Genomic DNA, 283,804 nt, shown 5'->3' with positions numbered 1-283,804 from the left:
TCGCCGTGGAGAAGATCCTATTGTAAATAACTAGGTCATTGATGAAATCGCAAACCTCTAAAGTATTCTGAATATATGAAGCAATGCCTTGAAAATTAAAATATGAAAGAGTAGCGTAGAACAAGGTGGCCTTTTAGGTGCTGGAGTTACGTTATGAACAAGAGAGCATTTTCAATTGTCTAAAGATTCTCACCCTCGACTGTGAAGCTCTCTCATCTCACTGTTGTTCTCAGGTGTTGCAATTTAAGGTAGAAGCAGAGTGCAGGGACTTCCTGGGACATCTGAAAACCTACTTGGAGAGGAATGAATTGACGCTCCAGGTGTTCATGATGAGCGAACAGCAGCTGCTGAAAAAGGCAGTAACCAAGGAGCAGAGAAAAGAAATCCTGGAAATTTTTTTCCGGCATTCCTTTGCTCAGGTAAGTGGGGAGCTGTTCCTTCTACTCCTTCTCCCTCTCCCTCTCCTTCTCCTCCTCTTCCTCTTCCTCCTCTTCTACTTTCTCCCCCTCTACCTCTTCCTACATCTCTTTCCCCTTCCCCTATTTAACTTGTACCATTTAAATCATGGGTGTCCAACCTTGGCAACTTTAAGACTTGTGGACTTCAACTCCCAGAATTCTGGGAGTTGAAGTCCACAAGTCTTAAAGTTGCCAAGGTTGGACACCCTGATTTAAATGGTTGTTTCTTTCTCTTACTTGGTGGAAAACATTGTATTTTCTATTGATTTCTGGTCTATTAGAAAATTGCATACGTATGTTGCTGAACAAGAAATAACACCATCTACACAATGCTGCCTAACTGAATGATTTTATTACCAATTAAAATGACTAAAATCTAAAACCTCCTCTTGTAACTTCATGTGACATCATCACTACATGGCAGGACAGCAAGTGCAAGAACTATCCGAGTTTTGTTTAGAGTGCCTTGTCTTTCTGGTGGAAAGTGAGTGGACTTCCTTCCTGGTGGGAATGTGATTGGTGGTCTTTCTCTTTTAGGTTCTAAACATCGACAGATTAGATGCTGGAGAACTCAATTTGGAAACATCTCAGAAAGCCAAGGAAGCCTTAAAGTGTGAACTGAGCCGGGCCGAGTTCGCTGATGCTCTGGGTCTCAAATCCCAATCTGTATTTGTGGAGTCCATGTTCTCACTCGCCGACAAAGACGGGAATGGATATCTCTCTTTTCGGGAATTCCTGGACATTTTGGTGGTCTTTATGAAAGGTGAAATTTGAAATTACTCAACTGCAAGGGGTGGGAAAAACTAACCACGGTCAAGACCTCAAGAGTTTGGCCCCAAACTATTTGGGTTAGAATACACTTTACTAAATCAAGTTGATTTGAAGCTGCATTTTTTTTTGTAACCAGTTAAGCGTAGTGCTTAGTGTACATCAGATTTCTATTCTATTCTGTTCTATTCTATTCTATTCTATTCTATTCTATTCTATTCTATTCTATTCTATTCTATTCTATTCTATTCTGTTCTGTTCTGTTCTGTTCTGTTTAATTTTTTTTTTATGATTCAGTGTCTTGGGTGACCTAAGAAGATTGATTGAGTCAATAACGCAACAAGTCAAGCATGTTGTGTGTAGGCAACCCTAATATTTGATACCCAACGGAATTATGAATACCCAATGGAATATTATATCCATTTATCCATCCACTGATGATGAAGGGGATGGAAGATGATAGAGGTCTTCCCCTTCAGTTCCAGAAGCAAATAGATGGAGTTGGTGAAAGGAGGCAGGATCCTTTGCCCTCTTCCTGGAAAACCTAAAGATTGGAAGAAGTTGCCACTATTATAGTAGAGACCTGTAGTAGAGTCTTAATCTTGACCCATTGGAAGTGTGAGAATTGTGTTAAACTTTCAGCCAACACAATGAGCTTTAGAGTAGTGAGATTTTTTTTGGGTATCTATCAGCACAATCCAATGAACTTTTGAGTTGCTACAATAACATCTGTTCTGTTTTATTTATTTTAAGTATTCCTTGAATACTCAACACACTGATCATCTCAGAACTAAGTGTTTCCTTCCTTTCTGATTGTCAGCAAAAATCAAGAAATGGGCTTCAAGGATCTTTCCAAATATTGGGGGCTGAGTTGTGCTGATGGGGCATGTTTTGTGTTCTTCTCTATCTCTCTCAACCAGGAACCCCCCAGGAGAAGTCCAAGCTGATGTTTGCCATGTACGATATTGACGGAAATGGCTTCCTTTCGAAAGGAGAATTTTTTCGGATGCTGAGGTATCGTCTGCTGGTTTGCTTGCTTTGGTTATTGTAACAAATTCTTGGTGGAGAGATGGTAGAATTTCCATTTGCTAGAATGCTAACTTGTACCTCTGGTTGGTTCCTCACCTGAAATTCAGCTTGTATACATCTGGGGGAACGTTGACACCAACAATAAAGCACAACCTCACAATGCACAGCCCAGCTGTCAACCCTGAAGTTGACCTGATCGAAGCCATCTTGACAACTTCCGTGTTGCCACACTGGAGCTGAGGGATAGGGAGGGAGGATTTGAGATAGCTGGGATTGTGTAGCCAAAACACAATACTTTCTCTTGGGAACCAAGGACATTCTCACACCTGGTCAGAGGAAGGAGGAGTAATGTCACTAGGCAACCAGATTGTGATTGGACCATCTGATTGTTTTGAGAAAGTGACAAACTTTTAATTAAGTGAAAGTCGCGGGAACCTTCAGAGTCGGTTTTCACCAGATCTGTGCCAATGTATTTCCAACAAAGCTATTCTTTGAGGAATCTACCTGCCTCAGAGTTTTGCTTCATTATGGGTCTATTGCCAACATTTTGGAGGAGGTGAAGCTCCATGGAAAATAATTCCCTAGATTTGCAGAGTAGGACTGGTCTTATTGTAGACCAAGCTCAGCCAGTGTCTCCATCCAACCCACAGTTTTTGTAAGTTAATATGAGTCATGAGTTAAATTGATGTGCTATCAACCACCTTCTTCAATTCAAGCAAGACTTTGCCATAGCCTCTTCAGTTACCCGGTTTTGAGACTTATTAGCTCAAAATTTCTTATTTCCTCCTCTAGATCCTTCATTGAGATCTCTAACAACTGTCTCTCAGGGGATCAGACCGAACAGGTTATCGAATCCTTGTTCAAAGAAGCAGGATTTCAGGATAAGGAAGAACTCACTTGGGAGGATTTTCACTACATGTTGAGGGATCATGACAATGCACTCCAGCGCACTCAACTTTGCATTAAAGGTCAGCAGAATCCAGAACACAAAGCTTACACAAAGCCTTCTGGTTGGGTAAGAGTTAGGAAGCCATACTTCTGGCTCAAGATCTTCAGGAAGTAGAGATTCTCATTCTTATTATATTGTGCCACCTTTTCTTCTGGGTCAATATATGAAATGGAACGGAATGAGGAAGTGGATCCCCAGGAGGGAAGGGTGTATTCCAGATAAATAAGAGGCAACTCAGCCCAGATATCATGTATAAAAGAAAGAGGGTGGACATGGCTTCTCCCTAATAGTTGCCAAAGTATATCGTAGGTGCAAATAGTAGAGTCTTCACACCGGCAACATTCCGTCTCTAGGTGTGAACCCTTAAAAGAACTCAACTTGGAAGAATCTTCATGCATTATTCATGGTTTTGGACCTGACACTACAGGAAAGAAACCAACAGAATGCCCATAAAGTCAACTATTATCCTTCTTTTTCATTCTCTACTAAGTCCTTGGTGGTCACCTATTGAACTTTCTTTTCTATCTTCCTCCCAGGCATTCCTGAGAAACTCAAACAAAATGTAATCAATCGTGTGTCCTTCATTAACAAGGATCAAGATAACAAGTAAGCCATCTCCCAGTTACTCACTCTCTCATGCAGCCTGCCTAAACCTGCGTGGATTTCAGATGTGACCCAGGTCCCACTTTGCCCTCAACCACAAATCACAGTTTCTTCGCAAAGATTTGTGGCCTGTTTACCATTCCCATACTCTGCCCAATCCTTGTGAACACCAAGTAACCAGTAATGCAAAAGGAAATAAATATTCATACAATGGGGATCAATATGTATTATTAATGAATATAGAAAACCGTGAGGGCTAAATGAAACATTCGTTTTTGAAACTTTTATATTGTCCTGCTTGCAAAAAAAAAAATAGATAACAAGCTGAATTGCACCAACTGGAGGCTGTAAAAATGGCATTAGAAGAAGCTTAAGTGTAAAAAGGTTTAAATATCATAGTAGTTCACTAAGACTTTAAACATTAAGGGAGCTTAGAAGTTCCCAGGTGATAACCTAAAAGTTTTTCCGCTTTTTCAACAAATCCATCAAGTTCTTCTGCATTTTAATTGTGAAAGGCATCCAATTCTGAAAACCTCACAAAGAACCTCTTGTGAAGTCTTACAATTGTTACTTCCACAGACAGAAACAAGAGATCAGAAGGGATGCTTTAATAGCCATATCTTCCCTTCTGTGAGTTTCTTTTTTTCCTAGAGAATAACATTTACACTTAGGGAAATCTACTTTCAGCCAGCTCTATCACTGGGTTGAGAAAAATAGGTGATTCAGGTAGATGATTGTGACATGCAAAGACAGGATTTAGAAATTCTGCATTTGTCTTGCCAGAGAAGAGAAGAAGTGCCTCCGATGCCAAAATACCCTGCCTGGGCTTGAATATTCTGCTTGGTGGATATGTGCCATAATCTTTAGATGGCTTGATGTAACTTGAAATTGCGCCGTAATTCAAAACAATTTGCAGTAAATCAGATTTTAATAGGATACACACAGTCCCAAATGCAAGATGCTACAATGAGATTAAAATGAATTATGTGTCATTTAGGACTGGCCCTGCCTTTAAAATAACCCAGATAGAGTTTGGGTGGGGAAAAAAAACATTCCCTATAAAAAGGAGGTTGTGGTTTTTTTCCCCTACTGAAATGTAGACAAGCAAAGTCAAATTGGTGCTCCACCCTTGAAATTGAAAAGCAACCCCAGAGAAAATGTAAAGCTAAAATGTTTGAAAGAAAAGGATTGGCTGGCATTTTTCATGGTGATTTTAGAGTTAAAAAGTATGATCAAACCGTCAGGGCACCTTGCTTGCTTCCAGCATCCTAGACCGAGTATCCTCTTTAAAAGCTGATGATCTTCTCCCTTACAGTTTTCTCCTAACCCGAAAGAATCCCCTGATTCTGGGTTCAGACTGGCTACCTGGCGAAGGAATAGGACAGGACTTACGGAAAAGGCAAGGGAAAAAGTAAGTAGGTGAAAGGTGTAATAATGGACCAAAGAAAGTCATTCTAAAGTGGGACGATGAACTGCCCATCTTAACCCTACCACCTTCTCCAAACACAAGAGACATTGATGAGGGACCAAAGAAGGGTTGGAGGCTCCAAGGAACTAGTGAATCAAAAATAGAAATGAAATAATACCTGTGTAGAGTTTAGATTGGAATGGCACCATTTCTTAAGCAGAAGCCATGCTGGATCAGAGCCAAGAAGACATTTATGCTAATTCACGATAGATATTTCTGAGGAACTCAAGGGCAGGTCACAGGTAATCCCGTTTTTTGGCCAATTCATCTCTGTTCCTGTAAAAGTATCTGTCAATCCTGAAGTGAACCTGGCTGAGGCCATCTTTACAGCTTCAGGGTTGCCGCTGGATGGAAGGAGAGGGGAAGGAAAATAGATAACTGGGGGGTTTGTAGCCAAAACAAAATGTTTCCTGTGAAACATTTCAACAAGTGGCTGGAAGGAGGAGGAGGAGGAGGAGGAGGAGGAGGAGGAGGAGGAGGAGGAGGAGGAGGAGGAGGAGGAGGAGGAGGAGGAGGAGGAGGAGGAGGAGGAGGAGGAAGTAACCAAGCAACGAGTCAACACTTCTATTGGACAATGTAATGGATGACTTGTGGGAAAGGAGGAACTTTCCCTTTAAACTGGGGAAAGCTGCAGGAACTTTCAGAGTTGGTTTTCACCCATTGTACCAATATGATGTATCCAATAAATTGGTCTTTGGGGAATCTACCTGCCTCAGAGTTCTGCTTTCTAGGGGTGCATTACTTAGAATGCTGACAGCATCTATATAACTAGATTTTTATTTTATTTATTTAGTTTAATGTGTCAAGCATGTCTGAGAAAACAAGTATAAGTATGAACATAACATATAAACATATAAGTATAAACGGGTATAAGTAGATACATAATAAATGAGTATGAATAAATGGGAACAGGAGAACAGGGATGGTAGGCACGCTGGTGCATTCATGCACACTCCCTTACAGACCTCTTAGGAATGGAGTGAGGTCCATGATAGACAGTTAGTCCATGAAGGTTAAAGCTTTGGGGGTTTGAATGGATGTAACAACAGAGTCAGGTAGTGAGTTCCAGGCGTTGACCACGCTGTTGCTGAAGTCGTATTTACCACAATCAAGTTTGGAGCGGTTTACTTTGAGTTTGTATCTGTTGTTTGTCCATGTGTTATTGTGGTTGAAGCTGAAGTAGTCATTGACAGGTAGGACGTTGTAGCAGGCAATTTTGTGTACTAAGCTTAGGTCAGACCATTAGATGAGCAGTTACGTAGGAGGAATAGTATTCATTAGGAGTTCATCATATTTGTGAAGATCTGCGGTCATCACCCTTCTCTTCCTGCAAGTTATTCATCACCATAGCAGACATTGTTTAAGTGGGGTCTTGTCTCTACCCACCCAACCTCAGTATGACTCTGGTGCTCCTCAACAAAATATCCACCACATTGTGTCCAAACGTCCATCAAGAGCTCACACTGGCCCAATGTATGATATATTTTTTTAACATAGACCATCCTGTCCTTGAATGGCTGGATGGACTGGACGTTAACATTTGAAACTACTGTAAGGCCATGTATTTGCCATACGCTAAATAAATAAATACCATAGCAGAATCAGACACTTCAGAAGGAAACTGAGCTAGAAGCTACAAGAGATTCAGAAGTCTGGAGAACTTCAAAATTTCTTTCTATTGCCTAGTTAATCTCCATAATTCAACTCCAGTGTACACATTCAGAATTTAAACCACTGTCAGTTCCATAAAAGTGTAAACACCCTTCAACTAGCTATCTTTGCAGTTTACTCTTGTATGATTTTATGGATTGATTGATTATTAAATGTCTATGCCACCCATCTCACTATCAAGTGACCTTGGGTGCCAATGATGCCAATTATCAGCATCCACCTCACCCAATCTTTATTATTTCCAATGTATGCATTATAAATAGCCCATTCTGTTGTTGGCTTGTTTATATGTGGTTAGTTTCCAGGCAACATAGCAAGAACAGGCTCTCAAACAAATCCAAGTATCACTGCTGTCTTTATAGCAGCAATGCCATTGGCGTGAGAGCAGTGAAAATGCGGGGTTTCAGGATGGCTTCAGGAGGCTTAAACACCTCTGGATATTCCACCCCAAATTAAGAACCAGAAGTGTAGAATACTAGGGTAGAAGCAATGGGGTTGGCTTTCCCAGACCAGCTCAAGTTGCTATGAGGAAAGAAATTATCAATGTATAACAGAAAAACAGAGTTGGAAGGGACTTTGAAGGTCATCTAGTCCAATCCCCTGCCCAAGCAGGAGATCCTATACTATTCCAGTCAAGTGGCTGTCCAGTTTCTTCTTAAAAGGTTCCAATGATGAACCACCCACACCTACTGGAGGCCAATCATTCCATTGATTAACTGCTCGATTTGTCAGGAAATTTCTTCTTAGTTCTAGTTTGCTTCTCTCCTTGATGAGTTCCCATCCATTGCTTCTTGTCCATGCCCTTTTCCAACAAATCAAACACAATCCAAAGGGAACAGAAACCTTGTAATGCTTCTGCAAAATAATGAACTGTGATAAGCACAAGCCTTGCCAAACTGTGCGAGACTTGCCAAAAGAGAACAGACAAGAAATAATTTGCAATACAAGAATCTTCAAATATAAATTCAGGATACTGGAATGTCCACGAGGCTGGAGTTTCAAAACATCTTTGCCTTCTGCAAAGAACTTTTGTTTCACAACTGGCTTTTATCTTCTTGAAGGAGGAGCCATTACCTTGCAGCCTTACTCCCGAGTCGCCCGTGCTGTTGTAGCTGCTCTTTCCTACGAGCAATCCTGTGCTTAGGTGCACTTGGCACAGGCTCCTCGGGAACCTCCTCATCATTGCTGCTAGCCCCCACAATCTCTGAAGGCAGCAGTCCACTCCCTAATGGTCCTGGCCCCTCATCTGAGTCCTCGCTCTCCTCAGCCGTCCACACCTGCTGCCAGCTAGCCACAACACCTGCCTTCAGGTGCTTTGGGGAATAGGTTGACTCCCTTCTTCTTTGCGGCAGCCACTTAGATATCGGAACACTGCTATCATGTCTCCCCTAGTCCTTCTTTTCATTAAACTAGACACACCCAATTCCTGCTATTGTTCTTCATATATCAGGAAAGCATTTATGGGAGGAAAATGAAACCAAGTTGGCAAATCCTTAGGTTTTGCATGTGCTTTAAAATGGTCTTGTTCCCTTGCAAAGGTACCTCTGGGGGATATTTTAAGATCAGGAGGCTGGTTGCAGAGATCTAACAAAAAGCAAAGTAGATCCCCATTTACCTAAAGCTGGCTCACTCACTGAAACATTGTGGAATCTGTTTTAGGATGTTGTAGAGCAGGGGTCTCCAACCTTGGCAACTTTAAGACTTGTGGACTTCAACTCCCAGAATTCCTCCTCCAGTCATGTTAACTCAGGAATTCTGGGAGTTGAAGTCCACAAGTCTTAAAGTTGCCATGGTTGGAGACCCCTGTTGTAGAGCAGATTTTTCTTTTCATGGTCTTCAGATCAAAATTTGCCCTGCCAGTCAAGATGTTCCTGAGCTATGATTTCCCATTTTCCAGATTGGTCTTCCCAGAACCTCATCTCTACACGGAGGCACGGAGGGAGCGGTACCAGAGGAACAAAATCCACCAGAAGATCCAGCAGTTCAAGAGGTTCATTGAGAACTTCCGGCGCCACATTATCTGCGTGGTGATATTCTCGGCCATCTCCGCCGGCGTCTTTGTAGAAAGGGCATACTGTGAGTTACCAGCCTACTTAGCACCACCGAACCGGCTGCTCAGCTCAAGAGTTGAGGCGGCTAATTTGATTCAGAACTCCGCATCCTCATGCCATGAGGCAGGAGAGGTGCCTGTCTCCATGCAGCCACCACTAAGCATACCACGTACGTATCTCCTTGCAGCCCAGACTAACGCAGGTGTAAAGCAAGACACTCCCGCTGCAAGTAGAGCTGCAAGTAGAGCTGCATTAATGGTTAACAAGGGAGGTTTGTTGCCAAACTTCCTGGTATGGCTTTTATAGTGGCTGTTTTAGTGGCTCAGATCTGCAGGAGATGGTTCATAACATTCCTGGCTGCGGTTGAACCATTGAAGACCTGAGTATTCTCCTTGCAATCTTACCATAACCTAACCCCTCCCCCCCGCCATTGGACACATAGGTAGAGATCTGGAGAGGAGCTCCAAATCTGTACACATCACTATGTGCTCCCTTATCTCTTGGATCTCTTTGATGTTGCATTGCCATGCCTCGTATGGGGCATGCAAGCATGTTTATCATCTGAGCATGTTGGAGATGAAATGCACTTACGGAAAGGCAAGATGTATCTTGAGGCTTCAGACCTGTGGTGGACTTCCTCCAAAGTTTTTCCCAAGGGCCCCCAGAGCTTCTCCCAAAGTATCTTTTGGATGGTCGTTTTTATTGGATAGACGGTGGTGAACATAGAGGAATCCTACGAATGGTACCTCCTCCATTTAATTTCCCAATCCTCACATTGAAACAGAAGTAGCATTGAATCCAGTTGGGTTGTAACCTGCTCCCACTGAGTTTATTCCGAGTCTACCCTCCTTTTCGGAGCACGACTTGGTCTCCTGAAGGCCACCACCGGATCTCAGCCAGGGGTGGGATTCTACCAGTTCGCACCTATTTGCTAGAACCGGTTGTTAATATTCTAAGCAGTTTGAAGAACCGGTTGTTAGAAGAAATTACTGGCCTAATCCTGTAAGAAAGGCAGGAAGGAAACATTCTGGTGTTGCTGACAGAAACTGCCTCTCCGTTGACCCTTATTACATTCTTGGCAGGACTAGACTTCCTGGCTCAGGAACTTCTCTGGAGTTTTTTTTCCCCTCCTTTGCTGGTACTTTGCTTGTGTGGAGTGACCATTCAAAGTTACAATGGCACTGAAAAAAGTGATTTATGACCATTTTTCACACTTACGACTGTTGCAGCATCCCCACAGTCATGAGAGGCCAGGCGAGGAGATGTGTGCCTCGATGTGAGTGAATTGAGTTGGCCATGCCCAGCCAATAACTTGACAACCAAGCCATGTCCATCCAGTCACATGACCACCGAGCCATGCTCACCACCTAAGCCACACCCACAGAACCGGTTGTTAAAAAGTTTGAATCCCACCCCTGGTCGTTTTGGGTAGAGTAACCCAAAATGAAGGGTTTCATCACAATTTCAGCACTCAATCCGTTTGCTTTGCAGATTATGGATTTGCGTCACCGCCCACCGGAATTGCTGACACTACCTTTGTGGGCATCTTGATCTCTCGGGGGGCTGGTGCCAGCATCTCCTTCATGTACTCCTTCATCTTACTCACCATGTGCCGGAACCTCATCACCTTCCTGCGAGAAACGTTCTTCAATCGCTACATCCCGTTTGATTCTGCTGTGGATTTCCACCGATGGATCGCCACCGCAGCTTTGATCTTCTCAGGTAGACCCAAACAGACAGAAACCGGTCGCATCTTTGACTAGGCGAACATTGCGATCCTTTGAAACGGTTTGTGGCACAAGCAGGCAATTACAGATAACAGATCATCAGAGTTAGAAAGGGACCTTGTAGGTCATCTGCCCAAACAGGAGACCCTACACCATTTCTGACAGATGGGAGTCCAATCTCTTCTTGAAAGTCTCAGGTGATGGCAGTCCCACAACTTCTGAAGGCAACTTCTGTTCAATTGTTCTGCCAGAAAATTTCTCCTTATTTCTAGGCTGAATCTCTACTTGATCAGTTTCCAGCCATTATTCCTCATCTGGTGCTTTAGAAAATAGCTTGACCACCTTCTCCTCTCTGTGGCAGCCCCTTAATTATTGGAAGACTGCTATCCTGTCTCCCCTGGTCCTTCTCTTTACTAGACTAGCCAGGCCCAGTTCCTGCAACCATTCTTTGTATGTTTTAATCTCCAGTCCCCTCATCCTCCTGGTTGCTCTTCTCTGCACTTTTTCTAGAGTCTCAACATCTTTTTTATACTGTGGTGACCAAAACTGGACGCAGGACTCTAGGTGTGGTCTCACTAAGGCTTTATTGAGTGGTATTAGTACCTCCCTTGATCTTGATTCCATGCAATTTAGGATTGCCTTAGCTTTTTTGGCTGCTGCTACACACAGCTGGCTCCTATTTAGCAGGTTGTCCTCTGAGACCCCAAGATCCCTCTCACAGTTACTGCTATTAAGATCTAATTAGATCTAACCTGGAATAGAATGGTGGTGATTGCTGAGATGAGAAACTCTAGGCACTCTCTGAACTGCAAATAGTCCTCAACTTGCAAACACAGTGGGGAACCAGAATTTCCATTGCTAAATTAAGTGAGTCAAACCCAACATTTGTTGCCAAGATTGTTAAACAAACCATTGCAGTTGTTAGGGGAACCACGTGACCCCAGGATGCTGCAACTATTCTCAATACATTCTTGTAGCCAAGCATCCAGATTTTGATACAAGACCGTGGTGATGTGGCAATAGTCACAAGTCAAGGACTCATCCTAAGCCTCTATTTTTAGTGTGGCTGTAAACTTTGGACGGTTGCTAAACAAATCATTGCAAGTCAAAAACCCAAATCAACTCCAATTTCTCACTGCTGCAACTGCTGCAATTTTGGCAATGCACAACCCAGAAAGTGTGCAAGGAAAATAATTTAACAGATTTAATAGATTAACAGAGTTGGAAGGGACCTTGTAGGTCATCTAGTCCAACCCCCCCTCCCAAGCAGGAGACCCTACACCATTTCTGACAGATGGCAGTCCAATCTCTTCTTGAAAGCCTCCGATGATGAAGTTCCCCCAACTTCCAAAGGCAACTTCTGTTCCATGGGTTGATTGTTCTCACTGTCAGAAAATTTCTCCTTATTTCCAGGTTGAATCTCCTCTGGATTAGTTTCAACCTTGCCTGGCCTTGACAACAGTAGTGGGAATCAACTCCAAAAAATCTGGTTTTTCCACTTAGGGGATTTTCTAGCAATCCGGACCAAAAAGGAACTGCCTAACATTTCCTCTTGCCAATCAAGGTTGATCATTCTAATAAAACCTGACATCAAGGAAATTACAAATGTAACACAAACATCAAAGATAGGCGTGGAATATTTGTATTTTTACAACTCTTGAACTTTGCCCAGTTCAAAGATGGATTTTTACAGCTTGGGTTCTCACCACTATGTCATGTTGCTATTTATGTATTCACTGTTTGGTGACATTGTTTTTTTATAGCCCTATATTGCCCATAGTTCCATGACAGGAAATGGTTATACTGCCGTTATAAGACATTCGAAATTGCAATTACCGTATATGCCGGCGTATAAGACGACCCGGCGTATAAGATGACCCCCAACATTTCCACTCAAAATATAGTTTGTTATATACTCGCCCCTCTTCCGCATGCCTTCCACTTTTGCACTTTTTTTTTTTTTGAGGCACTTTTGTCTACCGTGGAAACGAATCCCGTGAAGCTGAAAGGAGCAGCCAGCCTTCTCCCAGCTCCCAAGGAAACGAGGCTCGCACCGCCCGGGCTCCGCTGAGGTATCCGGCTGGGGCTGTCAGGAGTTGTTACCGCTGGCGCGGCTCCGCTGCGCTCCAGTCCGCGTTGCCTCGGGAAGGAAAGGCAAAAAGGAAGAGCCGCAGCGGCGCTTTGCAATGGCAGCAGCGGCTCCTGGTTTTGCCTTTCCCTTCCCGAGGCAACGCAGGACTGGAGCCGCGCGGAGCCGCGCCAGCGGTAACAACTCCTGACAGCCCCAGCCGGATACCTCAGCGGAGCTCGGGCGGCGAGCCTCTTCCTGGGAGCTGGGAGAAGGCTGGCTGCCCTTTCGGCTTCACGGATTCGCTTCCACGGTGCACAAAGTGCCTCAGCCGCGGGCAGCTGCAGTGCTTCCCAATTACTATTTGCCGGCGTATAAGATTTACCCGGCATATAAGACGACCCCCCCCAATTGGAGGCATCTTTTTCAGGGCAAAAAAGTCATCTTATACGCCGGCAAATACGGGTAAACCTGGTGACATGGATACCTAACTTCATTGTCTTGTGTTTCCTGCAGTTTTGCATACTTTGGGCCATGTTGTGAATGTCTACGTCTTTTCGGTGACCCCACTCAGCGTTTTGTCGTGTCTTTTCTCACACGTATTTATGAATGATGGGTGAGTAGAGAGTGCCCCTTTATGAACGTAAGAATGCAAATAACTACCTCTTAACCTCCAGGTGGCTGGAGAAAGAATGGAAACTAGAGAAAGAACTCTTAATTTAGAGGGAACTCCATGTAGTTTGAAAGTAGTGTAGCAATTGTACAGGCAGTGGTGGATTGAGCAAATTGAGCCACTTTATATTACTCAGAAACCCAGCATCCAACCAACTATGGCTTAACACAGGAGTCTCCAAACTCAGCAACTTTAAACCTTGTGGACTTCAACTCCCAGAATTCCCCAGCTAGCAGAAATCCACAAGTTTTAAAGTTGCCATGTTTGGAGATGCCCTGGCTTACCACAATGTATGAACCAGGTTACACTGTGGGTTGTTTTACTGAGAATTGTTTTTTCTTTACAGATCACAATTTCCTCCCAAATACTACTGGTGGTTTTTTGAGACAGTACCAGGTAAAATTCAAATATGAGAGGCTTTTGGTGATCTGACTGCAGTTAACATTTGGGGGGGGCTGAGTAGATGATGACCTGGGAAATAATGCAAGTGGCCAGATGGGAATTATTCACGTGGTCTGAACTCTGAAGGTGATGGGGGTAGAAACTGCGTGCTTGGTTTGTTGGTTTAATGCAAGGGTCTTGAAACTTGGCAAGTTTAAGACTTGTGGACTTTAACTCCCAGAATTTCTGAGCTAACATGACTGGAGGAGGAATTCTGGGAGTTGAAGTCCACAAGTCTTAAAGCTGTCAAGTTTGAAGACCCCTGGTCTAGTGTCAATCTTGGTCCTTGCTGATCTCCAAACAAGGAAGTGTTTTGGTCTTTTTGTTTCCTTTTTAGCTTTTTTGGATTGTCCTTTTTGAACCATCAATGCCTCTCTTTTGGAAGCTCTATAATATAAACAGAAAGCAAACCTAACATTGAAGATGTTACCTACTTGTGTAATAAAATGTCTGAAAGAAAACAATCATGCTCAGAGAAGACCAGGAACCAAAAAGTTCAAGTCTAAGCTACCAATATTCTCTTTTATTTGGCACTACTTGGACCAAGAGTCTTCAAGCTTGGCAAATTTTAAGGCTTGTGGATTTCAACTCCCAGAATTCCTGAGTGGAACATGACTGGAGGAGGAATTCTGGGAGTTGAAGTCCACAAGTCTTAAAGCTGTCAAGTTTAAAGACCCCTGGTTTAGTGCATTTAGAGTTTACATTAGCCTTTGAGTGCACCCTCAGCTCGGTTCTAAAGAAGTGACTTTGGGTAGAATGGAACATTGGAACTTCAAGCATTGGCATCTATTAAAAGCTGTGTTTGTGTCATAATGATGACCTCAGTATCAGGACATTGTGGCCCAAATGATGCAAATGAAGTATTTTGTGCTCTGCTGTGTCATCACTTGACCTATATAGAAAGCTTCAGGTTGTCCACCTCTGAAGTAGAAGGAAATAAGGCAAGACACCATCGTGTGTTCCTATACTTCAATTGACATTCCCTTGTTTTCTCCTGGTCTTCTGCAGGCATGACTGGAGTGCTATTACTGGTCATCCTTGCAATCATGTATGTATTTGCCACTCATTATTTCCGACGAATCAGCTTTCAAGGATTCTGGATCACCCATCATCTCTATGTGGTTCTCTACATTCTGGTAAGTGACGGTTAAAGCCTATGATAATTCAGAAATACAAATCGTCCATAGATGGAGGATGATGCATACCATTCATATATACCAGACATCTCCTAATTTGGCAACTTTAAGACTTGTGGAGTTCAAGTCCCAGAACTCCTCAGCAGGCCAGCAAAATTGAAGCAAATTTGTGGGATCCTGAGGACTTCCAAACTATCTTTAGATGCTTTCACTCTTTATGAGTCTATCAGAGAATAATTTCCTCCTTTCCGTTCATTATCATGGATTAAAATGATGCGTAATATATTTCCAGGTGATCATTCATGGCAGCTATGCTCTGGTCCAGCAGCCTCGCTTTCATATTTACTTCATTATCCCAGCGCTCATCTATGTAGCAGATAAACTTATCAGCCTTAGCAGAAAAAAGGTGGAAATCAGCGTCATTAAGGCTGAGCTGCTCCCTTCAGGTAATGTTTCTGTCCTGCATCCTCCTTCCTCCTCAACCCTACATGAAAGAGAGTATCTTCTACCCAGGAGTGGGATTCTACCAGTTTGCACCTATTCACTAGAACCGGTTGTTAACATTCTAAGCACTTCAGAGAACCGGTTGTTGGAAGAAATTTTTACTGGCCTAATCCTGTAAGGAAGGCAGGAAGGAAACATTCTGGTGTTGCTTACAGAAACTGCCTCTCCATTAACCCTTCTAACATTCTTGGCAGGACTAGACTTCCTGTCTCAGGAACTTCCCCCCCCCCTCTTTTCTTCTACTTTGCTTGTGTGGTGTGACCATTCAAAGTAACAATGGCACTGAAAAAAGTGACATGACCATTTTTCACGCTTACGACTGTTGCAGCATCCCCACAGTCATGAGAGGCCAGGCGTGCCGCAATGTGAGTGATGTTGAGTTGGTCATGCCCAGCCAATAACATGAGAACCAAGTCATGTCCAGCCAGTCACATGACCACCAAGCCATGCCCACCAACCAAGCCATACCCACAGAACCGATTGTTAAAAAATTTGAAAAAATTTAAAAAATTTGAATCCCACCCCTGAGCATACTCCCAACATGTGAACTCCAGAATTGTTATGAATGATCTTGCATCCTGGGAGATTATGAAACTTGAAGGCTATGTATCTAAACGATGCCCATTGAAGAAAGTTGATCCAAAGAGACTCACTAAGACCTGGAAGCCACATATGACCTGGAGAAGTATCTGGGTGGTCCAACATAGTCTTTACTGTTTGTAGCTTCTCAAAGATACCCCTCTGTCAAGGTCTTGGGATTTAAGAGCCGACCAGCAGTAAAGGTGACCAGATGTGGCTGATGTAATAAGAATGAATCAGCATAGCATGGGTATTTCCCTTTAAGACCAGGGATGGGTTCTACCCCTTTAAAAGGTGTTTATATAAAGGCAGTCATTAGAGGGTATCCTCTCTCCTTGTGTCCGGTATTTATTGCAGAGTTCTCGGCATAGAGAAGAAGCTTGATTGCTTGTAAGGTATTTTTCCTACCATGTATATGTCTGTATATAACTGTTGTATATAAACAAATGTCTAAGTCTCTGTGTGTTGTGTTTTGCTCCTGGGTTGTCTCATAACAGAAGTCAGACTGCAAATGCTCTGACACTCTCTAGTTTAGGTCTGCCTTATGTGTAACTTGCTTGTACCCGGATCGTTGTAGCTAGCATTGTTGACTTGACCTTTCATAGCAAATACTTAGGAATTCTTTTTTTTTCTTGATTCAGGGGTCACCAACCTGCAATTCCAGAGACCCCAAGACTTTGACTACAGGTCTGGACAATGGGTACGGATTGCATGTTTGTCTCTGGGGACCAATGAGTACCATCCTTTCACTCTGACATCTGCTCCCCATGAAGACCTGCTAAGCCTGCACATCCGAGCAGCTGGACCTTGGACAACTCGCCTGCGGGAACTCTACTCGCAAGAAAGCATTGCGGAAATTGGCAAATATCCCAAGGTAAAACTAGGTTTTCTTTTGCCTTGTTTTTCTCCTAGTGTCGATTTTAGTAGAGGATACACAGCCAACAAATATGGCTGATCAACATGAACCAAAACTTTTCTGGTTCCAACACAACTAACATTACTCTTCTTCCAACCTCCCACTCCTGTAAATAGTTTGTAAAAAATATAGAATCCAATCCTTGCTGTACTCAACCATCTGAACTCCATTGTCCAAGCCAACAAGCTTCATTCTTTACCCCCATTTCTTTGTAGCTCTATCTTGATGGCCCATTTGGAGAGGGACACCAGGAATGGAACAAATTTGAAGTGTCAGTCCTAGTGGGCGGTGGTATTGGAGTGACCCCCTTTGCCTCCATCCTTAAAGACCTTGTCTTCAAGTCTTCTGCTGGCTCCAGGATCCTATGTAAGAAGGTGAGACTGAACAAACAGAGGTGTGGTTGGCCTGCTGTACACCACTCACCTGCGATGGTGTCAGTGTCAATGTTTTTAAGTTGCATTAACAGAGGGATACAATCAAGATCAAGGGAGATACTAATACCACTCTATAAAGCCTTAGTAAGACCACACCTAGAGTACTGCTCCCAGTTTTGGTCACCACACTATAAAAAAGATGTTGAGACTCTAGAAAGAGTACAGAGAAGAGCAACCAGGATGATTAGGGGACTGGAGACTAAAACATATGAAGAATGGTTGCAGGAACTGGGCTTGGCTAGTCTAGTAAAGAGAAAGACCAGGGGAGACATGAGAACAGTCTTCCAATATTTGAGGGGCTGCTGCAGAGAGGAAGGGGTCAAGCTATTTTCTAAAGTGCCTGTAGGCCAGACAAGGAATAATGGATGGAAACTGAACAAGGAGAGATTCAACCTAGAAATAAGGAGAAACTTTCTGACAGTGAGAACAATCAACCAATGGAACAGAAGTTGCCTTCTGTGGGAGCTTCATCACTTGAGACTTTCAAGAAGAGATTGGACTGCCATTTGTCAGAAATGGTGTAAGGTTCACCGCTTGGGTGGAGCGTTGGACTAGATGACCTACAAAGTCCCTTCCAACTCTGATTATCTGTTATCAGTTTGTGTCAACATTGGGTGGTAGGACTTTTTAAATGAGGAATTGCATTACTTAAAGCAAATAGTGGAGTTGTAGACTTTGCTATATGTGCTTCATTTCACATTTCCTGACACTTACAGTTGGCTCATACAGCTGAATTAAAATTTACTTATGTTGTATTTCCACTTTTTGACAATTCTTCAATTTTGGGGGGCGGGGGAATACAAAAGAGCAAACCCTAGAATGGTGTCTCTCAAATCTTAGCAACTTTAAGAAGGGTGGACTTCAACTCCTAGAATTCCCCAATCAGCATGGTTGGCTTGGGAATTCTGGGAGTTGAAGTACACCCATCTAAAAGCTGCCAAACACCTGCATTAGAGGAAAGAGCACAACCTAAAATAAGGTTTAATCATGTTAAAATAACCTGCAGAACTTATATTGGAGACAATTGTTTACAAACATAGACAATTTGGGCAAAAGGATATACACTGAGGCATGTTGTACATGGAAATGAGTATACATTTTCATGGAATATATTTTTTTGAAAATAGAATTCACATTTTGATACAAAACATGGGCAGAACAATTCCACTATTGATAAATTATGGGCATTATAAGCATCTTTCGGCCTTTTTCTTGTTCTTCCCAGATCTACTTCATTTGGGTCACCCGGACACAGCGGCAGTTTGAGTGGGTGGCCGACATTATCCGGGAAGTGGAGGAGAATGATAAACGTGACCTGGTCTCCGTCCACATCTACATCACCCAGCTGGCTGAGAAGTTCGATCTGCGCACCACCATGCTAGTAAGTCCCTCCCCTCCACCATGCAATTTACTTGGGGTTCTATATCTAGGCGCCTTCAAGAAATAAAAAGTCAAAAGGTCAAGTTCTCATCTATTAACCTGAAGTGCTAGTAGCAAAAAGTACAGCGATTGAGTTTTGTCCAAGTAGACCATCTGCCAGTTCTTTTTTTTTTTAATAAGGAGATGCGTGCCTCGATGTGAGTGATATTGAGTTGGCCACGCCCAGCCAATAACATGACCACCAAGCCATGTCCACCTGGTCACATGACCACCAAGCCACACCCACCACCTAAGCCACACCCACAGAACCGGATGTTAAAAATTTGAATCCCACCCCTGGATAGTACCCATGAGTCTAGTTCCGTGATGGCGAAGCTATGGCATGCATGCCACAGGTGGCACGCAGAGCCATTTGTGCGGGCACGCGAGCCCCAGGCAAACTTACCTGAACTGTGCATGCACACGCCTCCCAGCTTTTGGGGGGCTCCTGTGCCGAAAATTGTGCTCTTGCTCGCACTCGCTCGTGTGCCAGCACTCAGAAGGCAATGTGTGCAGGGGGCCCCCACGCCCCTTGTGCATGCGTGCATGATTCCCCCTCTGCTGCCCCTTTACCTGCACTGATTTTCGGACCTTTTTCAGCCTCCCAGAAGCTCGAGGGAAGCCTCTGCAGCCTTTGGAGGCCAGAAAAACAGGCCCGTTTCATCAGTTCCTGTATTTCCTGAACTACCAGAAGTGATGAAACGGCTGAAAAAGGCCCGAAAATCAGATGAGAGTATGCGCGATGCGTATGCGCAATGCAGGTAAGGGGGGGATCATGCACCCATGCGCAGGAGGCATGGGGCCCCCGCACACATTGCCTTCTGGGTGCTGGCACATGAGTGAGCATGAGCAAGCACACAATTTTCAGCACAGGAGACCAAAAAGGCATTAAGAGTTGTTAACCTAATCCTACGTAGCTTCTTCTCTGGTAATATCACACTACTAACTAGAGCATACAAAACATTTGCTAGACCTATACTTGAATACAGCTCATCAGTCGGAACCCATATCATGTATCTGATATTAACACAATTGAGAAAGTCCAGAAATATTTCACAAGAGTTCTCTACTCATTGCAGAATACCTTATGCCACCAGACTTGAAACTCTAGACCTAGAAAACCTACAATTACGCCGCCTTCCGTCCGATCTAAGTATAGTATATAAAATCATACATTGCAATGTCCTACCTGTCAATGAATACTTCAGCTTCAACCATAACAACACAAGAGCACACAATAGATACAAACTCAAGGTAAACCGCACCAAATTCAATTGCAGGAAATACGACTTCAGCAACAGAGAGGTCAATGTCTGGAATACTCTACCTGACTCTGCGGTTTCTTCCCCAACCCCCAAAAACTTTAACTTTAGACTGTCTACTATTGACCTCACCCCTTTCCTAAGAGGTCTGCAGGGGGCGTGCATAAGCGCACCAACGTGCCTACCGTCCCTGTCCTATTGTTTATTTTTATTTTTCTTATATGTATCCATCTCATGTATTCAAAACTATGTTTATACTTATACCTGTTATCTGGTAAGCAATTGACAAATGAAATAAATAAATACATAAAAATAAAATAAATAAATAAATAAATAAGGTTAGCCACCACTGGCCTAGTTCCACATTGAGAATCGATAACTTCATGGTGACCGGATTAGGCCCGACTGCTCTGTTCTAATGATCGGTTGATCTCTTTCCAGTACATCTGTGAACGTCACTTCCAGAAGGTTCTCAATCGAAGCTTGTTCACCGGCCTGCGTTCCATCACCCACTTTGGACGGCCACCATTTGTGCCCTTTTTCTGCTCCTTGCAAGAGGTCCATCCAGAGGTCAGTAAATATTTAATTTTTTATTTAAAAAAGAGCAACTTTTACCCAAAAACAGCCAAGGCAGGCAGGCAGATTGAGTTGCTCACAGAATCACAGATTCACTTAGAGATCTATCTATCTGCAATCTGCTACCTGAGTCTCCACTGAAAAATAGAAGCTTCAGTCCTAAGGAAGGTTCAGTTCTGCTTTTAGATTAGTTAAAAATCAAGAAATCCTAAGATTTCCTGCTTTCTAGCTAATCTAAATCTCCCGGCACAGCAGAACAGCTGATGGTCAGGGGAACAAAAAAGGAAAAATAGCAACTTAGCTGGCAAGTTTGATGGCGCACATACCAAGTAAAGGGTGAGTGGGTTGGGAGGGGCAGGGCCAGCCAGTGGTACAATTTGCCAGTTCTCCAAACTGGGTAGAATCATAACAACTGGTTCTATAGAACTGGTCCGACCAGGTAGAATCCCACCCCTGGATCTCGTCCATGGGGCCACCCTGGGAACAGCAAGGGACTGGCTCACAGTGCCTCTGCCAGAGAAAAGGGAGTTTAGGAGGGCCGCCCGTGGCCCTCCAAAACTCTGTTTTCTCTGGCAGATGGTTGCAGGAGGCCGTTGCAGCTAAAAACGGAGCTTGGGAGCCCGCTTTCACTGGTAAAGCACTCGGGCCACCACAGGTGCCCCCCCGACAAAAGTGATGTCGAGCTGGCCACACCTACCCCCAGTCCCCTCCCTCAGGTCAAACACAACCCTGATGTGTCCCTCAATGAAATCAAGTTTGACACCCCCTGCTCTACTCGATCACTGTTTTTCAAACTTAGCAACTTTAATATAAGTGGACTTCATCTCCCAGAATTCCCCGGCCATCACGTTGGCCGAGGGATTCTGGGGCTTCAACATGATGGCTGAGGAATTCTGGGAGATGAAGTCCACTTATATTAAAGTTGTGCCAAGTTCGAAAAACACTGGTCTGGATGTCAATGCAGGGGAAAATTTTTAATTATTTCCCTCACTTATTTTATTTTGCATCTCTGTGGTTCTGAGCCCCCCCGCCTTTTTTTTTTTTTTTTTGCTTTTTGTTTTCAGGTACGGAAAATTGGTGTTTTCAGCTGTGGCCCACCTGGCATGACCAAGAACGTGGAGAAGGCATGTCAGAAAATCAACAAGCGGGACCAAGCTCACTTTATACATCACTATGAGAATTTTTAGTTATTCACTTTCGAAGACTCGGTTGCGCTTTGCAAGTGTGTAGTTAGAGGTCACTGCTGGCTATGTTCCTTCCTTTCTCTCAATGGGGAAAGGAGGGGAAAACTGCCTCATTTTCAACAAGGTCTTGGACGATATCTTTTAGATGTTCAGAAAGCCATACTTTTTGTCTTGTCCAGAACTTTACTTGAGGTCTCACAGTTGACAATTATAATCAAGAGCCCATGCTTGGATTATTCTCCTGGAAGAATAATCTGAACCACTACAAAACAGAGTGATATGATATTATTAACACTAAGGCAGCCCTTTTGTTACAAGTGCAGACTGGTTCAGAATTAACAGGTGACTAAACAGCCTAGATTACACCTTTGTAACACTCCTTGTCAATTATTTATTCAACAATCCTTAATTCACTCCGACAATTATAGTCCCTAAATTGGACAGAGATGAGTTATTCTTCCCTTAACCCAATTTAACCTCGCTGTTTATCATGTTAAGCTTCAACAGTGTCTTGTACCTTGAGTTCAAGTAACATGTGTGGACCTGTTGGATTTACCTCTGATTTTACAGGTGACATTGGCCACAGAGAAGTAGCCATGATAGATAGATAATTATAAACATAGAGTGGAAAATCTTATATAGAAGCTAGATCAAATAAACGATACCCAGCATGCTGGCTGGGGAATTCTAGGAGTTGCGATCCACATATCTTAAAAGTCTATGGAGATTCTCAGTCATCCAGGTGTCACAATTGTCCCAAGAGGCAAATGGACTTTCTTTGTTTTTCTTTGAAGACAATTCGCTTCTTATCCAAGAAGCTTCTTCAGTTCTTCCGAAGAAGAGACTTCTTAGATGAGAAGTGGAACATCTTCAAGTAAAAACAAAGAAAGTCCAGTTGCTTCTTGAAAAAAACACCTTTGGCACATCTTAAAGTGTTTGAGGTTGAAAAACATGACTCCAGATGATTGTTTCTTCAAGTCTACAGATTCCCACTCACATACCAACCAAGTTTAACCCTGCTTAGATCAAACGATACAGTAGATCTAATTTTTCTCTCTCTCTCTTCTACCTTTCCGAAAGGTTCTTTTTGTGAAAGGAGGGGGGGGGAAATGGGGAGGTTGCATGTGTTGTATCGCCACACTATAAAACGCTGAGGATGCAGTAGGGGTTTATATACACTGAAGTTTAATGCAGACACCCACTCAGAAAATATAGCTACTAATGTAGATTAGAACTTGACCGCTGTCATGCTATAGATCGCTGAAGGTGGTAGAAATTAAAACATCAGAGAATTCTTTATGGAGCAAACTCTTCATGGAGCAAGTTCTTGATGGATTTTTCTAAAGCTTGGTTGATTCCCTTAAGATTTGTTTCGCTCACTTTGGTTTAGCTGACGGAGCGCATTAATTGTATGTATGTTTGTATGCAGGGCTTATATTAAAGATTTGTTTCAACTGAAGCGTCTCTTCTCTTGAATCCATTTTTGTTAGGAGTCTCCATTTATTCTGTAAAATCTACTAGCCATTTTGGTTGGTTTTTTTTCAACTGTTGGGAATGAATGAGATTCTCCCCAATGTTTGAATGTCACCCACTCTACTGGTGTTCCAAAGAATCATGAAGATCTGGTTCTTTGTCCAGCCCTTGGCAAGTATGCTGGTCAAGGAACTCTGGAAAATCCTGCCAAGATTGAGAAGTACTGGACTACACTGAAGATTAAAAGCTTCCAGGGGGATAATGATATATCTATATACTGTATATAAAAGTGAAATGCCACTCACGCATCATCACAAAATCTTCAGAACTGTAAAGCCTACAGACTTGAAATTTGGCACGTATGTTCCTCTTGGCTTCTAGGTGCTCACTAAGAAAGGATTTTTCAAAATGACCATCAGAACATTAGTATTTCCTGTATTATTATTATTAACATGCTCTGATGCTAAGGAGTTCTACTCCCCCTCCCCACCTGAAAAGAAATCTGTGCTAAATGCAAAACACAACCAGAGGAGAGGAGTTTCGGTTTTAGTTTCACAGCACCAAGCAGCTTTAGTACAGAACAGTTGAGCTAAGCCACGCCAAGGCTCCTTGCTGTCTCCTTCTTGCTCACACAGCAAATACTGTTTCAGTTTCCAAACAGCCCTCAATTACTGAACTCCTCAACTCTCTCCTCAAATGTCATGCAAAGATACACATGTTTAAATTGGTTATGAGAACCTGTCTGCTGTAGTGGTTAAAGGCCTGGGCTAGAAATATTCTTCTCCTGGTTCCATGCATCTGGGCTGGAAAAAACCAGGCCATCTTACCACTCATCTATTCTACCCAAGAGCAAGGAAATAGTAAACATTCTCCAACGTTCTTCCTTTGAAACCTCTTGCAAGACCTGCCTCAGCGTGAGCCTCTAAGAAAGAAGATCCTTAACTGTGTTTGTTGAGAAAGGTATAATTTACTAGAGGTGAAATATAGTGGTGCAAAGCCAGAACTGAAATCCGCTGGCCAAAATCCCCAGGTCTAACTTCCCTTTCCTTGGGTACCTCCTTATTCTGTCCCCCTCGAACCCAATGTCCAATCAAGTTCAAAGAAGATGTTTTAGGAACAGTGGCTTCAACTGTAGGTTGGTATGCAGCTGTATTCCCTTCCCAGGTGGTCAACTTTGAACCCACATCTCAGGGAGATGCAAAGAAAACATTTTTTGTTTTCCCTGAATCCTCTCCTCTCCCATCTAGTCTGCCTAGAGTTCATGGCAGTCCGGCACTGGGCCATAGCAAAAGACAAGTGTGAAGTGGCAGCTGACACTTCTGGAGCTTTGGTCAATCCACCGCCCCTGAAACGGGTCCCCTCCCTGGCCAGGACATCTGCCCAATCACTCCTGTGGGCTCTTTGCTGAAGTCAGCTGCTCCCTCTTTCAGCTGATGCCCACTTAGATGACTCTGAACAAAGTCACTTCATAAGCCTGGAGGCTTTTTGCAAGGAGGCAAAGCTATCATTATGGTCTAGTCTGGACAAATACGGGCTCTTGGTGCAGAGCAACTCACAGTTGAGCTGTTCCTACTGGGCTCTGCAGAAAGACACCAAATCAGCTCCCAGTAATCCTTTCAAATCTACAAGGTTAGACTAAGGACTGAGAAGGGGCGGTTGGGTGGTTTCACACACAAGATTTGCGACTTGACTTGTCATCCAAAGATGGGACAGGAAGATCCCTTCCACTGTGATTTATAGCCCCCAAAAAAGGAAGCCCCATAAGCATAGCGCCACATTGGAAAGCGAAGCGTGGAGTCACAACTGAAAGAAATGCAGCAATCCTGCTTTTCACTTTGGAAAATGGAGCAGTTCTTACAAGCTGGTGGCATAGGACTAGATCTGGATTCATACTCAGTTGTCTGGGTCTCTTGTAAAGAGGCCTGGTCTGGGGTGAAGATGAGACGTGGAAAATTTGGGAGAATTTGGGGAAGTATCTTTCAACAATATCCAGAAAGCAGATTGAAACTTTTTAAAGTTCCTCCTCTGGTCACAGTTTCTTCATAAAGCCAAATATGTCCTTCCTGTATTTAAGTTCAATGTAGGTCTATATTTGCATTGTGGCCATATGAATGAACTCTTACCAATGTCATGCAAATCCTTTTTAGCCTGTGACGTTTTCCTACAACCCAACGTAAGTCAACTAGAGTCATAGATAAGAGGTTTGTAATGGTAGGTGGGAAAGATATTGCTCCCAAACCAGAAAGAAATCTTAATGTTTGGGTGAAATATCTGATGCCAGGAGGATGGATAGGATGGGTGGGTGGGTGGATGATTGGATGGATGGATGATAGATGGATGCATGGATATGATGGTTGGATGGATGGATGGGTGGGTGAGTGGGTGGGTGGGTGAATATGATGATTGGATGGATGGATATGATGGATGGATGGATGGATATGATGATTGGATGGATGGATATGATGATTGGATGTATGTATATGATGGATGAATAGTGAATATGATGATTGGGTCAATGGATGGATATGATGGATGGATGAATATGATGATTGGGTCGATGGATGGATATGGATGGATGGGTGGATAGATAGATGATGGATGGATGGAGATGATGTTGGATGAATTGGATAGATATGATGGTTGGACGGGTGAATATGATGATTGGATGGATGGATATGATGGATGGACTGATGGATGGATAGATGGATGGATGGATGGATGATGGATGGATGGATGGAGATGATGATTGGAATAATTGGATAGATATGATGGTTGCACAGGTGAACATGATGATTGGATGGATAGATTGGATGGATGGATGGAAAAGAAACAGAGATAATTTATATTTTGCCTTTCTCTGGCAAAGGCAGCTAAGAACAAAATACATATCAGAAGCAGATAAAAGGAACTGATTAAGTCATCATTCAGCCACATGAAAGCAACTTAGAAGGCCAACCCAACTGCCTCCTGAGGGGTCCATTGGGCAGCTGCACCAGCTCAAGCCTGGTGTAGATACTCAAGTAGGTGACACATAAATGATTTGGGGCTGCAGGCTGTCCTACTCCATATCATCATCACCCAACATGCCTTTGAGGACCTGTTTAGCATTCCCTCCCAACTTATTTTTTTCTCTTTTTTTCCACTGGCATGAACTACTCTCAGTAGCAGCTTCTGGTGTTCAACATTCTTCAACTGAGTTGGAAACGTTATGATAGGATATGAATGCATGTGAAGTCAAAGCCAATTGAAAAGAGTTGGTCTTTTTCTGTGATGTTACTATTTACTACAAGGAAGACTGGAGTTATTTGCATATAGAGAGTTGTTATTAATAGACTTACTGCCCTTTCTGCATAAATCATGGGTTCAGTGACATTTATTGAGAGGATATTGATTCCTACTTATCAGAGAGAAAACAATGAATAGGGCTGGGTTTATTTATTTTGTCTCAAGCAAAACACTTATAATGAACTGCCCGAGTATACACCCAAATTTGCATACGTGTTTGGCAAACCTCACTATGTGAGACATAGAGATAAACTCTCTTACGGGTGTTTTCTTTCTGCAGAAAAGTGAATCGTTGTGTTTCTTCTTTTAAAAGGTTGTTTTGCTTTTAGGACAGGAGTCTCCAACCTTGGCAACTTTAAGCCGGGTGGACTTTAGCTTTGCTGGCTGGGGAATTCTGGGAGTTGAAGTCCGCCAGGCTTAAAGTTGCCAAGGTTGGAGGCCCCCATTTTAGAAGGTTGGAAGTATTTGAAGCAATATTGGGAGGACGATATGGAAAGACCAGCGTCCAGCCAGCCTATTTTGCCTCAGAAGATGCTAACCACAATTGCTGGTTAAACATCAGGAGATCTTGTGGATCCAGGAGATCACTAAAGCCTGAATTCCAACACTGTCCAACATTGGGAAGAGTGTTTGTGAGGTTCTCAAAATATCAAAAGTGGGTTCCTTGCTAAGCAAGACACTTGTTAAGTTAGTTTTGCTCCATTTTATGACCTTTCCTGCACCATTGATAAGTGAATCGCCAAAGCTGATACCTTAGGAACATGGTTGTTAAGTGAATCTGGCTTCTCCATGAAGTTTGCTGGTCCAAAGGTCACAAAAGGGGATCACAGACATGATCCCAGGACACTGCAACTGTCATAACTACATGCCAGTTACCAAGCAACTGAATAGAATAGAATAGAATAGAATAGAATAGAATAGAATAGAATAGAATAGAATAGAATAGAATAGAATAGAATTCTTTATTGGCCAAGTGTGATTGGACACACAATTTGTCTTGGTGAAAATGCTCTCAGTGTACATAAAAGAAAAGATTCATTCAAAGATTCAAGAGTCAAGAATCATCAGGTACAACACTTAATGATAGTCATAGGGAACAATAAGTAATCAAATCATACCAGGAAACAGTCAATATAAATCATAAGGATACAAGCGACAAAGTTAGTCCTACAGTCACAAGTGGGAGGGGATGGGTGATAAGGAGTGATGAGAAGATTAATAGTGATAGTATTGCAGACTTAGTAAATAGTTGGACAGCGTTGAGGGAATTATTTGTTTAGCAGAGTGATGGCGTTCAGGGAAAAACTGTCCTTGTGTCTAGTTGTTCTGGTGTGCAGGGCTCTGTAGCGTCGTTTTGAGGGAAGGAATTGAAACAGTTTATGTCCGGGATGTGAGGGGTCTGTAAATATTTTCACAGCCCTCTTTTTTATTCATGTAGTATGCAGGTCCTCGATTGAAGGCAGGTGGGTAGTAATTGTTTTTTCTGCAGTCCTAATTACTCTCTGGAGTCTGTGTCTGTCCTGTTGGGTTGCAGAATCAAACCAGATAGTGATAGAGGTGCAGATGTTAGACTCAATAATTCCTCTGTAGAACTGGATCAGCAGCTCCTTGGGCAGTTTGAGCTTCCTGAGTTGGCGCAGAAAGAACATTCTTTGTTGTGCTTTTTTGATGACGTTTTTGATGTTAGGTGTCCATTTTAGGTCATGTGATATTGTAGAACCTAGAAATTTGAAGGTCTCTACCGTTGATACTGTGTTGTCTAGTATTGTAAGAGGTGGTAGTATGGGAGGATTTCTTCTAAAGTCTACCACCATTTCTACAGTTTTGAGTGTGTTCAGTTCCAGATTGTTCCGGGTACACCGCGAGGCAAGTTGTATAACCTTTACAATTTTTGATTACATGACCAGGGGGATGTTGCAACAATCGTAAGTGTGAAAAATTGGTTCTAAGTCACTTTTTCAGTGCTGTTGTAACTTTGGTCACTAAACCAACATGGTTGTAAGTCGAGGATTCCATGTCCACAGAAGGTTGGATTGAGACTTGAATTGTGCTTGCAGCAATTGCTGTCTATGTTGTTGCACACCTCATACCTCAATCTCACGGCAGAAAAGTCTTGCACATTCCCCCCCAAAAATTATTCCTGTTCCATAACACAAATGGAAGATATCAGCCGATTCTGACAGGTTCTGGAGAACCGATAGCAGAAATTTTGAGTAGTTTGGAGAACCGGCAAATCCCACCTCTAACTGGTTCTGCCCCCATCTATTCTCTACCTCCCATTGAGTCCCAGCTGATCGGCTGGGTCTTCTTTGGTTGCCCTGCCAAGGGAGAACGGAGCAGGAAAGCAGGCTAGTGGGATGGGGAGGGAATGGGATTTTGCAGAAACCCTCCCCTGCCATGTCCACCAAGCCACACCCACCAAGCCACACCCACCAAGCCACACCACGTCCACCAAGCCACCAAGCCACGCCCACAGAATTGGTAGTAAAAAAATTTGAATCCCACCACTGGATCTAAACACCATTTGTGGGTTCCAGCCCTTGTGGGAAGGAACACATCCGTCTAAGGCAGAGGTCTCCAACCTTGGCAACTTTAAGACTTGTGGACTTCAATTCCCAGAATTCTTCAGCCAGCATAGCTGGCTGGAGTATTCTGGGAGTTGAAGTCCACAAGTCTTAAAGTTGCCAAGGTTGGAGACCTCTGCTCTAAGGCAAATCACAACAGTAGTAAAGGAAACCTTCATTAATTTGTGAAATCGTTTATTCACAGCCAGAAAATCTAGGCTCCGGTTCTCCCTAGGCCTGGAAGCTTCCTGGTGACCTCAGGCCAGTCTTTTTTTGGAAATTAGAAGCTCTTGAGGGAACACCCATTATGTCATGCTAAGTTACAAGCTGATTGCACAATTCTGCCAAACTTGGAATTTCCCGTTTGCATTTTTTGAAAGCCCTTTTGCATCTTATGCTCTGAGGAAAGTCAAACAAGGAAACTGGTGGCTTTACAAGAAATTGTCAAAGTCCAACACTGAAATAAGTAACTCTAATGAAATGCGGCGGACGATCCCTGCAAGACTTAGCAGTGGAATAAAACAGCCCCCAAGGGCACCCAAGTTATCTTGTTGGGCTAGATTTTTCAACAAGTGCAACAAGCACGGAAGCAATGCCTTGAACCCAACCTCCTAATTTCTTTTCAGAGCCAGGATTCTGCCCACAACTATGAAAAAACAAAATTAGTCAGTCTTTGAACTACAGAGGAACTCCAACGTTGACCTTGCAAATGTAGCCAAGATTCTAGCGTTTCCTTAGAACAGAGTTTCCCCATTTTGACCCCCTTGAAGAGGTGTGAAATTGGCATTAAAAGTCCACCCATCTTCACTAAAGAAGGTAGGGTTTTGCCGAGATTCTAAGTATTTCTTTACGAGAGTGGTTCCTGAGCTTGGCGTCTTAGTTGTGTGAAATTGGCATGAAAGTCCACCCATTAAGAGCTGTGGTTCGAATGCTGCACTGCAGGCTATTTCTGCTGACTGCCGGCTGCCAGACGTTCAGCAGTTCAATTCTTACAGGCTCAAGGTTGATTTCGATCCTTCTGAGGTGGGTAAAATGAGGACCCAGATTGTTGAGGGCAAGAGGCTGACTCTGTAAACTGCTTAGAGAGGGCTGTAAAAGCCCTGGGAAGCGGTATATAAGTCTAAGTGCTATTGCTATCTTCCTTCCTTCCTTCTTTCTCAGTGGTTAGAATGCAATATTGCAGGCTAACTCTGCCCACTGCTATGAGTTCAATTCTCACCGGCTCAAGGTTGACTCAGCCTTCCATCCTTCCAAGGTGGGTAAAATGAGGACCCAGATTGTTGGGGGCAGATATGCTGATTCTGTAAACTGCTTAGAGAGGGCTGGAAAGCACTGTGAACGGCATATAAGTCTAAGCACTATTGCTATTGGCTTTCCTTCCTTCCTTCCTTCCTTTCCTCCCTCCCTCCCTCCCAATGGTTAGAATGCAATATTGCAGGCTAATTCTGCCCACTGCCATGAGTTCAATTCTCACTGGTTCAAGGTTGACTCAGCCTTCCATCCTTCCGAAGTCAGAAAAATGAGGACCTGGATTTTTGGGGGCAAGAGGCTGACTCTGTAAACCACTTAGAGTGGGCTGTAAAGTACTGTGAAGCGGGATATAAGTGCTATTGCTAGCTTCATTCATGAATGTAGGGTGTTGCCAAGAATCTTAGCATTTCCTTAGAAGTGTTTCCCAATCTTGGCCACTTGAAGATGTGTGAAGTTGACATCAAAGTTCACCCAGCGTCAAATGGCCAAGATCAGGAAGCGCTGCCTTACATATTCAAAGCCAGGTAGAGGCTCAACCTAGAAGATAATTCTGACCACAGATTTAAGGCTTTAAAAATGACTAAATCAAGCAGCTTAAATATATACAAGAACTGAAGTACTAATCAACGCAGGTCCGGAATGGGGGTGTTGTCAATCTGCAGATTATGTGGCCTAGCTGGAAAGGTGTCATTGGGCAGGTTTCAAGGTCTCTATCCTTGTTACAGGTACCACCGAAAAGGATGATGTGATGCAGACATGTCTCTTCTGCTTCCCCCACCCCTCCAAGCAGAAATCCTGTGCCTTGATTGGGGTTTTAGAACCTTCAATTATTCGCTGTATTGCTGATAAAACTCTTCTTCCTCTTCTACTAAATAAATGTGCAGGGTCCAAAAATATATAAATATACTTTACATAAGTCTAGTTCAGGGGTCTTCAAACTTGACAGCTGGTGGACTTCCAACTCCCAGAATTCCTCCTTCGATCATGTTAGCTCATGAATTCTGGGAGTTGAAGTCCACCAGTCTTAAATGTGCCAAGTTTGAAGACCCTTGGTTTAGTTTAATGAAAAGAAGAACTAGGGGTAACATGATAGTAGTGTTCCAACAGCTAAGGAGTTGCCACTGCTTAGAAGGGGTCAATCTATCCTTCAAAGCACCTGAAGGCAGGACAAGAAGCAATGGATGGAAACTAGTCAAGGAGAGAAGCAACCTAGAACCAGGGGGTGGGATTCAAATTTTTTAACAACCGGCTAAGTTGGTGGGTGTGGCTTGGTGGTCATGTGACTGGGTGGACATGGCTTGGTGGTCATGTTATTAGCTGGGCATGGCCAACTCAATATCACTCACATCGAGGCACGCATCTCCTCGCCTGGCCTCTCATGACTGTGGGGATGCTGCAACAGTCGTAAGTGTGAAAAATGGTCATAAGTCACTTTTTTCAGTGCCATTGTAACTTTGAATGGTCATTCCACATGAGCAAAGTACCAGCAAAGAAGGGGAAAAAATCTCCAGAGAAGTTCCTGAGACAGGAAGTCTAGTCTTGCCAAGTATGTAATAAGGGTTAACGGAGAGGCAGTTCCTGTAAGCAACACCAGAATGTTTCCTTCCTGCCTTCCTTACAGGATTAGGCCAGTAAAAATTTCTTCTAACAGCTGGTTCTCCAAACTGCTTAGAATGTTAACAACCGGTTCTAGCGAATCGGTGCGAACTGGTAGAATCCCACCCCTGACCTGGAACTAATTTCCTGACAGTGAGAACAATTAAACAGTGGAAGGACTTGTCCCCAGAAATTGTGGGTGCTCCAACACTAGAGGTTTTGAAAAACAGATTGTACAACCATTTGTCTGAAATGATATAGGGTTTCCTGCCTAAGCAGGGGGTTGGACTAGAAGACCTCCAAGGTCCCTTCCAACTCTTGTTATTCTATTATTCTTATTAAGGGATTTATAAATTGGAATCTTGTGACCGAATAAATACACAGCAATGTGTATTTTATAGAAGCCTGGTTATCAGGAGGGGAAAAAACCTTGGAAATACTGAAGCGTTACCTTTAAAGGTTTAGATTAGAACACTTCCTTATTTGCAAATATTGCTGAAAATGTGGTTATTGCAAGCAGGACCATCCCACCTTATACAGAGGCGAACAGTGCCTCAAATGGCAGAGACCAGAATGGGAATAAAGTGGTAGGGGGGAAAAAAGCATTTTATTTCCTTGAATTCTCAAACACCTTAGCATCAGCTTGCAGAGCAACCAACCCGTGAAAGAGTTTGAGCCATTTCAACAGACTTAACAAAATCAACTTTCTCCTTTTATTTGCTCAGGCTCAGGCAACATAATTTTTAACTAGGAAGAGCAAACTTTATGCACCAGGGCCTCAAGGGTGAAAGTTCTCCCTGGGGTTATCATATTAGCCTCCTAGGGAAAGATCCAGGACGTGAGTCGGTGCCAATGGTCCAACAGGAACGTTGTCCTTCCAAATTAAAGTTCTCCACCTGGACCACTTGTCTACATGCCACAAGGAGATGTGGCTTTGTGCCTTTGGGCCACATCGCACAAGGGTAGGTATGGCTTTACAAGGAAGTAGCTCTTGTTCTAACAGTAAGGGGTAAAGTCATCCCTGTGGGTTACAACACCAGGATGTTCTGGTACAATAATTTGCTGAAGAACTGAGTACCAGCGCAACCAGGATGCTCTTTCCACATACAAATATATATTCCACAAATATACATCCATAAAGCAGTTAGGGCTAGAAGAGGTATACTAATGCCATTGTTCAAGGAACTAGTGGTAGCTAATGGTATGATGGTTCACCAGGAGATACGGAGGTACGATGGAAGGTTTCTAGCATCCCTTACCATTGTATGAGAAAAGGAAGGATAGATTAAACAGGGAGCAGAGAAAGGATTAGGGGGGAGAGGGAAGGAAGGAAGGGAGGAAAGGGAGGGAGGAGTGAAGGAACGATTGGGGGAGAGGAAAGGAAGGGAGAGGGAGAAAGGAAGTATTAAAGGGGGAACAAAGGAAGGATTGGGGAGAGGAAAGGGAGGGAGGAGTGAAGGAACGATTGGGGGAGAGGAAAGGAAGGGAGAGGGAGCGAAGGAACAATTGGAGGAGAGGGAAGGAAGGGAGGGAGGGAGGGAGGGAGGGAGGGAGGAAGGAAGGAAGGAAGGAAGGAAGGAAGGAAGGAAGGAAGGAAGGAAGGAAGGAAGGAAGGAAGGAAGGAAGGAAGGAAGGAAAGATTTCTTCAGATGGAATGGAGAATTGATAGCCCTACTTTCTGTGCCATTTATTCACGCTTTAGATAATCTTACAAGATTATAGTCCAAAACTCCCAGCAGATGTTTATAGGTATATTGTATATTGTCTCCATGTAAATTGGGTCTAGATCGAACTTCATACTAACTCCTGCAGGAACTTCTGAACTGATAGGAAGAGTGTGTCGTAGCTTCAAAGTCTGCAAGCAGTGGATCAGAACGATCACGAAGGACTCTTTTCTCAAATTCTGAATGGATCCTGATGGACCAAACACATCCACGTTTACCAAATGAGCATGCTAAGGTGGAACCTTAAGTCCTTACACCTGACCTAGGAAGTCCTGCCCTCCCCTTTTTAGACCCAGGGAGCTGTGAAAATCAAACACGGAGACCTCATTTGACAGTTGGGCGCAGGTTCCAATGACACATTTCACTTGTAATGACAGCGGTCATTTATTCATCCGAATTCAAGGTCTCCTTTTAGGTTGAAGTACATCAAATTTCCAAATAATTTGCATGAGGTTTGTTTCCTTGACAAGGCAGCACCTTATCAATCCATTTAAGGCTCTGATTCACTTTGTTTGTATTTTCTTCTCCATGGACTTTCTTTCTCTAACAGGAAACTAGAACGGGACGTCATGACTTTCCTTGGCTTTTTTTAGGGATTCGGATCCTTTGGGTCACATTTCAGCATGATTTTTATCCCGATCCCTTTCTTGGTTGCCTCAAATGCTTCCACTGCCTTTTCCAAGGGGAAACGGTGGGTCACCAGGGGCTGCACGTTGATTTTTTTCGATGCAAGCATGGCGATCGCCATGGGCCACCTGCGAAGAAAGCAAACGACAAAAAGGGGAATTGCACACATGCCCAGATTTTGAACGCAGGGGTGGGATTGGACTGACTGGGTGGGTGGGGAGGGGCGGGCGGAGAGGGGCGGGACCAGCCAGGGGAACGATTTGCCAGTTCTCCGAACTGCACAGAATCTTAACAACCAGTTCTATAGAACCGGTTCGAACCAGTAAAATCCCACCCATTTGAACGGCTGGATTGTGGCAAGGATTATTCTTAGAGACTTCCAAGACCCGCCAAGAATAGAGGTGATGTGACCTTCTAAATACAAATATACAGGTACAACAATGCATTTAGTGACTGTTCAAAGTTACAATGGCACCGAAAAAAGTGAGTTACGACCGTTTTTCACACTTACAACCATTGCCATATCCCCATGATCACATGATCAAAATTCAGTCACTTGGCAACTGACTCACATTTATGACTTTATGGTTTATGGTTGCAGTGATCTGGTGATCATGTGGTCACTTTTTACAAACTTCAGACAAGCAAAGCCAAAGTCAAGCAAAGTTTCACTTAACAGCTCTGTTAGTATCTTAAAAACTGCAGTGATTCACTTAACAACTGTGGCGACAAAGGTCATAAAATGGAGCGAAACTCACTGAACAACGGTCTCACTTAACAACAGAAATTTTGGGCTCAATTGCAGTCATAATTCGAGAATTATGCGCAGTTGCACTCTGTTACAACAAAAATAATGAGGAAAATTCAGAGGGTTGCAACTGAAAGCTCAAGTTGATATATTTGAATGTATTAAAATAACATCAATTAAATGAATTAAATTTGTATTTAAATTACATTTTTTAAAAAATTATCTCTCTTTTTACTTGGGTTCAGGGTATTAGAAGTTTGCACAATAGTGTTTAGATTAAGCACCAAACATTATGTACCTAAATTACCTATATTGTACAATATTTTCTATCCATTTCAAACTCGTCCATACTCTCTTGATAAAAGCAATGCAGAATGTGTTACCATATTTCCTTAGCAACACAATTTTGTGACAACAAAACAAAATAGCTGCTATAGGTTTCCCCCCTTTTACTATTTTAAATGTGGCACCTTAATAATTAGAATATACCTTTATTCCCTCATCTTAATTCCCAATAAACCATTAATCATTACATCTTTTCAATTGAATTCCACAGCATATTTCCCCCCCTTAATTTTTAATAAGAGTTATCAGTATCTATATTACCCTATTTTCTAAATATTTTTAATTGCAGAGATATTCTTATTACCCCTTGTCACCCTGCAGGATCCTCTTTTTAATTCATCAACCATTATCTCTGAAAAAAACAATTTTTTTTCAACATTTTACTATTTCTATATTTCTTTCTTTCATATGCCTGTTTCTTACTGCTGCTCCTCCCAATCTTTTCCCCATATCTTTTCTCATTCCAGTTTATATCCTCTCTTTCTTCCTTTCCCCTTTTAACAAATTTTAGACAACATATTTCCGGGTCATCACCTTTACATAAAAATATGAAATATGCCCCAGGTATGAGGAAAATAAGTCTCTATTTGCTCCTCTAGATCCATGAGTAATACTTACGTATTGCAGTATCTAAATATCCCACGGATGTCCACCTCACGCACCGCTGCATTCACGATGGGCAAAGTGACCATTTCTGGGCCCAGACCCACCAAAACTAGAGTTCCACCAGAACGGGTTGCCTGAGAAGAAATAAGGAGATCCAAGTTCATATAGAAGAAAAGAGAAGTAGAAGTAGAAGTAGAAGTAGAAGTAGAAGTAGAAGTAGAAGTAGAAGTAGAAGTAGAAGTAGAAGTAGAAGTGAAGAGAAGAGAAGAGAAGAGAAGAGAAGAGAAGAGAAGAGAAGAGAAGAGAAGAGGAAAGAGGAATGGAATGGAATGGAATGCAATAGAATAGAATAGAATAGAATAGAATAGAATAGAATAGAATAGAATAGAATAGAATAGAATAGAATAGAATAGAATAGAATAGAAAGAGAAGTAGAAGAGAAGAGAAATAGAAGAGAAGAGAAACAGAAGAGAAAAGAAATAGAAGAGAAGAGAAGAGAAGAGAAGAGAAGAGAAGAGAAGGAGAAGGAGAAAGGAGAAAGAAAAGAGAAATGGAATGGAATGGAGTAGAATAGAATAGAATAGAATAGAATAGAATAGAATAGAATAGAATAGAATAGAAAGAGAAGTAGAAGAGAAGAGAAATAGAAGAGAAGAGAAACAGAAGAGAAAAGAAATAGAAAGAAGAGAAGAGAAGAGAAGAGAAGAGAAGAGAAGAGAAGAGAAGAGAAGGAGAAGGAGAAGGAGAAAGAGAAAGAGAAGAGAAATGGAATGGAATGGAGTAGAATAGAATAGAATAGAATAGAATAGAATAGAATAGAATAGAATAGAATTATTTATTGGCCAAGTGTGATTGGACGCACGAGGAATTTGTCTTGGAGCAACTTCTCCAGAAGTCAACATGCCTATCTTTCCATCTACCATAACAGAATAACAGAGTTGGAAGGGACCTTGGAGGTCTTCCAATCCAACCCCCTGCTCAGGCAGGAGACCTGATGTACCATTTCAGACAAATGGTTGTCCAATCTCTTCTTAAAAACATTGAGTGTTGGAGCACCCACAAGTTTTGGAGGCAAGTCATCCACTGTTTAATTGTTCTAACTGTCAAGAAATTTCTCCTTAGTTCTCCTTGGACTTCTCCTTGATTAGTTGCTTCTTGTCATGCTTTTAGATGCTTTGGAGAATAGCTTGACTCCCTCTTTTTGTGGCAGCTCCTTAAATATTGGAATACTGCTATCATGTCACCCCTAGTCCTTGTTTTCATTAAACTAGGCATACATTTCATTAAACTAGACCTAAGAGTAAAAATTGAGATGGGGTTAAAGAAATAAAAGAAGATGCCATTTCCTCCAGAACACCCATCAATTCCAGGATTGTCACCATGATTGCTATTTCAGGCCAGAGTTTTTCCTGTCCCTTTTGGAGAAAGTAGGATAGAACCTAGAACCCCAGATATTCAAATCTTGTGCTCTACTACTAGGATAAAATCCTTCCTGGCAGTGTGGGAGCAAAGAAGATCCATGAAAAGTCTAAGAAGTGTCACCCAGCAATAACAAACCACCATGGCGTCAAACATCAGGACATCAAACCTCCTGAAGTTCCAGAATTAGCCACACTGATATCAAACATCACATCATCACATCAAACTGACATCAGGTATGAAGGACACGTCACTTGTGTGATGATGCCATCGTGTCACATGTCATCACTTTTTCGCCTTGTTTCCCCTGTGAACGTTATGGTGTCCCATGAGAGCTTGAAGGCCAACAGCAACAATGCCAATGGACCCACCCAAAAAGGGAACTCTGTGATTTGAAAGGCCACCACTGAGAAGGTTCATCTATCAAGCCTCCCAGGAGTGGGACTCAACAATCCCAGCAACCGGTTCGCTGCCAGATGCTCGATTGAAATACCAGTTCGGCGAACCAGCTGTAACTTTAACATCCGGTTCGCTTGAACTGGTCCGAACCGGTAGAATCCCACGCCTGAAGCCACCCAAGTTGGAAGCTACCAAAGAACTCTCCAATGTGGGTTTCAGATTCTCCAATCTACAGGAAGTCTACAAAGGAGTTGTACTAGTGAGAAAACAGGAGGGAGGAGTATTAGGTAGGTGTGACGCCTTGAGTTAGGCGTGAAAAAATGTATTTGTGCATCTATCATAGGATGTTGGCCACTTTAACAATCCAGGTTTCCCATTCTCTAGAATTTCCCTCAGTCTCTCCTCCTCAACTGCCCGCAACAGAGAGACTGAAGTTCATTCTTGATGCCTTTATGTGTCATGTCCCTGGTGGAGACTGACTCTGAGGGAGAGGAGGAACAGCTGACAGGGAGTGGAAGTGTGGCTCCGGAGGTTGTGGAGGAGGCTGGGGAAGGGCAGAGGCCAGCTGAGCAGTCAGAGGAGGACCCAGGCCCATCCCCTATCCATCCTAGGGCACGCAGGAGGAGAGGATAAGGGAGAGACATGGTCGACGGGGGAGGAGAGGGCCTTGATCCTCTTCATGGGCTGCAGCTGTGACAACTGGATAAGAGGACGGACATGCATACGGGCGAACGCTGGAAACAAAGCGTGGAAATATCTCTAGTTTATGGTTCCTCTCTGAGTTTGGTGTCCTTCCCACTGTGTGTTATCTGTGGACATCCTTCAGCCCTTATCTTGCCTGGTTGGAAGCAAAGTGAAGGAATAAAAGGGGCTTCACCTGTTTTCTGTGACTGTGTTTGTTTTGTATCCCACCCTGGGTCATCACATTAAGCTATGAAACACTCACGTAGATTCCAGTCTGGATGCAGGATTCGGCCCCAGTGCATTCCAAGGTAATGTCAGGCATACAACCCAACAAGCTTTCCACCATCCTGGCCAGCACCTCGGGGCTCTGCCCCTTGACCTGGATGGTGGAATCCGCTCCGATTTCTTTGGCTTTCTCAAGTCGTGGAGCAGACAAATCTATAGGCAAAGAAAGCAAAAATCCATAGCAATCATAAAAAAAACATTTAATTATTATCTGAGAGGGGTGGCGTCTCTTGGTATGACCAAATTAAAGAGTGTTGTGGTTCGCTGGCAACAGGTGCAGATGCCTGAGGTCTCAGAGAGCGAGGAGGACTCAGGCGAGGGGCCTGCGTGTGAGGCAGGGATGGGGCCAGGACTATCGGAGAGTGGGGTGCTGCCTTCGGAGATTGTGGAGGCTGGCAGCAGTGAGGAAGAGGTCCCTGAGGAGCCTGTGCCCAGTGCACATGTGCGCAGGGCTGCTCGAAGGAAAGAGCAGCTGTAGCAGCACAGGCGACTCAGGAGTAAGGCTGCAAGGTAATGGCCCCTCCCTCAAGGGATAAAAGCCAGCCTGAGAGACCAGGATTCTTTGCAGGAAGCAAAGAAGTTCTTGCACTTCAAGCCTTGTGGACGTTCGAACTATCCTGGTTTGTTATTGAAGACTTTTTGTTTGGAATATTTCTTGGCAACTTAATCTAGTGTTCTTGGCAGCCTTGCACAACCTTGGCACGGCTCGTTCTTATCAGAGACAATTAGTTTTAATAGCCTTTTAAGCGTGGAACAACAGAATTCACAGAGAGGCATTAAAAGATTTTGCTTTTATCTCTGTTTGGAGTTTATTTACTTGGAACAAGGTTTGGGTCAGAACAGGGGTGGGATTCAACCAGTGTTACTACCAATTCAGTGACTGCGTTTTGCACAGCTGGAGAATTCTGCCAGGCTGGAGAGTTCTGGGAGTTGAAGTCCACAAGTCTTAAAGTTGCCAAGTTTGGAGACCTCTGCCTTAAGTCGACAGAACCTGATCTACATAAACAACTTTTGAATGATCCTGGCATATTAGAATTAATTGAGAGCGACTTTTGACAGCAGTTCCTCTGTTAGTCTTTAAGGCGCTGCAAATGCTCAAGAAATTTCATCAGCTGAAAGAATAGAATCTATTGTTCCTACCTTGGATATATTTGAGCATTGAACCAACGTCAGAGAGCAACTGCATTTCTTGCATTCCAAGCTATTGTGTTTACGCTCATGTTCCTAGAAACACTTATGTGAGGAGCAAGCAAAGCCATGGACAAATAAGATTTTTACCCAGGGCCGCACAATGTCAAAGCAAATGTTACATTGACATGGGAAGGTCAGGCTCCAGAATTAAGCAGAAATAAAACATAAGTCAAATTTGGTTTCATTTATATTTAGATTGAATTAAAAGCAAGTCCTGTATCTTAAACACAGTCGACATGATTATTATCCTCATTTGTTCAATTCCTATAACCTTCTATTCCATTAAAAATTATGGTTTGGGTGCTGGTTTTGATAACTCAGGACTCAAAGTTTCAGGGAACCACTTCAGCCAAAACCTCAACTCTGCAGAAGTCCATAAGCTAGGATAAGTTGGATATGTACTGTAGCAGAATTTTAGGGATCACCTTTAAAGAGTTTACCCAAAAGCACTTTCCCAAGGTAAGTAGAACTCTCAGCTCTGCCATGAAAACATTCAGAAGACCAAAAAAATACTGAGAAGGTGGGAGAAGGCTAGTAGAATTCAGGAAAATTCAATCCTAGATTGCATTAACAGGGATACAATCAAGATCAAGTGAGGTATTAATACCACTCTATAAAGTCTTAGCAAGACCACACCTAGAGTCCTGCATCCAGTTTTGGTCACCACACTATAAAAAAGATGTTGAGACTCTAGAAAAAGTGGTGATTTTGATTGGGAAAATCAAAAACATATCCCTGAAGATGACAAGAAGACTCTACAGATGTGTCTGTGGACTCACCAAAAGTCATGCCAGACTTATATTGAACGGTCGTTCTTCATGATCGATGCAAAAGACATCAATAAGATTTAGAAGAAGAAAAAAACTTGGTGCTTGCTAGATTTGCCTCTCGTCTTGAATGATATTTCTTCCTTTGTCCAATTTAACAGCTCTGCATTTACCCAGATAACACTAATCCTGTATCTCGTGTAAACTTGGAAAGCCGAATTGCAAATACAGACATGAAAGTAAGACATCCAGATTGTAAATTGATCTTACCGCTAATCACCACTTGCGCTGCTCCCATCGCCTTAGCGATAAGCAAAGTCACGAGCCCTATAGGTCCTAAGAAGACAGAGGGATGGAGGAACATCAAAATGAAGTCTGGTTATTCATTGCACAGAGTTTATTTATTTATTTATTTATTCATTCATTCATTCATTCATTCATTTGATTTGTCAATCGCTTACAAGATAATTGGTATAAGTATAGACATGAGTAAGAATACAGAATATAAGAATATATTTATAGCTCCCGCTGCCTTAAGAAAGTTCAAAACATTTTCAAAGATCCATCTCATCCTGGGAACCCTTTTTTTGAACTATTATCATCTGGCAGACGGTACAGAACATTAAAAACAAGGACAAATAGGCTGAAAAACAGCTTCTATCCCAGGGCAGTAGCTCTTTTGAATTCTACTATATAGTGCAGTGTTGGTGCAGTGTTGCGGGTTTTCGGTTCAATGTATGGAGTGTGAAGGATGTGTGTTTGTGTTTATTTTCATGGTCATGATGTGCACTGAAGATGGTGTTTGATTTCGTTGTACGAGGTGCAATGACAAGAAAGCCAACTAAACTAAATGAGAACTCCAAGGTCCTTGACATAGTCAACAGGCACTTCTAAGGAATGTCTTCCTTTTTTAAAGGACAAAACGACATTATAAAAAGAGCACTAGTGGAAAACAATAAAAGCACCACAGTAAAGATGGTCTTTGCTGTATTAAAAAAAAAAAAAAAGCAATGACAGAATCTTTTTGGAAGAGAAACGTGGATGCCACATCCAAAGTGGCCTCCAATTCGGATATGGAGATGATGGAAGCGATTTTTGTGACTGGGAAGAAGCATCCTTTGGGACTAATATAATACATCCGTTTTAGAAAAATCAAAGAAATGTCGAAGTCTTCCATACCAGCACCACAAATGAAGACTTTGCTCCCCAGTGTCACCTCGGCTCTTCTACAGGCATGAATTGCAACTGAAAGAGGTTCAACAAGCGCTCCTTCCTCAAAGGTGACGTTGTCTGGAAGTCTGCAAGAAGACCAAAGAACTTCCATAAGTGTGTGTGAAGTAGAAACCAGAGTCTCCATATCTCCAAACTTCTAAACCATAAACATTAAAAACCTAAGAACAATGATTTAACACAAATTAAGCACAAACACAAGATGCTAAAGTTAGTTGTTACCTAGCTAGTTAATTGTCATTCCTTGAAATTCTCATCTGGACCTACCATTAAGTGACAAGGGATAATTGGGGAAATAAATACCTTGGCACGTCTAAGCAGTTGGGTGTTCCAACACAGCTGCAAAGAACAGATAAGGAAAGATTGGTCCTGCCTTTTTAATCATTTATTTCAGGGGGTCTCCAAACCTGGAAACTTCAACTCCCAGAATTCCCCAGCTGGCAAAGGAATTCTGGGAGTTGAAGTCCACAGGTCTTCAAGTTGCCAAATTTGGAGAACCCTGATCTGGATGATTGATAAAAATGTTGAATAATATTGACTCCAAAACATGTTGGGCCCTCCGTGTTTGTGAAATATATATTCCATTTTAGGCTCCTTTGGAAGGAGAACTCTGGTTTATTTTATTCTTTCTGTGCTATCCACCACTGTTTCCTCTTTTAACTTTTCATCTTCGTATTCTAATTTTAATTGTTTTTAGTGCTTTTTAACTTTTTATTATATTGTAAGCCACATAGAGTCGCTGTATTAAAATTCTGACACAGAAATTTACAATATCATATCATGTAATAATATGAGCCAGCAATGTGCAGCAGCAGCCAAAAAAGCTAATATAATTCTGGGTATTGTATAAACCAGAGACATAGAATCAAGATCACGCAAAGTATTTGTGCCGCTTTACAAAACCCTAGTAAGACCACACCTGGAATACTGCAACCAATTTTGATCACCATACTACTTAAAACATGTTGAGACTTTGGAAGACTTTCAGAGAACAGCGACTAAGATGATTAAAGATCCAGAAACTGTAACATATGCAGAACAGTTGCAGGATTTGGGTCTAGCTAGTCTAAATAAAAGAAGAATTATGGGCGACATGAGAGCAGTATTTCAGACCTTGAGAGGCTGCCACAAAGAAGAGGTGGTCAAATTATTCTCCAAAGCCCCAAAGGGCAGGACAAGAAACAAGGAATAGAAACTAATCAAGGAGAGAAACAACTTGGAATTAAGAAGAAACTTCATAACAGTGAGGACAATCAACCAGTGGAATGGCTTGACTTCAGAGGTTATGGGTGCTCCATCACTGGAGTTTTTAAGAAGAGACTGGACAGCTATTTGTCTGAAATGGTGTTGGGTTTCCTGCTTCAGCAGGGGGCTGGACTAGAAGATCTCCAAGATCCCTTCCAGCTCTATTCTATATATTTTTTCTAGGTAAGCATGCCAAAGACCATTAGGTGACAGTCCTTCATCCCGTAACTGATTAGCAGTAAGTAGAGGTTTCAGAGACGAATTTCAGGCCAATCCTTTAATCCTTCTAGAACTGACATATACAATTACTTCTTCAAAACTCTCCACCACAAGTGATTCTGCAAACAAATGGTGTGGAGTAAGACTGTTACTTCCTTTATTTCAAAGCTGTAGTTAATCTTGCTGGCATTATCGCGCTTTTAGATCAGCCAGTCCCAACTGCCTGCGGGTGTTGCTGTTGTATGCACATGAGTTCTGCTATTTTAAGAGGAGTCTTAATCTGAAAACAGTTCCTTGGAAAACAGTAACAGAGCCTTGCTGACAACTCCCAGTCTCTTAACTACAAATGGTCAAAGTCCTCTTTGCTTGTCTCAGGACTTTGGAACCCAGAAAATAAAACTGTCTAAACAATATGGGAGGAGGAAAAATTCATTGAATTACTGAAATATGCAAAGAACTCAAAAATTATTCCAAATTCAAAACACATTCAAAAAATTATTACAACTTTCAAATCATTTTTAAGAACTGCGGAGGAAAAGGATTAATGGTGGAAAGGGAATATGTAATAATATTCTCTCGTTTTGCCTCTCGCAGAATTATAAAAATGTATTTTTGAGGAGGAATTTCTTTGAGGGGTTTTTGATGCTCTCTGAGTTTGCTTGTTTTCTTGCAGACGTTTCATTACCCAAGTAGGTAACATCATCAGTCTGATGATGTTACCAAGTTAGGGTAATGAAACATCTGCAAGAAAACAAGCAAACTCAGAGAGCACCTTCATTTCAACCCAGAGCTACAAATTTTCTCCTTTATAGGAGTTTCTTTGCTTCTTCATTACCTAATCTCTCTGTTACATCTGAAACTTATCCATACATATTGTCCCAAGCATCAGAGCAGAAAATTGAATTAGCTCTACTGGTTGATTGGTTGTGGTCAGAATTACTTCTGTGAACTCAAACACTCCTTAAATGAATGAATGTTGTTTTGTAATTGTTCCCTTTAATCACTGTGCACTGCCCAGGGTCATTGCTGTGGGATGTAGCAGCCATATAAATCATTTCAATCAATAAATATTGGTCATCATTTTTAAGTTCTCCATCCTCTGCAGAACTAAACAAGCATTTTGCTTCCCGTGTTAGTTAATCTCTAAATTTTACAGGCTGCTGGTTTTGAACACTTTAGAAATATGTGTAAAAACTGCTATCTTGTGATTAAATTGGTTTTTTTTCCTCCTTCCAGACCACTGAAATGATCCAGGGGGGGAAACAACACTGATTTGAGCAGAAAATTGGAATTGTGCTATGTCTATCCATTAGGGAAAGGAAAGACTGGGATCAAAAAAACATTTGCTTTGCTTGTAAAGATCTCAGATTCAGCCTCAGACCATGGGCTAATTCTTTGGTTCTGAATGTTAAAGATTCCCAGTTTATGTATGGCTGTGTTGTGATTTAGGATGATTTAAGGTTTCAATCTCAATTATGCGGTTGAGATTCTGTCCGTTTGTAACCCAAGTTTAAGCCATTCAGAGAGACTGCACGCTACTCAAAATCGATTAAACCCAGGGAAAACCCTACATCAGTGCCTCAGATTGGTTAGCTTCATGATCTGGTTTCCCCCAAAACATAGAACTACGCTGCCTTCGGTTTGATCTAAGTATAGTATATAAAATCATACATTGCAATGTCCTACCTGTCAATGAATACTTCAGCTTCAACCATAACAACACAAGAGCAAACAATAGATACAAACTCAAGGTTAATCGCACCAAACTCGATTGCAGGAAATACGACTTCAGCAACAGAATGGTCAATGTCTGGAATACTCTACCTGACTCTGTGGTTTTTTTCCCCAAACCCCAAAAACTTTAACCTTAGACTGTCTACTATTGACCTCACCCCTTTCCTAAGAGGTCTGTAGGGGGCGTTTATAAGCGCACCAATGTGCCTACCATCCCTGTCCTATTGTTTCTTTTATATATTTTTTCATTTTTCTTATATGTATCCATGTATTCATAACTATGTTTTTACTTATACCTATTATCTTGTAAGCAATTGACAAATCAAAAAATAAATAAAAATAAATCGCAACTGACTTGTAGCAAAAGTTGGCATCGTGTTTGTAATATCGGCACAGGTTCCCATCGTCAGGAGGGGTTGCACAGAAGAAAAGGGTCGGAGAGAGGTTGTAACGTCCAATCTTGCAGAACTCGTCAATTTCTCGAGGAACGCCAGGCTCGATAGCTACTCGATCACCTAAAGAGACCACAAGGTTGTAAGGAGAGAAAGCGGGGGGGAAATGACCCACTGAAGAGATTTGTGTATCTAGGAGACCCATTCACACCATTTAACTCTAAACAGATACTCCGAATTATTACGTATTAATATTAAACATTTATCGCCTGAACACTGATGAAACCTAAGAGCCCTAAAGCATTTCTGGTAATCATTAGAGCAGTCCAGTCATATTACGGATAGTCAAGCTGAGGTAAGGATCAAATGACAAGAATTGTCAACTCAGAAGAGAAGGAAATATAGCTTAGAAACTTCTGGATTTGCTCTTCCCCTAGGCCCCACAAGATCGTGTAATCCTAGCGTTAACTTCCCCTCAGTTCCAACCTGACAAGGCACCTCTTTGAAAATCTCCGTTCTTCTTCTGAGAAGATCTGTCACATTTCACACAAAGGATATTAGGAGACAGATAGAAGATAGATGGACCTGCTGCTACATTAAGGGAAAAAAGGGTGGATCTAAAGGCAGCATATAAACATTTCTACAACTCGTGGTTGTCCAACTTTTTTTAAAGTCAAAGACCGTATAATATTTTGTGGGATGGTGTCAGCCTTCAAGATCTCATCTACTGCTATGCATCTTTCTCACTGCTCTGCATCTTTCGGCTGTCATTAGCATGTCATTAGCAACGGGGGGATTGGAAGGGAAGAAAGCTGGAGGTGTTACATTCCTGTGCTGTAAATGAGAAGGAGGAGGGGGAGTATAAAATTCTTGTTCTTAAGTTTCTGTTTCCTTGCTCAACTGTCTTTCTACTGCGCAACTGCTAATTTTTATCAAAATATGTCAAGGTCAACGGACAGAAGCCTCATCACCACCTGCAGTTGCCCACATGATCACATTCAGAACTTTTAATTGGAAGAAGATCTTGGACTTTGGGGGGGTGGGATCAATTTCACCCCTTTGTATATGTGATCTGCGCGCCTAATTTCTTAGATTCAGAATTCTACCTGTAGCTACCACTTTAAAATTCAGTAAAAGTTTCTTTGCTCTAATTTATGGAGTTGAAGTATTTCTTTCTTGGATTTTGAATGGAGCTCGGACTGACAGATGGTTTGTAAGTTCAGGGACAGAGGGAGGGATTGTAGAGAAAGGGACATGAAAGAGTCCAGTACAGCCACCACCGCAGAAAATAAATAAACAAATCTGCCCCAAATAAAACCATTGTTTTTCTCGATTCCACTATTTTTTACAGCTGATTTTAGTCCTAAAGCCCAACAATTCAATTGTATTTACTCCAAATCGGTAGCAATTGACCCTACCTCCAACTGTTTGTACATGCTGTTCAATCCTTACTCCTCAGATACTAAGAGGAAAGGTGGAGGTGACCTGGGAACAGCTTCAGCTCACCTTTCTTTAACTTGGTTACTGAAGAGCCCACTTTCACAACGGTTCCCGAAGCTTCGTGGCCCAGCACCATTGGAGACTTCACCACGAAGTTTCCAATTCGTCCATGTTGCCAGTAGTGGACGTCAGACCCACAGATTCCCACTGAGTGCATTTTCAAAAGCACTTCTGTTAGGAAAGAGATAAATCAGAGAGCGAAATCACCTTTGAGGACCCTTACTACTTACAATGCAAAGAGGGGCAGATTTTAGAAGAAACAGAAATATGGTTAATTAGTTCATCTAATGAGGGAGGGAGTCAAACTATTCTCTAAAGCACTTGAGAAGAAGCAATGGGTGGAAAGTTGGAAACTCATCAAGGAGAGAAGCAACTTAGAACTAAGGAGAAATTTCATGATAGTGAGAACAATTAATCAGGGGAGTAGCTTGCCTTCAGAAGTTGTGGTTTTTAAGAAGAGATTGAATAACCCTTTGTCTGAAGTGGTGTAGGGTTTCCTGCCTAAGCAGGGGGTTGGACTAGAAGACCTCCAAGGTCCCTTCCAACTCTGTTATTCTATTCTATTTGATTCTATTCTATTCTATTTGATTTGATTCAATACATTTTTTAAAATATGTTTTTATTGAGTTTCTAATTTTCAACATAAAGCATCATAGTTTCAACAACATTCTTGACATCTATACACATTCTTATCATAAATATCTTAACACATTGTATTTATATTTATCTAATATTAATTAATAACTTTAACTATTATCGTTATTCCTATATTCTTACATAATTTACAAATTTACATTTTACATTCTTGAGGTTTCTTACAGTTAAGTTTCTTGTCTTATTTTTTAGTTCTGTTTGCTAACCAATCACACCATTTATTCCAGATTATGTAACAATCAGTCATCCCTTTCTTTCAGATTCAACGTTAACATATTCATTTCGGCACTTTCTGTTACTTTTTGTAATATCAGTTCTTCTTTAGGAATATTGGGGGTTTTCCATACCTGTGCAAAGGCTATTCTGGCAGTTGTTGTGATATGTAACAATAAATATTTTATTTCTTTTGGTATTCTACCTTTAATAATTCCTAAAAGGAAGGTTTCCGGTCTGAGCTCAATCTGATTCTATTCAATACAACTTATGGCCGTAATTGAGCCTGGAAATTGTGATGGCTGCAAAATGGATCAAACACATGATCGACTCGATTTTATGACCTTGTTTAGAGCAGTCACTCATTAAGAAACCAATAGTTTGCTATGTGCAGTTTTGCCCCAAACCAGAAGGGCCAGTTTTCAGCAAAACTATCATACAATCTGGTCACATGACCATGAGACATTGCATCCGTAAATTCAGTTGTGTTGCCAAGCCCCTGAAGTTCACTCAACATGATCTTGGGGTCCAACTGTCAGAACTTCAAATCCCGGTCATGAATAGACCCAAGGAAGGTCAGGTGTAATCTTTGAAAGGTTGCTAAGCAACTGATTACAAATCACGGACTTCCTATATCATGGAATACACTAGAGTCAAGAAATCAAGAAAACTCAACTTGCATTAATTTCCAGATTGTGGTAGCCAACAGTTCACCATTATGCCTTCCCCTAAGTCCTGTTTGAAAACACAGGGGTCACCAACTCATAATTTTAAGTCCTGCGGACCAGAGACCCTGGGAAAATCCCAAAAAAAGTCTGTAGGAAAATTCCCCACCCCATTTTCCTACCGATTGATCATTCTTTATTTGGGATCACAGGATACTGTCTCCAGCTCCATTCTCGGGGAGAGAGAGAGACTTTTGGCTTCGTGCAAGGAAAGCAGCAGAAGCAGCAGAAGTCTTTCTTTCTCTCCCTCAAACTCCACCAGAAATGAGTCTTTGTGAGACTTGTCACGCCGGTGCAGCCTCTTGGAACAGGAGACCTTGCAGGGTCCCAAAGACTCATTTCTGGCAGAGGTTGGGGGAGAGAAAGAAAGACTTTTCCTTGCATGCAGCCAAAAGAAGAAGAAGAAAGAAGCGGAAAGAAGCAGCCCAGTGGCCAGGCGAGAGGGGAGAGTGGGGGCAAGTTTCCTCTCTCCGCTCTTTCCCCCTCTCCCCTCACTACCTCATGTTGTTTGCAATGCAAGCGGCGCAAGCCTTGTGTTCCCGCAGGCCATGTGGATGACGCAGCCTTGTGTTCCCGCGCAGCCTGGATTAATTGCTTTGTGGGGTGCTCTGGGGGTGACATTTCTCTGTGGACCATCAAAATTTTCTCACAGACCACCAGTGGTCCCCGGCCCACTGGTTGGCAACCACTGATCCAAATAACAGAATAACGTACTTGGAAGAGACCTTGGAGGTCTTCTAGTCCAACCCCCTGCACAAGCAGGAGACCCTATACCATTTCAGACAAATGATTGTCCAATCTCTTCTTAAAAACCTCCAGTGATGGAGCATTTACAACTTCTGGAGGGAAGCTGTTCCACTGGTTAATTGTTCTAACAATCAAGAAAGCTCTCCTTAGTTCTAGGTTGCTTCTCTCCTTGATTAGTTTCCATCCATTGTTTCTTGTCCTGCCTTTTGGTACTTTGGAAAATAAGTTGACCTCTACTTCTTTGTGGCAACCCATAAGATATCAGGACACTGCTATCATGTCCCCTCTAGTCCTTCTTTTTATTAAATCTCAAGAGTCTATTGAAAGAATGATCTGGATCCGATCCAGTTCCAAGAAAATAGCCAAAGGACGACATATTTACAAAGCTATAAGAATATTTCTACAGAAATTGTTCCCCAGTTCTGCAGGAGATCATCAGAACATTATAGAGATACAATTATCAGACACAACCAAATACATGGCCTAGATATATTTCTTTTACTCATGTTGCCTATCAAATCATACCCTAAAATCCACCTGTGTCCTATAAATTCCAGAACTGATAACTCAAAACCCTGGGGCAACTCCAATTTACCAGACACTGATTCATGGTGAGTACAAAGACATAATCAAGGAAATTGCCCATCATGTACAAGAGTCACATCAGAACATGGCTTTGCAATACCTGTACCCGGGACTAATAATTTCAGGCCATACTTTGTCAGCTCACACCAATGTAAGCTGCTGGACTCCTCCAGGCAACTGGTTTCCTAGCTGAACCTTAAATCCGGTCATTTGGCGTCCAGAGCTTGGGCAATTTTTATCATAATGATAAAAGAAACAAATATGTAGAGCTAACAGATAACATAATCAGAGTTGGAAGGGACCTTGTAGGTCATCTAGTCCAACTCCCCACCCACGCAGCATTTCTGACAGATGGCAGTCCAATCTCTTCTTGAAAGTCTCAAGTGATGGCGCTCCCACAACTTCTGAGGGCAACTCCTGTTCCATTGGTTGATTTTTCTCACTGTCAGAAAGTTTCTCCTTATTTCCAGGTTGAATCTCTCCTTGTTCAGTTTCCATCCATCATTCCTTGTCTGACCTACAGGTGCTTTAGAAAATAGCTTGACCCCCCCCCCCTCCTCTCTGGGGCAGCCCCTCAAATATTGGAAGGCCGCTATCATGTCTCCCCTGGTCCTTCTCTTCACTAGACTAGCCATGCCTGTAACCATACTTTTCTATGTTTTAGTCTCCAGTCCCCTCTCATCATCCTGGTTGCTCTTCTCTGTACTTTTTCTAGACGTCTCAACATCTTTTTTGTAATGTGATGAACAAAACTGGATGCAGTACTCTAGGTGTGGTCTTACTAAGGCTTTATAGAGTGGTATTAGTACCTCCCTTGATCCTGATTGTATCCCTCTGTTAATATAACTTAGGATTGCATTAGCTTGTTGGGCTGCTGCTGCACACTGCTGGCTCCTATTTAGCTGGTTGTCCACTAAGACTCCAAGATCTCTCTCCCAATTACTGCTATTAAGCCTGGTTTCACCCAGTCTATATGTGTACTTTTGGTTTTTCTTGCCTAAGTGTAGGACTTCACTTTTCTCTACATTGAATTTCATTTTGTTAGATAAAGCCCAGTGTTCTAGTCTGTCAAGATCCATTTGGATCTTGAGCCTATCTTCTTGGGTGTTAGCTATTCCTGCCAGCTTAGTCTCATCTGCAAATTTGGTAAATTCTCCTTCTATTCCCTCATCTAAGTCGTTAATGAAGGTACTGAAGAGTACTGGGCCTAAGACAGAACCTTGTGGCACCCCACTGCTTACTTCCCTCCATGTAGACTTAGACCCATTAAGGACTACTCATTGAGTACGGTTTGCCAGCCAGTTGCGAGTCCATCTAGTGGTGTTGGTGCTATTTATTCCACTTTTTTCTAGCTTACTAAGAAGTAGGTTGTGGTCTACTTTGTCGAATGCCTTGCTGAAATCTAAGTTGAAGACATAAGGTGGCCCTGATGGACATATGGAGGTGTTGGCAAAAGGGACTGGAGCATTTTTTTTAAAGTCCAGAACATCCAGGTAACATCTGGAAGCATCTCAGACAAACATCTCCCTAATGGACTGGATTAGGAAAAGGGGAAGGAATTGCAATATTTTGTTGTTAAAGAAAAGCTACATTCTTCTTCTTTCTTCTTCTTTTTCTTTTTCTTCTTCTTTTACTTCTTCTTCTTCTTCCTCTCCTCCTCTTCCTCCTCCTCCTCTTCCTCTTTTACCACTTTGAATGTCAAAGGAAATACAAAGTTCTGGTTTTGGCGTTTCTGGTTGCCTCAACCAGAATTGATGCTGCCATAAGACTGTGTTTCATGTAGTCCCTTCCTCTTCTTCTGAGTCTGTCTCCTGTTCTTTGGCCTTCTCTTTTTGTATGTGCTTTGTTTGCATGGTATAGAATCCCAAGACATTCATACCAAGAAAGAAGAATATTTGTAGCTTGGGGTTGAAGTGAGAGGTCCTTGGCTCTCTGAGCTGGGTTGCTTTCTTGCAAACATTTCATTGCTAGCACTGATAATGTTACCCAGTTTGCTTAACGAAACATCTGCAAAAAAAAACAACTCAGCTTGGGGTAGCCCTCAAATGTTTCCTATTTTTACATTTCACTGAACAATATTTACACAGCAGAATGCCTAATAAACAAAACAGGGTGAAGATAAAATCTAGCAAATAAATGAGACTGGTTTAGTAACAATTGTTCCCTGGAACACAGCTTTCACCATCCAAACCTATTCATCACCTTCCTTCAACATGTCTGTTGACTTGAGAATGAAGTGATGATATTCTAAAAAGTGAATATCTCAACTTACCATTAGGACCAGGTTCTGGAACTGGTCGGTTTTCCTGAAAGAAAGAAAGGGGGGGGGGAAGAAAGTTAAGGAAGGTTCAGTTTTACACGAAACCTTAATGCTGCTCATACCAAAATTAAATCAGCTAGTCTGCCCTGGAAATTCCTTGCCAATTCAAGGATCAACGGTTATGAAGAATTTGCTTTTCGTTGTACAATTACACAAGCTTCTTTCCAGGATCACACCTGGAGGAACGACCATAGTTAAAAAGTATAAACTGTACACACTAATTTGGACACTTCGGTTAAGATTTGAATTGAATAATTCGATATACACATAAGGGGAGTTCTAGTTTGGACATAAAAGGGCTTCCTTTCCCACTATTTCCTCTTTCATATTAAAAAATTAAAAAGCACCAGGATAATTGCTGGTGTACAGAAAGTTTGCATTACAAAGGTAATCCCATAAAGGATTTATGCATGTGCAGTTACAAAGAGAAAGAGAGAGGGAAAGAGAGAGAGAGAGAGAGACAGGGAGAGGGAGCGAGATAGAGACTGGTGACATGGTTAAGGGAGATTGTGAGTTCCAGTCCTGCCTTAGAAGAAGCCAGCTGGATGGCCTTGGGCCAATCATTTTCTCTCAGCCCTAGGAAAAAAGCAATGGCAAACTACTTAAATTAAATTAAATTAAATTAAATTACTGTCAAGAAGACTGCAGGGACTTGTCTAGGAAGTATTGAGAATTAGACATGATTGAATTGGGGGGGAATAAATGCAAATAAGACAGAATAATAGATTGAATTGGAAGGGACCCTGGCGGTCTTCTAGTCCAAACCACTGCTGAGGCAGGGAACCCCATATCATTTCAGTCAAATGGTTGTCTGATCTCTTCTTAAAAATCTCCAGTGTTGGAGCATCTACAACTTCTGATTCTACAACTTCCCCTGATTAATTGTTCTAACTGGCAGGAAAATTCTCCTTCATTCTAGGTTGTTTCTCTCCTTGATTAGTTTCCATCCGTTGCTTTTTGTCCTGCCCTCAGGTGCTTTGGAGAATAGCTTGACCCCCTCTTCTTTGTGATAACCCTTTAAATGTTGGACGACTGCTATCATGTCAACCTTGATCCCTCTTTCACTTCTTTTCATAAGAAAAAACCTGCAGTCTTATTTCATGTCTGACTTGTCCCTTGCTGGCCAACAACTTAAAATTCAAATTTTTATTCTCCACCAAGAATAGGGGTGCACCATTTGCATTTTCTTTCTCTTTTTTTTAGGGTTTGCAGCTTTTTAGAATGAGGAGTGAATCCTTGGAAAAACTCTAAATAATTTACAAGTGTGACGGGAGAGGATTTTTTTAAAAAAAAAGTCCAAACAAAGATGGAAAAAGATTTCAGCCATTTTTCAAGCCATTTTCGATGGTGCATCACTTTCTAAAGAAAAGAAATACTGGACAGAAACAGGGCCAAGTAATATCTTTGGCTAATTCAATGAAGAATGAAAATATAATATAATAATATAATATAATATAATATAATATAATATAATATAATATAATATAATATAATATAATATAATATAATATAATATAATATAATATAATATAATATAATATAATATAATATAATATAATATAATATAATATAATATAATATAATATAATATAATATAATATAATATAATATAATATAATATAATATAATATAATATAATATAATATAATATAATATAATTAATATAATATAATATAATATAATATAATATAATATAATATAATATGGGATGGGATGGGATGGGATGGATGGGATGGAATGGAATGGAATAGAAGAGAAGAGAAGAGAAGAGAGAAGAGAGAGAATGGAATGGAATGGAATGGAATGGAATGGAAGAGAATGGAATGAAGAAGAGAGAAGAGAAGAAAGAGAAGAGAATGGAATGGAATGGAATGGAATGGAATGGAATGGAATGGAATGGAATGGAATAGAAGAGAAGAGAAGAGAAGAGAAGAGAAGAGAAGAGAAGAGAAGAGAAGAGAGGAATGGAACGGAACGGAACAGAACAGAATAGAAGAATGGAATGGAATGGAATGGAATGGAATGGAATAGAATAGAATAGAATAGAATAGAATAGAATAGAATAGAATAGAATAGAACAGAACAGAACAGAACAGAATTCTTTATTGGCCATGTGTGATTGAACACACAAGGAATTTGTCTTTGGTGAAAATGCTCTCAGTGTACATAAAGAAAAAATAAAGTATATTTGTCAAGAATCATAAGGTACAACACTTAATCATATCCAGAGGGTACAATAAACATTCGAATCATACTAGGAAACAGTCAATATAGATATTAAGAATACAAGTGACAAAGTTACAGTCCTACAATCACAAGTGGGAGGGGATGGGTGATAAGGAGTGATGAGAAGATTAACAGTAATAGTAATGCAGACTTTGTAAATAGTTGGACAAAATTAGATTGAAGGCCCAATATACATGTCCAAGGATAATGTTGTAGGATCCAATCTGGGTTGGTCAACAGGACCAGAGGTTTTGTCTTCTGAGGTTTTGGACTCGTTCTGGAGCCCATCTTCAGGGAACTTCTCCCTAGGCTGGGAGAAGGTTAGAGATAAGTTCCCTGAGGACAGGGGCTCCAGCACAAGTGTGAAAGTTCAGAAGCAGAGGTGGGATTCAGCAGGTTCTGACCGGTTCTGGAGAACCACTAGCGGAAATTTTGAGTGGTTCAGAGAACCGTCAAATCCCACCTCTGTCTGGCCCCACCCCCATCTATTCTCCGCGCTGATTGGCTGGGTCTTCTTTTGTTGCCCTGCACAGGAGAATGGAGCTGGAAAGCAGGTTAGTGGGGTGGGGAGGGAATGGGGATTTTACAGTATCTTTCCCTGCAATGCCCACCAAGCCACACCCACCAAGCCACACCACGCCCACCAAGCCACGCCCACAGAACCAGTAGTAAAAAAAAAAATTGAATCCCACCACTGCAACCTCCAAGCATCATTTAGAAACAGATTATATTTTAAATCCTCCAAGAAAATAAAGCCTGATAAAGATAATAACTTCGTACTAACTGGGGAAAGGTGAAAGGATATATCTGTAGAGTTGTAATTGCAGGAATGTTCCAATCTCGGATGGCAAACCTCAGATCAAGAATGTTTCCAAGCAAATACAACTCAGGTAAACAAAGTCACTAATCTAAAGGAGGATTAGAGAGAGGAAGTCAACATATGTTAGACTTTTAACTAGAGATAATTAATTTTATGGATTACTGTGCTAAACAGTAATGAAAGTTAAGCAGTAACCAAAGTTAACCAGTGATGGAGGATAACTAAAAATATGTATAACTGCAAGACTAGACTCCAATAAAGATCATCATGATTCAGTTGTTCATGATCAAAGAACTCTGCCTTGTCATTGCAACATATATCTTAAACGGTTGTGGCCATAAAATATTTAAGTATGTTTAATGATTAGCTTGTGAGTCTTGATTCTGAAATCAGGTAAATGTCACAAGATGAGAAGGTCTCAATCACCAAACCATTTAACAGTGGCAAATCCCCCATTTTATTCTATTGTTTTGCTTCTCCTTAAAAATGATAATTCTATGGGGAATTTTTTCACCTCGCTGCCAAAAAGTTCCTTGGCCTTTTCATTAAGGTCTGGATGCAAAATTCCAACTCTGATTCCTCCCTAGTTTTAAAAGCAAAAATTTACGAACACTATTTTCTTTTTGGCAAACATTTGCTTTTTGTAAACCAGACCCGGACAGGATGCATTCTTTAAATGAAGCCAACGTGTCAATTGTTTACTTTTCATATGATGTCGAATGGCCACCTTGGTGGAGCAATGGCTTTGTAGGGCAACCTCAGATGAGAAACCATGTTTAAACCAACTGTGGCTTAGCAGTATGTAGGAACCAGATCACTGCCATAAAATTATTAATAATGGGCCTTTTCCCCCCATACTGATTCATTTGCTAAAACACACACACAGTGAGGGAGGGGTTCAGTAAGAGCATTCTGCAAATGAGTGGACAGGTAAAGGGAAAACCTGCAGAGGGGAAAATTATTCTTCTTGGCTACTATTTTAAAGTGCCTTTTAATAGGATAGGGTAGGGTAGGGTAGGGTAGGGTAGGGTAGGGAAGGGAAGGGAAGGGAAGGGAAGAGAAGAGAAGAGAAGAGAAGAGAAGAGAAGAGAAGAGAAGAGAAGAGAAGAGAAGAGAAGAGAAGAGAAGAGAAGGAAGGAAGGGAAGGGAAGGAAGGGAAGGAAGAGAAGAGAAGAGAAGAGAAGAGAAGAAGAGAAGAGAAGAGAAGAGAAGAGAAGAGAAGAGAAGAGAAGAGAAGAGAAGAAGGGAAGGGAAAAGAAGGGTAGGGTAGGGTAGGGTAAGGTAGGGAAGGGAAGGGAAGGGAAGAGAAGAGAAGAGAAGAGAAGAGAAGAGAAGAGAAGAGAAGAGAGAGAAGAGGGAGAGGAGAGACAGAAAGGAAGGAAGGAAGGAAGGAAGGAAGGAAGGAAGAAAGAAAGAAAGAAAGAAAGAAAGAAAGAAAGAAAGAAAGAAAGAAAGAAAGAAAGAAAGAAAGAAAGAAAGAAAGAAAGAAAGAAAGAAAACGTCATTGACGATCAGTCGGTCAATTTCAAGTAACCCTCGCTTTTCCTGGCTCTCTCGCGTGACACGAGGGTCTCCTAACCCCAAATATCCGACCTTCCCCCTTGCTAAGTCCTGGCTGGGCCAGGGGTGACTTCGCGAGAGACCCCAAGGAGCCCCCGCCCCTCCAGCTGCTCGGCGCCCACATCCGCGGGAATCGGGTCCCACCCACCCCCCGGCCCATTGGCACGCCGGCTCTTGGCCGCGTCATTCCCGGGAAGGAAGGGAGAGAGAGAGAAGGGCAGCTTCTGCAAACAGGCGCCCGCTGGCCGATCCCTGCAGCCGGGCCCGGGAGAGACAGAGCCGCCCTACCAGGCACAGCTCGCCGGCTGCCCGCACCACCACGGCCAAGTTGGCCTCGCCCTGCGCCGCCATCGCCCCGTCCGAGCTCCCGGCCAGCTCCCGCGCGGCGCTCCGGCTGCTCGCCGCCCTCCGCCTCGGCAGGGGACTTTATCCGGCCGGCCGAGGCTGCGATCCGCACGGAGGGGAGGAGGAGGAAGAGGAGGAGGGGGTCGGACTCTGCCCTGGCAGGGTCCCAAGGCGGGGGGCGGGGAGGAGCTGTAAGCCCTCCCGGAGGGAGCAAAGACCGTCCTCCCAAGGCTGGGAGGGGAGGGGGTCAACAAAAGCCGGGCGGGGGGAGAGAAGGAGGGGGAAGAAGACGATGTAGGGGAGGGGAGGGAAATGAAAAGGAGGAGGAGGAAGAGGAGGAAGATGAAAAGGAGGAGGGGAAGAAGATGATGAAGGAGAGGGGAGGAAATGAAAAGGAGGAGGAGGAAGAGAGGAAGATGAAAAGGAGGGGAGGAAGAGGAGGAAGATGAAAAGGAGGGGGAGGAAAAGGAGGAAGATGAAAAGGAGGGGGAGGAAGAGGAGGAAGATGAAAAGGAGGGGGAAGAAGACGATGTAGGGGAGGGGGAGGAAAATGAAAAGGAGGAGGAGGAAGAGGAGGAAGATGAAAAGGAGGGGGAGGAAGAGGAGGAAGATGAAAAGGAGGGGGAGGAAGAGGAGGAAGATGAAACGGAGGGGGGAGAAGACGATGAAGGGGAGGGGAAGGGAAGACGATGATGAAGGAGGAGGAGGAGGAGGAAGATGAAAAGGAGGAGGAGGGGAAGGCAAGATGAAAGAGGGGAGGAAGAGGAGGAAGATGAAACGGAGGAGGGGAAGAAGATGATGAAGGAGAGGGGGAAGGGAAGACGATGATGAAGAAGAGGAGGAGGAAGATGAAAAGAGGAGGAGGGGAAGGCAAGGGGGAAGAATGAAGAGGAGGAGATGGGGGAAGAGGTGATGAAGGGAGGGGAAGGAAGAGATGAAGAAGAGGAGGAGGATGAAGACGGAAAGGAGGAGAAGAGGGAAGAAGATGATGAAGAGGAGGGGAGGAAGATGAAAAGGAGGAGGAGATGAGGGGAAGGAGGAAGAAGAAGATAATGAAGAAGATAATGAAAGGAGAAGGAGGAAGAGAGGAAGATGGAAAGGAGGAGGAGAGGAGGAGGAGATGGGCCATGCATTCTTTGGCAATGATTGATCAATCCCTTGTTTGCATGGCTCTCTCCCTCCTCCCCCCTTCCTCCCCCATGCCAGTTTAAGACTGGTTCTTGGAATTTATTCCTCTCCCCACAAAACAGCCCTGTGAGGTCAGACAGCTTCCAATGGTACCAGGGATCCCTGTGTGTTCTCTTCCAAAGTCCATGGCATCAACCGTGTTGGCCAAATTCTGTGTCCAGGCAGAGGACATTGAGGGGTGGATTGGAAGTGCCTTACATCTAAACCAGGGGTCTCCCACCTTGGCAACTTTAAGACTTGTGGACTTCAACTCCCAGAATTCCTCAGCCAACCTTGGCAACTTTAAGACTTGTGGACTTCAACTCCCAGAATTCCTCAGCCAGCTTTGCTGGCTGAGGAATTCTGGGAGTTGAAGTCCACAAGTCTTAAAGTTGCCAAGGTGGGAGACCCTGGTCTCAACTCCTGCATGTGGAGTCAAAGTGTTCACACAACATACTGAAGTCATTTGGCTTTGGGTTAGTTGAACCTTGCTGTGGTGGCGTGGGAACGATGGCCGAGGGATGGATCTGCCAAATGCAGTCATCAAACCATCCGTAATCAAATGGCGGCTTAATCCAGTGTGAAAACCAGACGGTTGTGCACCAAGGCCTCAAATGGTAGACCTCTGTGGCCTTTCTATCACCAATTTCTCCTAATTTCAGAAGGCCAAGGGGGCACCCCCCCATCCATCTGCCCCCCCCCCAAGCCTGTCCTGCAAGCTACTACTGCTAACCATCAATGCTGACCCTCAGTGTCGATGTCAATCAAATCCCCTCCCCTAATTTCTAATTTGAACGGACCTGTTAAGTATTGTTGGGCAGGTGGAAAATGGCCGTCAATGCTCCAGTTGCCTTAGTTACAGTGGTGGGATTCAAAAAAAATTTTACTACCAGTTCTGTGGCTGTGGCTTGGTGGATGTGGCATGGCTTGGTGGGCGTGGCTTGGTGGGCGTGGCAGGGGAAGGATACTGCAAAATCCCATTCCCTTCCCACCCCACTAACCTGCTTTCCAGCTCCGTTCTCCTGTGCAGGGCAACCAAAGAAGACCCAGCCAATCAACTGGGACTCAATGGGAGGCAGAGAATAGATGGGGGCGGGGCCAGTCAGAGGTGGGATTTGCTGGTTCTCCAAACTACTCAAAATTTCCACTACCGGTTCTCCAGAACCGGTCAGAACCTGCTGGATGCCACCTCTGCCTAGTTAGCTTCAATTCTTCAGTTGCCCCCCCAATAAAAAAAAAGGAAACTTGGGTTGACCTGAGCATCTTCCATGTTCACATAATCCTGTGTGAATCCTGGCCAAATTCTTTCAATGAAATATTTCAATGAATCCTGCCAGTTTCTTTTGCCGTTGCATAACTGTTCAGTCATGCTGGGATTAGTGACTCTCTTTTTGTATACATTTCGAGGAAAAGATTTGCATCTTTTATCTGAAAAGGTTTCCATCATTGTCTGAGCAACCGTCAAATGCCAAAGCTAATGATATATGTGTGCTTATGTATGTCTTTCTTTGTGTATGTACACTGCATAATAGGTACAATTTGTACGCAATTTGCCCTGTGGAATTTCAGGCACGGCTTCACATTTGAAAATGGAACCTATTTCTTCAGCATTCCTTTTTTTTTTTATAGTGATTTATTAAGCGTTGCAATTAAATAGGTTGAGCAAAACAGCTATGTCCTTGTTGCCCAGACTCTCAAACCTCCAGAGATTGCTGTCTTGTGGTCTCCTAACCGAAACAACTCTATGGAGTACTTGTGGGCAACCCCAAGTCCTTTCCTTGTCCAGAAAGGAATTTTGGACAATAACAGAATTACAGAATTGGAAGGGACCTTGGAGATCATCTAGCCCAACTCTTCCTCCCTCCCACAAGCAGGAAACCCTTCACCATTTCTGACAGGTGGCAGTCCAGTCTGTTCTTGAAAGCTTCCAGTGATGGAGAGATGGTCTACTCACTGGTTCTTCATTCCACCACAGTTGTCAGCTCTTCTTTTTTGGAAGCTTCAGTTTGTCATTTCTTCTCTGGAAGTCATTTTGCTTCAATCTTACCATCATGTTTGGACATTTTATTATTCATAAAGTCTTCGTAATTGCCCTGCATTTGGCTAATGTTGCTTCATCAGTTATTAGTTTAGCGTTGAGTAATCGGTCAACTTTTACCTAATTCTTTTTCTTCTGCATACAAATGCACAGCATTTATACCTTGCTTAGTCACCTTCTATAAAGGCCTGCTTGCTTCATTCTTCTATTGTCTGTGCAGGTGGCAAGAGAATAAATTCCTTATTTGGAGCAATCCTAAATTACTATTCATCTTTTCACAATGCTTGTCTTGCTCTTTTATTGAGCTGGATGTCACCCTTGCAAATAAAATTTGCATGCTTATTTCTATCATTGGAAGAGGACATTTTCTTTTCAATATTTCCTGTAATGTTTAATCATTTATATATTGACCACTCTGCGTTGAAAATCTTAAGAGCAGTTTATTATAAACCACAAATTGGGATATCTTAGTTCATCTTCATCTCCTGGAATAAAAAAACAGACCTTATTCTCCAATCACCCAATATGCCAAAAGTTTCAAGACAACATCTTATTTATTTTATTTATTTTATTTATTTATTTGATTTGCCAATTGTTTACAAGATAATAAGTATAAGTGTATACATAGTTGTGAATACATGAAATGGGTACATATAAGAAAAATAAAAGAAGAATAAGAGAAACAATAGGACAGGGACGGTAGGCACGTTGGTGCGCTTATGCACGCCCCCTACAGACCTCTTAGGAAAGGGGTGAGGTCAATAGTAGACAGTCTAAGGTTAAAGTTTTTGGGGTTTGGGGAAGAAACTACAGAGTCGGGTAGAGTATTCCAGACATTGACCACTCTATTGCTGAAGTCGTATTTCCTGCAATCAAGTTTGGTGCGGTTAACTTTGAGTTTGTATCTATTGTGTGCTCTTGTGTTGTTATGGTTGAAGCTGAAGTATTCATTGACAGGTAGGACATTGCAATGTATGATTTTATATACCATGCTTAAATCAGACCGAAGACGGCGTAATTCAAGGTTTTCTAGTTCTAGAATTTCAAGTCTGGTGGCATAAGGTATCTCTCCCAGGCAAGAAAAAAAAATTGTTTTGGAAGATGGATGGATTAATAAAAGATTACAAGATTAAAGAGGTTGTGTTGGTGTCTTTCCTTAAATTTGAAAGGAGAATGTAGAGGTAGTGTTGGAAGAAATATCCTTCTGGGTTCAGTTCCAAGCGGGGGGAAAGACACTGGAAACATGGAGGCTATTTAGAAAGATGGTTTAATGGTAGACAGGCATGATCACATGCTTCAAGGTGAGAAGAGAAGGTCAAAAAGGGCTGAGATGCTGAGAGTGCCTGGGTTTTATAACCTTTGTTGGGATTTGAATTGGAGCTCGTATTCTGATTGGTTGTCAGACTCCCATGGGGCCATGCAGGGGCAACTCTGTAGTTCCAGGCTAGAATAGAATTAGAATTAGAATTAGAATTAGAATAGAATAGAATAGAATAGAATAGAATAGAATAGAATAGAATAGAATAGAATAGAATAGAATTCTTTATTGGCCAAGTGTGATTGGACACACAAGGAATATGTCTTTGGTGCATATGCTCTCAGTGTACATAATGAAAAAAAAATATTCATCAAGAATCATAAGGTACAACATTTAGTGATAGTCATAGGTTACTAATAAGCAATCAAATCATACTAGGGCACAAATAAAACAATATAAATTGTAAAAATACAAGCAACACAGTTATAGTCATAAGTGGGAAGAGAGAGGTAATAGGAAGGATGAGAAGAAGAATAGTAATACAGTCTTAATAAATAGTTTGACAGTGTTGTGGGAATTAGTTGTTTAGCGGAGTGATGGCATTCGAGAAAAAAATTCTCCTTGTGTCTAGTTGTTCTGGTGTGCAGAGCCCCATAGCATCGTTTTGAGGGGAGAAGTTGAAACAATTTATGTCCAGGATGTGAGGGGTCTGTAGATATTTTCACAGCCCTCTTTTTGATAATAAATAAACTCTTTTTGATAAACAAATAAACCATAATTTGCAATTACTGTAGAGTTTATTAGAACCAAACCATAGAGATATTTAATCATAGAATAACAGAGTTGGAAAGGACCTTGGAGGTCATCTAGTCCAACCCCCTGCTCAAGCAGGAGCAAATATTAGCCTCTACCTGGGATTGAACTCACAGCCTCCTGATTGTGAGGAAGCTCCACCTCTAGGCCACCACACCTAGACAATAAGTTGTAGTTAAAATTGGAAGAGAAAGCTGGCATTTGGCACTCCGCTAGACACAGGGGAAGATTTAAGCCCAGGGTTTTTCATCTCAGCAAACAATGGTTTGTTTCACATAATGTTGGGAAGAACCACAGAATTCTGGCCAAAATGAGGCAGCTTTCCAAAATAAATAAGGGCAGCATTAACCTTTCTTTACAGAAACCACCAAAAAAAAAAAAAAAAGGAAATAAGGCAGGACATTAAAAATAAGGATTATTAAATGTTGGATCAAATCTTGGAATGACAACAGGGTGGGGGGAAATCCAGGCTGTTCTATCATTCCATAAAGATGAGAGGGGACAAATTTGCAGCAGATTAAAGAAGAGACTTAGGCAACGCCAAAAGCTTTCATAATTTAGGTAAACGGATATGGGGAAATACAAGTTACTACATTTATCTGGAGCAACAGTTGCAAAAACTTTATGGAGTCAAATCAAGCAGGAAAAGCACCAGGTAGTTTCCATTGGACAGAAGCAGGGAGAGGTGGATTGGGGGTGTAAAAAATTCCCAGGTGGAAGATCCACCTCTTTTGTAGAGATGCCCTTGCCAAAAAAAAAAAAAAAAAAATAGAAATAAAATTTTCAGTGCTGTATTATAACAAGTGCCTCAAAGGGAGTTTGGTTGTGGCGGCAGAAATTTATTTTTTCTCTTGTGATTCTTTTATAGGATATTCTTTTAATCTAATGAAGGTGAGCCACTCAGAGTTCTAACATGGGTGGATGTAAAAATAATGTAAACAAATAAATAAAACACATGGTATGTTCTAAGCCCTAAGAAAATTTTTCTAATGTTCAGTTCTATTACATAATAAGCATATTTTCTAGCTGCATTCTTTTTCTCCTCCCTCCTCCCACATGAAATAAAATTTATCTATTTATCTATACGTATACATCTCTCTCTCTCTATATATATATATATCTATTTATCTATACATCCATCCCTATCTATCTATCTATCCGTCCATCTATATCCATCCATCTTTCTCTCTTTCTATATACCTATCTCTATTTCTATCTATCCATACATATTTCTCTCACTTTTTATCTATCTATCCATTCATCTCTCTATCACTCGCTTGCTCTATCATCCATCCATCCATCCATCCATCCATCCATCCATCCATCCATCCATCCATCCATAGCTAGCTATTCTATCTACATTATCTATCTATCTATCTATCTATCTATCTATCTATCTATCTATCTATCTATCTATCTATCTATCTATCTATCTATCTATCTATCTACCTGTCTACTTATCTACATATCTACCTAGATATAAAACTTCATCACAAACTTTAAAAATAGGAGTGCCTGAAAATCTGGGTGCAAAATCATAGCTTAATTGTTTTCTTTTAATGGGCATAAAAAGAGGCTAAAACTGAACTGTGAGGATAAGATTTTTCCAGAATCCTCTACAGAAAAAGACCTGGTAGCTTCCTCATGAATCATCCTTGGGAACCAACAATTTAGGACTTTAACCGTTAGTTGACTAATTGGGGAGATTAACCAGCTTAAGCTATAACTGTACATTCAGTTTTTCCTCCTAATTACTGGGTGGGTTTACAAAAAGTTTGAAAGGCCCAGTTTTATACCATTTAAGCAGATTTAATCCACAAGTTTAAGAGAAGTTAACTCTTCATGGGATTGGAGGTGGGAATCAAATAAGTTTCACAACTGTGTAAGCTTAGCGGACTAAAGAAAGAAAAGGCTAAAAGTTGGTGGTTTATTTGATGGGACTATATTTGATGAAAAATAAATGATGGTTTTCCTTCCAGAATGAGTTCAAAGCTGAGGCAACATTTCTTGAGGGTGTATCTATTTTTTTTAAACCCACGGCTTGGTTCTTCCAAATTATTTGTTTTATGGCTCTTCAATGTTGTCTGAACTCTTTAGTAAAGGACTCCAAAGTGTTCAGGCCTTTTCATATCAAAGCCCCCAAATGATCCCAGCCAAATTTAACAGATTCCTTTCTTTTGACAGTGAAATGAACAAGTAATCCTTTTGGATATGGCAAGAGTATTTGTTCAACGGCAGTGTTGATTTTAACCTTTGAAATCTAATTTGGCACCAGTACCCTGGAAGGCTGGCTTTTGTTATTTGTTTTAAATGGGACTCAGATAAGCAGTTGTGAAGGATACCCTGGTGAGAGAAAAATAATTACGGTCTCTGTGTACCTAGATGCAGGTAAACAGGCCCAGTTAGATCTTGTACAGACAGCAAATTAGAGCCATACAGGTAAACCTCAACTTAAAATCCATTTACAATCCATTTTATTGATGGCTAGAGAAAAAATATGAAAGCTAGAAATAGCTAATAGATGAGTGAAATATAGAAAATAGGTTTATAGAATTAAACATGTCAAGACGAGGAGTGTTATAGTAATAGAGATATTATATATATTAATAAAATAAGAATAGAGAATTAATACCAAAGTAATGAACGTGGATGTAAATTTTAATTGTTATTGCACGAGGCATTTGTACCCAGACGACATACCGTTAAGTGGAAGATGAATTGTATGTACTTTAAATAAAAAATACAAAAAAAACACCTTCCAATCCTTTGTTTAGTGACTGTTCAAAGTTACCATGGTACTGAAAAATGTGATTTATGACCAGTTGTCATGACTGTTATGGCATCCTTGGTGGCGCAGTGGTTAGAATGCAGTACTGCAGGCTACTTCTGCTGACTGCTGGCTGCCTGCAATTTGGCAGTTCAAATCTCATCAGGCTCAAGGTTGGCTCTGCCTTCCATCCTTCCGAGGTGGGTAAAAGGAGGACCCAGATTGTTGGGGGCAAGAGGCTGACTCTGTAAAACCGCTTAAAGAGGGCTGTAAAGCACTGTGAAGCGGTATATAAGTCTAAGTGCTATTGCTATTGCTAACGGTGGCAAGAAAGCTTTTAAAAAGGGGCAAAACTCAACTCCTGTCTCGCTTAGCAACAGAAATGTTGGGCTCAATTGTGATCATAAGGGGTTTTTTTTTAATAAAGTTTTTTATTTTTTAAAAGACAAACACTAACAAACACAAACATAAAACATCAACATAAAACCATCTTCCAAAATACAGTGTGTGGGTTGGTACATTTCTTTTGTGCATTGTCACAATATCAATGGTCTTCCCTTCCAAACATACATTCATATTACATAAGTCAACGATACATATTATATTATGTTATATTGTGTTATTATTGTATCGTTATTAGACCCAACTAAAAATGTATATATTTCTTACCGAGCAAGTGTCTATTTTAACAAACCTGGGATCATACAATTCATTTCCTTATATTCAATTATATAACATAATTGCATCATATTATCTTACATATTATACTATTCCTTTCCATAACATAGTTTACTTCTCTATCTTCATTTGTGGTCATCAGTTGAAGGTTATTTGTGTTAATGTTCTATCCAGGGACACTGAGGGCCATTCAAAATGCATTAGAAAAGTTTTTTGGGGAGAGGGAGGGAGAGCGAGGTGAGAAATATATTAAGTGAGTCATTAAAATTGACAGGCATCCATGCTTAACTCCAATGATTTACATAGCTAGCTATCTATTTACTCATGTCTTCCCTGCTCTTTATGATTATTTCTGAAGCTGAGACTCTCCTGCTAATACTAATTGTAGCCAATGGACCACAAAGCCACTGGATCAACACAAGTTCACAATTAGTCACCTATTACCCATCAAATAGGAGAAGGTTTGGGGGAAGGGATTGACCAACTCAGAAATTCAAATCCCATTTCCAACCGCCTTCCTTCACTTCTTTCAAGAAAGCATCAGGAGAATCTCTAGCATGCAAGAGAGAAAATTATATTTTTTTAAAAGACACCATGCAAACACTTTGGAAGTTTCCAGGAAATTTAGAACTGCTGTTAAGGACTGCCCTTTGCCAGCGCTGTGTGGCATAACCTTTAGGGCATGTCATGGCAGTGGTGGGATTCAATTTTTTTTTACTTCTGGTTCTATGGGCGTGGCTTGATGGGTGTGGCAGGGGAAGGAGACTGTAAAATCTCCAATCAGAGGTGGGATTTGCCGGTTCTCCGAACTACTCAAAATTTCCGCTACTGGTTCTCCAGAACTGGTCAGAACCTGTTGAATCTCATCTCTGCATCACAGCACGCCGTTTATGAAAGAGAAGAGACAATTAAGGTCATTGCAAAATGCCACACAACATTGTCAGATGTTTCAGAAGTCCTGAAAGAAGATGGAAGGAGGAAAAATAGTGGTGGAGTGGGTGGAAGAGCTGGGATTTAAGGAAAACATGTGGTCAAATGGAACATGGCTGTGTCTATCTCTTGCTTTGACTGCATCTAACAGAATAACAGAGTTGGAAGGGACCTTGGAGGTCTTCTAGTCCAACCCACTGCTCAGGCAGGAAGCCCTCACCATTTCAGACAAATGGTTGTCCAGTCTCTTCTTCAAAACCTCAAGTTTTGGAGCACCCACAAATTTTAGAGGCAAGTCATTCCACTGATTAATAGTTCAGTCAGGAAATTTCTCCTTAGTTCTCCTTAGATCTCTCCTTGATCAGTTTCCATCCGTTGCTTCTTGACATGCCTTTAGGTGTTTTGGAGAATAGATTGACACCCCCACCCCTTCCTTGGGGAAGACCCTCAAATATTGGAAGACTGCTATCATGTCACCCCAGCTCTTTTCATTAAACAAGACGCACCCAATTCCAGCAGCCATTCTTTATATGTCCATCTCTTGTCCCACCAAATGCAACACCCAACCTGGCATGGAAGGGACCCCTTCAGAAGGAGTTCAGAAGTGGGGAGAAAGTTTACCTGCCCACAAAATACTTGAAGCTGAACCATGGCAAAAATGCACTCTCCCGCTGTGTGATCACCTATTTTTAATTTAAAAGACCGATGTTTTCACCAAACGGTGCATTTGTGTTTGCAAATTCCCTTAGTAAATGCATTTTTCTATATATTTCTATAATTATATTACTAATATAAAGGAGCTGGGAAAACTAAGTGATAATTGTGTTTCACTGAATAAATTATTTCAGGAAATCTCAAGCCATCCGTTCATATATGAGTATCTGTGTTTCTACACCATTGAGTTGGCATTTGTTTTAAGTTGGTATTCGCTTTATCCAAACACCTGTGAAACCAATATGATGAATGCCTTTCCCACTGGAGAAAATGAGCTCATAAAGAAGAAGAAAACACCTCATTCCATCCATCTATCTACCCATCCATCTCCTTCAGTTTTAGTTCTAGCCCATAGTTTCATGAGTGACCTAGAAGAACATAAAGGAATTTGTTTTGTTTTTTTGAAAGAGAGAGGCATTGTTAATAAAAGTAAGTATGGGGAAACATCTCATGATGAGCTCATGCAGTGAAGTAACTGAAATAGTACAGGATTGCAATATTACAAATGTAAAGTCAAGAGGGCAAGTACTTGAGGATCAAACAGCATACTTTCTTTTGGCGATTGATGAAAGGTGAAGGAAGATGCTCAAACATCTTGATGGCTCTCAAGATCGCAAGGTGTTTGCACTACACCTGCAAAACTACAAGATATGGGCGTTGACAGCAGATTGTATAAATAAATGGTTATCTGAAGGCAGCTTAATCGCCCAGGTGCAGGAAGACGGAAAAAGGCATCCTGACTTTTTGTAGAGTGTGAAGCCCTCAAATATTTCCAGTCAAAGCAACGTCGTTCCCTTGCCCTGCCTAATTTTCCATGATTGATCCAGCCCAGTCAGAGTTTTCTCTAATTGGATGGCACAGGGGTTGATTGGCTCCGTGGAGAAATGTCATCTTAGCAATCATCACATCCTCCTGGGCCAATGCCCAACAGAACGAGAAACAAGGTTTTGCCACTAATTTCCATCGTCCCGTCAGAGGTGGTAGTTAGGAAGGTGGAACTGTGGTCCAGAATTTGTAGAAGAAACCAAATTAGGGAAGATATGACTAAAGAATCAGACAAGTAATAATCCACGGTTTCTTCTTTGTTCCATCATGAAGCTCATTGAGTTTCCTCAAACCAACTTTATCCTTGGATAGGAAGGATTGTTGTAAGAATCAATTGGCCAGAGGTTGATGCCTGTTTGGAAGAACACTGAACTATCAATAGAAGAGAATATTGATAGCTCAGGGTTGAACATGGGTCTTTGGTGCTCTTTGAGCTTGGTGGTTTTTCTTGCAGACATGTCATGACCAAACTAGGTAACATCATCAGTGCTCCAGTGATGCGTAGGATGATTAGTGTACTGATTATGTTACATGGTGTGGTAAATGACATGTCAGCAAGAAAACCACCGAGTTCAGAGATCACCAAGGACAGTGGTGGGATTCAATTTTTTTTACTACCAGTTCTGTGGGCGTGGCTTGGTGGGCATGGAAGGGGAAGGATACTGCAAAATCCCCCTTCCCTCCCCACCCCACTAACCTGCTTTCCAGCTCCATTTTCCTGTGCAGGGCAACCAAAGAAGACCCAGCTGATCAGCTGGGACTCAATGGGAGGCAGAGAATAGGTGGGGTTGGCAGGGCCAGTCAGAGGTGGGATTTGCCGGTTCTCCGATCTACTCAAAATGTCCACTACCGGGTCTCCAGAACTGGTCAGAACCTGCTGAATACCACTTCTGACCAAGGACCCCACACACTGAACTATGCTACAGTTAGAGTTATCCAGCATGCTATCTCAATGGGATGCACCAATGCATGGACATTTTTAAATCGAAGTAACATCCATACCCACCCAATCAATATCTTTCCTGCATTTGATGCTGGAAATTAAGGAAATCATAATATAATTCCTGTGCACCGTGTGTTGGAAATTAAAAGAAATCACAGTGCTAATTCCAGTCAAAGGGTTTTATGGCATCTTGTGTAGTAGTTAATTAATTCTGTGATCTGTCCCATTAATTAATGAAACAATCCTGTAATCCAATCTAATAGAAATAGTTCAATTCCTTCCAATCTCCAGGGAGAGGGAAGGTAAGATTCCAACGCCTTTGAAATTGAAAGAGGAATCTGTGGCGTTTTTTGCATTCCCTACATCTGTAAATTAGCTTAATAATTTAGAACAGTGGCTTGCTTTAAAATGACTTTCCCCCTTTTTCAGCACAGTCATGCCATAGAGATTTAAGAACATTAATCTCCTTTGTGAAATCATACCTAGTGATCATTTGCCTGAATTGAAATCACACGTCCGCCTCTCCACTTCCTCCTCGCTCTCCATCACACGCCCAAGTTTGATCAAAGGGCTCCTCCTGGAGGTTTTTCTAAATTTGTAGAAAATTCATAGAACATAGAATAATAAAGCTGGAAGGGACCTTGAAGGTCTTCTAGCCTAACTCTCTGCTCAGGCAGGAAACCCTATACCATTTAAGACAAATTGTTGTCCCATATCTTCTTAAAAACCTCCAGCGATGGAGTACCCACAACTTCTTGTGGCAAGCTGTTCCACTGGTTAATTGTTCTCACTGTTCTCACTCAGTTTCTCCTTAGTTCTAGGTTGCTTCTCTCTCCTTAGTTAGTTTCCAACCATTGTTTCTTATCTTACCTTTTGGTGCTTTGGAAAATAGTTTGACCACCCTGGTCTTCATAGGAGCCCCTCAAATATCGAAAAAGTGCTGTCCTGTTTTCTAATTACGTGGTCCAAGGAAAGGACAATCTCGTTTTTATGTGGTTATTTGCTTGCAATGTTAAATGGGATCAAGATGAAAGTGTAGCAACTCTGCAAAAGGGAAATTATTTCTGACTTGGCTGTTCTACAAACGTTACGAAACACCCTTGCAAACAGCACAGAACAGGTCAAAAGAACACGGTGGTTTCGCCATAACTCATTCCTAGACAAACAGATTTGACCACATTTGGCTCAGGGTCCAGGAAGAGAATGGCAGTGGCCTGAATAGCATTAAACCAAAGAGTTCTTATTTGTAAGAACATGTGTTCTTACAGATTTCTCTCTCTCTCTCTCTTTAGCTCTCCCTTCTTCCGTCTGTGCCCCATAAATGTATTATACAGACAGGCCTTGAATTATAACCACAGCTGAGACCAAAATTTCCTAAGCAAGGCGGTTGTTGAGTTGACTCTTTTTCTGCCACTGTTGTGAAGGTAAAACATACGATGAACGGTTGCAGGAACTGGGCCTGGCTAGTCTAGTGAAGAGAAGGACCAGGGGAGACATGATAGAAGTCTTCCAATATTTGAGGGGCTGCCCCACAGAGAGGAAGAGGTCAAGCTATTCTCCAAAGCACCCGAAGGCCAGACAAGGAATAATGGATGGAAACTTGGTTAGAGAGTTTGAATCATGCCTCCAAAGGCACTCATGTCATGTCTCCAAAACTATTTTATAAAGCCTTAGTAAGAACACACCTAGAATCCTGCATCCAGTTTTGGTCACCACACTATAAAAAAGATGTTGAGACTCTAGAAAAAGTGCAGAGAAGAGCAACCAGGATGATTTGGGGACTGGAGGCTAAAACATACGATGAACAGTTGCAGGAACTGGGCCTGGCTAGTCTAGGGAAGAGAAGGACCAGGGGAGACATGATAGTGGTCTTCCAATATTTGAGAGGCTGCCAGAGAGGAAGGGGTCAAGCTATTTTCCAAGGCACCCGAAGGCCGGACAAGGAATAATGGATGGAAACTGATCAAGGAAAGATTCAACCTGGAAATATGGAGGAATTTTCTGACAGTGAGAACAATCAACCCATGGAACAGAAGTTGCCTTCAGAAGTTGTGGGAGCTTCATCACTGGTGGCTTTTAAGAAGAGACTGGACTGCCATCTCTCAGAAATGGTGTAGGGTCTCCTGCTTGGGTGGTGGGTTGGACTAGATGACCTACTAGGTCCCTTCCAACTCTTGTTAATCTTTAAAAAAAAACAACCCAAATCATGCAGTCGTTAAATGAATCTGGCTTCCCCAACCCCCTCCAACTTGACTTGGTTTCTCAAGCCAGCTGGTAAAGTTACAGGTGGGGATTGTGTGATCCCGAGGCTGTGCAACTGTCATGAATACATGTCGGTTGTCGTAATTTTGATTTAGTGACCATAGGGGATGTTGTGAATCAATAAAAGTGAATAACCTAAATGCAAATTAGGGGTTGAAAACCTGCACACTTGATTGGTCCTTATACAACAACTTGGGATTGGGCCAGAACCAGTCCCTGATTGGCCACTTTTGGGACTGTCCTTATTGGTCAGTAGTTTGAACCTGTTGCACATTTTCATTGGTTAATAAGGCAGCAGCTAACCCTATAAAAGGGTTACTGCTGCCCACAGCATTGCTCTGTTATGTTCTATCACTTTATTAAAGAGTTGAAGTCACTGGTCAGATGTCTGGTCTCCGTTATTCTCCATACTTAACAGGGGAGGCTGTGATATTCGTATGTGTGGAAACCAGTCGCAGGTTATTTTATTTGTAAGTTTGAACAGCCACTGAGCAAATGGTTGTAAGGTGAGAAGCACCTGTATCTGTAATTCACAATGATGAACTGTGGGTGGATACTGCAGTATATTAGATGTGCTGTGCATTAAGAGAAGAACTGTCCTTTGGCTGGGCTGAATTCCAGGCGATTTCCTGAATACCTTCTCCTTTTCTAGGCCACAATGTGAAGTAATTGTGTTAAGTTTGGAGAATAATGGAGACCAGACATCTGACCAGTGACTTCAACTCTTTAATAACAGTAGATAGAACAGAACAGAGCAAGGCTATGGGCAGCAGTAACCCTTTTATAGGGTTGGCTGCTACCCTATTAACCAATAATATGTGCAACAAGTTCAACTAATACCCAATAAGAAGTGTCCTAATATTGGCCAATCAGGGACTTGTTTTGGACCAATCCTTGTTCGTTGTTTAAGGACCAATCAGGTGTGCAGGCTTCCAAAACCTGCTTTGCATTTGGGCTAGTTACTTTTTATTGATTCACAACAATTGGTCACTGCAATTCCTCCAAGGTGTTTTGTACAATTCTACCATATATTGTAATATAACTCTAGTGCTGTGTTGGTATTGCTTCGTTCTTTTTATTTATTTATTTATTTATTTTGTGAGCCGTTCAGGCTGGTTCAATGCTGCCACCTTCTGGCACAGCCTGGCAAGATTTATTTATTTTTATTTGTTTATCTATTTTGTCAAGCATGTATTGGATAACATGTTTTGTGAACAATTTTTATCCCAGAGCTATAATTGCACTTAACAATGAATTGAAGGACCACCGTCAGTGAGCTGTTGGACAGGATTACTTGGTCTGTTGTGTGGATGCTTGTGCGTTTTTAGGGGGCAGGGAATTTTGGCGGGTGGGGGGGTGTTTGGGGATTGTCATGTGTGTGTGCATGTTGAGTCTGGTCTCTGGGTGTTATGTGAATTTCGTTGTACGTGTATACTTTGTATATACGTACAATGACAATAAAGTATTATTATTATTATTATAAAACACAATGAATCTAAGACACATCAATTTCATTAAAACAGCTGCAACATTTTAATAACTGGAATTCTAAGAACTGCCCTAAATTGGTCGGATTGAATCATCCACACAAAGAGCAGCGTGAAACTTCACAACATTGGCAACTTAACAGCTTTTGCAAAAATAACATTCCAAACTCTACTGACAAAAAAAAAAAAAAAAGAAGGAATAAAAACTGCAGGGAAGTTAATTGAGAACCAAACTTTGATCTTCATAAGGATCCGAAGTTATTCATTACTTCCTCTTTAATTTCATCTTCACATCAGAGAAAACATTGGTTTCGTTTGGAATCCAGTATGCAAAATAACCAGAACAACCAGGAATGAAATCTCGTATCTCCCCGAGAAATTTCTTCAATACTTTCTCAGAAGTATAACCTAGAAAAGAAATGCTAATAAATATGCATTAATCAGATGATAGATAGATAGATAGATAGATAGATAGATAGATAGATAGGCAGGGAGGCAGGGAGGCAGGCAGAGAGAGAGAGACAGGTAGATAGGTAGGTAGGTAGGTAGGTAGATAAATATACTGGTAGGTAGGTAGGTAGGAAGGCAAGCAGGCAGGAAGACAGGCAGACAGACCTTTTGGATGGATGGATCGATGGATGGATAGGTAGGTAGGTAGGTAGGTAGATGATAGATAGATAGATAGATAGATAGATAGATAGATAGACAGACAGACAGACAGACAGGTGGGTGGGTGGGTGGGAGGGAGGGTGGATGATAGAACACCATGATGGCCTAGTGGTGAAGGCATTCGCCTCCCACTCAGAAGGTTGAGAGTTCAATCCTAGGTAGTGGCAGATGCTTCTCTATCAGGGCGCAAATTAAAAATAATCTGTTGTGAACTTTCCGTAGGTGTCAGGAAGGGCAGTCAGCCAGTAAACACTCAGCTCCATCCTGACTCTATTCTGAGTTAAGGGATTACTGGATAATAAAAAGGGAGTTTAGATAGAGAGAGAGATGAAAGTTCTCCCACACCATCCTCTAACCATTTGTCCAACATCATGAGCCATTAGAATACAGAACCTCGCCATTGATCTCCTGAGTTATGTGTCTTAATAACTCATTCATCACATATTTTATTTACCTGTCACCATGTTGCTTGATGGATAATCTTGAAGGGGAACGTATGTTAGCTTTCCTCTTTCAGGTGAACTTGGACCTTGGCTGCAAAAAACCCCATAAGTATTAGAATTCTAGGGTTGGAAGGGACCTTGAAGGTCTTCTAGAAGGGCTGCTTTTAATTTCAGTTTATTATTTTTCTCATCTAACATCTTGCTAACTAAAAATCAAGGATGTAGGCTTTGCTCTGATTAATCATCTTCAAGAGCCAGGAGAAACAGATTAATTAGACTTATTAGCCATTCTCAGTCAATATGTTACCCTACAATACATATCAATCTCCTATCGTTGATTCCATTTAAATTTATACCATTTCTCCAGTTCCTTCTTGTTTCTCAATTGTTCTTGGTTCTTGTTGCTTTTTGACTCAGGAGTTGGACCAGACTGCGGACAGAAAAACAACCTTCATTTCTCATTACTCCATCTGGCTATGTCGATTTATTAAAAAAATTCAAATCAGCCCCATAAATCTTATTTTCTTATTTGGGGCAAGTATGGGCACCTTCTATGAACAATTTTTGCCTGAGGAAAAAAAAACAAAATTCAAAACACCGGGTAATAATATTGTTATAAAATAGAAAATATTTGTAGTTTGGGTTTTATAATAATAATAATATTGTTAACTGTTGCCTTCTAGATATTTTTCTTACCTGAAGTGTAAGTGGACCGTAGTGTAACTGGACTGGACTGGTTATCTGTTCCCATATAAAGTGGCTGGTTTTTCCCCTAATTTCTACAGTGAAGGCAAAAGGAAAAAAGAAAAAAAAATACCCACTCAAGAAAGGAACAGTTATTCAGTTATTAATGTAATAACAGGGTCATTCTTCACTAGCAATTATACTGGCTGCCAAATTTACCGTGCACAGTAATTAAATACAATGCATCTTTTATAATAGAATAATAACATCTATTTTCCAACCTTATCTGGAAATTTATCTCCCCACTTGGAAAATTTCTAACAAGATTCATCCCACGCTTACAATATGGCACGAACCTGATATAGTTAGAGAAACAAATGGATCTCGTCTGCACACATAACCATAAATGTGCAAACCCACACTCCATGACATCTCTGTTTATAATATACAGTATGAAGTTGCAACTGGTTGATGGGGTTTCCTTGCTAAACGTATCCGCTGTTCTTTTATACAGGTTCTTTTCGGAACGACGTGGTTGTCTAATATAGTCCACCCAAAGCAAAAAGCAAGGTATACATTTCGTGCACGCCTGCAGGCATCCATTAGAAAGTGGAAGGAATGGAAGTACTTTGAACATCTTGATTGCACTGACAATTTTACACATATTTCTAGAGAGCTATTCCTCCCACCCCTGAGGAGCATTTGCAAGCATTTCAGAGTGAATAAAAATCAGAGGCATTTCCTGGAATTCCTGCTTGCTCTCCTCTTTCAAAAGAAAGAGAAAGGAAGGAAGGAAGGAAGGAAGGAAGGAAGGAAGGAAGGAAGGAAGGAAGGAAGGAAGGAAGGAAGGAAGGAAGGAAGGAAGGAGGAAGGAGGAAGGAAGGAAGGAAGGAAGGAAGGAAGGAAGGAAGGAAGGAAGAAAGAAAGAAAGAAAGAAAGAAAGAAAGAAAGAAAGAAAGAAAGAAAGAAAGAAAGAAAGAAAGAAAGAAAGAAAGAAAGAAAGAAAGATAACATCATCTGTTGAATTTAGTGCTAAGGAATGCCATAATTTGGGACAAATATAAGAACAAGGATGTGCAATCAGACAGATGTTTAGATCGGATCTGGCATTTTTGTCCACTTATCGAGTCTTCCCCAAGGACACAGAACAGACAAATTTTGTTGTTGTTAAATTTATTGCTCATTCTGGTCCATACGTACTACCTTTTTGCAAGCTGGCTGGTAGGAGAATGAAATGTCCTAGAGCTACGGTGTTTTTTCTTTCGGCGTTGATACTCTCAGTCAGAAAGCAGGAATGAAACACCGTGATTCGATCCTCCAGATAGTCTAAACTTTGGTGTATCCTAAGCAAAGAAGAAGGAAAATGATGAAAGTCAGGTGAAACAATTGAATTTTTTTTTTTTTTTTGCTTAGATTGTGTTAGATCTCAACTTCACAAGGGAAGGCAGTGAAGATTTGGGGGAAAGCAGAATATTTCTGGTAAGTCTGTGAGTTGGTAGTATAAAGTAATTTCTTCATCTCTATTAAATACCCACAGCAGGCAAAATTGGAGCATTTTTTTACAATGTGGTGCCCAGTTTTGTGGTGCGGTGGGTATGTGCGGATTAATTTATGTATATGCATGATTATCTATATGGCACAAGACTCTAAAGACTCACAGCTCTTTATTTATTTATTTATTTATTTATTTATTACGACCCTTTAATCCAGAGGTCTCCAAACTTGGCAACTTTAAGACTTGGGACAGCATAGCTGGCTGGAGAATTCTGGGAGTTGAAGTCCACAAGTCTTAAAGTTGTCAAGTTTGGGGACCCTTGTTTTAATCCTTTTATTCAGGGTAGAGTCGGGGAAGCTGAATAGAGCTCAGAGTTTACTGGCCAGGTGCCCTTCCTAACACCTACATGGAGTTCACAGCAGACTTTTTTTTTTCTTTGAGCCCTGATAGAGAAACCTCTGCCGCTTCCTAGAATTGAACTCTCAATTTTCCAAGTGGGAAGCGAGCATCTTTACCTCTAGGCTGCTATGCAGCACACTCTCAGCTCTTAAGAATTTGTTCTCCCCCCCCCCGGTCAGAAATTAAAGACTGGAAAAATAAGATTATCGAAGATACCGATCCAAGCGGAGTTGCAATACCTTTTTGTATCAGGGTGAGAAGCATTGCTGCTGAAGAGGTAATCGGCAGCTTCGGAATTCACAATCACACCTCCTTCGCCAACTGCAGAAAAAGATCGCAGGGAAAGGCCCTTGATCATGCAACGTAAAATGTAAAGTTGCAATACAAGTGATCCTCGACTTATAACAGTTCATTTAGTGACCAAAGTGACGACGTGATTGAAAAAAGTGACTAAGCACCGTTTTTCACACTTATGACCGTGGCAGCATCCCCCTTGGTCACGAGATCAAAATTCAAAGGTGCTCGGCAACTGGCTCATCTTTACGACGGTCGCAGGGCCCTGGGATCATGTGATCCTCTTTTGCGACCTTCTGACAAGAAAGATTCACTTAACAACCGCTTTATTAACTTAACAATCACGGGGATTCGTTTAACAACGGTGGTGAGAAAAAACGTATAAATTGGGGCAAAATTCACTTAATAATAACTGTCTCATTTCACAGCAGAAATTTTGGGCTCAGTTGTAGTGGTAAGTCGAGGAGCACCTGTAAAGTATGTTCTTTGCAAATGACTTGGTTTTCCAAGAGTTAGGTTTTTCTTGGGAAAAAGACTGAAAAGTTTTTTTAAAAAATCTAGATTTTTGGAAGCCCTGGGTAAATCCTGACACAAGTAATTCTGATACAGGTAAATCCTGATACAGGTGTTTGTTTAGTGACTGTTTGAAGGTCCAATGCAGTGGTGGGATTCAAATTTTTTTACTACCGGTTCTGTGGGCGTGGCTTGGTGGGCGTGGCAGGGGAAGGATACTATAAAATCACCAGTCAGAGGTGGTATTTGCCGGTTCTCCGAACTACTCAAAATTTCCACTACCGGTTCTCCAGAACTGGTCAGAACCTGCTGAATACCCACCTCTGTTCCAATGGTCCTCTATTGGACTAAAATACACACATGGTTGGAAAAAATGATTAAACAACATATAGAAACTTGAAATATTCCTATTAGGAAGGGTACCAGGAAGTTATAGTAAAGAAAAGGTTTACTTAATTGTACATGTTCTAACAGCGGCTAGGATTGTATTTGCTCAAAATTGGAAAAGTGATAAAATACTGATAGAGGGAAAAATAATTGAAAAAAATATTTGAATGTGCAGAAATGAATAGACTGACACTAGAAATTAAAGAAAAAGAAGCAACTGAATCTTACATGGTATGGAATGTGTTTTTATCAATGGATAGAGAATAGAACAACCTAAAAAAGATTGGATGTATTTATAGAGCAATTAGAGAAATTTAAAAAAAAGTTATAATGTGTGATATTATTATGTATATGGGAATATATACAGGAAGATTGATGTATTGTTAGATTTGATAAGAAGAATATCATTTATAATGTTCAAATAATTGAAATATGTAGCCAAGTCGATGCATGGAATGGTTTGTTGTATATAAAAAAATAATTTAAAAAAATTAATTTTTTTAAAAAGTGAAGTTCCAATGGCCCCGGAAAAAAAGTGATTTAAAACCAGTCCTTGCACTTATGACCATCACAACATCCTCACGGATTAAAATTTGGGCAGATGGCAACCAGCATGCAATTTACACAGGCTGCAGTGTCCTAGGGTTATGAGGTGGCTTACCGGGACCTACCGGCTTGGCTTTGCTTGCCGAAATGGGAGAGAGAAAGCTGCATTGGCTTAACAACTCCATGATTCACTGAACAACTGCAGTGGTTTGCAAAAATAGAAAAAAGAAAAAGGTCACGAAGTAGGGTGCGGCTCACTTAATAACGACCATTCTGGTCCTCTGTGCAGACGTAATTCGAGGACTGCATGCAACGGTTCTTAAAAATAGGACCAGCTGTTCCGGGTTCAATGTTCCCCGGCACAGAAACTTCCCTCTGGCTTTGGGGGCTCTGGGTCCATGCCCCCAGCCGCCATGAACAAAATTCAAGGCTTGGGGGAGGGACTTTTTAATAGCATGGGCGCCATTTTGACTTTTTTGACTTCCCCCCTAGCCGATACTCAACCAGCAGGCCTTAATCTCACCCTGGGGAACCCTGTCACCCCAATGGGGGCTTCTCAGGGGTGGGCCTCAAATGTTTTACCAAGCGGTTCTCTGCCCGGTTGCTGGGTGGGCGTGGCCATGGTGGGGGTGGTCTAATTGGCCTCCTGCACCACAGTGAGGGGGGGGCGTTTTTGCCCTCCCCAGACTCCGGAGGCTTTTCTCGAGCCTCCGAGAGGGCTAAAATGGCTTCCCCGAGGCTCTCTGGAAGCCGGAAGCGGGCCCATTTCCGGCCTTCCCAAACATCCAGGAGGCCCGTTTTTCGCCTTTCCCGAGCCTCAGCCCACATTCTGCACTTACCTGCATCCAAAACGGGCTGTGTGGGGACACCTGGGATGGGCGGGGCAGGGTGGGCGGGGCCAGCCAGGAGTGGGGTTTGGGGGTTCTCTGAACTGCACAGAATTTTAGTTAGGGGCTCTCCCAAACCCCCAGCAGCCCAGCCCTGGGGCTTCCCCTGCTTTCTGCCCTCTCCCTCCCGGCAAGGATTCCTTTGGGCCCCCCTCACCCCAAAGGCGGCGGATCTCTGGGGCGACGCTCTGCGAGAACCAGGCGCTGTGGCCCCTAAACATCCCGCTGCGAGTCCGAGCTGGGGTCTCCCAAAGCTCCATATTTTATTATCCCCGTTTTCTTTCCATCCGAACGAAAGGCCCCGAAATGACTCCGCCCACCCACGGAAGGAAGCAGTTTGCATACATGCGTCTGGTCCTGTTTCCTTGCAACGTAATGGCACCCAGGTGCCCATTTCTCCCTCATGGATGCTGCATGCAAATCACAGGCCGCGTTTTCTTTCTCCTTTCCGGTCAGGACGTTCTAAGGACAGCTAAATCAAAAGAGGCCCTGAAACCTGCTGGCGGATTCCAAAGAATGACTTTTGCAAAATATCAATCAGTCCTGCTAAGAGTGATCTTTCAAAACAACAGAAGGCAAAGAGTAGAATAGAATAGAATAACAGAGTTGGAAGGGACGTTGGAGGTCTTCTAGCCCAACCCTCTGCCTGGGCAGGAAACCCTACACCACTTCAGACAAACGGTTATCCAACATCTTTTTAAAAACCTCCAGTGTTGGAGCATTCACAACTTCTGGAGACAAGTTGTTCCACTGATTAATTGTTCTAACTGTCAGGAAATTCCTCCTTAATTCCAAATTGCTTCTCTCTTTGATTAGTTTCCACCCATTCCTTCTTATCCTGCCCTCTGGTGGTTTTGCAATTTGGCAATTGGGGAGTTGGTTCCTTGCCAACTGCAGAGACCCAACAACCAAGACATGAATAGAATAGAATAACATAGCTGAAAGGGACTTTGGAGGTCTTGTATAGGAAGGAAATCCTATACCCCTTTCGACCAATAGTTATCCAATCTTTTCTTAAAAACCTCCAGTGTTGGAGCATTCACAACTTCTGGAGGCAAATTGTTCCACTGATCAATGGTTCTAACTGTTTGGAAGTTTCTCCTTGTTTCTAAGTTGCTTCTCTCCTCAGTTAGTTTCCACCCATTGTTTCTTGTCCTGCCTTCAGGTGCTTTGGAGAATAGCTTGACTCCCTCTTCTTTGGGGCAGCCCCTGAGATATTGGAACACTGCTATCCTGCCTCCCCTAGTCCTTCTTTTTCATCAAACTAGACAAAACCCAGTTCCTGCAACCATTCATCGTATGTTTTAGCCTCCAGTCCCCTAATCATCTTGGTTGCTCTTCTCTGCACTCTTTCCAGAATCTCAATATCCTTTTTACATCATGGCAATGTAACTCAAATCGACAGCTGGTTTTCGCTTCGGAGTACAGGAGGTCCTCGGCTTACGACCATAATGGTGGCCAACATTTGTGTTGCCAAGCGAACCATTTGTTAACCGAGTGAGGCCTTGTTTTACGAGCTTTCCTGCCACAGTGGTTAAGTGAATTAAGCAAGCTGTTACATTGGTCACACGGTCGTTAAGTGAGCCTGGGTTCCCCGTGGACTCTGCAACCATCATAACTATGAGTCAGTTGCCAAGCAGCTGAATTTAGATCACGTTATCATGGGGATGCTGGAAAGGACGTAAGTGTGAAAAACACAAGTCAGGTTTTTCTGTGCTGTTGTAGCTTTGAACGGTCACTAAATGAACTCTTCTAAGTTGAGGACTGCCTGTACTCAAACACAAAGAAGTTACTGCAAATATATATATACTTTATATATATACAGTATATTTGTTCTTTGTAAAAGTTTATGGGTATTCCTTTTTGTGTGTGTGTGTTTTTGGAAACAGCAAATCCACCCACTGCAATAAATAGATTCGGGCCTCTCTTTAGGCTGGATTACTTTTCACCAACACAGGCAGTCCTTGACTTACAACTATTCATTTAGTGACCCTTTCAAGTTAGGGTACTGAATAAAATGACTTACCACTACTGTGCCCTTGTCAAAGCATTTCCCCCACAGTCACATGATGACAATTTGAGTTTTTTTGCAGCCGGCATATGGGCGCCATCTTCCCTGCCAAACAAAGTCAGTGGGAGAAGCCACACTCACTTAGTGACCGTGAGATCTGCTTAACAACTGTGGTGATTTCCTGAACGGTGCCACACACAAAAAAGGTCATAAAACCAGGCACACTCACTTATCAACAGTCTCGCTTAGCAACAGAAAATCTTGCCTCAGGTGTGGCATTAAGTCAAGAGCTACCTGTTGAACTTATTTAAAAAAAATAAATCAGGGGGAATGAAGTTTGGCCGGTTATTATTTCGTCAAGTTTCTGAACCTTTGCCTGTTTCCACACCGGTTCTGAAGAAGGGAGCTTCCCATCAAACATTAGGAGGAGAGGCGGTGGGGAAAAAGATCCACGCTTCAATGTAACATTTCATTTTGATTTGATCAAGATACCTTTATTATTCTTATTCTTATAATGTTATGGAATGGAACACTAATAGCTTGGGGATACATCCTTCGACTCAACCTGACAGTTGGAAATTCTCCCACAAAGAAATCGGATGACCCACGTTGGAAAGACTCTTTAAGTGGCCAAGGAGACATCTGGCAACCCTTTTCAAAACGTGACGGTTGTCCTAGCTCAGAGGTCCCCAAACGTGGCAAACTTTAAGACTTGTGGACTTCAACTCCCAGAATCCTCCAGCCGGCATAGCTTACTCTCTTGTAATCCCTTCCTCTGCAATCTCTCTCCACTTTAGGAGGCTAAGAGAAAAAAAGAAACAGACACGGCTGGCTGGAGAATTCTGGGAGTTGAAGTCCACAAGTCTTGAAGTTGCCGTGTTTGGGGACCCCTGGCCTAGCTGAACCACAGAAAGGGACAAAGGAACTACTCTACTGTTGATAAGAGCGGGGAGTAAACCTCAGCAGAAGTCCAAGGGAACTGGTTGGGCCCTTCGGCCGGCCCTGGGGACCATACCCCACAATCCTATCAGCTCCTTGTTTCCCACAGAGCTAGGCTGAGACATATCGGCTGAGGAGACAGCTCCATCTTCCCCGTGCTTCTACATATTGAAAGCAATGATTCTCAGTGGTTCCTTGTTCTCTCCCGAGTCATTGAGACATGGGCAAAAGTAGGGGTACAACTTCTCGGTGAATGTGTCTGTGAAAGTGTAGAGGTGAGACATGGCCGTGGCCTCGTAAAAGGACACCTGTCCTCCTTCGTAATCCAAATATATTCCCACTCTGCACAGATTGCTAGACAAGGTTAGACATTTGGGGTAGACATCTACGGCCTTGAGCTCGTTCTTATTCCTCAACTTGATCAACCAGTGGCCTTCCTTGGGTGAGAGGGGATAATTCCCTTTCCGGTTAATGCTTTCCCGGACAACTCCTAGAGTCCACTTGATCTTCTTCTTCACTTCCACTTCCCAATAGTGCTTCCCGGTGGTGAATCCTTCAGAAGCTAAGACCGAAACGCTGCAGTCAAATCTTTCTGGAAGATCTGGAAGAATCTGCTTCGTGTCGTTATGCCAGACGCAGGTCAACCCTTCGGAGAGAACCAAGTTGGGGTGGGCTGTGTTGGGATCCAAGGTGATGAAGGTGATGTCTGGGGAAGGAAGGACATGATTGGTGAAGCCTGGGAGATGCCTCCAAATGACTTGACACACAATAAAACAAGGCCCATCTATACGATATGCTAATTTTCTTTGGTACAGATATGAAATACATTATCCTCTTATTCTAAAATAAACATCAATACACAGTATTTCTATTTCATAAACAGTTCCAACTGTCAAATCCCAAAATTAAATGTGCGCCTCTTTCAGTTACGAGCAAGAAGTCCAACAGTGGTTTCCAAGTGGAAGCAAAGTTAGATTTTCCTTAATCAGAATAACTTCTTTTGCCATCTCAGTCTGTTGCATTAAGCTTCCCCATCCCTTCTTCCATGATAGGAATGTGGGGGGGGGGGAAATCAATTTCATTTTAAGATCAAGCAATTGGATCTGGTTGCTTCTTTACCTGGATTAAGAACAGTTCTCATTTCTTTCCATACCGCATAATGCATGGGGCCCTTGAATTCTCCAGGGTTCAGCGCCCCCATCACTAATTGTCCCAGAGACGAATTGTCAGCTTTGTTCTCCATCCTACACAGGGTATTTGTAGAGTTAGTTAAATGTGGCCATGATAGGGAGTGGGGGAGGGGAGATAATCCCAGAAACAACTATTACCTTGGGATATACTGGCTAAGGGCAATGCACTGAGGAACACTTCCTGCCTCAAAGAATTGTATACGTTGTCCCCAACTACTATATGGAAAAGTGCTGTGTTTGATGCCAACATCGTGGAATCACCTGGGATTTCTTCCTGTCTGATATAAATGCATGGAACTAAGGAGGGAAAAAAATGAAGTGGCAACCCAGGCCAATTAACTTATTTGTTGTAGTTCTTTGATCTTGGTTCTTTTCTTGCAGGCTTTTCATCACCCAACTAGATAACAGCATCCATGCACCAAGCTCGGAGAGCACTAAGGGCTGCACAGTTCAACCTGAGCTACAAATAGTCTCCTTTATTTAATACCAAAAAGGATACAAAATGTGGACAGAATCTAGAAATTAGAAATGACTGAAATGTGGTAGGTAGGTAGGTAGGTGGATGGATGGATGGATGGATGGATGGATGGATGGATAGATAGATAGATAGATAGATAGATAGATAGATAGATAGATAGATAGATAGATAGATAGATAGATGATAGATAGATGATAGATAGATAGATGATAGATAGATAGATAGATAGATAGATAGATAGATAGATAGATAGATAGATAGATAGATAGATAGATGATAGATAGATAGATAAATAGATAGATAGATGATAGATAGAGAGATAGATGATACACAGAAAACTATTGTCTTCTATTAGAACTCATTCATTGATACATGTGTTTGCATCAACACAAAAGAAACACTACATGGATGCTGAAGGGTTGAATGTTAGGATTCCCAATTTAAAGGGAAGAACCTTATGTATTTATGCTTGTTTGGGTCCTTCAGACAGGATACAATACACAGCATCAGGAAGATCAGGCCAATCAACCAATGGGAACAGTCCAGATTTTATGGTTAATTTTCATATTTCTTGGCTACTCTTGAACTCTGCTACAATCATTTCAATATATTTCCTTATAGACTCGTACTCAGGGGTGGAATTCAATTTTTTTAACAACCGGTTCTGTGGGCGTGGCTTAGTTGGTGGGTGTGGCTTGGTGGTCATGTGACTGGGTGGACATGGCTTGGTGGTCATGTGACTGGCTGGGCGTGGCCAGCTCAATATCACTCACATCGAGGCACACATCTCCTCGCCTGGCCTCTCGTGACTGTGGGGATGCTGCAACAGTCGTAAGTGTGAAAAACGGTCATAAGTCACTTTTTTCAGTGCCATTGTAACTTTGAATGGTCACTCCACACAAGCAAAGTACCAGCAAAGGAGGGGGGGAAAAACTCCAGAGAGGTTCCTGAGACAGGAAGTCTAGTCCTGCCAAGAATGTAATAAGGGTTAACGGAGAGGCAGTTTCTGTAAGCAACACCAGAATGTTTCCTTCCTGCCTTTCTTACAGGATTAGGCCAGTAATTTCTTCTAACATCCGGTTCTCCGAACTGCTTAGAATGTTAACAACCGGTTCTAGTGAATAGGTGTGAACTGGTAGAATCCCACCCCTGCTCGTACTCACCGTTCTACAAATGGCTTTATTCCCTGTCAGGAAAAAAAAGAGAAAAGAAAGAAGAATCATTTCTAAATTGTCTTCCCTTTGGACCCATTTAGAAGTATAAATATAACTCAGCAAAGCAAGATGGGTGGTAGATTAGATTTCAAAATTCTCAATGGCCTTCAGAGTTTTGAAAGGCCCCGGTGGCCTTCATACTTTTCTAAAATCTATATGAAGTGACCTTAAAGCCAAATGGCTCTCAGCTTCATCTCCGACCTTATCTACTTGACATTGTAATTCTCAACTACGTCCTTCTTCTCTATGCCAAGCAGATGCCCCTGAGTTCTACACATCTAACACACCAGCAACATTATCCCAAAGCACGTGCAACTGTGTAATCTGGACATCTTACTTTTAGGAAACCGGCAGAATTTTGCTGGTACAACCTAGCTTGAATGCAGACCAAAGTGTCTTTTGCAACTTGTGAGCGGTCTTGGAGTTTGTTTAGGTTGCCTTCCATTTCCTGCAGAAGGATTTCGCTCTCTTCTTTTAAGTGGTGAATTAGCACTTTCTCCTTCATGTGAAGAAACTGGTGCAGCTTTAGGAACTCCAAGGAGATATGGTACTGGAGTTGTAATTTGTTTTCCTGAAAATTGAAGAGAGAGAGAGAGAGAGAGAGAGAGAGAGAGAGAGAGAGAGAGAGAGAGGGAGGGAGGGAGAGATTGAAAACAAAGTCCACGCAACTAACTTATGCTAGCGATATGGATTCTGATCGTTGATCTGTTATTTACCATGGGACTATAATTAGATTGTAAATGAGCTTTTGCAACGTTGCTTTCGACTTATTTCCTCTTTTTAACAATGGCTACCAAGAAAGAAAAATGATTCTGATTTTACTGGCTTGCAGTGTATTTATTTGGGTTCAAAATGGGGAAATAAATGTGTTTCCCACACCAAAAATATTTCAAACTAATAGTATCTACTGAATTAACAGAATAACAGAGTTGGAAGGGACCTTGGAGGTCTTCTAGTCCAACCCCCTGCTTAGGCAGGAAACCCTACACCACTTCAGACAAATGGTTCTCCGATCTCTTCTTAAAAACTTCCACTGTTGGAGCATTTGCAACTTCTGGAGGCAAGTTATTCCACTGATTAATTGTTCTCACTGTCAGGAAATTTCTCCTTAGTTCCAGGTTGCTTCTCTCCTTGATTAGTTTCCACCCATTGCTTCTTGTCCTGCCTTTAAGGTGCTTTGGAGAATGGCTTGACCCCCTCTTCTTTGGGGCAGCTCCTCAAATAAGAGGAACACTGCTATCATTCATACTCACGTTATGCATGCATACTCACTTTATGACTGGATATTTTCTCCTCCTGAGCATTCTTCAACACCTCCATTTTTACCAGGATGGACCTGAGCTGAAGTCTCAAGGTGAGTAACCTTTCCTGCGGATATAATGTGAAGTTACAGCTACATTTTAGCCTGATTAAAATGCAACCGCTCTCAGCCCCAAATCCTTAGCCTTCAAAAGTGGGTTATCATCGAAACGTGGGTCATTTCAAACAGAACACCAGTGGGGTTTTTTTTTAAGCTCAAAAACCTTCAGCAGTGTAGACTTCAACTCCCACAATTCCAGAGCCAACATGCTGGCTGTGGAATTCTGGGAGTTGAAGTCCACACCATTTAAAATGGCTGAACTTGAGAAATACTGCAAAACATTAAGAGGGGATCTGCTGGGACATCTAAAGGGCCTTCAAAAAGCTTCCCTTGGACCGGATCACAGGACTATTCGTGGGATCTGGCCTCAGCACGTCATTTACCGTATATATCTGCACTGCATCAGGGATGAGAAGAAACTGAGTACATTGATCTTTGGGCATCTGAGCTTCTCTGCAGGTGAAACAAGCTAGTGTCCCTTGAGGCTTCCAGTAAAGGGTCAATGGTTCTCCATGCTCCATGCATTTCTGCTGTTGGCCTCCCACGTGACAAGTCTTAACCTTCTCCGCCATCTTTTCCAAGGCTTGGTTGATTATGAACTTGCGGTCTGGAACATTGATGTGACATTCTGGGCAGAAAACGCCCTTTTTATTCCAGATGGCCTCCAGGCAAGGTTTGCAGAAGTTATGGCCGCAAGGTAGAATGACCGGCTGTTTAAACAGTTCGAGGCAAAGGGAACAGGACAACTCCTTGGTGAAGTCATCTGCATTCAGGTCCCACGAGGTGTTGGACGAGCTGGCAAGAATCGGGCTCACTGCTCGTTCGTTTAGGGAAATGAGTGAGGAACTGGATGGATTTTTGCTGGTGGAAGTGGACATTGTACTGGAAAGAGCAAACACTAAAGCAACAACCAGAAGGAGGGAAGAAAGCAAGTGTGAGAAGGATTCTCTTAAATGACAATGGTTGGATTAGTAGATCACCTACCTGGGGTCACCTCCAATTCCATCACTGAAGGAATCTACGATCCTTAACCAAAATAAAGTTTATTATCTGATGAATTTGCTAGATTCTAGCTAGAATTGTTGGATATGAGATGAGTGGCAACTAAATTTGATGAGAGAGAGAAAGAGGGATAAATAGATAGATAGATAGATAGATAGATAGATAGATAGATAGAGATAGAGATAGCTAAAGATAGTGGTAGATAGATGATAGTGAGAGATAGATAGATGAAACGAGAGAGAGAGAGAGAGAGAGACAGACAGACAGACAGACAGACAGACAGACAGACAGACAGACATGAGAAAGAGAGAGATTTTGAACAATAGGAGATATGTTGGAGTATAACTCCCAGGATTAAGTCCTTCTGATGAAAATCCTGAGAGATAATACACCCACCCACCCTTGCCAAAGTGGTCAACTAAGGAAGACTGATGTTTGCCATCTCCTGTTAAATTCTCGTGCCTGTTTTTTTTTTAAATTGAAAAATCTGCAGCCCAATTAATCAGAATCACCTTTGTAAGCCATCAAAAGATTTCACTGGTTAATTTGGCCAGTTGATTGGCTACATATTACAAATTAGAATGATATAGCGAAGAGTTACTATATCAGTCTTTCAGTGTCCCAATGTTATTTTTTTTTAAAAACCCACCAATGCCAGTATTTAAGAATGACAGGTTGTTCCCAGGATGCTGACCTTGATATGAAAGTGAAGTAGCCCCTTCATGTGGGGTTTATAATTTACTTTGGACCATCATTTCCCCACCTGAAGATCTTTAGAGGGGTTGGACTGCATAATTCTCATGATCTTCAGCCATTTTAGGACTTCAATGACAGAGCTTGGATGATGCAAGTGACTTATAAATTACAGAGGTACCTTGGTACTCATCATTCATTCCAGGAAGTGCGTTGAGTACTAAAAACAATGAATACCAAGCAAACCACATGACTTACCACATGGTCCTTTATTTCAGTGGGAAGAGGTAATGACTCACAAGACAGCCAACAGCAACAAGTTGTACCTTAGACATCAAGTACCAGGAGAAATGACAAGTACCGGGACAAAATTTTCACTTCAAAACAAATCACGTACCAAATTTGACGAGTTTTGAAGCAGTCACGTACCAAGGTATGACTATAAACAAATAATAATGGCAACAACAACAATCTCAACAGTTGTGGGCACCAGGTAGGAAATTAGACCTGGTGTGGTCCAGACTCAATCCTTCTACTTTGCTGTTGGTAGATAAATCCAGGTATCTCACCGATTTCTACTTGGTGTTATTTCAGACCTGGAATGCTTTGAAAATATTTTTCAGAATGCCACACTGGGACCTAGAAGTCACCATCTAGCCCTTCCTCCTTGGGGTGTTTCAAGATAAATGGATCCTGGCTTCCAATTTCCACCCATTTCTACAATGATCTATCATTTATAGCCTTTCAAGGAATTCACCTATTTTGCAGAATAACGTCTTTGCTTTCTTGTTCACAGAAACCCTCGGTTCTTTGCCCGTATTTCCTCACTAACCTGCTTTCAGTATCCTGCCTTGTAACTGCCACTCTCCAACTGTCTTCTTCTTCCAGAAGATTCCATTGGCTTCCTATGCAATGATTTAGTCTCAAACCTCCCCATGAAGCTATCAAAGCAAGAACTGAATAACAGCTGTCAAATGCCCCTTATTCTGTTCTTGGCACTACTTTCCAACTGATTGTAATCCAATATTCCCAGAGAGGCATGGATTAACACCCATTTGTTTTCATAATCTTACATCAGGGGGGGAGGGGAAACCTCTTCCAAATCTTGTGAGAGTTATAATTTTGAGACATTTATTTATAAACCAAGTAACACCAGGATTATTTACTGACAAAGAAATCCTCATACAATGCAACTCTTGAGAAATAGCATTGCTGAATTATTGTCTGTGCAACTTATTTCACCAGCTGTTGAAGGACTAAACATGTGCAGTGTGCTAAATTTAGCTGAGAATGTTGGCCAGATGTCATGTAGCTTATGTTGGCTTTTCCCCCTCCGCCCTTTTCCCATCTCATTAATGGTTTTTAAAAACTGAATATTGTTTTAATGTATTGCTTAAGAGCCATGGTGGCGCAGTGGTTAGAATGCAGTATTGCAGGCTAACTCTGCCTATAGCCAGTTCTATCCTGAGCAGCTCCAGGTTGACTCGGCCTTCCATTCTTCCGAGGTCGGTAAAATGAGGACCCAGATTGTTGGAGGAAAGAGGTTGATTCCGTAAACCACTTAGAGAGGGCTGTAAAGCACCATGAAGCGGGATATAAGTGTCATGCCCCTGGTGGAGGCTGACTCTGAGGGAGAGGAGGAACAGCTGACAGGGAGTGGAAGTATGGCTCCGGAGGTAGTGGTGGAGGCTGGGGAAGGGCAGAGGCTGGCTGGGCAGTCAGAGGAGGACCCAGGCCCACCCCCTCTCCATCCTTGGACACGCAGGGAGGAGAGGCCCTTGATCCTCTTCATAGGCTGCAGCTGTGACAACTGAATAAGAGAACAGACCTGCATACGAGCGAGTGCTGGAAACAAAGCGTGGAAATATCTTGTTTATTGTTCCTCTGCCAGTTTGGCATCCTTCCCAGTCTGTGTTCTGATATCTGTGGAGTCTTCAAGTCCTTATCTTGCCTGGTTTATGTTGTTTTTTACCTCTTTGTAATTTATAGGCATTTTTAGTTTAAACAGCATTTCCTCCTTCTTGTAACTGCTTGTGTGGGAGTTTTTTGTCTCCAGTCAAGGATATTTGGAGCTTGGAAGAAAAGTGAAGGAATAAAAGGGGCTTTACCTATTTTTTGTGACTGTGTTTATTTTGTATCCCACCCTGGGTCATCACAATAAGTCTAAGTGCTATTACTATGTAGCCTAATATTTTATTGTAAACTACTTTTGAGGGGTTTCACTCAATCACTCAAAGCCACAAAGAACTTCCGAAGAAAACATTGTTAAACAACTTTTATTGAAGGTATGCATACATTACTGGAGGAACATATATGTTGGGTAAGACTGTTAACTGAGCTAATCTATCAGGTAGCAGTTTATAAAAGGAAACTTTATCATTTTTAGAAAGTTCATTTCTTCCAATCTTATCTCTGCAATAACAAAAGAAAATACTCTTAACTCCTAAAAGATTTAACATAGCAATAAAGCAAAAGTAATAAACTTTTCAAACAGATTGATTGATCAGCCATATTTAGGAACTCACTTACTTCCTCAGAGTAGACTCTATAAGACTGTGACTCTATATTTATGGTGATGACTCTATATGGACTATGACTCTAAATATAGAAAACTTTTTATAAAATCATGATGCCCCAAATGCTGATTTATATAAACACGTGATGTCTATCTTTGATTCTTTCCTGAAAATGCATTGCTTTAAAAAGTTGAAATGGGAGCTCTTCAGTCAGCGATAAGCAGAAATCGTTTTTGAAGTCATTCATAAACCGCATCAGCAGAAATAGTAAAGCAGTATTCATCAAATCTGGTGGGGGGAAAGATTATTTTTACATTAAAAAAACAAGAAATGTGGTATAATACACTATAGACTGGATCTGAAAATCAAATAAATTGATTTTTGCATCTGTGTTTGAGTCTCTCTTAACAGGGCTATATTGAAAATATAAAAACATGCAAACATAGGGAAAGTACTTTTAAAACTATTGCAAGAGTTGTTCGGGGCTCTTGTAAGGATCGCCAAAAGATGGTGCAAGGTGTTTTCAACTCTTCTGCTCCCCAAACCTGGCTAAATTATCCAAAATTGAATAAAGTTGGTTTTTCTTTGGGTAAGGACACGTGACTGATGAAGCTTCCTAGATGAGAAGCGAAACATCTTAGATTAACTAAGGTTGGTCTAGTTGTCACATTTTAATCTTTTTAGACCCATGAACCCATAACCCATAATCACAGCAGGTAAACTGTGTTTTACCTACAGTGGGTAAAAAGGACTTTTTGATAAGCAGGTAATGAAGGCAGCTCCGCTTTACAGAAGAGATATTAATTATGATTATTTTGGTTATTGTGTTCTATGCTTTTTCACAGTGTATCATGTGGATTCTGCACGCACATGCACACCTATACATGTATTCCAGCAGGGGAATTCTGGGAGTTAAACTTGGCCACTTTAAGATGTGTGGACTTCGATATACTTTATATAAAATACTTTAGCCCTAGAAAAAAAGGCTCATCAACGACTGTATTTTTTAAGACTTTTAAGATCATAACAACTGCCAGAGAGTCTGTTGCTTGCCTTTTATCGAAGCTCTATAGAGAGCATTTTATCTTATTGCCTCTGTGTGTGGTTTAGGAGTTGTACAGAGGCGGAGAAAAGGGCACTCCAAAGAGTGATAAAAAGGGCACAAAAGATCAGCGGATGTCCTCTTCCCTCATTGGAGGATTTGTACAACATGGGATGTAGAAGGAAGATACAAAAGATCTTGAGAGACCCTTCGCATCCAGGCCACCCGATGTTTGAGATCCTACCATCAGGAAGACGATATAGAGTGCTGAAAGCCAGGACAAGTAGATTTCAACATAGCTTTTACCCAAGTGCTGTGATCAGGTTAAATGCAGAGTTATGAATCTGGTGGTCTTAACATATATATATATCCTGGTTGTACAGTTTTTAATTGTTATCTGTTTTAATTTGTTTTATATTGTTATTTGTATATGTCTTTTGGTGTTGTTTAGTTGTATGTTGCGAAAGAGCACCTTATTTCGTTGTTCTCGGGTTCCTGAGCACAATGACAATAAATTTATCTATCTATCTATCTATCTATTTCGAGTAACACTGGTCTGAAACATCAGCTTTCTTCTTCTTTTTACAGGTCTCTTTCCTGGTGAAAACTGCTTAAACACGTTGGTTCTCTAGTTTCACTTTCCTTACTGCTTTGTCTTTTATGATAGCAAGCTGATATTTTACTGCCTGAGTAATAATACGACCCATTAAAATAATGCACACACTTCCGTGTTTCCTGTGAAGTATATTTTTCCTGAAACAGCCATCTCTTACCTTGTTTGCTGGAGTTTACTGGATTAGTAGTTCTGCTCTGTGGAACACAAAGAAAATAAACTTTCAGCACGTATTTCTTTAAATATATATCAAATCATTGAGGGCCTGCAGATTCTAAGCTAATATTTTGCTTCTGTTTTGCATGCTCAACATGAAGTTCACCTCCTAACTTTTTATTTTTTGTCTTAAATTGTTAAAAACAACCATTCTGGCAGCATTTTCTATCAAGGCTTTTTTTAAAAAATGAGTTAGCATTTTTTAGAGGAACCTCAAGAAAAATCATCTTAAAGATAAAAAAATGACTAAGGGAAGGCAAGAACAGAATCCAGCAGTAGCACATCGATCCACAACAGCTCTATAACAGATCCCTTTTCATGATGTTTACAAGAGAACTGCCCAGAATGGCTGGGAATTGGGCAGTATAAAAGTTTAATCCATAATAATAAAAACAATCAGACTTAACGAACTTATTGTATTTCCTTTTTTTTTTAGAAACATGTCTACTGAAATTCTAAGATACAGAACAGGGAAATTCTCATTATCACCTACAGAGTTCTATTATTATACCCCATGACGATGAAATAGAAGTAGCTCATGCATTGCCTGTTTTCCGTCTGCTCAACTATCAAAGGCTGAAAAAAATAAGCCATGGGTTCCAAAGCTGACACTATTCCACTAAGTAGAGGAAGGAGGGGGAGGGGAAAAAAAAAGAAACGGAAGAGAAAGTCAAGTCAAAGTAGTTACCCCATTTATAAACCATGGGTTCGCGGAACGCCTGGTGTTCCACTCTGCACGAATATTCATCTTTTCCATTGGGAACCACCGAAACGTGAGTCAGAAGCTGGAAGGTCCAATCTTCCTTGAAAGAGAGGTCGGACCGCTTGACGCCGGGAATTTCAACGTTGTTCTTCAGGAGAGTAACGTTGATTTTGGGAGGGTGGAAACCCTCCACAAAGCAGTGCAAAGTGTTCTCCTTGCCGATGGATTCAGGGTGGCGGGAATAGACTTGCACTTTAGGAACTTCTAAAGGTTGAGGGGGGGGGGGAAGAAAAAAATAAATAAGAGATGATGTTGTAAATCCCGGTCATCTGGCCCCTATATACTCCACCATGCCGAGGGCCTTGAGATAGCATTTTTGTAATTTAGAAATGAATGAGCTGGAAGGGACCTTGGAGGTCTTCTAGTCCAGCCCTCTGCTCAAGCAGGAGACCCTAGACCATCACAGACAAATGGCTATCCGGTCTCTTCTTAAAAACTCCAGTGATGGAGCACCCATAACCTCTGAAGTCAAGCCATTCCACTGGTTAATTGTCCTCACTCTTAGAAAGTTTCTCCTTCGTTCCAGGTTGCTTCTCTGTCAGCGTTCCAGCAAACCTCCATTCCAATCAATAACTCCGAGACAAACATTATCTCAAAGGCACCTTTATTTGGATAGCAAACTGGCACATCTGTGGAATCCCAAATCTGAAAGTTTTCGGGCTTCCTTGCAATATTCAAGACTACAAATCCATCCCCCGCCCTTGGCCGTCATCACATCACATGGCCCCGTCACGATCCGTCCTAAAGTAAGATCCTTATTTCATCCTCCGCCATACTCAATGACCTTGAACTAACAAAAGAATTTTATTTGGTCTACTCAGAGCTACTCAATACTCCCACTTTCTCAGGCTTGTGGCAGCATGGGAGCATCGGATCTCAATATGGCTTCCAAAGCTGGCGCTCTCCTTGATGAGTTTCCAACCAATAAGATTTGGTCCTCCGATGCTGCTTCCCCAGAGGACATGACTTCCAACAGCTAATCTACCCAGGTAGCTTCAGGCAAGCAATGCACAATAACAGGGCCACCTCTTTAGAAAAGATAGGGGGGACTTTTAAAAAAGAAAAGAAAACAGCCAAGAAGTGGGTTCCCAAATGCATCCTTTGGGCACAAGCAGGATTCTCCTGGCTCGGTATAGGTGGCCCTCAACATACAACCATAATTTTGGTTGCTAAGCCATGCAGTGCTTAAGCAAATTATCACATGACCAGACCCAATTTTTATTACCATTTTTATTATGGTCGTTAAGTGAATCAGAAGCAGGCTGGGAATTAAGATCATGCAGGGTGGATAAAAATCTATTTTTTAAAAAACATATATAGTTTTTATTTTTATTTTTATCAAATTAATTTTTTTAAAAAAGGCTTTTGGGGTAAAAATCTATCCAAAGATAGTTTTCTATTTAAGATATATTCATAATTTAGTTTATTCGGCATGAAATGGAGCTTAGTTCTGTAGCACGAGGCTGTATATCCTGCAATATTGAGACTGTCGCTCACAGGAGCTGCTGCAGGATGGTTGCTCCTTAAAAATTATGATTTAAATCAAGTTGATTTAAATCAAGCCTTTTTACTAGTGATTTAAATGGTGATTTAAATCAAATCCACCCTGCCATCATTGTAATGGCGATCACAAGGTTGTGTGAGATGTGTTGTAAATCCCATCCCCACCTCCAACTCTGGGAGGACAAAGAATAAATAAAAGTGCAAAGTACATTTTAGGGCAATTTTTTTTTTCCCAACGTGGCAACTTTTAAGATGTGTGGACTTCAACTCCCAGAATTTCTCGATCAGCATGTTGGCTGAGGAAACTCTGTAAGTTGAAACCCACATATATTATAAAGTTCCCGAGTTTAAAAAAAACAACAATGATTTTTTAGAACAAACAAAATGTTTCTTCCTTTTTTTGTTTTCACACTTTTAAAAGCGCTTTTGAAAGCATTGTTGTTGTTGGTTTCTTTGACAACGCATCCATCACAATTATCTTTGTGTTTTGTTCTTTTGCTTTTTCTATTTCTAGGATAGAAAGCAGAAGGTCTTGAGTTCGAGTTTCGGCCTCAGCTATGAAAGCCAGCTGGATGACTTTGGGCAGGGGACAGTGAGTTCTAGTCCTGCCTTAGGCATGAAAGACAGTTGAGTGATTTTTGGACCAGGGCCAAAGGGTCACAGCTCATACCCCCTCACAAGGTTGTCGTTGTGGTGGGGAGGAAGAAAGCGTGTGGGGTATGTTCATCACCTTGAGTCCTTTGTAAAAATAATAAATAAGTATATTATTTATTAAATAAATAAATATAAATAAATAAATTATAAATAAATAAATATATTCAAAGCAAAAGGAAAAAAAATATGTTCGTCAAGTGTCAAAAATTAACGTCCCAAGCTTCTTTTCACTATTAATTTCTCAGATTCTTAAGTTTTCCTCTACTTTCCTAAATCTAGCAACTACTGCGAAACTAGAAGAAGGTGTCATGGAAACTAGAAGAAGGTGTCATATTTTATTTTACCAGATGCACCATATTAGAAAACCTCTTTCCAGCACATCCAGGTCCCTTTCAAATCAAAGAAAATACTTGCTACTCAAGTCTTTCCCTTCTTCCCTTTTGCATTTCGGGCATTGAGCCCCACAACTAAATCAGAAACATAGCCAAGGGAAGAAAACCAAGTGAAGTTTAGAACAAAAGACAACAAGATGGCAGCCAACACAGGCCTCCGTGTTCCACACCCATCATGGATGCTTGCACACAACTGCTGGGGAGAAAAATAGATTTTTATTGTTTTGGAATAGTTTACGGCCATCTTGTGAAGTTTAGGCAGTTTTAAAACGCAATAAAAATTGAAGAATAAACAAAGAGAACCCCTCCCATTTCCTTCCTGTACATCCCAATCAACAGAAATAGGAATTTTAAAAAATGGAATTCAATTCAATTCTTATTATTCTTCCAACCAGATCTGTTCTCCCGGCACAGGCATTACAAGGGAGTCAAATGTTTCTTTTGACTTCCTAGATTATTTCTAAGAATAATAAAGGCAGGAAATGAAGAAATAAGATTATACCAGGCCACAGAAAGGGAAGGAAGAAGCCTCCGCTCACCTCCTTAAGACTACAACACCCATCTTCCTGCAAAACACCGAGCTAACCCAGGACAGACCCAGGAGAGCAAATTTAATTTCCTAGATTATTTGTTTAAAAAATAATTAAAGGTGATTTATCGGTAAATAAGATTATACAAGGCTACAGAAAGGGAGTTAAGAAGTCTCACCTGATCTCAACATTATAACACCCCTCCCCACTTCCCGCAATCTGCTGTGCTAACCCGGGACAGACTCGGGAAAGGCAAATTTAATTTCCTAGATTATTGGTTAAAAAATAATAATAAAAGCAAGATATAACAGAAGTAAGATTATACAAGGCCACAGAAAGAGAAGTAAGAAGTCTGCGCCGATCTCCTTATGGTTCCAAGTTCTGTCTTCCCCCAAACCTCTGGGCTAACCCGGGACAGACCCAGGAGAGGCAAACCCACCTTCAACTCCGCAAAGTCCCTGCGAGTTTGGGGGTCCAGACCCTTCTCTCCCTCTCACCCCCATCCCAACCACCCTCCCACGGGCTGGGCTAGAAGCTCCTGAAGAAATGCAACCAACAATAGAAAGGGTGGGGGGGAAACCCATCTTAAGCACAGCAACTTCTCAAGTCACCCGTTTCTAACCCGGGTCAGAAAGCGAGAACAGGAGAACCAGCGGCAGCAGCGCCGAAATTCGCAATTGCGAGAAGCAGAAAAGCGGCTCTTACTTTCCGTGCCTTCCGTGAGAACGGAGACCCCCACCAATACGACGCACCAGAGGAAAAGTTCTTTGGAAGCCATCGTTGTCGTTGTTGGTTGGCGTTGCGTTTATCTTTATTGCAGCCGCACAAGAACCGTCCGCGCACCTCAGGTCCCAACAGCGAAGTGACTTGCGGAGCTGGGGAACTACGCCTGAAAAAAAAAAAGGAAAGAATCTGTGTCTGGCCCAATCAAAAAATCGAACGGGCCGTGTCGTCACTGGTAGCTAGGCACGAGGCTTCCCGCTGGCGTCTGCTCAAGCGGGTCGGGACTTTCCAGCGCACGCGCACTTCTGCCCGACGCGGCTTCCACTTTCCGTTTCTCGCTGCGGGGAAGGCGAGGCTGATTTCCGAGAAACGCTGCTCGGCTATCAACAAGGGGGAACGTGGGAAGGGGGTACTGATCGCGCTGGAAGATCCGAAAGGGGGTTGCAGCAGTTGGTACGGGCCAATGGCGGGAAAAGATCCCGGGTGTGTGTTCTTCTTTCTTTCTTTCTTTCTTTCTTTCTTTCTTTCTTTCTTTCTTTCTTTCTTTTTTGCTTTGAGGCAAGTGGACTTTCTGGGTTTTCTTTGAAGGCGTTTCGCTTCTCATCCAAGGAGCTTCTTCAGCTTCTTCCCCACCGTCCAGCCGGAGCTGAAGAAGCTTCTTGGACGAGAAGCGAAACGCCTTCAAAGAAAACGTCGGAAACTCATCAAGGAGACAGAAGCAACCCAGAACTAAAGCGAAATTTTCTGGCAGTGAGAACAATTCGTCAGTGGAACGACTTCCCTCAGTGCTCCATCACTGGAGGTTTTTAAGAAGAGACTGGATATCTGTTTGTCTGAATTGATATAGTGTGTCTTGCTTGAGTAGTGGGTTGGAGTAGAAGACCTCCAAAGGTCCCTTTCCAACTCTGTTATTCTATTCTATTCCTATACCTAATTCTATTCCTATTTCTATTTTTTATTCTATCATTTCAATATTCTATTCTCTATTTTCTATTCTATATTCTATTCTATTCCATTCATTTCTATTTTATCCTATCTTATTAATTATATTCTATTCATTTCCATCCTATCCTATTTTATCCTATCCTATTAATAATATTCTATTCATTTCTGTCCTATCCTGTTCTATATTTTATTCTATATTCTATATCTATTCTATTCTATTCTTAAACAGAAAGTCCACTTGCTTCTTGGGGGAAAAAAAAAAGAAGCATCTTTGGAACAACCATGACCTGGATGTGACTGAGAATATCCATAGACATCTCAGATGTTGTTCCAGAAAAAAATGGTGGAATCGCTGCAATTGATTGCCTTTGTTAGGGCCCAGTTCCTTTTTAATCTGTTGGCAGATTCTTTTCATCTGGAGAGCCCGGGGATTTCCGAAGGTAAATTTATAACCCTGATTTTTGCTCTCTGACAAACTGGTTTGAGCCTGTTTGGCTGCGATAGCCATTTCAAAGGCAGCTTTATATATATAAAGTTTGTGAAAGTTATTTGAGTTTATAATTCTAAACAGAGGCCGGTGTACCCCAAAGCTGCATATCGGGGGTTTTTTTTTCATGCATCATCTGACATCCAAATACACAAAATACAAGAGGCTCTTGACTTAAAACCACAACGGGAAGAGGACTTTTTACTATACTAAGCAAGATGGTTGTTGAAATGAGTTGTGTCTAACTTTACAACTTCTTATGCCATGCTCGTTAAATGTATCGCTGCGGTTAGAATAGAATAAGAATAGAATTCTTTATTGGCCAAGTGTGATTGGACACACAAGGAATTTGTCTTGGTGCAAATGCTCTCGGTGTACATAAAAGAAAAGGTACATTCATCAAGAATCATAAGGTACCACACTTAATGATAATCATAGGGTACAATAAGCAATCAAATCAACAGTCAGTATAAATCGTAAGTATACAAGCGACAAAGTTACAGTCATACAATCACAAGAGGGAGGGGATGGGTGATGAGTGATGAGAAGATTAATAGTGATAGTAGTGCAGACTTAGTAAATAGTTGAACAGTGTTGAGGGAATTATTTAGTAGAGTGATGGTGTTTGGGGAAAAACTGTTCTTGTGTCTAGTTGTTCTGGTGTGCAGTGCTTTATAGCTTCGTTTTGAGGGAAGGAGTTGAAACAATTTATGTCCAGGATGTGAAGGGTCTATAAATATTTTCACAGCCCTCTTTTTGACTCGTGCAGCATACAGATCCTTAATGGCAGCCATTGTTTTTTCTGCAGTCCTAAAGTTACTCTCTGGAGTCTGTGTCTGTCCTGTTGGGTTGCAGAACCAAACCAGACAGTTATAGAGGTACAGATGACAGGCTCAATTATTCCTCTGTAGAAGGGGAATTTTGTAGTGATTAAGCGAACCTGGCTTCTCGCGTTGACTTCATTTGTTGGAAGGAAGCCAGCTAGGAAAGTCCCAAATGATGATCACATGACCCTGGGATATTGCAATCATTGTAAATACATGCCAGTTGCCAAGAACCCGCATTTTGACGCTCATCAATGTGAGCGCCGGCCCCAAGTCAATTTTTTTTCAATACCATTGTAACTTTGAATGGTTGTTAAATGAATGTTTGTAAGTTGAGGACGACCTGAAGAAGGCCCCTCCCCCAATGGAACAACCCCTCTCCAGGGGTGGGATTCAAATTTCTTAACAACTGGTTCTGTGGGTGTGGCCTAATTTGTGGGTGTAGCTTTGTGATCATGTGACTGGGTGGGCATGACTTGCTGACTGGGTGTGGCTTGGTGGTCATGTGACCAGCTGGGCGTGGCTTGTATGTAAATATTATAAATATTTATGTAACTATTGAATTTTTTTATTTAAAAAAAAAAGCAACTTTTACCCAAAATCAGGCAAAGCAGGCAGGCAGATTGAGTTGCTCACAGAATCACAGATTCACTCAGAGATCTATCTTTCTGCAATCTGCTACCTGAGTCTGCACTGAAAAATAGAAGCTTCAATCCTAAGGAAGGTTCAGTTCTGCTTTTAGATTAGCTAGAAAGCAAGAAATCCAACAATTTCCTGCTTTCTAGCTAATCTAAATCTCCCGGCACAGCAGAACAGCTGATGGTTGGGGGGGGGGAGGAAAAATAGCAACTTACCAAAGGCAGCCAAGTTGGATGGCGTGCATGCCAGGTAAGGAGTGGGTGGGGAGGGAAGGGGCCAGCCAGTGGTGCAATTTGCCAGTTCTCGGAACTGCGCAGAATCGTAACAACTAGTTCTATAGAACCGGTCCGACCAGGTAGAATCCCACCCCTGCCCCTCTCCCGTTGAAAGTTAGCAAGTAAGGAAATGGGCTAAAACCCTTCTCTCTAACACCAGTGTTTCTTGTTTGTAGGGGAGGGACGTTTAACAATACACAACGTCTCTGAGAGATTGTGTCAACTGGTTTGGAATGGACTTTGGACTCCTTTATCCAGGCGGTTGGCACAGTGGTAGTGAAGCAGCTGAAGACCGCATCGCCTAATGCAGTGATCCCCAACCTTTTTGACGCCGCGGCCCGGTACCGGCATCAGCTGGGCGCCGCGGCCCGGTACCGGCATCAGCTGGGCGCCGCCATCTTTTTGATGAAAAAGTGCTTCCGGTGACCTCACGGGAGCACGTTTTCATCAAAAAGATAAGCGGCGCTAGCGCTCGATGAGCTTTTCCGGGTAGAAATGGCTTTCTACCGGAAAAGCTCACCGAGCGCTAGCGCCACCATCTTTTTGATGAAAACGTGCTTCCGGTGAGCTTTCTACCCGAAAAGCTCACCGGAAGCACTTTTTCATGAAAAAGATGGCGGCGCCCAGCAAGCCAGCAGCCCGGTAGGAGTTGTTCTGCGGACCGGTACCGGTCCGTGGACCGGTGGTTGGGGACCCTGGCCTAATGGATAAGGCATCTAGGAGAAAGGCACAGCTAGTCCAGGAAAGGGTCCGATACTTGGGTTATGATATAGAGCAAAGCAAACGTACTCTGAACCTTGTGCACAAATAAACCTATATTCTCCAACCTTTCGTGGTCTTGTGTCCTGGTTTTGGAAGCCAGATTTTCTGCAAGACTAGGAAAAAATATTCCCCTGCTGGATTTCTTAGCTTCTTTCATGGGTAGGGAAAAAAGCTGCCAGATAGTTTCTGGGTGTTACCCTAAAAGAGGACCTGACCTGGGGTGCTCACATTGCAGCCCTGGTCAAAAGGGCCCAGCAGAAATTAGACTACCTGAGACTTCTCAGAAAACAACAAGTGAATGAAAAACTGCTGGTGACCTTCTACCGCTGCACCATAGAGAGCATTTTAACCTACTGCACCTCTGTATGGTTTGCCAATTGCACAGTGGCAAATAGGACAGCGCTTCAGAGGGTTAATGTCATTGCCCAGAAGATCATTGGTTGCCCTCTCTCCTCTTTGGAAGAGCTTTATAGCTCCCGCTGCCTTAAGAAAGTTCAGAACATTCTCAAAGACCCATCTCATCCTGGGAACCCTTTTTTTGAACTATTACCATCTGGCAGACGGTGCAGGATAATAAAAACAAGGACAAATAGGCTGAAAACAGCTTCTATCCCAGGGCAGGAGCTCTGTTGAATTCTACTGTATGGTGCAATATTAAGGTGTTGGTGCAGTGTTGGGGGGGTTTCAATTCAATGTGTGGAGTGTGAAGGATGTGTGTTTCGTGGTCATGATGTGCGCTGAAGATGGTGTTTGATTTCGTTGTATGAGGTGCAATGACAATAAAGTGAACAAAACAAAACAACAGCCTTTGAAGGTAGACACAAAAAAGTGTGTGAGAACAGGCCGTAATCCCCAGATCAGTCCTTAAAATACAACCTTCCCATGGCTCTTACTATCGACCCTCCCAATGAATGCAGATGTTTGGCCTGTGATGGATGAATTCCAACCTGGTTCCTGAGTTAATCCATTTTCTAGGTTCATGCAATACACACGGAATGTCAAGCAAGCCAAGAGAAATGGATCTGCATCGGATAGCAATCCATGGGAGAAAAAAAAAACCAACCTGAAGTTAAAACCAGGAAGGCCTGAGTTGTGGGAATGGATTTAGCTATGTTTTTATCTTACCTGGTTGCAGGTTTGTTTGAATACAGCAAGGGCTGAGGACGAGGCAATGAACAAAGCCCCTAACTCAAGAAAACACTCCCTGTCACTGAGAAAAAAAGATAGAACAGAATAGAATAGAACAGAATAGAATTCAGTGGCCAGATGTGATTGGACACCCACGGAATTTGTCTTGGTGAATATGCTCTCAGTGTACATAAAGAAAAGATGGTAGTTTTTCCCATCCGGACTTCCCAAAGAAAGTTCAGTTCCCATCATCCCCAGCCAGCATGGCAAGGTTGAGAAGACAACTGATGTCCAGCAAACCAGACTGGAGCACAGACTTGCTCAGATGCCGTAAAAACCACCTTCGCCTTCGCACAACCCATTTGCCCACAGTGGGTTACACCTGGGTTCAATTCAATTGAACACAATCGGGTCCTTGGGACTCTCTGAACTTGGTGGTTTTCTTGCAGATACGTTTCATGCCCCAACTAGGTAACATCATCAGTGCTAGAACGGAGTGGGGTTTATTACTAGCCCTTCTAGCACTGATGATGGTATGTAGTGGGGTCATGAAAGGTCTGCAAGAAAACAACCAAGCTCAGAGACCACCAAAGACCCCACAGCAGTCCTCCTCCACTCTGCAAATCCCACTCCCTTCTAACATTGATGATGTTACCTAGTGGGGTCATGAAAGGTCTGCAAGAAAACAACCAAGCTCAGAGAGCATCAAAGACCCCACAATTCAACTCTGAGGCTACAAATATTCTTTTTTGTATTATTTTATTTTGTCAAGCGATTATAAGATAACAAATATAAGTATAAACATAGTTATGAATACATGAAATGGATACATATAAGGAAAAAAAATAGGACAGGGACGTTGGTGCGCTTATGCACGCCACCTACAGACCTCTTAGGAAGGGGGTGAGGTCAATAGCAGACAGTCCAAGGTTAAAGTTTTTGGGGTTTGGGGAAGAAATCACAGAGTCAGGTAGAGTATTCCAGGCATTGACCACTCTGTTGTTGAAGTCGTATTTCCTGCAATCAAGTTTGGTGCAGTTTACTTTGAGTTTGTATCTATTGTGTGTTCTTGTATTGTTATGGTTGAAGCTGAAGTATTCATTGACAGGTAGGACATTGCAATATATAATTTTATGTACTATACTTAGATGGGACCGAAGGCGGCGTAGTTCTAGGTTTTCTAGGTCTAGAATTTCAAGTCTGGTGGCATAAGGTATTCTGCAAGGAGTAGAGGGGTGGAGAACTCTTCTTGTGAAATATTTCTGGACTTTCTCCACTGTGCTAATATCAGATACGTAATGTGGGTTCCAGAGCTGTATTCAAGTATTGGTGTAGCAAATGTTTTGTATGCTCTAGTTAGTAGTGTGATATGAAAAAAAAAAAAATCACAGTAGTGTGAAAAAGAAAAGAAAACATCTCCTTTATTGAACTCAACTGTGGCTTCGAGGGATCTGGTTGAAGTATCGCAAACCAGCTGGCCCCACGCATGGGAGCCACTCGGGGACCCGACCCCCGTGGCTGAGCCCCTTAAGAGGAAGGGTGTTTTTTGTTTTTTTTAATGAGACCCGGACCGGCTGCCCCGCCCTCGAAAAGGCCCTTTAAAAGAGCCGGCGTGGCCACAGGGAGTGACCGCTGCTGGGTGAAGGTGTTACGAGGGCTCCATGGCCGAAGGAGGAGAATTCCCGGGGACCCCGGACATGGTAAGCAACCGGAGCTTGCGGAGGCTCGGCGGGTGAGCGGGTGGATGCTGGAGCCGGTTGCAGAAGTGCCCATTCCCAAACCGGGGTGCCAGTTGCAATCCTGCTGCATCCTTTGCCTTCCCTTTCGGGGAAGCTACGTCCTCCTTGGCGTGCTTTGCTTCCGCGTTTTACACGAGTAGTAAACGCAACCGTCGAGTAAGTTCATTTCCCCGGAGTAGCTGCGTCCGTGCGGTCGGGAGTAGTAAGACTTTACTCCCAGAGCGCGTAATTCCAAAGATGCTCCGCGCGGGGCGAGCTCTTTACGCACGGAGTTGTTTCCTCCTCCTTCCCTCCTAAATGTGGATTACACCTCCTCGTGGCTGCTAGAGACCGTGCAAGACTTAGTTTGTCCTTTCTCAGCACTAGGGCTGGACTCTTAAAAGGGAAACAAAATTATTGGCTGTCTTACAGTTGGAGAGGAATTGAAATACTACTGCTAGTATAGATAATAGTAACTCAGCAGTGATGCTGGCTCAGTACAAAACACTATTTCTGGCTGAAGTAGACAGACATGGAAGCCAAACTATTGAGTTTAAACTTTGTTGAACTGACCCAGTTTGATATCCTGTTTTGGTCAAATTCTCTATTCTTTTCCAAGGAGGAATTTAAATCTATGAGATTCCGTTTTCTTGTTTGTTTGTTTAAATCAGATACTAGAGGATTATTTCATGATGGGGGAGGACACAGAGGAAGAACCTGTCACTGACACAGCAACGGAAGAGGATGAAATTGATCTATATATAAACTTAACACTCACCTCAGGTAAAACATACTGGAACAGCAAATCCTGGTTTCTGTGGTTGGCGTAGAGAGTTTGTAATGAAATAGTATAGCAGGACAAAAGTGAACCAAAGCTGTCGTAATTGAATTTTCTTTCTTCTTTTTTTTTCCTTTACAAGAATATAAAGTATAAATAAGAGATTAAAAATATAAAAACCCATTGTTAAAAAAATGTGGATAATTATCCCTATGGAACTTGTCAGTGAACATATTTGAACAATAAACAACATATTGCTTATTGCTAGCATTTTCTATTAATACTGAACGTTATAGGTCAAGTTGAAATATAGTTTTGGGAAGGGAAAACCCAAATCTTGGATGCGATACAAAACTATATATAGTGTTATGCAAGAATGCTTTCCAATTAGAATGAAATTCTGCACCAGATTTATTTTTTAGGAAGGGTGGTCCATCAAAGATGTTAAACAGCTGTATATTAATATTAATATACCTTTTGTAAATACTGTATAATGAAAATATGACTGATAATTGAGTTTCATAGAAGTGTTTGCTCTATTCAATTGGACATGTGGCCAATTTACAAGTATATCTGAAAAGCTGAAAATGACCCCTTCCAAGTTAAATAGTGGTTAAGTTCACAGAGCACATTTATCCTAGTTACTAAGATAAGCAACCTTCTTAAGATTGTGTAATGTGTTAAGCCAAGTCACTTCCCTAGATTTGCAGCCTGCAAAGGCTCAGAACAAACCAAACCTAATATATGAATGCTAATTTTATATCAAATTAATCACTAAAGTATTGTGATTAAATTGTATTATTTACGTTTTATTCTTTTAAAGCAGCGGTCTCCAACCTTGGCAACGTTAAGACTTGTGGACTTCAATTCCCAGAACCTGGCTGAGGAATTCTGGGAGTTGAAGTCCACAAGTCTTCAAAGTTGCCAAGGTTGGAGATCCCTGTTTTAAAGTATTTGTCAACTTGTAAAACACTCCTATGCTGATTTCCAAGTTGCTATATGAAATAAGCGGAGGGGGAACCCCTTCAAGGAACAGACGGCAAATGAACATTCCAAGATGATCTTACAGAAATTGTAACTGAGGCAACCGGGTATTCTGGGCCCGAAAATCCTCTATTGGAGAGTGTGATTGATGACGTCTAGCCCATGAATGTGTTCCATTGGACAATCTGAATTATAATATACTCAGAGGGGTGGGGGGAAACCAGGGTCAATGGTGACATGAATTACGTGTCTCAGAATAGGCTTCATACAGGTCATGCCGACATGTTCGCTCCTAATAAATCCTTTGAAGCTTTCGAAGCTTGGCTCAAGACTCATGATTTAATTAGGGCAGCTGCCGGAATCCTGACAGGATTCTTTACAAGAGGGACCTCTGTGAAGACCATGAACTATATGATAGTCTTCCACCTCTTTAGCCCCTTCAACAACTAAAGGGATCTAGTAACATCCGCCAAATCCTGAAATTAGTACGGTTGCAAGGAGTACAGAAAATAAGATGGCTTGAACCCAGGACCTTTAATCGTGTGAAATCTTGCTTAGAGTGAGATTGCGATAATGTAAGAATTCTATTGCAGTTACAGACCTCCCCTTTTAGCCTGAGGGTGTTTCCATATTGACCTAGATGTTTGTTCTCTTGGTTTGCAAACCTACCCTGAAGACCACGCGGCAAAGGCCTTGACCATGGAATCTCCGAAAGTGGCTGTGATTGACCCCAGGGAAGAGGAGGTGGCCAATGCTGGAGAAGAAAAGGAGACCGGATCTTCAGACATGGAACTGATGGTAGAAGATGGAAAAGAAGAGGAACGTTTTCCCCAAGAGTTTCAGCCCCGGTTTGCTTATAGCACCATGGAGGTAGAAGAAGAAGAAGAAGAAGAAGAAGAAGACATGACCGACTATGGAGAGGTGCCTACAAGTCAGAATGCAGGAAAACTGCATGACTTGGAAGATCCAGCTGTTATGAGCGCTGTATGCAGTCAGCTTCTGCTGGAGGTGAGGAGAACCCTGGGGAATGATGTCCTTTGATAGGTGCTCTCAAAATGGAGATGAGCTGCAAAGAATGGGTGGTAGACCAGCTGGCTATGAAAGAAGGGACATCTCCCCCAATCCGTTGAAAGTGCACTAGATTTGAGTTGCTTCCCTAAAAGTGTAGCCTCTAAAGGTCTTCTCTAAGCTATGGAAGGGGACCTCAAGTTTTGCTCCTTCTTTCATCTAGAAGCCATCTTCTCTCAGGACTTGGCAGTAGTATGACCAGAGATCTCCATGTGAAGTAGATTAAGCTGAGAGAAGATGGAAAGGCTGTAAATCACTGAGTAAACTCAATAGTCTTCTCTTGGTCCACCTTGGTCTACTTATTTATTTATTTATTATTTTGTTAAGCGATTATGAGATAACAGGTATAAGCATAAACATAGTTATGAATACATCAAATGGATACATATAAAGAAAAAAGAAAAACAATAGGACAGGGACGGTAGGCACGTTGGTGCGCTTATGCACGCCCCCTACAGACCTCTTAGGAAAGGGATGAGGTCCATAGTAGACAGTCTAAGGTTAAAGTTTTTGGGGTTTGGGGAAGAAACTACACAGTCAGGTAGCATATTCCAGACATTGACCACTCTGTTGCTGAAGTCGTATTTCCTGCAATCAAGTTTGGTGCGGTTAACCTTGAGTTTGTATCTATTGTGTGCTCTTGTGTTGTTATAGTTGAAGCTGAAGTATTCATTGACAGGTAGGACATTGCAAATGTATAATTTTATGTACTGTACTTAGATGGGACCGAAGGCGTCATAGTTCTAGGTTGTCTAGGTCTAGAATTTCAAGTCACCAGGCTAGAAACCAGGAGTCTGTGAATTCTAGTCCAACCTTAGGCATGAAAGTCAGCTGGGCGACTTTGGGGCTGGTCACAATGGCTCAGTCCAACTTACCCTATAGGCAGTGGGTGGGATTCAAAAAAATTTACATACTGGTTTTGTGGGAGTGGCTTGGTGGGAAAGTTACTGCAAAATCCTCATTCCCTCCTCACCCCACTAACCTGCTTTCCAGCTCCATTCTCCTGCGCAGAGCAACCAAAGAAGACCCAGCCGATCAGCTGGGACTCGATGGGAGGCAGAGAATAGATGGGGCCGGGGCCAGTCAGAGGTGGGATTTACCGGTTCTCCAAATTACTCAAAATTTCTGCTACCGGTTCTCCAGAACTGGTCAGAACCGGCTGAATACCACCTCTGCCTATAGGGTAATCGTTATGGAGAAAATAGGAAGGATCGTTATGTATGTTTGTCACCTTGAGTTATTTATAAAAATAAAATAATGGTGAGGTATATGTTAAATAAAAATATCCACTACCATATCTGACTTCAAATTATAATTTTGTAATTGACCAAAGGGGGATTACATATATAGGGAAAAAATTCCACGCTTTAATTTTAAATGCATAGCCAAAAATAAAATCCGTAACTGATATTTTGTAATGCCGATAATGCCCCTGAAAAAAATAAAATTAGTTGTGCGAGTGCTCGTTTTGGATTTAGGACATCCTGTATCCTCTTTAGTGGCATTTTTGTGATTTTTCTTTCTTTGAATCCCCTCTTTTCTCTTCGCAGAATGAAGATTCTGCTATTCTTGATAGCAAACTGGCCAACGATCTTTCAGATTTTTCTCCCGATTACTTGGTAAGACGGTTTAGCTTCTACTCCCCCTCCCCTTCTGATAAATGTGTACTAATGGAAGAAATACAAAAAGGGGGGCTGGGGTTAGGCAGGATTTTACAGGAAGGGGCTGCTGTTAAACGGATCCATCAGACAAACATTCAGCTGTGAACCAAGGCAGCAAATATATCACAACACAGCTTCCTCTTCCTGTTTTCCCCACAACAACCCCCTTGTGAGGTGGGTTGGGCTGAAAGAGTGAAAGAGGGCCTGGCACAAAAGTTACCCATCATCACAAAATCTCCAGAACCGTAAAGCCTACAAACTTGGAAATTTGGCACCTATGTTCCTCTTGGCTTCTAGGTGCTCGCTAAGAAAGGATTTTTCGAAATGACTATCAGAACATTTAGAGTATTTCCTACATTATTATTATTAACACGCTCTGATGCTAAGGAGTTCTACTCCCCCTCCCCACCTGAAAAGAAATCTGTGCCAAATGCAAAACACAAGCAGAGGAGAGGAGTTTCAGTTTCACAGCAGCAAGCAGCTTTAGTACAGAACAGTTGAGCTAAGCCACGCCCAGGCCCCTTGCTGGCTCCTTGCTCACACAGCAAATACTGTCTCAGTTTCCAAACAGCCCTCAACTATCTCACATGCTAACCAGATGAATACCGATGGATGCTGGTAGGCAGAGGCAGAATCCCACACACACACACACACTTATTTTCATCCCCAAAAACTAAGCCCGATCACATAGTTTCGTAGCAAAGCATGGGTATCGAGCTAGTGAGCAATAGAAGCAGCCTTGAATGCTTTAACTGTACCAATTGCTTGCAGTCATTTTGCCTCTTTTCTCATCTTTGCATCTATTTTTCCCTCTCCTGTTTAGCCCCATTCAAAGAGTTGTATGTGGAATCCAATTCTGAGAAGGGCCCCGTCGTTATCTGTGATGCAGGTAACTCTCTTTCTCTCTGATTGGCTTTATCATCTACCCAAGCTTGGCTACCACTAATTGCCCTAAACCAGGATGGGCTGCGTGGATCCAGCACTGAGCCAGCCATAAGGCAGGGTGTTCAAACAGCGGCAGCTGGATCCATCCAGCACGGCAAGCCAAAAACAAAAAACACACAAGGACGGAAAGTCATGCGTGAACCCCGGTCTGCTGGGTCTCGAAGAAGCCTTGGAAGTGTTTGAAGCTTCTCGTATTTTAGAGGAGGGGGCTTTTATTTTCCGAATGAGAACATCTTAGTGTGGATATGATCAAAGATGGATGGATGGAAGGAAGGAAGGAAGAGAAGGAAAGAAGCGGGAAGAAAGGAGGAAAGGGGGAAGGAAGGAGAGAAGGAAGGAAGGAGTTCAGAGAGGAAAAAGCAAGAGATGATATCGGACCCATTTGCCTTAATTAAACAGAATTCTGGATTAATTTTCAAAAATGGCATTTTGGTAGCCTATTTTTTACCTTCTGTGGTTCTCTACCCTTCTGCCACTGGAGGACACTCCAAATTATATTTTCCTCCTAACACCTTTTGCTCGTATTGCTTTAAAATCAGGACGATTGATAATTTGGGCCTAAAAGGCATGGTCCCAAATTATCTTCAGCTTCTTCCTCTTTCCTCCTCTTGAGAGGTCATTTCACTTCCAACTGAAATGGGGATTAAACAAGGATGGTTGAGGTCTGAAAATCCGCTTCAGAGCAGAAGCCAAATACTTACCCTTAAATTCAGTCATATGGAGTTTTAATCATAGTGAGTGAACTGCCCCAAAGTTGTGGTCTGCAAGGGAGGTGTCCAGAGGATGTGCCAAAAGAAGTCAAGATGCCCAACGGTGCAACTTGAAGCTTTGCCTGATTTTTATCTGCATTGTGACAGTGCTTCGGTGTTGATTTTTATTTTTTTGGCCGCCTCCTGTCAACGAGCCCATCTCCGTAACCCCAACGAATTGCAATTCGGGGGTTGACTGTCGTTTCTTATCCTTCAGGCTCTAGAAAGGATGTCTCGGTCCGCTTCCAATCTAGACTTCCTGACTTCACCGTTGTGGACCAACTACCTCGATTCCCCTGATGTGCACTGCTCGGTTTTCTATGGCAGGACTCCCGCTTCCCAGCGTTTCATGTGTCAAGTAAGGGAAATGATTGATTGATTCTGCAGAAGCTCCGTGCTCTAGCAGGAACCTACCTCGTTGCACATTGTTGAATGATAAAAACCGTCGGCTTGAGTTGGTGCCAAGATCTCCTAAGAGTTCAGGATTCTGGTTTTAATATGTATTTTATATATAAGTTGAGTTGTGTATATACGTTTGAACTTCTCAATTTTGATGATTGTCACTGCTCCGGTCCTCTTCCTCTCTTGCAGCAACCTCGAGTGATGTCGCCTTCCATAAGACCGCCTTATCCGTTCACTCCATCCCGTAGGTTACGTCGTCTGTTTGGCCGTAATCAGGTGATGTGCTATGGAATTTGAATATTGTGCCTCTGGGACAGAGTACCTCAACCTTGGCCACTGTGGGAGGTGTCTGGACTTCAACTCCCAGAATTCCCCAGTCAGCCTGACCAGTTTTGCAACTTGCATGGGTTATTTATTTTATTTGTCAAGCGATTATAAGATAACAAGTATAAGTATAAATATAATTATGAATACATGAAATGGATACATATAAGAAAAATGCGCTTATGCATGCCCCCTACGGACCTCTTAGGAAAGGGGTGAGGTCAATAGTAGACAGTCTAAGGTTAAAGTTTTTGGGGTTTGGGGAAGAAACTACAGAGTCAGGTAGAGTATTCCAGACATTGACCTCTCTGTTGCTAAAGTCGTATTTCCTGCAATCAAGTTTGGTGTGGTTTACCTTGAGTTTGTATCTATTATGTGCTCTTGTATTGTTATGGTTGAAGCTGAAGTATTCATTGACAGGTAGGACATTGCAATATATAATTTTATATACTATACTTAGATCGGACTGAAGGTGGCATAGTTCTAGGTCTAGAATTTCAAGTCTGGTGGCATAAGGTATTCTGCAACAAGTAGAGGAGTGGAGAACTCTTCTTGTGAAATATTTCTGGACTTTCTCCACTGTATTAATATCAGATACGTAATGCGGGTTCCAGACTGATGGGCTGTATTCAAGTATTGGTCTAGCAAATGTTTTGTATGCTCTAGTTAGTAGTGTGATAATACCAGAGAAAAAGCTACACAGGATTAGGTTAACAACTCTTAATGCCTTTTTGGCTATGTAGTTACAGTGGGCTCTAACACTTAGATCATTTGAGATTGCATACTCCAAGTTATGAGTGTAATGGGCAAGCTCCATTATAGTTGTAACTTGAGAGAGAGTGGAATGGCATGGAATGAGTTGGAAGGGACCTTGGAGGTCTTCTAGTCCAACCTTCTGCTTAAGCAGGAGAACCTGTAGAATTTCAGATAAATGTCTGTCTAGTTTCTTCTTAAAAACCTCCAGTGATGGAGCGCTCATGATTTCTGGTGGCAAGCTGTTCCACTGGTTTATTGTCCTCACTGTTAGGAAGTTCCTCCTTAGTTCCAGGTTGCTTCTGTCTTTGATTAGTTTCCATTCTTGTCCAGCCCTCTGGTGCTTTGGAGAAAATTTGACCCCCTCTTCTTTGTGGCAGCCCCTCAAATACTGGAATACTGCTCTCATGTCACCCCTAATTCTTATTTTCTTTAGACTAGCCAAACCCAAATCTGTTCTGACCCAACCAGGTTCCCAAAGAGCAAACACAGACAAAGGGAGCAGCCCCCACCTTTTAAGGTTTAATAACTAATTCTGTTCCTTTCCACTAATTAGCTCTGACAAAAAAGAGCCTTGCCAATTTGTTTGTCAAGGCTGCCAAAAACCCAGAGATAAGAACTAATTTACAAGATTATCCAAACATGAACTAAGCAGTCCACAAGTTGAACTTCAGACCTTCTTTGCTTTCTGCAAAGAACGCTTTTTCAAACCTGGCTTTTATCCTCTTGAGGGAGGGGCCATTACCTTGCAGCCTTACTCCCGAGTCGCCCATGCTGTTGTAACTGTTCTTTCCTCCAAGCAATCCTTTGTGCACACACACTTAGCACAGGCTCCTCGGGAACCTCCTCATTACTGCTGCCAGCCCCCACAATCTCTGAAGACAGCAGTGCACTCCCTGATGGTCCTGGCCCCTCATCTGAGTCCTCGCTCTCCTCAGCCATCTGCACCTGCTGCTGGCTAACCACAACAAAATCCTGCAGCTGTTCTTCCTATGGTTTAGTCTCCAGGCCTTTGATCCTCTTAGTTGCTCTTCTCTGAACTTTTTCCAAGGTCTCAACATCTTTTTTTGTAGTAGGGTGGCCAAAATTTATAAGCTATAAGAGTTGTACAAAGAGCTGTACCTGTACTCTGCTGGAAGGGGTTTCTGTTACTCTGGTTTGGAGAAGCAGCCAAGGTGTCCTTAACCAGGTCTTCTTTGTTAAGCGAGAGTATACAAGAGGTGATTCCTTCTCAAAATCCTTTAAAGAGATTTCGGACTGCTGAACACTCACTCTGATCTTGCACCTTATTTTTTTAAAAGTTATTTATTTATGTTATTTGTTGAGCATGTGTTAGAAATCAGGGGTGGCCAATCTTTTGGACCTCAGGGACCACCAAACTCACAATTTGCAGCAGACACCCTGGGAGAATCCCCAAAAAAAGTCTGCAGGAAAATTCCCCATCCCATTTTCCTACAGGTCAATCATTCTTTGGGATCGCAAGATACCATCTCCAGCTCCGTTCTCGGGGGGCAGGAGAGAGGGGGGAAGAGAGAGAGACTTTTGGCTTCATGCAAGGAAAGCAGCAGAAGCAGCAGAAGTCTTTCTTTCTCTCCCCCAAACTCTGCCAGAAATGAGTCTTTGCCATCACAGCCTCTTGGAGCAGGAGGACTTGCAGGGTCCCAAAGACTCATTTCTGGTGGAGTTTGGGGAAGAGAAAGAAAGACTTTGGCTGCTTTCCTTGCGTGCAGCCAAAAGCAGAAGAAGAAAGAAGCGGAAAGAAGCAGCCCGGTGGCCAGGCAAGGCACATGGGATGAGAGGGGCAAGTCCCCCCCCCTCCATCCTTTCCCCCCTCCCCTCACTACCTCTTCTTGGCAATGCAAGTGACGCAAGCCTTGTGTTCCCATGGGCCATGTGGGCGGCGTAGCCTTTGTGTTCCCGCGCAGCCTGGATTAATTGCTTTGGGGGATGCTTTGACATTTCTCTGTGGACCACCAAAATTTTCTCACGGACCACCAGTGGTCCTCGCCCACTGGTTGGCGACCACTGTGTTAGATAACAGATACAGGTATAAACATGAATATTAATACATGAAATGGGTAAGAATAAAAGGGAACATTAGAACAGGGACGGTAGGCACATTGGTGCTCTTATGCCCCTTACAGATCTCTTAGGAATGGGGTGAGGTGAACAGTAGACAGTCTAAGGTTAAAGTTTTGGGGATTTGGGGGAAAAAAACCACAGAGTCAGGTAGGGTGTTCCAGGCATTGACCACTCTGTTGCTGAAGTCGTATTTCCTATAATTGAGTTGGTGCAGTTTACCTTCAGTTTGTATCTATTGTGTGCTCTTGTATTGTTATGGTTGAAGAACAGAACGACCAAAGCGGTTAGGATCTAACCCTCAGTGTGTCTTCTCTTCAGATGTCAGGATATGCTTCTCCACCTCCATTCCAACCGTTCTTTTCCAATGCCAGCAGCCCAACGTGGGCTTCGACCCACACCCCTAAAACACCACCTTTCAGCCCACCGGGTGGCAGCCAACAGAAGTTCAGGTAAACGGGGATTCAGACAACTCTTTGGTTCCCCCCCCCACCCCCCACCCCGAAGAGAGTTGGCATTCACTGCTCTCGTTTGTCTTCCATTTTCCTAGCTTGCCCAGCACAATGACCCAGTTGCATCCTTTGCACCAGCGATTTCTGACCCAAAGACTGCGAGGACAAGAAGCGAGGTAATGGGGCAGGGAAAATAGAAAGGGGGAACAAAGCCACGGTGGTTGACTCGAGTCGTGATATTCCATGTATCGAAATAACAATTATACAGATTGCAATGGTGGTTGTGTGTGGTCAAGTCAACCAGGTCGACTTTCTCCATGACAATCTGGTCCTTCAGAGGGTTACAATGGTACACCGCCATTGCTATAAGTGAGTCTGCTCACTGGTTGTCCTCTTCTCCTCCTTCCACCTTTCCCAGCATCAGAGCCATCTCCAGGTAGCTAGTTTCATATTTCAGTCAAATATCATGAATGCTACTCGGGCCTAAATACTAAAATCTTGCCAAGGGTAATATGAATTTGCAGCAGTGGGGGTATTCTACCGGTTTGGACTGGTTCAGCCGAGCCGGTAGTGCCGAAGAGCAGTGGAGACAGAACCACTTCTCTCCGAGGCTCTGCTGTTGGGCCCGCCCACCTGCCCACCTGGGCTTCCCTACTCACCTTTATTCATTGCTTTTGAAGTGCAGCTGCTTTGCACGGCACAGCCGAGTGCCACATGGCAGCTGCCGAAGTGACAGGGGAGAGTGCAGGATGGCAGGAGGCAAGTCGGAAAGCCTCTGCGCCTGCACAAAGTGCATGTTTGGTGCACACACATGTGCAAAGTGTGCGTGCACCTGCAAAGCGTGCCCACCGAGGCCCCCCCCCCTCCACCAAACGGGTGGTAAAAATGTTTCAAGCACACCACTGATTTGCAGCTTCATTTATCCTGAGGGTTTTTTTTAATGGGGAAATCTCCTTGAAATGCTTTTTCCCAAATGTTTTCCCACCAGGGCCAGTTGTGGGATTCGATTTTTTTTTTACTACCGGTTCTGTGGGCGTGGCTTGGTGGGCATGACGGGGGAAGGATACTGCAAAATCCCCCTTCCCTCCCCACCCCACTAACCTGCTTTCCAGCTCTGTTCTCCTGTGCAACCAAAGAAGACCCAGCCGATCAGCTGGGACTCAATGGGAGGCAGAGAAGAGATGGGGTTGGCAGGGCTAGTCAGAGGTAGTATTTGCCGGTTCTCCCAATGACTCAAAATATCCGCCACCGGTTCTCCAGAACCGGTCAGAACCTGCTGAATACCACCTCTAACCAGGGCTGAATTATTGAGCATGAGATAACCTTACCGTTGGGTTGTCCGCAGATTCCCTATCCTTGTTTCAGTGCCTTATACATGAAGGGTTGTGTGGCTTAGTGTACTTGTTCCACGCGCTAAATCCCATCTGGTGGAACAAATCCCAGATTTAAGGTAAGGCCTTCAAAATAAAATTTGGACTCAAGTTGGCTACTGACCTTCCATTCATGGCTTGTGTGAATCCAGATGATTCAAGAGCGCTTTCAAAATCTTCCCCCAGAGAGTTAAAGGTAAAATGAGGATATATTTCTTGGCTGAAGTTGACTTCTTGGACCAGGGGAATTTCAAAACGTATCTTATAGATCGTGTTCCTGCTTGCCTCCAAGACGTCCCTCCGTGGACTCCCAGCCATCCGAAGCGGATCCTTTCTCCGGCCTCATGACTCCAGTTGAAAAAGATTGGGTGATAAAGGTACAGATGTTACAGCTGCAAAGTGAAAATCCCAAGCGGGATGATTATTATTATCAGGTGAGTGCAGGAAATGGGTGGAACTGGTCTCAGCTTGTGGGCCGGGCAGGGGAGAATCCGTGGAGTGGTGGGACTTGGGATGGGCGTCCCAATGGATTGCTTGTGGTTGTAGGTGCATCCTTGTTCCTTTGGAAGTGATGCTATCGAGGGAGGAAATGAGGAAGTCGAGGAACGCGTGAGGCACCTCCTGAAGCAGAAGGCTCCTCTGGGGGACCCGGTAAAGCAAGGGTCTTCAAACTTGGCAAGTTTAAGACTTTTGGACTTCAACTCCCAGAATTCCTGAGTGGAACATGACTGGAGTAGGAATTCTAGGAGTTGAAGTCAACAAGTTTTAAAGCTGTCAAGTTTGAAGACCCCTGGAATAGATAAAGAGAGAGGTAGAATAGATAAAGAGAGATAGAATAGAGAGAGAGAGAGGATAGACAGCTAGAATAGATAGATAAAGAGAGGTAGAATAGATAGAAAGAGATATAGAATAGAAAGAAAGGAAAGGAAAGGAAAGGAAAGGAAAGGAAAGGAAGGAAGGAAGGAAGGAAGAAAAGAAAGAAAAAGAAAGAAAAAGAAAGGAAAAGAAAGAAAAGAGAAAGAAAAAAGAAAGAAAAAGAAAGGAAGGAAGGAAGGAAGGAAGGAAGGAAGGAAGGAAGGAAGGAAGGAAGGAAGGAAGGAGAATAGAGCAAGGGTCTTCAAACTTGGCAAGTTTAAGACTTGTGTACTTTAACTCCCAGAATTCCTGAGCTAACATGACTGGAGGAGGAATTCTGGGAGTGGAAGTCCACAAGTTTTAAAGCTGTCAAGTTTGAAGACCCCTGCTTAAAGCAAAGTTGCTCTTTCCTGCCTCTCTTCACTCCAAGCAAACCCTTTAAGAACATTTACTATTGTTTTGCCCGTTGGATCATTTGACCTACAAGCTACAATTAAGATGCGTGGTCTTTTTCTGGCTGAGGAAAGTGTTTAGTCTTGAGCCATTGTCCAGGAAGAGGAATCCAAAGTTAACCTACTCTTTAATCCAAACCTTTTCTCTTAGGTCAGAGGAAACATTTCAATGTAGTGTCAGTTTAGGGAGTCTTAGAATTAGAATTCTTTTATTGGCCAAGTGTGATTGGACACACAAGGAATTTCTCTTGTTGCAAATGCTCTCAGCATACATAAAAGAAAAGACACATTCATCAAGAGTCAAGAATCATCGGGTACAACACTTAATAATAGTCATAGATTACAATAAGCAGTCAAAACATACTAGGAAACAGTCAATATAAATCATAAGGATACAAGCGACAAAGTTACAGTCATACAGTCACAAGTGGGAGGGGATGGGTGATAAGGAGTGAGGTGAAGATTTTGTAAACAGTTGGACAGTGTTGAGGGAATTATTTGCTCAGCAGAGTGATGGCTTTCAGGAAAAAAACTGCTCTTGTGTCTAGTTGTTCTGGTGTGCAGTGCTTTATAGCATCGTTTTGAGGGAAGGAGTTGAAACAGTTTATGTCCGGGATGTGAGGAGTCCGTAAATATTTGCACAGCCCTCTTTTTGACTCGTGCAGGATACAGGTCCTCGATTAAAGGCAGGTTGGTAGTAATCGCTTTTTCTACAGTCCTAATTATTCTCTGAAGTCTGTGCCTGTCCTATTGGGTTGCAGAACCAAACCAGACAGTTATAGAGATGCAGATGACGGACTCCATCATTCCTCTGTAGAACTGGATCAGCAGCTCCTTGGGCAGTTTGAGCTTCCTGAGTTGGCGCAGAAAAAACATTCTTTATTGTATGGAGCCCTACTTGAGATGTTTCAGGGCTGTGCATGGTCTTGGAACCTCAGGACACTCTGAGGCTGAAATGAGATGGTTTCTTGATGGTCAGGTACAATGCCAAAGGATTCTTCAAATGGCCTCCCCAGTAATGGAATGGATAATCCCTCCAGAGATCATTGCCTGGACAAAATGGGTTTCAAAGCCATCCTTCAGTCCCTGTTGAAGATGTAAATGGAAAGTAGGACAGGTATAAGATGCTCTAAAGCAGGGGTTCCAAGCCCTGGTCCATGGACCAGTACCGGGCCACAGCATGCCAGCATCTGGGCCGCACCAACAAGCGAAGCCCCATCCACGGGATGCAGACAGCATGCAAAACCTTAGATTAACAGAGTTGGAAGGGACCTTGTAGGTCTTCTAGTCCAGGGGTCTCCAACCTTGGCAACTTTAAGACTTGTGGACTTCAACTCCCAGAGTTCCTCAGCCAGCAAAGCTGGCTGAGGAACTCTGGGAGTTGAAGTCCACAAATCTTAAAGTTGCCAAGGTTGGAGACCCCTGTTCTAGTCCAACCCACCGCCCAAGCAGACCCTACACCAGGGGTCTTCAAACTTGACAAATTTAAGACTTGTGGACTTCAACTCCCAGAATTCCTCCTCCAATCATGTTAGCTCAGGAATTCTGGAAGTCCACAAGTTTTAAACTTGCCAAGTTTGGAAGATCCTTGCCCTACACACCATTTCTGACAGATGGCAGTCCAGTCTCTTCTTGAAAGCTTCCAGGGATGAAGCTCCCACAACTTCTGAAGGCAACTCTTTTCCTCTCCGGTCTATGGAAAAAAAACCTTTGTCCATGGAACCGGTCCCTGGTGCCCAAAAGGTTGGGGGCACCAGGGACTGCTCTAAAGATAACCCTAATTTATATACCGTAGGCTCTTCCTCCTCTGACCCAAACGTCCTACCTTGTCCCTAGGAATATTATCGCAAGCTGGAACACAAACAAGCCGAGAAAGGATTCTTGGCAGGAAGTAAACCGGAGGTCCCTAAGCTCGTCACTCCGTATATCCAAAGAGTGGACAGCTATGAATCTAGTAAGTCCAGTGCAAAGGGTGTGTGTGTGTTTCTAAGGCATGGAAATGCGCGAACCTCTCCTAACAGTGACTTCCTCTGCCAGTAGTGCGGATTCCTGGATCCTTAGGACAGGTAGCCATGTCCACCTGCTACAGTCCCCGCAGGGCTATCGATGCCGTGCACCATTTCTCTGTGGAACAGGTAGGTGCCCGATCGTTTCGCCCACCCTGTACCTGAATGGCAGCATCAGGAGGGGGCCTCTCTTTATATATTTTGGGGGGTGGGGAGAAGATTGTTGCAACTAACGTACAAAAATTTTCAAAAATTTTAGCAACAGGTTCTCTGCCCGGTGGTTGGGTGGGCGTGGTAGGCATGGCCTAATTGGCCTCCTGCACCACGGTTGAAGGGGGAGTGTTTTTGCCCTCCCCGGACTCCGGAGGCTCTCTGGAAGCTGGAAATGGGCTCATTTCTGGCCTTCCCGAACTTCCAAGAAGCCCGTTTTTCACCCTCCTCGAGTCTCCGTGTGCACCCTGCACTTACAAAACGGGCCTTGTGGGGACTCCTGGGTATAGAGTTGTAATTGCAGGAATGTTCCAATCTCGGATGGCAAACCTCAGATAAAGAATGTTTCCAAGCAAATACAACTCGGGCAAACAAAGTCACTAATCTAAAGGAGGATTAGAGAGAGGAGGTCAACATATGTTAGACTTTAACTAGAGATAATTAATTGTATGGATTACTGTGCTAAACAGTAACCGAAAGTTAAGCAGTAACCAAAGTTAACCAATGATGGAGAAAAATTAAAAATGTGTATAAATGCAAGACTAGACTCCAATAAATATAATCATGATTCAGTTGTTCATGATCAAACAACTCGACTGCCTTGTCATTACACCTGGGAGAGGCAGGGCGGGGTCAGCCAGGAGTGGGATTTGGGGGTTGCTCCAAACTTCACAGAATCTTAGGGGCCCTCCAGATCCCCTGCAAACCGCAAGCAGCCCACCCCTGTCTTAAACCTATTAAATCAACATTTGTCCTGGGCGTCGGACGGACGTAGCGTGCCATTTCATTGCTCCACGATTCTGCAACTCGTCTGGAGAAGTCGTTGCAAATTCAGTGGGAAGGGGCCTGCAGATTCGTTAGAACGTGCTGCCGGCGGCTTCTTTTCTAGCGACCCAAATCTTTTCGTTTCCCCCTCTCTTCTTTTCCAAGGCGGTGGGAAGTCAACGGATACAAGTACTGTACCAGATCGAGAATGTAAGTGGCTGCTGGCTGCTTCTTTATACGTTTGTAAGGTTTAACAGTTGAGTAGATTAAAAGTCCCGGCTGATGTTTTATATGCTGTGGAAACAGATGTACCTTCTGCTCCTGGAGATAGAGGAAATTCAGCGGAAACTGGATGTGGCCCCAGAGGAGATGCATCCCCAGTTATGTGAGAAGCTTCTCCATGTGCTAGAGCGCACCTACCAAGCACTGAGAATTGAAAAGCATTCTGGCAAAGAGTGAGTCCAAGACAAATGACATAAGGGTAACAGGAGAGCACCTTTACAATGACTTAGTGTCTGCATAAATTCATTTCAGCTGCTTTCTTAACAGTACCAACAGTTATCTCGCTTCTTCTTTCTGCTTTCCTGCTAAAGCAGTGCCCCCCTCTCCAAAAATTTTGGGGCACAAGGGACTGGTTCCACGGGGAAAGATTTTTCTGCGGACCGGAGGAGGTGTGGTTTTGTGTGCAGCCTGGCTCCTGCAGATGGAGCTTCACTTGTTTGGGTGGCCCAGTTGCTGGCATGCCGAGGACCGGAAGTTGGGGACCCCTGTGCTAAAGAACGTTTTCCGTGTGGTCTGGAACTGTTGAGGTTCACGTCCTCCCTGCTCTATGACCCTCTGCTTTCAGTTTTGAGAAGGCCGTTCTCTACCCATTGACTGGGAATTGTTGTTCTTATCCAGAGTGATTCTGATTCACAATCGAGAGGCTGCGAGTTCGATCCTAGGCAGATCTGCTCGAGTGTGGGGGGTGGTGGACTAGATGACCTCCAAGGTCCCTCCCAACTCTGTGATTCTATGATTCATCTCCTTTTAACGACCCCATCCTCCCTCGCAGGGCGGAATCTGAGCAACTGAATGGAGCTGGGGTTTTTTTTACTGGCCAGATGCTCTTCCTGTTGCCAGCACGGAGTTTTTTTTTCCCCAGCAGATACATTCCCATTGCGCCCAGAGAGAGAGAGAAATATCTGCCTCTACCTAGGATGGAACTCATGAGAGCTCCGCCCCAGGCCAACCTCACCACTCAAGAGTGATTCTGGATAATTTCTGGAAATTCCAGGACATTTCTGTAGCTATACTATTGAGCTCTTTAACGTGTAGTTTTTCTCACTCCTCGCAAAGCCTTTGCTTTGATTCCCTTGGGTGTTTTTTTTTCCTTTCAGAGAGGTCCAAGAGGAGTTTCTACAGATTCTACTGATTAGAAAAGGGAAGCGGCTAGTGGCACGTCTCCTGCCACATCTGTCCCCAGAGCAAGCCAAGATAATCCTTGTCAACATTGTACAACACCTAGCAGTGCTTATCAAGAAGGACTTGCTGGAGGAGGTACCTGTTCTCACCCTAGTTCTCCTTTAGCCATTACCCGGATATCTGGAGATCCCTTGCATGGTGGGGTTTTTGCGTGCAAAGCAAGCATTTTGCATTTCTAAGAACCACCTCACAGAATGGCTTGACTTCTTCTGACCCAAAGTCTTCAGAAAGCAATGGGACAAAATGGACGGACTTCATTCGAGTTGAGGTCCCAAGCTTGTTCTGCGGGGTGGGAAGGTTACAATCTGAATTTGTTCTGTGGCTCAATGTGTTGATATTGCTAAAAAAAGTGGCGGGGGGGGGGTGCGATTGACCTTGGTTTAGCCATGATTGGTTGAATAAACTACAACTGGCTAACTTCACTAAACATATGAAGTGGTAAACCTGAATGAACACAGTGCAGGGATGGTCCATTTAGGATGCTGGCAACATTGTGGTTTAGTCCCGTGGGTGAACCCAGCTTAGATACAATGGTTGACTGGATTCCAGTATCTCTGGTCTATGGACTGGATGTCATAATTTGTCCCAGGGTGGAAGACTTGGGTTTGATCTAATGTTTTGTCACTTTGCTGTTCTTCCTCTTGGCCCCTTGGACTCTGGCAGACCCTCTCTGTCCTCTATAATCCTCTCTGTGACACCATTGGGCAGTTGACCTTTAGACAGTTGATGGACGTCCTCCACAAACTCACCCAGTTGCAGCCTGATTCTGTCAAGCAATCCCTCGCTTTGGTCTTTGGCAATAAGGTATGGGAGCGTACACATTTCTGAGCGGAATCCATCCTGGAGTGAGGTGTAGAATTTTTTCTTAGCAAGTACCATCTAGGTCAGCGGTTGCCAACTGGTAGGCGCGAAAAATTTTGGTGGGACGCAGGGAAATCTCACCCCAGAGCACCCCCCGCAAAGCAATTAATCCAGGCTGCGCAGAAACACAAGGCTGTTCTCCTGTGCCGGGAGATTTAGATTAGTTAGGAAGCAGGAAATGGTTGGATTTCTTGCTTTCTAGCTAGTCTTTAGATCTTCAGCTCTGCTTTTAAGCACAGCCGAACCTCCCTTACGACTGAAGGTTCTGTTATTCAGTGCAGACTCACGGCAAGCAAATTTCATGTGACAGACTGAGCTAGCTGATGGCAGATAGATAGATCACTGAATGATTCTTTGAGCAACTCAATCTGCCTGCCTGCTTTGCCTGATTTTGGGTAAAAGTTGCTCTCTTTTTTTTATAAAAAATTCAATATTTATATAAATATTTATAATATTTACATACAAGCCATTCCCAGCCAGTCACATGACCACCAAGCCACACCCACAAATTAGGCCACGCCCACAGAACCAGTTAGTGGTCCCTGGGATTTAAAAGTATGAGTTTGGTGGTCCCTGAGGTCCAAAAGGTTGGCGACCCCTGGCAGTGGTGGCTAACCATTTTGGGCTTCTGTGCCGAAAATTGTGTGCTCACTCATGTGCCAGCACCCAGAAGGCAATGCGCGCGGGGGGGCCATGCCCTCTGCGCATACGCATGCGATTCTCCTCCCCCCGCCACTCCCTTACCTGCACTACGCATGCGTGCGCCTCCCAGCTGATTTTTCGGCCCTTTTTTGGCCTCCCAGAGATGTGGGAGTGAAGCCTCTGCAGCCTTTGGAGGCCGAAAAATGGGCCCGTTTTGTCACTTCCGGTATTTCTGGAAATACAGGAAGTGACAAGATGGGCCTGTTTTTCGGCCTCCAAAGGCTGCAGAGGCTTCCCTCGAGCCTCTGGGAGGCCAAAAAAGGCCCGGAAATCAGCTGGGAGGTGCCCGCATGCGCGGTGAGGTGAGTTTGCCTGGGGCTTGCATGCCTGCACCTGTGGCACACATGCCATAGGTTCGCCATCCTGGATCTAGGTTGTACGTAATTCCAAACTTTTCCCGTCTAGATAGTGACTTAAGTTGAATCCAAGTGCTTTCTTAGTGGGTTTCTAATCTTCCACCCTCTTTCCCCAAGTTTGCCATCTCGCTGCTGTACCTGCTCTTAAGCCATGGTGAGAGATGCCACTCTTCAGATACATCCCCAAAGCCTGATAGCAAAGATTTGGAAACATGGTGAGGAACCCCCTGGGGAGCAGAACGATCCTAGTCTGGTGGGCTTGATCAATGCTGGGTGGCCTACGGTTGCTCTTGTGTCATTCTTCACAGGGTGGATTTGGTGCTCCTTGTTGCAAGAGAGCTGTCTCAAGTTCCCAAGATTTCCATGGTGGAACCTCTTCACCTTCCCAGCAACCTTCTCTTCCTCTTCTGTCGCTATGTGGACAAAGACATTGTGAACCGCTTGGATGTCCAGATGGACTGAGGACGATCCATGGTTATGGGAGTCTATTGTATAAAGGCACGTATATCTGTAAGGGCTCAACATGCATGGCAGGGCAGCGGTAAATGAAAGCTGTAGGGTCTTTATAGCCCAGTCACTTGACAAGAGGTGAGGGACTTCTCTGGTAATTGCATGTCTCCTTTCAGCTCTCTTTGGTCTTTGATCGGCCAGGTAACCTCCAGATCTTGCCGAACTACAATTCCCAGCATTCCTAGCAAGCACGGCGAATAGTGAAGGTGTCAGGGCTCCAACAAATCCACCCCCATTCAAATCTCTAGCCGCATCTCTCGGTGAAAAGAAAATTGATTTATTAGAAGTGGCCATGTTGGTGTTAGCTGGATGAAAAACCAAGCTAAGACCCTCATGGCCACTTCTAATAAATCAATTTTCTTTTCACCGAGAGATGCGGCTAGAGACTTATGATTTGAATAGGGGTGGATATGTTGGAGCCCTGACAGCCAGCCAACACTAAAATACATCTTTCATTTCCCCCTTGACCCCCCTGGTCTTCCCACCCCCACCCCCTGAACGTATATTCTCCAATGGGACACGTCCATAGCCAAGAGACATCAATCATGCTCTCCAGTAATTTTCTTGCGCTCCGACAACTTTGGGCTGCCAGGGCGATTATCTAGGCACTTGAGGAATGCACTGTTTCCCCCCCACTCCCTTTCTGCTGGCAGCTAAAAAAGACCAAAGGAGTATCTTTTTAGTTGACCGATGGATTCTAGGGATGGTAGCTCAATAACATCTGGAGGTCCACAGGTCCACCTCTTCACCTCTTTCATAATAGAGGACGTGTGAACTCATTGGTCTTTTTAGAAATGGGAGAGGAGGAGGAGGAGGAGGCCCTTCACCATTATTGGTTATGGGAAAGAGGACGGCTTACTTTTCTATAATGCCTATCCTAATCTTCCCTTTCATTTGATGCTCAGCACTAGCACTTAAGACTTCTATACCATTTCAGAGTGCTTTTACAGCCCTCTCTAAGCGGTTTGAAGAGTCAGCCTCTTGCCCCCAACAACCTGGGTTCTCATTTTACTGACCTGGGAAGGACGGAAGGCTGAGTCAACCTTGAGCCTGATGAGATTGGAACTGCCAAATTGCAGGCAGCCGGCAGGCAGCAGAAGTAGCCTGCAGTGTTGCACTCTAACCACTGCGCCACAGTGTCTGGTGACTTTCTAAACTAGTCCTCTTGATCAGAAACGTGGGGAGAACTTTTACATCTTGCTGGACGAGAAATCCTTAAAACGGGTGCAGCATTCCAAGAAGATACCTTTCTTGGTCCTGCCCAGGATTGAAATGAAACGCTTCTACATAACAGACCAGACACTGTGGCTTCCGGTGCTTTGATCTTGCCTGTCCGTTGAATAATTTTGGGACTGTACATCTTCAGATTACAGAGAATCAGAGTTGGAAGGGACCTTGTAGGTCATCTAGTCCAACCCCCACCCTGCCCAAGCGGGAGACCCTACACCGTTTTTGATAGATGGGAGTCCAATCTCTTCTTGAAAGTCTCAAGTGATGACACTCCCACAACTTCCGAGGGCAACTTCTGTTCCATGGGTTGATTGTGAGAAAGTTTCTTCCTTATTTCCAGGTTAAATCAGTTTCCGGCCATTATTCCTCATCTGGTCTTTGGGTGCTTTAGAAAATAGCTTGACCCCCTTCCTCCTCTCTGGGGCAGCCCCTCAAATATTGGAAGACTGCTATCCTGTCTCCCCTGGTCCTTCTCTTCCCTAGACTAGCCAGGCGCAGTTCCTGCAACCGTTCTTCATATGTTTTAGCCTCCAGTCCCCTAATCATCCTGGTTGCTCTTCTCTGTAATTTTTCTAGAGTCTCAACATCTTTTTTATAATATGGTGACTCAGGGGTCTCAAACACAATTTATCTGGGGGCCGCTGGAGGCAGCGTCTGGGTGAGGCTGGGCCGCACATAGAAGTGTTTAGCCAGCTAGCGACGCATGGAGAACGCACTAATATTATACTTTCATATCACGGTGGGGGCCATAGGATATCGTCCTGCGGGCCGCAATTGGCCCGCGGGCCACGAGAATGAGACCTCTGTGGTGACTCTTCAGTCTTCAATAGCTTTAGTAGAAATGGGGCCAGCGGTGATAGCCAGTTGGGTGTAGCGTAGCCTTTAGGCTAGAAGCCAGAAGAGTTTTAAGTTCTAGTCCCATCTCTGGCACATAGCTGGGTCATCTTGGGCCGGTCACTCAGCTCTAGGAAGGACAGAATGACAAATCACTTTTGAAAAACCACACCAAGCAAACTGCAGGGACTTGTCCAGGCAGAAATAAGGAATGAACACCAACTCAAAAGAAAATAAAAGAAAAAAGAAGAAAAGAAAAGAGCAATCGGTATGAGATTAGACTTAGGCCTGTTTTGTTTGAGTTAACTCCAGGTGTCCTTCTGTCCAGCCAAGGAAAGTGTTTAATTACTGAAAAACAGGATTTCAGGAGATGTAGTTCTGATAGAGTCCTGCCAAAACAAGCAGTAGAACATGATACTTGTTTGAGAGTTTCCTTTTAAGCTACTTTGCTTGCTGTGTCATCTGTTAGAACTCGCTTCTCCATTGCTAGAAAGGGTGTAATGTTGACTGACCAGCAATTGGTCAGTTGCCAGCTGAAAATAAAACCCCAAGTCTTCCTTGTTGGATTCTTAAGTGACTCATGCAACTGCAGTTTTCTAGGAACCACACAGAAGCTGTTTCCCGTGAACATCTCGGACAATATTTCTAGGCAAGGATAATTATGAAATAACTGCTGTAACTCAGCAGCTGAACTGGATAACCCTTATTTTTGCAAATAATGCATTGAAAGCAACGCTGGTGGAATCTCAGGATTGCCTTTGTTTTACAGAAGATGCTTTCACCGCGTGCAGCCACAAAACCTGGAACTTCGGCTTGTTCTGCTGATGAGGATTTGGACCAGTGACTCAAGCTGTCAGATGCTATTAGAGATGTATAGAAAGTGTTCCAGAACCGGATCCTTAATTTAACAACACAGATTTTGTATTTGGTGGGGTTTTTTTGGGTTTGGGTTTGAGTTTTTTTTTTTTGGTAGTACTCTGTGCCAATTGTAAATATCTAGTGCAGAAATATCTTATTTCTGATTGTCTTCTGTATGTATTGCATTTAAAATATATTAAAAGCAACTCAAAACCTGTCTGGCATCTTGGCATGGGAGGAAGGGAGGTTGTGGTTGGATAACTAGGCTTGATCTTGTCCAAGATAGTTTGAACATTCCTGTGGTCTCCAGAAAGGTGCTTAAACGAGTTAATAATAGGGCAGCTAGATAGTGTGATTGAATCTGTAGTTTTCATGTGCATTCACGCATAGAAAATGTGTGAATTCAGCTTTCAAAATTCCAAAAGGGGATACTGTCAGGCTACATGTGAAGATCCAATTAAACTGCTTTTTCCGCTACTCAGGCCTATTCGCAGCAATCTTCTCAACTAATGGACTACATCTGGTTAAAGTTAGATGAAGCTCAATAGCAATCAAAGGGTGTTGGACTTAATTCGCTTGTGGCAACGTAAGGATTCTAGGCTGATTCCTCTTTTCACTCCAGTTCCAGGTTCTGCTATTCCTTCTCCTACAGATACAACCAGTAGTAGCAGACACTGTCTTCTCTCCAGAAGAGTCTGCAAGGTATAGTCAAAAAAAGACAAGGTGGTGTCCACGATGGTACAACTGAACTCTCTGCATTTTCTACATGTCAATGCACATCAAAACTACAGGTTCGATCACACTATCTAGCTGCCCTATTAACTTGTTTAATCATATCCTGAGGGTCCCTCTGCTGCTTCCCATCAGCTGATCCCACTCAACATTTGAGAGATCCAGAAAAGCTTCCTTCTGACTCGTAAGATCCAAAAGAAATAGCACTCCTCAATATCTTGGCCTGATGGCCTTCAGGCTTTGAAAGCTCATTGCAAATTCTTTTGAGTTAACGCCTGGTGACAGGTGTAGTTGTTAGCAGCAAAACTCGAAAGTCAATATGTAGAGATCAGATACCCTGCAGTTGGGCATGCAGCTCCTCCAGCTATACCATACAGAACATAACATGTCAGAGCAGTAAAGTCAAAATGTTTAGAACTGTTGGGAGGGTGGAAAGGGTTTGGTTAAGGATGCCCCAATTCCCCAAAATCATGAATACCCCTGCTGGAAGATCTTTTGCAAGTGTAATAAATCTTAAAGTCATATAAGAAATTGCACATTCAGCCATGTTTTTAATTTCAATTACTTGGGTCTGTAATGCGGTATTTCTCAATCTCCGCCATTTTAAGATGCATGGATTTCAGCTCCCAGAATTCCCTAGCCAGCATGGAGACTGACTGTGTGTGTGTGTGTGTACACATACACGTACTTACATATGCAACTAACTATATATAGTTAAGTTAGTTGCATTCTATATATCAGGGGTGTCCAACCTTGGCAACTTTAAGACTTGTGGACTTCAACTCCCAGAATTCCTCAGCCAGCTGGCTGAGGAATTCTGGGAGTTGAAGTCCACAAGTCTTAAAGTTGCCAAGGTTGGACACCCCTGCATATATATAGAGAGAGAGCTGGCTGGAGGAATTCAGGGAATTCACAGAAATTGCCTAATCATTCCTGTAGCTCTTTAGTCTCATTCATTGGGAGAGTTAGTTGCATTCTAATTTGGTTTTTCCTTCAGCTTTGCCTAATGTTGCAATTGCCCAGCTGAATCACCGCGGAGGCTTCTGTAATCTTATCAGAACCAATTTAGATCGACAACCCCACCCTTCAATTTCCTGTGTTACAGCTGTTTATACTGAACAGAGAAAGCACAATTTCGCCTTTGCTCTCTCTCCTGCATGTCGGGGTGCTTTTTCAACTTCACTGCCTTAATTTTGTCTTCCAATAATAATCTGTCAAAAAAAAAACAACAACAACGCATGCAGGATTTGCACTTTATTCCTAGGCTGAAGGGACAGAGGTCAGCACAGGTTGCAAATAAATGTCCACCATGTCGAAATGTAGCTGTGCACAAGATTATTTTAAGTAGTCAACAGGTCTTGCCTGAATCTGATTTTTAGGTAGTATTGGTACACATAACACACCGAAACTGCAAACCTGCTTGCTAGTAAAGACGAGAGAATTTCCACCAGTTGGGCTTCTGGTCACTTTAAGGCTATTTTCTTACTCTAAATTTGTCTGGGTTAGAATATATCTCCCAGCCAGCTTTTTAAGTGCAATGGAGTGCAACACAAAACAGTGTCAAAAGGAGAAGTGTACAAGGCAGGAATAGCCAAGCCAATGCTGTTTGTACATCATTAAACAGGTGCCTCTGAAGGAAATGAAACATTTAAATGAAAACAAAGATGCAAATCTGGGCACTTATTTTTCCACCACAGCTTAAAGATGCAGGTATGATTAAAAGCAAGCAAGCAAACAAGCTAGATATTTTCCTAATATGATGCGTACAGTGTATACTGGGGAACTCCCATCACAACCCTCCCAAGAATGAGATGCAGGGAACCACTCACCACTGAGGATGAAACATAAGCCCAGATGGCGTGGACGTGGATGGAGAAAGGCAAGATATTGTTTTCTGTACAGGTTACAGTGGAGGAAGTGGTGTGCCCAGGGGAAGGACCAACCATAGCAGGGGTTGCCAACCTTTTGGACCTGAGGGAACCACCAAACTCATAATTTTAAATCCCGCGGACCACTAATATGAATTTTGATTGATGGTGGCTTGCTGATGTTTTCCAGAAAGCAACAGAGACCCTGGGAAAATCCCCCAAAAAGTCTGCAGGAAAATTCCCCACCCTATTTTCCTACCGAGCGATCATTCCTTATTTAGGATCGCAAGATACCATCTCCAGTTCCATTCTAAGGGGGAGAGAGAGTGAGAGAGACTTTTGCCTTCATGCAAGGAAAGCAGCAGAAGCAGCAGAAGTCTTTCTCTCCTCCAAACTCCGCCAAAAACGAGACTTTGCTGGTGCAGCCTCTTGGAGCAGGACTCTTGGACTCATTTCTGGTGGAGTTTTGGGGAGAGAAAGAAAGAGTTTTGCTGCTTTCCTTGCGTGCAGCCAAAAGCAGAAGAAGAAAGAAGTAGAAAGAAGCAGCCAGGTGGCCAGGCCAGGCGCATGGGGTGAGTGGGGCAAGTTCCCCCCCTCCGCTCTTTCCCCCCTCCCCTCACTACCTCGTGTTGTTCGCAATGCAAGCGACGCAAGCCTTGTGTTCCCGTGGGCCATGTGGGCGGTGCAGCCTTGTGTTCCCACACAGCCTGGATTAATTGCTTTGGGGGGGACATTTCTCTGCGGACCACCAAAATGTTCTCATGGACCACCAGTGGTCCCCGGCCTACTGGTTGGCGACCACTGAACCATAGGACCAAAGAGAAGATGGGTGAAGCAGATGGAAGATGATAAGAAAAATCTAAAATTCCATGTATACAAAGCAAAACTAATCAAGGAGAGAAGCAACCTAGAACTAAGGAGGAATTTCCTAACAGTGAGAACAATTGGAACAACTTGTCTCCAGAAGTTGTGGCTGCTCCAACACTAAGGTCTTTAAGAAGACAACTGGGCAGCCATTTCTCTGAAATGATATAGGGCTCCTGGTTGAGCAGGGAGCTAGACTAGAAGACCTCCAAGGTCCCCCTCCAATTCTGTTGTTCTGTTCTGTTCAACCAGAAAACATTAAGAAACAGAAGAAGAGGAGGAGGCAAGGAAGAAGGAAGGAACTCTCTTCTTAGAATTATCAAGCTAAACAAAATACTGGGTATACTATTAAAGAATAGGGTGGCCTTGTACACAAGCAAGTTGTAAATATATATTTTATTTGTACTTATTTATTTGTCAATCGCTTACAAGATAATAGGTATAAGTATAAACATAGTTATGAACACATGGATACATATAAGAAAAATAAAAATATATATAAAAGAAACAATAGGACAGGGACGGTAGGCACGTTGGTGCGCTTATGCACGCCCCCTACAGACCTCTTAGGAAAGGGGTGAGGTCAATAGTAGACAGTCTAAGGTTAAAGTTTTTGGGGTATCATTGGCGTCTACAAAAGTTAAGATTTAAAACTACTCCAACCCCTGCCAAACTACTTGGCGGTGATCCCCAACTTTTCAAAAGTAGCATATGGCTCCTTACATTGCTCAGAAGGTGCAGCTTTTCTCGTCCGTTTAGTTGAGGTGGCGGTTTCTCTCGTTTCCTGCTTTTCAAAAGTGAGGTACAATCACTACTAGAGGAAAATCTAGTTTTTGTTTCCGCTCGTTGCATCTTCAAATCACAAAATTGTCTTTGGACGAGTTCCAGTTCCAGTTCCTTTTTTTTTCTTTTCCTCTTTTTCTAGAGAAACGGCTCTTTTCTTGAGAACATATAAATGGTCCACAAACACTTGACTCTCTCTCTCACACACACACACACACAGACACACACACAAATACCCAGAACATGTCTCCATTCAGTCTTCTTCATGGGGTGGTTATGGTAGGGATGACTGGAATATCTCCTTTTAGTTAGTTAGTTAGTTTACTTTATTGTCATGGCACCTTGTACAACGAAATCAAACACCATCTTCAGTGCACATCATGACCATGAAAATAAACACAAACGCACATTTACAGACCATTCTAAACGCTTTGTATTATTTATTATATACGCATTTCTATGTTGCATGCATTTACATTATGAGCCATATAGTTTATATACACAGAATATAAATTTTTGTATACAGATCGTCCTCAATGGTTCATTTAGTGACTGTTACGGCACTGAAAGAAGTGACGTAGGACCGTTTTTTCTCCATGATCCACATTCAGATGCTTGGCAACTGACTCATACTTACGACCGTTGCTGTGTCCCAAATTGATGTGATCCCCTTTTGCAACCTTCTGACAAGCAAAGTCAATAAGGAAATCCGATTCACTTAATGACCACGTTGCTAAGGTAAGAACGGCAGCGATCCACTTCACAGCCGTGGCGAGAAAGGGGCGTAAAACGGGGCGAAAGTCTCACTTAACTAAGGCCTCGCTTAACAACAGAAACGTGGGACTCCCTTGCGGTCGTAAGTCGAGGACTGCCAGCCTCTATTTAGAAACGGCTCTTAAAGGCAGCGCCGACAGCTGCAAGGGAGGCCACGCCTCTGGCTCCTCCCCGAAGCGCCGGGGCCAAGTCCGGATTGGGCGGCCGGTCCGATTTCCCCGCCTCTCTCCGCCCGCCCGGCCCCGCCCCCTTCGCCATAAATCACCTGTTGCGGCTTCCGGCCGGGCTGCGAGAGGGGAGCCGGAAGTGGCTGCCTCGGCGGCGAGATGGCGTCCGCAGGCTCCCCGGTGGACCGGCTGCCCCCGCCCTTCCCGGTGGAGGCGGAGGCGGCCGAGGCGAGTCACAGCGACCCCAGCCGGACAGCGACTCGGACGGGGAGGACATTTTCACCGGCAACGCCGTGAGTGCCCGAAGTGGGGGTGGGGTGGGGGGCGGTGGCTGCTATGCCCTTTTTTCCGGGGGGGTCGTGCTTTGCAAAGGTCGGAGCCCCCACCCCACCCCTCCCTCGCTCTTGCACCCTCGGAGAAGTTTCCCCAGGCGAGGAACACCGCCCCCCCCCCACTCCCTGGGCTGCTCTCCCGGGACGTTTGTGCGCTTGGGAGGACTACAGCTCCCATCATCCCCGGCCGGGGCCTTGCAAGCCCCAGCCTCCCCTGCGGATAACGATGATCCCCCCACACCCTCCAAACTACGGCAAAGCCTGGAAGAAAGTCGCTTCCCCTCACCCTCGGAAGGACTCCCCTCTCCCCACCCGGGATTTGAACCCCGGGAAGCCGCCCCCGAGGAGTTTTGGGGAGGGGTTGCTTTGCTTGGTCGGGGTGGGAGAGCCGCTTCCCCTCCTCGGTTCCTGGGGAGTTTGTTGGCCTGGCTGGAAAGAGGCTCTCCGGAGCGCGGGGGGGACTGCCTTTTGCAACCAGGCGCCCTTCGGGTGGGGACTTGGCCCAGGATGATGGGAGTGGGAGTCCAGCCCATCCCCGGCTCTCCCTGTATCTGTCCCTTGGGGGGTTTGCAACCTGGGCAAGGCCCCCTCCCGATGCTGTTTAATTTGTTCTGCCCTAGGAATTTGCCTTTTCGAAGCTTGTTTTGCAAAAGAGTTGCAAAAGTGGTTTGTCTGTAGGAGAGAAAAACCTGGACCCGGGTTCAGGGTTGAAACACTGCTTGTTTTGCAACAGGAAACATTTCTCCCTCTCCCCCTCCTCCTCTCTCCCCTTTCTGGCTCTGCACCCCATCTTTGCCTCGTGTTGGCTTGCTTCCCTTGCAAAGGACTTTATATATCACCTTCAGTTGAAAGAATCTGGGTGGTCCAGATTCGTTTTCAGATCCCTTTGTAGAGCTGCCAGTTGTTGTTTTTTGTTTAATTGAGCTGTTGCCCTTCCAGCCAATTCCATTCAAAAAGACTGAAATCCTGGAAAGTGATGTCGTTTTGTGAATTTCCAAATCTAGGCCACAGGCCTGGGGTTGCTTAGTGGTCTCCCAACCCTGTAGCAACCAGATCGGATTCTGCTTAGATTTTTTTAAATCTGTATAAGCCAACTAAATGCTGTAGTTTTCTTCTAAAGTAGTGCAAATATTTAGCCATTTATTTGTTAGATTCATATCTCACCTCTTGGTCAGGGGTTCAAGGTGGCATACACAGTGTTTCCACCTCCCATTTTATCCTCCCAGCAGTAACCCTGAAAGATAGGCTGGACTGAGAGAAGGCCAGAGTCATAAATAAGATTTTTTGGGGGTGATAACATTTATCCTGTGACTTCCCAATCCTAGTCCAATATCTAAAATCTATGCCACAAATACACAGCATGTGTTTACAATTGATAAGCTGCTGGGTAGCTTACCATTTAAAATAATGTTTTGGAATTTTGTTGGGCTTGGTTTTTAAGTTCTGTTTATTCTTTTTAGATGCATTTGTATCTTAGATGTATCTTAGCCTCAGAATAATCTTTTAGTAATTCTGAAGATTTCCCAGAAGTAAAGATGCTAATTCCATAATCTTGTGAATTATATGCTCATAATAGCATCTGCTGTTAAGTGCCAGTAGTAATAAATGGTATCTTTACGGCTGGAAAAATTATCTGAATGGAAGTCTAACAAAATGAAATTCAATGTAGAGAAAAGGAAAGTCCTACTACACTTAGGCAAGAAAAACCAAAAGTACACATCTAGATTGGGTGAAACCAGGCTTAATAGTAGTAACTGTGAGAGGGATCTTGGAGTCTTAGTGGACAACCAGCTAAATAGGAGCCAGCAGTGTGCAGCCACCGCCAAAAAAAAGCGCGAAGGCAATCCTAAATTGCATTAACAGAGAGATACAATCAAGAGAGGTACTAATACCACTCTATAAAGCCTTAGTAAGATCACACCTAGAGTACTGCATCCAGTTTTGGTCACCACATTATAAAAAAAGATATTGAGACTAGAAAAAGTGCAGAGAAGAACAACCAGGATGATTAGGGGACTGGAGGCTAAAACATATGAAGAACAGTTGCAGGAACTGGGCCTGGCTAGTCTAGGGAAGAGAAGGACCAGGGGAGACATGATAGCAGTCTTCCAATATTTGAGGGGCTGCTACAGAGAGGAGGGGGTCAAGCTATTTTCTAAAGCACCCAAGCCCAGACAAAGAATAATGGATGGAAATTGAACAAGGAGAGATTTAATCTGGAAATGAGAAACTTTCTAACAGAACAATCAAACCAATGGAACACTTGCCTTCGGAAGTTGTGGGAGCTTCATCCTTGGAGGCTTTCAAGAAGAGATTGGACTACCGTTTGTCAGAAATGGTGTAGGGTCTCCCACTTGGGCGAGGGGTTGGACTAGATTGACCTACCAACACTGATTAACTGTTAAATCTGAAGTTAAGTTTCTTTGGTCATGTCCCTCTGTCCCTTTGGATAGCAATCGTGGGGTGTGACAAATGGATGGGAAGGGTCTTTAAATGCAGTTTTGATGCAACAGTTATGTCTCAATCTCTGCTCCCCCCCCTAAAAAATAAAAAGTAACATGAATTTCAAGGCAAGGAGAATATAAGGAGACTGGATGCTACAAATTCCAGAAATAGTTAATTGATTGGCAAAGGAGAAAAAAGTCAGGGGATTTGAGGCTGGGCCCCACCCTTGTTTTAAGGGAAAATGCTGAATGTAGACAATTTATGCAATAACTGCAAAAAAAACAAAAGGAATATAGAAGGAGTGAAACTTCCTGTGGAAAGAAACCAAAATTTGACATTTAGTTTCTGACAGTGGGTACGGAAGAGTTATGCACACGTGAACACAACAACAAAGCAGCCTGAAATTGTTTGTTATACAACTTTTCGGGAAAAAGTCTAAAATGTGGGAAGCCCCTCCCATTGTGACCAAAACTGCAGTCATCATGGTCAGCATGCATTATAAGCTCTTTGTGAAAATGCTAGGGGAAGGGCTAACAGAAAACAAACAGTTGGAAGTAAAAGAATTCACCCTTTTGAAATCGTATTATGGAATATAGCGTGCCTGGAAAAGCACAAGGAAAAAAAATAGACGGCAAATCAGTGGGAAAACTAGGACATAAAGCACACAAATCAATCTTTATTCTGTCGCAGAGCAGCAGATAAAACACAAAAGTCAGAATTAATGAGCACAATGAAACTTCTGTTTTTGCAAAGGGGTTAGTGCTAGGAAAGGAGGAGGATGGGAGCACTTTTCCTGACTAAGAAATTTCATTCAAAGGTGGAAAGTTTCCTGACACTCAGTTAACTCTCTGCAAATCTGGGGGAGTGAGCTGCAGCTTCAGAAGAGCTTTAAATGAGAAAGATTCTCTCAGACTAACTCTTCCTACCGTAATGATGATTTATATCAGGGGTCTTCAAACTTGGCAACTTTAAGACTTTGTGGACTTCCAACTCCCAGAATTCCTCCTCCTGTCATGTTAGCTGGGGAATTCTGGGAGTTAAAGTCCACAAGTCTTAGAGTTGCCAGGTTTGGAGACCTCTGATTTATATAATAGCTCAACTCTCAGCTCCATCTTTACAAAGGGAGATGTGCCCAAAAGCTTTCGTGTTTGCAGAAATGTCATTCCAAAGATACAGAATCTAAGAAGGTGGCTGTATGGATTCTCACTGGTTCAGACAAACATGCCAGCTAACTTCAACCTGCAACTCTCTCAGGTGTCACCTGTAAGCGGGGCTGACTTCTAAAACCGGCTTGTTTGACCCACACAAAGCCCTGACTTTTAGCACCCACAGTTTTGTGTCTCTGGCGCCTCTTGGAACTGGGTCACCCTGTTCAGACTTTGGGCAAACTGCAATTATTGTCTTTGGGCAAACTGTAGTTGTTCAGCGAGGCAGACAGCAGCGTCAAGGCTGTCTCCAGATACCAGGGAGTGGGCAGCGGTGGTGGGAGGGTTGAGGGTAAGAAGCAGGGAGCTTTTATAAGCCATGTGCTTGCTTGACAAAGCGGTCTTGGGAAAGGCATTGTTCATTTAAAGGCATTGTTCATTTAGAGCAACGTGCAGGCATTTACCAGGCCTTGCCAGCTATTTGAGAAAAGTAAAACAAAAACATGGGTTCAAATGGGAAAGCTTTGCACAGGGCAGGTATATGGGAAACTTAGGGAAGCTGCCACCTGAGCCTGGAATATCACTATCTGGGGACCATGCGGGTAGTCCTTGACTTACAACCAGAGGTGGGTATTCAGCAGGTTCTGACCAGTTCTGGAGAACCGGTAGCGGAAATTTTGAGTAGTTCGGAGAACCAGCAAATCCCACCTCTGACTGGCCCCACCAACCCCATCTCTTCTCTGCCTCCCATTGAGTCCCAGCTGATTGGCTGGGTCTTCTTGTGTTGCCCTGCAGAGGAGAACGGAGCTGGAAAGCAGGTTAGTGGGGTGGGGAGGGAAAGGGGATTTTGCAGTATATGCTTCACCCACCCACCAAGCCATGCCCACCATACTACGCCCACAGAACCAGTATTTAAAAAAAAATTGAATCCCACCACTGCTTACAACTGTAATTGAGCCAAACATTTCTGTTGCTTTAAGCGGGAGTGTTAAGTGAGCTTTGCCTCATTTTATAACCTTCCTGTAAAGTGAATCACTGCAATGATTTAAGTTAGTAACATGGCTGTTGTGTGAATCTGGCTTCCCCCATTGGTTTTGCTGGCGGGAAAAGTTCGCAAACCAGGATCTGCGTGATCCCAGGATGCTGCAACCATCATAAATAACATGCCAGTTGCCAAGTGTCCGGATTTTGATCCCATGACCGCGGGGATGTTTCAAGTAGTTGTAAGTGCAAAAAAATGGTCGTAAGTCCCTTTTTTCCCCCAGCGCAGTTTGTAGCCTCGTATAACGGTCACTAAATGAACTGTTGTAAGGCCAGGACTACCTTTTATAGGCCAAGATAGCCAAAACTCTTTGGCTAGGTCTTTGTGGTTCGCCAGCAGCAGGTGTGGACGGCTGAGGTCTCAGAGCAAGGGCTCAGATGAGGAGCCTGCATCAGGGGTGGGATTCAAATTTTTTACAACCAGTTCTGTGGGTGTGGCTTAGTTGGTGGGTGTGGCTTGGTGGTCATGTGACTGGCTGGACGTGGCCAGCTCAACATCACTCACATGGAGGCACGCATCTCCTCACCTGGCCTCTCATGACTGTGGGGATGCTGCAACAGTCATGTGAAAAATAGTCATAAGTCACTTTTTTCAGTGCCATTGTAACTTTGAAAGGTCACTCCACACAAACAAAGTACCAGCAAAGGAGGGGAAAAAAACTCCAGAGAAGTTCCTGAGACAGGAAGTCTAGTCCTGCCAAGAATGTAATAAGAGGCAATGGAGAGGCAGTTTCTGTAAGCAACACCAGAATGTTTCCTTCCTGCCTTCCTTACAGGATTAGGCCAGTAATTTCTTCTAACAACCGGTTCTCCGAACTGCTTAGAATGTTAACAACCGGTTCTAGCGAATAGGTGCAAACTGGTAGACTCCCACCCCTGGGTTGCGTGTGATGCAGGGATGGGGCCAGGACCATCACGGAGATTGTGGAGGCTGGCAGCAGTGAGATTCTGCCTTTGGAGATTGTGGAGGTGGCTCCCTGAGGAGCCTGTGCCCGATGCGTGGGCGTGCAGGGCTGCTTGAAGGAAAGAACAGTTGCAGCAGCACGGGCAACTCAGGAGTAAGGCTGCAAGGTAATGGCCTTAAGAGATAAAAGCCAGCCTGAGAAACTGGGATTCTTTGCAGGAAGCAAAGACGTTTTTGCATTCAAGCCTTGTGGACGTTCGGACTATCTTAGTTTGTGTTTGGAGACTCTTTGTGTTTGAAATATTTCTTGGCAACTTTATCTAGTGTTCTTGGCAGCCTTGCACCACCTTGGCAAGGCTCGTTCTTATCAGAGACCATTAGTTTGAAACAGCCTTTTAACCGGGAAGGAACGGAATTCGTAAAGAATCATTAAAAGGTTTTGCTGTTACCTCTGTTTTGTGTTTGTTTCCTGGAAACAAGGTTTGGGGTCAGAACACTACGTGTGTCAATAACCGGGTTTAATTCTGCAGCTTGGAATAACGGCCCCTTCTCTATCCTAATAGAGTAAGCCGGAGCTCCCGAAGAAGGAATCCCCAGTGCCTCTGGAAAACGATTTAAAAACAAATGGCATCCAAGACGAACAAGAAGATGCCGATCTATTTGCAGGTTGGTCGTGTTGCACGTCATGGTGGAAAGAGGGTGATAATTTGTGTTGCCCAACTTGGCGTGACTCCAAGCCAGTGGTGGTATTCTATCGGTTCGGCCTGGTTCTGCCGAGCCGGTAGTGGCGATGAGTAGCGGAGACCAAACCGGTTCTCGTGTGGCCGCGGCCGGGAGAGTGCAGGCTTGCAGGAGGTGAGTTGGAACGCCTCTGCCCTTGTGCAAAGTGCACGTTTGGCACATTCACGCACACAAAGTGTGTGCGTGTGCACAAACGTGCCCACCAAGCCACGCCCAACGAACTGGTGGTAAAACTTTTTTAATCCCACCACTCATCTGAGCGGCTAACAGCAATCGGAGAAATTAACAATAAAAATCAATTACAAAAATAAAGACACAAGATGACAAGAGCAATAAATTAACGCAGGTTGTGGCCCAGAACCAAGTAACTTCCTGTTGCATCTTCTTGGATTTGATTTGTCGATTTCTAAAGAAAAAGGCACTTAAGTAAACAATTCAACTTAGTGATGTGATTCTACCAGGAATATCTCTTCCTGGTCCCTAGAAGTCAAGAAGTGACTTCACTCTGGGATGAAATTCTGCAGACTATCCTCAGTCAGGGAAGTGGAATTTTCATTTTTAAAAACTATCAACTTATCATTCCATTTGTCCTTTTGCAGATGCCACTGTTGAATTGTCCCTGGATAATACCCAAAACCACATAAAGAAGGAGACGACAACAGTGTTCAGTCCTGTCCCCTCTCTAGAAGACACAACTCATTCCTCTTCTAAGCCGCAGTCCAAAACCTACGAGGAGGTAAGCGCCTTTGGGTTTGGCTACTTATCTATTCAGTGTAGCTACTTGTATGTTCAGTGATGTCCTGTGTAATAGGGAATGAGACCTCCCTCCATCTCCTTTCATTTCCAACGCGTTACACAACGATGAGGTGCCACCAAGAACCTTCTCCACAGAAGCCCTGTTCTGACCAAGGCTTTCCCCAACAGCATGAAGCCAACTCCTTGTCCCAATAAACCCCTTTTATTTAGGTTAAAGTGAATTAACCTAACCTCCAGCAAAGTCCCGGCCAACAGTCTTTCAAGATATTTCACAATTACAGACCTTTCTCAGGCTTGGAGAGTTGCCAGGCCGATATCTTTCACATGCCACACTGTAGCAGACAATACTTGGCAAGAATGCAGGAACAGATCTTCACCCAAATGAACTAATTGTCTCCCGCAAAAACCCACTCCCCTTTCGCTACTCTTTTATTCCCTCTGGGAGGGCCCGCTCACCGGTCCACCTGTGGCTTTACTCCCAAGTCAACCCTTGTTCCTTAGCTGTTCCCTTCTTCTGGTAGCTCTGTGCCTGTGCACACTGATAACAGGCTTCAGCTGTTCTTCTTCCCCACTGATCTCCGACTCCGAAGGTAGTGGATAACTGTCGGACGGCCCTGGCTCCATCTCTGCTTCCCGACGCAGAGCCCTCGTCAGCCTTCCCCAAACTCCAGGACTGGCCCATGTTCCTCCCCAACCTCCTCATTCTCCGAATCTGCTGCCAGCTCCACTGGCTGCTGGTGGCTACAACAAGCCCTGACTTCATGGAAATCCCAGTCCAGCCAAAAAAACAAAAAACTTTCTCCCTAAAATAAAGTTAGAGTAGTTGTCATCCTTCCTTTTATTCCTAGAGAAAGGGGCAGATGCCTTCTCCATGCAAAGAAAGGCAAGAGGAGAGCGTTAGCTGTTGGATAGTGTTTTGGGCTTCATGCGTTTCCCACCTTTTAGCACGACTGTTAAAAAAAAACCCTGAAGTTACTTTCGTGCTTGGAGCATGTCAGCAATTCTGCAGGCTGTTGCCTCCCCTTTCCAGTTAGCGTGTTGACTTTTGCCCCTCAAGCTTGAAATACAAAGGTGAATATTTATTTATGCTTTACAGCTCTGACTATCTCCTATCTTTCAGGATATCATTGCTAGGAAAAGCAGCGGGCACGTAAGACACACAAACAAAAGCACAACAAATGCTTTTTTCTAAAAAGCCAGCAGCTAAGATGCTTCCTATAGAATAGAATAGAATGAGGAATAGAATAGAGAAGAGAATGAGGAATAGAATAGAGAAGAGAATGAGGAATAGAATAGAGAAGAGAATGAGGAATAGAATAAAGAGAATAGTGAATAGAATTAGAACAGAAAAGAGAATAGAATAGAATAGAATAGAATAGAATAAGGAATAGAATAAGGAATAAGGAATAGAATGAGGAATAGAATGAATAGAATAGAGAATAGAATGAGGAATAGAATAGAGAAGAGAATAGTGAATAGAATTAGAACAGAAAAGAGAATAGAATAGAATAGAATAAGAATAGAATAGAATAGAATGAGGAATAGAATGAAGAATAGAATAGAATAGAATAGAATAGAATAGAATAGAATAGTGTGGTTGGACACACAAGGAATTGTCCTCAGTGCATATGCTCTCAGTGGACATAAGAAAAAAAATAAAATACATTCATCAAGACTCATAAGAGACAACACTTAGTGATAGTCATAGGATATTAATAAGCAATCAAATCATACTAGGGAACAAATAAAACAATATAAATTGTAAAGATGCAAGCAATGCAGTTATAGTCATAAGTGGGAAGAGATAGGTAATAGGAAGGATGAAAAGAATACTAGTAATACAGTCTTACTGAATAGTTAGGCAGTGTTGAGGGAATTAGTTGTTTAGCAGAGTGATGGCATTCGGGGAAAAACTCCTTGTGTCTAGTTGTTCTGGTGTGTGCAGAGCCCTATAGGGTCGTTTTGAGGGTACTGAGAAAACTCTTTAAAAGGGTCAGTGAGAAGAAAGCGGGAGACAGCTGAGGCTTCTGACGTGGCCCCCACCTGCTTTCCTTATCTCTCTCTCTCTCCACTATTGTGTGTGTCGTACTGTAGGACACACAATACTGACCAGGCTGCCCCCAGGAAGGGAGGGAGTCTCAGGCCCTTTGGCGCCCACAAGAGATCAAAGTTCAGCACACCTTGAATTCCCGTGACTCTGATCTCCCGCCTCTCTGCTTGGAACTGTTGGTAGCTGAGATTCTTGCAGAGCGCGGCGTTCTCATGCCGTTAAACCTCTGTTCCTTTTGAGCCGCCTTGGCCCCTTGATTTCCTCCGCTTCACGCCTCCTCCCTTCAGTAAGGCCCAAGAAAAGTTTCTGACCTCCGTGTAATCTCTCCTTCCCACCCAGCTGGAAGAGGAAGAGCAGGAAGATCAATTTGAACTTTCCGTGGGAGTGAGCGATCCAGAGAAAATTGGTGAGTTGCAGTGAAATGGGAGGCATTTGGCAAGAGTGGTGTGTAGGGGTTTAATTCTGTTGAACGTGCAACCGTTCCCTAAATTCCTTATATCCACCTTCTGACTTCAGCAGTGTTGCTACCTTACGTGTTTTTTTTAGAGCCTTGGACACCAGCCACGTCAGTATTTTCTTCCTGACCTCACCAGTGAGGTTAGTGTGATGACCCAGGGTGGGATACAAAAGCAACAAAGTCACGAAAACAGGTGAAGTCCCTTTAATTCCTTCAACTTGGCTTCAAAGGTCCAATTATCATGGACTGGAGAAAAAAAAAACCCACAAACAGTTGCGGGAGAGAGAAAAAAACTGCCGTTCAAACTCAAAAGACGTATAAATTATAAATAGGAAAAAAACAACACAAACCACATTGAAGCAATTAATGAGACAAGGCAGGATAAGGGCTTGAAGACATCCACAGATATTGAAATACACACACTGGGAAGGATGCCAGAACTCAAATAAGAACTGACAGACTAGAAATATTTTCACGCTTTGCTTCCAGCACTGGCCCATGCACAGTTTGTCCTTTTAAACAGTCCTCACAGCTGCAGCCCATGAAGGGGATCAAGGCCCTTTCCTCCCCCATAGACCAAGCCATTCATGTTTCTCCCTTATCCGCTCCTCCCTGCGTGCCCTAGGATGAAGAGGGGATGGGCCTGGGTCTTTCTCTGAATGCCCAGCCAGCCTGTGCCCTTCCCCAGTTTCCTCCACAACCTCCTGAGCCACACTCCCACTCCCTGTCAGCTGTTCCTCCTCTCCCTCAGAGTCAGATTCTAACGGGCATGACAGTTAGATCCCCCATCAGTAGCATCCTATCCCTCCACCTACATTTGCACAGTGGATTAGGTTCAAAGCAAGTGATCCAAACTCGCCTGTAAAGAACAAGTTCGAATCCCAAGAAGGGTATGGCTAGCTGATGAGAGCTAAATAGCTCGAAATAGATCTATACTAGTCTCCCTTTATTTCTTTGTCGGTAAAAAACAAATTCAACATTAAAGAATGGAGTTTTGATTTCCTCTTTCCGAGTCCAGATCCGATCCTTGCCATTGCAAACTGTAGGAATCTGTAGCTGTAACTGTCCCAAATTGCAAGATTAATGACAGTCAGGAGGGCTACCTCGAAATCAACTCCAGATCCTGCCTTTTCCAGGAAGAACGCTGATCAATGAGTGAAATGTGTACAATTTAGAGCCGTGTTTCCCAAATTTAAGACACGCGGAATTCAACTCTCAGAGTTCCCCAGCCAGCGTGCACGCACGTCTTAAAAGTTGGCGAGGTTGGGAAAAATACTGATTTTACAGCAAAGATAGATCAAGTGAGAGCTTGAGTGGTGCTGTGGCCTAGAGGTGGAACTCTCGCCTTGTAATCAGGAGGCTGTGAGTTCGATCCTGAGTAGAAGCAAATATTTCTCCCTCTGGGCACAGTGAGAATACATCTGCTGAACAAAACTCCGCATTGGTGACAGGAAGGGCATCCGGCCATTAAATGCTCTGCTAGCTCCATTCAGATTCCACCCCGCAAGGGATTATGGGGTCGTTAAATAGATCAGGTGAGATCTGATATGCAGTTGATTCCCCCAGGCTGCCAGCATCTTGGGAGGGGTAGGGGGTTTCCCAAGCCCCCCCCCCCCTGGAAAAAGTACCCTTCTGCATTGGAGAACTTTGCACATTGTCCTTGAAGAAGAAGCAGCAGCTGTCAAACCCGATTGTGCTCAGTGCAACTTTCGTGGCAGCTGCGTAAACAAGTATCCGTCCGTGCAAGGTTATACCAGGGAAACTCTGCGCCTGGAGAATATTCTCTGCTCTGATTAGGCTGGTGGCTGTTTCAAATGAAAGCCATCTGCCCCAAAGGGATCGCTTGGCCAACTCTCAACTTTGTGTCTGTGTGTGTGTGTGTGTGTGTGTGTGTGTGTGTGTGTGTGTGTTCTTCAGCTGCTTTAATTCCCTTTTAACAGCCACTTCATTGTTCAGCGTGGGGCAGATGTGCCCGGCTCCCTCCACACCCTAGCAGTGGAACAAGCCCTTAATTATTGCACCAGCCTGATATTTGTTAGGAAGCGGAGCTCGAATGTGGCTTGGAATGCATCTCTGTTCCACTCGAGCTCTGGATCGATCCACCGGTTGCTTGGAAGTTCTGAGTTGCTCTTTTTGTTTGTTGGTTTTAATGTCAGCTGAAGCAAGGAACGAGATGCTCTTGCTCGGTTGGCATCGGTGGCACATTGATAGAGGGAGAATTCAGCATTGAAGAATGCTCTTTATTATTTTTTTAAAGGAAACGAGGTTTTAGTCCATTTGCATCTAAATAAGATGGTTGTTCTACCCTGGGAAAAAGGGGAAAACTCCACTCAAACTTTGGGAAAGCTGTAAAGCTTCAGGACCCGGAAAAGTTTTTTTCCCCTGAACTCCCAGGATAGACCAGGGACAGCAAACCTTTTCGTTGTGGTGTGCCGAAAACATGCACGATAGCGTGTGTGTGCGATAGCGTACCTGTGCTGGCACCCACAAGGCAATGTGCCCCACCACCTTGCCCGCACTGCGCATGCGCACGCCTCCCAGATGATTTTCAGCCCAATTGACGTGTCCGAAAAAACGGGCCTTCCGGAAATACCAGAAGTGCCCAAACAGGCCCATTTTTCAACCTCCTGAGCCTGCAGAGGCTTCCCTCAAGCCTCTGGGAGGGCGAAAATGGCTTCCCCCGGGCTCCAGAGGCTGAAAACAGACAATTCCGGTATTTCCGGAAGGCCCGTTTTTCGGCCTCCTGGGGACTGCAGAGGCTTCCCTCAAGCCTCTGGGGGGGGAAAACGGCTTCAAACGGGCCGAAAATCGGCTGAGAGGCGCACGCATGCACAGTACAGGTAACTTTGCCTGGGGCTCGCCTGCCTGCACAAATGGCTGTGCATGCCACAGGTTCGCCATCACGGTGATAGACTGACTGAAAGGGAGGCCCCTCTTGAGTTTTGGCACTACGGCCCTTGAAATTTTGTGATTGCCACAAACAGGCATCAGTTGTGCAAAAGAAATCATGTCAATACAGTTAGTCCTCGACCTTACGAACACAATTGAGCCCAAAAGGGATGTTGCTACGTGAGACATTTGTTCAGTGAGTTTGGTCTCATTTTACGACTTCCTTCGCCCCCGTTAGTAAAGTGAATCACGGCAGGGGTTAAATTAGTCACACCGTTGTTAAGTGAAACTGGCTTCCCGTGGACTTGGAACCCCCGCCCTCCTGCAACCATCCAAGCATCCAAATATAAATCATCATGGTGATGCTGCAATGGTCACAAGTGTGAAACACGGTATATTAGTCACTTTTTGCAGTGCCCGTAACTTCAAACAGTTACTAAACTGTTGTAAGTTGAAGACAACCTGTAGTAACCATTTGTGTACTCTGTGTGTGTACGTAAAGGTATGTGTATTGAAGTTTTCAAGCATATTTTTACTCTTAGTGTGATTCTAATGTACGTAAACTGCCTAGATCAGAGGTCTCCAAACTTGGCAACTTTAAGACTTGTGGACTTTAACTTCCAGAATTCTCCAGCCAGCTATGCTGGAGAATCCTGGAAGTTAAAGTCCACAAGTCTTAAAGTTGCCAAGTTTGGGGACCCCTGGCCTAGAGGGGGGAAAAAAACCCAGTTTGGTACAGTGATTAAAGATCGAGTTAAAAACTGCACATATTTTGTGTGGAGTTGGTGACGATTGAGGAAGTAAATACCTGTAATTGTTGAATAAAATCCTGGTTAAAAACATTCTAGATGTTGATTTAAGACTATGAATCATTTCAGAAGTCCCAAGTTGTTAGCAGAAACATCTGTCTTTGGACAAAGGATTCTTCTGTGCTGACAGACGTCCACACAGAAAGCACCTTAACCCCAAATTAACTACTACCTGGTTATTACAGCTTGCTGAAGCCGCGAAAGTCTCAATTTTCTTCTTTTGTTCCTGCAGGAGATGGAATGAATGCCTACGTTGCTTATAAAGTGTCCACACAGGTATGCCAGCTCTCCTTTCTTTTTTTCCCCCCATTGCTGCCAAGGCACCAGGTCCACTTACGTTTTTTCTGATCTTGGGCATTTCCAGGAGTGTGGCCTTCAACTCCCAGAATTCCACCGCCAAGCATCACCACGGATGTGAATCTGGGAGTTGAAGTCCACACTCCTGGAAATGCCCGTGGTCAGGAAACAGTGATTTAAGGAAGAGTATAATATCTGTCTGTCTGTCTGTCTACCTATCTAATCTATCATCTATCTATCATTTATATCTTTCTATCTATCTAAAAGTGAAATACCACTCATGCAGCATCACAAAATGTCCAGAACTGAAAAGCCTGCAAACTTGAAATTTGGCATATGTGTTCCTCTTGGCTTCTAGGTACTCACTAAGAACAAAATGACCATCAGAGCATTAGTATTTCCTGTATTATTATTGTTGTTGTTATTGTTATTATTATTTATTACGCTCTGATGCTAAAGAGTTCTACTCCCCCTCCCCACCTGAAAAGAAATCTGTTGCAAATGCAAAACACAAGCAGAGGAGAGGAGTTACCGTTTCAGAGCAGCAACCAGCTTTAGTACAGAACAGTTGAGCTAAGCCATGCCCAGGCTCCTTGCTGTCTCCTTGCTCACAGCAAATACTGTCTCATTTTCCAAACAGCCCTCAACTCTCACACACTGACAGGACGCTAGCCAGATGAATACTGATGGATGCTGGTAGACAGAAGCAGAAATTTCCCCCCCTTATTTTCCTCCTCAAAAACTAAGCCCGACCACATAGTTTCGGAGTGAAGCAGGGGTATAGAGCTAGTTCTTTTATATCCATTTTCCATTTAAATTTAGATTCCCCCCCGTTTTGTTCTTCCAAAGATATTAACCTTGCAATTTACAGCATGGTTAGAGATATGAAGTGGTTTTTTCACTATTCTAATTATACTCTTCCCTGCCTCCACACACCCCTCCCGAATTCATTCAGACTACAATGGAAAGCGAATTGATAGCAGAAAACCTGATTGTTTTATTCAGCTTCTGTGCGATTCTTTCCAAAAACCAGGGATGTCCTGGCCCCCAGTTTTGTAATCTAAAAGCAGCAAAATTGGAGAGAGAGAGATATGCATGCAGATCTGGGCTTAACCGATTCTTAAAAGTTGTGTTACCCATTGTGTAAGGAGGAGTTTGGAAAGTTTCGAGGACGATGGGTTCCTGTGGCAACGACTGTGATGCCTGTGTAAAAAGCATCCTGCCACTTTATGCAATTACACAACCCACAATGCAAAAATTCCCTTCTCCTCCTCCCCCCCTCTTCCTCTCTCCTCCCTCTCTCCTCCCTTCTAAGATATTTCAGGCTAGGCAGGGGCTACTTCAGAATTGCAACAAGGTGGAGAAAATGCAGGAAATAGTCTGATGGATATGTGTGAACTTCCAAGACCTCAAAAGGATCTGAGGAACCACGGAAGTTGAGTTTTTCTCTGAGGTCAGAGAAAAGGAATGTTAGAAGAGATCTGGGTGAAAAAATCCAAGAGTGTCTCACACACCCCCTTTAAATCCCAGCCCGTTCTTGCAAGTTAAATCTCCCTCTGAACTCCTGCACCTCTTTAAAAGCAGCAACTGTTTTGGCCTCACGATGGCCCCAAGTGTTTGAACTTCGCTAGGCAGCCGGTTTCCTAAAGGAACTTCATGCGCCACCTGTCCAAAAACTCCCATATGGGGGTTCAGCTTCCCGGTCATTTCCTATCTCTCTCTGTGCGTGTGGTTCTGTGTGTTGAGGCTCTTTGTCTTCAGGTCTTGGTGGTGCTCGGAAGGGGGACGTGTGTGTGTCTCTCTCTCTTTCTTTTTTCCCTTTTGAAAGGGGGCCAAACACGTTCTCCAAACAGACAGGTTGTTTCTGAGGATCTCTTATAGCAAAGCCACCCCATGGATGGTCTCCAACAACAGCAGTCAGTTGGAACAATCACCTCATCTGTTCATCTCCTCCTCCTCCGACTTCCCCCTCCTTTCCTCCTCCTCTCATCGTTGTCCTCCTTCTCCTCTCTCCTCCCTGTTTCCTCCCTCCTTTCCTCCTCTCTCCTTTTCTCCCTCTCTCCTCCCTCTCTCCTCCCTCCTTTTCTCCTCCCTCTCTCCTTTCCTCCTCCCTTTCTCCTCTTCCTCCCCTCTCCTTTCCTTCTTTCTTCTCCCTCTCTCCTCCGTCTCTCCTTTCCTTTTCCTCTCTCCTCCCTCCCTTTTTCCTCTTCCTCCCTCTCTCCTTCTTTCTTCTCCTCCCTCTCTACTCCTCCCCTCTCTCCTTCTCTCTCCTCCCTCCTTTCCTCTTCCTCTCTCCTCCCTGTTTTCTCCCTCCTTTCCTCCTCTCTCCTCCCTCTCTTCTTTCCTCCTCCCTTTTCCTCTTCCTCCCTCTCTCCTCCTTTCTTCTCCTCCCTCCTCTTCCTCTCTCCTCCCTGTTTCCTCCCTCCTTTCCTCCTCCCTTTCTCCTCTTCCTCCCTCTCTCCTTCTTTCTTCTCCTCCCTCTCTCCTCCCTGTTTCCTCCCTCTTTTCCTCCTCTCTCCTCCCTCTCTCCTCCTCCTCCTCCTTACATTTGGATGGTGACTTTGGAAAGCCCCTGAGATGAAAGGCTTATTTGGAGGGGATGTAGACAAAAGGGCTAGCAACACCCGTTTTAGGACTAGGAGTCTTTGTTCAATTCTTTTATTTATTTATTTTCCCAAGCTCCTAAATGCCAGACAAGGAGAATTGCAGCTCTTAGAAAATCAAATAGGTGCATTAAGCCTACCTGTTTTGACGCCAAAATGCAGAGATGGGGTGGGGGGAGAAAGAGAGATGGGGGAGGGGGCGAGTTTAACAGGAAGCAGTCCCTCCCCTTACTTTGGCTCAGGTGTGGGAGGGACCAAGCCTCTCCCATTCGCATCTCAAAAGCTCCTGGGCTCGTTTTGATTTCAGTCCTTCCAACTGACCCCCATAAAAGGCAGGTGCCGTCCTTTCATTGATGTGCCTCGCCTTTCCAGCGCGGACACAGCTTCGGTTTCTGATTGGTTACCTTTTGCCAGCTGGCAAAAATACACCTTGTGCCCCTTCCAGATACCTGCATAACTGGGTCAGCGTGTCCTCTCAGCCAGTTGCGTCAAAAAACCCTCTTCCGCGCTTCACGGCTGGCTACTTTTGAAACCAAGACGTCCAAAAAACTTCATCATAGGAATTGGCAATCTTGCCGAAAGGGAAGCGACACGGTGCTTGGCTACACAAAAGCCCCTTGTATCCTGGTTGCACTTGGGTGTCTTCTGGAGTGCAGTAGCTTCCCCTCTAGCATTGTTTTCCCTGACCCTTTAAAAAAAAAAAAAGAAATTAAAATGCATCAAGTTGTCCTTTGAGCCTCCTCGCTCCACCGAGTCCACTCCACAGCGTTGTGGGAGGGAAGGAGGAAAAAAAAAAGGCAGGAGTATTAGGTGCTTTCCACCTTGAGAGAGAATAAAAAACATGGGACAACAATATAATGTATTGCTTCTCGCTAGCCGAGTTGCACGTCCCGCACAATCCTGAAGTGTCTTTTCTGAAAAGTTGTAGGCTGTCCTTTCTTTTAGAAGTCTTAAGGAGAAGAAACGTAGGTAGAAAGGCAGACTTTGTACCTGTCTGAAACGCAGTTCAGATTTTTCACTCCAGATGTGGGTACCTGCATTTGTACCTGTGAGTTAACCTGTTGCATCGAAGTAGGCCCGTCCCACCTCCTACCCCTAGCAAGATTGACTAAAACAAGGTTCTTCCAATTTGGCAAGTTTAAGACTTGTGGACTTCCAACTTTCAGAATTCCTGAGCTCACATGACTGGAGGAGGAATTCTGGGAGTTGAAGTCCACAAAGCTGTCGAGTTTGAAGACCCCCTGGGCTAAAACAATGTTTCTCAACTTGAGCGACATCCTGGCTGGGGTATTCTGGCAGTTGAAGTCCACACCTCCTAAAGTTGCCGTCCCACTGCGCTCAGGTATATCTCTGGCAGATGCTCGTCCAGCTTGAAGCTTTTGAGTTTTGGTCATCTCTGGAGCCATCAAGAATACACCTACTCCCTCTTGTGTGAAATACCCTTCAGATACTTAAGAATCAGAGTCTCTTGTCGTATCATGAGCCTCGGTGGCACAGTGGTTAGAGTCGGTACTGCAGGCTACTTCTGCTGACTGCCAGCAATTTGGCAGATTGAATCTCCCCAGGCTCAAGGTTGACTCCGCCTTCCATCCCTTCCGAGGTGGATCAAATGAGGACCCAGATTGTTGGGGGCAAGAGGCTGACTCTGTAAATCGCTTAGAGAGGGCCGAAAAGGTACTGTGGAGCAGTATATAATTCTCAAGTGCTGGAGCTATTGCTACTGGAGTGGATTTGGGGAAGGTTCAGAAAATTCAGTCTTCTGTCTTTCTCTGCTGAGCTCAGCCTCCCATCCTTACGAGGTGGGTAAAATGAGGACCCAGATTGTTGAGGACAAGATGCTGACTCAACTGCTCAGAGAGGGCTGTAAAGCACTATAAAGCGGAATATAAGTCTAAGTGCTATTGCTAAGTGCAAAGGAAGGAAGGAAGGGAGAAAGGATGGATGGGAGGGAGGAAGGAAGGAAGGAAGGAAGGAAGGAAGGAAGGAAGGAAGGAAGGAAGGAAGGATGGATCGTGATAGCACAGTGGTTAGAATGCAGTATTGCAGGCTAATTCTGCCAACTGCCAGCAGTTCGATTCTCACCAGGCTCAAGGTTGACTCAACCTTCCGTCATTCCAAGGTGGGTAAAATGACGACCCAGATTGTTGGGGGCAAGAGGCTGCAAACTGCTTAGAGAGGGCTGTAAAAGCATTATAAAGCAGTCTATTAAGTCTTAAGTCCTATTGCTATCAAGACTCCTATTTTGCTAACCAGATTCTCCCGTCCCTACAGACCACTCTGCCAATGTTCAGAAGCCAGCAGTTCTCGGTGAAGAGACGATTCAGTGACTTTCTGGGCTTGTACGAGAAGCTTCTGGAGAAACACGCCCAACATGGGATGATTGTTCCTCCTCCTCCGGAGAAGAGTTTAATAGGTGAGAATGCCGGCAGGGGTTTGATTGCCTCTGCTGAGTTCAAACCTAACCGGTAGATCTCGACTTACAATCATTGGTTTAGGGACCAAAGTTACAAAGCGATTGAAAAAAAAAGTTTCTCGCGCAGCGTCCCCCATGGCCACGTGATCGAAATTCAGAGGCTTGGCCACAGACTCACATTTATGACGGTTTTGCAGTGTCCCGGGGTTACGCGACCCCTTCTTACGATCTCCCGAGAAGCAAAGGCAATGGGCCAGAAGCCAGAAAAGTCACAAAGTGGGCAAAACTCACTTAACGACTGTCTCGCTTAACAGTGGAAATGTGGGCAAGGACTACCTGGGGTGGCCTAGCTTCACACGTTACCGCATGACTGTCAACTGAAAAGATACTCCTTGGGTCTATTTAGCTGCCAGAAAAAGAGAGTGGGAAAAAACAAGGCCTTCCTTAAATGCCTAGATAATCACCTCAGCAGCCCAAAGTTGTCAGAGCATAAGAAGGTTATTGGAGAGCATGATGGAGGACTCTTGGAGATGGATGTGTCCCATTGGAGAAGTCACATCCAGGGAGTGGGAGGAAGATCAGGGTCAAGGGGGAAATGGATGGTGTAATTTAGTATCGGCTGCATCCAGCTTAGGCCAACATGGCCACTCCTAATAAATCAATTTCCTTTTCTCTGAAATGCGGCTGGAGACTTTTGATTTGAATGGGGGTGGATTTGTTGGAGCCCTGACGATGACCAGAGTAACTTGGGGATTTATTAGTCCCTAGATGAGATCCGTGGGCCTTGCAAACTCACCTGGCTGGAGGGAAATTCTGAAAGGCAATATCGGGGTAAATTGTTGGGCAGTGCGTCAATTTTAGATATTTGTTACAAACATAATTTAACCCCTGCCTAAGTAGAGGAGGGGACACGGTGGCTCGGAGGCTAAAATGCTGAGCTTGTCAGTCAAAAGGTCGGCAATTCGGCGGTTCAAATCCCTAGCGCCCTGTAACGGAGTGAGCTCCTGTTACTTGTCCCAGCTTCTGCCAACCTAGCAGTTTGAAAGCCTGTAAAAAAAATGCAAGTAGAAAAATAGGGACCACCTTTGGTGGGAAGGTAACAGCGTTCCGTGCGCCATCGGCGTTTAATGACCACGGAGACGCCATCGGACAGCGTTGGCTCTTCGGCTTTGTAATGGAGATGAGCACCGCCCCCTAGAGCTGGAAAGGACTAGCACATATGTGCAGAGGAACCTATACTTTTACCTAAGTAGAGGAGAAGGAAGGGTAAAATGAAATGGCCAGATCCACAACTCCTGAATGTCAAATACACATAGCATTCTATGCACAATTGTACATCCAGGGGCGCACCCCACAATTATCACAAACCAGGTAAGCTGAGCCAAAGACAAAACAGCTCAGTTTCTGTAATTTGGGCTAATGCTCGGGGAAGTATCCCTTTTTTGGGGCCAGGAGTGATGCATAAAATCTTTGGAAAGATTTCACACAACAGAGACACACACACACACATCTATTCAAATGTTCCCTAATCTGAAAAATGAACGGGAATCCCCAAAGGGTACTGTATGGGATTTTTAAAAAGTGATTTGTCTCCTCTCTCCAAGTTCAAAAGACTTAAAGGAAAGACTGTTTTCAGCATCTTTTCCCCAACCTGATGCTCTCCAAATATACTTTATAAAGTAAAGAATGAGTTTTGACTGATGTGAGCTGCTCATTGGTAGAACTAATAGTTTTGACATCCCCAGAAAGTGCTATATAAAACATTGCCTCAAACATCGAGAGCCACTGCTACTCATCAGAGGTCTCCAAACTTGGCAACTTTGAGACTTGTGGACTTCAACTCCCAGAATTCCTCAACCAGCCATGCTGGCTGGGGAATTCTGGGAGTCAAAAGTCCACAAGTCTCAAAGTTGCTAAGTTTGGAGATTCCTGTTGTAGGTAAAGTTAAACTCTATGGCTTTGGAATAAGCTAGCAGGCTTTAAGAGGGGTGGACTTCCAATTTCCAGAATTCTGCGAGTCGAAGTCCACAAGTTGCCAAGGTTGCAGACCCCTGATCCAAATTGAACCCCTTGTATATGCCCTATAGGTAACTTCAACCCCTTTGTTTCTCTTTTTCTCTTGTCCCAGGGATGACCAAAGTCAAGGTTGGAAAAGAAGACTCTTCCTCCACAGAATTCCTAGAGAGACGAAGAGCTGCCTTAGAAAGGTTGGGGGGTTTGTGTTTCTCGTTGGCGGGTGTTGTAACCATTAAGGTGGTGCAATGGGTTCGTTACTCTGGGTAGGGGAATTTGCCTCGTAGGAAGACGCTTACAAGCTCGCCCAAGGTGTGATCAAGGGGAACAAAAGGTCCAATGCATCTCAAATCTCCCCAGTTGTTTACTGCTGGTGGTCCTCTAGACATCAACCTGTGAAGGATTCTCATTTGCGTTCCAACCCAATGGGAATGAATCGCAGGAGAACGTCCCGTTCCAAAATCCTTCAGAGATTTTGTTCGGTAGGGCTGTTTCTCTGATGGAAATCGTCCTCTGGAACCTGGCCTCAGGGCTCCTGAAATCTGATCCTCTTGTCTGGAGTGGATTCCAGGAGAAAACGAGGTCTGAGGAAATTCACCCAGATGGAAAATGGCTTCTAAATCTTTCCCCGAATACGGAAGAGAGAAGGGGAAGCCACCCAAAAAAAATCCCAGTTTTCTTTCCTGTTTTTTTTTCTTTTCATAATTCCAGTTTCAATGGACACGTCACACCTCCCTTAAGGATAGTTCGGTTCCTGGTGGAACTGTTTTCAAGCCACCACAAATGGTTTTCACCTTTTTCCTTTGCCGAAAATGCTTGTGGGTTTCCCACACTTATTCCAGCATTCCTTGGTAGTTGTCCATCCCAAGGCCAGTTTAGCTTTCTAGCCCAAGAAAATCCGTAACAAGCCAGGAAGCAATTCCACGATGGAGTGGAGACTTGAATCTAGGTCTCCTTACCTTGGTTCTCTTGATGTGTACCTCATTTTTTCTTCAAAAGATCAAGATAGCGTACACAAAGAACACAATCGGTGTTTCTCAACCGTGGCAACGTCAAGATGATGGGCGTCAACTCCCAGAATTCTCCAGCCAGCGCAGCTGACTGGGGAATTCTGGGAGTTGACATCCACTCATCTTAAATTTGCTACCAGTTGGGAAATATTGGTGTATATATAGTGAGAGCCAGATAGAAGGGTGCGGTGGCCTAGGAGCGGAGCTCTCGTCTCACAATCCGGAGGCTGTGAGTTCAATCCTAGGTAGAGACCGATATCTCTGGGCACAACTGAGAATATATCTGCTGGGGGGAAAAAAACCTCCACAGTGGTAACAGGAAGGGCATCCAGCCAGTAAGCATTCAGTTGTCCAGACTCCACCCCGCAAGGCATTATGGGGTCGTTAAAAGAAGATGATATAGTGAGAGCAGGTACAGGGGGCACATTGTAGCATAAATTGTACTTGGTTTGCGCCAATATAACCCTTCTTACTTCATCCACACCTGAAAGCAGGGAGGGGAAAGATCTGTTTATATATATATTTGTTTTGTTTTACCAAGAAGAATAAAATGCAAAACAGGAAACATACATCTAGCGCTAGCAACAAAAGGACGAAAAATGGTGTCCAAGAAAAGGGGGAAATGACCCACATTATCAGATAAATCTAACATTAAACATGAAGAATCCAGCCCAACTGGATGGTGGGAAAAAGAAAACTAGATACATTCTCTTCTATATAATGGGTCTACAAACAGTTATAAGTTTGTTGTAAGCTTTCCCAATTCTTGTTTAATAAGAATACTATATGAAATAAATATTCCCAGATGAGAGCATCTCTGTCTGATAATCAAATCGACCCAACACCTAATCATAATAAATGGGTGGGTGGGTGGGGGAAACCAGATCTGATTGTGAATCAACCATTAGATTTGAGTGGGTTTTTTTCTTTTTTTAGTTCTCCTCCCATCCCTGCCCCTACATTAGAAGGAGGTTGTGTCTGTGATCTTGGCTCCTCTAATCCATGGAGGGTGTCGTGGAATGCCAGCCCGCCTTGTTAAATTCTCTTTTAAAAGGAGGGATTCTTCATGTCAGTAAACGGGACTTCTCTACTCCCATTCTGCAGATATATTCAAAGAACCGTAAGCCACCCCACCATGCTGCAGGACCCAGATGTCCGGGAATTCTTGGAAAAGGATGAGGTAGGTTTGCTACCGTCACCAGGGTCTGTGCTTTTCATGGACTAAGCCAGCCCCCCCCCCCCAACCATTTGGCCCCCAGGGACCAGTTCCATGGAGAGGTTTTTTCCGAAGACCAGAGGAGGTGTGTGGTTTGGTGTGTTGCTTGCAACCCATGCGTGGGGCTTCACTTGTTTGCGCGGCCCGGTTTCTGGCATGCTGGGCCCCCCGGTGCTGGTTCACGGACCTGAGGTTTGGGGCCCCTGGCTGTTCTGACCAAGGCTTCCTGAGACAGTAACAATCACGCGCTGTTCCCCAAAACTTTTTTTTTAAATTTCAACAGCTGTGAATTATATGCATTCCCAGCCCATAATGAGCCCCAAACAGTTTGTGAGTAGTCCAGCAGAAGCCTGCCGCAGTCTTTTGGGATAAGGCTGATAAGCACCCACCTTTATCTCTCTGGAAATTCTGCCAACGACTAAATTGCCAATTAGCTGTACAAGGCCAAACGGAGCACGAAGTCAACACGGAGCTTCAGAGTTTAAAGTGACCAGAACGAACAAAGTTGCTTCCTGCAAAGGTTCCTGTCCCTTTGCTACTCCCTTATGTCTTATGGGAGGGGCCAATCATCTCCAAGCCTTACTCCCGAGTTGCCCCTTTTGTCTTAACTGTTCTTGCCTTCTGGCAGCTCTGCGCAAGCGTGCACGGGGAACAGGCTCCTCCTGTTCCTCTTCCCTGCTGACGTCACATTCTGGAGGCTCCAGAGTCGGCACATAACTCTCAGATGGCCCTGGCCCTGTCTCTGTGTCAGACGCAGATTCCCTCGTCCGAGCCCTACCCAGACTCCAGGACTGGCCCCTGTTCCTCCCCACTGTCCGACTCTGCTGTCAGCTCCGCAGGCCGCCAACGGACCACAACACTGGCCTAAGCGAGCTTGGCATGAGGTTATTGGAGAAACCGACCCACAGTTGTGTGTTTTTTTTTGCTGTGCTTGAGTTCAGCTTAGTTCCTGTTTTCAGGAACAAGCTGCTTTTTCGAAAGGTGAGAGAATGGGGTGAAGTGGAAAGCAATTTCTGCTTCTTTCAGAACAAGCCAACCATGGGAAAAGAGTGACGCAGATTGGCTGGGTGGAAAGCGGGGTCTGAAGGTCTTTGCTGATACAGCCGGTTCCCCTTGGTTCTCTTCTGCTGAACTATGTTCAAATCGGGCTCTAGGTGAAGGGGTGTCCAACCTTGGCAACTTTAAGACTTGTGGACTTCAACTCCCAGAGTTCCTCAGCCAACCTTGGCTACTTTAAGACTTGCGGACTTCAACTCCCAGAATTCCTCAGCCAGCTTTGCTGGCTGAGGAATTCTGGGAGTTGAAGTCCACAAGTCTTAAAGTGGCCAAGGTTGGACACCCCTGCTCTAGGTGAAGGGGATTGCAACATGCTGGCTGGACACGGCTCTCCTGGCCAAACCAAGAGTCCAAATTCTCCTACTTTACAAAGAAGCTGCTTGAGAAAAACCTTGCCTTTTTCTCCCTCCCTCCCACCTATAATTTATGTTTATCTGCCGCTCCTTCCTCCTCCTCCTTTCCCCCACAACAGCAACCACCACCCTGTGAGGTGGGTTGGGATGAGAGAGAGAGAGAGAGAGGAACTGGTCGGTCACCCAGCCGGCTTTTGTGACACACCGTCTCCCTGGGATTGGCCCAAAGTCACCCGACTGCTTTGATCGCCAAACTCTTCCTGATCAGTCCTGGTTGACTTGAGTAGTCTCCGGTCTAATCCAGCCAAGCTTATGTTTCTAACTCAAGAAAGTATCGAAACACACCAAGAATCATCCAGTGAACTCCATGCTGGAGAGGAGACGTGACTCTCAATCGTCTCACCTTGGTTCTGCTGGTTTAGACCCCCATTGGTTGTTCAAGAGATCAAGATGACGTACACAGTATAGATCAGTGCTTCTCAACCTTGGCCACTTTTAACGTTGCACAACATTCTCAAGAGACTCTTCCCATCCTGCTTACAATCTTTATGAACTGTTGCCTTCCGGCAGGAGATACAGAACAGTTAAAACTCAGACCACACGTTTTTCTGAATAGTTTTTATCCCAGAGCTATAATGGCGCTTAACAATGAACTTAAGCACCACCATCAGTGAGCTGTTGGACAGGATTATTTGGTCTGTTGTGTGGATGCTTGTGTGTTTTTAGGGGGGGCGGGGAATTTTGACAGGTGGGGGTGTGTTTGGGGATTGTCGTGTGTGTGCATGTTGAGTCTGGTCTATGGGTGTTATATGAATTTCATTGTGTGTATGCTGTGTATGTATGTACAATGACAATAAAGAATTCAATTCAATTAAGATACATGGACTTCAGTTCCCCAGCCAGCTTCCAATTCTGGGAGTTGAAGTCCGTACATCTTAAAATGGCCACGGTTGAGGAGCATTAATTTACCAAATATGCTGTCAACATGTAAAACATTCTTATGCCTGTTTCCAAGTTGCCATAAGAAAGAGGAGGGGGAAACCCTGAAGGAGCATACTGCAAATGCACTCAGAAGCTCATTCCAAGTTTATCTCACAAAGATTGTAACTCAGGCAATTTTCATGCAAATTCTGGGCATGAAAATCCTCTATTGGAGAGCATGATTAATGACACCCAGCCAATGAGCATGTTTCGTTGGACAATCTGGATTATGATATACCCTGGGTGGTGGGGAGAACAGGGTCATAGGTGATTGTAAATTACATATCGCAGAGTCAGCTTCATACAGGTCATGCCACTGTCAGGGCTCCGACAAATCCACCCCATTCAAATCATAAGTCTCTAGCCGCATCTCTCAGAGTTAAAAAAAAAAATTGATTTATTAGGAGTGACCATGTTGGCATTACCTGGGTGCAGCCGATACTAAGACATATTCATTCATTTCCCCCTTGACCCTGGTCTTCCCTCCAACCCCTGGATATATATTCTCCAATGGGACACATCCACAGCCAAGAGTCATCAATCTTGCTCTCCAGTAATAATCTTGCGTGCCAACAGCTTCGGCTGCCTAGCAATTATCTGAAGCATTTGAGGAATGCACTGCTTTCCCCCACTCCCTTTCTGCTGGCAACTAAAAGGTCCCAAGAAGTATTTTTTAGTTGACAGCCAGTATATCGCACCTAATAAATCCTTTGAAGTTTTTTGAAGTTTGGCTCGAGGCTCATGATTTCATTAGGGCGTTCGCTGGGATCCTGACATACGCACTGTGGTGGGTTTTTCTTCCCCTCTTCTTTTCAGCTGCCACGGGCTTTTGGCACCCAAACCTTGAGCGGAGCCGGCCTCCTGAAGATGTTCAACAGAGCCACTGATGCAGTCAGCAAAATGACCATCAAGATGAACGAATCGGACATTGTAAGCCGCCGAGCATCTCTTGCTCCGTATGAAAACCACCCTGTATCTTGTCCCTGACTGGGTTGCCTGAGATTGTCTGAATGCGCAGTCCTCTTCCTACGATGACTTGTTGGGGTTGGTTCTCCGCCCCGTCTCTCCCCTCTAGTGGTTTGAAGAGAAACTCCAGGAAGTGGAAGGCGAGGAACAACGTCTGCGGAAGCTCCACGCAATTGTAGAAATGCTGGCCAATCACAGAAAAGGTAACTCCCTTGATGAACTAGCTACGGGAAGTTGGAAAACTGTTGTCAGTTTTGGATTTCATCACTTGGAAACCTGACAACTGTAGGGTCACCTTTCAGCTTTACAAAAACTCTTAAGATTTGGAACCTTGAGTTGAGGACAGGCAGTCCTCGAGTTGAGAATGTCCGACTTAAAGACGACCTCCAGGCCAAGTTGTGAGTCCTATCTACATCTTAGTGGTGGTCTCTTTGGCGCCATAGTGGCTCAGTGGTTAGAATGAGGTATTGCAGGGTAATTCCGCTCACTGCCAGCAGTTTGATCCTGACCGGCTCAAAGTTGACTCAGCCTTCCATCCTTCCAAGGTTGGAAAAATGAGGACTCCCGATTGTTTGGGGGGATCTATAAACTGCTTAGAGAGGGCTGTAAAGCCCTGTGAAGCAGTATATAAGTCTTAAGCACTATTGCTATTATAAACCATGATTCCCCTCTACGATATAATTCCTCCCTCCACCACCCTCCAAAATTACTTATCTGAAAAGCCCTTAAAATGTGGTTTCGTCAACAGGCTTGGGAACCCCGAATGGAGCAGAGCCAATCAAGTGGGTGATTTTATTGTGTCGTGGCTGCCATGAAGAATGAGATGTGTGTTTTGTTTTGATTTGTTTTGGGTTGGGTTTTGTTTTTTTCCTAACAAAAACTGGATTTTTGTTATAAAGACAAAATTCGTAAGCCACCTAGGGTCCTCTATACATGAGTTGGCTGGCTCTATAAATTGGATTAATAGATAAATAAAAACCCTGGGTTTACTTTATAAAGACTGGGAGGGCAGAGTGTACTGAGCTCTTAATTCCCAGCAACCTTAGCTGGAGGACCAAGATTTTGGGAGGTTCAGGCAGGGGTGGAGTCCCCACATGGCCCATTTTGGATGCAGGGAAGTGCAGAGCGCATGCGGGCCTCCCTGGAAGTTTGGGAAGGCCAGAAATGGGCCTGTTTCCGGCTTCCAGGGAGCCTCCGGAACCTAGGGAGGCCGTTTTCGCCCTCCCGGAAACTCCAGTAAAGCCTCCGGAGTCCGGGAGGGTAAAAACTCCCCCCCCTCCTGCCGTGGTGCAGGAGGCCAACTAGGCCGCGCCCACCATGGCCATGCAACCAGGTAGAGAACCCATTGCTAAAATTTTTGACGCCCACCCCTGGGTTTAGGGGTTTAGATTTGACGGCATTTTTCTCCCAATCTGGCATCATCAGCATCCTCTCCTCCTCGTGAAGTTGTGTCCATTGGGGGCCCTTTTTTTTCTGCTGGGCTTCTGTGTCACTAGCCAGGAAGTGCCATCTTCCCACACCCCGCTTTCTGTCCTCCAGAGCTGTCGCTGAATACCTCTCAGTTTGCCAAGAGCCTGGCTATGCTGGGCAGCTCAGAGGACAACACAGCCTTGTCCCGGGCCCTTTCCCAACTGGCCGAGGTGGAAGAGAAGATCGAGCAGTTGCACCAGGAGCAGGCCAACAGTGACTTCTTCCTCCTGGCGGAACTCCTGAGCGACTACATCCGTCTCCTGGCCTCCGTGAGGGTAAGGGCTGCAGGTGTCTCGCCTGTGATAACCCAAAGGGGCGTGGCACAAAGGCAACACAGTCACATAAGTAAGAAAAGTCCCTGGAAATACCCCCAACTTTGCCCCCAATGTCCAGTTACCTTTGGCTGGAGAAAAAACTCTCCCAAGAACAGTCTTTTAAGTGGAGGAAATTCAGTCCGAAAACAAAGTACATACAAACTGTAACTAAAAATCCACACAAACCACGCTGCAGCAATTAACTGGATGGGGTAGGAGAAGGAATTGCAGACTTCAGAGGCCATCAAAACACACAGTTGGGAAGACGCCTGGAATCCAGATAAGCCTCAACAAAACAAGATAATACACGATTTGTTTCCAACAAGTTGCTGTGCGCAAACTCCCTTTTTAAACACTGTGTTCCCAGCTGCAGCTAATGAAGGGAATCAGGGCCCTTTCCTCCCCCGTAAGCCACGCAACTCACGTTGCTCCGTTCCTCCCTATGTGCCCTAGGATGAAGAGTGCGTGGGCCTGGATCTTCCACTGAACTCCCTCTCGTTTGTTTTACCTCTCCCCTGCTCTGCCCAGCCGGACTTTGCCCTTCCCCAGTTTCCTCCACAGCCAACGGAGCCTCCCTCTCCCTGTCAGCTGCTCGGCCTCCCCCTCCGAATCAGATTCCGACAGGGGCATGACATCCCCAAAGGCAGGGGTGGATGGTGCCCACAAAGCTCCTTGGCCACTGTGGTGGGCGAGGGCTATGCCGGTGGTCCATTAGGCTGGCAGGAGTCTATAAAGGAGAATATTTGTAGCTCTGGAGTCCTTGGGGCTCTCTGAGCTTGGTGGTTTTCTTGCAGACGTTTCATTAACTCTAGTAACATCCCCAGTGCCAGAAGGACATATTTTCATGTTGAACGGAGAGCAAACCCCACTCCCATTTAGCACTGATGATGTTGCCTAGTTGGATAATGAAACATCTGCAAGAAAACCACCAAGCTCAGAGAACAGCAGTGACCTCCGGTAAGAGTTTACACCATTTAAGAGCCGAGTGGCGCAGTGATTAGAGCGCAGTGCTGCAGGCTACTTCTGCTGACTGCTGGGTGCCTGAAATTTGGCAGTTTGAATCTCCCCAGGCTCCAGGTTGACTCAGCCTTCCGTCCTTCCAAGGTGGGTAAAATGAGGACCCAGATTGTTGGGGGCAATATGCTGACTCTGTAAATCACTTAGAATGGGCTGTAAAACACTGTGAAGTGGCATATTTGTCTAAGTGCTATTGATAATGCCCCTTCCTTCCTTCCTTCCTTCCTTCCCCTTCCTTCCTTCCTTCCCCTTCCTTCCTTCCTTCCTTCCTTCCTTCCTTCCTTCCTTCCTTCCTTCCTTCCTTCCTTCCTTCCTTCCTTCTTCCTTCCTTCCTTCCTTCCTTTCTTCCTTCCTTCCCCTCACTCTCTCCCTCCCTTCCTTCCTCCCTTCCTCCCTCCCTCCCTCCCTTCCTTCCTTCCTTCCTTCCTTCCTTCCTTCCTTCTGGTTAGAATGCAGCATTGCAGGCTAACGCTGCCCACAGTCGGCAGTTCAATCCCGACTTGCTCAATATTGACTCAGCCTTCTATCCTTCCTGAGATGGGTAAAACGAGGACCCAGATGGTTGGGGGCAAGAGACTTATCTCTGTAAACTGCTTCGTTTACAAAGCACCGTGAAGCTGTATATAAGTCTTTAGTGCTATTGCTGTTTACCCTGGACATTGTCACGGGTCTGAGCTCAGTTTCCCCATGGGTGATCTGATGCTTCCAGTGATGAATCTCTCTCGACAGGGTGCCTTTGACCAGAGAATGAAGTCTTGGCAGCGCTGGCAAGACGCCCAGGTCACGCTGCAGAAGAAACGGGAAACGGAGGCCAGGCTTCTGTGGGCCAACAAACCCGACAAACTTCAGCAAGCCAAAGAGGAGATCTCGGAGGTGAGCGGGAGGGAGGCCTCTCCTGAGCATGCCCAGCGCAGTTTTCACCGGACGTGAACCACCATCGGGCCACTTTTAAGTGACCCCAATAGTTGCAGGCGGCTTTTGAATTTGGACGATCTGGACTTTTTTCAAAAAAAAAAACTTTTTTAAGGATGCATTCCTCTCCTCCCCTCAACGTAGTTTTGCTTCTGCTGACGAGGCAGCACTGCTGCATTGTTTAACCAGGTTCTTATATTTAAAAAATAATAATTCTATTTCGTTTTCTATTTCTTCAGTGGGAATCTCGCATGACCCAGTATGAACGGGAGTTTGAACGTCTCTCTGCGGCCCTCCGGAAAGAGGTCTTACGGTTTGAGGTAGGCAAAACCACACCTCCCCAGTTTCACGGCGGCCAAAGAAGCAGAACTAATGTCAGGAAACGTCTGTCTCGCCACCCCCACAAAGATTCACTTCCCAGATTGAGAGAGCCTGGAGGATCCGCTTCCCTCAGCAGCTTTCTCGGCCTCGGGGAAAAGGAAGGCGAACCAAGTAGGGGACTTCAGAGATAGTTTAATTACCCGCGTTTCCCTGAAAACAAGACCCTGTCTTTTATTTTATTTTATTGTATTATTTTATTTGTGTGTGTGTAGATAGATAGATAGATAGATAGATAGATAGATAGATAGATAGATAGATGATAGATAGATAGATAGATAGATAGATAGATAGATAGATAGATAGATAGATGATAGATAGATAGATAGATAGATAGATAGATGATAGATAGATAGATAGATAGATAGATAGATAGATAGATAGATAGATGATAGATAGATAGATAGATAGATGATAGATAGATAGATAGATAGATAGATAGATAGATAGATAGATAGATAGATGATAGATAGATAGATAGATAGATGATAGATAGATAGATAGATGATAGATAGATAGATGATAGATAGATAGATAGATAGATAGATAGATAGATAGATAGATAGATACTGTAGATAGATAGATAGATATACACATATACACATATACACATACACACTCCCACACACACACACACATATATATTTGCCACCAAAAAAGGCACCAGGTCTTATTTTCGGGGGATGCCATCCACTGACGAACCTCACTTGCGCACATCGTCCCGGCCTCCTTTTCGCTGTTAGAGGCCTTCAGGAACTTCTACTTCTGCAGCCGGCAAGGCTTTCCTGAAGGCCTCCGCAGCCAATAACAGCTCTGGATCGATCCAGAGCTTTCTTATCAGCCACAGAGGCCTTCAGGAAAGCCTTGACAGCCTTGCTGGCTGCAGAAGAAACGGGCTAGCAAGGCAGGTGTTGGGATGTGCAAGGCCTGGCTATAACTGTCCAAAGGTAAGTAGTAGGGTAGCTCCACCCTGAGTCCCCACCCTAGCTTAATTTTTACCCATCCACTCTGGAGTGGGCAGGATCTTAATTAGGGCTTATTTTTTGGGGGTAGGGCTTATATTGGGCGCACATGTAAAAATCAAGCTAGGGCTTACTTTCAGGGTAGGTCGTATTTCCGGGGAAGCAGGGTATCCATCAGCCCCCCCCCCCCTACTCATTTCACATTTAAAAGATGCAGGTTAGCCGGTCACAGCCTCCGTTTCGACTTCTTGATATCCCTCGTGAAACTAAAAGTTCAGTTGCACTTCCCCAGAACGTTGTGTAGTTGGCCATTGTCTGCTTTTTAAAAAAAAAAAATTTTTTTTTTACTTTTGGACATATAATTGCCAAGTCAAAAAAAAAATACATCGTCCACCTCTGGAGGTTTGCAGTATCCTGTTCCACAGAAGATAACCTGCGTCTGTGTTTTTGTTTCCGTTACAGAAAGAAAAAACAAAAGATTTCCGGACACACGTGACCAAATACCTGGAAACGTTGCTCCAGTCACAGCAGCAGGTGAGAGAGAGAACGGCCCTGTGCATCCCCTTCGCATGTGGCGTCATATCCTGAATTTATTTATACGCTTGGCTTATAAATAAGTTATCGCATCCCCTACACTGATGCCTTCGGTCCCCTGCAATTGATGCACACTTAGATGGACTTGGACTTGATGCACACTTAGATCTGCTTTAGTCATCCCGATAAGGTGGAGCAATATAAGATCTCAGCAAATCAGCCTCATACCTTGGAGGCTCATATAGTTTGGGCTTTTCCTTTCATGTGAGTAGGCCTTTATTTTATTTTATTTTTTTATTTTAAGCACTTAGAAATAGCCCTTAGACTTATATACCGCTTTACAGTGCTTTACAGCCCTCTCTAAGTGGTTTATAGAGTCAGTCTTTTGCCCCCCAACAATTTGGGTCCTCATTTTACCCACCTTGGAAGGATGGAAGGCTGAGTCAACCTTGAGCTAGTGAGAATTGAACTCATAGCAGTTGGCAGAATTAGCCTGCAATATTGCATTCTAACCACTGGGAGGGAGGGAGGGAGGGAGGGAGGGAGGGAAGGAAGGAAGGAAGGAAGGAAGGAAGGAAGGAAGGAAGGAAGGAAGGAAGGAAGGAAGGAAGGAAGAAAGAAAGGAAGAAAGGAAGAAAGATAGATAGCAATAGCACTTAGAAGTCTACCACTTTCCAGCCCTCTCTAAGGGTCCTCATTTTACCCACCTCAGAAGGATGGAAGGCTGAGTCAACCTTGAGCTGGTCAAGATCAAACTCCTGGCTGTGGGCAGAACTAGCCTGCAATGACTGGGGATGACTGGCCCAAAAGTCACCCAGCTGTGCCTGGTGATCGGCCCAAAAGTTCCCCCAGCTGGCTTTCATGGCTAAGGTGGGACTAGAACGGATTGGCCCAAAGTTGCCCAGCCAGCTTTCATGCCTGGGGTTGGACTAGAACTCACCGTCTCCCGTTTCCAGCCCGGTGCCTTCACCACTTCCATGGATTACCAGGAGGTTTGTGATCGATGAGGGGAGTGGGATCCCAGGAATCTTTCCGATGAGCGGCTGGAGAATTGATCTCTGATGTTTTCCTCCTTCTCCCCTCCACAGCTGGTTAAATACTGGGAAGCCTTCCTCCCGGAAGCGAAGGCCATCTCCTAAGCAGGCTGGGGTCAGCCTTCCTCCTGAACTGGACTTGCCTTCATCACTTAATACCTCTTGGCCTTGGATCCCGCAGAGCTCTGATCCTCCTTCGACCAAGGAGCGGTTTCCCCAGCTAGTAACTCTTCTAACTGTATATTATTATTATTTTCCATTTAGATTCATATATGAATATACACACACACACACACACACACACACACACATACATATATATATATATATATATTTTCCTATTGAAAAGAGACTCGCTTCCTGCTTTGCAACCCAGGAGTAGGGGAGCGCAGGCAGGGAATGGGCCCCACGGTTTTCGGACTTCGAGGTTGAAGCCACGCAGGACTTTCGGTGGCGCCACCCACAGCAAATGAAATAAAACTTAAAATCAGGGCAAGCCGGCTCACGCGTGTCTCTTTGTGTGTCTCTGTGTGCGTGTGTGTATGTGGTGGGAACTTGGTTGCAGTTTCAGAGAGTCCTCGACTTACAAAGCGTTCGTTCAGTTACAGCAGCACTGAAAAAAAAAAAAAAGGGACTCGGGACTGTTTACCACGCTTAATGACCCAGTGGTGGGATTCAAAATATTTTTTACTCCTGGTTCTGCACCCTTCTTATTTGCGGCTGGTGGCTACGGCTGCTCCTTCTAATACCCTTCTATAATACCTTGGTAAGACCACACCTAGAGTACTGCATCCAATTTTGGTCGTCATACTATAAAAAAGAGGTTGAGACTCTAGAAAGAGTGCAGAGAAGAGCAGCCAAGACGATTAGGGGACTGGAGGCTGAAACGTACAATGAATGGTTGCAGGAACTAGTCTAGGGAAGAGAAGGACCAGGGGAGACAGGATAGCAGTCTTCCAATATTTGAAGGGAGAGGGAGAGAAAGAAAAGGAAAAAGAGGAAGGGAGGAGAGAAAGAAACAAGGGAGAGAAAGTGAAAGAAAAACAAAAAGGGAGAGAAAGAAAAAGGAAGGAAGAGAAAGAACGAAAGAGGAAGAGAAAGGAGGGGAGAAAGCAGGAAAGAGTGACTAGAAGCTAAAACATGAACAGTTGCATGAACTGGACCTGGCTAGTCTAGTAAGGAGAAGGACTTGGGGAGACAGGAGAGCAGTCTTCCAATATTTGAGGGGCTGCCACAGAGAGGAGGAAGGGGTCAAGCTGTTCTCCAAGGCACCCGAAGGCCAGACAAGGAATAATGGATGGGAACTGAACAAGGAGAGATTCAACCTAAAAACAAGGAGAAACTTTCTGACAGAACAATCAACCCATGGAACAAAAGTTGTGGGAGCTTCATCCCTGGAGGCTTTCAAGAAGAGATTGGACTGCCACCTGTCAGAAATGGTGTAGGGCAGGGGTCCCCAACCACCGGGCCGCGGACCGGTACCGGTCCGTGGATCACTTTGCACCGGGCTGCAAAGAAAATAAAAATAAAATAAAAATGGCGGCTTTCTTCGCCTTCGGTGAATGCTGCTGGGATCAGGGATCAAGGACACAAATGAAAGAAGGGGAGGGAGGAAGCAACCAAAGCCTGTCCTGCTCTCCGGCTCAGTGGCTTCGGTTTCCTCCCGCCTCGTTCCTCTCTCAGTCGCTCTCTCGCTGCTCCACCAGCCCAGGAAGAAACTGCTTCAAAGGAGCCGGCAGGGTGGCTTTTCCTGTGGGCGCAGCTCCCCCGAAGCGCCCGTTCACCCCCACCCCGCCACCAATCAATCCAGGTTCAATCCAGTGCTCCGTTCTGCCTGCCTGCCTGCCTTCTGCCTGCCTGCCTGCCTTCGTTTGTTTCGGAGCAGCTTCGGCTGAGAATAATAACTATTCGCCTCTTTTACTCAGCCGAAGCTGCTCCGAAACAAACGAAGGCAGGCAGGCAGGCAGAACGGAGCACTGGATTGAACCTGGATTGATTGGTGGCGGGGTGGGGGTGAACGGGCGCTTCGGGGGAGCTGCGCCGACAGGAAAAGCCACCCTGCAGGCTCCTTTGAAGCAGTTTCTTCCTGGGCTGGTGGAGGAGCGAGAGAGCGACTGAGAGAGGAACGAGGCAGACACCTGAGGGGTGAGGCTGAGGGAGGGAGGGAGACACCTGAGGGATGGGGCTGAGGAAGGCAGGGCCGAGAGGGGCTTCTCAGCCGTCCTGCAGGGACTATCTGTCACTCAGGGTTGCAATGAGGAGGCATTGGCGCTCCCTGAACTTGGTGATTTGCTGGCAGACGTTTTATTACCCGACTAGGTAACAACATCAGATGTTACCTAGTCAGATAATGAAACGTCTGCAAGCAAACCACCAAACTCGGACTCTTCCCCCCTTGAAAAAGTGTTTCTGCGTGAAACTGGTCCCTGGCACAAAAAAGGTTGGGGACCACTGGTGTAGGGTCTCCTGCTTGGGCCAGGGGGGTTGGACTAGATGACCTACAAGGTCCCTTCCAACTCGTATTCTATATTCAAATGGAACAGCTTTGCCTTCAGAAATTGTGGGAGCTTCATCCCTGGAGGCTTTCAAGAAGAGATTGGACGGCCACCTGTCAGAAATGGTGTAGGGTCTCCTGCTTGGGTGGGGGGGTTGGACTAGATGACCTACAAGGTCCCTTCCAACTCTGGTATTCTATATTCAAATGGAACAGCTTTGCCTTCAGAAATTGTGGGAGCGCCATCACTGGAGGCTTTCAAGAAGAGATTGGACGGCCACCTGTCAGAAATGGTGTGCTGGGGGGGGGGTTAGACTAGATGACCTGCAAGGTCCCTTCCAACTCTGGTATTCTATATTCAAATGGAACAGCTTTGCCTTCAGAAATTGTGGGAGCTTCATCCCTGGAGGCTTTCAAGAAGAGATTGGACGGCCACCTGTCAGAAATGGTGTAGGGTCTCCTGCTTGGGTGGGGGGTTGGACTAGATGACCTACAAGGTCCCTTCCAACTCTGGTATTCTATATTCAAATGGAACAGCTTTGCCTTCAGAAATTGTGGGAGCGCCATCACTGGAGGCTTTCAAGAAGAGATTGGACGGCCACCTGTCAGAAATGGTGTGCTGGGGGGGAGGGTTAGACTAGATGACCTGCAAGGTCCCTTCCAACTCTGGTATTCTATATTCAAATGGAACAGCTTTGCCTTCAGAAATTGTGGGAGCTTCATCCCTGGAGGCTTTCAAGAAGAGATTGGACGGCCACCTGTCAGAAATGGTGTAGGGTCTCCTGCTTGGGTGCGGGGTTGAACTAGATGACCTACAAGGTCCCTTCCAACTCTGGTATTCTATATTCAGTGGAACAGCTTTGCCTTCAGAAATTGTGGGAGCTTCATCCCTGGAGGCTTTCAAGAAGAGATTGGACGGCCACCTGTCAGAAATGGTGTGCTTTTTGGAGGGGGAGGGGGGTTAGACTAGATGACCTGCAAGGTCCCTTCCACCTCTTGTTTCTCTAAAATCTCAATGGCCTTCCCGGGGGCTGCGGCGGGGCAGAGCAGAGCCCGCCCTGGGCGGAGCGAGGCGGGTCAGCCGCGGCGGGGCTAAGCGGAGCAAAGGAGCCGGGAGCAGCGGCCCTGCGAGAGATGCTGGAGGTGGCGGTGAGCGCGGTGAGGCTGCGGGCGCCTTCGCCCCGGCGGCGGCAGCAGCAGCAGCGGAGCCCCGGCAAGGCTCACACGGTGCGTCCCAGACGGGCGGCGGGGGGAAAGGAAGGCAAGGTTGGCCGAGCCCGCTGCTCCTTCTCCGGGGCTCTCTCGGGCTGGCGTCGTCGGCGTCACCGGCCGTGCCTGGGAAGGGCGAGCTCGGACGTCGTGGGAAAGGGGCTCCGTTGTCCCGGGTTGGGCTGGGCCGGAGTTCAACAGGGAGAGCCAAGGAGAGAGAAAGCAGCAGAGGCTGCCGCCTTGGAAGCCTTCCCTTCCCTTGCGCTGGGTGGGGGGAGAGAAGGGAAAGAAATGCAGGGATTGCGTAACGTCTGAACGGTGCCTGGGGGCCCCCAAATCCTACTCCTGTGCAACCCAGTCCCCGCAAAAGCAGCCTTTTTAAAGGCAAAGGTATGTTTTAGGAATGAGGTTTTTGCAAACCGGGTTTTCTTCCTCCTCCTCGGCCTGACTTAATTCCTGGCTGCCTTTCTGGCGGTGTGTGAAAAGCCTGCAATTATTGCCCTGGGTGGTCCTGGGTGTGAAGAAGGTGCCGTGCAATGCCCAGACATGATCCCAGGTGTGGGGGATTGGGGCCCCTCCTGCTTAAACCAGGGTGAAAGGACAGGGGAGGGGAGGGGGGAGCTTTTTTTGGGGGGGGGGAGGAAAGGTTTGGAAGAAGGCAAACTTCTTCCTGGCACACGGACACTGGCGCACTGTTTGTGCCATTCAGCCGGGGATGGGCCTCTCCCTTGGAATCAATAAGCTGCCATTCAGGCCTGCTTTTTTTTTTTTTTTTAATTTATTTATTTATTTTAGCTCTTTCTGGAAAGGCTGGCTAGGAAAGCACCTGCTCCAGGGGAGAACAGCTGGTCCTTTGTGCCACTGGCAGGGAGAATTGGTCTGAAATGCCTCTGGAAACCCAAGAATCCAACCCACATACACACACACACACACACACACACACACACACACACACAAAAACTCCCTGGGCCTGTGTGAGTCATCTTCCTGCCTCCGGTCCAGCAAAGGATTAAAGTAGACCCTCCGTGGCCTGGAGACATTTGAATGACTCCTTGTTTCTTGCTTGAATTCAGGATATTGAGTGAATGCAAAAACTTTCTCCGCCAGGTTTTGTTCCTTTTTAAAAAGTTCCTTTTTAAGCGAGAGGAGAGGCCAGTGGTTAAGGTTTGCAGGAACCTGTTTTAATTTTTCTCTGAGGTAAACTTGTTGCATTGGAGCGGTGCCCTTCGGTAAACAGCACCACATCTAGGAAGGAGAAGATTTAATTTAATTTATTTGATTTGTCATTTTCATACAAGATAATAAGTATAAGTATATACATAGTTATGAATACATGAAATGGGTACATATAAGAAAAATAAAAGAAACAATAGGACAGGGACGGTAGGCATGTTGGTGCGCTTATGCATGCCCCCTAAGATAAAGAAGATAAGTTTACGACTTTACTTTATGGTCATTGCACCTCGCACAACGAAATTAAATGCCGTCTTCGGTGTACATTATTACTATTAAAATAAAACACACACACACACACACCTCCTTCACGTTTTGTACGATTGAATTGAAAGCCCCTGATATTGCATTAATATTGCACTATACCAAGGGTCCCCAACCGTGGCAACTTTAAGACTTGTGGACTTCCAACTCCCAGAATTCCTCCTCCAGTCATGTTAGCTAAGGAATTCTGGGAGTTGAAGTCCACAAGTCTTAAGGTTGCCAAGTTTGACCCTTGGATTAGACAGACAGACAGATAGATATAGACAGATTAGATAGATAGATAGATAGATAGATAGATAGAGAGAGAGAGAGAGAGAGAGAGAGAGACAGACAGACAGACAGACAGACAGACAGACAGACAGACAGACAGACAATGGAGATGGAGATAGATACTGTAGATCAGGGGTCTTCCAACTTGACAGCTTTAAGAGTTATGGACTTCAACTCCCAGAATTCCTCCTCCAGTCATGTTAGCTCAGGAATTCTGGGAGTTGAAGTCCACAAGTCTTAAGGTTGCCAAGTTTGACCCTTGGATTAGACAGACAGACAGATAGATATAGATAGATAGATAGATAGATAGATAGATAGATAGATAGATAGATAGATAGAGAGAGAGAGAGAGAGAGAGAGAGACAGACAGACAGACAGACAGACAGACAATGGAGATGGAGATAGATACTGTAGATCAGGGGTCTTCCAACTTGACAGCTTTAAGAGTTATGGACTTCAACTCCCAGAATTCCTCCTCCAGTCATGTTAGCTCAGGAATTCTGGGAGTTGAAGTCCAAAAGTCTTAAAGTTGCCAAGTTTGGAAGACCCTTGGATTAGACAGACAGAGACAGATAGATATAGACAGATTAGATAGATGATAGATAGATAGATAGATAGATAGATAGATAGATAGATAGATAGATAATGGAGATGGAGATTTATTTATTTATTTTTATTTATTTATTTGATTTGTCAATTGTTTACAAGATAATAAGTATAAGTGTATACATAGTTGTGAATACATGAGATGGGTACATATAAGAAAAATAAAAGAATAGAGAAACAATAGGACAGGGACGGTAGGCACGTTGGTGCACTTATGCACGCCCCCTACAGACCTCTTAGGAAAGGGGTGAGGTCAATGGTAGACAGTCTAAGGTTAAAGTTTTTGGGGTTTGGGGAAGAGACTACAGAATCGGGTAGAGTATTCCAGACATTGACTACTCTATTGCTGAAGTCGTATTTCCTGCAATCAAGTTTGGTGCGGTTTACTTTGAGTTTGTATCTATTGTGTGCTCTTGTGTTGTTATGGTTGAAGCTGAAGTATTCATTGACAGGTAGGACATTGCAATGTATGATTTTATATACCATGCTTAAGTCAGACCGAAGACGGCGTAATTCAAGGTTTTCTAGTTCTAGAATTTCAAGTCTGGTGGCATAAGGTATTCTAGATAGATACTATAGACCAGATAGATACTACCAGATAGATCTATCTAGATAGATACTATAGACCAGGGGTCTTCAAACTTGACAGCTTTAAGGCTTGTGGACTTCAACTCCCAGAACTCCTCCGCCAGCCATGTTAGCTCATGAATTCTGGGAGTTGAAGTCCACAAGCCTTACAGTTGCTATGTTTGGGCGACCTCTGCCCAAACAGTAGAATTCAATAGAGTTACTGCTCTGGGATAGGAGCTGTGAGTGGATCTTTTAAGCAGCCAGAAACACTGCAGTAGTTTTTCAAGCGTCCCGACAGAAGGGTGCTTTCCCCCCCCAGCCCCTAACATCCCTGGCTTGAAGGCACTGGCTATCATTCTGTCATGTTGGCTTCCCCAAATGAATGTTGGCGCCTGTTAAAAAGGAGGCTTCCAGACCTGGTAGGAGAAGGTCAACCAAGTTTACAGGTCAAGGGAAAGGTGCTGCCCTCCTAGTTTTATGGATATGGAAGTGGACTTTTGGAAAGTTGGTTGGGTGCCTTGTCTTGTTTCCCGTGGGGTCAACTAGACGCCTCCGGAAAATTCCATAAATTAGGAAGGCAAGCCATTGGGGAACCTAGATTGAAAAAACCGTATGTTTTGGATACAGAGGGCCCCTTTGGGATTGTGGTTAAAGGCATCAGGCTAAAAACCAGGAGATGGTGAGTTGTACCAAAGGCCACCTGGGTGACTTTCAGGCAAACACCAGGAGACGGTGAGTTCTAGTCCTGCTTGGACTCTGAGCCTTCGTTGAGCTGTTCTCAATGTAGTAAAAGCCGGGATGGGAATCAAATTGGTTATTTCATTCAGTGCCGAAAAGCTTCTCCTTCTCAGCCTGGTTCATTCTTTTTCTTTCTTTCTTTCTTCTTTCTTTCTTTTCCTTTCTTTTTCTTTCTCCTTTCTTTTTTTCTTTCTTTCCTTCTTTCTATCTTTCTATCTTTTCCTTTCCTTTCTTTTTCTTTCTTTCTTTCTTTCTTTTTCTTTCTTTCTATCTTTCTTTCGATCTATCTTTCGATCTATCTTTCGATCTTTCTATCTTTTCCTTTCCTTTCTTTTCCTTTCTTTTCCTTTCTTTCTTTCTATCTATCTTTCTATCTTTTCCTTTCCTCTTTCTTTCTTTCTTTCTTTCTTTCTTTTTCTTTCTTTCTCTTTCTTTCTTTCTTTCTTTCTTTCTTTCTTTCTTTCTTCTTCTTTTCTTTCTTTCTTTCTTTCTTTTTCTTTCTTTCTTTCTTTCTTTCTTTCTTTCTTTCTTTCTTTCTTTCTTTCTTTCTTTCTTTCTTTCTTTCTTTCTTTCTTTCTTTCTTCTTTCTTTCTTTCTTTCTTTCTTCTTTCTTTCTTTCTTTCTTTCTTTCTTTCTTTCTTTCTTTCTTTCTTTCTTTCTTTCTTTCTTCCTTCCTTCCTTCCTTCCTTCCTTCCTTCCTTCCTTCCTTCCTTCCTTCCTTCTCTTTCTTTTTCTTCCCTCCCTCCCTCCCTCCCTCTCTCCCTCCCTCCCTCTCTCTCTGACATTTGGAATGCAGCAGCTCGCAGGAGGTTCTTCTAAAACCAGCTAGATGGCAGGAGGAGTCAGCAAGGACCTAACCAAAAAATAGGGGCTGTGAATCTGAGCCCCTCCCCCTTCTGGGTGCCGTTGCAGGTATTCAAGGTGGAGATCTTGTGTAACGGAAGGAAGCATTGCGTGGAGAAGCGCTACAGTGAGTTTTACGCACTTCATAAAAGGGTGAGTAAAAGGGAACCATTCTCCTCAGGGTTCAGCTTTTGGATTTGGGGCATCAGCACAAGAATGGTTGGTTAGTTGTTTTCTTTAGGGAATTTGTCCCCCACCCCACACCCCCAGTGTTCTAATTTAGCCAGAACGTTGGGATTTCATAGTGGTCTCCTTTCCAAACAAGAACTGTATCAGAGAAGGCCTTCTTGCAGCTTCTGGAGATCAGCTAAAGCTATGTGCTGCCACCTGCTGGAGACTCAAGGGAGGTGTCCCTGGGAGGAGAGCACAATGCAATAGGTAAAGGTAAAGATTCCCCTCACGTGTATGTGCTAGTCGTTTCCGGCTCTAGGGGCGGAGCTTATCTCCGCTACAAAGCCGAAGAGCCAACGCTGTCCGAAGACGTCTCCTTGGTCATGTGACCGACAGGACTAAACGCCTTCGAAGGGGCACAGAACGCTGTTCCCTTCCCACCAAAGGGGGTCCCTATTTTTCTACTTGCATTTTTTTAAACATGCTTTCGAACTGCTAGGTTGGCAGAAGCCGGGACAAGGGATGGGAGCTCACTCCGTTACGCGGCGCTAGGGATTCGAACCGCCCAACTGCCCACCTTTCTGATCAACGAGCTCCGTGTCTTAGCCGCTGAGCCACCGCGTCCCTTCCCAGCAAAGCAATAAACACGGCCCATTTCAGAACCGCAGCGGTTCTCGTTTGTCCACCTCGTAACAGGCCCGGTGTCCCCCTTCCTCTCCTTAGATCAAGAGGACCTGCCAGGTTCCTGATTTCCCACCCAAGAGGGTCCCCAAATGGATGGTGAAGGTTCTGCAGCAACGGCGGGCTGGCTTAGAAGCTTATCTGCAGGTGAGGAAAAGGCCGCGGAGGGAGGTGGTTATTCTTTGCTACTCCCATTTGCTTCCTCTTTCCATATTCCTCAGGGAGGGTTGACCACTTGTTGCATTTCCTACAGGGCGTCATCTTGCAGAACCAAACTCTTCCCAAGGAGCTGCTCCATTTTTTGAAGCTGTGGCAGGGCCAACAGGAGCCCCATTTGGGGTGAGTATCCCTGTGTGTGGTTTGCAGGTGCGGACGGCTGAGGTCTCGGAGAGCGAGGACTCGGATGAGGGAGGGGCCTGTGTGTGATGCAGGGATGGGGCCGGGACCACCAGGGAGTGGAGTGCTGCCTTTGGAGACTGTGGCAGCAGTGATGAAGAGATTCCCGAGGAGCCTGTGCCAAGTACACGTGCACGCAGGATGACTTGGAGGAAAGAACAGTTACAACAGCACGAGCGACTCGGGAGTAAGGCCGCAAGAGCCCCTCTCTTAAGAAATAAAAGCTAGCTGAGAAACTGCAGTTCTTTGCAGAAGGCAAAGAAGTTTGATACTTGAGCCTGGTGGACGTTAAAATATCAGAGTTGGTGTTTGGAGACTCTTTGATTTATTGTTTAGGAACTTTATCTGTTGTTCTTGGCAGCCTTGCAAAAATTTGGCAAGGCTTTTCCTTATCGGAGCCTAATTAGTTGGAAGCAGCCTTTGATCTGGGAAGAAACAGGATTCGTAAATGAAACATTAAAAGGTTGTGCTGCTGCCTTGGTCTTGGGTTTAGTCTCTCGGAACCAGGTTTGGGTCGGAACAATCCCTCAGGAGAGGAAACAGAAGGAAGGAGCAGCGTATCCTCTCTCCCCTTCAGGTGCCCACAGCTGGACCAGGGGGATTTGTGGCCCTCCAGGTGCTGTTGAACTACAAGTCCCAGCAACCCGGCCTTTAGTATAGCCAATGGCGATGATGGATGCTGCATGTGGTAGTCCAGGATCATTTCTGTTCTTCAGGGGGTTCCATTTTATTCTTCTCGCCTTGATCTTTCGGTGTTGCCGATGACCTGCTTTTTCCTTCCTCCCCCCCACCCTGCCAAAATAATCACAGCGAGGCCTGTTCACAAACCACAATGAGGTGTAGCGTGGTGACTTAGATCGGGTTCAGAGTCGTAGATCGACGTAGTAGAAGCAAAAACACACACCTGTGGAGTTGTCGGGTGCTCTCTTTGAAATGGGTCGTCTTGCAGACAATTCACTGCCCAGTTTTGCAAACCCCACTCCTCTCTAGCCCTGACAACGTCATCTAGTTGGGTAATGAAAGGTCTGCAAAACAGCAACCAAGCTCACAGAGCACCAAGGATTTCACAATTCAGTCCCTGTATTTTGGTGTTTTTTTTCCCCAACAGGTGGGATGCAGATTCGTCCTTCCAGGATTTCAGGCAAGTTGTTTTCTTTGCTTGAAGGGAGGGGGCTGGAGGAATCCCGCCCTTTTGCTGGTTGAGATGGAATCCCCAGTGTTTATTCCAATGTTTGCCAACCTTCTGTGTTCTAGAGATATTGGAGGGGGTTGGACAAGATGACCTCCAAGGTTCCTTCCAACACCGTTATTCTGTTATTCTTTGCACTCTCTTGATACGAAGCATAAAAACTTAAAACTTGCTTGCTGGCTAGTTTGCTTCTCGTCCCCTTTCTTCTTATAGAAAGGAAGATGTCCATCAAGTCAAGTGACAACCATTTGACTAAGATGGTATAAGGTCGCTAGCTTGAGCAGGGGGTTGGACTAGAAGACCTCGTAAGGTCCCTTCCAACTCTGTTATTCTGTTAACTCTTGGCCCTACTCCTGCTTGTTCTCTACACACAAGGTGGAACTTTTCTCTCTCTCAAAACAGCCCCTGTGCCCAGCTCTCTCACCGGCCTGGCGTAAGCTTCCACAGTGATCCGTATGTGCTCCCATCTTCCACAGGTAAGCCTTGAGGAAGCTGCTTTCCAGATGTTTTTTGGAGGGGAGGTCACAGAGGACATGGAATACCAGTTAGCACCTTTGGGACAACCCATGTCCTGGATGACTGAGGATCCCCATAGACATGAAGCTGAGAAAATTCAGATTAAGGAGCCGGGAGGACCTGTATCCTGCACGAGTCAAAAAGAGGGCTGTGCAAATATTTACAGACCCCTCACATCCTGGACATAAACTGGTTCAACTCCTTCCCTCAAAATGACGCTATAGAGCCCTGCACCCCAGAACAACTAGACACAAGGGGAGTTTTTCCCCGAACGCCCTCACTCTGCTAAACAAATAATTCCCTCAACACTGTCCAACTATTTACAAAGTCTGCATTACTATTACCATTAATCCTCCCGTCCTTCCTTTCACCCATCTCCTCCCACTTGTGACTGTTTGACTGTAACCTTGTTGCTTGTATCCTAATGATTTTTATTGTTTCCAAGTATGATTTGATTGCTTATTGTACCCTATGACTATCATTAAGTGTTGTACCTGATGATTCTTGACTCTTGACAAGTGGTATTTTTTCTTTTATGTACACTGAGAGCATTTGCACCAAATTCCTTGTGTGTCCCGTCATACTTGGCCAATAAAGAATTCTATTCTATTCTATTCTATTCTATTCTATTCTATTCTATTCCTATTCCTATTCTATTCTAATTCTATTGCATGTTACTCTATTCTATTTTATTCCATTCCATGCTATTCTATTCTATTTTTCTATTTCTAATCTATTCTCATAGCAGGCTGTTAACCAACGTCCCTCCCCTTCCTTGTGTAAAAGGGAAACACACCTGTTAAAACTGTCCTACTTCCACACAATTCCCTCAGAACCTTACTTTCAGTTTGGAACTGGTGCCTTTAAGCTGCTTCAAGGGGATTCCAGGGCCACACACTCTCTCTCACAGCTTCTGCAAGTGTTATACCTATTCTTATGCTTTATGTCCGACTTTCTTGACTCGGGTGGGGGCCCGAAGGCCCAAAATAGCCTGCCTTGTGGTTGGCAGCCACTCCGTAAGTGACAAAAATCACTTTTGCTTTCCCCACCGCAAAAGGCTAGGACATCTCCAACGGGCTCTTTTTTTTTTTTTTTTTGAGACAGTGCAAAACAGCTCACAAGTTCTTCTTCCTCTTTTTGTTCAGATTTGCTTCCCAATATAATCCTGATCGGCGTCCTGCAGGGTCTCTACACCCAAGACCACCATCTGCCTGGAAGCAAAGCTCTTAACCGAGTCAGAGATGCCAAGAACGATTATGGCAGTGGCCCATGGGGTTGGTGTTCGGCTCCTTTCGTCCTTGCCTAGGGTTGCTTACGGAGAGGCCCGCTTTGCCATCATGTGCCTGGAGAGAGGAGCGTGTAAAAAGCAGAGGGGATGGAGGGGCACGACTATTCTGGCTGCACAAGCACCCACCTCACTTTCACCCAGCGGAGGGAAACAGAAAAAAAATAATCCATAGTAGTAGATCCTAGATTTGTTGAAAGTAGGGTATCCATTAAATGCACCGTGTTTTATTCCGACTGCATCTCTTCTGGAGAAGAATTCAGCCTTTGGGAAGCAGGTTGGCCTGACCTAGAAGCGGCTGCCACTTTAAATTAGAATTTTCGCTTTTTAAGATGCGTGGACCTCAACTTGCAGAATTTGTACCCAATTCGAATCCTGTTCGGTCTTAGCAAAGGGAGAAATTTTGTTGTCCTTTGTTGCTTAATTTCCCCCCTCTTCTCACCAGAGTTAGCTAGCTATAGGCTGGTCTTATTTTCTTTAAGGCTAGGAAGTCCTCCAAACAATTGAAAACTAGATAGTGTCAACTCATAAAATATTTCTGTGGTCTTTTTAGAGTTGCCAACAGAAAGGGAGGCGGGGAAAAGCGGCAGCTTGGAAATTGAAAGTGCATTGCATAGTTTTTTAAAGTTAGTAACTAGGTGACTGAAGTTTCTGCCGTGCAAATATCTAATTGGAGAACACGATTGACGACTCTTGGCTATGGATGTGTCCCATTGGAGAATATGAATTATGATACACCCAGGGGAGTGGTGGAAAACCAGGGTCAAGGGTGACAATGAATGATGTGTCTCAGAGTTGGCTACACCCAGGCAGTCCCCAACGTGTTAACTGCTGTCAAGATTCCGGCAGTTGCCCCCAATTAAATGAGTCTCGAGCCAAACTTCCAAAATGATTTATTGGGAGTTTCTGTTGGCAACTCTAAAAAGACCATAGAAATATTTTATGAGTTGACAGATAGGCTTTCAAATGGGTCACGTCCAATGTTCCCAGTAGGGCTGAGGAAAAACAGGAGTTGTGATCCATCATTTTGTGCAGTGTTTTCTCAACCTCAACCATGTTATGATGGGTAGATTTCACCTCCCAGAAGTTGGGAAATTCTGGGAGTTTAAAAGTTCACCCAACTGAAATCGCTGAGCTTGAGAAACCCTGATCCGGTGGGCTATCGTGGTTAAGACTAGTTCCTCAAAACCAAATTCTTGAAAACTACTCATACTGCAGAGGACGCCGTTTTCCACTAAGGTGCCCAGAACAGCTTCCTCTGTTTCCAAAACCGGAGGTCACTACGAGGATTTTACCCATCAAAAGGCAACTGTTGGGGACCTTCCACCCCTTGAACTGGGCTTAGAGCATGTGCTAAACCAGGTTTGGCCCCCACCAACCGCAAATGGACTTGAGTTCTCCTGTCCTTGAGGGATGAGGAGAAAGGCAAGGCAGACAAAGTTCTACAAAAAAAAAAAAAAAAACCCACAATGGTCATGTTTATTGGTCCATGTGCTTTTTTTACAAAAAAGAATGAGACAATGCAACGTCTCTGTCCCCCTCGGAAGGGGGCCTTGCCGACCACCGAGGCCGATGGTGGAAGAGGAAGTGTCGAACTGTGGTTGCAGAAATGGAGGCCCCACCACCCAGCATGGAAGGGGGGCTCAGCAGCTGGAGGAGGATGAACGAGGCCCCAGGAAGAAGGGTAGGGCCTCCAGCCCTTTTCCAGGCCAGAATCTGGCCCTTCAACAGCCCGAGATTATTCTTTGGCAATGGCGAATGGTTTTTCCACCTCAATGACATTGCAGTCCGCAATGATGACATCTTTCAGGGGTTTGTCACGGCTGTCTGTCTTGGTTTTTTCCACCTTCCGGACAACATCCTAGGAAAGAAGTAGTAGGAAAGTCCTGAGACGATGGTTCCCCCATCTACCATGGAGGACACCCCCTCAGGTACCTTCTGGCCTGCACCAGCTCAAGTTCTAATGGCCCCCGCTACAGCTTGGAAGATCAGTTGAGGGCCCAGGAAGATAATGTCATAGCATACGGGAAGTGGGGAGAGGTGCTGACTAGAGAAGGGTCATGTAAGAGGAGGGGGAGCCCAGAGCTTCGTAACAGGCCAAGAAAGCATTCTCCCTAACTTATCAGAGCCCTGGTGGCGCAGTGGTTGGAATGCAGTATTGCAGGCTGACTCTGTCGACTGCCAGCAGTTCGAGTCTCACGAGCTCAGGGTTGACTCGGCCTTCCATCCTTCCGAGGTCGGTAAAATGAGGACCCAGATAGTTGAGGGCAAATATGCGGACTCTGTCAAACACTTAAGAGAGGGCTGTAAAGCTCTGTGAAGCGATATATAAATCTAGTGCTATCTTCCTTCCTTCTCTCCTTCCCTCCTTGGGGTTAGAATGCAGCATTATTGCAAGCTAACTCTGCCCACTGCCATGAGTTCAATCCTCACAGGCTCAAGTTGACTCAGCCTTCCCAAGGTGGGTAAAACGAGGACCCAGATTGTTGGGGGGCTATAGGCTGACTCTGTAAACCGCTTAGAGCTGGAAAGCACTGTGAAGCGGTATATAAGTCTAAGTGCTATTGCTTTCAGGCTGTAAAAATAGAAGGCGGAAGATCTGTACTTTCAGACTCGCAAGATTCTATTCATTAGTCTGACAAATAAAGTAAAATGAGCTCATGTGGTCATGTTTCCTTTCTGGTCTCGCTGGGAAGGATGAGGAGAAGTGGGTTCCTCTAAAACCTTTATTTTTATTTAGGATAAGGCAGAGACCTGGGGTTTTTCAGGTATTATTAAACTCCAACTATCAATAGGTCTGGCCGGCAATGTTTATTTCAATGCCTGGTGGGAAAGTTGCCAGATCCAGCTTTATTTCATCGGAATGTCAGTTTAGAAAAGGTCTAGATTTTCAAGATCCCAAGGCAGCGCCAAAGTGAAAATGAAGATAGTTGCAAAAAGGATCACAAAAGACAAACCGGAAATCTACTTGGCGAGACAAGAATGGGAAGAATCATGCAGCCAGGCCATCACTGTACTGATAAATGTGATCTCTAGTCGCAACCAACTTTTTTACAACGATGCAATCTTTTTTAAAAATTAAAAAGGAAGTCGGAAGTACTGTTTTGGTGTATCCTCTAAATTTCTCGTTCTATGACTCAACAAGACATTCAAATAGAGGAAGGAGGAAACAACGGAGTTGTAGTAATAGTCAAATTTAACTCTTCTTATTTTCAACCCTTGAATCTGGATCAGCGTTTCTCACCTTCATCCACTTTTAGAAGTGTGGACTTCAACTCCCAGAATTCCCCAGACAGCAAAGTTTGGGAGTTGAAGTCCACCCAACCTAAAGTTGCTGAAGTTGAGAAACGCGGATACACTGTCGCTCTGTTGGCTGTGGAAGGGCACAGTCTGGCTAGGCAGAGCAGGGGAGAGGTAGAGCAAGGGAGAGGGAATTCGGAGGAAGATCCAGGCCCACCCCCTCTTCATCCTAGGGCACACGGGGAGGAACAGAGAAGGGAGCAACGTGAGTTGCGTGGCTTACGGAGGAGGAAAGGGCCCTGATTCCCTTCATTAGCTGCAGCTGGGAACAGAGCATCTAAAAAGAGAAGCTGCATACAACAACTTGTCGGAAGTAAATTGTGAGTTATCTGTTATTGTCAAGGATTATGGCATCTTCCCAACTGTGTGTGTTTTGTTGGCCTTTGAAGTCTGCAATTCCTTCTCCTACCCCGTCCAGTTAATTGCTGCAGGGTGGTTTGTGTGGACTTTTTTTAAAGTTTGTATGTACTTTGTTTTCGGACTGAATTTCCTCCACTTAAAGACTGTTCTTGGGAGAGTTTTTTTCTCCAGTCGAAGGTAACCAGGACATTGGGGGCAAAGTTGGAGGTATTAAAGGGACTTTTCTTACTTTATGTGACTGTGTTGCCTTTGTGCCACGCCCTTTTGGGTCATCACACCCAGCCCAACCGGAGTCCTACTCACCATCCCTTCCAGAACTTTGCCGAAGACAACATGCTTGCCATCCAGCCATGAAGTCTTGACAGTAGTGATGAAGAATTGAGACCCGTTGGTGTCTTTGCCGGCGTTGGCCATGCTCACCCATCCCGGCCCATAGTGCTTCAACTTGAAGTTCTCATCTGGGAAACGGTCTCCGTAAATGCTCTTCCCTGACCAAGACGAGAAGGTGAGAGATGTAATGTTGTCCAAAACAGAGACTTAAGACTCTCAACCTGAGATCTACCTGGATCTTCCGAACTTCTCAGGAGATCCCGAATCCTTTTCAGAGGTTAGAAGAACTTATATACACCAGTGGAACTCATTAGCAGCCGTTCCCTTGCTTTTCAGCCATTGCGTTTCCACAAAATCCTACACCAAGTTTCACCGATCCACGATATACCAAATCACCAGGTTCACGTGCCAATCTATCATTTCCAAATAATCTCTCTTTAGTTGGATTCACATGGCACCAAATAAACCGTATTATGGCTCAGGGTACTGTGTGAACTCAAGTCATCGTCTTCTCTTGCTTTCATAACTGATTATATTGCCCACTGGCCTGATATATATATACATATCTACTTATTGAAGCCTGCCTGATATAGCCATGAATTGTGACAGTTGGAAAGGGGATCGTTCATGTGACAGACCCAATTGTACAACCTTTTCCCACAGGTTGTTAAGCATCACGGTGGTTGCTCATCAAACCTATTGCTAAAGAGCCCTGGCGGTGCAGGGGTTAGAATGCAGTATTGCAGGCTGATTCTGCCCACTGCCAGCAGTTTGATTCTGACCGGCTCAAGGTTGAATTGAATCAGACTTCCGAGGTGGGTAAAAATGAGGACCCATATTGTTGAGGGCAACAGGTTGACTCTGTAAACCGCTTAGAGAGGGCCGTAAAGCCGTATATAAGTCTACTGCTACTGTTTGCCATGGGGCATCATTGCCAAAAAAGAACGAAACACTTCAGAGAGATTTGAGTTTGGAACCACCTGAACTTCCTGTTATGGTCTGGAATCTTACCTCCTGTTCCATCGCCCCGGGTAAAATCTCCTCCCTGGATCATGAAGTCCTTGATCACACGGTGGAACTTGCTGCCCTTGAACCCAAATCCTTTCTGGAAAACAACAGCAGCAAAGCGTAAGAGTGGTAAGACGCAGGGCACTCGTACATCAAACATCAGCAGCGCACCGCTGTGCCAATCCCTTCCAGACTCAGTGGATTTATATGTCTGGAATCTTCCAACCGCACGTTGTCTCGGTAGACAGAAAGCGGATTCAAAACGTTCCTAAATCGAAACTGGGAACCAAAGAGCTTTTAAGCACGAAAGAACATCCTTTCTTGTTGGGAAGGTTGCCTTCTTGATCCAGGAGATCCATTCGATGAATTATTGTTTGGAGCGCCATCCAGAGTTATGACCCAAGAGAGGCAGCCACACAAATCTTCATATAAAAAGTTAAACAGATCCAATCCAGAGCCATGGTGGCGCAGTGGTTAGAATGCTATAATGGCAGGCAAACTCTGCCCACAGCCGGCAGTTTGATCCTGACTGGCTCAAGGTTGACTCAGCCTTCCAAGGTCAGTAAAATGAGGAGCCAGATTTTTGGGGGGCAAGAGGCTGACTCTGTAAACCGCTTAGAGAGGGCTGTAAAAGCACTGTGAAGCGGTATATAAGTCTAAGTGCTATTGCTAAGTGGGAAGGAAGGAAGGAAGGTGCATGGTAGTGCTTAGAATGCCATATTGCAGGAAAACTCTGCCCACAGCCAGCAGTTCGAGTCTCACCAGGCTCAAGATTGACTCAGCCTTCCGTCCTTCTAAGGTCAGTAAAATGAGGAGCCAGATTTTGGGGGGCCAAGAGGCTGACTCTGTAAACCGCTTAGAGAGGGCTGGAAAGCGGTATGTAATTCTTAAGTACCGTTGCTATCTTCCTTCCTTCCTTCTCTCCCTCCCTTCCAGTGGTTAGAATGAAGTATTGCAGGCTAATTCTGCCAACTGCCAGCAGTTCCGCAGTTCGATCCTGACCAGCTCAAATTTGACTCAGCCTTCCATCCTTCCGAGGTGGGTAAAAGGAGGACCCAGATTGTTGGGGAGCAAGAAGCTGACTCTGTAAACTGCTTAGAAAGGGCCGTGAAGCACTTTGAAGCGGTATATAAGTCTAAGTACTATTGCTAATCCAATATTATTAATAAATGCAGAGGGGTTTTATTTTCTTCATAATTTCAACCATCCACTTCCTGGGGTGATTGCCCCCTTCTATCCAAAAGTGGGGCCAGTCCTGCTCAGAAAGAGCTGTCATCGTGAGGATTTTCCTCCCCACGACCCACAACTACACACTTTGCGTTCCCCTCACAAAGCATCATTACCTTGCCCCAATCCAGCCCCTATTTTTGCAATCACTCAGTAGCGTCCACACCGTGGAACCCGCGTCTGACTTACCTCTCCTGTGGCTAAGGCGACAAAATTTTCCACAGTCTTTGGAACTGTCTTTGCAAAGAGGCCAATGACAACGCGTCCCACCTCTTCCTCCCCAATCTTAATATCAAAATACACCTGGGGAGAGAATCAAAGGCTGCTATCAGGGACCTAGGTGCTTAGGCGAACCCGTTCCTATTCTGAATTTAGGCTACAATTCTTTTTATTTATTTATTTTATTTTATTTTAAAAAAATCTTTGTCAAATTTTACAATTAAAAACATATTTCCATTCATTACAGTGTGTTCGTAACTGCATTCACTCACACTCACATATTCCTAAGTATGTAAATTATTACTAAATTTTATTACAATTATTTTTAAAGTTTGTAACGTATATTCATATATTTACATAATTATACACAATATTGTTTCATCTTATCATAACCTTTCTTTCGTTTATCTACTTTGTGTCTACCTTGTAACCAATTATACCATAGATCCCAAATTTCGTGGTAACTCTGTTTCTTCTCTTTCTTCCATTTCCATCGGTAGCCTATCCATCTCTGCACATTCTAAAACCTTTTTTATTACCATAAAGTGAGAGGGAATATTGCCACGTTTCCAGTTCTGGGTAAAGGCAACTCTTGCTGCAGTTATTATATGTAATATGATATATTGAAATTTCTTACTAATTTTATGTCTTAATGTATCCAATAGGAATGTCTCTGATTTCAATTCAGTTTTCTGTTTTGTGATTTCTTCAAGCCAATTCTTAGTTCTGAGCCAATCATTCTAAGCTTTAGGGCAAGTCCACCACATATGGAAAAAAGTTCCCCGTTCATAATCACATTTCCAACAATTTGCCGATCTATTAGGGAACATCTTATAGGCTACAATTCTTGGAGGCCATCTCGAGTAGCCAGGCACATGCACTTCATGGATTATGACAGGGGTCTCCAACCTTGACAACTTTAAGACTGGTGGACTTCAACTCCCAGAATTTCTCCTCCAGTCATGTTAGCTCTGGAAGTTGAAGACCACCAGTCTTAAAGCTGTCAAGTTTGAAGACCCTTGTTCTAAGGATACAAGCTAACGGGCACTAGGCTCAGATGCTTTTATATTAAAATATATAACGGCTTCATCTTATTATCTCAGACTAACACAGCAGGATCCTTTGCCAGGGGGACAAATAAGAGATGCCCAATCCTTCTGGCCTGCGTGGCTTTCCTCACCCCTCCCAAACAGGCTTCCTTTATTCACCTGGAAATCACAGTCCATTCTTTTAGTCTTTTGAAAACGCCATGTCCTCATCCTGGTCACCTCTTTCCTTAATTTTGGGGGCTGCAATTCCTGCCCCTACACCAGCCACGAGTCAATCCCACTGGATGCAAGTGGTGAGCAATCCTGCAGCATGTTAGTGCCCAAACAAGCAAGCAAGCATACTCCTGTGCCAAACCTTCTTCCTTCTGGGGCCTCTCAGATGCCAGCCTGCCAGCCCTCACCTTGCAAAATTCAGAGGGGACGATCAGATGATGGGCAATCCTATACCCAGAGGCCCTGTTTCGTGGGGAAGCGCCTGTGCCCGCATTACTCGCGTGCAAACGACCCCCGGATCTGTCCACTCGCCTTCCATGCTACCTACCGAGGCAGACCTACCTACCGGGAGGGGGGGGGAAGGGGGAGGGCTTGGGCAGCATATATCCCGGCGGCTCTTTGTAATCTGAACGGTCGCTACCGCCGAATTAGGGTTCCCCGTTGGCCGCCCGCCCCGTCGGTCTTAGTACACGTGTGCGTGCACATCCGCACGCCGAGGAACCAAAAACTGGGCCAGCAGAGACCCCACCCCCACCCCCAACCCACCCCGGGCATTGGCCAGCTGCCAGGCTGTTTGCAACGGCGTTGCAATCCGAAGGGGTGCTGCACGAGCACCGGATCCTGCTGCGAAGCAAGGAGGTCGTGGAGAGGGGGGGATGCATGGGGAATATTGAGCCTGGGTGCCTCCATCCATCTCCCTCCCCCGCTTGCTCACCTTCACCGTGACCTTGGGACCCTTCTTGCGCTCCTCTGCGTGAGTGCCTGGGAAGAGCAGCAATAGGAGACCCCCGCCCAGCCCCAGCAGGGCCGCAGCCGTCAGCAACTTCATCTTCCTGCGTTCGCAGCTCCAGCCACGCCAGCCCAGCCACAGTGCCCGCCGCGCCGCCAGCATCCGCCCCCTTCCCTTCGCGATCCTTTCTTTTCCCCGCCCTCTTCCCCCCTGTAGCCACCCTAATGGTACAGTCCCGAGACGGGAGGAGCGAGGGCTTCAGCGGCGGGGATTGGCGCGTTCCATCGCCGGAGAGGGGGAGGGAAGAGAAAGAAGATAGGCGAAGAAGCCCAGCTGCGACAAAGGAATGCCACGTTTCCAGCCTCCTATTGGGCAGACGAGATGGGCCAATGAGAAGCTGGCACGGAGGGCGGCGGCGCGCCCATTGGGCCAAGTGGCAACAAAGAAGAGGCGAGGAGGAGGGAGGCTGGTCAGGCGAGACTACGTTACCCAGAAGGGAGCGCGCGAGGAACGGTTATACCGCTCCACTCCTGTAGGGGTCAGTATAGTTGAGATACAGGCAGACGCCGCTAGTTTGACTTTCCGTTAAGCTAGAGTAACCCTGCCTACCTACAGGGTTGTTGTGCGGATGCAATTAAGGGGAGAGTCCCCCCTTTTATTCAGTGAGGAAGACCAGGCTATATAGACCAAGGGTCCCCAAACTTGGCAACTTTAAGACTTGTGGACTTCAACTCCCAGAATTCTCCAGCCAGCTGTGCTGGCTGGAGAATTCTGGGAGTTGAAGTCCACAAGAATGTTGCCAAGTTTGGAGACCTCTGCTATAGACGCAAAGAGCCATAAAGTTACTCCAGGGTGACCTGAGTCCTTTAAAGTAGTGTTTTTCAACCATGGGCCACCTTAAGATGGGTGGACTTCAACTCCCAGAACTCTTCAGCTGGCCATGCTGGCTGTAGGAATCCTGGGAGTTGAAGTCTACCCATCTTAACGTGTCCAAGCTTGAAAAAAAACAAAACACTGCTTCACAGCATCCTCTAAGACTGGCGTGTAATGCTTCATTGGACAGATTACATAACTCTATATTAATTATTCAAAAACTGTAGGCTTAACCTCCAAGATATAAAACAGATCTACTCTCTGTGCTGCTGATGAATAGGGTTTATATTTTAGGCCCAGAAAAGGATCGATGTTAGAAGCTTGGTAAAAGATGAACCTGCCTTTTGGCATTGGATATGAGCAGAAAATAAGAAATGGAGGCTTTGTGTAACAGTAATACCTTAAAAAAAAAATCCAAGTGTACGATTTAAAGCACCCCAAAGTGGGCTTCCTTCATCAAAAATTGCATTCCGTGAATCCAAGCAGTCTTTTATATAATATATTGCCCTTGGAACACTTGATAAGTATTTTAAAGGTTTGCTACATGCAAGAAAAGCAGCAGCAGTTAAACCATTTTGAAAAATAAATCTTGTCTCTGCAGAGGTTAACCTTTTGAGGAGGCACATGGATCAGAGGTGGGTATTCAGCAGGTTCTGACCAGTTCTGGAGAACCGGTAGCGTAAATTTTGAGTGGTTCCGAGAACCGGCAAATCCCACCTCTGACTGGCCCCATCTATTATCCGCCTCCCATTAAGTCCCAGCTGATCGGCTGGGTCTTCTTTGGTTGCCCTGAACAGGAGAACAGAGCTGGAAAGCAGGTCAGTGGGGTGGGGAGGGAATGGGGATTTTACAGTATCCTTCCCCTGCCACACCCACCAAGCCACGCCCTCAGAACCGGTAGTAAAAAATTTTGAATCCCACCACTAACGTGGATGCTTCACATGATTTATGACTGTGATTTGTGACGTTTATTGCCAGTTTCTGGTTTTGTGCTGGTTTTCCAGCAGAAACATGTCTGTTCACAAGAATGGATTTGTTTAATGATCGTGGTTAGATGTCTATGAAGAGTCAGTCATCCAGGTCATGGTTATCCCAAAGGTGGTTGTTAAATGAGCCACCATGATCATCGTCCCAAAGAGGCCACTGGGCGTTCTGGTTTTTCTTTGAAGACGTTTTGCTTCCATTCCCCACCATCCAGTCGGAGCTTCTTGGATGAGAAGCGAAACGTCTTCAGGGAAAAACCAGAAAGTCCAGTGGCCTCTTTGGGACAATGATCATGGTGGCTCATTTAACAACCACCCTTCAAAAATGTCAAAAAAAAAACAAAAAACCGATCTGGTCATGTGTGCCTCAACGTACGACTGCAACAACTGACAACTGGATTTTTGGTCCCAATTGTCATAAACCAAGGACTCCTTGTTCAAAGAAGGGCACTCTAGCACTTGTTTTCATTCTGATTTCAAGATCAGAATCCAAGATCTGTGGCAAAACAATGAACAGACCGGAAGTGAACAGAGCAAAATCAATGTTTTATTTTACATTAAAATGGTGCCAGTAGGGGGAGAATGTATTCAAGGTACACAACATTTCTTGCAATGTCCCATTCAAAGAGGTGCGCCAGAAAAAGCTGGAGAAAGACCCATTTCCTGGCACGGTAAAACCCCCCACTCGTGCTTGAGGAAGGCATTTCCTACGCATGGCATAGATAAGCCCTTATCCTGGTTGAACTGTTTTCAAACGCATTTCAAAGTGACATTCATCTTGGAAAAGGTATTTCATGTTCCCCCACCAAGCGGCCACCGCAGGGCACGGATGATGAGAGGACAGTCAAAACATTGCATCCTTTGTTTCAAATAGAATCGTTAAAAAATAAAAACCCAAAAGGCATTTTAACAAGAATCTGAACAGTGCACATAATAATACTTTAAGAAGAAAAAGAGAGAGAGAGAGAGGGAATAAAAAGATTTTCACAGCTGATTTTTCTTGACGGCAAGAAGAGCTGCCCTCGCTCGCTATCCCCAACCCCACGATTTAAAAGCACAACGGCCGGCCGACGTAGGTGAAGGAAACAAGACGTAATAAAATATACATCCCACGAGGTTTTCCAATGGGAGCAAGCCACTCAGCTGCACTTCCCTGACGGGAGAAGGTGCGATATTTGGTTCTGGCCCAGACGCCCAAAGTCTTAATTCCCTTCTCTTCTGATCCATGGCAAAACCCACTTTTGCCCCCATCCAAGTGGGCTTCCTAAGTGAAAAAAAAGGCAGCTGCTGTTCTAAATTCCACATGGTAGCACCTAAAGTCATATAGCAATAGCGCAGTTGGGGTGGGGGAGAAATATCTCTTTTTGGGGGGGGGGGGCTGAGGGGAAGCGATTATACTCCTGAGACGGTCTGAAAAGAACGAGAGAAGTCACCTCAAAGCCTTCCGAATTCCCGCCTAGGTTGGATTGGCACCTTGGAGCAGATCCCAGGAAACAGGGAACACGCATCCCCGCCAGCCTGGGGAGAAAAAGGTGGCCTTCTCCTGGGACTCAGCGGGGTGACGGTCTCGGGGAGAAAATACGGGGGGAGTCTACTGCGCGAATTTGGCAATGAAGTGAATGGAAGCAAAGGCTGCTGCCCAAGTTCGAACTCGAGGCTTGCTGCATATCAAATACAAGAACAAAATAAAGACTTACAACCCCCCCCCCTTTCCAACAATCATGCCGTGCAGGGATAGAGAACCGGGGGGGGGGGGGCTTTTGAAAGAGCCAAACTACAAATCCCAGCATCCCCGGTGCTAAATCAGAGAGTTGGCAGGGCAACGGGATCTGTCTACGGACTTCCCAGCCCTTGGTAGAATGAATACAATTCCTATGAAACTTCAGTACACCTTACATTTCTCCACCCTTCACAGACAATTCCATGGACAGTAAAAACATTAGTTTGAAGAAAGACAAATCTTGTTTCCGATTACTTAGGCGATACGCGTCAGACAGACACAGCTCGGAGAACCGCCGAGGCCATCCACCGCTGGGTCCTTTCATTGCTAGCCATCACGCCAACATCAAGGCCTGCAGGAAGTGACCAACCTCTACGTTCCTCACTTACTGAGGCTCACAACTAGTAAAAACTGGCAGCCTTCCGGGGCAAGGAGTTGGTACAGTCCGTGGGAGGCCCCAAGAAAGAGTACCACAGACAAGGCATAAAATCTGTTCCTCTTCTCGCAATATCTTGAGAAAGCAAAGATTATGGCTTTGCGCTTAAGGGGAGAGTATGAATTTGGCAGTGCACGTTTGTAAACCCACCCGGCCCTCAACACTAAGCTACACGCCAGGGGCTCACCCTGGATCTCCCATTTACCTTTTGTAAGAAAGTCACTGCTCGTCAAATCTTGGGAAAGACACACCTGGGGACTGCTGTGAACCAAGAAGAAGCAGTAACCGTTTGCTCGCCCCCTTGTAGAAGGTGTGGCACGTGAAAGAAATGGAAGAACGGATTTTGGACTTGGGAACATCTGGGCTTGAAGACCAAACGTCTCTAGGAAAACACCCCCAGCCTCCCAATCACTGGTTCAGGGGATGTTTGAGTTATGGTCAAAGGGTAACAACTGAGAGCAAAGTTATCAAAGCCACTGTGAAGTTAGAAGAGTTTTCTAATGCTGGTCATTCTCAGTGCGATGTATGTACATTTTTTTGAATGTGAATGCAGAGCTTCTTCTAAATTAGCAATTCGAGCTTATTTATATATATTAAAAAGGGAAGTCAGAATGAGCGACCAACACCGATAAAACAGATTTGCTAACTTCCAAGGATATGGAGAGATCTGAGGATAAGATTCTTGGCTCGAACAGAAGTTGAGTCCTTTTTTTTTTTCCAGGACAAAATAACCAACAGCTAATGGACATGCATATATGTGAGAAGCCCTCTTTCTAGATAACTGGATATCGTTATCTTTCTTTCCTAAACAGATATCAAATATCTGCTGATATTACATTCTGACAGAAAAACTGTGTCAGACTAGTAAGGAATCCTGAATTCGTTGCTCCTGAAGCAATGCAATCCTCACTGTTTATAAATAGACTTGGCTCTGGGAAAGACACGTAGGTTTTTCAACATAGTTCAGAAGTAAATTATCCCAGACTGGAAGCCAATGTGTTTTGCCTCATTGGGAAAGGGAGGCTACAGATCCAAGTGCTGATATTACAATTTCCAAAGAAGCAATGAAGAACTGTGGGTTTTTTTTTCCAGGAAGCAAACCAATGCTCTGTGTAAAATGACTCATTAGCTTATATCAAAGGGAGATCCTAAAAGGAACAGGTCCCTATTTCATACTAGAGATGTACTGAGGATCTAGAAACAAAGCTGTTTTTAGTTTAAAACCATAGCTCTCCCTTGTTGCAAGCTTCAAGTTGTACCTTGATGGGGGGAAGGGAATCCCCAGACTGTCTTGCTCAGTGTCAAAATATTCCACTTTCAGGATTTTCAAAATGGGCAAGAGAAATATTAACGCTGCTCCTGTTAGAATTAAAGAGCTGCCATTTTCCTTTCTGAATTCTTTGTTTTTAACTCCTCCAAAAAGCAAGCCTGTTCCCTTGGTAAAGGTGGAATAAAAAGCTAATTTCAATTGGTATTTAATATTTAAAGCAAGGGAGAAACTCTCAACTCTTTTATCCGTGATGAAAGAGGAGGATGACAAAGTTGGTTTGTGTGGGAAAAGGTAGAAGTCAAGAGAATTTACGCACAGATTACTGACCACCTGGCCCCTGGCCCATTAATGGGGAATTGAGCAGCCATCTACAGCTCTGCAAAGGGAAGTGGGGCTGAGATTCTAACATTAAGACCAACATCAGGCATGAAGAAAGTATTTGAGATGAGCAGGAGTCCAGTCCGGTGGCATTTCCCCTTCTAGCAGTTCTTTCATTTGCAAACAAGGAACTTTGTGGCTCGTTTCTCCCCCTACAATCCTGGACGTAGCTTCCTTCCCAGGAGTGCCCAAAAATTAGTCGCTGGATCAACAGGGGTCGTGTTGCCTTTTAGACTGATTTTAGGAGGCGAATCCAAGGGTCTTGAAGAAGGATCCTCCTCAACTCCCCTCTCCAAGTCTACCCAAAGTTCCCGTCTACAGGGAGAGAGAAAAAAAATAAAAGCCTTGCATTTTTGATATTTTATCTCGTTGCGTGTCCAGGTTCGCATTAATGAACTCTTAGGCCCAGGTTTTACAAAACAGAAAAAAAAAAAATCAGCAGGCACTACATAAAATGACGCCCTCTTCTAGTCTGTAGAGTTTGACTGAAAATCCTTGGCAAAATCCAAACCAGAGACAAAGTGTAAGGCAACGGCAGTGTCCTCTCTCTGGCCGAAGCTTTGCTCCACTTAAAAAGGCCGAGGGGCCTCATTTCATTCCATGGTCATTTGTCCAAAGTTCAGTCCAGCTGACTTCGCTTCTCCTGCCAGCAGAAAAGATTTTTTTTTTTTTTCCCAATCTCAAGCCAGTCAAGATAGGCACCACGGAGACAAAACCACAAGCAGGGTGTTCAACAGGAGCTGGAAAAAATTCAAGTAAGCGGCAGGGCGCAAACACCGTTGGGCCGTTAAGAAGCCGGCAGCAGTCCTGGTGGAATCCTAAACAGGGACGGACGGATGGGCAGCCTGTGTTAAGAGGGGTGGGAAGGGCCGAGCCTCATTCACCACGAGGAGGAGAGAACACACACACACACAAACAGCGTAATATGCATCCATCGTGTTACAATAAAAAAATAATAATAATTAAAAGTGCAACAAACTTATGCTCATTTAGAACGGACAAGTTTCCTCCAACCATTCTGGGGAAGAAGAAGAAGAAGAAAAAAAGGAGACATCACCGAAGCCAGAAAAAAAAAAATCAAGGCAACTGGAAGAGTAAATTGCAATTCTCCGACTGTTGGCTCACTGCCATGGATGCTGTCCATGGGCAACCATCAACGAACACCGGCTGCCCGGGAGGAGAGTTGGAACCCAAAAGGTTTGGATGTAGGAGAACCTTGGGGCTCATTCAGCAGCAGCTCTTCCCTTGCAGCCATGAGTTCCCTTGGCCCTATAGGCTCACCACAGCCCCCTGTTGGGGGAGAGGGAAGGGAAGAAGGAAGGGGAGGGGGAAGCCCATGGAGAACCCAAAGGGGAGGAGGAACAAAGCCCATTCGCCAGGAATGACGACCCTCCCCCTTTTGAAGGGATGTATGGAAAAGGAAGGTAGGTATCCAGCCTTGTCTTCCATCAAGAGCAACCAGTGCCTGGAGGGGAGGGGAGGGGAGAGGCGGTGGAGGGAGAGATGCTCTCCTGATTTTACCAAAAAGGAGCCTCAGGAGTGAATGAGGAGTGAACGAGGGAGACCATCTGGGGAATCCACCTGAATGTTTATTTTGGAATTTCCCCCTCCTCTCTCTCTTTTCTCTCTGTCTCTCCCCCCTCTGTTGTTGTTGGTTTTTGTTTTGTTTTTTGGTTTAAAGTGTCCCTTGTTTCTTGACCTTCCCCAACATGAGTCCCCTCCCCCCCCCATTCAACAAGACTTGGCAGGAACAGCAGGTACGCAAAAGACCCCCAAAATGCCTTCAGGAGACACCTGTTATTTCTGGCGCTGAGAAGACTTCCTTCGTTTCCTCTTATAGAAGCAGCAGCACCTGGAGCACAAAGAACACAGCCAGTCAATAACAGCGTCCCGGGGCCTCCCCGAAACCCCTCTCCTTCCAACACAACAACACATAGCACAGGGTGGAGCCAACCTTCTTGGAAGCCCTCGAGACTTCCTTCCCCCAGCCACCCTCTCCTGCCAAGCCAGACAATCCCAACCCAATGGGACCGTGTGCGCTCACGAGGACCACACAGCAGGAATCCATACTTTTTCTTTTCTTTTTTAAAGCGGGAAGGGTCTCCAACCTTGGCAACTTGAAGACTTGTGGACTTCAACTCCTAGAACTCTGGGAGTTGAAGTCCGCCAGTCTTACAGTGGCCAAGGTTTGGAGACCTCTCCCGCTGTAATCCATTCTGACCTCCCGCTTCTCCATCTTTTTCCACACCACCTGCATTCACACCAACCAGGAAGGTGAACATGGAAGCTTTCATTCATAAGAAGCCACGCCGTTCCCCAAAGCACAGCCCGAGCCTCCATTTTCTCAAAAAAACAAAAACAAAATGTAACCTGGACAAGCAAGAAGCTCTCAAGCTCTGGGAGGGTCTAATTAGAGGTTCAGAAGCATGAAGAAGTTTGCATGAGATGCCGTTGGGACAGATCCATATAGCACCGGAAGGCGGAGGAAAGTCCGAGTAGTTGCTCACACGGAGATTAGAGTTGATTATTTAAGGATAAGTGGGATGAAATTTTGGACTAATAAGGACTTGGGTTGTCCTGGAGTTTTCAAAAGATCTGAGGTAAAATTTTGGGAGTGTCATTTGAACAAAAGGTTCTTCTTTGCTCATTAGAAAATATGTTTTTTTTAAAAAAGGAGAAACAAACTCCTGATGTAATCTAAATTAGATGGAGATTAAGTGTTTTAATACTCTTCCTCCTTATTTCATTACAAACAAACGCAAAATTCAAACCAGGAGATGCTAATTCCTCCTTAGTTACATTTTCATCCTGGTTTCATTCATACCTTCCTATTACTTTATATAAAAGCAAATTTCCCTTTTATTTGATAGGGAACTGAATGCAAAGTTCAAATTAGTATCCTGCATAAACGTTGCTGATGGCATCTGAACACGTTGACTGTCTGAATCCTTTACATCCTAGTGTGCTCTCATTAAAGATATTTGCACTTCCAATTCCTTAAAAAAGGAAATTAAAGTGACTGTTAGGTGCATGTACCCATATTTAAAAAGCAGGGTGCCATTTCTGTTTAACATTTAATTAAACAGAATTGATACCCTATTCATTATTAACATTTATTCCTAACATCCACATTTCATCAATTAAAGTATGTATTAAAAAGATCTTCTAAACCAAAACATGCCATGAGTAGATGGAACAAATAGTTAGAAAGATTTAATTTGAAGTACTTCCTTGGAACTCCCAAATTACCTCTCACTATCTTCAAAAGTTCAACCCTCTAAAAAATAGTCTTTCTCCTCTGCTGGATGAAGTTTAATCTGTCTGTCCATGTAACACATTTCTTCTACAGTACGGATTCCAGCCTTGGCAACTTTAAGACTTCTGGACTTCAACTCCCAGAATTCCCTAGCCAGCCAGCTGGGAGTTGAAATCCACAGGTCTTAAAAGTTGCCAAGGTTGTTCGCTAGCACCTTTTTCCAGCTTGATGTCCTGCAAGTGATGGGAATTTTATCATACTCAGATGAGGATGACTGAATTAGTAATTTAACAGAGTTGAAGGGCAGCAGTTTGTTGAATGCTGGGCTAAACTGTGTCCTGGCCTGCCTGGGATAAATGACAAAAAAAAAACCCAGCTTGCTGACATCACTACAAGTTTCAGTGCAGGAAATAAAACCCAGCCAAATTATGGAAACCACAGTAGGTTAGAAAAATGTCAATCGGTATAAATTAACTATGTTAACCTTTCTTTACCCCCATTCCTGAAAAATACTTCCCACCAACTTTTGCTATCTAAGGTAGTCTTCCTTGGGAACTGATGACATCAGAATTGGGTAAGAGTACAAAACTCACAAAGTCCTTTATCTTGTGGAATGGATCAACCCCACAAAAGGGATTTGGACAGCGAGAAAGGCGGAATATACATTTAATAAATAAAGAATAAATAAAACAATAAAAGATGCTGGGGGGAGCAGGGGGAGGAGATGGCAACCTTCTAATTGCGGTGTCCAACTCTTTCAGTTCACGTACTAATTGCAAATGGTCATATTCAGCATCTTGCAAAAAAGGGTTCCTAGACAATCAGTTCCTTGACCAATTGTTTAGGCTATGAGATTATAGAGAAATACTCCAGATTTGCATTTAGGTCTAAAATAAATTTCCTCAGGTACTTGATTAGCTGATTGGTTGGTTGGTTGGTTGAGATGGAAGATATGTAGAGCATGCGATCCGGTATATGGACAAAACCTCACAAGAAATAACTATAATAAAAGAGAAAGGGAACATGGCTAGTGTTTTGACAAGGTTTTCTTTTTAATCAATGATAAAATGAACAACCAAAAGTGAAAGAAGATGATCGGTAAAACCTGAGGGGCGCCTGTAAGACACTAAGGGTGACTTATTCTGCACAGGTGGCCTCCTTTAATGATGACACTCAGGCTGGATGGTTCACAGAATGAGACAATCCAGTTTCTTATGAGAAGCCTGGAGTGGACCTGGGAAGCTTCACCTACGCAATGAATTCACTATGAAATGAAGCAGAGACACAGAGTCACATGGAAGGACCACATAGGCAAGAGTCTCTTTAACATACTATTCCCCACACTTGAGATTTCCATTTGAGGCTAGTCTTTAAGGCTCAACTCAACCACATCCACAGGCATTGGGGCTGCAATGGCCAAAAGGCAGCATGGCAGTTGGCCCAATCTACCTGGGAGGTGTTGTTTGGGAAAGAAGGATCTGCACAAAACCAACCCTGGCAGAGGTGGCTTCTCATGAACACAGGAAGTATATTTTGGAGTGTTGGAGGACTGCTGTGGCAAAAATGGATTAACCGTTGGATTAACCACAGGTACTTCTCTAGATGTACATATTGACACACCATAAGATGGCAAGGGTTCCACAATATTAGTCTATCAATTTATGGAGGTGGGCACTAAATTCTGGCTTTCCTCCTTCAAAAAGAAAGCTTGTTAAAAATGTTTCCCTAAGTGCTACTGAATAAATTCCCCTGAGAATTGGTCAGACTGAAGTGAAGAAACCAATCTTTTCCAGCTAAACAGTGAGACTGTGCAAAAACGTGTTATTGTGGAGAGCCCAGTTCATGACAGACAGATAAAAATTCTGGGCAATCACTTCTAACAATGATCTGGGTTTTTTGCCCATTGTTTTGTCTTTGGCATCCACTTCATTTTTGGCCTCGGTTCTAAATGGCACCAGAATGACTGTTTTTGCTTCCATGTGCCTGTCCATCAAGACTTTTTCATGTGCTTGTCATCAAGACTGTTCCATGTGCCTGTCCATCAAGACAAGGCCTTGCCCAAGACACCTGGCCTTTTCACGGTGGGCTTTCACAACTATGATGCTCTACAATTCCTCTACCCAGATTTGGGTCCACCTTCACAAGTGGGAAAAGCTTCGAAAGGCTTTTCAGAGAAGTTATGTGGTGCTCTGAAAATATCTAGAGATAGTTTTACCTATATAGATTTTTAAGGTCTGTGGGTTGTTGGACAGTGTGTCAATATTAGATATTTGTTACAAACATGATTTAACCCTTGCCTAAGTAGAGGAGAAGGAAGGGTAAAATGAAATGGCCAGATCCACAACTCCTGAATGTCAAATACACATAGCATTCTATGCACAATTGTACATCCAGGGGCGCACCCCACAATTATCACAAACCGAGTAAGCTGAGCCAAAGACAAAACAGCTCAGTTTCTGTTATTTGGGCTAATGCTCGGGGAAGTATCCCCTTTTTGGGCCAGGAGTGATGCATAAACTCTTTTGAAAGATTTCACACAACAGAGACACACACACACATCTATTCAAATGTTCCCTAATCTGAAAAATGAACGGGAATCCCCAAAGGGTACTGTATGGGATTTTTAAAAAGTGATTTGTCTCCTCTCTCCAAGTTCAAAAGACTTAAATGAAAGACTGTTTTCAGCATCTTTCCCCAACCTGATGCTCTCCAAATGTTCTTTATGAAGTAAAGAAGGAGTTTTGACTGATGTGAGCTGCACATTGGTAGAACAAATAGATCACTTTTTGACACCCCCAAGAACTGCTATAAAACATTGCCTCAAACATTGAGAGCCACTGCTACTCAGTATATATAAAGTTAAACTCTATGGCCTTGGAATAAGCTAGCAGCCTTTAAGATGGGAGGACTTCAATTTCCAGAATTCTGGGAGTCGAAGTCCACTTGTCTTAAAGTTGCCAAATTTGAGAAAAAGAAAACAAAATCCCCTTGCCCGATGCTTTTGGAGGCATGTTATAATTAAAAATAACAGATTCCATTACTTTGGTCTTCATGGTTCCTTCAGACCTTTGACCATTCCAAACCACCTTTCTAATTTTTTTTCTGAAGTACTAGACAGTATTTCAGAAAGAAACACAGAGAAAGAACCTGGTTCTATAAGCCACTCAGAGTCACCTTGTGGTTGAGATGGGCTGCAAATAAATTTAATAAATAAATAAAATAACAGGCTTGGAGATCCCAGGGAAGTGGGGAGCCTGCAAGTGTTGGTACATTTATTTTTCCAGTCTTATTTATGTGTTTTAACTGTTTAATTTTTTTTTATAAAAAGATGTTTTTAAATTGTGTTTTTTATTGTTTATTGGGTTCTTTTATTGAACACCACCCTGAGTCACATTCGTGAGATGGGTGGCAATATAAATTTAATAGAGAAATAAAATGTATGTTATATAGCATTCACCCCAATAATAACCCTGACCGCTTCCTGGCATTACACGGCACTCTCTGGCATTTATGATTCAATGTTTATTTTTGCATGCAAAGGTGGCACAGCAAATCTTGACAGAGGCTGTAATACCAAGAAACCACTCTCAACTGCATAACAGGTGAACCGTAGGCGTGGCCTTCTGCAAAACTGTCTTTATTTTATTTTTCTGTAGCACCAACCAAGCATATCACAAAGAACAGGTCTGATAGGTCCGTACCCCGAGGGGCTTACAATCTAAAAAAACAGACAGAAGGAAAGCATTTCTTTGGCAGAGCAAAATTTAGTGAGTGTACGAAAACAGAACATGGGGGTAGTCAATGGCTATGTGTTGTTTATTTTCACTGAAGAAGAGTCTGTAAGTCTACTGGTGGCTTTTTTCAGGGATAAGCTATATCCATAGCTTGTGGCACAAGAGCAGGGCGTTTAAAGAACTACCTGAGAAACAGCAATAGCACTGAGACTTATATACTGCTTCACGGTGCTTTACAGCCCTCTCTAAGAGGTTTACAGAGTCAGCCTCTTGCCCCCCCCAACAAAATCTGGGTCCTCCTTTTACCCACTTTGGAAGGACGGAAGGCTGAGTCAACCTTGAGTCTGGTGGGATTTGAACTGCCAAATTGCAGGCAGCCGGCAGTCAGCAGAAGTAGCCTGCAGTACTGCACTCTGACCATTGCGCCACCATGGCTCGGAAATAACTCCAAGGTCAGGGGTCTATCAGGAATTGCATTTGATGCGCCTTTGAGGTGCTTGATGTGAGAAAAATAAATAGGGAATCGTCACAGGAGTCCCATACAGCGGGGGTCCCCAATCCCCCAGAAGCCAAGGACCGTTCCGCTCCGTGACTTGTTAGGAACTGGGCCTCAGAGCTGGAGGGGAGCAGCGAGTATTTGCAGCTGCTCCCCAGCGCTAAAATCAGCTCCCCTTCAGATCATCAGGCATTAGATTCTTATAGGACCCTTTATGCAAAGGGATCTAGGTTGCATGCTCCCCTCTCCCCCATCCTCCTTTTGTGGAAAAATTGTCTTCCACGAAACCCTGGTGCCAAACAGATTGGGAACTGCTGCCACCGATGGCCAAATAAATCAAGGCCAAATTCTCAACCCAAACCAGAGGCCTGTTCATTTTAGATTACAAATCCGCTAACTGCCCTGACTGATACTGGTCACCTCAGAACTTTCATCACCCTTCGGGCCAAGGATGGACAGGCAGATGAACATGCACGCATGCGGAAGAAATGGGGGATGTTTTAAAATGAAAGGCCAAGGAGCTAAGTGGGGAAAAACAAACTAAAGACTGCGAGAGTTGTTGTTTGAATTGCAATCACCTGCTTCAAAGGAAAGCAAGTGGTGTTACTCAAACACCGTAGTTTTCTCGGTCCCAGGGTGGATAATTGAAATCTGGCCCAAGGGGTAAGTCAGAATCATGGGATGGGATGGGATGGGAGAGGAAAGAGTTCCCCTCACCCACACTGATATCCTGCTGTCTCATCCCATTTAGACAGAAGATGGGGCTGTTCACTGTCCATCTTCAAGAAGAAAGACCTCAGCCAAAACAGCTGGTATAGTGACAGGGAAACTTGACAAGCCGTATTGAGTTTGGGGTTCAAAACTCCCCATGATCAACCTCTTTTCTTCATCGCCACATCCGAAACTCTAAAATTCCCCATCTGGCAAAATAAGCCAAATATTATTGTCGCTGCTACCATCCCCAAATTCCTGGGACAGAATGTTTCCAATGCAGGAGCTCCAAGAATGTAAAGCTTTGAAAAATCAATACATTCTAGCATTATGCAGTTTTGAACTACTGGGAATTATTGTTGGAATGGAAACTCAATTAGAACCCAAAAGGCACTCTTTTCAGAACCCCCCAAAAAAAAAAAAAGAAACTCTTATGCTAGGTACTTTTTAACAAGTCAAACTCTGGTGTAGTTCAAAACTGCTCTCTTCTCCACTAGCTGCCCAGAGCTAGAAAAACCTGGTTATATGGATCCACATTTGGGGATCCACTTTAGACAACAGATAAGGAATTCTGGGACAAAAAGCAGGACTACGCTATTCTCACAATACAGATCCCTAGCATTGGAAATGCCCAAATCCTTCACGACACCATTGCAAAACTGCTAACAACACGCACTTTTTACCAATAAAGGGTAGGAAAAGTATATCTGCTTAAAGAAAAACCTGGATAGTTCAACCACTTTGGGGACAAACCGAGATGCCTTCATTCTTTCCAAATACTTGGCCGCTGTCTCTTTTGACGAAAAGAGGGAAGCCGCAGACCAGTGCAAATCCGGGCACCAACCTCCCTGACACCTTGCCCTAAGGAGGCCACTTCTTAACTATCTGCCCACTCGAATAATTTCACTTTGTTTTGGCCAAGCACAGCCTAGTCTGATTCACTCCCCCTTGCACGTGAACCAGAGAGAGTGACTCACCACAAGTTGAGCATTTTCAGGCAGCTACAACAGACAGTGAGAGGAGAAAGAAAGGAAAGAAAGAAAGACAAATAAAAACACAGAAAGGAAAGAAGGAAACATTAGCTCGGAGTATGATGGAAGCAAGTCACGGCAGTTCATGCATTGCGTGCATTGCGGATCTGAGGGTCCTCACCAGCTCCACCTATTTTCTCAGATGGGGTTCCTCTACCTAACCCTCCTGCACTTCCTGAGGAAGAGAGACCACGATGGGCGGTTTCTGAGACAGACAAAAAGAAGCATTGGCAATAGCCCAGGATCCAATAGGATAATAAGCAGGATAAATGTGTTCAGTGAGACCCTGGCAAATGGGAGCGGGAAGGTTTTTAAACTGCTAGGCTGGAATATATTCTTGGAAAAGAAAACCCTAAAGAGACTGCCTAGGAAGGCCCAGATGCAAACACCTTAATGCTTTGATGGACCATTAACATAACAGCACTACGACATAAGACTGATCGCTAAGAATAAAGATACAACTTTTGCGTTCGGTAAGAAGAGGCTTCTGGGAAAGCTGTCAATGAGTGGTTTTAAAGAGGAGGATGACCTGGCAAAAATCAAAGATGAAACTGGATTCCCAGCTAATTCAAGCTGTTACGAGGGATGGCTGATCGAGAAACGTCTTGGAAATAATCATTGCCTGAGATAACTGAGGGGAAACCTTGGAAGTACCATTTCCACGGAAAGTTTGGTTCAGAGGGACCACGGTGCCCCGAAGATCAATTGTGATTTCCAGAGAACATTAACATTTCCCTAACTTCCACGTCCATTGCAGATTTCAATTCTGAGCTGCAAATATCCACAGTGATATAGAAAATGAACTTTTTTCTTAGTTGTTTTGCAATCCAGATCAGACAAGCCCAGTTTCTTCCACCCGAGAGGAAAACTTCTCTTATGAAACTGGAGCAGGACGCAATGTTTTCACAGACATGCAATCCTAGATCCAATTACTTGGGAATAAAAAGATTCTCTGAACTAAGTGGGATTTGCTCCAAGTCAGCTTCCAGAGATAGGATAGGATAGGATAGGATAAGATAGAATAGAATAGAATAGAATAGAATAGAATAGAATAGAATAGAATAGAATAGAATAGAATAGAATAGAATAGAATAGAATAGAATAGAATAATTCTTTATTGGCCAAGTGTGATTGGACACACAAGGAATTTGTCTTGGTGTAAATACTCTCAGTATACATAAAGAAAAGGTACATTCGTTAAGAATCAAGAATCATAATGTACAACACTTAATGATAGTCATAGGGTATGTATGTATGTATGTATGTGTATATGTATATTTGTTTTCTTAAGTTTTCGTGGGTACTTACATGTATGGTATTTAGCTTTGTTCGGGTATTTTCAGGTATACGTATATGTATATATAGAGATGATGAGAAGAAAAGAAGTGAGCCCATTCCTTCAGCTTGACTGACCCTATATCACAAAGATGATGGTCTGTCTTTGCTTGGTAGATACAAGAGTTCTCTTAGTCATTTTATTCATGCTACAACCCAAACAGATATTTTAAGGGCTGAAGTTTAGTTCATCCCTGTAACATTTCCGGGGGGGGGGGACACCTCCTGCTGCTAAACTGCTCAAGTCTCTTCCCGCACTTTATACAAATGCAGTTAATTTTTCAAAATCAGCCTAATCTCTCCTTCCCATCTCCACCCTTTTAACCACAGAAAGTCACTGGCCAAAGTTATCAACTGGAAAAGCTAACCAAAGACCACATTTTGTCACAAGGAGATTTGTGATTTAAAAAAAAAAAAGCATTAAAAATTCTTCTCCTTCTCAGCTCGAAGGTGTTATAGAGGTTTTTTTTTTTTTTCTTAAGGGAGAAGTTGGGAATGTTTCCAAATTAATAACCTGTTTTTAAAAGATTTTTAGGGCGATGGCTTCCTCTCTTAGCTGGGGCTTCAGAACCTGAAGCACAATTAAATTTAAGGCAGAGATAAGCCTGTTTTTCTAGAAAGGACACGTGAAGTTCACCTTTAACCTAGCCAGTCGAGGATCACACCTGCCATAAAACTTACAGGAACATTGTTATGATTGTTGAAAGGCTGCTCAGAGTCTCAACAGAAGATAAAGTCAGGCAAGATAAACGGCAGTGTTCGGCCCCTAACTAAGTCTTTGAGGAAACTTCTTCTCAGTGTAAACAATCAAGTATGTCCGAATCTCCCTCGTGGAGAAAAAGAAATGGCGGGAGGAGGCTCCCTATCATGGTTCCTGCAGTGATAATAAATCATAGACGGCAGCACTGGATGGTAGAGATGGAAATAATGGCCTAACAGAAGCAAAATAAATCCCACCGCAGGCAAAAAATAACTCAGGACTTCTGTGAGCCAGAAGTTCCTTACTGAACACAAAAATTGTCTCTTTTCAAAGAGGAGTTAAAGCACAAGAGAAATTTGATTTTCAGAAGAAGACTGGGGATGGAGAAGGAGAAGGCACGTGAGTCTCTGAATGGTAGACTACTACACTATCCCAAAGAAATTGGAAGGGTTAAAAGTGCGTACAGCAATAAGGACCAAAACCTACAGCCTTAACTACTGGGGAAAATCGGTTACGCATGCCAGTTGCAAATTCTTCTGAAACCCTCCGTCAAACCTGCAGCGCATGCATCGGTCAGAAGTAGCATGACCTGGACAGCCCAAGGGAAAAGAAGCTGCACCCAGCAACGCCGTGGTTATCCATGCAGAAGGAAAGCGGGGGTGGGGAAAAAGGATCTGGCCACACATTATGGGCACGGGTGCATCCAAGCCTGGAAACACACTAACGTATTTTACATGGAGATGATGCAGGGGAAACCTGGCTTGAAAGCAAACATACTTAGCTTCTTCTACAACTTCCACCTCGGTACGGGCTGCAAGTTGTACGTTGGAAGGTGCTCCCGCTGGCTCTTCAACGTTCAACTCGCCGTTGGTTGAGCTTACCACCTGGAACGAATGCCAACCAAGAAACAAAACTCTGTTAATAAGGGAGCTAAGACCCAAGGGTGGGTCACAAGTCACATCCAATGCAGCCTCTACAGCTCTTCTTGAACCCAATACACACTAAGACATCTTGAGGTCACCGGGTTGGTGATCAACCCTATCTTCCTTCTCTCTTGCAGCCTCTTCTCCTCCATCTTGGCACATCTGTTGATCAGGAAGCCAAGAGGTTTAACACTCACAATCACCACTACAGGGGAGACTGCTTCATTCTGGCAGCCGAGGGCCAGGAAGGAAAACAGAGGATGGTTTCAGATGATGGAGGAGTTTTTTTGTCCATGAAGGGGTTTTTGTCATGCCCCAGTTGGAGTCTGATTCTGAGGGAGAGGAGGAACAGCTGACAGGGAGTGGGAGTGTGGCTCCGGTGGCTGTGGAGGAAACTGGGGAAGGGCACAGGCTGGCTGGGCATTCAGAGAAAGACCCAGGCCCATCCCCTCTTCATCCTAGGGCACGCAGGGAGGTAAGGATAAGGGAGCAACGTGGCTTGCGAGAGAGAAGAAGGCCCCGATCCCTTTTATTATTTGCAGCTAGAAGAACAGGATATAAGTGGGGCGTCTGCACACGGCTCCTTGCTGGAAGCAAAGCGTGCATTACCTTGGTCGAACCTTATCTGGGTTTTGGCGTCCTCCCAACTGTGGATGCTGAGTTATCGTTTGAAAGTCTGCAATTTATCATCCTGGCCTGCTGTGTTAATTACTTCAGTGTGGTTTGTGTTGGTTCTTTTATTTCTAATTATCTTTACTTTGGGTTCGGACTGCATTTCTGCCCTTCGTAGACTGTTTTTTGAAGAGTTTGTTATCCAGCCAAGGATAATTGGACATTGGGGCCAAGTTGGAGGCATTAAAGGGAATTTATTCTACTTTTGTGACTTCGTTATTTTTGTGTCACGCCCTGGGTCATCACAGGTTTATGTCTGAACGTATCCATCTTTTTTGCACTTAATAAGTGTTTGATTGACAGCATACAAATCCCACAAGGGGCAAGGTAGCCTATTTTGTATGCTGGCTACGGCACAAGTCATTTGAAATCCGAAGAATCAGTTATATACGGGTAGTCCTCGATTTGCAACCGCCGTCGAGCCCAAAATGTCAGTTGCTACGCAAGACAGTTGCTAAGTGAGTTTGGCCCCATTTTACAACCTTTCGCGCCAGTTGTTGATCCCTGCGGTTGTTAAAATTAGTAACACGGTTGTGAAGTGAACCTGGCTTGCCCCACTGACTTCGCTGGGCAGAAGGTCGCAAAAGAGAATCACGTGACCCCGCGACACCGCAACCGTCGTAAAAATGAGTCGGTTGCCAAACGGCTGAATTTTGAGCACGTGACCAGGAGGAGGAGGAGGAGGAGAAATCCAAATTTTTAGACTTATGGCCTAAGTCAGGGGTCCCCAAACTTGGCAACTTTAAGACTTGTGGATCTCAACTCCCAGAATTTTCCAGCCAGCTAAGCTGGCTGGAGAATTCTGGGAGTTGAAGTCCACAAGTCTTAAAAGTTGCCAAGTTTGGAGACCTCTGGCCTACGTTCTGTCTCAAACTCCTTCTCCAATTTGAGCCCCCACCAGATGTGGATTAATTGCAAGATTTCTCCAGCCAGATTGGTCTTCCTTGGAAGTTTACACCCGTGGACGATGTCCAGATTGCGGGGAAAACTCTCCTAAAGAGTCAGCAGGGCAATACACAGCAACACCGCACTTAGCTTCTAAGTCTTTTTAGCATTCACAAACCTCCGATTATCGTGCCCGCCCGCCTAGCAGAAGCCAAACCTTGCAGGGAAAAGATGGAAGAAGGGACCCTGCGCATGCCCAAAGGGTGATGGCCAAACGGCTGTGCGGGGAGAATGGGGAGGGGAGGGGGAAAAAAATACAGCAATACCTGGACAGATCCCCCATGCCGTTCGGTAGCCAAGTGAGAGGTCAGAAACAAAGCATTGGCCTGCCGGACCGCCGGAATTTCCCACTCTCCTTTGCGTTCAGACACAGGCTGCCCAGGGCATCAGCATGCAGGAAAGCAAAGAGACCGGAGGGAAGGCAAAAAAAAAAAAGGTGAGCCGGAACCAAGCAAGCATGTGAGAAAGCTCAAGTGGGACAGGGGAGCAAAGCATTTCAGGCGCCGGATATTCCCGTGGACAAGAAGGCCCGAAAGGCACAAAGCAGTGAAGGCAGGAAAGTGCGTTCCCCTGCGGTTTAAAAACAGGAAATAAATCTATATATAACGGGTAGTCCTCAACTTAGGGGGTCCAAAATTTCTGTTGATAAGGGGAAGATTCATTGAGTTTTGCCTCCACTTTACCACCTTTCTTGCCACATTCGTTAAGTGAATCACTTGTTAAGTCAGTGACACTAACTGAGTGAATCCGGCTTCTCTGTTGACTTTGCTTGTCAGAAGGACGCAAAAGGGAGACCACACGTCCCTGGAACACGGCAACCATCATAAATATGAGTCAGTTGCCAAGCGCCTGCAATTTTATCCCACGATCATTGTGGGGGGGGGGGTTTGCTACTACAGTTGTTAAGTGTGAAAACTGGTCCCAAGTGGCCTTTGAATCTCCGTTCTCAGACTGTCAATTTCTCCCAATTAGCATGGGAGACCTGAGTATGTTGTACTCTTGCTTTAAAGACCACATCCACACACACACACACACACACCCAAAGCAGCCCACGCAGAGTTGTTAAGGGAAAGCTTGCTAGACAAAAAAAAAAAAAAAGGTGAAGAGCGGCATTAATAAGGCCGGCGACACCCCTGGCTTTTCTAGGTGCCCCTTTCAGGGATGAACTACAGGCTGGAGATTTTAAAGCGCGAACGCATTCAAGTGAACCAACCTGATTCCGGTAAGGCTGCACTGAGGATCGATCCCGATGCATATGGGGGTCTCGCATTACGGATGGTCCCGATTCTACATGCATGGGTCCCACTGGAGTGGGCTGGAAAATAAAACACAGACACGAGGGAATCCCATTGTCAACTCATAAAACATTTTGTATACACGCTTTATAGTTGTCAACAGAAAGAAGGGGGGGGGGGGTTTCAAAGAGCAGGCGGCAGTGCGGAATCGAAAGTACATTCCATTCATATTTTCTTCAAACACTGATTAGATGACTGAAGCTTCTGCCGAGCAAAAATTTAATTGGAGAGCATGATTGACGACCCTTGGCTATGGACGTGTCTTGTTGGATAATACACCCAGAGGGGTGGGGGTGGGGGGGAAGCAGGATCAAGGGTGACAGTGAATTACGTATCTCAGAGTCATGCCAGCATGTTAACTTCTAATAAATCCTTTGAAGTAATGGGAGTGTGGCTCAAGGCTCATGATTTAATTGGAGTAACTGCTGGAATCCTGATATCCATTCCCTGAAAACAAGGTTAACACTTCCCCAGTTCAAAAGGGAGGAAAAGAAAACCCTTTTGAAAATAAAAATATTATGTGAACACCTAGGCTTGCAGGAAAGTTATTGATAAAATACAGGTTGTCCTTGGACTTACGACCACAATCGAGCCCAAAATTTCAGTTGTTCAGTGAGACATTTTTTAAAGTCAATTTTGCCCCATTTTACTTGCCACAGTTGCTAAGAGAATCGCTGCAGTTGTTAAGTTAGTAACATGGTTGTGAGGTGAATTTAGCTTCCCTGTTGACTTTGCTTGTTAGAAGTTTGCCAAAGGGGATCATGTGACCCTGGGATGCTGCAACCATCATAAATATGAGCCAGTTGCCAATTGCCTAAATTTGGATCACGTGACCATAGGGATGCTGCAACAGTCATTAGGTGTGAAAAATGGTCACAAGTCACTTTTTTTCCAGTGCCGTTGTAACTTTTAACGGTCACTAAATAAATTATTGTAAGTCGAGGGCTACCTGTCCAGGCAGTGACCTTACTTTCCAAATAACGAGATAGTGAGGTTGTGTCAAAACTGAATAGAATAGAATTCTTTATTGGCCAAGTGTAATTGGACACACAAGGAATTTGTCTTGGTACATATGCTCTAAAACAGGGGTCTCCAACCATAGCAACTTTAAGACTTGTGGACTTCAAATTGTTGAAGTCCACAACTCTTAAAGTTGCTACAGTTGGAGAGCCCTGCTGTAAAACTGGCTTTTAAAAAGCAACTTCTGGGAAAAATACAGCAGATCCCACAGGATGGCCACTTACAATTGGTCTGCCAACCCAGTCGTAGGCATAATCGAAGGTGAATCCTCTCTTTTCAAATAATTCAGTGAAGATGGTTCGCAGGTAATCATAGTCGGGTCTCTCAAAGAAGTCTAATCGTCTGACGTAACGAAGGTAGGCGGCCATCTCCTCTGTTAAAGGGAATTAGGAAGAAGCAACATCAGACAATCTGTTCAGAAAGAAGTAGAAGCAGAATACATTTCAGCGTTACCTACTGGTCAGATTAAACCCCCCCTAAAATTATCAGTTTACAGAGGCAGACGAGATCGACAAATCTGTTGCATGGATGGGCCACCAAGCCATGGATTTCTAAAGGGGCCTCCTTAAGTACATCATTGAAATATTTGCAGATTTACGAAAAAGGGGCAAAAACAATAAGTAGGCACCAGTTTTTGGAACTATTGTTTATATTAGCGTTCTTATTCTCCAAACTATTAAAGGCACTGGTGGGTATAAAGATAAAATACATAGCTATAGCCACTTCAAAAGCAGAATTTAGACTTAATGGATTATAATGCAGGTGTATCTTCTCTCTCTCTCTCTCTCTCTCTCTCTCACACACACACACACACACACACACACAACAGCTGATAAAGAAGGAGATGCAGTCTGCTTGCTTTGCGCTGCTGGGATGCAAATTACAAACCTTTGTATATTGGGGATTTCTTGACACGGATGGGTTGCGGAGCTCAGACTGAAAGGGCTGAACTCAACAGAAAGTCCGTCATAAAAAGGCCAGATGATTCAGAGCAGAGCTAGGCAGGGATTACATCACTTCTAAAAGAACTGAAAGCTGATAGAACTTCATATTCTAAAGAAGTTTGAAGGAGAGGCCCTCCCTCATTTAATCAATGTTTGCTACACACGTTCAGATCTTTTCCTTCTTCCCCATGTTTAGAGGAAGAGAGCATCAAGCACCACAGTTTAAGTTTCCAATTTTAAAAAGAAGTTTCACAGGCGGTTACAAATTCGGTGATGGAGAAACCATCTTCCATCACATACAGAACTGAACTTGGAGGACAGACTGGAACCACGCAAACTATGTTTTTTAGAGCCCACCTGGGTCACTGGCACCAGGGTTGACAGAACCAGAAGCTATCAAAGTATCTAAGAGAAACATTAAGAATGCCTTTTACCTGTTGACTCCAAGGAGAGAAGGCTTTGAATATTTCACCTGGAATTTGCTGTTATTTTAATCCAAGTGTATCATCTAGATTTGGGGTATCCAACTGTGGCAACTTTAAGTCTTGTAGACTTCAACTCCCAGAATTCCACATCCAGCATATCAAATATGCTGCTTTTAGTCTAGGCAGCATAAACTATTCACTGCAGCCTGCCAGGTGACTGAAACACCTGTTTGTGGCTGTTAAGCCAACTGCAAAAATGTTTTATCCAATGGAAAGCAGATTGCAAATGTGACATTTTTATCAAACCTGATAAATCATGATAAATCAGCCTAGTTAATATAAACATTTGAAATATCAGGAGTTTGCAAGTAATTATTCATATGGGTGCAAGAAAAAGTCAGATTTTAAAGTGTAAGTGAAATTTGTGGCCAACTCTAAAGATAGTCATATATTAAACTATGGTTTCCAGGTGTGTGCATAATCTTTTTTATATTAGCATATTTTTCTGTACAAGCTACATTCTAAAAATCACCGCCTTAATAGTTCTTATTTCTAGGAGTAATTTACAGAAATGATATGCCACCAGAACTAAAACCAGAACTAAAACTTACCTGGAAAGTTCTCACAGAGAACATCGATTGGAGTATTCCTCTTTGTGTCCCCAATCTTCTGGTATCGCTCTTTCAGTGTATCAGCCTGTGAAATGCAGAGATTCTAATTTAAAAAACTATTATTGGGTCATAATACGAAGGATGCTGTCCTGGAAAGAAGGACAGGTAAAGTAACCAGGGGAACAATATTTGAGTGAGTTATAGAAGCTTGGCAAGCATTTAACTAAGTCCTTGCCTGTCATCTGATACATCTTTATTTGCATCATAACTCAGCAAGTTTTGTTTTTAACACCAGCACTGGGGGAAAAAAGAGTAATTTAAATTTTCCCATCTGCAAAATGAAACCAATTCACTTTCTGTACACCAGCTTCCCTTTGAATTTGCTCAATCATTTTAATAAGGTGTTGTGGGGTGTTTGCCCCCCTACTTTTCTGGGATTTTGTAAGCCACCCACCCAGAGTCTTCTGGAGTGGATAACCATAACAAATCGACTATATCAAATTAGATGGGGCAAAACCTGGATATTGATAGTGAGATGTCCTTCCGAAAGAATGAAAATAAAAATAAATTGTCAGTAGTGGCAGGTAATTCACACAGAAATTATCTGCCCAAACCCAAACGATGCATATTTTAGCATCTACCTTAAGGCCTTGCCATGGTAAACTGCCTCGAAGGAAATACATGAACATGTGTCCAAGAGCTTCCAAGTCATCTCGTCGACTCTGTTCTAAAACACGTAACAGAACAGAACACTGCTCTAACATCTTAATCAACATTACGTTAGTAATTACATTCCTAGTAATTAACTCGTGTCATAAAGAAGACATCCATAAATATGCAAACACAGAAGCAACGTATCTACAAGGAACCAGAGAAATTATTTAGTAAAGGTTTGTTCTACATGTACAACAGAATTGAGTTATTATTCATATTCTCCAAGGTGGCCATTCTCACATTCAAATGGAACACACATCTGTGTTAAAGCTAAACTGAACAATCTGGGGTTCTCCAGACGTTTTGCACTATCACAATTTCTGTTCAGGTGGGGTTATTTTTGTTTTTTATTTTGGTAATGTGTAAATCTGGTTTATTCCTCTCTTAATAAAAACAGGATTAAAAGCTTTATGTAAATCTTATTTTGTTTTGTTTTGAATTCCTAATGTGTGGAAAAGCACAAAATTTCAGTTCATGTGTCACAATGAAGAAACTACTGTGGTTTGTTTTGCTTGCAGGAGGAGAAAAGGAAGAAAAATTGAATAACAGTACCAGTCATTCGCATTTCCTAGTAGACAATTTTGGAAATGCCAGTTTACTAGCTCAATCCCAGCTGATAAACAGCTGTGCAAGAACATGCACTGATAACGTAAACTACCGTATTTGCCGGCGTATAAGACGAGCCCCCAACATTTCCACTCAAAATATAGTTTTTGTTATATACTCGCCGTATAAGACGACCCCCCCACTTGGAGGCATGTTTTTCAGGGCAAAAAAGTCATCTCATACGCCGGCAAATACGGTAAGTTGTAACACTTGGGGTATTCTGGATATAATTCTTGATTGACACCCCCGCCCCTTTCCCCCAAACTTACAAAGCCACCAAAATGCTTTAGAGAGGCAGCTTCGCCTTTCTCAGGCTGGCACTCAATTCCTCTCCCTTTCTTTGTGACAGCCCCCGCGTGCGTGCCATCGGGACTCCAAGGGTGGGGGATGGACAGCTGCCAACTCTCTCTCTCTCTCTCTCTCTCTGTGTGTGTGTGTGTGTGTGTGTGTGTGTGTGGTGTGGAGGGTAATTCCGGCTATCTCTGGCCTCAGCTCGGTTTTAAAGTCGCTTGGCCGGTTCCCAAGTCGCATAGCGCGCTGGCCGGGAGGCGCGGCGCCGGGTGGAAGCTCGGTGCAGGGAGGCGGATCTTTCTCTCTTAAGCGGGGAGGGGAGGAGGGACAAGAGGAGGGACGGGACAGGACAGGGGGTGGGAGGAGGTCCCTCGCCTTCTTCCACCGCCCACCGGACCCTTTTCTTCCCAAGGGGACCCTGGAAAGCAGCTCGGGAGCCGGGTGGCCCCGCCCAGCGGGTCCCATCAGGAACTTCCCGAGGACACACCCCCCGCCCCAAGCACAGCCCTCCCGGTCTTTCAAAGAGGGAGGGAGAAGCGGGAGGAGCAAATTGCCGCCCCCCGCCCCGCTGCCCAGAAGGAGGGCGCCACAGTCCATCCCCCCACCTTCTCCCCCCACTCCCTGGGCCATTACGCGGCTCGGGGCTGGCTGGGCGAGCGGCCCCGCCAGAGACCCTCCCGCTCCACCCCCACCCCACCTCCAGATTGGCCTCCGCAAGCGCCCCGAGCCGGGCGGAGGGTGGGTGGGTGGGTGGGTGGGAGGAGGAGGAAGAGAGACTCCGGCTGGGCTTGAAGGGGCTTCGCAAGTTGCGGAGCTCCGCCCCCGTCGCTCTTGCACCGAGTGACAACGTATTTACCGGCGTATAAGACGACCCCCCCACTTGGAGGCATGTTTTTCAGGGCAAAAAAGTCGTCTTATACGCCGGCAAATACGGTACTTTGAATTCATATTTATTGCAGGCATGCCAAAGTCATATTGCTAATTTTAAAGAGTCACAATATGAAAATTAACAGCCCCCAAACATGTTTTCATGATAGAAATAGTGCAGAAAAGTATCAGTTATTGCAGCATATTTATACTGAACAAACCTTTGCCCAGATGTGTATTAATTGACATATATCTTGCTGTTCCAGTAAGGCTCTTGTGTTCTCTGTAAGGTATATGTTTTTGTGTTTCAGGATCAATGTACTCCTTGGCCAATCCAAAGTCTATTATGTGGATGACATGTTCTTTCTTATTTCCTTGCCGGCCAATAAGAAAATTCTCTGGCTTGACATCTCTATAAATGAGATTCTTTGAGTGCACAAATTCCATTCGAGTAATCTATAAAAAGACAAAAAAAAAAGTTATTCTATATCTCCGAATTAAAAATCCTTTGCTAACTGCTCACAACTAGTATTTCGAATTAAGGTTCACATGTACAGGATCACAAGATATGAAAATACCTACTAGCTTCATATACCAAGATGCTTTTTTGCAGTAGTATAAATGCATTCCTTTATTTAGCTAAAGGAAATGGAAAATATAAGATAAGTAGATCACGATCAATTTAAGAAGCTACCTTCTAAAGAATGCAAAGGAATTGTACTGGGTTAGGCATTTTGTTCCTTAAAGATTATTGTCCCACACAGTTATACCAAATGAACCAAGAAAAGGCCACAACATGCCTCAAACTATCTAACAGTCCCTAGTAAACAGTTTGAAAGCCACAGTCCGTGATCTGATTTCTGTTTGTAACACTCATTTGATGCAGCCTATCTTAGCCACAAATCACTGTAATCAAACTAGCAGCTTGGCTTAACTACGGTAGTGCTCTTTTAAGTGACTGAGTTTCATTTTGGAAACTCTTTGCTGAATCCATGCTGGTTAAATACAACCAGAATAAGCCTATAAAGAAAAGTTTGCGTAAGAGCCCCAAAAAGGCAGTACTGTAATTGGAAATATTTGAGGTTGGAAGAAGGGAGGAATGTTTACAAAACTATTCTTTTACTCACCAGCTGAATTGCTATCATTAAGACAGTCTTCAGAGTGAACGTTCTATCACAGAGGTCAAACAAGTCCTCCAAACTTGGACCAAGGAGCTCCAGTACCATGGCATTGTATTTTCCACATGGACCATAATAAAATACTTGTGGGAAACCTTCAACTGAATCAAATGCAAATAAAAAATAAAAAAATTAAGTGCACTATATCAAGAGGATGTCACAGAAGGAAGAAAAAAAGCCTCAAAACCACCAGCTTTGACATGGGCCACCCAAATAAAAGTGTTAGAAAAATATATCCCAAGTTTCTTCATCACCACGTTTCATTTGGTCTTTCCTTTTCAAAAGGAAACCCCAAATTTTGAATTAGACCTATGCCAGTATAGCCATTCGTGACAATTTATATCCACTGGCAAATTCAATTCACTGAATTTGGTGATGGCTTACTGAGCTAAGCAGACGGTCTCTAAGATAGTTTGTAATTTTTTTTTCCATTTGGGACAAACTGAATCAAATCACCAGCTACTTTTCCAAGGTACCACCAGTTTCAAATCAGTTAACAAATGCCACATGGACAGTGTCAGGGTTCCCTCGATTGCCCTAATTAAATCATGAGCCTTGAGCCAAGCTTCAAAAGAATCCAAAAGATTTATTAGGAGCAACATGTTGGCATTGACCCATATGAAGCCAACTCTGCCATTGTCATTTACGGTCACCTGTGACCCTGTTTCCCCCCTCCCCTCTGGGTGTGTCATCAATCACATTCTCCAATGAAGGATTTTTGAGGGCAGAAGATCTGGTAGCCTAGGCTACAATCTTTGGAAGATAAGCGTGGAATGTACTCCTGGTTTTAATTGCCATACTGCTCCTTCAGGTTTTTTCCCCCTCCTGCTTATGGCAACTCAAAAAACAGGCATAGGAATGCTTTACGAGTTGCCAGAGAGATATTATTTTAAAAAAACAACAGTGAAGATTTTTTGGGGGTACAGAAAATGTCATTTTGGGTCCTGCCTTGCATCTGATGAGTTATATGCACTACATTTATCACTGCTAAAAACTGCACCCTCTGATTTCTAGGATATTGTAGCTTTCAAATATATGGTTGGGTAAGTACTAGTTTCACTACACCCCTTTGCCACAATTTATTTTAACTCCTAAGAGAAAGATTTCTTACCTGAGCAGCCGAGGTGTTTATAAAATCTATACTCTAAGTGTAGTTGTGGGGCACGAGATTTTAATGGCTCCTATAAAACACAAAATAATGAAACAAAAATGAACTGATTATTTAATGGTATTGTTTTACTAAATGACAATGTAGGAGCAGGAATACATCAAATTGGTTTTGCACATTTGCTTTCCAGTTTGAATACACACACACACACACACACACACACACACACACGTGGCCATTCAAAGCAAGGCCTTTCTATTGTAAAATTTTATTTTATGCCACTCAGAGTCACATTTGTGAGATGGCTGGCTGTATAAATATAATAAATTTATAAGTAGTGCAAACATGTGGAAAAAACACATTGCTTTAAAAGGAGATAAACTGCCATGTCTTTTTAAATGTTCAACAAAATATATCAGTGTTTCTCAGCCTTGGCAACTTGAAGCCAGGTGGACTTCAACTCCCAAAATGTTGGGTGGAATTCTGGGAGTTGAAGTCCATCCAGTTTCAAGTTGCCAGAAGTTGATGAACACTGAAATATTTGATCATTTCCTAAATGTATACATACCCATTTTAGGACTGTGCCATCTTTATAGAAAAGATGAAAGATGATGGGAATGCAAAACATTCACTCTCAAAACATTCTGATCCTGAAACAGCCCACTCCAACCTCACAGAAAACAGTTTTGTATTCCAAAATTGGCTTCTTTCAGACTGAATCTATATCGCTAGCAAGATGGACGCACATCAATTCAATACATAATTAAATCTACTTCTCATGCCCACCAACTTAAGTGAGCTGACGGGTGGGCATGTAAGCAGGATTCCTCGTATTAGATTCTTCTATTCATCTGCTGCAGTCCTTTTAAGAACTTTGTGGCAAGCAGGAAGAGTTTTAAAAATAATCACTGGCAATTAAATTGAGCCAGGATTGGTTTTGGTGAGCAGCATAGCTGATACTGGATTGGTTTCTACAAAATTTAAAGGTAGTACCACAATACAGCACATTTATGAAACGTAGGCTGGATGCAATCAAGACAAACGTGGCTTGGGAAAAAATTTCTTGTTGGGCTAACCTTTGGCATGCAGCAATTTTTTAAAACCACAAATCTACTCACCAGCTTGATTGCTACATATTCATTTGTGTAAAGATTTTTGCCTGCAAGAGAAAGAGAAATTTGTTTCAAATAGCAACCAGCACATACAAATTATTATTTTTAGCTGTACGGGTTTTCTAAAATAAAAAAAAGGTTCAAATAGCTTATTGTTTTGTCAACTTTTCTTTGCAACTCACATTATCACTTAACAACCGTGTTATTAACTTAATTGCCGTGGTTCACTTAACAAACTGTGGCAAGAAAGGTCGTACAATGGAGCAAAATTCACTTAACAAAGGTCTCACTTAGCCACAAAACCTTGGGGATCAATTGTGGTCTTAAGTCAAGGACTACCTGTAGTATACTGGCAATTCTGGCTAGCCAGGATTGAAAGCTACCCAACCTGCCATGCTCTTACCTAGCCTAAGCTCCCCAAAATTGCCACAGCCGATCTTCTTGCCAACCCTAAAATTGGGCCCAACCATGAGAACTCCAGCCGCCGAAGTGGAACTTGATGCTCGGGAACTGTGCGTACTTCTTCCTGGATTTGCCTTCCCTGTTCGCCTTTCATCTTTCTCCCTAGTGATATGGTCCATGATCTTGCAATAAGAAAATATCTGGTAGTAAGTAGGATTTGGTCTTTGCGCTTATTCTTGAAGAGAGAAATATAGATCCAGAAGAATCATTGGGTCAAACTATAAAATCCTTTGGAGATCTTTTGGCATCATATCCAGGCTGTTCAGGCACTGTCACGGAAGGTCCGGGGATGACTTCACCGCCCTCAGCGAGGTAGAGGAAAACCTTACACTACCTGCAGAGGGAGAAAGGGGGGGCAAGGGGCAAGGTCACAATCTGACTGGTAAAGGAAGGAGGTGAAACAAAACAGGTACAAAAAAAAATCCCCTTCTTACGTATCGAGAGGAAAAGCGAGTGACTCAAAAGAATTGTTGGGTGCAAAAAAAAAAAAAAAAAAAAGAGGGTCAGTAAGATTAAGACGAAAAGGTATTCTTGGCGGTGCGCTTGCTAGACAGCCAAAGCATGTCAAAGTTACCGATCCCTGATACTACAGGTTTATGATTTACTTGTAACCTAATTCTATGGTCTTACCTGGCCTGGAAAGGAAAGGCATAAAAGCATTTTGCTGTTCAACCCGCCCAAAAAATGTTTGTTCCAGCTACATGTTTGTGGTGAAACCAATCTGGCTGGCTGAACACTGAGCCACTATACTCCCCCCTAGAATGTAAGAGCCTCATGGAACTTAGGTGGCTGTGATAACACAATGAGCTTTAAGGGAGTTCAGGAAAAAATAGTGACAGCGGTCAGGACCATAAAGAAGGCAAAGGTGCCTTTGTCCTGAATAATCCAGAAACCTGTCTTCTTTTGACTTTTAAAATAGTAAGTAATAATGAGTAAGTCTGTAAATCATCCCACATAATACAAAACCTAACATCTTCATTTACTTCTAGTATGGAAAAATGTGAAGTAAAAAAAATTCCAAAAATAAGATATCTGAGTTAAATATACAGTTAACTACCTACAATGGCTAATATTTTTTTGTATTTTGAAGGGATTTTTCCCCCCCTATTCCTATTCAAGCTAGCAGCTTGAAAAAGGCAAGGAAAACTGAGCTTTCGACCAAGTCTGAACTGTGTGGTCTCATAAGGAATTTTGCCTTGAAAACAAAACGAAAGTTTAATCTTTTGGTGTCAGGTGTGAATGAAAACAAAATAGGTCTTTTGGAATAAAAGAAGTCAAATATTCTGATGTATTAAACACATCGAAATTTGGGTTCTAAGCAGTGGGTTTTTTTTCTTTTTAAGGGACAACATCTGAAATCCATTCTGTATTACAGCAATTTTTGGACACTGCTGGATTGTTTACGGGAGACATATTTTGAGCATCACAAATAGAAAATCACTCATCACTGGGACCAACAATATGTCCCCTACATAGTTTTAACATTTTCATTATTGTGAATGATATGCCAATGTAAATGCTGCTTACCCTATCCTGCATAATATTAAAAATTTCAAATGTGTGCTGGGTACATATTAAAGTTATTTTAAAAAAAAATCAGTTGCATATCCCAAGATATAGAATTAATTGCATAATGCAACCACCACAAAGTGAACAGAAAGCGTGCCAGAAATACATACAAATAATTAATGCTAGTACACTAAACAAGGAATAGAAATCTGCTGATGGCTTATATTTTGGAATTAGTTATATAAACATCAAACTAAAGGGGTGGAAAGAACAGAGTTTATAACCTGACTTTGGAGTTTGGTTCTGAAATCAAAGAGCCAACTGACCATATTAATAGGCAACCATTTCGAATGAACCACTAGGTAAAAACACCATAATCTAAATGCAACCACTGGCTCATCAATGCATACCAATTATATACATTTTCAATTAATCTGAATAGATTTACCACCTATTTTGATGAACAGTCAACAACTGGAGGTGGTTGCCATGGAAGTGGCACATAGTTGTGCCCACGCAATAGGACTGAGAAGCTGAAAACAGTTTCTACAGGAGAAACTGAAACCTTGATAGTGCAAAAAGGCTGGAAAGGAGAATTAAGCACTGCTGAAGAAGCTTTTGGATAAGAGGTGAAACATTTTCAAGGAAGAAAACCAAGGAAGCTCAGTTGACTTTTGAATAGCACCTTTGGGACAACCATGACCTGAATGATTGAGAATCTCCATATACATTTATTTATTATAAAGAAGTATTTAAAAGGAAGATATATAGATATCTTTGTTGTAGTAATTTATAAGTTCAAAGTGTTTCGTTAAATGGAACTGAATTCTACAATTTTAATCACATTCCTCCCAAATCAAAGGCAGTATATGTCCATGTAACACTGACCATCAAACTGCCAAAATAATGTTTTTTTTTCCTGCCAAATAGAAAGAAGTAGCATTCCATATACGGATAGTTAGAGAAAAGATAAGCACATTTCTAGAAGAGACAAATCATGACTGTATTAGAGTACCATGAAATTAAAACGGAACAATTATACCAAAGCAAAGCTATACATTTCAATGTCAAAGAATTTATATCAGTTGATAGTAAAAGCAAGCTTGAGGCTGCTTTCTCTAACAAATGTGTTTTAGTTTTAAAACTACAGTTCCTGATATACCTACAGGTATTTCCTGTCGACATGAGAATTTGAGCTTCTGACAAAAGGTATAATCTATTCTAGGATTTTCTTTTTTTAAATTACTACTTATACTGTGTTCCACTTTCAAAAACTGCTTTTATTCTTTCGCATAACAATACTTGTCTGATTGTTTCAACTATATTTAACATTCCTCTCATTTTAGCCTGTACCTTTCATCTCCATCTTTTTAAGTGTACCTATTTCAACATCCTGATACAAAGCATTTAATTTGTTGACGCAAGGTCTTCAGACTTGATATTCACCAAACATAATTCCCCAAAAGTCAAAAAAGGAATTACGTCCAACAGAGAGAAGTATTGCAAAAAGATCATCCTTCAGCTACAGACCATAATAAACCACTGCACTTTAAGCACTGAGTCATCTAGGTTGAAAGACAAACAAGGCAATCAAGAAAGGGCAAAGAGGAAGCCCGAAAGAAGAAATAAAAGACAGAAAAGAAAAACATGTTCCTTTGGTGCAATCCCTCCCTTACATCCTTACAAACTGTTCAAGTTTGACTTGTCACAGAGGGAGCCCATGCTAAAAGTTATCCCAACCAGGTTGCAATTCAAAACTCAGGGGAAAATGGGTCCCTTCACCAAGGTGGAGAGTTCAACTTTGTTTAAAGAAAAGACGGAAACTTTCTTTTTCCAACAGAAGGAGAAATATACACTTCGGGGTTCAACTGTGGAGATCTCGCCTCAAAGGTGCTTTTTCAAAAGGCGACTATGTTGTTTTTCCCTTGAGGAAGAAGCTTCACATCTCATCCAAGCAGCTTTATCCGAAGAACGGATGAAGCTTCTCGGATGGGAAGCGAAACGTCTTCAAAGAAAAACAAAGTCCAGTTGCCCTTTGAAAAAGCACCTTTGAGACAAAGCATGAGCTGGATGACTGAGAATCTCCAAAGACACCTGGAATCCTTGCTGCTCTCTCTCCAGCTTGGCGGATTTTTCTTGCAGGCGTTTCATTACCCCACTAAGTATCTTCTTCAGGGCTACTACAAGAGAGTGGAATTTGCAAAATGGGGGAATGAACAACAAAATAAATGTCTTCAAGAAAACAACCAAGCTCGGAGGGCACAAGGACCCACAGCGCAGCCCATGTATGTATGTATGTATGTGTGTGTGTGTGTATGTATATATGTATGTATGTATGTATGTATATGTGTGTATGTATATATATATATATATATATATAAGAGAGAGATGTATGGTATGCATGCATGCATGTTGTATGTATGTACGTAGGTACAATATGTGTGTGTATGTGTATGTATATGTGTGTATGTGTGTATATGTATATGAGAGAGATGTATGATATGCATGCATGCATGTTGTATATATGTATATATGTACAGTATGTGTGTGTATATGTATGTGTGTGTGTGTATATGTATATGTATATGTGTGTATATGTATATGAGAGAGATGTATGGTATGCATGCATGCATGTTGTATGTATGTATGTAGGTACGTGTGTGTATATGTATGCATGTGTATATGTATGTATGTGTATATATGTATATGAGAGAGATGTATGGTATGCATGCATGCATGTTGTATGTATGTATATATGTACAGTATGTGTGTGTATATGTATGTGTGTGTGTGTATGTAGGTATATGTGTGTGTGTGTATATGTATATGATGTATAGGTATGCATGCATGCATGTTGTATGTATGTGTGTATATGTACAGTATGCGTGTGTATGTGTATGTATGGGTGTGTGTGTATATGTATATGTGTGTATGTATGTGTATACACACACACACACAAAAACACACCCAACCAACCCACGGAAAGGCACCGGTCCCAGGCCCGGGCAGGCGGGGGCGGCGGCGGCTCTGCTTCAAGGGATTCCGCCTCCTCCCCCACCCCAGGCGAACCCTCCCCGGGGCTCTCGCCCCACGTGGCCGTCCCGACGGGCAGCGCCGAGCCCAGCCGGGGCCGCGAGAACGGCGCCTCCGCCCGCCTCCCTTTCTTTGTCTCCCTCCGAGATCGCAGCCGAGGCAGAGCCCGCCACACGGAGAGGCTGCCTCCCGGGCGCCTCCGAAGGCCGGCCTGGGGGGGGGAGGGGGGTCGAGAGACCCCCGACCCAAAAGGAAGGTGGCGGGAGGAGGGGAAAGGGGAGAGCCCTGGAACGGCGCCGTTTAAACGCCCCACATGGCCGGAGGGCTCCGCCCCCGAGGCGGGGGAGGGGAGGGGGAGAAGAGCCACCCCCCCCCACACACACACACACACTCAGGTGGCCCCCTCAGCTCCGGGCCCTCGGGGCGCCCCCCTCAGCAGCGCAGGGCGAGGAGCGACCCCCTTCCCGCCCTCTCTCGCGAGCGTTCCCGTCGGCTACGGTTAACGGCGGACGCCCCGCCGGACGCCCAGAAAACCAGCCCGAGGCGGGCCGCACCTCGGCCTTCTTACCCTCCCGAGGAAAAGCCGCTTCTCCCGGCTGGGAGGGGCGCGAACCGGGGCCACTGCCCCCTCCTTCGCTGAGCGCTCTAAGGGGGGGGGGGAAACGGGCCACCCCGGAAGCGCTTCCCGTGGACACGCCCTACGACGGCCGGCGCCCTATCGGAGAGACGCCAGCCGGCTCGAGGCGCGCGTCACAAAAGTGTTTCCGGGGCCTGAACGCCCTGGCAACCGCGTCCGGTTGCTAAGGGGAATAGGGCGGGGCTTCAAGGAGACGAGCCGGCGCAGACGCAGACCGGCGGGAAGGTTTCCTTCAGCCAGAGGGAGATCGGGGGCGGGGCGATAGAGACACGCGGATTGTGGGGTCACGCGTGATTTGTTTATATGCTGGTCCTGGAAAGGGATCCCTGGCTTGAGCAGGGATGGGAGACCACTGGGAAATCCCAGGACGTGGAGGAATATCCAGAAGTCAATGTCTGGAATACTCTACCTGACTCTGATTTCTTCCCCAAACCCCAAAAACTGTAACCTTAGACTGTCTACTATTGACCTCACCCCTTTCCTGAGGTCTGTAGGGGCGTTTATAAGCGCACCAATGTGCCTACCGTCCCTGTCCTAATGTTTCTTTTTAGTTTTCTTATATTTATCCATTTTATGTATTCATAACTATGTTTATACTTATTCCTGTTATCTTATAATCGCTTGACAAAATAAAATAAATAAAAAATAAATAAATATAATAGGAATAGAACAGAACAATATTCTTTATTGGCCAAGTGTGATTGGACACACAAGGAATTTGTCTTGGTGCAAATGCTCTCAGTGTACATAAAAGAAAAGCTACATTCATCAAGAGTCAGGAATCATCAAGTACAACATTAATGATAGTCATAGGGTATACAATAAGAATAGGAATAGAATATTGGCCAAGTGTGATTGGACACACAAGGAATTTGTCTTGGTGCAAATGCTCTCCGTGTACATCAAAGAAAAGATACATTTGTCAAGAGTCAAGAAGGGACAAGGGTAAAGCTTTTTTACGTTCCACCCCCCAAAATAAGGGGTACTGGGCGAGGGAGAGGTAGCCCTGCACACCATGAAGATTGTCATCGTGCAAAACATCCATATTTCACACTGGCTTCCGCTGTTTGCACAAAGTTGGTGTTTGTGCATCCAAGTGAGGCAATCATATTTCACAGCAGTATTTTTTTCAACCTGGGCCATTTTAAAGATGGATGGACCTCAAATCCAAGAATTATCCAGTCAGCAGGCAAGATGATAGCCACAATGGTCCAATTGAAGAGACAAACTTTTATTATTAACGTGAACTCCATTTTTTAAAAAAATAACATGGCTGTCTTTGACTTTTTGGACATACCAACTAGCAGTACCTGAACACACTTGTAGGTGGATCATAAGCTTCCTAACAGACAGGAAGCAGCAGGTGAAGCTAGGTGGAATCACATCCGATACCTGTACAATCAGCACAGGGGCCCCAAAGCTATGTGCTATCTCCACTTCTCTTCTCCCTATATACCAATGACTGCATCTCAAATGATCCATCTTTTAAAATACTGAAGTTTGCTGATGACACAACAGTAATTGGTCTTTCGAGACAATGATGAATCTGCATACAGACAGGAGGTTATACAACTTGCCTCATGGTGTAACCGGAACAATCTGGAACTGAACACACTCAAAACCGTAGAAACGGTGGTAGACTTTAGAAGAAACCCTCCTATACTACCACCTCTTACAATACTAGACAACACAGTAACAACAGTAGAGACCTTCAAATTTCTAGGTTCTACTATATCACATGACCTAAAATGGACACTTAACATCAAAAACATCATCAAAAAAGCACAACAAAGAATGTTCTTTCTGCGCCTATTCAGAAAGCTCAAACTGCCCAGAGGAATTATTGAGTCTATCATCTGCACCTCTATAACTGTCTGGTTTGGTTCTGAAACCCAACAGGACAGACCCAGACTCGAGGATAATTAGGACTGCAGAAAAAACAATTACTACCCACCTGCCTTCAATTGAGGACCTGTATACTGCACGAGTCAAAAAGAGGCTGTGAAAATATTTACAGACCCCTCACATCCCGGATATAAACTGTTTCAACTCCTTCCCTCAAAACGACGCTATACAGCACTGCACACCAGAACTAGACACAAGGACAGTTTTTTCCTGAAAGCCATCACTCTGCTAAACAAATAATGCCCACAACACTGTTCAACTATTTACAAAGTGTACACTACTATGACTGTTAATCTTCTCACCACTCCTTATCACCCATTCCCTCCCACTTGATTGTTTCCTGGTATGATTTGTCTGTTGATTGTACCCTATGACTATCATTAAGTGTTGTACATTATGATTCTTGATTAACGAATGTACCTTTTCTTTATGTATACTGAGAGTATTTACACCAAGACAAATTCCTTGTGTGTCCGATCACACTTGGCCAATAAAGTATTCTATTCTATTCTATTCATATCCCACAAATATCACTGTGGCATTCTGGAGGGTCTTAAAACATTGCTCAACTTCAGCCTAAAGATTTCATAAAAAGTTTTGCTGAATTAATAAGAATCTCATCCTACATTAAAAGCTAAGAAACTTATAGCACCTTACAAAGGAGCAGAAGAGATGTATTCTGACTTCAAACCCAACTGCCTTTAGATATAATGGGTATTCTGGAAACTCTGCTCTCTAAGCAGTTGAAGAATATTGGGCCAGAATATGCTGAAAATGAACCTTTTTTAATCTTTTCCACTGCCACAAAATTTGATACAAGTACAGTATGAATCTTTAAAATCGTCATTTAAGAACTAATTGCAGTCTGCACATAGACTAATCAATTACCCAGATAAAAACAAGGACAGCTGTGCTGAATTCTATAAAACTGTGTTATATCTTTATTAGGCCAATTCCACAATTACAAGTAATGTAGTAATTGGTTAATCAGAAAAGATTTTAACCAAACCTCCAATGCTGCAAAACAAAGATGGAAGTGAACTGGAAAATCTTTAGAAGCATTAATAGGTTGTTTCTAATATCAGCAATTCTGCGCTTCGTGTTGCCTTCGTACCAAAATTTGGCCTATTCAAGTTGTTATACAGAGCCATGTAGAAATTCTACCATTCTGCCACTGTAATGAGGTACATTTCTTGGGCCTTGTTTCTTTTAAATCCAAAAGAATTATTCGTTCAGCATTTTCTAGTTTACAGGGAAGAAAACTAGGTATTCAGCGTAGCAACAAGTAGATTTTTTTTTTTACAGAAGCATAAGAATGTTATTTAACACTGATATGGGTCAGAACTTTAATAAGTGCTTAAAGCACAACGAATTTAATACAAAGCATCTAGTTACTAGTTCAGAATCATTAAAACACAAGTATTAAGAGCATTGTATCAATGACCTGACTTTTTTTTTTTAGTCTGTCAACTTTTAAGTTATTTTAGTCAACAGAATAGCATGCCAGATGCTTATCAAGACTCAAATTCAAACGGAATATATGCAGTATATATACAGCCTATACATAATGCTCTGGGAGCAGAAGATCTCCTTGCAGATCCAGGATCAGCTCACATTTGATCATCTTCAGATTCTTCCTGTTCTGCAGGACAAGGAGGCAAAGGACGTACTCTGTCAATGGGGGAGAAAAAAATACAAGTCAGTAATCCTTCCTATTTCTAAAATTCCAGTAAACTATATTTTCAATAGCTGGGCCCTTAGAAGAGACTAAAAATATCGTAAAGGCATGCAGTCTTCATCTTGAACTGGAATCTGTTTTCCAGTTAGATTAGCAACCTACAAGCCCCCTGTGTCACACAGTTACTTCCTTCTTTTTGTGTTGCCCTGAATAAAGATTTCAGAACAAGGTCTATTGAAACAAAGCACAGGTCGAAAATTCTATTATCTAGGTCAGTGTTTCTCAACCTTGGCAACTTTTAAGCTTTATGGACTTCAACTCCCAGAATTTGCCAGCCAACTCTTATGGGAGTAGCAGTCCATATAACAACTTAAAGTTGCCAAGGTAGAGAAACACTAAACTAGGTAATGCTGGAAGCACTATTTTAAAAAGCAATTTGCAAAAAGCAATGAAGCAAAGCTTCACTGTGTGGTCTCACTGAAAAAAATAAAATTCCCAAAACATATGCCCCCTAATACCTAGTAAAAATCCATTTTAGACATGGATTCTCCAAAACTCATGCTGTACCGAGTAAACAAGGGTAGTGAATTGTCATTTTCACTGAGCAGTAACTAAGGTGGTTAGATCAAGTGAGGTAGAAGTTTAAAAACATGCTTCACCAATTGTTCTATAGAGGATACAGCTAAACATCCAAGTGCTTCAGTGGCCCTCAAAAAGGACGCAAATGACCAGCTGACTGCAAGGAACATAAATCCTTCCATTCCCCACCATCCAGACAGAGCTGAAGAAGCTTCTTGGATGAGAAATGAAGCTTCTTCAAAGAAAAAAAACATAAGTCCAGTTGCCTCCTGAAAAAGCACCTTTGGGACAATCATGACACGGATGACTGAGAATTTATACAGACAATTCTTCTATAGAACAGGAGTCTCCAACCTTGGCAACTTTAAAACTTGTGGACTTCAACTCCCAGAAGTCCTCAGTCAGCACATTCTGGGTGTTGAAGTCCACAAGTCTTAAAGTTGCCACGGTTGGAGACTGCCGTTCTATAGAACATGAAACCTTGAATACTCTGGCAGCTGTTTTGCCACTTAGGAATGCGCAGATAGCCATCCTTACTTCTTCCTGCGTTTTCCTATTTCGCTGCACCCTGGCTCCTCCTCCGAGTTGTGGTTCTCCTTTTCCCGACGATTTGGAGTTTGCCTGAAGAACTCTCCGATGCCTTTTTGCCAAGGTGGAGTTGGCCTCACACATACCGGATTGCCTCCTGCATACTTACTCTCTGCTGCAGAAAGCAAACCAGAATTTATGCCCAGCTAATGAAGTGGGGGAAAGCAACACACCCAATTTACAGAGTAGGCCTTGATTTATGATTGTTTTGTTTGATGACAGTTCAAAGTTAGGATGGCCTTGGAAAAAGTGATTTGCCACAACCTGGCCTCAAAGTTGACTGTTGTACATCATGAGATCATCATCCGGGCACTTGGTAACCTGGTCTCGTTTACAACAATTTGGAGCAATTTGCAAACACAACATGGCCACCTTCCCAGCCAACTTCTACAAGCAAAGTTAATTGGGGAAGCCAGAGTCATGGTTTGCTTAACCATGGTGAACATGGTTGTCAATCCAGGTCTGGTTACATGATAACTCACTTCATGACCATATCATTTAGTGATTTACATTCCACTTTCAATTGTGACTTTAAATCGAGGACTACCTGTAGTAGCTACAAAAGCTTCCAATCCACCTATGGTTTAATCTCCGAATGCACAAACTATCTCAAGTTAATTAAAACAAGCCATCTTTGCTAAACTGTAATGCCAGAATGCATCAGATGAGCAATTTCAACTATCTATCTCACAGAAGTGAATGTGAAGCTGTTGCCTATTCCTAAAATGTTTTAGGAATTCAGTCCAGAGCATTAAAAGTGCAAAATATTTTAGGCCTGGCTTAGATATACAGTATTGACTCTATAAGAAACAGCAGAATGACAGAAAAGCCCAGGAACCACATTATACTTGGCAGCAGCCCTGCGGTGGTTGCAGCTCTAAATTAAACAGCCACAGCACAATATCTTTAATTTAAAGAAAGCAGAAGGAAAGCATACAAAGCACCATGAAGGAAGTATGTGGAGCTTCAGTCTGATTGCAGCAGTCCTTGACTTACAATAGTTCATTTGGTGACCATTCAAAGTTACAAGAGCACTGAAAAATGTGGTTTATGACCATTTTTCAAATGTACCTTTGCAGCATCTTGTGATTAAAATTCAAATGCTTAGCAACTGGTTCATATTTATGAGTTCTGAGCCAAGTCAATAAGGAAGCCAGATTCACTTAAACAGGTTACTAATTTATCCACTGCCATGGTTCACTTAACAACTATGGCAAGAAAGATCGTAACATTAGGCACAGTTCACTTAACAAATGTCTCATTTAACAGCAGAAACAGGGCTCAATTGCGGTTGCAAGTCAAGGGCTATTTGTACTTGCAGAGCAATTCTAAATTGAAAAGCACCAGTGGCCTTCAACCTCTGTCGAAAGCACATTAAAGCCAGTCAAGAATCAAGTCCATCTTACACACTCACCTTTCCTTGACGTAAGAGACGAACTAACATTCGCCTGTCCAGAGCCCAGCGCCTTCCGAGGAGCCCTGGCAGCTACCACTGGCATAAAGAAAGAATTAGAGATTATTTACAGTTAAAAATGCCATTAAGTCCAATTATCTAGGTCTCAGACCAGTTGCTTCTTTTTACAATCCACAAAGAGCAGGGCAGTTTTTTAAAATGAGGGGGCGGGGCTTAAACCGGTAACGAGGGTGCCCTAGTCCAAAGTGCTTCCAGTCTAAGGTAATGCAAGCTGACTGGATAGCCAGGTATAGGGCTACTTTGAATGAAAGCATTCCTCCATTTCAAAGGGCTTGCACTGGGAATTGCAATACACACCATGCAGTCAAGCAACATGGTCAGCCAAAATTCTAAGGGCCTGGGCACCCTATGCTAACCTCAGCTGCCTTTTTCACAGCTTGCTGTGTCTTAAATGCAGCTTAAGTAAACATAGTTAAAATCCATCCCATTTAGAAGGAAGGAGGGGGAATGCAAAGCAGCTGCTTTGCATCCCAGTTAGTTCTGCATCCCACTTAGTTCTGCATCCTGGTTAGTTCTGTATCCCACTTAATTCTGCATCCCGGTTAAGCATGTGCAAATGCTTTTACCTTTCCGATAGGCCCCGGCGGTGCCGCCGCAGTTCGCCTTGGTCCGCACCATGCCCGTCCTTTGCCGTTGCACCAAAGGGAGGGAAAAAAAACGGAATAAAACGAGAGCCGGGAAAGAAAGCGGAATAAAAGGCGCAACTTTCTAGCAAAGCGGCCGAGCGGCGACTTCCTTCTGCCGCAATATTCGGGCTTCCCGCGCGCGCGCCGCGCTCCCATTGGCCGAGGCGGAGACGGCGAGCGGCCAATCACGTGCCAGCCCGCGACTTTCACCCGCGGTTCGAAACTCCGGCCGCCTCTGGATCTCTTCGGCGGGATCCCCCCGAACCCGGGGCCGCCGCAGGGCGAATGAACCCAACCGGGAGAAGCTTGATTGGGACTCCTCTGGGGTTCTGCATGGAGAGAAGGGAGCCTCCGCCTATGGCAACCGTAATTGAACGTTATGCGTTTTTTTAAAATGTTATTTATTGAAGATTTTACATAAAATAACAAAGCAAATCTAAAGGAAAGGAAGAAAAAAAGAAGTGGTAGAAAAGAACAATGCACAATGGCATGTGTGAAATGGAATCGGGTAAAGAATGGAATCAAGGGGTATGAAAAATATAAGTGTGTAACACACCAGATTACAAACTGACCAGGCTGCTTGAGTTTGTACAGTGCTGCACTAGCTAACCATGTTTTAACCCCGAGTGTTATACGAAGCCAGCTAGTGAGATATCACTTCTGAAAAAACATGCATAGGACAGCCTGGTCAATAGCACCAAAGGTAATCCTGCATAGATCTAATATCATCTATGCTAAATAAATCTCAAAGGAAAGTGGGGTATAAATTACAAATACAATCCCTTGTTTAAATCTGCAAATCTCAAAGAGAACTCATTCCTTATCTGAGGGCTGTGAAAATATCTACAGACCCCTCACATCCCAGACATAAACTGTTTCAACTCCTTCCCTCAAAACAATCCTATAGAGCCCTGCACACCAGAACAACTAGACACAAGGACAGTTTTTCCTGAAAGCCATCACTCTGCTAAACAAATAATTCCCACAACACTGTTCAACTATTTACAAAGTGTACACTGCTATGACTGTTAATCTTCTCACCACTCCTTATCACTCATCCCCTCCCACTTGACTGTTTCCTAGTATGATTTGATTGTTGGTTGTACCCTATGACTATCATTAAGTGTTGTATGATTCTTGATTCTTAACGAATGTATCTTTTCTTTATGTATACTGAGAGTATTTACACCAAGACAAATTCCTTGTGTGTCCAATCACATTTGGCCAATAAAGTATTCTATTCTATTCTAAGGCCCCCTACTAATCACCCAATAAACACCTTAAAACCTTTTTCGGTTACCTATCTGGAAAGGTAAACAGGGCCATTCCACACCCAATCAAAGCCAAACTTAATTAAACTTACAATACAGCCAATCTAAACCCATCAAGATTTCCTTGAAAGTGATAAAGGACAGTTTGCTTCTGCAACTCCATCCATTATCATGGTAATAAAAACCCTCAAAGCTTAATTGGCATTAAGCCACTTGAGTTCCATTGTCATTCACCAGAAGCAAGATGCTAAGAACCACTGCTGAGGTTAGTTTGTTGATTGAGAAATGTGTCACAAGCACCTTCCCAGGCCTAGCATCAATGCCTATAGGAGAGGGAATAGCTATACAGTGATTGTCTAATATTCATTTTCTAAACACATTTCATCGTGGGCTATGAGAAACAAACCAACAGATCTTCTCTCCTACTATTTTAGCTGGTATCTGATATTTGGCAGAAAAATATGTTTGATTCTGGGGGTAACTACCCATTGAACCTCCCTTTCCATGCATTTTTTTTCATGCTAAATCTGCAGCTGTCACCACATCCTTTGTTACCAAAGGACAGTGTTTAACATGTTTGTTTGTTTATTTATTTATTTATTTATTTATTTATTTATTTATTTGCCAATTGTTTACAAGATAATAAGTATAAGTGTATACATAGTTGTGAATACATGAAATGGGTACATATAAGAAAAATAAAAGAAGAATAAGAGAAACAATAGGACAGGGACGGTAGGCACGTTGGTGCACTTATGCACCCCCCCTACAGACCTCTTAGGAAAGGGGTGAGGTCAATAGTAGACAGTCTAAGGTTAAAGTTTTTGGGGTTTGGGGAAGAAACTACAGAGTCGGGTAGAGTATTCCAGACATTGACCACTCTATTGCTGAAGTCGTATTTCCTGCAATCAAGTTTGGTGCGGTTAACTTTGAGTTTGTATCTATTGTGTGCTCTTGTGTTGTTATGGTTGAAGCTGAAGTATTCATTGACAGGTAGGACATTGCAATGTATGATTTTATATACCATGCTTAAATCAGACCGAAGACGGCGTAATTCAAGGTTTTCTAGTTCTAGAATTTCAAGTCTGGTGGCATAAGGTATTCTACAACGAGTAGAGGAGTGGAGAACTCTTCTTGTGAAATATTTCTGGACTTTCTCAATTGTGCTAATATCAGATACGTAATGTGGGTTCCAGACTGATGAACTGTATTGTGAAAAAGCATTTCCGGTAAGCAAGCACAGGTTAGGTTTGCTAATGAAACCCACTTCTGCATTCTGTTTATTGAAGCATGCTTTATGCTTGAATATTAAAAGATCAGTAGATTGGTTCAGAGAAAAGCAACAAAGATGATTAGGGGACTAAAGGCTAAAACATACAAAGAATGGTTGCTGGAATTGGATAGGTCTAGTTTAACGAATAGAAGGACTGGGGTGACAGGATAGCAGTCTTCCGAAATCTCAGAGGTTGCTACAAATAAGAAGGTTTATTGTCCAAAGCACCAGAAGGCAGGGCAAGAAGCAATGGGTAGAAATTAATCAAGGAGAAAAACAACCTAGAATTAAGGAGAAATTTCCTGACTGTTCGAACAATTAATCAGCCCCCAGAAGTTGTAAATGCTCCAACACTGGAGGTTTTTAAAACGAGATTGGACAACCATTTGTCTGAAATGGTGTAGGGTTTCCTGCTGAGCAGGGGCTGGACTAGAAGACCTCCAAGGTCCCTTCCAATTCTTATTCTATTCTAAAACCAGCCCTACACAAACTACAGTCTTTGACTTTCAACCATTCCTTTAGTTTGTTTGAAGTTACAACAGCACTGGAAAAATGACTTACGACCCTTTGTGATCGTTGCAGCATCCCCATGGTCACATGATCAAAATCCAGCCGTTTGGCAACTGGCTCCTATTTATGACGGTTGCCGTATCTGGAGGTCATGTGTAGAGTTGTAATTGCAGGAATGTTCCAATCTCGGATGACAAACCTCAGATAAAGAATGTTTCCAAGCAAATACAACTCAGGTAAACAAAGTCACTAATCTAAAGGAGGATTAGAGAGAGTAAGTAAACATATGTTAGACTTTAACTAGAGATAATTAATTGTATTGATTACTGTGCTAAACAGTAACGAAAGTTAAGCAGTAACCAAAGTTGACCAGTGATGGAGGATAACTAAAAATGTGTATAAATGCAAGACTAGAATCCAATAAAGATCATCATGATTCAGTTGTTCATGATCAAACAACTCGACTGCCTTGTCATTACAACAGTCATTGTGAGGTCACTTGCAACCTTTCGACAAGCAAAGTCAATGGGGAAGCTGGATTCACTTACCTGTGTTGCTAATTTAACAAGGTTGTAACTCTCTTGGCCGATGTCTCAGCAACAGACATTTTGGGCTCCATTGTTGCCATAAGTCAAAGACTGCCTGTGGTTTCAGCAAAGTTACAGTAGCAGGATGGAGAAGTCAGCATTTTGGAGACCCATCACTGAAAGCAGGTGGACTTGTGGGTGAATTGACCACACAAGTGGTGGGATTCAATTTTTTTTACTACCGGTTCTGTGGGCATGGCTTGGTGGGCATGGTGTGGCTTGGTAGGCGTGGCTTGGTAGGCATGGCAGGGGAAGGCTACTGCAAAATCCCCATTCCCTCCCCACCCCACTAACCTGCTTTCCAGCTCCATTCCCCTGGGCAGGGCAACAATAGGAGACCCAGCTGATCAGCTGGGACACCGGCGGCAGAGAATAGACGGGGGCAAAGATCTGTGGATCTGGGAGAAAGATCTGTGGATCAAAACCATGCTAACCACAGGTGTACACATGTTGGAAATGTGACAAAAATGATGGTATGTTCCAGGTGGGTTAAGAAGAAAGACTACTTGGGAATCAGATGCTTGAGAAAATTGATCGTGTTAATCAGGATCCATGGGAAATAAAGGTCTGGATTACAAGCCCAATTTTTAGAAGGTTTTTTTCATCACTGCTCAAATAAGGCCCATCATTTCACTTGTCCTGATCTGCCTCTCTGCTGTGCTCTTGGATAAAACTGGTCTATCAACTAAGCATCTTGAACTTAGGGAAAAGTCTTAATGTTCTGCTCTCATCCTAACAGTCATTTATCTTCTTTGCAATTGTTCTCTTGCTTCTGTAAGAGAGGAAGTTGAGTACAGACAGTCCAACCGAATCCTAGAGCTCCCCTTGTTCCTGAAGCCAAGAAGATAAATAAAAGCTGCAGGAATTTCCTGATCCTGGATGTTTATAAAAGTATAAAAGTTATACTTGTGTTTCCACTTGATAGCGACGGTTGCCACTGGCTTTTTCTCCAACAGTTTGCTGGTCGTTGCAATCGACAGCTTCTGGGAACAAATTAAAGAATGTCTGTATTGGTTTGACCGTGTCAATTTGAGGAAAACACATTTTATGAAGGATGATCTAAGTCATGGGTGGTCCATTCCAGTAAATCTTGATAAGCACATCCGAAAAAATAGACAGTTGCAAGTTCATTAAGGTTTCCTTAAAAAAGAACAGTAACAATGCAAACTTGAAAGGTTTCCCTAGAAATTCCCAACACTGGGGTTCTATGTTTGTACCAAATGTCTGTTGGTTCACTCAATTCATCTGGCTTTCTTGCATCCAGGTTCGATCACCATAATTACAAAAAAGTTGTTGAGACTTTGGAAAAAGTGCAGAGAAAAGGAACTAAGACAATTAAAGGCCTGGACAGTTGCAGGAACTGCAACTAGTTTGGAGAAAAGAAGGACTTGGATGACATGGTAGCAGGATTCCAGTATTTGAGGGGCTGCCACAAAGAAGAGGGGGTCAACTTAATTTCCAAAGCATCAGAGGGCAGGACAAGAAACAATGGATGGAAATTTATCAAGGAGAGAAACAGAAGGAGAAATTTCCAAACAGTGAGGACAATGAACCAGGGGAACAGCTTGACTTCAGAAATTGTGGGTGCTCCTTCACTGGAGGTTTTTAAGAAGAGTCTAGACAGTCATTTGTCTGAAATGGTATAGGTTCTGCTTGCGCAGGGGGCTGGACTAGAAGACCTCCAAGGTCCCTTCCATCTCTTCTATTTGTACAGCAGTCCAGATGAACATGGTTGCCCACCTTGCAGTGTATAACAATAGATGGATAGAGATATATATTAAAAATAAAATCAAAGGCAAAGACTGCAATGAGCAACATCAGGACTCATCACACCTTGAGAACCTTGGAGTTTGATACTCAGATTCTTTAGCTATTCCACTATCATAAACTCTAAAACCTCTTGGAACTTTTACTTTACATGTCCTTGTTGGAAGAACTGTTTATTCTTTTTACTTATTATTTGTCCTGCTTACCCACTTGTGGGCAACCTGAAGGCTATATTAGCTCTTCTCATTGTGATTAGACTTGGGTATAACAATAAAAGTGCTGATAAACCCATGGCAAAACTCTAGCTCAGAGTCTGAATAAACATTCAGCCTTGTCTTTCAGCTCCTGTAACCAACTGCAGATGTGTGTCCTTGGAGCTGGAATGCAAGAGGTCAGCAATCTGTAGGCAGCCATTTTCTAGTCATAAACAATGGAGCAGTGTCATAGCAGGAGAGACGTAGGATGTTCACAGTTAAGAGAGTCACAACTTTTTCTAAAAAAAACTTTTTCCCTTTGATGAAAACTACAGCGGATTATTTTGGGAGAGGAGGAGGAGATTTGGGTTGCTACAAATTTTTATTTTATATCTCAAGGTTGAGCCTTGACATGAGAGAACTGTAATTGGCATGGAGATGAATAACCAACTAGATTGCAGAAAAGTTGGCATGGTGACAGAAGGGGCTGAGAATAAGGACATCTACTTACATATTCCAATGATATGTCTTCCCCTCTTCTTTTGACTTTGAGGTTTTGGGGTTGTTGGTTTGGTTTCTTTGCTCCTTTTTCTCTTTTTCAGATTCCTAGTGAAAAGAATTGGCTTCAACCAAGATTTCAGTTGGCCAATCCATATGGTTGTTTTTAGCTGTTAGGAACTGTGTGATGCAGATCTAATATCAATGTTAGGTGTTTTTATTCCAATCATCCGTCCCAAAGGAGTCTAAAGTAGAATATATACTTCATACACAAACACAGGGGCCCAACAGGGACATATTTTGAAGTCAGCTTTATTCAATGTTTTTGTGAATGATCTAGATAATAGGACTAATATGCAGATTTTCAAGTTTGGGGATGACACATTGGGTGGTCCTACCAACACCAGGATAACAGAATTTGCAATTTAATCTGGACAAGTTGGAAGACTAGGATAAGAGGATAAGGGGGAATAATGTAAGATATGATCCCGAGGGACCTAAAGTTAAACTCTAGATTTCTTTTCTTTTCTTTTCTTTTTTGAAACAAATTTTATTAATTTTAAAGACAAACAAAGCATCATTAGACATTAAAAACATTAAACCTCTTTCCATTACAAATTCTTACAAGGCAGATAAAACACTGTTTTATACAATATACTTCTAATATATCCCATTTCCACTTAAATCAGATTTCTCATTATTTCTCTTTATTCAATTACATTTCTTCAATATTTATCCATTTTATACTCATCATATTCATATTTCCCTCTGCCTTGTTTACAATTGTTCTTCTCGCTTTCTCCCAAGGTTTTATTAAATCTCAATCAAACATACACACACAAAACACATTTCTTAAAGTTGTCAAATTTGAGAAACACTGGACTTCTGGATCCTATCCAACTCTAAGATGTTCTGATTCAGTAAAACAAGGTAAGATAAAACTATCAAGAATAAAGACCTATTCAGCAACAATCAATAAAAAAGCCAAAATGATGAAAAACAAAAACTTTTTTTTTAAAGGATCTCAATTATAGGCAGTTTTTACATACCTAATATTTGGGCAACATCCAGGCTTTTAGTTATTAATGAAAACAATTCCAGAAGGGGAAGAACCCTGGGGCAACATCCTCTGCTTTCTAAATTGCCTAATAGCTGCCAGCAAGATCTCAAATAAACCCTTCACTCAGCATTTTAACCACTGGAGTAGGCAATCTCCTTCTGAAGGATTTAAAAGCAAACTGCCTTGGCTGATTTCAAGGTTGTCTAAAAAGATAAGACAATTTTTAAGGGGCGGACTTCAGCACTCTTCCTTGCTTCTTGCAGGGTACAGAAACAGTTGCTCCAACTGGAATCAAGAAGCAACATGAAGGTAAGAGAATTTTTTGGTTTGTCTTTTTAATTTCTTTCTGGTTGTCCTCTAAATATGTTCTCTTTTTACTGTTCTTCGGCTGCATTTGTTTCAGACCCTGCAAGATTCTTTGTTTCTTTCCTATACCCAGTTTTGCCTGGCTGCATTTTCGTGTCCCCCCCCCTGAAAATTCCAGCATTGTCAGCTCAGATCTTTATACTTTTTGGAGTCAGATTCTTGTTCTGCTTTATGCGCTTTAATACTTATGGGGGAAGTGGGATCCAGAAAGGCAGGTGGGTTTTCTTGGTGGTGGTGGCAGTGGCGGCGGGGGAGATAGTGTTTTTGCATTAGGTTACTCACTTTGGAGTAACTATCATGTCCTGTTTTTGAATTTTTAAACAACTCCTTAAAATATACTTGCTTGGAAGATTTGATTGGCAGAGTCCCTGGCTTACCAAGCTTTAAACATCCTGTGTATCAAAACTCAAGTTTTATTTGAACAGAAGTGACATAATTTATTTTAAGTTTCTTTTGGAAATAAATGTTCTTTATTCTTTCTGCTTTTATTACACCGAAATAGATAGGTTTAGAGTTCATTATATGGAATTCATCTGGTCTTATATTCACCCGTCTTGTGAATATTGCCAGCCCTTCTTATCTATTTTCTTGTGACCTTTGGGGAAGGTAGAATTATATTTTATTCTTCCATGTATTTGCAGGACAAGTTGAATGTAAAAGATGCAAATTTTCTTTATCAATAGATAAAAAGAAACATTTTATTATGTCTGCATTAAGTGTTAACAGCCATAAAACCTCTCCATAATTTCTTACGGAATTACTTTTCCATTGTCATAAGGGGTTAACTGAACTTATTTCTCCTGCTTTAAATGTTACTTATCTCTTTTCCCCCATCTGTTTTACTCTGCCCCAGTTAGCTATTATCTCTGCTCAGCCTCCCTCTAGGCCTTCCCCCTCTGAATAGTTCCAGATAATAATAAAAAAAGTAGCTGGTTAACTTTTTATTTACATTCTAACAGAACCACAAGATATCCAGAATTTTTTTGTAACAGCTGTTCCATATCCTGGACCTTTTCTAGAGTTGTCTTTTGTATTCCCTTGTTGGTAATCTCAATTTTGTTCTCTCCCACGCTTTCATATTCTATAAGGTCTGTGTCGCATAGAAGTTTTAAAACCTTTTTTACCTTCTAAAAAGTTTATCCGTAGACATTTGCATCCTTTCTGAGACATTTGTTATTAATATTTCAACCTGCATTTTAAAATAAACTCTTAAGAAAAAGAAAGTTGTAGCCCTTAACTAGTTCAATTCTTTTCTGCTTAATTCTGTAGTTCCCTCTAGTGTTCATCTGCAATCTTTATGAAGTTGCTAAAATGGTTTTAGTTTCGTTTCAGTTGTTTCCCTGGGATATATTATTTAATTATAATAATACTTGTTTTTCAAATCTTACAGCAAAACTAATGTTCCAAATCTCTCTGGTCTAAGTGTGTGTGTGTGTGTGTGTGCGCGCGCCATCTAAATGATTCACAATGGTAGAAACAAGCTAACTGTAGCTAAGTTCATGCACCATGCTAATTGTGGGTATAAAGGAACAACAGTTTCTTGACCTATTCCAATTCTCTGGATTTATAGAACACATTAAACCATAAGCCAACCATGAACACCACCGTTGTGTGAGACTTCAGATTGCAGCTCCAATATGTGATTGTTCTAGTGGACAAGGCTGGCTGGGGGATTCTGAGAGTTGAAGCCCACAAGTCTTAAAAGTTGCCAAGTTTGCCACATCCCTGTTTTTTAAAACCTCAAGGCCGCTGTGCTGTAGTTTTAGAAGGGATGAGACCCGGAACTAGAAATACGCAGCCACCGTTGCCTAGCCGGCGCCTGTGCGCGTTGCACCCAAACCGAAGCCCGGCCGGCTTTTTTGTGTATGTGTGCGTGTGCACCCGCTTTCTTCTTCCCCCGTCATGAAGGCGTCGCTGTCGGAAGCCGAGATGGCGGCGCCGTTCGTGTCGTGGTGCATGGGGGAGCTGCGCGGCACTTTTGGGCTGGATGTCAGCGAGGAGATTATCCAGTGAGCTTGGGGGTGGGGGGCGGTCGGAGGCAAAGGGGGAGCGGGGCAGAGCCCACGATGTCACCTCGTCATGGGCTGCCGTCTTTGCTGGCGGGGCGGGGGGCAAGGGTGGCCCGTCTGTCCTGCCCGCTTGCCCTTTGGCTTCCTTTGGCCCCGGCAGGCCGAGAAGGGCAGTTACCATGCTGAGGATATTGCTTTGCCCCTTAGACAACAGGCAGGAGTTCAACAGGTGGCGGGGCATGGAAGGAGTGACCCAGTGAGGTGACAGCCTTGGGCAGTTGAGGCTTTGGTGTGTGTGGGGGAGGGGGAGAGAGAATCTGGGAGGATGACCACGGCTTTCCCGCAACGCATGAAACCCTATTGTGGCTTGTTGGCAGCACAGGATGTGTGACTCTTCCAGGCCTTGCAAGCGATAATATACACATTTTGTTATATAACAGAGGTCCCCAAACTTGGCAACTTTAAGACTTGTTGGACATCAACTGCCAGAATTCTCCAGCCTGCTATGCTTTTTACCTTCTAAAAAGTGTATCCGTAGACATTTGCATCCTTTCTGAGACATTTGTTGGACTTCAACTATGCTGGCTGGAGAATTCTGGCAGTTGAAGTCCATAAGTCTTAAAATTGCCAAGTTTGGAGACCTCTGTTATATACCAATATTAAAGGCAAAAAACAAAACTGAGTATGTATCGTTTCTAAAACGCTTAGCCCAAATGCATGCAACTGGAAAGGGGATCAAGCTGTTTTCCAAAACATTTAACAGGTAACAAGCTAAAAATGTCAGGCATGTGAAAGCACAAATGCCAGCTGTAACCCTCAGCAGGGAAACAAAAACAGTAGAGCTTATGCGTAAAAAAAAGTGAGTTACAGTTAAAACTGAAAATGTTGCTAGACAGGTTTTTTAGGGGGGGTGGGTGGGCGTTAACTAAATGCTTCAACAGGATGCTGTGCTAACAAGGGGAAGGGGTGGTGGGTCTGTAAGGGGATATAAACTGACATTCATGCTTTGTTCTGTGTCCACTTTTTCAGTGCGCCTGTGTTTGCAAAGACATTAATAAACTTCTTTGCTGCTTTTAAGTTATTGTCTCGGGTAGTTCCATATGCAAACATGCACTGTTTATAGGACAAAGAAATATAACAATTATCATTAAGAGATCCTAGTAACAAAGTCCGTCCAGTGTTTTTCAGCCTTGAATTCCCCAAATTGTATTTTCATAAGCACCTCTGTATATTTTTAGATATATTTTGTCTATCGATGATGAGGAAGAGATTCGCGAGTATGTCACGGACTTAATCCAAGGGAGAGATGGCCAGAAGAAGTACTTCATAGATGAACTTGTAGCCAGGTGGAAACAGTCCCGTTCTACAACTTTGGATCCTTTGCCGCTGTGTCAGAAAAAGGATGGTAAGTGGAGAGCAGAAAATGAGATAAAAATTTGTTCGGGGACAAAGAGGGTGTTAGCAAATCATTGTTATATTTGCAAACCAATTAATAGCAAACTTCAGCCTTGCTACCATCTATCTTGGTCTGAATTCTTGTAGGCTTGGTTTGATAGCATTGCCTAAGTGCATTGTAGCTAAAATATGGCCCTCCAGAGTTTCCTGAAATATAGCAGTCAACATTCCTTGCAATGAAGGTTAGTTGAGTTGAAATTCTGTGGGATTAATAGCTCATTGGTATCCACAGGATACCTGCCCCTGGCCTTACCAAAGAAAGCTGCAAGTCACACAAAAAAACAACACTTATTTCTAAGAATGCAGTGTTCCTGGGCAGCTTTCCGTAGATTGAATTAGTTATGAGACTAAAAAAAGATATGTCTACACTGCTTTCACCTTCTTCCTTTAATATCTAGGAATATGTAGTGATGTGTCATAGTTGTACATGGCCCTGTAATTTATGGACGGTAGCAGAAGATCTGTACAATGGTCTTGTGTCGTTCTCTTTGTTTATTTAGACTGTTGGTCCCCAAACTCTTCAGCTCTTGGACCCATTCATGATGTTTCACATTGTTCATGGACCCTCAAACATTTATGATATGAAAATAATTTAATAAATGCTACTTTAATAGCATTAGCAATAATAACAGCAACAAGAACGGAGACAATTCAAGGCTGCTCTTGCTGGTAGCTGACCATCCAACACTGGATAACACTGTCTTGCCACTAGATACCTCATTTTCAGAATTAGGAATTGGCACGGAGTTCTACAGGGACCCTCAAACATGAATTGACCCCAATCAACCTCCCATCATTTCTTCAGTATCTATTGACCTCCAGATACTTACTGATCTTTTGAGCCCTAGAAATTTATTAATCCTTTGGACTGTCCCATTGATCCTTGGGGGAGAGGTTGATATGGACCACTTTGGGGAGCCCAGATTTAGATATTTACAGAAGGATGAGGAAAAATATCGACCAAAACCAGCATCTGCTATGTTTTTCCTGTTCTTTTAGATATTTTGGATACTCCTCGGCCAGGAGACCAGACAAAGAGAGGAAGGCATAAAGGAAGAAATAAACAGGAAACACCTATTTATGTTGAAGCCTGCCAGCCTGTAGAGAAAGTAAAAACACCATTCGATTTAGCCAAGGTAGGTGCATTTGGTGTCTACTGTTATTAGAACAGATTCATTTTGGGGTAATTTTTATGCAATTGATTATAATTATTTCACTTAGTGTTTTTCAAGGGCCCACTGCACTTCGTGGTGAATAATGAGGCCTTGCCTTAATCCAAATACCACAAAACCCTGGATAGAGGAGCAGTTAAAATTGTTTTTTAATAAAGAAAGACTAATTTAATGTTTACCCATTATTTTGCAGTGAAATAATATATTTCAGGAAAATGGGGAACTAATTTCAGTTCAGGAAGTTCTTGCTATCTATCTATCTATCTATCTATCTATCTATCATCTATCTATCTATCTATCTATCTATCTATCTATCTATCTATCTATCTCCAGACATGGCGGGGGAGAGGGAGGGAGCATGAGAGAGCATACACACACACATATATTCTCTGTTATAGTATATCTGCTCCTTGGTATGTTTTCCTCTCTTCATTTTATCCCTCTTTCTTCACTTTTATAACAGGCTCAGGAGGTCACCAGAGGCAGCAACTCCTGTTCCTCCAAGAAGAAGGCAAAATACGTCAATTTGTACACAAAAGAAGGCCAGGACAAGCTGGCTGTCATGCTTCCAGGGCGCCATTCCTGTGAATGCCTGGCCCAGAAGCACAAACTCATCAACAACTGTTTGACGTGCGGGCGCATCGTTTGTGAACAAGAAGGGTCTGGGCCTTGCCTGTTCTGTGGAACTCTGGTATGTAAATAAGGATGGACAAGGCTGTTTTTTTTAAGGAGAAACCTCTGAAATATTATATTTTGGTTTACATTTTAAATATCTGTTTAACACTGAGAAGAAAGATCTGTCATAACCCCAGATACCCTTTGCCTACACCACAAAAACTCTCACTGTAAGACAGTCACCATATATGCTCATAAAAAAAGAGAGAGCGAAATGTATTCCTAACTAGAGAGGCTACATATTACGGAGTTGCAAGACAGCCAGTAAATGAGTCTAGGACAAAACCAAAGAGCAATAAAAAGATAATGAAGTCTTACTTTGTTACTTTGTGGTTTTTAATTTGCTTTGAACATGCTTTCATTAAAAAAATGCTTTCATATCAAATGTAGATGAAGTTATAGTTTTGAAAGCAGTCTTAAACAGTGGACAAATTATGCAAGTAGCAATGAGCAAAGATATTTCCTACATATAGTTGGAAGACTTAAGTTTAATCGGACATTTCTATTCCTCTTGTAGGTGTGCACCAAAGAAGAACAGGATGTCTTGCAACGAGATTCCAACAAGAGCCAAAAGCTCTTAAAGAAACTTTTGGGAGGTTGGTATTTTTTGAAGGACAATCGACTTTGTTTATGGGAAGCTGGCAAGGAAAGTTAAAAATCATGATCACGTGATGAGGGGATCCAGCAATACTTGAAAATCTGGGCTGATTATCAAGCACCTGTTTGTTTAAAAACTTTAACAATGATAGTTTATAGACACACAAATATAGAAACGTACATTTCCTTCTTTTAAGAAGTACATCGAACGTACTCCATACATGATTTGTTGTCATTTTGTATTATAATGCTTTTATTTAGTGAACCAAATGTTTTGCAAAAACATTATGAATAGACAAATGGATATTTGAATGTACAGGTGTACGACCACAATTGAGCTCAAAATTTCTGTTGCTAAGTGAGCCACTGGTTAAGTAACTTTTGCCCCATGATTGAGCTTTCTTGTCACTGTTAAGTGAATCACTGCAGTTGTTAAGTTAGTAACCCGGTTGTTAAGTGAATTTGGCTTCCCCATGGACTAGGCTTGGCAGAAGATCACAAAAGGGGATCACACTGCAACTGTCATAAATGTGAAGCATCCGATGTAAATCACGGGACCGTGGGAAATGCTGCAACGGTCCATAAGTGCGAAAAATGGTCATAAGTCACTTTTTTTCAGTGCCGTTGTAACATCAGTCACTAAACAAACTGTTGTAAGTCAAGGACTATCTAATGCCAAAATCTCCACAGTGTTGTTGTTTATAAAAGTTAAGAAGAAAAAAAACCACCCCTAAAATAGTAAAGAGAACCATTTACTTTCTGACTTCCTTCTTCTTTGTACTAAATTGAGCTTTTCTTGGGGCTGGGCTGGGGTTTCCCTCAGGTGCAGAAAACTCTGGGAAGGCGGACACAAGTGACAAAGACTCACTCCAACTTCGAGAGGCTCGACTTAAGTCAGGTCTGGAGATGGCTGTGAAGCACAAAGACAAACTACTGGAGTACGACAAAACCAGGTATGTGGGAGAGCAACCTAGAAAAGGTGGAATTGACCAGCTTTCCCCCAGCTGAATGCTTCCAAAATGTATTGGATTTTTGACTCCCTGATTTCCTAGCCTGTATAGTTGAGGCGCCTGGCAGACACCCAGATTTGTTCTCAGTTGTGCCGGAAGGGTTCCCGGCTGCAGTTTACATCCACGGCCACTGAGCCTTGCTCTTGCACTTTCTGTTAAAAGCAGCCACGCCAGCTTCAGCTTTCAGCCAGCAGGTTGCCTTATGGAAAAACCTGGCGTGGCTTTCCTGAAGAGAGAGGGGAAAAAGCCCACCGGGCAAATCATTAACGGTGAGAATCTCTGCTAGCTGGACTTGCCTTTTGACGGGAGAACTCCAACCGGCGGAGGGGGGGAGGGAAATGCTGTTTGATAGAAGGGCTCAGGTACCTGGATGGAGAAAAAGAAAATGTTTTCTCGCTGCCAGCCCCAGGCTTCTTATGCAGTCCGTAATGGGTAAAACCTCATTTTAATCTGGGACACAAAAATGAACAGTGGGTAGTTAAGGCACCAAGCTAGAAACCAGGAGGCGGTGAGTTCTAGTCCCGCCTTAGGCATGAAAACCAGCTGAGGGACTTTGGGCCGGTCCCTCTCTCAGCCCACCCTACCTCAGAGAGTTGTGGTGGGGAAAATAGGAGGGGTATTATGTGTGTACGTCCTCTTGAATTATTTATAATAATGAGGGCAGGGTATACATAAATGGATTCAGCTGAGTCAGTCCTGGAGGACTCCATTGAAAAGCTGGAGAGCCATATTATAATTACTACATATACGTAAATGTTAGAAGTTGAAAGATTATTATCATGTATACCTAAATAGTACCATTATTGTTATTAGTATTGTGTATAAAGAAATTGATCCAGACAATACACTGTTCAATAAACGCTATGTATGTCAAAGATGTTTGTGTGTGTGTGTGTGTGTGTGTGTGTTATGTTTTCGCAGGTATTTATATGTATGGTAGTTAGGTTTCTTAGGGTATTTTCCCGCGTCTTAATATTTGTGCTTTTATTATAGCGACGTTTTGGCTGAAACGTCGCTATAATAAAAGCACAAATATTAAGACGTAGGAAAATACCCGAAGAAACCTAAATACCATATATACATACATACATACATACATGTATATGCAGGTCTTGGCATGTTCGGGTCTTTTCCCGTGTAAATTGAGAGTATCTTGGCGACGTTTCGACGAGGTCCCACTCGCCATCTTCAGGCTGGTGCTTTTGGCTTCTTGCTTGTGCGAGCAAAGCGTGATCGGAGCTGCCGTCTCCCTATATATACTGGTGGGGAGGTGTGATGTGCTGGCTCTGTTGTAAGCGGGCTGGTTGGCTGTGTTGTTATTTCTTGATTGGTTGATGGAGTTGATGTTTGCAGATTGGTTGGCTTTTTCGTAAGAACCTGTGTGGCTGAGGTATTGGCTGTGTGTCTATCAGCCTCCTGTATTGTAACGACCAGGGTAATGGGCCGTGTGATGACCTTCTGAGTTCTATTGTTGTGACATCCTGGGTCTTGTGCTGTAATCTCCTGGGTCGTTCCAATTTTCATTTTGGCTAAAGGGGTCTAGTGACAAACGATTGGAAACACCCTTGGGGTGATGCTGCCCATCAGAAGACTGTAGGCCAATAATCTGGATCAGGGGTCTCCAACCTCGGCAACTGGCTGAGGAACTCTGGGAGTTGAAGTCCACCAGTCTTAAAGTTGCCACAGTGGGAGACCCTTGGTCTGGATTGATATCAGACAGCTTCCCAGATGCCAACACAGGGGTTGACGGTAGTAGCGGTGCTGCCTTGCCCACCTTCCATTCTGCTCCCACAGTGTGCGGCGAACTCACGTAATCGACGACGAGTCTGATTACTTTGCTACCGACTCCAACCAGTGGCTGTCCAAGCAGGAGAGGCAGGTGCTGGAGAAGCGGGCAAAGGAGCTGTACGAACTGCGGCACGCCTCGCGGCTGTCCAGGAAGATCACCATTGACTTCGCTGGCCGGCAGATCCGGGAAGAAAATGACAACATGGTGGAATATCACAGCAAGTGAGGATCCTGGTGCGGTGGGGAGGCGGGAGTGGACAGGCGAGTCCTTCTGGAAACAGTGGATGTACTTTGGGTGGGAGTGGATATGTTGGGAGGGGCTTGGAGTTTTTCTCTGTTCCTCCTGTATTCATTCAAGCATTTTCATTCATTCATTCATTCATTCATTCATTCATTCACTCATGGATCCTGTTTAAGCATCTATGAAGGGGTCTTCTCTACGAATCTGAAGAATTTGTGCTGACAGGAAGGACTTGTGGCCCTTCAAGTACAGGTGGTCCTTGATGTCTATGAAGATTCTCAATCATGGTTGTCCCAAAGGTGTTTTTTCAGGAAGCAACTGAACTTTCTGGTTTTTCTTTGAAGACGTTTCGCTTCTCATCCCAGAAGCTCCTTCCACTCTGACTTGGACGGTGGGGAATGGAAGGATTTATATTCCTTGCAGACAGCTGGTCATTTGCATCGTTTTAGAGGGTCGTTGAGGCCACTTGGAGGTTTATCTGTGTCCATCCTCAGGGTCACCTGAGTGATGCTCCTGGTTCCTGCAGTCTACAATTTTTTCTTTCTTCTGGAAATCCATTCCTTCTCCCACACCATTCCAAGGGTGTTCAGCCCAAATTGTACAGCTAAAAGTCTGTAGAGATTCTCAGTCCTCCAGGTCGTGGTTATACCAAAGGTGCATTTTCAAGAGGCAACTGGACTTCCATATCTTTCTTTGAAGACATTTTGCTTCTCATCCCAGAAGCTGCTCTGACTTGGGGAATGGAAGGATTTATACTCACTGCAGACAGCTGAAGTCAGAGCTGAAGAAGCTTCTTGGATGTGAAGCAAAATGTCTTCAAAGAAAGATATGGAAGTCCAGTTGCCTCTTGAAGAAAAAAGCACCTTTGGGACAGGTAGTTCTCGACTTACCACCATTCATTTAGTGACAACGGCACTGAAAAAAAGAAACATGGCCGTTTCCCGCACAATTATTTCAGCATCCCTATGGTCGTGTGATCTAAATCAGGGGTCTCCAAGCTTGGCCACTTTAAGCCCTGGCGGACTTCAACTCCCAGAATCCCCTAGCCAGCTGGCTGGGGAATTCTGGGAGCTGAAGTCCACCAGGCTTTAAAATGGCCAAGCTTGGAGACCCTTGATCTAAATCCTTGGTAACTGGTTTATATTTGTGGTGGTTGCAGTGTCTGGAAGTCATGTGATTGCCATTTGTAATCTTCTGGAGGAAGCCAAATTTGCTTAACGACCTCACGGTTCATTTAACAACTGCAGTGATTCACTTTACAACTGTGGCAAGAAAGATCCTAACAAAGGGGGCAAAATTCATTTAGCAACTATCTTGCTTAGCAATAGAACTTTTGGACTCAGTTGTGCTTGTAAGTTGAAGACTACCTATAGCGCCACACTAGTTTTCTGCCTCTTGCCCCTGCTGGGCTGGGCCAGTAGGGACTAATATTTCAGCAACCGATAGGAAGCTTAGTCATTTATAGCACGCTTCTATATCCTGTCAGTTCTGCAACCAGACAAGGACTAAGCAGGCGGTAAAGAGGAGAGCCCTGCATTTGCAATAGGAAAAGATCAGCTGCCGTGTGAGCTTCCATAAAAGCTCCTGAGGGGAAGGGAAAAGCAGGCTCAAACCCTTAAGAAGTTTGCTACTGGCTTACTAACCCGGGTAATTAAGGATGCGGTTAAATAATTGAGCAAATGCATTCTCCGCATTTGCAGCTCATTAAAGGACCCAGGTCCATGTTTGCGTGAGAAGGGCATTTCCAGCTCTTCTACGAAGAGGGAAGAGAATTATCACAGGATTAAGGACAAATTTGATGGGTTGTCCTTGCAGGTTGGACGAGACAGTCGAAGCAATTAACCACGGCTCTCTGGTCAAGGCGAAGCAAAATCCAGACAGGAAACTTGAAGACTTGGGAGTCTTGGTGAATCCGCACATTCTCCAGGCAGCTCCAGTGGTCAGTATTTTTTTCTTTCTCTTCCTTCCTATGAAATACCTCCCAATAATCCAGTATCTATCTTTTCAGGAATAAATTGTGGAGATTGCTATCCTAGGGTTAGGATTTCTTTTTCTTTTTTCTTTTGTCTGCATAACTTTTCTTCTTTGCGCATCACCAACTTGTTGAGGGCTGAGAAGTAACACTAAGCCAGGGGTGTCAAACTCCAGGCCAGCAGATAGATAAAATTCTTTATTGGCCAAGTGCGATTGGACACACAAGGAATTTGTCTTGGTGCAAATGCTCTCAGTGTACATAAAAGAAAAGATACATTCATCAAGAGTCAAGAATCATCAGGTAAAACACTTAGTAATAGTCATCAAATCAAACTAGGAAACAGTCAATAAAAATCGTTAGGATACAGCATCAAGGTTACAGTCATACAATCACAAGTGGGACGGGATGGGTGATAAGGAGTGATCAGAAGATTAACAGTAATAGTAGTGCATACTTTGCAATAGTGAACAGCGTTGAAGGAATTATTTGTTTAACAGAGCGATGGCTTTCAGGAAAAAACTCCTTGTGTCTAGTTGTTCTGGTGTGCAGTGCTGTATAGTGTCATTTTGAGGGTAGGAGTTGAACCAGTTTATGTCCAGGATGTGAAGGGTCTGTAAATATTTTCACAGCCCTCTTTTTGGCTCGTGCAGGATACAGGTCCTCCATGGAAGGCAGGTTGGTAGTAATTGTTTTTTCTGCAGTCCTAATTACCCTCTGAAGTCTGTGTCTGTCTTGTTGGGTTGCAGAACCAAACCAGACAGTTATAGAGGTGCAGATGACAGACTCAATAATTCCTCTGTAGAACTGTAGAACTGAAGCCCTCGCAAAAACTTACTTTTTATTCCTTCTGCTCAGTTCAGTGACAGTAACGAACGCCAATGGCAGTTAAGCACAAGTCAAAAAAAACCTTTCTATTTCTACTTTTCATGCTACAATTCCAAGTATAAAAATGGTTTGTTTGTTTGTTTTTGTTCTCTTTTAAATGATATTGAAGTGGGTGGACCAAGCTGGTTTGCTCCCACACCGGAAAATGGACATTTCTGCAGAGAGTGGCAGCCCCAAAGATTTAGAAAGAAACCGCCTACGAGTTCAGGATCGAGAGATACAGGAGATTTCAGATGGCGGCTGGTGTCTGAGCCTGCATCAGCCGTGGGCCTCCTTGCTGGTCAAAGGGATCAAGAGGTAAACAGAGATCTGTAACCAGGAGCACTTTGAGATTGGGTTCACACTAGATCAGGGGTGTCAAGTGCACGACATCACAGCAGCATCACAGGACGTATCGGGATTCCCCCACCACTTTCGCTAAACCAGGCGTTGGGGTAGCCAGCGCGTGACACATCCGACCCAAGGGTGTGATGACCCAGGGTATGACAACACAGTCAACACAGTCAGATAATCAATAAGAGTCCCTTTATTAGCTGCAACTTTGCCCCCAATGTCCAGATTACCTTCTAGCTGGAGAAAAACTCTCCCAGGAACAGGCTTTGACTACAACGAATCAAGTCCAAAACATGGTCAACACAAACTGTAATTATAAGTCTACTCAAGCCAAAATGAGGTAATTAGTTTGGCAGGGCAGGAGCAAGAATTCCAGACGTGCAGACACAGCAAAACTCACACAGTTGGGAAGACACCAGGAACACAGATAAACAAAAACAACACAGGATAAACTCACGTTTGCTCCCAGCAGCTGCCACAGTCAGCATTCAGTTCTTTTAAACTTTAATTCCCAGCTGCAGCTAATGAAGGGAATCAGGGCCCTTTCGTCCCCCGTAAGCCATACAACCCACATTGCTCCCTTCTCTGTTCCTCCCTGCGTGCCCTAGAATGACGAGGGGGGTGGGCCTGGGCCTTCCTCTGAATTCCCTCTCCCTTGCTCTAACTCTCCCCTGCTCTGCCCAGCTGGACTTTGCCCTTCCCCAGTTTCTTCCACAGCCAATGGAGCCACACTCCCCACTCCCTGTCAGCTGTTCGACTTTCTCCTCCGAGTCAGTTTCCAACAGGGGCATGACACGAGGTTTGCCCAGCTGCTGTTGCGAATCAAGTCACCTACATCATGTATGTGGCCCTGCTATTTTATAAGAAGCACAAGCTTCGGGGTAAAAACATTTTGGTGCGTCTTTAATTGGAGCTGCTTGTGTGGTTTAATGAGCTCTAGCCACTTTCTTTTCATGTTTGCGACATCCACGTGCTTCCCTTTCCCCCCCCCCCTCTGTGGCTTGTAAACCCTGGGGATTGATGTAAATTGTAAAAAGTATCCTTTGGGGATATAATTTTGCACAATGTTTTTTCCACAGGGGGCGGCTGGAAAAATGGCAACACGGAAAACACATGTTTTTGATAGCCACCGGCAATCCTTCTTTGTTTTCTAAGGATGTTCAAGAATTGAACGTGGCTTATTTTCCACAAAGCACGATACGCCCTTCTCTTAAAATTATATTCGCTTACTAAACCTTCATACATAGAAGGCGATCAGAATCAAATTTCTGGCAGGATGAGTCCCCAAATTAGGGCTAGCCACTTCATTGCTAAGTCACACGGTCATTGAGCAAAACATCACATGTCTGCAACAGACTCACATCAGGGGAGACCATGTGAGCACAGAATGCTGCAACAGTCATAAACACCCGTGAGTTGCAAAGCCTCCAAATTGTAACGGCGTAACCCCGGGGCCGTTGTGGCCGTCTTAAGTGCAAGGAATAATTGTAAAGTTATTTTTTTTCAGTGGCATAAGTTTGAACCGTCACTAAACAGAGCAGTCATGAACCAAGGACTACCTGTAGACCAAGGGTGTCCAACCTTGGGCACTTTAAAACCGGTGGACTTCAACTCCCAGAATTCTACTGCTAGCCTAAACATCGTAACCCTTCCGATCGATTCACCAGGTGGTGCTGTTTCCCACCTCTGTAGTTGAAGGGAAAACGTAAGAACCCTTGAGGATGTTTGAACACAGTTGGCTGCATGTTTTGATGTTGCTTTTCCCCAACTCCGATGCACTGTAGTACATTGGATTCCCATCCCTTTTATATGGGGGTCGTAAGTGTAATAATGCAGCTCCTCGGGAGGGCACAAGTTTGTAAGGGCTGGATGTCAAAAATAATCTTAAGGGACAGTCAGCTGATTCCTTGGCCACACTTGCATCAACAAGGATTGTGTGAATGAATGAGGACCCCGCTTGCAGAGGTGGCATTCAGCAGGTTCTGACCAGTTCTGGAGAACCGGTAGGGGAAATGTTGAGTAGTTCGGAGAACTGGCAAATGCCACCTTTGACAGGCCCCGCCCCCATCTATTCTCCACCTCCTGAGTCCCAGCTGATCGGCCGGGTCTTCTTTGGTTGCCCTGCACAGGAGAACGGAGCTAGAAAGCAGGTTAGTGGGGTGGGGAGGGAATAGGATTTTGCAGTAACCTTCCCCTGGAGTAGGGAGGGAATGGAGATTTTACAGTATCCTTCCTGTGCTATGCTCACCAAGCCACAGAACCAGTAGTAAAAAAAATTAGAATCCCCCTACTGTCTTCTTTAGTTGCCCTGCACAGGAGAACGGAGCTGGAAAGTAGGTTAGTGGGGTGGGGAGGGAAGGGGGATTTTGCAGTAACTTTCCCCTGCCACGCCCAACCAAGGCAGACCCATAGAACAGGTAGTAAAAAATTTTTGAATCCCACCACTGCCCGCTTGGATACATTGGGTGAGGTATTCTTGGACCCAGAGGTGTTCATTTTCAAATGGTGCTTGGCCATTAAATGAAAAGTATTATGCTCTTGCCCTTCTTCCTCGCTGTCTTTCGCAGTTAACCAAATGATAAAGATGGCTTGGCTGTATTTAGTGTTCTGAGCTCCTTAGAGGAAAGGGGCTTAATGCCAGTTGAGCCGCTACATATAAGCAGAGTAGCTCTTGCCTCGCTCCTTTCCCCCCCCCCCCCGCAAAGAAAACGATGGTGACTGTAAGACGGTCCTTCCCTCCCTCCCCGCCAGCCTAGATTCTCAGGGGTTTTAAACAACCTTCTTATTTTAAAGGTCAGTGGTTCGAAGTGAAAAGCCCAACCATCCCGAGAGTTTTGCATTGGTGGGAAATAAACATGCCTTTAAAAGTACAATGGGGCTGTGACTTTCATCTGTTTTTTACAAATTAAGCCCTGGATTTTTTCCCCTCATTTTATTGGGTTTAGTTTATACCCGTAGATATTATATATTGGCTGCTCGGCCTTTCTTTCTTTCTTGGTTGTCTCCTGAGACTAGAAAGAGCTCTAGAGGGAGAATTCCCTCCTGCCCACAAAGAACCCTTTTTTCCAATATTAAAAAAAATGTTTCTATTATTCCCGGGTAAATATGCAGGGATAAACATCAGTTTCTGTTGGACAAACTGGGAAGATGTCAAACTGCCTCTACCTGTTTGGAAGATCTCGGCTCTTCTGTCCATCTCCTTGTTTGTCAATCTTTTTAAGGACTCCCCGCCCTTCCATCATGGCCATTTCCTCCTCCTTTGCTGAGGCTAATGCAATCCTAAATTGCATTAACAGAGGGATACAATTGAGATCAACGGAGGTATTAAGGTCACTCTATAAAGCCTTAGTAAGACCACACCTAGAGTACTGCATCCAGTTTTGGTCACCATGCTATAAAAAAGATGTTGAGACTCTAGGAAAAGTGCTGAGAAGAGCAACCAGGATGATGAGGGGACTGGAGGCGAAAACATACGAAGAACGGTTGCAGGAACTGGACCTGGATGGTCTAGTGAAGAGAAGGACCAGGGGAAACAGGATAGCGGTCTTCCAATATTTGAGGGGCTGCCCCAGAGGGGAAGGGGTCAAGCTATTCTCCAAGGCACCCAAAGGCTAGACAGGGAATAACGGATGGAAACTGAACAAGGAGAGATTCAACCTGGAAATAAGGAGAAACTTTCTGACAGAACAATCAACCCATGGAACAAAAGTTGCCCTCGGAAGTTGTGGGAGCTTCATCACTTGAGACTTTCAAGTAGAGACTCAGTTTGGCCTAAAGGTTGACCCAGAATTTCATGTAGTGGTTTTCAAAGAAAATGTTCCTTGAGTGACATGTAAAAAAAAAAAAAAAACATGGGGAGGCAGCCTCCGTTTCTGATCCTTCCCTTTTCTTCCACAGGGTGGAAGGCCGAATTTGGTACACATCCCACAGAGGCCGGCTATGGATAGCAGCCACGGCAAAAAGGCCAACCCCCCAGGAAATCTCTGAGCTGGAGGCTACCTACAGAATGTTGCTTCAGGAAGGTGAGCGTAATCCTTTATCTTTGTTGGGCTTCTTTTCTCTGGAGGCTAGTAGGAAAGTGGAAGAAAAAAAAGTTGAAGTGGAATACTTTATTCGGCCAAGTGTGATTAGACACACACGGAATTTATCTCCGGTACAGAAGCATTGGGGTAATGATAGTAATATTCCACATCAGCCTATCCCAGGTCCTTGGAAAGGACTCGATAGGTAGACAGAAATGCCAAATCCAGGCTGAACATTTGTCTGACTGCGACGAACCATAATAAAAGGGAGAAGTAAAGAAGATAAGAAGGATAAATACTAATACTAAAGCAGCAGTGATTACAGATTAACAGAGTTGGAAAGGACCTTGTAGGTCATCTAGTCCAGGGGTTGCCAACCTTTTGGACCTCAGGGACCACCAAACTCATAATTTTAAATCCCGTGGACCAGAGACCCTGGGAAAATCCCCCAAAAAGTCTGCAGGAAAATTCCCCATCCCGTTTTCCTACCGATCGATCATTCTTTATTTGGGATTGCAAGAAACCGTCTCCAGCTCCGTTCTCGGGGGAGAGAGAGGGAGAGGGGGAGAGAGAGAGAGAGAGAGAGAGAGAGACTTTTGGCTTCATGCAAGGAAAGCAGCAGAAGTCTTTCTCTGCCCCAAATTCCGCCAAAAATGAGTCTTTGCTGGTGCAACTTCTTGGAGCAGGAGGCCTTGCAGGGTCCCAAAGACTCATTTCTGGTGGAGTTTGTGGGGGAGAAAGAAAGACTTTTGCTGCTTTCCTTGCGTGCAGCCAAAAGCAGAAGAAGAAAGAAGCAGGAAGAAGCAGCCCGGTGGCCAGGCCAGGTGTGTGGGGCAAGTGGGGCAAGTTCCCTCCCTCTGCCCTTTCCCCCCTCCCCTCACTACCTCATGTTCGCAGTGCAAATGATGCAAGCTCTGTGTTCCCACGGGCCATGAGGGCGGCGCAGTCTTGTGTTCCCGCACAGCCTGGATTAATTGCTTTGGGGTGACATTTCTCTGTGAACCACCAACATTTTCTCACGGATCACCAGTAATCCCCGGCTTACTGGTTGGCGACTACTGATCTAGTCCCACCCAAGCAGGAGATCTTACACCATTTCTGACAAATGGCAGTCCAGTCTCTTCTTGAAAGCTTTGTGGCTGATTGCTCTCACTGTCAGAAAATTCCTCCTTATTTCCAGGTTGAATTTCTCCTTGTTCAGTTTCCATCCATCATTCCTTGGCTTGACCCCTTCCTCCTCTCTGTGGCAGCCCCTCAAATATTGGAAGACTGCTATCCTGTCTCCCCAGTCCTTCTCTTCCCTAGACTAGCCAGGCCTAGTTCCTGCAACCGTTCTTCATATGTTTTAGCCTCCAGTCCCCTAATCATCCTGGTTGTTCTTCTCTGCACTTTTTCTAGAATCTCAACCTCTTTTTGGGTTTGATGCATGTACACAATAGAAAGAACTGTGAGATTTAGGTGTTCAGAAGAGTGATGGCACGAGAGAAAAAACGGTCCCTGTGTCTAGTTGCCTTGGCATACAAGGCCCTACAGCGCCGTCCCGAAGGAAGGAATTGAAACAGTTTATGTCTGTTTTATATATTTATTTTCATTTACTTTTTAAAATTACGTTTTATGTCTGTTTATATCTTGAAACAGTTAAGAGGGCTGTTTTTAGCTTATAGTGCTCTGGAAGGATAGGTGCTCAAAATGTTTCCACAAAAACGTTGTGCTTTTTCCCCCCCACTTCGGTGCCATTCTTTGTGTTTGTACTCTCTTTGCTCTTTTCATCTTCTCACTCCATTATTGCGATGATATAACATTTCAGTTTGACTCTCCAATGTATGAAAACGACCACACAGGGGAAGTGGTTTCAAAACAACCAAGCTGACTTATCTTGGTTCGATTGGTATCAAGACGTTGCTCTAAAAGGAAAGGAGATCTTGAGAGAAAAGATAGCCACGGGGCAAGAAACGGGAAGGGAGAAAGAGAAGATCCCGTAACATGTCTTATTTATGAACGTGTGACATTTATGTCATGTAAAGCCATGGATTATTTAACAAGGAACATTGACCTGAAATTGACTGTTGTTATGCAGTGTGTGAAACCACAAACCACCCTAGCAGGGTGAAATTCGACACATATCCTCTGGCTTATTAGTTCATTGCATGACTCCACATCTTTATTTCTTTTTTGCATTTTTATAGCCCAACATACAATTTTTCAAGAGCCCCATTTCTCCCCCCATCCTGTGGGTCCTTTCACCTTTTTTATTTCTCAATTCCCCTCAAGTACGTCTTGTGAGCTTCTCAAGACAGAAACTTTGTCACCTGCATCTGACAATCGGAAGGCAGGAAATGGGTTCGACGGAGTGGGCGTTTCTTAGCCCTGAAGAAAGTGTTGAAGGCCTGCATAACACAACATGAGCCTGAAAAGGGTCACCTTAAGCTGGGGGAGATTATACAGGCAGTCCTCAACGTACAACCACAATTGACCTCAACATTTCTGTTGTTCAGTGAAAAAATGGTTAAGTGAGCTTTGACCCATTTTGCGACTTTCCTTGCCACATTTGTTAGGTGAATCGCTGCCGTCGTTAAACTAGTCAGACGGTTGTTAAGTGAATCTGGCTTCCCCATCAGCTTCGCTTGTCAGAAGGTCGTGAAAAGGGGATCACACATGACCCCGGGAACCACACTGCAACCGTCATAAATGCGAGTCAGTGGTCAAGCATCCGAACGTAAAATCTCCTGACCAGGGGGATGCCACACCAGCTGTAAGCGTGATAAATAGACCTGTCCCTTTTTTCAATGACGGCGTTGTAACTTCAAATGGTTGCTAAATGAACTGTCGTAAGTCGAGGACTACCTGTATAGTGACCGGAAGGATAACAGTTGAAATTTGGAAGTTCTTGGCTTAAAGTCGGGCTTAACGTCCTTGACGTTAACGTCCCTGCGATGCAGCCGTGAACTCCTTTGTGATGACCCAGGAAACAGCACACACGTAATAAATTTCCTTTATTGCCTCCAACTTGGCTTCACTGTTCAATTGTTTGCAGTTGGAGATTAAACTCTTTCCAAAATAATATTCCAAAAGAAAGAAATACAGTCCAAACTCAAAGGGCAGATAATGGAGCAATAAAAAACCAAAAACAAAGCACTGAAGAAAGTTCCATGACAGACCGGGATAATTAATTACAAACTTCAAGAAGATAACAAGGCACAGTCCGTTCAGGCAACCAAGATAAGCCTCATCCAGGAATAAAACACGCTTTGCTTCTGGCAACGCTGTGTTTTAAACGTCCCTCCGTTATACTGTTCCCCCCAGCTGCCACCAATGAGGGGGGGATCATGGCCGCTTCCTCTCTCGCAAGCCAAGTTGTTCCCTTCTCCGTTCCTCTCTGCGTGTCCTAGGATGAAGAGAGGATGGGCCTGGTTCTTCCTCTGACTGCCCAGCCTCCTCCACAACCTCCGGAGCCACACCACTCCCTGTTGGCTGTTCCTCCTCTCCCTCCAGTCTCCACCAGGGGCATGACATCCTTTCTCCACAAGTGGGTATTTACAGGCAGGGCTCCCTCAGAACGCCTGCGTTTTATCCAAACCATTAAATTAGCAGTTGAAAGTAGCCTGGCGTGAGCCCACGCGCGGGCTGGCAAAGGCTAATCAGGACCATGTGGAGAACGGCAGAAACTGGAGGCCCATGCGTGAGCCTGCCTTATAATTTTCTCTCCCGCTCTACCCGCAGATTTGGAATTTCCCAAGGATTATCCCTCCAGCTGTCTCCTCGGTTGCGTGGACTTGATCGACTGCCTGTCGCAAGAGCAATTTCAGGAACAGGTGAATGAACAACAACCAAAAACAACAACCCCACCCGTACTTGTTTCTTGGTTGTTTTGTTTTGGGTTTTTTTTGGGGGGGATGGAGGTTGTGGTAATCGAAGCTGGGAGGGTTTTTTCCCTTGCTTTAAAAATAAATGGCCTTTCTCCTCCCCCCAGTCCTCAAAGAGTTACAAAATGGATGCAGTTGGAGACAGACGCATCCTCAAAGGACTTGAATGCAGAAAATGTAAAGATTGTTCTACTAGGGGAGCGGAGCGTTACACCTTTGCTCCTTTTCCCCCACACTCTTGCTTTGATTGACAGCAGGTCCTCTGGGTTCTCCCACCAGCTATTATCGATTGATTTATTAAATTTGTACGCTGCCCATCTCGCTAACATAAATAACAGAAAAATAGCCACAGCCCGCAGACTTCTATACTGCTTCACAGGGCTTTACGGGCCTCTCTTAAGCGGTTCACAGAGTCAGCCTCTTGCCCCCCCAACCATCTGGGTCCTCATTTTACCCACCTCGGAAGGACGGAAGGCTGAGTCAGCCTTGAGTCACATCAGGTTCGAACTGCTGGCAGTGAGCAGAATCGGCTTGCAATCCTGGATTTGAACCGTTGCGCCACCACACCTCTCAAACAATTAAGAGGATTAAAAACTTTAAAACATTGGGCGTTGAAAGTTAAAACAATAAAGCTAATATATTAAAACTGATAAAAAAAGAACCAGGGCTTGGACACAGAACGGAGATGGGAATCTTCTACTAATTTATTAGCCAGCTCCAAAAAATGGGGCGTCCCCATCGGGGCCCCAAACCAGTTGGTAGAAACCAGGTTTTCAGGCTCTTTGGCAAGGCCAGGAGGGTGGGGGGTGGGGCTCTTCTCCTCCACCAGCCACAATTCCTTGGGCGTTCGCTGGAATCTGTCAGGAGATCCAGGGGCTAAAGACTGAAATTTTACTCGCAAGGGATACGTTTCACAGCCTGTCCTCAGAACAGCCTCCTGGTTTTTGAGCAGGGCTGGGCAGCCAGCGGCAACCTGCCGCTCTGGGAACACGAGTAATTCAATGCCACATTGAAGGATTTGGGTTGCGTTAGTGGAAGGCGATCCAACCGGTCAGTCCTAGAGGAGATTTGCTCTTGAGAAGTCCAGATCCTGAAGAGGAAACTCAAAAGGCTTTGGCCACCTCATGAGAAGGAAGGACTCCCTGGAGAAGAGCTGGGAATGATGGTGGACAATAGGGGATGGCAGAGAAGGAGGTGGCCGGATGGAGTCACGGAAGCAGTCGGTTGGCGTGAGCTTAAATATACTCCAGAAGTTGGCAGAGGACAGCAAGGCCTGGAGGAACATTGTCCATGGGGGTCGCGATGGGTCGGACACGACTTCGCAACCAACAACAAAAGTGAGACTCCAACCTTCTGCCCACTCAGATGTTCTATCTAGAAAGCTCTTCTCGGCAAAGGGGGGTTTCTTAAGAGCTAGAATCTTGGGTGGAAATGACAAAGAAACAAACAAAACCAGCCACAAGCTCTTTCCTGTCAGTACCCTTTGCAGGCCGGTTTCAGGGCAGATCCGAAATCTCTCTCCTATCATCTCTCTCTCTCTCTCTCTATCACTGTTGGCTTCACCAATTCAGCTTCCTGAGTCGGTGAAATCGCTTTTCAAAGGGGGCTCCTGCCATCTGGCTGGGCTGCTGGTTGGTTTCCAGAAGCAACGTTTTCCCTTGCGGGGGGGGGAGGGGGGGGGATTGGTGACCCTCCCTGCGGAAGGCAGACCAAAAAAAAAAAAACACCACGACCTCGGAAGCTTTCAGGGAATTTCTCTTCCTGCAAGGCAGCTCCTCCCTCCTTCGGCCCGTTGTTCCCCCTCCGCACTCTGGGGCCTCCCGTTGAGTGACCAACAGCTCGAGAGGCTTTTGCACGGGGACACCACACACACACACACACACACACACACCCGTGGTTGGTTTTGGCATCTGTGTCAGGTTTCTCCACTGTCTGACTCCGAGGTTCTCTTAGGCCCTGGATGACATCAGTTGATAATGCAACACAGCACCAGCACAGTGAGAGTCTAACCCAGGGGTGTCCAACCTTGGCAACTTTAAGCCTGGAGGACTTCAACTCCCAGAATTCCCAGCCAGCTTTGCTGGCTGGGAATTCTGGGAGTTGAAGTCCTCCAGGCTTAAAGTGCCAAGGTTGGACACCCTGGAATAAAGAGTCAAGAAATGGTGTTTTAGGGGCCAACCTGTCAACCTCCTCCTAAAAGGAGAGGTGCCTCCTGCACGGCCTCGTGTGAATTCCACAGCTCTGCAAGTTTGCGTTTTCGGCTTCTTGCGGAAGCACCTCCTCAGCTGGGCCTTGCTTGTTTTTTTGCAGCTGAAGTTGCAAGCATCGCTTGGCCTGCGTTAGCAAGCAACTCCCTAAGGAACAGGGTGACCAGCCAGACTGGTTCGTCTGCCATGGATTGAATCCAAGTTCTGAGAGCTTTCCCGTCTTCCTTCGCGTCTTATTCGGTTACGTCGGGATCATGTAAGCAATTCCTAAAAGCTCCGGACTGTATTGTTAATGGTAGGGACTTCTGGCTGTTGTAGTTTCCTATTCGTGCTTTAGCTGTTCAGGGACAGGCGGCTGTTGATTGGTGATTTCTTCTGGCCACCTAAGAACGTTGCTCCTTATCTCTACTTCAGGGGTGTCAAACTCGATTTCATTGAGGGTTGTGTGTTTGGCCTTGGGGGGGGGGGGCGGAGGGGGCGTGGCCAGGGGGCATGGCCAGCTCGACGTCCCTCATCGAAGCTCCGTTTTCAGCCACGAAGGCCTCCTGCAGCCCTCTGCCAGGGAAAACAGCTGGTAGAGGGCTGCAGGGGACCATCGCAGCCAGAAACGGAGCCCGGGACTGCTTTGCGTGGCTGTCCTGACCTCCATTATCGCCGGCAGAGGCACCAGGACCTGGTCCTTCAGAGTTCCTAGGGTGGGCCCCTGGGGGTGGATCCAGCCCGTGGGCCTTTGCGCTTGACACCCCTGCTCTATGCCGTCTTCTCTTCAAAGTAGCCAGGCTTGTTAGAAGCCGATGCATTGTCTGAGGCCGGAACAGGCGAAGAGCCTGCCGAGCAGCCAAAAAAGCTAAGTTGTATTAACAGAGGGATACAATCATGATCAAGGGAGGTATTAATACCACTCTATAAAGCCTTAGTAAGGCCACGCCTAGAGTCCTGCATCCAGTTTTGGTCACCACATTATAAAAAAAGATGTTGAGACTCTAGAAAAAGTACAGAGAAGAGCAACCAGGATGATTAGGGGACTGGAGGCTAAAACATACGATGAACAGTTGCAGGAACTGGGCCTGGCTAGTCTAGTAAAGAGAAGGACCAGGGGAGACAGGATAGCAGTCTTCCAATATCTGAGGGGCTGCCACAGAGAGGAGGAGGTCAAGCTGTTTTCCAAGGCACCCGAAGACCAGACAAAGAACAATGGATGGAAACTGAAGAAGGAGAGATTTAACCTGGAAATAAGGAGAAAATTTCTGACAGTGAGAACAATCAACCAATGGAACAGAAGTTGCCCTCGGAAGTTGTGGGAGTACCATCGTTTGAGACTTTCAAGAAGAGATTGGACTGCCATTTGTCAGAAATAGTGTAGGGCAGGGGTGTCCAACCTTGGCAACTTTAAGACTTGTGGACTTCAACTCCCAGAATTCCTCAGCCAGCTTTGCTGGCTGAGGAATTCTGGGAGTTGAAGTCCACAAGTCTTAAAGTTGCCAAGGTTGGACACCCCTGGTGTAGGGTCTCCCGCTTGGGCGGGGGGCTGGACTAGATGACCTACAAGATCCCTTCCAACTCTGATTATCTGTTATCTGAGCGTCCTGTGGGTTGGGAACCCGGATTCCCCTCCCCTTCTCCTTTTCAGGCGAGAGGCCAATAGATTAAACACATCCCTGAAAAAGCTTCAGATCAGAGCCGCTCCACATCTTGACAACCAGCAGGCAGTTTATGTTAGAGAAATTAGACGGCGGAGCAAGCCAATTGGCTGTGTCCTGCTTCTCAAGCAAAGGGTACCCTTGCGCTTGGGAGCCTGTAATGGTGTGAGTCTCTTATTTATAACTTCCCCAGTTTCAGCCGAACATCAGCTGCTGGATTCATGTAGGCTTCCCTGCTGCTCTAACATCTGTTGAGCAAAGCCAAGCCGATCGCTAAAAAGGCATCTCTCCGCGGCCTGGGGAAGATCGCCTTATGCGGGTCTTATTTTTTGGCAATCGCCAGCCCGTTCCACAGACACCGGACATGCAAGCTTCCTTAACGTCATTGCGACCGCCAACATGCGGAACCGAGAAGGAAAGTGGTGCCCCTTTCATTTGTGCCTTTAGCACGGGTGGGATCCGACAGGGTTAACTATCGGTTCGGTGATTTATGATGTGCTTCCCTGCACGTTGCGTGCCTGTAAATCGTCATCAGCACACTGCGTGCAGAGAAGCAGCCTTTTGAAACAGCCCTCTTTTCCTGCTTTTTTAATTGCAGCTGTGCCTCTCACGGCAGCTGAAGTTGAAAACTCAGGAAATAAAGGTCAGGTAAGAGCCCGGGTGGGCAGGTGGGCAAAAACATCAGCAGACATAGAACCGGTTCTGTGTCTGCTGCTCTTCGGAGGTGCCGGTTCTACAGAGGTGGACAGAACCGGTAGAAACCCACCCCTGGCCTTTAGCCACCTTGACACGTATGCGTTTGCAGAATTGTCGTCAGGATAAAATAGCTGTTGCGATCGGGCAGTGAGGGCTAATCTTTTTGTCGTCGTGCGCCTGCACCCATAATGCAATGCACGTGTGACTCCCCCGCTCTCCTCCGCCCCCCTGTGCATGCACATGCATCTCCTGCATGCGCCTTGCCCCCCATACATGCATAGCAGATACCCGAAAATCAGCTGGCTGGCGGGAGGCATGCGCACATGCAGAGTGGAACTGAGCTACGGCGATGGCTCGCGTATCCGCAGAGTCACTTCCGGCACGAATGCCATTGATTCGCCATCACAGCTATAAGTTCACACACACACACACACACCTTCTCAGGGTTAGCTTTCCAGTTCATTTTTCAAGAAAATGAGCATTACTTGGACTTTTTTTTTTAAAAAAAATATATTACTATACAAAGAACATCTGGTTTCCAAATGACGGGGAAAAAAAAACACTTTAAGTCGCTGAGAAATAGTGAAAGAAGAACTAATTCATCCGTTGCTGCATAGACATTCCACCGTGTTGGAGGCTGGTTTAAACCTTTAGCTGATTTAAGGGAGACACGATCCAAATGAACAGGAAGTCATAACCACCAGCTATAATACAGGTAATCCTTGGCTTATGCCCATAATTGAGCCCCAAATTTCTGTGCTTAAGTGAGACGGTGGTTAAGGGAACTTCGTCCTGTTTTACGAGCTTTCTTGCCACTGTTGTTAAGTGAAGCGCTGCAGCCGTTAAGTTAGTTAAGGGAATCTGGCTTTCCTTTGCTTGTCAAAAGGATCCCAAGATAGGAGTCAATTGCCAAGCACCTGAATTTGGATCACCTGCTGACCCCATGGGGATGCTGGAACAGTCGTAAATGTGAAATCCTATTGCCTTTGGGTTAGACTTTAGGTATGCTGGAAGAGGAGAAGGGGATTGTCGTCTTTTTAATGCCGGCGTCCATCGTAATCCTCTCTTTTTGCCTTTGGACGTGTGTTTGCCATTCCTTGATTTGCTGTTTTACATTTGTCAGCTCCACGGTTTTCCAAGCCAGCAAAGCTTCCGTGGTTTCAGTCCCGTCTCGCCTCTGCAGATCCTCCCTTGATCCTAGCCAGGGGGGAACACCGGCTCCCGCCTTAACCGCTGATAAGGGCGAGGGAGAGCCAGATTAGCCAGGGTGCCTCGCCTCCTTTGCCCCTGTTCCAGCTCAAGGAACTGGCTCCTGGCCGCCAGTGAAGAGAGCGAAGGGAGTTCACATGAAGTGCGTGATGAGGAGCACGTGAAGTGAAGTGGCCTGGTGGGGCTCTTTTGCATCTCCCCATCAAAGCAGCCAAAAACCACTTTGCTGGCCTGTTTTTTGTTATATTTGAGCAGCAGATAGAAAGCTCTTGACAGTCTCCAGGGGAGACACTGCCCGCCTTCAATAGCACAGCACGACGGTGGTTTGCAACCTCAGCGGTTGAGGTCTCGAATGCCGCTTCGCTTCGTCACCAGGCCCTTTGGATTAGTCCCGTCATTCGTTAGCGGCGTTTCTGCACCGTTTCTTTTTCGCTTGTTTCTCGCCTGAAAACTTTCTCACAATCCAGGCAGGGGGGGGCTTCTGAAAATACCACCAGCCCCCCCCCCACACCCATTCCCTCCTTCCTAACCCTCCGTACGACCATAACAGAGCCCCTAAATTTCTGTTGCTAAGCGAGGCATTTTGTTCAGCGAGTTTCGCCCCGTTTTACAACCTTGTCTTGCGACCATTGTTTAAGGGGATCCCTGCTGTGGTTATGTTAGTGACATGCTGGTTAAGTGAATCTGGCTTCCCCGTAGATTTCGCTCGTCAGAAGGTTGCAAACCGGGATCACGTGACATACACACACACACACACACACACACACACACCGGGACACTGCAACTGTCAATAAACGTGAGTCGATTCCCAAGCATTTGGGGATGCTGCAACAGTCATAAGAGTGAAAAACATGAGGGGGAAAAAAGTCCCTGTCAGCTTTGGAAGCCATATTAGCACCAGACGCTTCCACACTGTCACATTCTTGAGCCTGGGAAAATGGGAGGAGGGGATTTCTTGAAGTGTATGTGATTAGACATAATAGCATTCTTCTTCTAGGTTAAGGTCATGTTATTTCTGCACCTGGGTGAGGAGCGATTGGGTCTCGGACCTGGTTGAGGAGTTATTTGATGGAGTTGAGGTTTTCTGGAACGCTGACAGTCCTCTTTTTTTTTTTTTTAATGCTGTGGTAACTTTGAACGGTCACTAAATGAACTTTTGTAAATTGAGGAGTTATTTATAAAAATGAAGGGGATGGGATATTAATAAATAAAATCGGTCACGCCTTTCTTTTGAGAGCTGACGGGCCCCAGCGTTCTTACCCTTTAAACAGCTGGGTGCAGCAGCCATTTTGCAGCTGGGGCAAAGAGGCAAGGAGAGAGAGAGAGAATCTCATGACCACAAAAGGAGCCCGGGGGGTTTCCCACTTCCCAGGGGCCGTATTGGGTCAAGGGAAAAACATTGGTTAATTTGATTCAGACTTGGTTCTTTGGAGCGTTCGGCAGCCAATACAGGATTCCGTCTTAAAATGAATTCCTTCTGAATGGCCTTTTGTTAAGGGGCAATCTTGGTGTGCTGAGGCTTTCTGGCTGAGCTTACGGGTGCCAATGGTCAAAACTGCATTCTTTTCCCCTTGTGGAAAGTTGCTCCGTTTTACGGATTCCTCCCTTGACTCTGGGGTGCACCATGGTGGCTCAGTGGTTGGAATGCAGTACTGCAGGCTAATTCTGCCCACTGCCAGCAGTTTGATTCTCACCAGGCTCAGCCTTCCAACCTTCCGAGGTCAGTAAAATGAGGATCCAGGTTGCTGCGGGCAAATATGCTGACTCTGTCAAACCAGAGGTGGTCTTCAGCAGGTTCTGACCATTTCTGGAGAACCAGTAGAGGAAATGTTGAATAATTTGGAGAACCGGCAAATACCGCCTCTGACTGGCCCTGCCCCCATCTATTCTCTGCCTCCCAATAAGTCCCACCTGATCGGCTGGGTCTCCTTTTGTTGCCCTGCACAGGAGAAGGGAGCTGGAAAGCAGGTTAGTGGGGTGGGGAGGGAATGGGGATTTTGCAGTATCCTTCCCCTGCCATGCCCACCAAGCCACACCATGCCATGCCATGCCCACCAAATCACACAGAACTGGTAATAAAAAATTTTTTTGAATGCCACCACTATATCAAATGCTTAGAGAAGGCTGGAAAGCACCGTGAAATGGTATATACGTCTTAAGTGCGATTGCTATTGGTTTTCCTGCTCACTCCATGAGCCAATTTTGTGCATATGCTGTGGAGAAGACCATGTGAGAAGAAGGGGAAAGCCACCTCAACCACGGAGGGGCCCTCCTAATGCAGCTGCCCTTTTCAGCTTCCCCATTGCCGCCCACACGTGATGTTCCACCAGCTGACATTTCACAGTTGAAGATATTTTCATGTTCCCAGTGGCTTTGAGGCCTCAGTGCAGGAAGGGTGCCTTCTGCTATGGCCATCTGCGCAAGCAATAAGGTCCATCTCCATGACTGTCCTGCGCATAGAGCTTCTGAAATTGGCAATATGGTGGCTGGGGTAGGGACATCCATGCTTATAGTGCTCCCTCCCTCAAGGAAGCATCGCTTTGGATGTCCTCCTAGTCCCCCTCAAAGAGCAATCCCTCATGGCGGTGAGGTTATCTGTTGCCGCCAGTATTGTGCCCGCTTTGTGGCAAATGTCCCTGCCAGAGAAGAATTTCCAAAGATGGTGAGGAGATGGAGAGGTTTGGGAGTTTTAAATTTCTGAGCACTTCTATCTCGGAGGACCTCTCATGGACTATGAAGGCTAACATGCTTGTGAAGAAGGCACAGAAGAAGAGGCTGCACTTCCTGAGAATGCTCAGGAAGATAAATCTATCTCGGCATCTACTTCTGTCCTACTACCGCAGCACCGTTGAAAGTGTCCTGACATACGGCATCCTTGCATGGTACGGGAGCAGCTCTGCAGCGGACAAAAAAGCTCTACAGAGAATCATTAAAACTGCCCAGAATATCATCGGGCTCCAGCTCTAGATGACACCTTCGCATCTCGCTGTTTGAGGAAGTCGCACATTCTCAGAGACTCTTCCCATCCTGCTCACAATCTTTGTGAACTGTTGCCTTCCAGAAGATACAGAACAATGAAAACTTGGACCACACGTTTTCCGAACAGTTTTTAATCCCAGAGCTATAATTGCCCTTGACAATGAACTTAAGGGCCACCATCAGTGAGCCGTTGGACCAGATTACTTGGTCTATGGTGTGGATGCTTGTGTGTTTTTAGGGGATGGAAAATTTTGGCAGGTGGGGGGGGGTGTTTGGGGATTGTCGTGTGTGTGTGTGTATGTGTTGGGTCTGGTCTCTGGGTGTTTTGTGACTTCGTTGTATGTGTATACTGTGTATATATGTACAACGATAAATTATTGTTATTATTGTTATTATTATTATTGTACACAAAAATGACAGTATACACAGCAAACGAGATAACTATGCTGGGTTTTGTATGACAAATCACTAGTCGAACACTTCCCAAGTGTTTAGGACTGCATGATGTATTGGCGGATTATGCAAGCAGATCCCAGTAAGGTGGCCTTCTGCAGCTGACCAATGGTGATCTTGTCAGCGCCAATTATTATTATTATTATTATTATTATTATTATTATTATTATTATTATTATTATTATTGCAAATTTTGGGAGAGGAGGGGGAAAATAGCCATCTGTTTCTTCCTTCTGTCATTTTTTTAAAATCACAGGTCTTTAAGAAGAGGTGCGGTTAATGATGATGATGGGACAAAACAATGTTCCTACGATTGTTTCTCTATAACATTTAATTTTTTTAATGGTTGCAACCTTATAAGCTTGGAAAGGGCACTTTAGATGGAAAAATGCCACCCTCTGATCGCTGCACAAATCCAAATGAAGTTATTCCTCATAGAAGAGTGTTTAGATTCTGTTTGGAAACATCCAGTGAAAGGGAGGCCATCACCTCTGGCTAGTTGATTCTGACATCAAATTATTCTGTGCTTGGAATGTTCTACTACTATTCAAACAGACTCTCGTCTTCCTATAACTTTAAATCCTGACATTTAAATTTCTTCTACACTGCACTGTCAGGGATTATGGAATTAGAGTCTACTCAGCTTTCTCCTATGTGACATCATTTGGGGTAGTTGAACGGTGCCATCTTAAACCTTACTGACCATCTTGGTGGCATCTTTGCCCTGGTTAGCTCAACCTGCTTTCTCTCCAAAGAGACCTGCCCTTAATCAGAAACCTGGGGCCCATTATGTCCGCTTTTGTTAGTTTGAAGAAGCTCAAAAGAAGGGAAGGGGGTTCAAAAAATCTTCCAGGCTGCAATTTTGCAGCGTAAAATCTCTCCTAAGGTTGATCCTAGCACCGGTTTTTAGAACTGGCTGCTGGGATTGGTCTTTGCGCAGTGTGGTTCCCTTTGATCTGGGTCTCCCTTTTGAAGAGATGTCAAGAGATGTCAGGGAGGGGAAGCTCCTCCCCGCCTTTGCGTTTCAGCTTGCTTGGCCGTGCTTCAAACATTTCCTCCCCTCAATTCGAGTAGCGTTTCCTCGGTAGGTAGTTCTGTTCCCTTGACTTACTGTGGCGCTGATAACCTATTTGTAACGTTGCTGTTTTTGTTCTCTCCCACCACCCCCTTTTTTCCCCCCCGCTTCTAGCATCCCCAGCTGAGCCAGGAGTCGGCTTCTCCATTTGTCTTCATCTGTTCTAACCCCCAGGAGATGGTTATTAAGTTTCCCATCAAGGGCAAACATAAACTCTGTAAGTACTGAAGGAGGGAGGAAGCTGGCAAAATGACCCTTCCTTCCCTTCCTTCCTTCCTTCCTTCCTTCCTTCCTTCCTTCCTTCCTTCCTTCCTTCCTTCCTTCCTTCCTTCCTTCCCTTCCTCCTCCCTCCCTCCTCCCTCCCTCTCCTTCCCTTCCTTCCTTCCTTTCCTTCCTTCTTTCCTTTCCTTCCTTCCCTTCCCTCCCTCCCTTCCCTTCCTTCCCTTTTTTTCCTTTCCTTTCCTTCCCTCCCTTCCTTCCTTTCCTTCCTTCCTGCCTTCCTTCTTTCCTTCCTCCTTTCCTTTCCTTCCCTTCCCTCCCCTTCCTTCCTTTCCTTTCCTTTCCTTCCCTCCCTTCCTTCCTTCTTTCCTTCCTCCTTTCCTTTCCTTCCTTCCCTTCCCTTCCTTCCCTTCCCTTCCTTCCCTTCCTTCTTTCCTTTCCTTTCCTTTCCTTTCCTTTCCTTCCCTTCCCTTCCTTCCTTCCTTTCTTTCCTTTCCTTTCCTTTCCTTCCTTCCTTCCTGCCTTCCTTCCTTTCCTTCCTCCTTTCCTTTCCTTTCCTTCCTTCCCTTCCCTTCCCTTCCCTTCCCTTCCTTTTCTTTCCTTCTTCAGGGTGTCTCCTAGACTTACCGGACAGCTACACAGTCCTGGCAGGCAGTGTGGGACAAGGAGCAGGCAGCAGCTGCGGGTGCCAGCAACTTCCTAGGCGAACCCAAGTCAACCTTTGCAGCTGCTTCTCGGGCAAGCTCTGCCCTTGTCTGCATGTTTTCCGCTCCCATCCCTGATGCCCCAAAACAGGAGTGTCCAATCTTGGCTACTTTTAAGACCTGCGGACTTCAACTCCCAGAATTCCCCAGCCAGTACACACCACCACCCCTGCCCTAAAGTCCCTGCTTGAAGGCTCTCAAGATGCAGGCAGTTCTTGACTTACAACCGTTCGTTGAGTAACCAAAGTTGCAACGGCACTGAAAAAAAGGGGCTCATGACTAATTGTTGCAACAGCCCCATGGTCACATGCGATGAGAATTTGGGCGCTTGGCAACTGGCACAGTGGTGGGTTGCAAAGCGGTTTACCACTGGTTCGGTGGGCATGGCTTGGTGGGCATGCTTTGCACGCGCGCACACACGCAAATGCACCCTTTGCGCAGGCACTTTCCTGCTCACCTCCTGCAATCCTTCACTCCCCCTGTTGCTTCAGCAACTGATAGGCAGCAGTGTGCTGTGCCGCGCAAAGCAACTGCGCTTCAAAAGCAGGGAATAAAGGTGAGAATATGGGAGCCCAGGTGGGCAGGTGGACCCAACAGCAGAGCGTAGGAGAGAAATGGTTCGGCCTCCGCTAATCTTCAGCGCTACCGGTACGCTAGAACCGGGCCGAACCGGTAGAATAGCACCACTGAACTGGCAGGTATTTATGATGGCTGCAATTCCCCTTTGGTGATCTTCCAATGAGCAAAAAATCCATGGGAAAGTCTGATTCACTTAACAGCCGTGTTGCTGATTTAGCAACCGTGGTGGTTCACTTAACAGGTCGTAAAATGGGACAAACTCACTCAATGACTGTCTTGCTCAGTGACAGAAGTTTTGGGCTCCGTCGCAGTTGTAACTTGAGGACTCCCTGCGCTATTTTCATGCCGGGAATGTTCCCTTGAGCGTTCCAGTTTCCTCTTTTTGTTTTCTTTCCCCAGAGAACAAAGCTTCACTCCTGGCTAAGTACAACTTTCTCTTGTCCCCGCTGGAAGTAGAAAGACGTTTATAGCGCCATTTGGCCCAGCCTGGAGTTCAGTAGACTCCAGTTTGGAGGGGAATTAATTACAAAACTGACATTCAAGTGTGATCGGGAAAGTGCTGGGGGAAAGGTCATTGCTCTTTCCCAAAATCTGTTTTCTCTGGAAAACTCTCGGTTGGTATGAGAAGCAACATTTGGATGGGTACGTAGAGAATGGAAGGGAGGAATCTTGAATTCAAAGAGGTGAATTCTTACCTGACTTTGGTTCTGGAAAAGTTCTGTTGTACTTAGGATTCATGAACAATTGCCTCCCTTTGGTATAGTGTTCTCTCATCTGTCTAGCAGTTACCGCTGATAAAAATGATAGCAATAATTACAGTCGCCTTGCAACATCGGCGCTTGTCTAATTACCTTGATTTGGTCTTATATTTCCTATGAAGCACCAGAGTTATTCCACTTGTGGCAGTTTCCGACACGGATATCCTTTCTGCGTAGCGAAGCTGTCTTTAATTTTTCCTAGCACAGTGAGTTGACTTTGTTTCGTTGTGCCTCCCTTGAAAACTGTCAAAGCAACCCAGCTTTTATCCCACGTAAAAGGATTTGTCTGCGAGATTATCCCTGTGCTTTCTTGCTCTAAGGAAACAAAGATATATTGCACATTAAGCGGTCCTCAGAGAGGACCGCTTTATGAGGAAGGCAGCCTTTGGTCAAAATACATCTCTAGACTCGTTGTAATCTAGAACTCAGCAGGATCCTGCTGTAGAAATGTGGGAGCAAAATGGTGGTTTTGGACAGCATGGTGTGTCCAATTTTGCATTATGATTTTAAAAGTACTTTAATATCTACGTTGTCCTTTAAAACACACAGAAACACACCAGGTCAAATTTCAAAAGTACCAAGTATATCTGTCATCCCCTGTTGGAATCTGATTCCAAGGGGGAGGGGAAGCAGCTGACAGGAAGTGGGAGTGTGGTTCCATTGGCTGTGGAAGAAACTGGGGAAGGGCAAAGTCCGGCTGGGCAGAGCAGGGGAGAGGTAGAGCAAGGGAGAGGGAATTCAAAAGAAGACCCAGGCCCACCCCGCTTCATCCTAGGGCATGCTGGGAGGAACGGAGGAGGGAGCAACGTGAGTTGCATGGCTTACGGGGGAGGAAAGGGCCCTGATTCCCTTCATTAGCTGCAGCTGGGAACACATTGTTTAAAAAGGGAGTTTTCGCGCAGCAACTTATTGGAAACAAATTGTGTATTATCTTGTTTTGTCGAGGCTTATCTGGGTTCCAGGCGTCTTCCCAACTGTGTGTGTTTTGTTGGCCTTTGAAGTCTGCAATTCCTTCTCATGCTCTGTCCAGTTAATTGCTGCAGCGTGATTTGTGTGGATTTTTAGTTACAGTTTGTATGTACTTTGTTTGCAGACTGAATTTCCTCCACTTAAAGACTGTTCTTGGGAGAGTTTTTTTCTCTAGCCGAAGGTAACCGGACATTGGGGCAAAGTTGGAAGTATTAAAGGGACTTTTCTTACTTATGTGACCATGTTGCCTTTGTGCCACGCCCCTTTGGGTCATCACAATATCAGGACGATCCATATTCTTTGCTGGCCATAAAACTGTGAGGCTTCCCAAGACTTTCCCTAGAAAGAAAGAAAAAAACCTTGCAGATTTCCTGTTTAATCAGTTGTCAAATGCCAGGAAAATCAGGAGATCCAGACAGTTCAAATAGGTATCAGGATTTATTGTAAGCTTAAGCTCTCTACAAGAATCGCAACTACTAGCAGCCAAGGGAAATTAGCAGGGGATAAGAGCAAAAGGAATTCAAGGTGGGCTGGACTTAGATCTCTTGTGGGTGCAAAGGGACATGAGACTGATGACGCATTTGACACCTTCCTCAGGCTCAGCCTGATCATTTCCTGCATCAGTGGTTTAATTGAAATGAGGAAATAAGCCTTGGGCTTCCACAAGTCCTCCTTTCTTCTTCCTTTTTCCCCCTCATCTTTAGATGTCCTGATTCAAGGAAAATTCTGGCTTGATATCTTGGTTTGTAAGTGGTCCTTAAAGCAGTTTCCTACTTTGGAAATCACAGGAAACTGTGGTTTAACAAACCACAGAATGTTCCTTGAAGGCAGACCCTCAAAGGAACGGGGAGAATAAGAAAGGAACTGGTCTATGATAATTGTAGATCTGGACTAGTAACTTCCTGTCGTAGATTTAATGAACATTTGTCTGTAAAGAACGCTATACAGCCACATGGTTTGATCAGAAGAATTGGAGTCAGTGTGATTTTATGGGTCAGGATTTGTCTGATCTTCCAATCCTAACCGTTTCCTGCTGGGAAAGCAATTTTTGTCGACTTGATTCAAGAGAAAACAACCCCCTGTTGGTTAGTTCGAAATGTCCGAATTCGGCTTCTAATCTGCTGCGTCACCGACACTTAATCTCTAACTTTTCTGATCCACAGATAGATCCAATCACATTTTCCCTCCTTTTCTTTTCTTCTTCTTCTTTTTTTTTTTGGCTCTCTGCCTTTGAACCGTTCCGAGCGAGACAATGAACAATGCCAGAAACAATTTCAGTAACTGCGGAGGTGTGATTTCCAAAGAGGGCTGCAACCTCCTTTCGTATCTCCAGCGTGTTTTGAATGGCGAAATTCGTGGCCCTTTGTTCTGAGCCCTCCAAAGCAACCAAATTCCTTGGCCATCAGCAAAATATCCCCCTCCCTCGCTTTTGAAGGAGGGGGGATTTTTAAATATGGAGTCTGAGGTGTTCAACGAACATCAGAGCTCATCTTGGTGTTGATCACATCGATCCTTTTTCATTATTTCTTCTTCGGGGGGGAAAATCTGCTGCAGGCATTCCCTGCTCTGCCATCGTATTATTGCGGTCAAAAAACATGTATGGTAAAATCACTCCAGTCTCCACTGTTGGGAAACAGCATTGGTATCTCTGCAGAGGCGGCCTCGTCTACAGCGGTTCACCCTTCTGTGTTTGTAGTAGACACACTGGTGCATGTGACTCGACGTGGCTTGATTTCCTGACACCCACGGTGGCTTTGTCTCACGAAGCAGAGAGCCTGTTGTGGTGAGAGCTGATCCGGGCAGCTGTGGCGGCAACGCAGCCCTGAACAGGAATGCGCCCGGCTGATCTCGGTTCAGCTTCTTTGCCGGAGCGGTGACTGTTGTGGTGTGCCTCTCTCCTTGGGAGATCAACTTTCTCCCTCCCCGAATCAAAGTCTTGTCTGTTTCTATCAGTCGTGATGGTTTCCCTCACCTCCCCGAGGACTCGGTTGGCTTCAGACTGGAAGGTCCCCGGCAAGCTGTTGACAAATATTCCTGGCTTGTTTTTAGGCAGCGGGCCAAGGACGGCTGCTTAAGGCAGGTGAGGGGAAATAAATAAATACAGCCAGCATTGGAAAGCATTAGCGCATGTCTGGCGTGCAAAAATGGAAGCCTGGCCACAAAGGGTGTGGACTAAGGCCTATTCTGTGCCTTCTCTGCCCCAACGCACTCTTCCTCCTGTAGGGAAGTATCTGCCCACTTTTACAATATTTTTGTATGGCATGCATTTGTCAAGGAGATTTACACTTTACAGAGGAGTCCTGGCAGCCTAATTGCTAGCTTGTTTGCTTTTGCGCCTGCATGCTTATCCACGGTGTGTCACGGGGGAAAGGGGGGGTGAAGTAGCATGCACCATCTGGCTAGCGGCATTCAGGTTGGTGACATCTTCCGGGGCGTCTTCCGCCAATCTCGCCTCGTGTCCAAGCAGGTCCAGTGGCGGCTCCCGTTCTCCTTGCGCCGTTAGCCTTTCCCACCAGAATAGTACCCATTAATCTACTCACAATAATGCTTTCGAGCTGCTGGGTTGGTAGGGCAGGAGCTAAAGGTGAGTGATGGGAGCTCACTCCATCCTGCAGTGCTACCAGGGCTTGAACATTTCTGGTGGGCAGATGCAGCATCTTTAAGCCGCTGCACCAATACACCTCCATAGCTGCCCTTCATCAAGAAAGGGAGGAAGGAAAGAAAGGAAGGAAGGAAGGAAGGAAAGAGAAAGAAGAAAGAAAGAAAGAAAGAAAGAAAGAAAGAAAGAAAGAAAGAAAGAAAGAAAGAAAGAAAAAAGAAAGAAAGAAAGAAAGAAAGAAAGAAAGAAAGAAAGAAAGAAAGAAAGAAAGAAAGAAAGAAAGAAAAGAGGGAGGGAGGGAAAAGGAGGGAGGGAGGAAAGAAAAAGGGTGAGAATGAGTGGGTGATTGAAGAAGGAAGGGAGAGAAAAAGAAAGGAAGAAGGGAGGGAGGGAGGAGGAAAAGAAGGAGGGAGGAAAGAAAAGGGTGAGAGTGAGTGGGTGAGTGAAGAAGGAAGGGAGGAAGGAAGAAAAAGGGGGGGAGGAAAGAAAAGGGTGAGAGTGAGTGGGTGAGTGAAGAAGGAAGGGAGGGAAAAAGAAAGGAAGAAGGGAGGGAAGGAAGGAAGGAAGAAAAAGAGGGAGGGAGGAAAGAAAAAGGGTGAGAGTGAGTGGGTGAGTGAAGAAGGAAGGGAGGGAAAAGAAAGGAAGAAGGGAGGGAGGGAAGGAGGAAAAAGGAGGGAGGAAAGAAAAAGGGTGAGAGTGAGTGGGTGAGTGAAGAAGGAAGGGAGGGAAAAAGAAAAGGGAGGGAGGGAAGGAGGAAAAAAGGGAGGGAGGAAAGAAAAAGGATGAGAGTGAGTGGGTGAGTGAAGAAGGAAGGGAGGGAGGGAGGGAAAGAAAAAGAAAAGAGGGAGGGAAGGAGGAAAAAGGGAGAGGAAGAAAAAGAGGGTGAGAGAGAGTGGGTGAGCGAAGAAGGAAGGGAGGGAATGAAGGAAAGAAAGAAAGGGGAAGGAGGGAGGAAAAAGGAAGGAGGGAGGAAAGAAAAAGGGTGAGAATGAGTGGGTGATTGAAGAAGGAAGGGAGAGAAAAAGAAAGGAAGAAGGGATGGAGGGAAGGAGGAAACAAGGGAGAAAGCAAAAGGGTGAGAGTGAGTGGGTGAGTGAAGAAGGAAGGGAGGGAGGGAAAGAAAAAGAAAGAAAAGGAGAGGGAGGGAAGGAGGAAAAAGGAGAGAGGAAGAAAAAAAGGGTGAGAGTGAGTGGGTGAGCGAAGAAGGAAGGGAGGGAAGGAAAGAAAGAAAGAAAAAGCTAGGCCACATCAGCCTTTTCACTTGGCAGCCGCTTTTTCCTCTGACGTGCCAGGCGGAGCTAGAGAGAAGTGGCAGAGCCCTCCTGCCAGTGGGGAAGGAAGAGGAGCCGTGGGCACTGCAAGCCAAGGAGCCTCGGGGCAGCCGACCCAGTTGCTCCGTCCAAGAGAGCAGAATGCAGACGGCTTGGCTGAATGGTGCGATGGCACCAGCTGACCGTTCCTGGCAGCCCCGTAATGTATCACAGGACGCTTTGTCCTTCAAAGCCAGATCTGGGCATTTGCATAGCGTGGTTTAAGCTGCCCATGACCTCAGCCAGATAAAGCGTGTTTCCTTCCCCACGAGAGGCTCCCGACTTCAGCCGCAGCACGCCTTCACCAGTTTTCCGTTCTTCTCCCACTGCTTCATCTCGCTGGCTTTGAGTCAACTTGGGGGGTTTGGGCAAAAGAAGAAGAAAAACGTGTGAAATTAGTAAGCGGCTCAGTCACGAGAGACTGTGAAAAAAAAGAAACGGGCCCTGACCGCAAGCAAAGGCCAATTTCGTTTTCAGCAGGGCTGATTGACTAAGCCACAGTCGGTTGGGTTCACTTCACACAACCTGCTAAGTCATCGGTTACGGTTCAACCCACCTGAGCGGAGTGAAACCAACCTATTTGTTGGCTTAGCCGACTGGACAGGCCTGGCAAAAGAGAGACGAAAAGGAAGAGAGGATGGTGAAGGAAAAGTTGGTGGCCGCCTTCAGGATTAAATTCTAAGTCCATGTTTCTCAACCTTGGACTTCAACTCCCAGAATTCCCGAGCCAGCAAGCAAGCATCTTAAAAGTTGCCAAGAAAAACTCACAGACTTTCAGAATGCAACTTTGAGGCTACGTGAAAGTGTTTGTCCTGAGGGATAGCCGTGTTTGCATCCAGAATCCTCTGCTTGCAAGCTTTAAGAATAGAATAAAAAATACAGTAGAATAGAAAATAGAATAGAATTTAGAATAGAATAGAATAGAGTATGGAATAGAATGGAAAAGAATGGAATAGAATAGAATAGAGAATGGAATGGAATGGAATGGAATAGAATGGAAAAGAATAGAATGGAATGGAATGGAATGGAATAGAATAGAATTAGAATAGAATAGAATAGAATAGAATAGAATAGAATAATGGAATGGAATAGAATAGAGAATAGAATAGAATACATTTAGAATATAATAGAATTTAGAATAGAATTAGAATAGAATAGAATAGAATAGAATAGAATAGAATAGAATAGAATAATAGAATAGAATTCTTTATTGGCCAAGTGTGATTGGACACACAAAGAATTTGTCTTGGTGCAAAGGCTCTCAGCGTACATAGAAGAAAAGATACATTCGTCAAGAGTCAATCATGAGGTGCAACACTTAATGATAGTCATAGGGTACAATAAGCAATCGAATCATACTAGGAAACAGTCAATATAAGTGACCTGTTCACTCTTTGGGGCTTGTTTTGCAAAGACTGCCCACTTCTATTCCATTTTGCTGCCCTCTTTCTTGTTCTTTTCCCTGCTTCTCACTTTTTACTCAAGGCTTTCTGCTCCGCGGGGCTGGGTTTTGGGAATTGCCCTGCCTGTCGTCTGAAATGGGGAAATCTCAAGGCTAGCAGAACCCACTCGCCGGGAGTGAGATCTGAGTAGTGCCTGCAGCTGAATTGAATTACAAACAGCCTGGAAGAATAAAGTACTGAAGAGTTTCCCCTCCTTTCCCCCCTATTCTTTCCCCTTCTCTCTTTTCAGGGAAGCTGGATTCCAAGATTCACCAGGGAGCCAAGAAAGGGTTAATGAAGCAGAAAGTAGCCGTGTGAGTTCACAGATCCTCTTCCTCTTCTACTACAATGCCCATCCTACTCGTGGCTCGAGATTCCAGAGTGGTGGCCCCAGGAGGGCTGATAGGGAAGCACCGGCACTTAGGAACTGAAGGGTTTCCGAAGCAGAAGAAAACAAAGAAGGAAATTGCTGTTATCTTGCATCATTATAATCACAGCCAAAAATAAAAATGTGCTGCGTTGTTTGTGACGGGGGTGGGTGGGTTGTCCTTGGAGAGGGTGGCATTAGGCCTCAGTATCTTCCCCCACAGCCTGGAGAGGTGTCTTAGATTGGCTGGATGCTGTTTGGGGTCCTTTTGGGGTTGCAGTTTCCACCCTTTCCCTAGTTAGGGATGTAACACGGGATGTTCAACCTTGGCAGCGTGAAAGCCTGCGGACTCCCAACTTCCAGAGCCGCCTAGCCACGTTGGCTGGAGAATTCTGGGAACTGAAGTCCACAAGTCTTAAAAAAAAGTTGCCAAGGTTGGACGCTTCTTCGCCCGTAGCAGCTGAAGAGCGTTGACTTGGGAAGGCTTCAGGGGTTTGTGCGCTGAAAGTTACGGACAGAGAATTTTTCACCTGCTTCTCCGCCTTATTTGGCTTCCTATTTTACACAGCCAGTTTGCCAAATGAACCACAACATGACCCACAACAGCACCTGGCTTGGGAAGATGTGCCAGAGTTGTACAAGGCACCCGCCAGAATTGCTCGCTGAGGCCAATTTCCCTTTCTATTTACTAATTTACGAAGTGGGAGTAAGGTCAAGAGTGGGGGAGGGGCTGTCTCTGACTGTCTCCTGTTCCTAATCCGACACCTCACCTTATATCATTTGCTTTTATTCCTGCAAATGCACCCAGGCCCATGGGGCGCACCTGCAGAGAAGCAGGAAGACCTGGCTAAGGGTGGATTTGTGGGGATGAGTTGAAATGCCATGCTGTGCAGGTAGAAAAGTACATTTTATGCCCTCCCTTTAACTGATCCAATTCGCAAACTGCTCTGCAGGAGATGGAGGGTGGATGCAATGCGGTTTGTTCACACCGGTCTTCCTTAGCCCAGGATCCTTGCGATACCTTGGGATTGCAACTCCCAATTCCGAAAGTCGGCTGGGAAGCAGGGAGTTGGAGCGCTTGTGCGAGGAGGGTGGCAGGCTGGGAACAATGGGTCAAGGGCTGGGTGTTGTTTTGAGAAACGAAGTTTTGAGGGCAGGGGGGAGAAGGGAACAGAACACACACACACACACACAGTTCCATTCTCGGATTGAATGTTCAGGCCTTGAATCTGTTTACGCCAAGTGCCATTTCTGCCCACTGCAACTCATGGCAAGGTTGCCCATTCCATCCTGCCCGTTTGGATAGGATCCAGTGCTGCCAGCCAAAAAGCAGCCGGATGAACTGAACTGATAAGATTCTTCCCTTGGCAGCTACAACTGCCGATGCTCCATGCCTCCCGGTGACATTTGGCGTTACTATGGACACCCGAGTGTGTGGGCATGCCGTCTCCCCCTTGACGGCCTTTGCCACCCTTAATCCGGACACCCCTTTCATATCTACCCCCCCCCTCCCAATCTCCTCCTCTCCCCAAATAAGAGTTGGAAGGTTTCCTTGTCAAAACCTTTGCCACTGTCGAGCGGCAGAGCAATTTCTCACAAGCTGCAACTATTAGAATATTAAAATAGGTGGAGCACATTGTGAGCCATATTGATTATTGAGCTTTTCTTAATGGTTGTAATTGCCTGCCGTGGTTCAATGCTTCTGTTGCTGCTTCGGTGGTCAGCCCGTGACATTGGAGCAGGGGTGGGATTCAAACCATTTTTACGGCCAGTTCTGTGGGCATGGCTTGTTGGGTGTGGCAGGGGAAGGATACTGTAAATTCTCCAGTCCGAGGTGGTATTTGCCGGTTCTCCGAACTACTTAAAATTTCTGCTACCGATTCTCCAGAACTGGTCAGAACCTGCTGAATATCACCTCTGCTGCTCACCCCACTAACCTGCTTTCCAGCTCCATTCTCATGTGCAGAGCAACCAAAGAAGACCCAGCCGATCAGCTGGGACTCAATGGGAGGCAGAAAATAGATGGGAGCAGGGCCAGTCAGAGGTGGGAATTGCCGGTTCTCCAAACTACTCAAAATTTCCGCTACCGGTTCTCCAGAACTGGTCAGAACCAGCTGAATCCCACCTCTGCATTGGTGGTTGCATTCTGATGCCAAGGGCTGTGAACTCCAATCACAATAGCAAAAAAAAAATTTATATATATATTTAATTTATATATATAAATTTATATATATAAATTTATATATATAAATTTATATATATAAATTTATATATATAAATTTATATATATATATATATATATATATATATATATATATATATATATATATATATATATATATATAATTTGAGGATGTGGAAAGAGGAGGAGTGTGGGGTCCTTGGTACTCTCCCAGTTTGTTTTCTTGCACGCGTTTCATTACCAAACTAGGTAACATCACCAGTGCTAAGGTCTGCAAAGAGCTATGGCTCAGCGAGACAGATTTCCCTTCCTTATTTCCAAAGCAGCACGTGGTTTGTTCTCCTTTAGTAAACCAAGTTACTCAACCAGCTGTGGTTCCAGATGGTGGATGCAACCAAGCCAGTTCGGATGTAAGGACTAAACCTGGCTTGAAGTCAAATAAAGGGAAAGGAAGAGGCACTCTAGCCGGGATACAAGGAAGGAGGTTCAGAAATTCAGGAGTGCCAGGTGGATAATGCTATGCGCTGATGGTTTTAGGTGAGCAAACAGACGTTCTGAGAACATTCCTACTGCTGTATGATGTGGATGGGCTTGCCTTCCAAGCAGCTCCATCCCTATTAGGATGTGGATTGCAATTCATGCTGTTTTAAACGTATCAAGAAAGTTTGGAAAGACTCACAAATAAGATGCCAAAACAAGGGAGGGAGGGGGGTCCTTTGGCAAAAGGCTTCCAAAGAGACAATCAATCAGAGGTTTTTATTTTAAATGACAACACTGTGTGGAATTCCCAACTGAAGGTTGATGGTGTTTGGAGGAGAGAATGCGAAACCAAGGAAAAACAAAAAGGATTATTTTTTCCCTCTGAATGTCCTCTTCCCTTCCTCCCCCCCGCGCGCGCCTCTTCTGCAAAAGATTAGGCTTTGTTCCCGTGAAGGGAAAATAGATTTACCTGAATGATAAATGAACTCATGCGGGCATCCGAGATTCCTGAGACAAGCAATTTCGCTGCCAGGAAGCAATGCAGCCTACCTTGTAAGTATCTCTTCCTATCTTTCTACAACCTGGGAGCCAAGCAATCCGCAGTCATCTGCAAAATCTGCAAAATCAAAAAGAAAACGGGGGATGGTGTAGTTGTGAATCCTGCAGCAGGCACGGGGTTGGGCTTAATGACCTCTTAGGTCCCATCCGACTCCGATTCTATGAAAAACAATCAACAGGATGTTAACTTACCCCACCCCCCCAAAAAAAATACTAATTTATTTTTGTTGCTTTCCTAACGCACTATATTTTCACATAGGTTTTTCTGGATTTTTAGCCACCCAATTCCAAAATTTTAGATGGATGTGTCTTCAAAGAAATACCTTCCTGAGTTCTGCACCCAGGTGCCCTGAAGTTCAATTCATTGCAACAGATTCCACTTGCCAGATTCCTCAGAAAACTTCTCGATGTAATCAGGAAGCAGGTTGACCCAGCAATCTTGGAGAAAATTATATATTCCCTCAATCAGAAAGTGTTACTTTATGGTTGCCTCTGGGGGAAAAATAAATAAATATTAGGTTCGCTGAATACTAAAGTATTCATTTCATTTTTCAGAGAGCTTTAAAATCAGGGGAACTTGACACATAATTTGGACTGAACAGTTTGGAAGGTTTTAGTGTGTTTTTATTTGTCGAATTCCTTTTGAGCAGATAAGTTCATTTTTTTAGTTTGTTTCTTTGTTTGGAAACAGGCTGTATAACGTAAATAAAAATTGTAAAGAGACGTACAGTTAAAAAAGGAGGTGTGGAGCAGGTGGCTGGCTTAGCCGTGATCAGTTGTGCCTGGAAAATAACCTGCATATCAGTTTTCACAGCCAAGAACAACTCTACAATACACAAAATAAACACCATCCAATGTTTGGGCCACAACGATGGCCCATCAGCAGATTAACCCGTAACAAGGTTGGTTTATGGCTTAGCGCATTCCTAAAACCCTTACGGCTTTTAATCTATGGTTTATTGCTTGAAGCAATGTGTGAACCACCCAATTATAGCAACACCTGGGTTAGCACAAGGTGGATTCCTGCAGTGAAGTCTCTTTGGCCCTATTTTCTCCCACCCCATCTGCCACTTCCTTGTCAGTAAATAGAAGAGGCTTTTTTCTCTCTCCCCTTTTATCTTCTAACCCCATCCTTTAATTTCTTAATTATCCCACATGAAAACCAGAAGGGTGGGGTTTAAGATAATTGTTCAGGAGCCCAGGAATGTAACAAGAGAATGCCATTTAATTATTGAGCTGCTTCTGGTAGTTGATCTCTCTTTCCCTTTTAGTTTCCCAGTGTTCTGTGAAGCTCCAACTTTTGGTCTGTGCTTTGCCCAAAAAGGTTGCAAAAAGATAGTGAAATTCCAAAGGTTGATTAATGCATGTGTTCCGCTTTGAAAAAGCTGCTGTGCATGGATTATTCTAATGCCAAAAATCTGACAGTGATTTCTTTGGGCCACTTGCCTTGGCCATTCACTCCTGGCCAACCAGCTTTTTGGCCTGTTGAAATGCCCTGGACACACACACACACACACACACACACACACACACCAGAATCCAACTACAAGTAGCCCTCCCCTTATGACCACAATAAGCAAAGCAGTGAAGTGAGCGTTGCCCCATTTTACAACCTCCTCGCCACCGCTGTTAAGTGAATCATTGCAGTTATTAATAACACGGCTTTTCAGGGAATCCGGCTTTTCCCGTTGTCAGAAGGTTGCAAAAGGGGACCCTCGGCAAACCGTCATAAATATGAGTCAGCGGCCTAGCGCCCAAACTTTGATCACCTGACCACAGGGGATGCTGCAATGGCCGTGTGGAAAAAGGTCATCGGTTACTTTTTTCCAGTGACATTGTCACTTTGTGAACCGTCACTAAATGAACTGGCTGTAAGTTCAAGGGCCCCCTGTTCTTTCATTGTCCCCACCAACATGCAGAAACCCACCAACACTTCTCAACCTTCCTGTCTTCCCACATCATTCGTTATCCTAGAAAACGGAGCATGCTAGGTATGAGTCATACTTTAGAGGTGTGTGTGTGTGTGTGTAAAATCAACAAGACTTGCACAAACTCAGGTGATGATGCTAAAAATGCTCAGGGCGTAGCCCATAAAATGGCGTGGGATTAGCAAACAGCTTCAGTCATCCCTTGCAAGAAAGAAGACTTAATTCTGGATTAATCTTAGCAACTTTAAGATGGGTGGAACTCATCGACTCCCAGAATTCCCCAGCCGGCACCTGTACAGCAAGGCTCAATAAACCTCAGAGATTTAAAATAAACAAATAAAAAGCAAACTTCAAAGCTTTAAGGTTCCTCTCCTTTTTATTTCTTTCTTTCTAAAAGCACATACTTCCATCTTCCAACGCAAGCATTTAATTCAGCGGGGGAAGTGAAGTCCTTGAGCTCAGAGGTCTCCAAACTTGGGCAACTTTTAAGACTTGTGGAATTTGGGACTCGATTGTGGTTGTAAGACGAGGACTGCCTCCATGGTGACCTCCAGTCCTGTCTCAAAACGTCCGAGAGCGATTTCCTTGTGGCATTTGGCTCAAGAGGTTCCCGCAGGCCAAGAGCACTTCGGTTGCCAAGCCAAGCCAATAACTCTCCCAACGGCTGCCAGAGAGGATAATGGACGGCCAGCTGAAGGAAGGCCAAACGGGACTAATGGAAAGAAGGCCGATAGAAGTTCTTGAACAGTAATAAATCTCCCCGGGCTATGAAGATGCATCGGGCTGCAGGTCAGGCCCGCCTGCCCGCCCTGCGTGAAGAGTAAGCAGTTTTTATTTATTGTGCAACTGGACAGAACAATCAGCCTTGTAAATCATGCCATGAACGGGGCGGGGAGGGGGGGGGCTCTCAGCCAGGCAATCTTCGGTGCTGACTAAGGAAAAAGGACATGTCTCCATTCCACTCCTGTTTCCAATTCCAGCTCCTGATCTTGGACAGAGGGCCATTGGTGCACTGGGCAGGAATGGTAATGTGGTACCGGAGGTGGTATTCAGCCGGTTCCGAGCAGTTCTGGAGAACCACTAGCGGAAATTTTGAGTAGTTCAGAGAACCGGCAAATCCCACTTCTGACTGGCCCCTTCCCCATCCATTCTCCACCTCCTGAGTCCCAGCTGATCGGCTGAGTCTTCTTTGGTTGCCCCGCACAGGAGAACGGAGCTGGAAAGCAGGTTAGTGGGGTGGGGAGGGAAGGGGGATTTTGCAGTATCCTTCCCCTGGAATGGCGTGGGAATATCGACTTTACAATCTCCTTCTCCTGCCACGCCCACCAAGCCACGCCCACAGAACCGGTAGTAAAAAAAAGTTTGAATCCCACCACTGCGATGATGGTACAGGTAGGTTGTAGCTTCTTGCACCCATACTATGATTTGCATTATTATGGATGGCTGGTCCAAGACACCTCTAAAGACGGGCTAAGTCCTTAGAAGGAGTTTTTTTTCCTGAGATGTTCTCATAGTGATGTGTTTTAAGCCAGGAGATCACCAGGATTGTCTCGTTGCTGTTGTGGAAGAATTAGTCTCCAAAAATGGTGGCCGGTCCATCACTGGAGGATTTTGAGAAGAGACTGGACAGTCCATTGTCTGAGATGGTACAGGGTCTCCTGCTTGAGCAGGGGGCTGGACTAGAAGACCTCCAAGGTCCCTTCCAGCTCTATATTCTATTCCAGAGGTCTCCAAACTTGGCAACTTTAAGACTTGTGAACTCTGGGAGTTGAAGTCCACAAGTCTTAAAGTTGCCAAGTTTGGGGACCCCTGTTCTGTTCTGTTCTGTTCTATTCCTATTCTATTCTCAATAAAGATTCTATTCTATTTCTATTCTCAATAAAGATTCTATACTATTCTATTCCCTGGGGGGACACTCAAATGTAGGATTCCTACACAATTCGGGGAGGCTATCAAGGAAATTCCAGAGATTTTCTATATGCAACTCCAACACCTATTTGACTATATGAATAGTCTACCTTTGAATCTGTAAACAGAGTAAATAGTTTCAGGTTTGCTCATGGAGAATCTAATTGTGATGTACTTTTTTAAACATTTTTGCCATACTCTAAATAAATAAAACCACACCAAGATTCTTGCATCATTGAGGGACAGAACTATGGACTGGTGGATTTTTTATTTTTTATTTAAATGCCTGTGCTAGAGACTGACCTGATCAGCTGCACCTTGTGGAAGTACCTTAAGTTAGCATTCCTAATGAGAAGGTGAAAAAGGTTCCTCCCACAAATGACTTGTAAAATGAAGCAATCCTCATTTAAAAAAAACAAAGCACCTCCCTAATTTTCTGTTGCAGCACCTCAACTACAACTCACACGCCCTGCAATGACTTCCAAACAAATAGAAGAGGATGAGTCTGTTTCATTACCTGCTGATAGGTATAATTATGTTTTTAAAAGCGCTTTACACCTAAATGGCACCTGATGGCATGCAGCGATACTGTAGGATATATATTAAAAACTTGGGTCAACAGGGCAAGGGCCCACCTATAACTACTATATTCTGACTGATGTGGTGGTGTTCTTCTAATACTGGTAGTCCTCGACATACAAGTTTGGCAATTGAGTGCCAAACTTCTGTTGCTGAACAATACCGTTCTTAAGTGAGTTTTGTTCCATTCTACGACCTTTCTTGCCATATTTGTTAAGTGAATCACTTCGGTTGTTATATTAGTAACACGGCTGTTAAGTGAATTTTGGCTTCCCCATTGACTGTGCTTGTTGGAAGGTCGCAAAAGGAGATCATGTGACCTAGGGACACTACAAAGTGTCATAAATGTGAGTCAGTTGCCAAGCATTTTGATCACGTGGCCATGGGGATGCTGCACTGGTCATAAGTGTGAAAAAACACATACAAGTCACTTGTTTCAATGCCCCTGTAAACTCAAATGGTCACTAAATGAATGGGCTATTTGTATTGCAATACTACTCTTTCTTGAATGCTTTTATTTATATATATATACACATACACATATACATATATTATATTATATATACTGTGTTTCTCCAACAATACGGCCTCCACCAATAGGAAGGCCCAGCATGTTTTATCGGCATAAAATCAAATTAAGCTCCTTCCCCCCAAATTAAGGCCTATATTAAACATGCGAAATGGGGAGGAATGGGGGGGCTTACCGTTAGGAAGTAGTTTTGTTACATACCCGGATATGGTGCTGCCTGCGTTGACTTTGGCGTTGGTGGGGCACTTCGTATCGGGAGACCTTCCGCCACCGTTGCTTTCCCTTCTCCCTTGCGGCCGCGGTGTTTAGAGCAACCGCCGCGGCATTTGGCGCAGCCACACACAGCCAGCCAGGGCTCCTGCCTGGAGCGCCTGAAGCTGAGTGTCTCCGCTGGGCTCCGGTTGCAGGGAGGAGCCCTAGCTGGCTGCGCGTGGCTGCGCCAAACGCCGCGGCGGTTGCTCTAAACACCGCGGCCGCAAGGGAGAAGGGAAAGCAACGGTGGTGGAAGGTCTCCCAATACGAAGTGTCCCACCAACGCCGAGGTCAACATCCAAGCTGTCGCTGCCCGCCCACCCGAGGTTGCAAGTGGGGGGGGAATTAAGTAAAAAAAAACAAAAAACAATAAGGCCCGCCCTTATTTTGTGAAAAACACGGTATATATACAGTATATACAAATAAACTTATATGCATTC

At 44.0% G+C, this 283,804-nt stretch overlaps 12 protein-coding genes across 26 annotated transcripts in view; 5 read left to right on the top strand and 7 right to left on the bottom strand.

Moving 5' to 3' along the window:
• The window catches only part of DUOX2 (dual oxidase 2), a 56,440-nt gene extending 33,065 nt beyond the window's left edge, over positions 1–23,375 (top strand). The window contains exons 18-34 of the mRNA XM_087972740.1: positions 234–419; positions 996–1,221; positions 2,147–2,240; positions 3,048–3,223; positions 3,741–3,810; positions 5,123–5,218; positions 8,844–9,022; positions 10,489–10,719; positions 13,309–13,408; positions 13,812–13,861; positions 14,915–15,042; positions 15,335–15,488; positions 16,767–16,999; positions 17,257–17,415; positions 18,701–18,856; positions 20,598–20,726; positions 21,797–23,375. Coding sequence (XP_087828866.1) covers positions 234–419; positions 996–1,221; positions 2,147–2,240; positions 3,048–3,223; positions 3,741–3,810; positions 5,123–5,218; positions 8,844–9,022; positions 10,489–10,719; positions 13,309–13,408; positions 13,812–13,861; positions 14,915–15,042; positions 15,335–15,488; positions 16,767–16,999; positions 17,257–17,415; positions 18,701–18,856; positions 20,598–20,726; positions 21,797–21,919 — 2,490 coding nt within the window. The 3' untranslated portion in view covers positions 21,920–23,375. The remainder of the gene's footprint in view (positions 1–233; positions 420–995; positions 1,222–2,146; positions 2,241–3,047; positions 3,224–3,740; positions 3,811–5,122; positions 5,219–8,843; positions 9,023–10,488; positions 10,720–13,308; positions 13,409–13,811; positions 13,862–14,914; positions 15,043–15,334; positions 15,489–16,766; positions 17,000–17,256; positions 17,416–18,700; positions 18,857–20,597; positions 20,727–21,796) is intronic.
• Positions 23,376–34,168: 10,793 nt separating this feature from the next.
• SORD (sorbitol dehydrogenase) lies at positions 34,169–57,493 on the bottom strand. 2 transcript variants are annotated; one of them, XM_087972738.1, is made up of 9 exons: positions 57,339–57,493; positions 52,397–52,430; positions 47,207–47,371; positions 45,664–45,823; positions 42,060–42,178; positions 41,151–41,216; positions 38,900–39,075; positions 36,148–36,269; positions 34,169–34,564 (listed from the first exon to the last, which is right to left on the bottom strand). In XM_087972738.1, the coding sequence occupies exons 1-9, from the start codon at positions 57,399–57,401 to the stop codon at positions 34,399–34,401; spliced, it is 1,071 nt and encodes a 356-aa protein (XP_087828864.1). In that variant the 5' UTR covers positions 57,402–57,493; the 3' UTR covers positions 34,169–34,398. The 2 variants fall into 2 exon arrangements, with proteins under 2 accessions (XP_087828864.1, XP_087828865.1); XM_087972739.1 differs by lacking the exon at positions 57,339–57,493 and adding an exon at positions 55,455–55,548.
• Positions 57,494–73,542: 16,049 nt separating this feature from the next.
• Positions 73,543–79,815, bottom strand: TERB2 (telomere repeat binding bouquet formation protein 2). The gene is made up of 7 exons (XM_087972736.1): positions 79,752–79,815; positions 77,207–77,288; positions 76,277–76,416; positions 75,114–75,168; positions 74,746–74,838; positions 74,401–74,480; positions 73,543–73,685 (listed from the first exon to the last, which is right to left on the bottom strand). Exons 1-7 carry the CDS (start codon positions 79,813–79,815, stop codon positions 73,543–73,545), a joined length of 657 nt encoding a protein of 218 aa, XP_087828862.1.
• A 2,293-nt stretch (positions 79,816–82,108) lies between these two features.
• Positions 82,109–89,466, bottom strand: TRIM69 (tripartite motif containing 69). Of its 2 annotated transcripts, XM_087972733.1 has the most exons (7): positions 89,314–89,466; positions 87,170–87,684; positions 86,699–86,794; positions 85,764–85,997; positions 85,376–85,398; positions 83,664–83,788; positions 82,109–83,250 (listed from the first exon to the last, which is right to left on the bottom strand). In XM_087972733.1, exons 2-7 carry the CDS (start codon positions 87,662–87,664, stop codon positions 82,706–82,708), a joined length of 1,518 nt encoding a protein of 505 aa, XP_087828859.1. In that variant the 5' UTR covers positions 87,665–87,684; positions 89,314–89,466; the 3' UTR covers positions 82,109–82,705. The 2 variants fall into 2 exon arrangements, with proteins under 2 accessions (XP_087828859.1, XP_026539847.1); XM_026684062.2 differs by lacking the exon at positions 89,314–89,466 and having other exon boundaries at positions 87,170–88,012.
• Positions 89,467–90,741: 1,275 nt separating this feature from the next.
• B2M (beta-2-microglobulin) lies at positions 90,742–97,704 on the bottom strand. The gene is made up of 4 exons (XM_026684064.2): positions 97,416–97,704; positions 93,557–93,835; positions 92,813–92,849; positions 90,742–91,285 (listed from the first exon to the last, which is right to left on the bottom strand). Exons 1-3 carry the CDS (start codon positions 97,486–97,488, stop codon positions 92,836–92,838), a joined length of 366 nt encoding a protein of 121 aa, XP_026539849.1. The 5' UTR covers positions 97,489–97,704; the 3' UTR covers positions 90,742–91,285; positions 92,813–92,835.
• Positions 97,705–104,888: 7,184 nt separating this feature from the next.
• PATL2 (PAT1 homolog 2) lies at positions 104,889–123,982 on the top strand. Its single transcript, XM_087972737.1, has 17 exons — positions 104,889–104,994; positions 106,650–106,981; positions 108,592–108,660; positions 109,526–109,591; positions 110,614–110,754; positions 110,988–111,074; positions 114,276–114,406; positions 114,505–114,582; positions 116,069–116,210; positions 118,920–119,037; positions 119,121–119,218; positions 120,230–120,274; positions 120,371–120,519; positions 121,444–121,603; positions 122,192–122,332; positions 123,565–123,662; positions 123,756–123,982. The coding sequence occupies exons 1-17, from the start codon at positions 104,901–104,903 to the stop codon at positions 123,907–123,909; spliced, it is 2,103 nt and encodes a 700-aa protein (XP_087828863.1). The 5' UTR covers positions 104,889–104,900; the 3' UTR covers positions 123,910–123,982.
• An 8,206-nt stretch (positions 123,983–132,188) lies between these two features.
• SNX1 (sorting nexin 1) lies at positions 132,189–165,661 on the top strand. The gene is given in 16 exon segments (XM_026684090.2): positions 132,189–132,314; positions 132,317–132,360; positions 138,498–138,600; positions 139,275–139,411; positions 141,821–141,887; positions 145,869–145,912; positions 150,808–150,949; positions 153,078–153,156; positions 155,077–155,152; positions 158,395–158,508; positions 158,654–158,747; positions 160,084–160,289; positions 162,075–162,218; positions 162,497–162,577; positions 164,060–164,131; positions 165,220–165,661. Coding segments are annotated over 16 exon segments (1,542 nt in total). The 5' UTR covers positions 132,189–132,226; the 3' UTR covers positions 165,271–165,661.
• A 3,076-nt stretch (positions 165,662–168,737) lies between these two features.
• SNX22 (sorting nexin 22) lies at positions 168,738–177,935 on the top strand. Its single transcript, XM_026684092.2, has 7 exons — positions 168,738–168,886; positions 173,462–173,545; positions 174,287–174,391; positions 174,498–174,583; positions 175,749–175,781; positions 176,232–176,305; positions 177,491–177,935. Exons 1-7 carry the CDS (start codon positions 168,794–168,796, stop codon positions 177,649–177,651), a joined length of 636 nt encoding a protein of 211 aa, XP_026539877.1. The 5' UTR covers positions 168,738–168,793; the 3' UTR covers positions 177,652–177,935.
• On the bottom strand, positions 177,841–186,226 carry PPIB (peptidylprolyl isomerase B). Its single transcript, XM_026684091.2, has 5 exons — positions 186,052–186,226; positions 184,045–184,158; positions 182,632–182,725; positions 181,594–181,778; positions 177,841–179,491 (listed from the first exon to the last, which is right to left on the bottom strand). The coding sequence occupies exons 1-5, from the start codon at positions 186,163–186,165 to the stop codon at positions 179,369–179,371; spliced, it is 630 nt and encodes a 209-aa protein (XP_026539876.2). The 5' UTR covers positions 186,166–186,226; the 3' UTR covers positions 177,841–179,368.
• Positions 186,227–188,449: 2,223 nt separating this feature from the next.
• CSNK1G1 (casein kinase 1 gamma 1) lies at positions 188,450–221,357 on the bottom strand. 11 transcript variants are annotated; one of them, XM_087972729.1, is made up of 14 exons: positions 221,273–221,357; positions 216,104–216,496; positions 215,707–215,747; positions 214,592–214,661; positions 213,430–213,581; positions 212,524–212,758; positions 210,466–210,551; positions 209,825–209,909; positions 208,069–208,217; positions 206,743–206,844; positions 205,796–205,903; positions 203,767–203,873; positions 193,521–193,578; positions 191,167–192,041 (listed from the first exon to the last, which is right to left on the bottom strand). In XM_087972729.1, the coding sequence occupies exons 2-13, from the start codon at positions 216,279–216,281 to the stop codon at positions 193,524–193,526; spliced, it is 1,368 nt and encodes a 455-aa protein (XP_087828855.1). In that variant the 5' UTR covers positions 216,282–216,496; positions 221,273–221,357; the 3' UTR covers positions 191,167–192,041; positions 193,521–193,523. The 11 variants fall into 11 exon arrangements, with proteins under 11 accessions (XP_087828857.1, XP_087828858.1, XP_087828855.1 ...); XM_026684103.2 differs by lacking the exon at positions 191,167–192,041 and adding an exon at positions 192,072–192,544; XM_087972730.1 differs by lacking the exon at positions 191,167–192,041 and adding an exon at positions 192,336–192,466.
• Positions 221,358–224,160: 2,803 nt separating this feature from the next.
• On the bottom strand, positions 224,161–228,328 carry PCLAF (PCNA clamp associated factor). The gene is made up of 4 exons (XM_026684113.2): positions 228,132–228,328; positions 227,506–227,583; positions 226,041–226,206; positions 224,161–224,917 (listed from the first exon to the last, which is right to left on the bottom strand). Exons 1-4 carry the CDS (start codon positions 228,181–228,183, stop codon positions 224,857–224,859), a joined length of 357 nt encoding a protein of 118 aa, XP_026539898.1. The 5' UTR covers positions 228,184–228,328; the 3' UTR covers positions 224,161–224,856.
• A 9,246-nt stretch (positions 228,329–237,574) lies between these two features.
• TRIP4 (thyroid hormone receptor interactor 4) lies at positions 237,575–275,091 on the top strand. Of its 3 annotated transcripts, XM_087972734.1 has the most exons (13): positions 237,575–237,726; positions 238,965–239,131; positions 240,181–240,317; positions 240,817–241,044; positions 241,546–241,624; positions 242,449–242,578; positions 244,430–244,645; positions 246,480–246,603; positions 247,634–247,821; positions 251,755–251,879; positions 255,600–255,691; positions 266,116–266,218; positions 274,832–275,091. In XM_087972734.1, exons 1-13 carry the CDS (start codon positions 237,620–237,622, stop codon positions 274,897–274,899), a joined length of 1,764 nt encoding a protein of 587 aa, XP_087828860.1. In that variant the 5' UTR covers positions 237,575–237,619; the 3' UTR covers positions 274,900–275,091. The 3 variants fall into 3 exon arrangements, with proteins under 3 accessions (XP_087828860.1, XP_026539850.2, XP_087828861.1); XM_026684065.2 differs by lacking the exon at positions 266,116–266,218; XM_087972735.1 differs by lacking the exons at positions 266,116–266,218; positions 274,832–275,091 and adding an exon at positions 256,122–256,400.
• The last annotated feature ends 8,713 nt before the right edge of the window (positions 275,092–283,804 follow it).

This window comes from Notechis scutatus, chromosome 11 (genome assembly GCF_049901735.1).
Source record: "Notechis scutatus isolate UNSWTSFEM ecotype Mainland chromosome 11, rNotScu1.2, whole genome shotgun sequence".
NCBI lineage: Eukaryota > Metazoa > Chordata > Lepidosauria > Squamata > Elapidae > Notechis > Notechis scutatus.
The sequence above is the reverse complement of the archived record's forward strand: the minus strand, read 5'-3'. Positions and strand labels throughout refer to the sequence as shown.

Coding starts and splice junctions, on each gene's coding strand:
- PPIB (XM_026684091.2), bottom strand. CDS start 186,165: ATGAAGTTGCTGACGGCTGCGGCCCTGCTGGGGCTGGGCGGGGGTCTC. Junction 184,159..186,051: donor GTCCCAAGGTCACGGTGAAG/GTGAGCAAGCGG, acceptor TTCTCTCCCCAG/GTGTATTTTGATATTAAGAT. Junction 182,726..184,044: donor TCGCCTTAGCCACAGGAGAG/GTAAGTCAGACG, acceptor GTTGTTTTCCAG/AAAGGATTTGGGTTCAAGGG.
- TRIM69 (XM_087972733.1), bottom strand. CDS start 87,664: ATGTCCACTTCCACCAGCAAAAATCCATCCAGTTCCTCACTCATTTCC. Junction 85,998..86,698: donor AGAAAATATCCAGTCATAAA/GTGAGTATGCAT, acceptor TTCAATTTTCAG/GAAAACAAATTACAACTCCA. Junction 85,399..85,763: donor ATTCTGCCGGTTTCCTAAAA/GTAAGATGTCCA, acceptor TTTTCCTGACAG/GGAATAAAGCCATTTGTAGA.
- B2M (XM_026684064.2), bottom strand. CDS start 97,488: ATGGCTTCCAAAGAACTTTTCCTCTGGTGCGTCGTATTGGTGGGGGTC. Junction 93,836..97,415: donor TCTCACGGAAGGCACGGAAA/GTAAGAGCCGCT, acceptor CTCAACCTTTAG/AAGTTCCTAAAGTGCAAGTC.
- CSNK1G1 (XM_087972729.1), bottom strand. CDS start 216,281: ATGGACCATATCACTAGGGAGAAAGATGAAAGGCGAACAGGGAAGGCA. Junction 214,662..215,706: donor AATATGTAGCAATCAAGCTG/GTGAGTAGATTT, acceptor TGTGTTTTATAG/GAGCCATTAAAATCTCGTGC. Junction 203,874..205,795: donor GGCATGGGGGATCTGTCCAG/GTATTGCTGTAT, acceptor CATTCGTTCCAG/GTGGTAAGCTCAACCAACGG.
- SORD (XM_087972738.1), bottom strand. CDS start 57,401: ATGGCGGCGCAGGGCGAGGCCAACTTGGCCGTGGTGGTGCGGGCAGCC. Junction 39,076..41,150: donor AGCGCAAGTGGTGATTAGCG/GTAAGATCAATT, acceptor CTTTGCCTATAG/ATTTGTCTGCTCCACGACTT. Junction 36,270..38,899: donor GCATCCAGACTGGAATCTAC/GTGAGTGTTTCA, acceptor ATTTCTTCTCAG/GCAACCCGTTCTGGTGGAAC.
- PCLAF (XM_026684113.2), bottom strand. CDS start 228,183: ATGGTGCGGACCAAGGCGAACTGCGGCGGCACCGCCGGGGCCTATCGG. Junction 226,207..227,505: donor GTCTCTTACGTCAAGGAAAG/GTGAGTGTGTAA, acceptor TGCTTTCTGCAG/CAGAGAGTAAGTATGCAGGA. Junction 224,918..226,040: donor ATAGGAAAACGCAGGAAGAA/GTAAGGATGGCT, acceptor CCCCATTGACAG/AGTACGTCCTTTGCCTCCTT.
- SNX22 (XM_026684092.2), top strand. CDS start 168,794: ATGCTGGAGGTGGCGGTGAGCGCGGTGAGGCTGCGGGCGCCTTCGCCC. Junction 168,887..173,461: donor GCCCCGGCAAGGCTCACACG/GTGCGTCCCAGA, acceptor GTGCCGTTGCAG/GTATTCAAGGTGGAGATCTT. Junction 176,306..177,490: donor TGTGCTCCCATCTTCCACAG/GTAAGCCTTGAG, acceptor CTTTTTGTTCAG/ATTTGCTTCCCAATATAATC.
- TRIP4 (XM_087972734.1), top strand. CDS start 237,620: ATGAAGGCGTCGCTGTCGGAAGCCGAGATGGCGGCGCCGTTCGTGTCG. Junction 242,579..244,429: donor CTGGAGTACGACAAAACCAG/GTATGTGGGAGA, acceptor CTGCTCCCACAG/TGTGCGGCGAACTCACGTAA. Junction 246,604..247,633: donor TTCTCCAGGCAGCTCCAGTG/GTCAGTATTTTT, acceptor ATGATATTGAAG/TGGGTGGACCAAGCTGGTTT.
- PATL2 (XM_087972737.1), top strand. CDS start 104,901: ATGATGGGGGAGGACACAGAGGAAGAACCTGTCACTGACACAGCAACG. Junction 119,219..120,229: donor ACCATTTCTCTGTGGAACAG/GTAGGTGCCCGA, acceptor TTCTTTTCCAAG/GCGGTGGGAAGTCAACGGAT. Junction 120,520..121,443: donor GAAAAGCATTCTGGCAAAGA/GTGAGTCCAAGA, acceptor TTTTCCTTTCAG/AGAGGTCCAAGAGGAGTTTC.
- TERB2 (XM_087972736.1), bottom strand. CDS start 79,815: ATGTTTAGGGGCCACAGCGCCTGGTTCTCGCAGAGCGTCGCCCCAGAG. Junction 77,289..79,751: donor AGAGATCCGCCGCCTTTGGG/GTGAGGGGGGCC, acceptor CTTTTTCTGCAG/TTGGCGAAGGAGGTGTGATT. Junction 74,481..74,745: donor AAGAAGGAACTGGAGAAATG/GTATAAATTTAA, acceptor GGTTTTTTGCAG/CCAAGGTCCAAGTTCACCTG.